This window comes from Dryobates pubescens, chromosome 12, assembly GCF_014839835.1.
Source record: "Dryobates pubescens isolate bDryPub1 chromosome 12, bDryPub1.pri, whole genome shotgun sequence".
NCBI classification, from domain to species: domain Eukaryota; kingdom Metazoa; phylum Chordata; class Aves; order Piciformes; family Picidae; genus Dryobates; species Dryobates pubescens.
In genome coordinates this window covers 21,849,256-22,094,892 of record NC_071623.1, presented here as the reverse complement: position 1 = coordinate 22,094,892, position 245,637 = coordinate 21,849,256, and the positions used below count along the sequence as shown (strand labels likewise).

The 245,637-nt window shown below is 39.9% G+C and overlaps 5 protein-coding genes across 16 annotated transcripts; 2 read left to right on the top strand and 3 right to left on the bottom strand.

The window, feature by feature from the left end:
* The first annotated feature begins 6,819 nt into the window (after nt 1–6,819).
* Nucleotides 6,820–45,303, top strand: SON (SON DNA and RNA binding protein). Of its 3 annotated transcripts, none has more exons than XM_054165852.1 (12): nt 6,828–7,145; nt 8,854–9,014; nt 11,350–21,318; nt 22,999–23,159; nt 23,544–23,684; nt 25,047–25,235; nt 29,444–29,554; nt 29,917–30,033; nt 37,073–37,220; nt 41,587–41,655; nt 41,747–41,862; nt 42,385–45,303. In XM_054165852.1, the coding sequence occupies exons 1-12, from the start codon at nt 7,033–7,035 to the stop codon at nt 42,541–42,543; spliced, it is 11,454 nt and encodes a 3,817-aa protein (XP_054021827.1). In that variant the 5' UTR covers nt 6,828–7,032; the 3' UTR covers nt 42,544–45,303. The 3 variants fall into 3 exon arrangements, with proteins under 3 accessions (XP_054021829.1, XP_054021827.1, XP_054021828.1); XM_054165853.1 differs by lacking the exon at nt 6,828–7,145 and adding an exon at nt 7,826–8,076; XM_054165854.1 differs by lacking the exons at nt 41,587–41,655; nt 41,747–41,862; nt 42,385–45,303 and adding an exon at nt 36,183–36,262 and having other exon boundaries at nt 6,820–7,145; nt 37,073–37,193.
* Nucleotides 45,304–46,591: 1,288 nt separating this feature from the next.
* Nucleotides 46,592–53,173, bottom strand: DONSON (DNA replication fork stabilization factor DONSON). Its single transcript, XM_054165832.1, has 10 exons — nt 52,791–53,173; nt 52,330–52,410; nt 50,948–51,151; nt 50,032–50,210; nt 49,375–49,553; nt 49,154–49,277; nt 48,931–49,035; nt 48,095–48,293; nt 47,249–47,464; nt 46,592–46,956 (listed from the first exon to the last, which is right to left on the bottom strand). Exons 1-10 carry the CDS (start codon nt 53,064–53,066, stop codon nt 46,819–46,821), a joined length of 1,701 nt encoding a protein of 566 aa, XP_054021807.1. The 5' UTR covers nt 53,067–53,173; the 3' UTR covers nt 46,592–46,818.
* A 2,120-nt stretch (nt 53,174–55,293) lies between these two features.
* On the bottom strand, nt 55,294–77,776 carry CRYZL1 (crystallin zeta like 1). Of its 7 annotated transcripts, none has more exons than XM_054165824.1 (15): nt 77,629–77,775; nt 76,595–76,650; nt 76,427–76,498; nt 73,473–73,550; nt 72,830–72,902; nt 72,152–72,196; nt 67,587–67,655; nt 64,813–64,946; nt 63,920–64,031; nt 60,506–60,529; nt 59,498–59,596; nt 58,751–58,872; nt 58,158–58,263; nt 56,419–56,464; nt 55,294–55,697 (listed from the first exon to the last, which is right to left on the bottom strand). In XM_054165824.1, exons 3-15 carry the CDS (start codon nt 76,490–76,492, stop codon nt 55,598–55,600), a joined length of 1,074 nt encoding a protein of 357 aa, XP_054021799.1. In that variant the 5' UTR covers nt 76,493–76,498; nt 76,595–76,650; nt 77,629–77,775; the 3' UTR covers nt 55,294–55,597. The 7 variants fall into 7 exon arrangements, with proteins under 7 accessions (XP_054021799.1, XP_054021805.1, XP_054021802.1 ...); XM_054165830.1 differs by having other exon boundaries at nt 60,506–60,526; XM_054165827.1 differs by lacking the exon at nt 77,629–77,775 and adding an exon at nt 77,130–77,257.
* A 97-nt stretch (nt 77,777–77,873) lies between these two features.
* Nucleotides 77,874–207,193, top strand: ITSN1 (intersectin 1). Of its 4 annotated transcripts, XM_054165820.1 has the most exons (40): nt 77,874–78,067; nt 107,130–107,189; nt 111,834–111,926; nt 114,270–114,333; nt 122,155–122,315; nt 123,795–123,974; nt 124,593–124,686; nt 128,191–128,291; nt 128,909–128,972; nt 130,986–131,123; nt 131,989–132,104; nt 135,447–135,709; nt 136,402–136,551; nt 136,758–136,898; nt 141,119–141,206; nt 141,377–141,516; nt 151,084–151,208; nt 154,655–154,884; nt 156,249–156,370; nt 158,197–158,211; nt 163,544–163,788; nt 164,676–164,835; nt 165,572–165,777; nt 166,533–166,615; nt 168,835–169,001; nt 174,393–174,438; nt 178,758–178,879; nt 180,633–180,750; nt 183,945–184,136; nt 194,091–194,212; nt 195,330–195,436; nt 196,777–196,960; nt 197,388–197,486; nt 198,309–198,476; nt 200,088–200,300; nt 201,007–201,128; nt 203,198–203,280; nt 203,385–203,468; nt 203,905–204,078; nt 205,426–207,193. In XM_054165820.1, the coding sequence occupies exons 2-40, from the start codon at nt 107,162–107,164 to the stop codon at nt 205,572–205,574; spliced, it is 5,157 nt and encodes a 1,718-aa protein (XP_054021795.1). In that variant the 5' UTR covers nt 77,874–78,067; nt 107,130–107,161; the 3' UTR covers nt 205,575–207,193. The 4 variants fall into 4 exon arrangements, with proteins under 4 accessions (XP_054021795.1, XP_054021797.1, XP_054021796.1 ...); XM_054165822.1 differs by lacking the exon at nt 123,795–123,974; XM_054165821.1 differs by lacking the exon at nt 158,197–158,211.
* An 8,736-nt stretch (nt 207,194–215,929) lies between these two features.
* On the bottom strand, nt 215,930–219,308 carry ATP5PO (ATP synthase peripheral stalk subunit OSCP). Its single transcript, XM_054165893.1, has 7 exons — nt 219,188–219,308; nt 218,940–218,990; nt 218,722–218,832; nt 218,219–218,348; nt 217,995–218,107; nt 216,424–216,510; nt 215,930–216,052 (listed from the first exon to the last, which is right to left on the bottom strand). The coding sequence occupies exons 1-7, from the start codon at nt 219,215–219,217 to the stop codon at nt 215,939–215,941; spliced, it is 636 nt and encodes a 211-aa protein (XP_054021868.1). The 5' UTR covers nt 219,218–219,308; the 3' UTR covers nt 215,930–215,938.
* Nucleotides 219,309–245,637: the final 26,329 nt, after the last annotated feature.

Here is a 245,637-nt window from a genome sequence, read left to right as displayed (position 1 = left end):
CATTTTTGCCATGCAGAAAAATGAGGCTATGCCTAGTCCTATGCGTATCAACAGTATGAAAGAATAAGGCGTATGATGCCTGTTTACGTTCCATTAAGCATGCTGCTTAAAAATAGTCATACAGGCTTGAAGATCCAGTGACACTGCTGCCATGCTGGCAACTCAGTCAAAGAATCACTTTCTTTTTTCCCCTGAAGTAATGTATTCTAATACTACTGTCAGCTGGGAAAAAAAAAAGGTAAAGCATGAAGTTTTATATGGGAACAAGTAAATAGAACGAGCCATGTGTCATATCTTCAAACAAAATGCAACCATGTTATAACAAAATGTGAGTAAAAAAAACACAGTGTAAGTTTCAGCCATTTCTTTAGAAACTCAATGTTATTTGTGCATCCCACAAATAGTATTCTTTATTTAGGGATGAAGCTTGCACAGAACTTCTGTTGGCAATCCCTATTTGGGAGGCTCCAATTTAGCAATGGCAGCCTTTCTTTTTCACGCTGACAAAGAAGGATGTTGTGTAGGCCCTCTGCTGCCCAGCAAGACCTTGCATTACAAATGAAAGTTCCAAGTGACATTTCTTTTTATTTTGTCAGTAATCCAGGAGTCAAAAATGTGTTTTCAAAAGACTAAAAGCCATTCACAAGGGAGGTACTTCTTATGTCAGGATTATCACACAGGTTTTTTTGAAGCAGTATGTGAAATCCTTAAAGATTCCAAAAGACAGTACATAATTACCTTCAGTAACCATTGTCTGTTATTGTAAAGAAGGAAGACATGTTTGTTTAAAAGATATTTTAAAATAAGCAAAAATGGCATTTCAGGCAAGGGTCTATTACTAGGTCCTTATATGAAGTAGGAACAGGAAAGCAGAAATAATCTAATCACTCCATACATCCAGGAGGAAGGAACACGAAGATCGAGTGAAGACAAGCTGATTTCCAGAACCTGTCCCTGAGGATGCCAGCAATAAGTCAGCAGAGACAAAGATCAGCCTAGGGACCTTTATCCTCCACAAAAGGTAAGGCTCACCAAGAAGCTGGTCAACTCTTCCACTAGGTCAGGGCCTGTGAAACAGATTAAATAAAGTGAGGAAGACAAAACCAACAGCATCTGAGAACTTTCCCCATCCTGACTCCCCAAAAAGGCACAGTGAGATTTCAAATACAGGTAGAAGTTGAGCTTACTAATTTAGAGAAGGGATGGGAGCCACTGACTCTTTCTCAAATTGATCTTGTGCCCAGAATCAGGGATTAAACTCAGCTCATTGGCTGCATTAATGAAGACAACTCCATGAGAAATTGCAAACTTAAGCAATTTCTTCCCAAGTTTCAATTTCATATCATAAGTGAGTGGTGCCAGTTACCTAAATATTTTATCTCAACTAGATAGAGTCTGGAATAAGAAGCCATTGCCTTATTACTTCACCCCTAACTAAACAGTAAAAAGGTGCAATTAAAATACAATCTACACAATATAGCACAAATAATAAAGGGTATGACTGGTTGCAGCTCACTGCTTCAGGTAGTGCTTTGGGTTTTTTTAATTAGGCTCCTGGCTAGTTTCCTCTAAGCTCCTGGGTGGAGTGCATTTCACTTTAGTAAGCCTAACACATCACATCTTGAAAACCTGTGTGCAAAAGGTGCCACAAAACAAAGTTGTTTAGATACTTTTCAGTGTCTGTATCAAAAAAATCTGAGCTGAGAGAGGAGGGACAATGACAGCAGATAGGTGTATTTAAAATGTGGCACTGTGAAGCATCCAACGTGCTTCAGCCCTTCAGTAAAAGGTGCCTAAGCACACTTACACTCTGCTGTGAAAATTTACATGTGCATCAATGATGGACCCATTCATATACCTCATTACTGAAAGGGGATTTCATGAACCCAGACACACTTTATCTTTCCTCTTACTGCATCTGGTGCTGACTTGAACATAGCCAATTTATTAAGATTTCATAAAACTAACCTGAGCAAAAACCCTTCAAACAATCCAAAACAGTTTTCTGTAAGCTGAACTGGCTTGAAGTGCCATCAGCCAAGAGCAAGAGACACTAACAGTAAATAGATGAGACAACAGAGCTGAGCAGAAGAATCTGAGGGCAAGACCTGCCTTGCAGGCAGCAAAAGTCTACTGTATCATTGTACATGTAACATCTAACCCTAGCTACAGCCTATTTAAAAGCTGCAATACCTCAGCTTCCCAACAATCAGGATTCGGGAAACCTGATGCAGACATTCAAGTTTCTTTATACAAAAGATATGGTCTTTGCCCAGAGCATCTTAACTCCTACACTGCCTAAGGCTTAAGCTACAAAGTGGCCCAGCAGTGACAGTAGGCCAAGCAATTTATCTTAGAGTTCACCACACATTATGAGAGCACACAGGTCTCACTACAGCAGGTGAGTTTCGAGCTGTCCCTCTCAGTGAACATCTGCCAACTGCTGGACCCTGTTCAAGCGCAGAAACAAACTGGAGGCTGAAATGTGCAGATGTAGGTTCACCAACTGGTGTTTCACAATTGGCTTACACTGCCCTTAGCCAGGGCAGCTTCCCATTGGTCCCACCAACTTCTCCACCTCCAGTCCCTCCTTCCCCTCCTTCCCTCTGCCTCCCATGTGTGCCAAAGATGTGCAGTCACTTGGATCAGGCAGCCAGTAATGCAGGGAAGCTAACACTATAACAGTACCCAACATGGTAAACAAACAAACAAACAAAACCCCATAGACAGATACACACATATAGGGGAAATAATTTTCTGCCAGTTCAGTGACCTAAGCTAAGTCACTAGAGAGATGCAAGTGACCATCAGAGTACAAAGGAAGGAGCAGAGAGGGTGAAAAGAGCTTGGTTTTGCTACTGCAAACTGTACATCAGTCCAGATGTCCTGTGCACTGCATCCTCAGATCACCTGGACTGATCGAATATTGTAACACAATTAGTGGCAATGTGGCTTCACAACTTCTCACCCAGCTCCTTCCTCTTACCTCTTGGCCAGCCTGTTTATGGTCTCAGGGTGAGTTGGATCAGAGAATGAAATGAGGGCTGTGGAGAAGAAATCCATCAGTCTCCACATTTTTTCCTACGTGAATCAGTTTCGAGGGAACTCACCTGCCAACTGTGCACGCAGCTCTGCTGGTGCAATGGTAAGTACAAAAAAAAAAAGCCAACCATCCAGCTGAGCACTTAAATTGGCAAAATGGCCAAAATATGGTGACGGAACTTAGAGTTTAGGATAGGGCAGCATTAGGCTTGTCTGGAAGGAAAACAACACAGCTTTGGAGAACTTTTAATTTCCTCAGGTTTCAATACCAAGACATTGCTTATGGAGTTCAGAAGACGTCAGAATCAGGTGGCAATTACGGATTTTCATTATAGCTTTGGGTTTAAATAAGATTCTTTTGCTTGTGTGTTTTCTTTAGGACTGATTCCTGGCTCTCACCTGGCTATATGATGTGGTGTATAAGACAGCTCTGTAAAACAAGCAAACCAAGAAAAGTAATTATTACCTATGTTTCACTCCTGCAGAAACCAGAGCATCGCACTGAAGGCCTGAATCAGAGGTGAGAATAAAACATATGCCTTTCATACACTGAACTGAGGATCTGCAAGACAGTCTTACCTCCTGGTGTGATCCTCTGAATGGCTGTGTGTTTCCTAGGCAAAATGTTACCGCAAATTTCACTGCTAAAAATAAATGGAGCTCAAAAATTTTATCACCCTTCCCCAAAGTACTAAATTTTGACACATGTAAGAATCTGGAAGCGCTCTGTGTGTTTCATCATCAGAGCCTCAGCAGAAGCTACTAGGTGAGAACCAGAACGAACAAGGAGGGGAGAAGTGCCCTTTCTGTGTCACTATTTCAGTTATACACACCACATAGTGAAGTAAGTATATATAAAATAAATAGGGACAATGCTGAAGTTGGTAAGCCCCCAGTTTCGCAAACTGCAGGGAAAGAATCAAAGTGAGTCAAAGTCCAAAACAAGAGAGGTTAGAAGTTTAATATTTACTTCAAAGCAAATATTTCACCACTTTCTCAAAACCAAACAGAGCAGGGAAGGAGAAAGAAAAAAAAAAGGGGGGGGGGGGAGGGAGGGACACGAAAAAAGAGCCTGCGTGCATTTAAAAGCGCAGTGTATTTCACATCGCAGAAATAAATCTGAGCAGAAGACGGGCAGTTTAAATATACATATACATACATATTATACACGAATAAGTCCCTTTACCACCGTAGACGCGGGTCAGAGGAAGGGCCCAGGCTAACCCCAAACCGCTCAACTTCTCAGGCGAGGCCCGCGCTCCGCGGCGCCCTGGGTGCATAGAGGCCGGCAGGAAGGTGCCGCGCTGTGCCCCCGTGGGCCGCCCCGCCATTTTACCATGCGGGCAGCGGGGAGCACTCCGTCCCGCCACCGCTGCGCCCCTCCCGCGCCGCTGCCTCACGACCCGCTTGCGGGAGGCTGGCAACGGGCGGCCACACCGACATCGAGCGGCCCGTAGGGCAAGCCCGTCTCCAGAGCGAAATAAAAACTTACTTTGCTTCAGGGAGAATTTAAGGAGAGGAAAGGCATCCTCCGCCGCGCCTCAGCCAAAAACTACAGTACCCAGGGAGCCCCGCGACATGGCGGCGGGTCGCCCCGGGGGCGGGAACTGGGAAGCAGGGCTGGAGGGAAGGAAGAAAGGGTCGTCGGTGTGTCAGCTTGGAGATACACGAATAAGCGTTTCCACCTAATTTTTTTTTTCAGGTCTAGAAATATCTACCGCTGGGGGTGGCTGCTACTTGCAAGCCTGCTGCGCCGGGCAGGGAAGGTGCTAGAGCTGGCCGAAAAACATTATGTAGGTTATTGTTTTTACTTTAGGAAGTAGAGTACCGCTCAGGAGGCTTAACGTGATGGTTCATGAAGTCAGCTGGATAGGACTGTGCAAAGATTTAATTTTGTTTCTATATCCACTCAGGGAGAATGCTCCTGTGTGCCCTTAACTACTGGATAGGAGCAACTCTTGCGTTTGTACAACACTGGAAATTTCTTTATGAAACCAAAGAGTATTGGGTAACTTTAAGTCAAATTTACCATTCAAAATGTGTAATAATACTGTTAAACCAAGATTTGATCCACAGTTTTGCTTCCCCCTCACTATGTGCTGTAATGTTAAAACCTGACTTTCCTGTAAATTAGCTCATGAAATAGAGGTTTAGTAAATACTGTTTGCATATTTAAGCACATTCTTGACTCCTGCTATAAAAAGGACCAGTTACATGAGTCGATGCTCCACTTGTGGTATTGATAACTGCAGCAGCACTGCTATCAGTAAAGCCCCATAATACTATGTTCATAAATTGAACGCTAAATATATCGGCAACAGTCACTGTTTTTGACATGATGAGAACAAAACATTGAATTCAACTGAAAACTACCTAACACCTAGCAGAATTTTTAGAAACTGCTTAACTAAAGGGGGTTTTATAGAGCAGAGATGGGAAGGGAAAGCACGTGAAGCTGTGGATCCTCACTTACATGAGTAGTGACTTTGGCAGTTATCAGTTTGTGTTAATTTTTAAGGAGACAAAGGGAAATACACAGCACGTGCTAAAATTTTTCTCTGTCTTACTTTGTCTATGTCTTCATGATTTTCCTTACATAGATGGAGGCCTGCACTGTTAGGGATAGCAGTGTAGTTAAGCTACTTTGAATTAATTAAATTTAAAAGGGTCCATTTCTACAGACAGGCATGTTTGTGGTCTAAGTCCCTCTTGGTGCACATGAGATGTGAGTTCCATAACTGGAACTGCTTTTCTGTCTGAAGCCCCTAACACAGGCTAAGTTACAGCAGTCAAACATGGTGTTCTCTTGAGTCCATCTGTGGGGCTTTATTAAAGGACTGAGTTACCATCACATTGTCTTGAAAGCTGTTTTGGGGGCAAGGTCCCTGCTAGCAACCTTATATGAATATCACTACTTGTTTCTGGGTAAAAATATGCCACATCTAAGCAAGGCCATTTGCATCAGAGGAACCTAAATATGTCTGAAACTCTTCAGGTGAAATACTTTCAAACTTTAGCTCATTGAATTAAAAAAAAAAATCAGTATTTGATTAGTAAGATCTAAAATATACAAATGTTGGCATAGCATGAAAGGTACTAGTTATTTGTGAAGGGGCTTCTTAAATACAAGTGCTTTCTATTTTAAATGTGATCAATCGACTGTGACATAAAAGTAAGCAAAGTGATCCAAGTATCAGGTCCATTATTTTTCCAGAGTTGATAGTAAAGCAGGCTGCCTCCCAGGAATACATAGTAACGAACAATGCCACCTTTAAGGGGTCTTGCAAGTTAGCATTAAACCACATTGGTGGCTGAATCTGCAAAGGCCCTAGGAGCAATTAAATGTTTGTACTTCAGTTTTGACGTATTTTACATTTATTTCAAGTCATCTAATCTCCCTGAATTACTGCTTAATGACACCAGAAGAAAATTGTATGGGGGATGTCTTCCAACCGTAGGGTTCTGGGGTTTTACATCACTGAGGATGCCAAAGTCGAATTTGTACGTATACATACTTGAAAACTGTTTTTTAGGGCAGCATGAAGGGGATCCCCAGAGTGGCTGTACTCGGAACAAATTTATTTTCGTGCGTTCCAGCAAAACACCTCAGAGAAGACATGGCTTTGCAAGTGGGCTGAGGCCGGGGCTGGCTTTCACTCAGTTGCCATTTATTTATTCACGGCGGCGGCGGCGGCATTTTCTTTCTTTCTTTGTTCCTTTAATTTTTCTCCCATCTCTCGGGGCGCCCGCCCGCGCTGCCTGGCCCCGCAGCCAGCCCCCGGAGCACATGTGCGTGTCACAGCCGGGCCGCCTGCTCTCACGGCGGAGGGGGAGGGCGCCTTTCGCATGGAGCCGCTCGGTGAGGGCAGCGTATCGCCGGGCCCTGTGATGCAGCACTCGTGTGCGGACAGGCCCCCCTGCTAGGCGCTGCCTGCACTCGGCATACGGGGCGGCGGAGGCGCGGGGCTTGGCCCCACTCCATGGAGACCAATGGCATCACTCCCACCCACCCCCACCGGACCCGAGCCCGCCGGAACACACAGCCACACACTTCAGCCCACCATGGCCCCGTCACCGCCGCCGCCGCTCCAGCCCTCGGCGAGGTGAGTACCAGCCGCCCAGCTTCTTCGCGGAGGCCCAGACGGCTTCGGGCCCTGGAAGCTGCTGGAGACGGCCGCGATCGTGACGGGGAAGCGGGTGGAGAAGGGTGGTTGTGCGTATGGGAGAGACGGGACGGGGACAGAGCCACAGGGACTGTCGGTCACCGGACACCATGGTGCCCTCCACCGACTCCCCCTTCTTTTCCTCCCCTCCCCGGTCACCTAGGGGCTCAGGCGCAGTTTTTCGGTGTACGGGACGCGAGAGGGGCCGAGAACGGCGAGGGGGTGGGGGGGAGCTCGTCGGTGTGGGGGCAGAATGGCAGTTAACGGTTTCATTTTGGGGGGCTGGGGGCAGGGCGGCCCGCCGGGGCATAGCCAGGCTGAAGGAGGGGGAGGGTGTGCGGCGCTTGCGGCGGGGCGCCGGAATACGCGCTGCTGCCTGCTCGTGGTGGCGCGGACGGTGGCGGAGGGGGCCGGGGAGGTGGGGGTGAGTGCAACAACATGGCGCCGCGGCGCGCGCCTGTGGGGGGTGGGGGGAGCGGCGAACTTCTCGGAGACACGAGACATATTTCCCCTCCCCCCCGCCGCGGACGCCAAACTGAGCTGGCGCTCTATGGCGTTTGCTCTGCGCTAGAGCGGCCTTCCGGAGGCCCGGGTAGTCGTCCCCCCCCACTTCCTTTACATCATCCGTTAGAGCAGCCATTCACGAGAGGGCTTGTAGTGAGGACGTCAGAAGGGCTTTCGGCCCCTAGTTACGGCGGTGCCTTGTGGGATGTTGGAGGCCTTGCATCTCGGCAGGAAGGAAAGCGGAGCGCCGGGAGCGACACCGGTGTGGTAGGGCTGTCATGGCGACTAATATCGAGCAGATCTTTCGGTCCTTTGTGGTTAGCAAATTCCGGGAGATCCAGGAAGAGCAGCAGCAGCAGCACGGCGGGTAACGAGATTGTCTGGGTCGGCGGGGGAGGCGGCGCAGCTGCGTCGGCGCTGGCGCCGGGGCCTTGCGCGCGGGGAGAGGAGGGCTGTGCTGGAAGAGGGGAAGTGCGCGGGCCGCACTTCGGGACGGAAGGAAGCGAGCCGGGCCTTACGCTTCTTAGGAGTTGTTTCGGCGTCAACATGGCGGGTCCCGGGGGCTCACGCCCTTGCGAGCGTCTTGAGCAAAAACACCCGCGCGCGGGAGGGGCTGGTGGGGGGGTGGAGTGCGTTCGTGTAGAGGGGAGCGGGGCGAGCGGGCGGGCGCGCACGTTGTCTCAGGGTGAACGCGTCCGCGTTTTAACGAGTATTCGGTGTTGGTCTTTTGTTTCGGAGCAAGAGGGGAAGGGGATAGCGTCCGTGAGATTTATCTTACGGATCTTACGGCATTTAAGATGGCCTAGTTTTTCTTAGCCTTATCTTGTAAATTAAGCAAAATCTGCTGGGGAAGAGTGACGGGTGCTTATTTTGTGAGGGGAATCTGTACAGATTTTACAGAAAGGGGCCTGTAGTATTTCTGAGAACATGTTTTCTTCCCTTATGCATAATACCCAGTTGGCAGAATGTGTTCTGGTGTGAACAAGCAACATTTAGTCAAAAGGTAGATGTTGCAATAAAAGTGTAGCTTCTTCAGGAGGCAAAAGTACTGTTTTGAAGGGTTGAGTATAATAAATGCTTATGAATTAAAAAAAAAAAAAAGGCCTAAAATTGCTTGTATTATGTTGATATTTTTCTCGGTTAGTGGAAAGGTAGAAGGCCAACCCAATGGTGACACAATCCCAGGTGAGCAAGCCAACCCTTCAGATGACACTGGTGCTGGGAGTCGTCAGAATGATCAGATAGTGCAGAAAATAGAGGAAGTGCTCTCTGGAGCCCTTGATACAGAGCTGCAGTGCAAATCAGGTAAATGAAAACACATCTGGGAAATACATTCTTGCTTAAGAAAGTTGTCATAGTGCTTAAAATTGAATCAGTTTTACAGAGCTGGAAAAGCATTTTTCAGTGCTCCTCTCACCAAGCTTTGTCTAACAAATTGTATGTTTAATGTTTTAAGTTTCCTTTTTTTGTTTTCTGTGATTTACAACCATAGATGGACAGAGAAATGAAGAATTGAAAAATTGAAGCTGATTACTGTGTGGAAGTATTAGTTAGTGTCCAAAAAAGTTGGTTTTATTTTCTCTTCAATAATGCTAAAAAATTAAAGTAATAGCCAATATATATAGAACTGTGCTTTATTTTGAATATGTACCTACTTGAGAGTCTCAGTGAGCAGTTCTCACTAACAGAGCTGGTACTGATGGGTAGAAGCTGTTGTTTTGGATTAGTCTGTAAGATTACTTTGAAAAATAATTTGTTAGAATTCAGGACCATATGATTAACTGTTTTGTCAGAGTAAGATGCTTTGTTGTTTTATAACAAATAATGTGCTTATCTATAAAGTATAGATACTCAGATTGCAGTCTTGCAAAGGTTAAGAGATTTTTATGTTACCGTCTCGTAAGTGCTTTGAATTACTGCCAAAAATAAATGTCCCTTTTCATGGGACTAGTCCTTCCTGTAAAACTTCTGAATTGAAAGAGTTAGATGAAGGCTCTAATTATTTGATTTCTAATTTTTTTGGAGTTGGAATATAGATGGCTTGGTAAATGTAGTTCTAGATTTTTTTGTATTGCTACTATTTTTAAGATGCAACATAGAAAGTTATTTTGAAAATTCTGTTTGCAAGATTTTGAAATTACTTTCTCCTGTGTACAGTGGCTTGTTTACCTTGAGCATTTTTAACAGTCTTCCATTTATGCTGCATAAGTAGCACTTTAGGCTGACATTGGAGTTCTTTTGTTTTGAATGTTTTTTTCTTCTGTTGTGGAAGAATGGGGCAAGCTAACATGGTAATAAATGAGACCTATTAATCTGAAAATTAACTGATGGTAAACTTTCCCACTGTTCATATCTGAAAGTAGTTTATGTTGCTGTTAGACAGCATAGGTTATTTTAAAATGTGTAGAGAAAGATCAGTTTGGCTCTGCTTCATTTTCCACTTTCATTGCATTCACAACATTGTTGGTGAAAACTCTATTTTTTGTTAAGCTGTTTATGCTGCAAAAATGCGTGTGCTTAAAATAGTTCTTTATGAAAACTTAAGTAATTTTCATTGCTATTACCAAGAGGGTTTTTTTTTGAATGATTTTGCATTGTTAACTTAAAAGGCTGTGCTTTGTAGTCAGAGCCAGGTTTTAATTGGAAAATCCAGATTGCTGCGCTGGCAATATAAATATAATGATTGAAGATAACATGCAACCGGACTTGAATACGTAGCTCATTTAACAGAAATTATAATAAATTGCTTTTAATGGAAGTGTCTTTCTTATGAAAACATAGCACTAGATCCAAAGGGTAAGAACCTAACACATGTTAAATTCATGTGAAATGAGGTATAGAATTTAAAGAAGGGTGTTCCTTTTGTCTTTTCTCCTCAATGATTGGTTGTCCTTGCAAGTCACCTGAATGTACTAGTTAATTCCCTGTTTGAAGCACAAGTTCTATTAGGTACTCATAGGCTAGCAGTTACCTGTCAAAACTGCAGTCTGATCTGAGCAGTTGGTTGCCCACAGTACCTTAATGCTTGTTTAGGATGTGGGAAGCAGATGCTGTTTGCTAAAGTTTCTTGGAAGAACCTACTTAATGAGGAACCTAATCAGTAAATATGCTTAAGAGAATTTTTAACACAGTAGTAATATTGGACTCGTTCACAAGTTAAAGCATCATAGGCAATGGTGGGCTAGTCACAATTTATACACTAAACATTCCACCACTTAGATAATTTTTCTGGAAAATGGTGAGGTCATGTTTGACTTCTGTATACATCTAGGTGTAGTTAAAAAGTACATCTCCAGTCTGCAGAAAGAATGCACTGTCCAGCTGAATATGGATGGAAGTATATCCCAGCTGCTTCTTGGACAGAGACGTGTTCCCACTGGAACTGTTGCTGACCAAGAATATTTTGTTAAGTCTTTGAAAGAAGAAGTAGTTATTTTTACTTGAAGTGACTTCTGAGAGGAAGGTTAAGACGGCTGAAAAGGGAATGTGTTCTATTTGTATATGGTAGTTTAGTGAAGAAGAAATGGGTTTATATTTTTTTATACTTCTGTCTCTGTACTTGGTCGCTGGTCTAAAATATTTTTTTAAATGTAGCTTTAATAATATTTACAAGCAAAACATATATTTACTCTTTTTTCAGATGTAGACAAAAATACTGTGAAAAATAGTGCTCAGTCTACAAAAAGAAGCTCTACTGCTGAAGATGAAATTCCTAAGAAAAAATCAAAGAAGAACAAGAAACATAAAAGCAAGAAGAAGAAGAAAAAGAAGAAGAAAAGGAAGAAAGAGAAAAAGCATAAAAAGCAGCCAAAGGAGTCAAAGTTGAGTACACATCATGGAGACCAGGCAGACTTGCAGCCTGCTTCTCAATTGATGCCAGAGAAATCAAGCTCCCAGCTGACTTTACAGCATGGAGGATTGGGAGATGCAAATCTATCTGTCCACTTGCATCCAGCAGAACTGTGCTTAAAAGCAAGTGAAGAGCTTGATAGACAAGCTTTAGGACTTGTTTCTCATTCAAGAACTGATTCTCAGCAATCTATGGAAAACCTTGGAAATGAGAAGGGGCCTTTGTGTGCAACAAATCCTCCATTTAGATTAGAAAGCAGTCAATCTGATATGCAAGAAAATGCTAGTATAACTCTTTGCACTAGAGAGGAACAAATTAAACAGACTCATGAAAATGTTTATCCTGTAGCTATTAATGCAAGTGAAAAGGGTGTTCTTGTTACTGGAAATGATACTTCATCTAGCATCCTGTCTGGTGTTGCCAATAAATCTGAAATGCAGAAAGGTTCAGCAGGAATTCTATCTTCAGAGGTAACAGAAGCACTAAAAGGTTCAGAAGTTATTCTAAAATGTGAAGACACTGGGGAAGTAAAAGCTTTGCATACAACTCTTGAGTCTGAGACCATGGAGGTATTTCACTCTGAACCATCTCTACAATCTGTGGCACAATGGGGAGCAAAAGAGTTAGAAGCAACTTCAGACTCTGCATCTCTGGCAAGTGATGTGACAACAATTACTAAATCTGCAAATCGGGCAGATCTGAATACTGTGATGGTAGCTCACGTGGCTATGGCCATGGAAGAAGTGAAAATTCCAGAAGCAACTGAAAAATCTCTGTCTGTGGGGACTGTTAGAGTTTTGGAAGAAGCTCTGCAGCCAACTGCTACAGTGAAACCCCAAACTTTGGAAAAAATCATTGAACCTCTGGCTGTTGCAGCAGAAGATGTCAGAGAAGCTCGAGAATGTCTGCAAGTTGAAGCAGTCAAAGATGTGGAATATACCACTGATGCTGCACCAGTGCTGAATGCATCAGGAGTGTTGATACAACCTAAAGTCTTGACAGATACAGGAAGTGTGGGTAGAACTCAGGAATCTGCACTTCCAGCAGGCGTGACAGATGTGAATGTGGTTACAGGGGCAGAATGTTTAAGAGCAACTTCAGAGCCTGTAGACATTCCCCAAACAACTCCAGAAATCCAGATGGCAGAAAATTTTAAAGGTCCACAAGCAACCATGGAAGTTGCACCACTAGCAGGAGTAAGAGGTCAAGAAATAAGTCAAACTGCTCTGCAACTGGAAAATACCAACACTTCACAAATTTCAAATGTGAGAAGTTTGAAAGCAACTGCCCTGTCTCTGCAGAAAGAAGACGTGAGAGAAGATATGGCAGGAGTAGAAACAGACTCAGATGCCAGTCTCTTAGCTATGAAAGTAGGGCCTATGAGAGCAGTGAAAGGTTTGGAAACAACTATGGGACCTGTAGCTGACACAGAAAAGAAGGATTCAGAAGCAGGCTGGGACAGAGCTGGGATAGAGACAAAGGCATCTTCATCATACCTACACATGAAAAATGTGAGAGATTCAGATGATACAGTATCTGTAGGTATGGCAAAGATACAAGCTCTGGAAGCAATGTTGCAGCCTGGGACCCTGGCCATGGCAAGTGGCTTAGAAAATGTGTGTTCTGAGGCCAAAATTGGTAGCAAAGCCTTGGAAGCAAGTCCAGGACGTTCTGCCTTAGAAGAAAAGTCAGAGAGGACACCTGAATCTGTGGGTCTAGGTGTAAGCATGGAACCAGTAGAAGGAATGATGCATTTTAAAACCACAGCAGAGAGAGAACCAATCCATTCAGAAACAGGTGCAGAATCTCTTGATGCAAGTAAAACAGAGAGTGTCACCATTTCTCAGTCTCAGGTTATGCCACAGACAATAACCTTGCAAACTGAGTTGTTACGGGAGATAAGAGGCTCTCAGCTAGCTGCCAGTTATGCCACTGCAGAAGTGAGAAGTTTAGACAACTTGTCAGAAGTCCAGGCCATTGCAGAGGTAAAAGATGTGGAAGCAAGATCGAAAACTTCACACTTAACACAGGTAGTTGTGGAGTCTGAAACAAGAACTCTAACGCAAGGCTCAGGAAGGAGATTAGCATCTGAAGCAATACTAGAACCTCTGCAAACTTCAGAAGCAAGTTCAGGATCTGTACAGGTACAAGTAGGAGGCTGTTCAGAAACAGAGTCTTTCCCCAGAGTGGAAGGAATAACTACAGCATCAGAAACAGTGGCAGACGTGACAAACTTGAAAGCTGATGAGGGAACTCAGGGACCTACTGTAGAATATATAATTGCATCAAAGAGGACAATTTCACAGAAAAATGAGCCTTTTCTTATCAATGCAAAAGATTTGGAAGACGCTTCAGAACCTGAGAAAATAAAAGCAGAATATTTGGACCCAATATCAAAAGCTAGAGAAATTAGGTTGATGGAAAGTATGAAAGAAACTGCAACAGTAGAGGTGAAAGATTTGGAAACTGCTCAAGACCCTGAGATACACATGGATATCCAAAGTCTGGAAACTTTGCAACAATCTGGAAATACAGAGGTGATAAATGTTGTAGGGGATGATTCAGAAGCTGTTCCAGAATCTTTGCACACTGAAAAGCAAGAATATCTGCAAGCTTTTCTAGAAACAAAACCTGCTGCAGAGTGGAAGAGTACAGAAGAGGCTCCAGAAATTTTGATTGCTGCTGAGGTGACATCTTCTGAAACAGTTTCAAAACCAGATTTGGAAGCAACACTAGAGCGTGAAGTGGCAGCAGAAGCACAATATGCAGAAGAGATGCTGGATCAACAAATGGAAGATGTGAGAGTTCGAAGTCAGTCTCAGGAATGCAAGATACTTGTTGAGAAGCAAGATGCAGAGCAAACTCAGGCATCTGAGCCTTTAATAGCAGAAGCAGACTTTAGTTGTTCACATGCAGTAGATGAAAAAGATTCAGCAGGGACTTCTGAATCTGAAATAATCAGAGACACAAACCATCTGGAAGCAACTCCAGCTCACATGGTAGAAACAAAAGATTTAGAAAAAGCTCCTCTTCCTGAGACTGCTGTAGAGCTCAAAGATGCAGAAGCAGCTGTGGGACTGGGGACAGAGAAAACGGATTTGGAAGCAGCTCCAGTACCTGAGATTGTTACAGAAGCAATTACTGTACCTGAGGCAGAAGCAAGCCAGTTGGAACCACAGGCTGAGGCTGTCAAAGAGGCAACTCCGGAACAGGAGTCAGAGAAAAGAGATTCAGAAACATCTGATGTGCAACCTGATGTGGCAGCACGAATGAAAGAAACTCTCATGAGACTTGAGAAAGTTATTGAAAAAAGTAGCCATAGAAGCAGTGATAAAAAACATGATGCAAAGAAACAAAAAAGGAGTCGCTCCAAGTCTCAGTCCAGGTCTAGGAAGCGGAAGAAAAAATCAAGGTCACGTTCTACTTCCAGGCGTTTGGCCTCTAAAAGAGCACGTTCCAGGAGTAGAAACTACTCTGTTTCCAGGAAAAAGCGTTCCAAATCTAGATCCCCATCTGTTGAGAAGAGTGAGAGAAGAGTGTCTTCACGGAGGTCCAGGCGCAGACGTTCTGTGTCATCTGACCGTTACAGGTCTAAATCCAGATCGGCAGAAAAAGGAGGAAGCAGATTGTCCTCTGGGAGGTCCAGACACAGACGTTCCAGGTCATCTGACCGCTACAGATCTAAATCCAGGTCAGTGGAAAAGAGACTGTCCTCCCGAAGGTCCGGGCGTAGACGTTCCAGGTCTTCTGACCGCTACAGATCTAAATCCAGGTCAGTGGAAAAGAGACTGTCCTCTCGAAGGTCTGGGCGCAGACGTTCCAGATCTTCTGACCGTTACAGATCTAAGTCCAGGTCCGTGGAAAAGAGACTGTCCTCTCGAAGGTCTGGGCGCAGACGTTCCAGATCTTCTGACCGCTATAGATCTAAATCTCGGTCAGCAGAAAAGCGACTATCCTCGCGAAGGTCTGGACGCAGACGTTCCAGGTCTTCTGACCGCTACAGGTCTAAATCTCGGTCAGCGGAAAAGCGACTGTCCTCACGAAGGTCTGGGCGCAGACGTTCCAGGTCTTCTGATCGCTACAGGTCTAAATCTCGGTCAGTGGAAAAGAGGGGAAGCAGATTGTCATCTTGGAGATCCCGCCGCAGACGCTCCAGGTCCTCTGACCGTTCTAAATCTAGATCTAGGTCTTGGAGGTTCAGGCACAGAGGATCTGGTTCTTCTGATCGTTCAAAATCTAGGTCAAGATCTGTTGAGAAGAGGGGTCGGAAGGCATCTCTACGGAGGTCTAAACGTCAGCGCTCAAAGTCCTCTGACCGTTACAAGTCCAGGTCCCGATCAGTAGAAAAAAGAGATCGAAAGCAGTCATCGCGGAAGTCTAAACGTCAGCGCTCGAAGTCCTCTGATAAGTCTAGATCCAAATCAGTGGAAAAGAAGAAGGAGTCCTCACGAAAATCTAAGCGTCGCCGCTCAAAATCTTCTGAACGCTACAAGTCAAGGTCCAGGTCTGTTGAGAAAAAGCGTAAAGAATCTTCAAAAAAATCCAAAAGGAAACGTTCCAAGTCCTCTGATAGTGTTAAGTCAAGGTCCAAATCTACAGAAAAAAAAGAGAGTAAGTTAACCTCAGAAAAGGGCAGTGGCAAGCATGTGAAGTCTTCTGAACAGGAGTCAAGCAAATGTCTTGAAAAAGTAGAAGCTTCTGGAACTATTGAAGGCAGCTCTTCCAAATCCTCTAATGGTCCCATGTCAGTGTCTCTATCTGATGACAGAATAAATGGCCCAGAGCTGCCACCAGTATCTGAAAGTGAGTTTTCTAAAACTTGTGAGAACCTGGAAGAAACACCAAGTCAGCAGCCTTCTGTGATACCTGAATTGGATAGCTCCAAACCTCCAGATGACCAGGAATCCACACCTGCAGAAAAAACGCAGGTTTCAGAGCTTTCTATGACATCTGAAAATGGATCAGCTGAAAAAGCAGGGCCGCCAGAGTCTCTATCACTACCTGAGCTTACATACTCCACATCCAAATCAAGGTCCTCATCTGTTGAAAAAGAAGATCCAGAGATAACAGAACTTCAGTTAACCACATCCAATGAAGATGAGTCAAGATCTACCTCTGTCAAAGAAGTAGAGGGTCCAGAGCCTCTTCCCATGCTTGAAAGTGGATGCTCTGTATCTTCTGATGATTACAAGACAATGTCCTCTGGAAAAATGGGGTCTTCTCTCATACCTGAAAGTGTACCGTCTGACTTGTCTGATGGTCATGAATTGAGACATACCCCTACTGAAACAGCAGAGCTTCAGAAGTTTTTGCAAGTACCTGAAAGTGAATCTTCGAAGTTGGCTGGCAGCCCTGAGTCTTTTGGAACAGCAGAGGTTCAAAAACGTTTTCTGGCACCTGAAGTTACATGCTCTGTGTTCCCTGATGTCTGTCAGTCAGCTTCCTTGCCTATTGAAACAGGCCAGATGCAGGAGCCTTCTTTGTCTTCTGACAGGGTATGCTTCAGGTCTCCTGATGGACATGTATTAGGATCCAGCTTTGCTGCACAAACAGAGAAGCTTCCATTGCTCTCTGAAGATGGGTCATTCAAATCACCTGATGGAAATGAACAAAGATCTGTATCTGTTGAAAAAGTCAAGGCCTCAGATGCTTCTGTGATACATGGGTGTGGTCCTGTTGAGACTTCAGATGACTTCATTTCACCGTCGTCATCTGGAAAAATGCAGGAAGTTGTACTGACAACTGCAGAGCAAAGCTGCAAGTCTCATGAAGTTCATGAATCCAGCTCATGTGTTGACAAAGATACAGATAGTCCAGAACTTTCACAAGTACGTGAAATTGACTGCTCTGAATCATCTGAAATGCATGAATTGAGATACCTGCCTGCTGGAAAAATGGAAGGTACAGGATCTGTCTTGATGTCTGTGAGTGGAATTCCTGTGTGCCATGATGGCCGTAATTCACATAATTACTTTGAGAAAACAGAGCGTGCAGAACTGTCGCTGGCATCTGCTCATGGATGTTCTGCCTTTCCTGAAGGCTATAAACTGGCATACACCACAGCCGAAAAACTAGAGATGCAGAAGCCTTCTCTCACAGTGGAACGTGAGTTCCCTAACTCTGCTGATACTTGTGATTCAGTAAGTACACCTACTGAAAAACTTCAGGCCCCAGTGACTTCTCTGACATCTGATGGTGGGCTTTTCCTGTTGCCTCACAGTGAAGAAGGTAGACATATCCCTGATGCAGAAGTAGAGGTTCAAGAGACATCTGAACTGAAATGTATTGCATCCCAAGATGGCCACAAGTTGAGATCTGCCTATGATGAAGAAACACAGGTGCAGGAGCCACCTGTAGTAGTGGAAAGCAGATGTTCTGTTTCTGCTGATGGTTGTGAGTTGACAGCCACTGCTTTTGAGAAAGTTGATGTAGGGGAGCCTTCTCAAACATCTGAAAATGAATACAGAATAGTGCTTGATGGCCCAGAGTTGACATCAATCCCTGCTCAAAAAACAGAGATGCAGGAACTTTATCAGATGTCTGAAGAAAGATGTTCAATGCCTGTTGAAAGCCATGAGTTGCAGTCACCTGCTGTTGAAAAGACAGAAATACAAGAGCCTGCTCTGACATCTGAAAATGAGTATGCTGTATCTTGGGAAGCCCATGAGTTGAGATGTAGCTCTCCTGAAAAGCCAGTGATGCAGGAGGCTTCTGTAGTATCCGACAATGATTATGCTGTGTCTTCTGAAGAGCGTGAATTGCTGTCTTCCATTGCTGAAAAAGCAGAGGTACAAGAGTGTTCTCTGCAGTCTGAACATGAATATACTGTATCTCCTGAATGCCAGGAAATGACAGCTGGACCTGCTGAAAAAGAGGTGCAGCAGCCTTCTCTGATACCTGACAGTGCATATCCCATCTTTCCTGAAGACCAAAGATTACAGTCTGTTGAAAACACAGTGGTGCAGGAGCCTTCACTAGTATCAGAGAGTCAATATGCTGCATCCCCTGAGGAGCGGGAATTGCACTCTGCTGTTACAGAAAAAACAGAGGAGCAGGAGTGTTCTTTATTGTCTGAAAATGAGTATGATGTGTCTCCCGAAGGCCATGATTTGAGATCCAGTCCTGTTGAAAAAGAAATGGAAGAACCTTCAGAAACATCTGAAAGCGAAAGTTCAATGTCCACTGATAGTCAGGAGTTGCAGTCTACTGTTGTTGGAAGAACAGAGGTGCAGGAGTTGTCTTTAATGTCTGAAGGTGAGTGTGCCATGTCACCTGAAAGTCAGGAGCTGCAGTCTAGCCTTGCTGAAAATGTAGAGGCTAAGGAACCTTGTCTGACATCTGAAAATGAACATGCTCTGTCCCATGAAGAATATGAATCAAAATTGAGTCATGCTGAGAAAACTCAGGATATGGATTCTTTGACATCTGAAAATGATCTTTTGTCTTTTAAGAGCCAGGAAGTAAGATTCACTGCTGTTCAAAATGTAGATGTACAGGAGCTTTCCTCAATACCTGAAAATGAGCATACAGCATCCCCTGATGGCCAGGAGTTGAGATTCCCTGCTGCTGAAAAAGTAGGTGGTCTAGAATCTTTGACTCTAAATGAAGGAGCTTCCATGTACCATGATGACTTGCAATCCATCCCTGTCGAAAAAACAGATGATGCAATACCTTCTGTAATGCCTGAAAGTGGCTGCTCCATGTCCCCTGATGGTTACAGTGTGAAATCTGGCCCTGGTGAAGAAACAGGGGATCTAGAGCCCTCTTTGGTATCTGAACGTAGGCATTCCACATCCTCGTATCAGGAAGGTCATGAGCTGAAATCTCCTCTGGAGGAAGAGGGTCTGGAGTCCTTGAATTCTGATCATAGACGATCTGTGTCCCCTGAAGGCCATGACCAGAAATCTGCTGTAGATGAAGAAATAGATGATCTGGAGCCTGCTTTGATGTCTGAACGTAGGCGCTCCACATCTCCTGATGAGCATGAGTCGAGATCTAGCATTGAAGAAGCAGAGTATCTGGAGCAGCCTTTGACAACAGAACGTAGATGCTCCGTGTCTTCTGATGAGCATGAGTCAAGGTCTACCACTGGGGAAGAGTTAGAGGATGCAGAGCCCTCCTTGAGAGCTGAACGAAGAGACTCCATATCGTCTGATGAGCATGAATCAAGGTCTACTGCTGGTGAAGATGTAGAAGATGGGGAACCCTCTTTGGTATCCAAACGTAGGCACTCCACATCCTCTGATGACCGTGAGTCAAGGTCAACCGGTGAAGAAGTAGAGGATTTGGAACCTGTGACAGCTGATCATAGACGCTCTGTGTCTCCTGATGGACACGAGTCAAGGTCAACCACTGGTGAAGAAGCAGAGGACCAGGAGCTCTCTTTGACAGCTGAACGTAGACACTCCACATCATCAGATGAACACGAGTCAAGGTCTACCATTGGTGAAGATGTGGAGGATATGGAACCCTCCTTGACAGCTGAACGAAGAGATTCCACATCATCAGATGAGCATGAGTCACAATCTACCACCGGTGAAGAAGCAGAAGATATGGAACCCACTCTTGCAACTGAACATAGACATTCCACATCCCCTGATGGTCGTGAATCAAGGTCTACCACTGAAGATGATGTGGAGCCCTCCTTAGCAGCTGAACGAAGAGACTCTACATCATCAGATGACCATGAGTCAAGGTCTACCACTGGTGAAGAGGGTGAGGATGTGGAGCCCTCTTTGGCAGATGAAGATAAACAGGATTCCATGCCTCTTGAGAGGCTGGAGGAACAGGACTCTTCCTTTATACCTGAAAGCAGGCATTCTGAGTCTTCTGAACGTGAAAAGTCTAGATCCAAATCTGTTGATCAAACATCTGACAAAGAGTCTTCACAAAGATCTGTAAGCAGACACTCAAAATCTCCTACTGGCCAAAAAAGTCGATCCACATCTGTAGAAAAAGCAGCAGACAGAGAGTCTTCACGGAGATCTAGACGTAGACGTTCCAGGTCTGCTGCTCGCCAGAAGAGTAGATCCACATCTGTTGAAAAAGCAGATGAATCCTCCCGGAGGTCAAGGCATAGACGTTCCCGGTCCATTGCTCACCAAAGGAGTCGATCGACATCTGTTGAAAAAGCAACAGACAAAGAGACTTCACGAAGATCTAGACGTAGACGCTCTAGGTCCACTGCTCGCCAAAGGAGTCAATCCAAGTCTGCTGAAAAAACAGCAGACAAAGAATCTTCACGTAGGTCTAGAAGCAGACGCTCCCGGTCCTCTCAGCGCAGATCCCAGAGATACGATACAGAATCTCACTCTAGACGGAATCGTTCTAGATCAGCAACACGGAGAAGAGCGTCAAGATCAAGATCTAATCGTCGCTCTCGGTCTAGCTCGCTATCACGTTCAAGGCACAGAAGGAGGAGTAGGTCAAGGTCAGCATCAAGAAGGCGACGTTCTTTATCAAGAGACAGGCGCAAGAGATCCCAGAGAAATAGATCAAGATCTACTGACAGAAGAAGAAGAAGATCAGATTCCAGAGATCGAAGAATATCACTCAGATTACGGAGCAGGAGTCGAACACCTATTCGTCAAAGACGATCAAGGTCAAGAGGAAGAAGACGGAGCTCTAGTAGGTCGCCAATTCGACTACGGCGATCAAGATCTTCAGGGAGAAGAAGATACAGCAGATCACCTGATCGTCGCAGGTCAAGGTCATCAGAACGATTTTCAAGCAGGTCACCTAAACGTCTTACAGACTTGGGTAAGTGATAATTCTATTTTCTACAGTTCCATCGTTATGTGACGTCTCATTTACACGGTCTTAATTTTATTATTTCTGCATAGCATTCATAAGGATTTTCATAGACTCCTAGAATGCATTGGCTTGGAAGGGACCTCTCGAAATCCTCTAGTCCAGTCCCCCTGCAGTAACCAGGGACATTCCCAAATAGATCAGGTTGCTCAGAGTCTCAACAAGCCTGACCTTGGAAGAAGTTTTCTGTGTTACTTTTAGATGGTGACTTCCAGTAGAAACTGATGTTGAGCTGAGTCAGTGCTTACCATTTGGATGAAAGTGTATTTAGAGCAGGCTGTATCTTGCTTATAGCACTTCTGTACACAAGTGGGATGTCGGAGTGTTGAAGACCACTCTTTGTAATACCTTTTAAAGGTCAAGTGCTCTGCAAGAACCATAAGAGTTCCTTGTTTTCCTAAAGGAAAAAGATAGGGCATAGAAGACCATCTGAAAGTTAGCACCAGCTGATTAGTTCTTTGCTCTCTTGTCAGCTGTAATCCTTGTTTATTTTTTTCCATTGCTGTGTCTTGTGTCTTTACCTTGGTAAGAACTTAGGGGGAAGGTAGACCCATTTCCAAAAATATTTTTAGACCTAGCTGACTGGAAAATAAAACATCCTAAGGAGCTGTATCTTTTCTCTGTGACTGGAAAAAGAAAGCCCTTGTTAGTTTTCTGAGGTATTAAGTTATGTAAAGAGAGAGAAGGTTTTAGTTTGGTGAGATGAGTCTGTGAGGAAGCCTTCCTCTTTGGACCTCAGGCTCTTATCTTGTCTTAAAAAGTTACTGTGGAAGTCCCTCTGCAAGAGAATTATTTTTGTGCAGAACATGCGAGTTAATGTGCATCCTTGAGTCATGGAGTCACAGAATGTTAAGGGCTAGAAGGGACCTTGAAAGATCATCTAGTCCAACCCCCCCCGCCAGAGCAGGATCACCTATACCAAATCACACAGGAATGCATCCAGGGGGGTTTTGGATATCTCCAGAGAGGAAGTGGTGTAGTCTTGGGATTTTTGTAAAGCTGAGATAGTGGTATTGCATTTATTTGCAAACAGGCGGATCAGATAAGACTTTATTTCATCCCCTGTTCCTGTCATAAGGCCACATGATTTTTTTCATTAATAAAGCAAAATACTGCTTTGTTAACAGCTTTGCATATAACTGTTTTTTATGCAAGTGCATATTTTATTCAGTGCTGATGTTTTTCTGTTGATTGCTTGCAAGTAGCTTTCAGGCTACATACTAGGGGACTCGAGAGGACTTCCTAAGGATCTTTGAATGCTTTTCAGAGATAGCTAGGATGGAGACTTTGTAATTTCTGCTGTGAAGAAAAGACTTGGTATTTCCAAAACTGGAATAAAGCCCTGAAGTAAAACATGCATCAAAAATTCTGGGGTTTGGAGGATTGTGAGTGCTGTAATTTGGACTTTGCTTTGTCTTAAATTTGCAATTTTATTTAGCTATTGAGCAGACCAAATTAAAAAAAATAAATCTGGAGCAACTAAGTACAATTTTAGTTCTCTTCCCAGAAAATAAAAGTGCGCAATGTGGGTAAAATCTTGTGTCTTGGTTTTTTAGGGTACATGGTTTAGTCTTCTGTAAAAACAGTAACTTTCCTTTAATAAAAACCATATTATTTTGGTTTTTTTAGACAAGGCCCAGCTACTTGAAATAGCCAAAGCTAATGCAGCCGCTATGTGTGCTAAGTCTGGTGTTCCCTTACCGCCAAGCCTGATGCCTTTGTTATCTCAAAAGAAGGACGAGAAAGCCAATCAGAAGTCATCAAGAGATACACTGAAGGAGCTCACTGAGGTAAGCAAGAGCAGTGTCAAGCCTGAAAATAAGCAGATGTGTTGGGTTTTTTTTTTTGTGACTCCTAGGCAAGCTGTCATTTTGTGTGCAGGTAAGGGCATGGTTTGCATTTAAGCTGGCTTGGGGTTTGAGCCCTTACTCCATGTGCAGCTCTTTTTGAAGTCATGAAAACAGACATTTCAGTTCCATGGAAATCCACTTCTTTTACTGGTTTTAGCTCTGATTCATTGATGACATTGCTAAAAGATTTTCTCAGTTTATATTTCCTGCTTTAGAAAAGAGCACCACTTTTTAGAGAAAATGTTCTTTTTGTATGTTTTGGTTGAAAGTCAAGGTTTATTCAGAGTTTTTAAAATTTTTTGTTAACATTTCTATATCTTTTAGAAATGCAAGAAGATTGCTCAAAGCACAGATGATGTGATAGTGAACAAACCTCATGTTTCTGATGAAGAGGAGGAAGAACGTCCTTTCTATAACCATCCTTTTAAGCTCAGTGAACCCAAACCTATCTTTTTTAATTTGACTGTGAGTATTTCTTTCATTTTCTGTATCATCAATTGTGGTTATTTTTAAATAATGAAAGTAATTTTGCAGAAATTAAACAGGGCTTGATAATCTTGTGGGGGTGTTAAAAGTACTCTTGCCTAGGATAAGAAACTTGCCCACTGTCTGTGAAATTGTGGAGTTCCCATAATTGGATTGAAGCATTTTTAATTTTTGTTAAAGTCTTTGCAGCTCAGATAACATGAAGAGGGTTGGTTTTACTTCATGTTTTCATTACCAAAAAACCAGTGTGAATTTACAGACAGTGTTGGAATTCGGAAGTGCTTTTGGAACAGCATTGCTTTTCTTTAACAGACAAACCAAAAAACCCCTAGCAGAATGCTAAACTTATTTTGAAGTATTTTAAATAGAATGATGCCATCAGCTTTGTGTGAAAGTCTGCTCTGACTTTGCAGGGTATAAAGTACTACAGAAGTATTAATACACTAATTGGAAATCTAAGTAGAATTTACATACTGAGTTACAAATATATATAGCTTGTGGAGTGCATGAGATAAGCAATGTAAGATGGAAAGTAGAAAGAGATTTATCCTTGACATTGTGCTGTTAGAAATGTGGTACGATGAAACTCAAGAAACCTTGAGATCTGTACAGGCTCCAAAGAGGAATGTTCTTTATAGCCTGTGCTGCCTGTTTACCACACTTTTGACTTTCTAAGTATCAGCCTTTTGAGATTCTAGTCTTGCAACCATTCCCATGCATGTTCCTCTGATAGTTGGAGTTTACCCAATACTGTGAGCTGTCTGGGCTGTTTGCTTCTTAGACAAGGAATTGGTTGGATATTTCTGCAGGCTCTTGATGTATTAGCAAGACTTTCTAAGGAAAACAAGCTCATGGATTTAATGTGCTTCTGAGGTTCATGCTGCTGTTAAGAAATAATCAAAAAGCAGAATGTTGAAAATGGCTTTGTCTGTACAATTTAGAGCTTTTTATCATCATGTGGATATCACAGCCAGTTTTTTACTGCCCAGAAGTGTTATTTTGGATCTTTCCATTATGAAATGTATGTGTGGCAGATTAAGATTACTTTCTCTGTGATGGGGTGGAGGGACATTATTGTGAGTGAGATTTTTGCAAATTTTTGTCTGCTGAAGCTAATTAAAGCAATTTTAGCTTCTAGTGGTTTCATCTTTTCTTATACTACCTTTTGATCCTTATTTGTTTGGTAAAACGATTGGTTATAAAGGCTTTTGGTTTGATGTTAGTAAGGATGGCTGTGCTATGAAAATTTAATTCCAGGTGTGTGCAGCAAGTAGTTTCTCAGAGGTAAATGTGAGTGTTGTGTGTTTTCAAGTTTTTAACTTCTAATTTTGTTTCTTTAAGACTCCTAGCATAAAACCAGCACCACCACCACAACCAAAGAACCAGGTCAGCCTGTCAAAGGAATTCCCTGTTTCATCTGGTTCTCAACATAGGAAAAAAGAAGCGGATAGTGTGTATGGAGAATGGGTTCCAGTTGAAAAAGGCAAAGAAGATAGCAAGGATGATGTTTTCCCCAAACCATCCATTGAGGTAAGGAAGGAAAGGAAAGCGTATCATATAAGGAAACCAAAACCGGTACCCAATCAGTCTGGCACCAAATTGCAGTCTGTGAAAAAAAAAAAGCTTACATAGGTAGTCTCTAACAATTCAATGAGCTAATTGCCTGAACTGCTGCAGTCTTCAAATTTGGTCACCATGTTCATGTGGGCAGTGATGAAAGCAACCTGTACCCATACTGTGTGCTTTTGTCAGCTAATGACTTCTTTGTCTCAATAGAATTTAAACTTTTGCTAGAAAGTGAAAAGCAAGTTTCTTGTCCAGGTTCCTGCAGAGGTTAATAGTCTTTGAGACCTTAATACTTACAAATTTATTTTAATTTGTCCTACCACTTAGAGCAATAACATTGCATTGAAATGTAACCCGTTAAAAATAGACTGGAAAGTCCTTTCTGAACCTTCCATTTCATCTGGATGTATCTACTATATTTTTTTAGCTTTACAGTCATGTTTTCTCATGTGTTGTCTTCCATATGGCTGTTCAAAAGAAAATATTAATTGTATGTATGATAACCTTAAAAACCCCAATGTTTTTCCCCTTGAAATGCCTTCAAAAGGATATTTTGGGGGGGGGTTGTAATTAAGTAAATAGTTAAGGCAGATGTACATTTTTGCAAGTTGATGTTTCCTGCACTCAGTCTGAAGACTCATTCTCATGCCTTTCAAAACAGACCCCAAAAAAAAAAGCCTTGGTATAAATTTCTGATGGAACAATCTTTCCACTTGTTATGTTCTGTTTTGAAGAACTTTATAAGATTGTACCATTCATTTCTTGAAGCACAGAAGGTGTTATTGCTCTTCTGTGTCTTTTTACAGCACCAAAAGCACAGTGAGCGTAACCTAGTCAACAGACATTTTCACAGTATGCCTCAGTTTGATGATCAGGCACCCAATTCATTGTTCCCTCAGTGTAGATGATAACTGCAGTTTGGTATTTGTCATGAATGACTAATAAGCATTCTGAAATGTTTGTGCAGAGTGTTATTCCCAGTTTACTAGTGCATATGTAAAAAGTCCAGAGCACAGAAACATTGTATGCAAATATTTGGCCGTGTTGATACCAGGTGATAAAATGTCTTGTCCTTCAAATGGCTAGTGATACAGGTTCGGGCAAGCTCTGTAGATGTCTGCATCCAGGTTGCCAATGGGGCTAGGTTTGTGTCTTTCACAAATGAAGCTAGCAAAGCACCAGTGGTTTGTGTATTGATTGTGTAGAGGAAGCCTTAAAAACTGACGTTGGCGTAAATACCTTTGGCATAACTTTCTTTCCTGTCACGTGTATCTTTATAAATGCTTGTAACAATGTTGTCTGTTTTTATATTGTGTAAATAAATATTTTAATTTGCATTTACCTTAACTTGGTTTGTGTTAAGGGTGATTTCAAGGGTCATTAGCTGACAGCAGAGTGTACTATTCTCTTGGGCTTGGCAATCCTTAATTTTTGATACACAGGAATATTCTTGTAGTAGCAGAATCTCTGTATGTTTCTCCAGGGTGTCTGAAGGGTAACAGAATGCTTCTCTGCTTATCTTTTTTAAATGCCTCTGAGGACTCCTTCTGTGAAATGGCTTTATTTGAACTAAGTAAGCCAGATGAGCTCCCTTGCTGCTGGGAGTAGAGTAGTGGGGTGTATGTTCAGATTCAAAGGAACTTTGGTATACTATTTGCCCCTATTCATTTTTGCTAATTTTGAAATCTCATCATCCCAATTTTGATGCAAGTCTATATTGACATGGAAAAAAACACCCAGTAATTGATTTTACTGTTAAATTTTTACTCAAGTCATAGAATTAGTTATGGGAATATGCAATCTGAAATAGCCCCGCTAATACATTATGAATAATTTAATGTGACTGGGGTCGTAGGAGATGGTGGAAAAAGTCTCGAGTAATCTGAAGCATCAGCATGTCTCTAGAAGCTAGAGAAAGGTATGCTGTATTCAGAAGTCTGGAAGTACAGGGCTGAAGTGTTGTATTTAAGGTTGGAGTCTACACAGGTGACTTATGCAGAGAAGCTGTCCTGATCTGAGAATGTAGAAAATGCATTTTAGTGTATCAGTGGACCTGTGAAGTATGTCAGAAATGGTTGCTTTCAATTGTCAGCCTTTTCCTTCTTGCTTCAGTACTTGTAGTTTGTGTCTGTGGGTTAAATGTTACCAAGAGTCAGGATGGAAAAGGCAGAACTTTCATAGAGAATAATATGCTGAACTTGAAACTGTTTTACCTGACTAAATAATAACAACTTTTCATACTTCAAGCAGAGATTTTTTTTTTCAAGATCCAAAGCTGCCATCGAGTGTCTTGACATAATACAAAGCCATGATGGTCTCCAAAATGGTGACTGACCATGTGGGAAAGTGTATGGGAATTCTAACTAACCAGGGTATCTACTAATAGGCCCCAGTCCGGTAAAGCACTAAAGTACACATGTATGTTTAAGTATGTGAGTGGTCCTAATGTGATTTCAGTGGACTACTTGCATGCCTATGTGTATTGCTGGATTGAAGCTTTTGGTGAGTAGAATAACTTTTATTTATCTCCTGAACCAGTTTCACAACCCAAAAGATTAAAAAATTATAACTACATAAGGGAAGCTTATTAACTCAAAGTGTGTATTTTAAACAGGCATTCTTTCACACACATGACTGTCCTGTTAGGTGATAGTTAGAAAATCTTCTAATTCTTCTTGTGCCTTGTTTGTGATCTGTGTTTTCTGTTAACTGGGACAAAAAATAAGCACTGAAGTCAGTTTCATAGACACTTAAGACTTCTGAAATTATAAGTCAGTCTTGGTCAGTAACAGATGTTTCACCAATAGTCTTCCCAACTAAATACTTTTGTCCTGAAATAGTAAAAACAATCCTCCATCATAAAATAATTATTTTTGACTTTTGACTATTAAATATTAGCTTTTTTCTTTTGCAATTGTGGACATTCATGTTTATCTTTTACTGTTCATCAGTATCTACTAAATTGTTGACCTGGTTCCTGTGAGAGGAATTTTGTGGATTAACTCATTTTCTGTTCAGCAGAGTCAATTTTAAATTAGTTTAATTTTTTTCTATTGGCCTTTTAGTCTAGTATAGTGTGTCTGAGGCTAAGGTTATGAGACAGCAACTAACAAAAGATAGAAGCCTTTAGTAAAAGAAAACAAATTCATCTGTCAGTTTACTCTCTCTGTATGCCACCTGCTGTTTTGATGACTGAGTTTCTTTTGTGCTTCAAGCACTTCCAGCTCTTCAGTCTCCTTCAGGTGCTCATTTCCAGAGAAATTTCTCTGAGTACTGTTCTTTTTCTCCTTTGGGAAGAGAATGATCCACAAAAGGCACATCAAGTGAAGAACAAGGCACAAGTAGTTTTATACAAGAGCTGTGTATTAACCATAATTGTTACATCTTTTTATCCCCAAATGTTACATTTTTTTCTTCTTGATTGCTTTGCACAGAGAAAAGGTTTTAATTGAGCTTCTTCACTTAGTCCATAATTTTACCCAAAGGATTCTAGTTGGTATGCACCAGATAGGTTGATTTCCACCCCCTCTCCACCCCTCCCCTTAAATTTTTTTGCAGTCCAGCAGCACAGACCTAAATAATCCTTTCCAAGTCAATTTTATGAGCTACCAGTCTGATGTCACTTTTACTCAAGTCTGGTTTAGGCTGAAGATTAAAGCCAAGTTAATGAAATAAATGTATTTTTTTTTATACATATAACTTGAAGTTTTAGTGAGCCTTAATAGTAGGGTGGTCATGTGAACAGCTCTGTATGAGGGCTTTTGGTTTTTTTAAATTCTTAGCTAAATTGCATCTAATTCTATTGGTTAATATAATCTCATTGAACGATGATAGGTTCATATAATCTCATTGAACGATGAACTAGTTAAGTATTACACGCCACAACTTTTCCTGACCAAAATAGTTACCTGAAAAGAATTCTTTTGATGCTTTTGTCTGTGCAGATGTTACTTAATTATCTCAGGGTATTGTACTTTGGATTTTGTATCTGTTTAGGAAAGCCATATTGTATATACTTAACAGGCAGTCCCAGGATTTTTTTTCATGCTGTCAAACCAACTATTCAATGCATAAAACAACTGTGTAGCATTTATCCTACAACAGCTTTTTCCAGATCAAATAGATACTGTGATGACCCAAAGCATTTTTAAAAGAAGTCTTTTTCTTCCTAGGGCGTGGACATAACTACAGCTATGAATGACCGAGCGCTGGCTCAGAAAAGGCTCAATGAAAACACATTTGATCTAGAGGCCATGTGCATGTTAAACCGTGCACAGGAACAGGTATGGTGCACTTTTTCATCAGCAGCGTGACCAGCTTAAAGTAAATGTTTACCTTTCATGCCAGCTGATTCTTTTTCTTAAATATGTTAAGTGTGGGGCTTTGGAAACCCATTAAAATTTCTGCTTCTAGTTTGCACTTTAGAACAGTGATTTTGAGGATAAGCAAACCATGAGTAATGGACTTTTGTTAGACTTTGAGCTCATGCTTCAGGCTTAATGTAGAAAGATGCTCAGTTTTTTTGACTGGTTGTTTCTGGATGTTAATGAACACAGCACTAAACTTCTGAGAATCAACAGATAATTACAAAGGTGAAATGTGTCATTTTTGTGGTTTGGCCTCACATTTTGCTTTTATTTTGTAGATTGATGCCTGGGCTCAATCAAACTCCATACCCGGCCAGTTCACAGGAAGTACTGGAGCACAGATACTGTCCTCAGACGAGCTGACCAACAGTGGTCCCCAAGCATGGATTAGAAAGGTAGAAGTTCTGCAGACATACTGTTCTAACTATCATGTTTTAAATAGCAGTGGAAGTATTGGAAAATGCAAAAAATGTGCCTTAAAAACCTATGGTAATGCATGTTTCAAATACAACAGGTTGAGTTAAATCATTGTCCTTGATCAATTCAGACACTTGCTGCTGCTGTGTCCATTTTGTTGTGCATTAAGGTGTCGCTCATGACATTAGAGTACTTCAATGATGTGTGCGTCTGGTACTTGAGTCAGATTGGTTCTTATGCTGTGACTGTACACTGAAATGACATTTGTGATGCTGGTATGGTTGCAGTGGTAGGTCCATCACTACGGTTATGGAATTGGAACAGATCAGGCAAGGTTCGATCCTGATACTATTGAAGTCAGTGGATGTTTCGTGATCAGATTCAGCGAACCAAGCCCCAAACTGCTGTTTTGTTTGACTTGGTTCTGTCTGATTGCTACTTTGCTTCTATTTGTATCACCAGGATCTTCTGGGAACCATGAGGTCTGGAATACTAAATAAGGAGTTGCAGTTGGGTTAATAGATGTAATGTCATCCTACAGTGAAATAGTTACCTCTTACGGCAGAGTAACGCTGCCTTACTTTTGGGGCGTGCTGCGTCATACATACATGCGTTTTATAAGTTTAATAATTCATGCTTCATCTGTGAAAATGAATACCAAACTGATTCTCTTTCAAGAAGTAGAACTGAGGAATTCAAGCAATATCCACCTTTCAGGAAAAAAAAAAAGAGTTACGGTGGTCAGTCTTGCAAGTAATATAGTGTATCTGCTTAGCCTTACAGAATGTGGTGTTAAGACAACCCTCAAACCAGGGTGGTAGGTTAGATTTGAGGCTTAGGTAGAATTTTCCATAGAACTGGGTGTAAACTGAGGACTAAAAGCCTGGAATTCTAACATCCTAAACACAGAAATATTTTTTGTCAAGATTCACTAACTTATTTTTCCACTTTTTGTAGCCAGGCAATACAGAGAGCCAGGCAGCACAGAGGTCCAAATTACTTGCTGGATGGGCTTTTGGGCTCTTCTCAGTATTGATACAGGGTGTAGATCATAGAAGTAAGCTTTAACAATTACTAACTTGTGAGATTGTAACAAAATGTTAACTGTTATGATTACAATAATTGTCCCTGACAGAGGAACTTAAAAAGCACTCAGCAGAGATGTATTGGTTAGAAAAGGAGAGCTTTTCTACCAGAGGCTTGTGAAAGAGATCAGCAAGCCTAAAAGGGTTCTCCCGTTCTGCAGGACTTTGAATGGGTTCTCAAGGCAATGGAAAGGAAGTATCTCAGATCATCCCTTTCACAAGCCTCCTCGTTTCATCCTATTTCTATTCCTTTAGGTTTTATGGTCTGAGTTTTTCTCTACCTTACAGTGACAGAAGTATCTGCTAACAAAAAATAAGTGGAGAAAGCAAATGTGTTTTTCCCCAGCCTTTTAACTTCACTCTGTTATCTGCTTTAAGAAAACTCAAAACAACATAAAGCTTTATAGGGCAAAAATGAGAGAAGAGTCTGATCTCTGGATTATGAACATGACTGCTGTGAGGAGCAGAAGCATACTGGAACTTTTTGTTGAATCTAGAAGTGAGAGTGAGCTGGCAGAAGCACTGAAGTACTCCTTAAATGTAAACATGTAGTGGTTTGCAGTAGGCATCCTCCTTAGCAAGCATCATGTGGTTTGTCAGAAAGGAGGCTGCTACTGGAAACAAGAAGAGTTGTTGGGTGAAGAAGGTGAGGACACAGTCCTCTTTCCTGCTCTGGCATTCCTCAGCTTGACTTCTTTTCCTCTTTCCAGGTTCCATATTCGCACACACATTGCCATCAAACTCATGACAAGTAGTTACAGTTATGCACCCTCTGCAGAATGCATTAGGGGCTGTGCAAGGCTTGCTCTGGTTTGCTGGGGTTTTTTTGGTTTGAGGAATGGTGGGGCTTGTTAAAGCCTTCAAAACACTTAGGTTTGAACTTAATGTGAAGTCACATCCTGTGGTTAGTGAGTGATTCCACAGAAGAAAATGTGTAGGGATGATGGGTTCTGAATGCATGTTATCTTTCTCAGTGACAACACAAACCAACCATGAAATGCAAAGTACAGGTTGTATTTTACCTAGGTACTTTGGAGTTGTGTAACTTAGTTCCAGTTAATTATGCAGTGTAGCACTGAGAAGTCAGACTTCTATTCCCTTTTTTTTCCTGAGAAAATGCATTTTAACATGACATGTTGCGTGAGTAAATTAATGCACATTTCTGACTGAGGATGTTGTTTACTGAAAGCATTTTGCTCAGGAGATTGCCATAAGCAGTTGCCATAAGAAACAGAGCCTGTGTCAGCTAGTTATTTGTGTATCAGCACCAAAAAGAACTGGAACATGTGCAGACATTGTGCTTGACAGAGATAATCACAAAGCTGTATAGATGGTAGCAGACAGGAAGAGCGGTGTCAGGAGGGAAGAATTACTTGGGAAACTTGCTTGATAAGTGCTGTCTTCACTTTGCATTTCTTGGATTTCAGATTGGTTTTTCTACTTTAAAATTTACTCTGGAGAGGTAATATGTACTCAAACCAAAATAGGCCTGCAGCTTCCATTTTACCTCAATAAAGTTTTGAGGGAATTAGTTACTGAAGTGGTTAACGTGGCATACTTGAATGATTGACAAAGCAGTTAGGTGTATGGTTTCTTTTTCCCAGGAATATGCTAGTTCATGGTGTTCATGCATAGGGTTCTGGGCAGTATTCATAAAGGAATGTAACACATTGTTAGGTTTCATGTATCATTAAAACAGATTTCTGAACAATACCATCTTTTTCTTCTGAAAAGTGGTTTCTGTTTCGGTTTATCGTGGTTCGTGTAATCAGTTCACAAACATGACTTGTTCTGGAGGTTACTGGGTTTTTTCCCTTCCCATTTTTTCTTATGCACACACTATACTACTGACTAAAGGTAAAATCAGAGGAAGTGGTCAAATATTTTTTTCCCAGCAAATTCTATTGAGGTCTACTTACTCAGACTTTCCCAGAGTCACCACTTATTCTTGGATTTATCAGCTTAACTTTGTAGACTAAACCTGCACTCCCAGACAAGGTTTCTGCAATGTTTTATGCACACAGGGCTTGGGACCCCTTTCATTCGATTGTGCTACATAAAGCATGGCAAGCAGCTTCACTGTGGCTGCTAGAACGCTCTGCTCTGTGTAAGAAGTTCTGAAAAGATAAAGTGTTCCTTCCATTCTTCCACAGTCATAGCAGATGAGTAAAACTTAGCAACAAAGGTAAAACTTGTGATTGTGACTTGCACAGGGACCTCTGACCTTCTAACAAGGCTGCTCTTCAAAATACCTGTATTCTTACTGCCTCATGACACAAGGAGCTTTACTTGGAAATGAAGTGGCAAGGCAGATGATCTATATGTTAGTCATATTGGACATACTCCCTGTTGAGGCTCTTTTTTCCAGCTCTCCTCAGCTTGCTTTCTACTAGTTGTATGCAAAAGCTGTGAGCAGAACAGAAATCCTGAGGCTTATTGTGAGCTTAGATTTGTAAGACATTTGATGAGGTTCTTCAGAAAGGTATTCTTCCTCCTGTATTGGGGCAGGAATGCAGCTGCTGCTACAAGTGCCAGATTATTTAATGGAGATGCAGTTACTCTGCAAAAATGTTGCCAATCATATATGCTTGTTTCTGTTACTTGACTCAGACAAATTGTTCAGAGTTAGTCTTAATCTGAAAGACAGCCCCTTATGCTATAGCTGAAACTGTCCCCCTAGTGCCTTTAAGGCCTTTTTATCTTTTGATTAAGAAATTACCGCTCCAAAGAAATAAACCTTCCTTCTGACAGAAATTGTTTTGGTGCCATGTCAGCATTGTGAGGATATTTTCAGAGAGCAGAAATTGCTGATAGATTGTGGTGGTGTGGTTTGTAGATTTGCCTGGTTCAGTGCCATGTGCTGTCCTTTTCCCCAAAGACAGCTGTTGCAGTTAAGACAGTGACTGTCCCAACTTGAGCTGTTTCAGAAAAAAAGCCTGTAAAAGGATCTCTCAGGTCTGCTTTCTCTTGTGTGTGTGTTTGCTTAAGTCCTTAAATGCTAATTCAGGCATTCATGTCTCCCCAAAATTGTTGCCCTGATGTAGTGCTAAAAGGGGAATAACTTCAATCAAAATCACTAAATAACCCTCTTAAGTGATCAGATTTTACTATGTAGCCTTCTGTTCAAAGAGAAAGTGTTGACACAAGAATGTAACTGATTATTTGTCTCCATCTGCTGGGAGAACAGAAGTGTGCTTTATTTTGCTGACCTACCATGGAATGTGGGGATCAAAAGATGAGAAAAATGGTAATAAATTAGTGGTGTCCTCTTCAGTCTGATAGCCAGATAGGGCCAGATCTGCAAAGGGACATAGCTGGTCAACAGTTTTGTGAGACTCAGCCTTTTATGACTTTTGAAACTGGAACTAAGGGTGTATCTTGCTTCCCTGCTCTTGCTAACGCTTGGAATAGTTCTGTATTTTCCAATGTCATTCATAGCACTAATTGTTACCCGTGCTTATGGGCTTAGTGAAGTCATCTGTCATAAAATGATTTTATAAAAGAAAGATAATTGTTCAGATGACATTAGAGACTTGGATCCAATTTATTCTCAAAAACACACCAAAGCTACCTTTTCCCCTTTGCTGCAGGCTGCCTTTGCTTCTTCAGGAAACTGAATCAGTATAGGCTGCTTCTGTTCGCTTTCATAGTTAGCAGAATTACTTCATTGAGCCTTTTAGTCTGAGGCACAAGTACAGCTGTTCTGTAATGAAGCAAAACTTTCATTGCTAATTTCTTGCTGTCCTCATTCTCCTGTATGTGTTTAAGGGCCAACATAATGTAAGAAATTCCTTCTGAAGTTACCAGATAGGATTCCGAATTCACCTGTTAGAAAACACATGATTTTAGTGAGCCACACTTTAAAATTTAGAACTCTTTTTTGTTTGTTTATTTGTTTCCAGTATTTGGAATTTGTTCAGGCTCTCATAATTCCTATGTAGGAACTCAGAGCATTGATTTTTTTAACTACCAATAGGGCTACTTTGATTTTTTTACATCCCTCCTAACCCCTGAATTAGTACCAAATCACGTGTGATGAGAAAGCTGTGTAATACTGAAATGACCTCATCAAGAAATTGCACTCTGTCATTTGTGAACTGAATACACACTGGTGATAACGAAACAGATGTTGATACTGAAAATTCTATCATTGCAAAGCAGGTGCAAAAGAGGAATCGGAACCCAGGGTGACATTGACTGGGGTTTGTATCATTCTCGGCATGGTTGCCCTTTTCTTATGAGAGGTTCGTGGAAAAGAGAGGGGAGGATGAAAATGGAAGTAAGTAAAAGTCACTCTAGGTGTATAGATTGAGGCAGTTTGTATCAAAGAAACTGATTGTCTCTGTGTACACACACACTGCATGGTCTGCACCAGCCAGAAAAAAGTTGAACTGAAGAGGTGCACTTAGCCTCTCTGCTCTTCCATCAAACCTCTTTCATAGTAAATGCAGCATCCAATTGCATGATCAATTTGGAGAAGTCTTGCCACAATCTTCAGCAATTTTTTTTATTTGATGTTTTTTAACTTTTTAACACCACGTTTAGTGGGGCTCACACATATACACAGCCAGTGTATGTCAGTTGCCAGTTTGAAATCCCCTTAAAAATTTATTATCCTTAGTATCTGCAAAAGTAAGGCTTCCAGTTTTGTTCATGTATAAAATCAAACCCAAGGACCTGTCAGATCAGTCCTTTGCCCAAATCTGGGAAATGCTTACTTGTGCAAGCACAACTGAAAGGAGGAAAAAAAAATAAACACCAAAACAAACAAAACCCCCCTCAGTTGTTCTCCTAATTTGCTTTGATAGTAAGCAAAATCTTCACAAAAGGCCAGGCATTGTATCATCTAACCGACTATGCGAAATAACGGATGGACTTATCAGTGCCAGTGTGTAACCTTGTATATTTTAAGGCAAGCAGTTCTTTGCTGTGATGGAAATGATTGACTTACTTACTTGGGTCAGCGGGGGGTGCAGAAGAGAGATGATAGTTCACAGAATAACCTGTGAACTTTCACCCCTCTATATGGAAACTTGTTTCAGGGTCAAATCCTTGTAGCTGCCTTCTTGCCACGGTCAATGCCAGCCCTACTATTCACAACACTGCGGCCATCGAGGCCTAGGTACGTAAACATTTAAGGAGTTTTTAAAGTTCTTTACATCAAACCAGATTTTTAAACTTTCTGTTGATAAGCTTTCACCATTTAACAACTATTGTGTTAATGATGATTTGAAAGAATGTGAAGACTACTGCTGCTAAAAACTGTGTGGCTCAGCGCCTTTGTTTTTTGTTTTTTTTTTTTCCTTTAAAGAAAACCAAAAACCTTGTGTGTTTCATGTGGATTTTCAGGCTAGGACTTGAATGTGCAACTGCTGTATAATAAAATGGGAAACCCTTTTCATTTTCTTTTCTTTTTCTTTTCTTTTTTTTCTTTTTTTTTTTTTTTTTTAATTCTTCATTTTTTATTTTTACTATTTAAAAGTACACCTAAAACACTACGTGAATGTCATTACTCAATGTGCTTGTATTTTGTTCAACAACTAGGTACACTTGGCACGCATGTTGCCAGTTAAACAGTTAGCACTGCCTCCTTTCACGAGATGAGAAGAGATGCATTGGAACCAAAGTAGCTGTGTTAAAAACCGGACGGTTATCGTTTTGTTAAATGCCTATGTCTGAAATGGGTCACTTGCCACTTTTGGGATTGCATTAGAATTTTCAGTTGTTCCTTTTTGAAGCTATTGATTTGTGTCTCGTGTGTCTGCGTGACTTCTGGTTTACACAGAGTGTTAATGTACAGAAAGCTGAGGTGTGCTTTTTTTGAATTGAGTCTGTGAAAGGCTGTTAGAAACATGTATTGGAAGCTCCCACTTCCTTTAAAAAGTCACAGTGCTAACTTCAGCGCTTGTTTTACTTTTCTTTTTCTGGATAGGATCAGTTCTTAAGAGCAGCCCCTGTAACTGGAGGAATGGGAGCTCAGCTGATGAGAAAAATGGGCTGGAGAGAAGGAGAAGGACTTGGGAAAAACAAGGAAGGCAGCGTTGAGCCTATTATGGTTGATTTTAAGACCGATCGAAAAGGTAAGCCCTTCCTCGAGTGTTTCCTGACAGCACAAACTTTTCATACCTGTTTTTAACACAGGCAAAATAACTTGCAGGTAGTAAGGTTTTTCTGGGTACAGCTTCACTGTAAAAAGCAACAGAATGACGTGGATGATTTTGATAGGAGTTTTTCAAGTCCTGGATTATGTGTATAGGCTTTACACTTTACCCTTAGACCTTCAATTGCCATTTTAAAAAGGGCTTCTCAGTGGTTAGGGATGTGCTTCAGTTGGATGTATGGAGAGAGCGCAGACAGGGAAGTGAACTGTGAAAAAGCTGTTGTAGCTGGTTTGGAGAAAGTGGCTGAAGCAGGAATAGGGCAGGATAGAAAATGGAATAGTTTGTTTTTAAACTGGGGTGGAGGACAGATGTGATAGCTATGGACTTGAGTTACCTTTCAGCAGAAGTCCTGACATGAACAGATTGTCCTAGTGATGGTTTTAGTCCTCCAAAGGGCTTTCGTTTCCCTTTTCTCCATGTGATCTCCCCCTTTGAGCCTGCTGCTGCTGGCACCTGTGCTCACCTACAGTGATGATTCTCTGATGGTCTCTGATAGCAGTCTTTCCTCCTGTTCTTTATATAAGCCATGGTGGAGAACTGTTGCACTTGTGTCATTTGACTCGAAGAACCACCCTTTTATTTACAGGCAGCGGGCTGCTGCTTATGTTGGCAGCATGGTTCATTTGATTGGCCATCTTGCCAGCATTTTCAGGGAGTTCTGTTTTCAGAGTGAATCTGTATGCAAACCTTCCGCTTCAAATGCCTGTACAAGTTCTAACCAATTTAACTACAAGGTGCAGAATGCCAGCAGTTGAGATTTATGATTTAACTGTTCTGTTACCCATGTTACCAAAAGGCACAATTCACCATTGACTGTGGGAAAACTAATTCTTCCTGTCTCCCTAAATTTTACTTTTTATAGACTGTGAATCTTTAATCCATTGAATAGATCACATCTAAGAACAAAGCATGAAAATACTTTGAATTATGGGTTTGTCATAATTGAGCTTGTTGGAGTTACAGTAATCTCTGGGTGTCAAGATGCCTATTTCTCAATACAGAGGTAGTTCAGTACTACTCAAGTGACCAAGCTAGCAGTGAAGATAAAATGTAAGCATTTAAATACTATATGCCAAAAGGCAGAAAATAAGGCAAGCCTATGTTATGAAAAATATTGGCTGCTTTCTAAATTCCAAACACCTTGCAGCAGCATGAGTTTATAAAGAAGGCCAAGAGTATCAAATACAGAACACAGTAACACAGCTATCTTCAATTTGTACAAACAATGACCTAAGTGGATTTTTAAGCTGTTTCCTACTATACAACCTTTCCGTTTAAAGAAGGAAAGAAAGAAAAGAAAAGAAGTACATGGGGACAGAGCAATTGTGGAGAATATCTTTGAAAAGTATTTTGTTACTGTTACTTAAGACATAGACCAGCAGGTCCAGAGGAGGGCCACAAAGGTGATCAGAGGGCTGGAGTACCTGTCCCATGAAGACGGGCTGAAAGAATTGGTGCTGTTCAGCCTGGAGGAGGGAAGGCTCTGGGGAGACCTCATAGCTGCATTTCACTATCTGAAGGGAACCTAAAGGAAAGCTGGGAAAGGACTGTTTAGAAGGGCTTGTAGTGATAGGGTGAGGGACAGTGGTTTTAAACTGAAGGAGGGTAGATTTAGGCTGGACATAAGGAGGACAGTGAGAGTGGTAAAATACTGGGACAGGTTGCCCAGGGATGTGGTTGAGGCCCTGCTCCTGGAGACATTCCAGATCACACCTGATATGACCCTGGGCAGCCTGATCTAGTTGGTGTCCCTGCTCACTTCAGGGGGGTTGGGCAAGATGACCTCTGAGGATCCCCTCTAACCTCATGCAGTCTGTGATCTTTGGAGATGTTGTCTTGTACAGTTCTCACTTCTGGTAAGAGTTCCTTCAGTTTAGCTTTATTGTTACAACTCAGAGGGAAGAGAACAGTTGGTTTCAGTATTATTTTCTCAAGCAGGCTGTCTAACAGTGATGGATTTTGTGGTGAGGCTGGGAAGAGTTAGTTCTGTTTATTATGTTGCTTCTTGTCACATCATAGGAAAGATGCAGTATTGCTGCACAGCCTGTGAATATTTTGAACATGAAAAACATTTTGGGTGATACACAGCTGTGTTACAGCTCAAGCTTCCACTTCTAGAAGTGTGCCCCAGGATCCTTGTGTGGTTTCTAATAGAAGTTTCCTTAAAACCTACAGAATTTAATACTGAAGTTTCAAGCATCAAGCCCTAAGGCCTGAGACAGGATCAGGTCCTCATTGTGCTGGGCATTCTGCAGCAGATGGTTTGCTCTTTCTGCTTCAGAATGCTTGGTCTTCAGTAAGAACTGAAAGTGTTCAATGGAGTTAAAGGATGCCTTTTTGTGGCATTTGATAGATGAATCTGAAAACATGGTGGCCAGGTTTTGCTTCAATGTCAGAGTTTTGAAATATTTGATTATTATCTATACAATCTAAACATTTCCACAGAAGATCTAAAGGTGTTCTGTGTTGGCTGAGAGCACGTTTTAACATCGCACCAGCCAAGGCTGTAGTACAGGGAGACAACTTGCATCGTGGAGTAGCAGCATGTTTCATGCCTTTCAGAGAAGCAACTGAACAGTGATTGTGTGTTTATGATGAGCACCTGAAAAGCTTCTTCAAACATTAGCATTCTTTGATGCTTCAGTGTGTTAAAATAATTTTTTTAAACCGTGTAGAAGTTTAAGGAAGAGTTACAAGTGTTTAAAAGGAATCTGTCTGCTACTGAATAACCACTGTGGTTTTGTTTCTCAGGGGCTTTTAAACACGTTTTGAGAGCTTATCCCCCAAATAAAAACAACATTTCCATATAAAGGAACAAGCAGTTTGCTGAGGAATTGCTCAGGAGGCTGCACTAAGACAGGAACCAAAGGGTTGCCAGAGCTTTTGCTCAGACCCTGTTCTCTTCAGACACTTGAGTGAGATCTGTAGTCTTCTCACTAACAGCATTGAAACCAAACCCTTCTTGAGCTTTTTGCTGGTTGCTCTAAGAGGATTGTTTCATCAGCAGAGCTTCTCAGAGTCCATTGCTTATATTCTGAAAATCACTCTTGAGGTACTGAGGACAAGATGTCGAAGTCAGGTGTTGGTAACTTAGAGCGAGGCAGTATTATTGTGGAGAAGAAAATAATTTTGGTGCTGGGTATTTTTTGGTTGGGTTTGTTTGGGTCTTTTTGGATGGAAATCTTTGGTTATTTTTGTTGCTAAATTCTGTAAGATTCTGTAAAAAGCCCACAACTTTATTTCACTGATTGTGGTTTCTGAGGGTTTCATGCCACTTGAAAAGTCTCTACTTAGGAGTTACCTGAATATTAGGATGAAAATCTGGTAAGGAGGGAAGAATGTTCTGTTAAAGGAGAATAAAATGTCAACCACAAAAAGCTAAAGGAACAGGAGGAAAATGGAAGCAATTGCAGTATCTCACTGTCTTTATTCACCAAAGCCAGGAATAGAAACAAATGGAGGTAAGAAACAACACTACTGTAAGATTGAAGTCTGAGAAATCCTGAAGGGGTCAGGTATTTAGTTTACATCTATTTAAGATAATGGCAAAATGAATGGAAAGAAACTTGAGCCACTTCATAGGCATGGTGTGGTTGGTTACTGGCATTTGATACATTTTTGGTGAGTGTTATGTTTTGTCTCTTGTAAGAATGATGTTAGGCTTCAGTGTTTCACAGTGGCTTCCATTGGAACTTGGGCTCTCTGCATTGACTTGTGACCCAGCTGCATGCTTTTCTGCTGCTTTATATTCAGATGTGATTGAAATCACTGTCGTTGGGCTGTTAACTTGCACATAAAGGACAAATACTTGAATTCTGTTAATAAAGAGAGCTCATACTATAAGAGCACCACACTGTTACTTGTATCATAAAAGAACATGCTCAGTACACTCCTTATTTGCTGTTTAATGGAAGTACTTCAAATGCTTAGTATGTGAGGAGGCAAGCTGTTAAGGTAGTGGATGACTTTGGGGTTGCACAGAACAAATAATGCTTTAAGTTGTCTCTTGTTCAGTGTTTCTCCAGAGCAGGCATGGAAACTCAGGCATTTCCTGAGTTACAACTACCCAAAGTTTTCTACTACCTGGCTTGTCGAGAGTGGTTGAGAGGACTGTTACTTGTAGTGTGAAGGGGAAAAAATAATGCTGGATGAACGGGAGGTTTGAGAGACTTCTGAAAAGGTGTCTGCAAGTTTCATCTCCACTGATACACATTGTTGCTTTGCTGAGGAGAATACAGAAATCGGGTGGGAATCATAAATGTAAACTTCATTGTGTTTCGTTTAGGGCTTGTTGCTGTGGGAGAGAAGGCACAAAAGAGATCTGGACATTATGTTGTGATGAAGGATCTTTCAGGTGAGGTTCTGACTTGTCTCCAAAAACATCCCATTTAAAATGATTGCTTTGCTAGTGGCATTGGCATCTCAAACATGTTTTATCTTTGAAGGTAAACACCCGGTTTCTGCATTGATGGAGATCTGTAACAAAAGAAGATGGTCACCACCTGAATTTGTGTTAGTGGATGATAGTGGGCCTGATCATCGCAAACATTTTATCTTTAAGGTGTGTTTGAGTCTCCTTGTTTGCTGTTGGTTCCTCTATGAAGGGTGTAAAAACATAAAAGCCCACCTCAAGGGTGGCTGAGGTCTGCTAAGCAGTGTCAAAATCCTATTTTTTATAAGGCCAAACGAAATCTATCAAGCACGTTAATCTGTAAATCCATTGAGAAACACATTCCGCCTCTCACTACAATAACTAACCTCTGTGGTGATACCTTGCTGTGATATTAAATCTTACTGTTATAAAGGTAGTAGGCAAGGTCCCTTCCAACCCAAACCATTCTATGATCCTATGAGTTTTGTCAGTTACCTTAGGTTGTGGTTTTTTTCCACAGAGTATCTTCCATTAGCAGCATTAGCAGTTACTGTTTGGAAATGTGCTTGCAGACCAGGTGTGGATTTTATCTACCCCTAAAGAGGAATTAGATAGAGAACGTGTTTAAAGCAGCTGTGGGACGCCTTGAACCAGAAGTAAGGAGGCACTTTCTAACGCTGCCTTTTCCCCTCCTTTTCTTCTCCTAAACAGGTGAGAGTCAATGGAAATGAATATAGGCCTACTTTTGCCAGCCTTAATAAGAAGCATGCTAAAGCCACAGCAGCAACTGCGGCTCTCCAAGCGATGGGACTTGTACCAAAGGAAAGCATGGTTAATACCACCATGTTTAGGAGTGCCTCACACCGCTAGATATTGTTTTTTATATTGACATTATTTCAGAAAATTATACTCTGCACAAAAAATGGTATTTGCCCTTTCGTGTTTGTAAATACATTGGCAATTCCCACCTTGTAAAAACTGTACAGACACCTTCAGGTTTTTCTTTTGTACCATCAAAATGTATTTAAATCATACTTAGTTTTTGGTATGTTTATATTGTTTACATTAGTGATGTAATTATTTCTTAAATGACTAAATCAGACAACAGACTCTGGAGGCATCAGTAATCCAAACAAACCCTTGTTTAAAAGCCCATGCGACTCCTCTTCAGTACGGAATGTTAACTCTTTCATACTGTTTTGTACTATGCTGCAGTTTTCCCTGGTCTCGGTAAAGCTGCTTGTGGGCTTTTGCCAGCAGCTGGTAAAAGGTCACGGGGCTTACTGTAGTCTAGTTGAGGCTGGCGTGTACTGCTGGACAGATACTGGGCCAGTACTGTGACCCCCGTCAGAAGGTGCGCGGTGGTGGCCCTGTTGTACAGTGTTAACTCTGCGGCTGCTCTTGGAGTTCTGTCCGGGGGGTTAACTCGGTGGTGCACTGTGACTGGCCACACAGCCCATGCTCTAGGACACACCTGATTAGGCAAAAGACTTGCTTTCAAAGGGGTGGCAGAAAGTCCAGCGATGGAACCGATGCGACTTGCGATGTAAAGGTGACTCTCCCTGCATGTTCTGAGAAGGGAGATGATGGAGTTGTCTATTCCAAACCAATTAACACACTGCCTGATGTTGATTGTATGAATTTGTGGTTAATGTGAATTTTGAACTCTAACAAATCTACAACTGGATTTTGGGGGGGAGGGAAGGGATAGAATGATGCTTAAATTCTTGTACCCAACTTGGTCAATAAAGCAGCACAAGTTCATAATCTTAATTACTGGTCAGTAAGCAGTAATTGCAACATATGCCAGGACAGCTCTGTGAAGAAATGCACAGTATCAAAGTACGCTTTATCAAGGTTATCAACAGTTGTTCCAGTTGCAGAATCAGTTCCTGCTGTTTTTGGTTGCTTTGGACTATTACCAGATTAACTCCTTGGGCTTGAATTTTCTCTAATGGTACTCTTCCCTCAAGGAGACAGCCCGATCCAGAGTTTTGGCAGTTTGACAAGGAAGAGGATGTAGAAAGATTTTCCTACTTCTTTCCCCCCCCTTTCTTTTTAATTTAAGAAGTATTAGTTCTTTAGCTATGTGCACTTTCACTTGGAAAAGGCATTGTACACCTCTTGCCAGTGTTGTATTGACTTACAAGCAGATTGCCAGGGTTGTATGGACTGAAGTAATTGAGGTGCTTACTTCAGAAAAGTCTTTTGAGGTCTGTCTGCATTCTTATCTGTGAAGGAACAAAATACAGTTTGTATGCAGTAAAGCTTGCTCAGGCCTACAGCAAATGACCTTTGCAACTGTAGTAGGAACACAAGAGATGAAGAATGGCTAGAACCTCTTCTTCCACAAAGTCAAGGCGACTTGTGTGTGTTCTGCCAACTGTTAATGGAACATGGTGTCTTTCTTTGCCCTAAAGGGACAGGGATCAATGTCTCATGTTGTGTACAGCAGAGAAATGGTATTTGATTCTCCACCACACGCTTCCAAGAAATAAATCCCCTTATTAGTCTGTCAAAGTGCTCTAGAAATGCTTAAGTTAATTTTCATGACGTAGTTTTCTTTGATTAAACTTTTTCCCCTTTGGCTTCTTGCCTTCAGTCTCTGACTAAATATTTGAAGTTCTCTTTGCTTCATTTGCTGAACATTTGGAACGTGTATGGAAACCAAAAGTAAATATGATGGTACAGCAATGGAAAGATGTCTGGGAGAAATGGGTATTGTATCTGTCTTAGCTGAATCTGTGTTTTGGATGTATGACTTACAAGTAATTAACATGGGATGTGGGAGCAACCCTTAATCAGACTTCTGTTTAAATGTCTGGTTTGGTAGAGCTAAAGCATCAGAGATGTTGATCGTTCTGTTTAATCAATGGTGTCCACTGGTTTCACAGCTGTACAGTATTAGATCCGGGAACATTCACTCTCTTGTACTTGTTACTTTGTTCTCTTTTTGGTTTATATTCCCCATGTATAATGTAAAGATCCATGTTACCTTTTCTTGCAGCAAAGGGCAGATGAATGCAGTTCCGTTAAGATTCCATTTTAAAAATAACTGTTTAGGCAAATTGTGGCTTTCATGCCTTAAAGATGTGGTACTGTGTGTGGATTTAACTTCTGGTCTTAAGGAAGACCTGGAAAAGAAAACAGTTAAGGTCTGTAATGCCCTAAGTACAACAGTTCTTGATTTGGGGGGGTTCCTGTTTTAGTTTCATTCCTTGTTCTTTAGAATGATATTTGACTCTCAAGCTAGTACAGCGATGTGCTTCTGTTCAAACTTGTAAATTTGAATTGGTTTGAGTGTCCTTTGCATGCAGGAGTAGATAAGTAGTGATTTATTAAAAAGAACAACTAGGAAACACTTTCTTGGAACCTGGTTATTTACGCAGCACTTCAGCTGTCTAAGAGGTGAACAGTCTGTGAGTCCTGCTGATGGAAAACACGATCCCATTTGGCTCTTGGATTTCCTCTTCTTGCAGAATTGTTTCCCTAGAAGAAATCTTGCTCAAAGTGCTTCTGATTCCTCCCTTGAGGGATGAGCATTTTGAAACAGGTGCCTGAGAACTTGTAGCCAACTTCCACCGGAATAATTTCTTGGCGGTCTCCTTTGATTGGCAGGTTTAAAATAGTGAGGGACCAGAGGAGCAGGAAGGTAAAGTTCCTGTGCCTTGGAAAATTTGAAATTGCTTCTTGAAGTGCAAAAAGTGTATGAAGTACAACTGCTGAAGTCTCTGGTCCTCCCAAACAAATGAGTTGTGATGAAAATTCACCCATTTGGACAGTTAAAGTAAATTGACCCTACTGCTCTAAAAGCAGCTGGAGTGATGGCAGCAGTTACTGAAAAGACCATCAGGTGGAAGAGCAGCAGTCTAGGAGTGTAATGCTGTAGGACATTTGGGACAGTTCATTGGAGCCAAATATGCTTGAAGAACATACAGCACTGAATCCCAGAGCTGTAAGCAGCTGGAATTGCTTCTGAAGTTACAGGCAAAGCTATGACTTAAAACCGATCTAGCTTACAGTACAAGGATGGAGCCACAGCTCAGGGAATGGTGCAGAGCACATGGCAAAGGATTTGGTTGTAAATTTTTGTGATTACACATTTCCAGACTACAAGAAAGTAATGCAGTTCAGATCCTTTAAATGACTGTAAGCTATTAATTGGCATTAGTGCCTCTTGGTAACTCATCCTAAATTTGAAAACAGAAAGGAGTTGGAATTCATAGTAATGACTGTATTTCCTACAAACAGGCTCACCTCCACACACCTGAATGGTTATTGGCTTCATTAAAACTGCTTACCCCAAGTAGCAGCTATGGAATTGCTTTTCCCTGTTGCTTTCAGTAACTCCTTGAGACGTGCTGGCCCTGGAAGTAGGCCTGGCCCGTTCCTCAAGTGCACGCTGGGAAGGTGCTGCCTCTTTCAGCATGGAAGTAGTTGGCTCTGGGGTCATGAGCAGCTGTCAGGTGTGACAGCTTGGGGGGATAATGACCAGAACATGGCAGCTGTTAATGATCTTACAGCACTGGGCTAACAGTTGGTTCACAACAGACTGCAGAGACTGATGGGTGGAGGCAGACAAGCCAGCTATGAAAGGCACTGAGTTAACTTCCTCTTAAAAAGCGATTGGAAATGAACAGTGGCTTCAGCAACCCCCCCTTCTGCTATTCCCCACGCTCCCATTAGCACTGGAGTTTCATTCCTGATGTCTGATATTAATCAAGGGGGAAGAGTCCAGTAATTTGCATTTAGATGTAAAGTTTTACTTAAGTAAAAATCAGCTTGTACTACCCTGAACTCCACCAGGCATGGAGTGTTTGACACTGGGAGTTACTGCACAGAACAGCTGTGCACGAGGAATACAAACCACCTGGACATGAGTCAGACCAAGAAAACAAATAATCATGTTTTATTTAAAAAAGGCTTCCTGGAACACAAAAGGAGATGTTGAGAGCCTTTCCTTGAATTCCCTTTAAAAGGCTTTCAAAGTGTTTCATGATGGATGATGGACAACAATTGTCCACAACATTCAGTTCACTTGTATCCCTCCCAGGACTTGCATAGGTGCTGCCCATGTAGACCAGGATGAAGTACAGCAGCTGCACACTGGAGAGCATCCTCTTCCAGTAAATGGAACTAGCATGCCTAGGACTTCCAGGTATAAGCACAATCCTTCATCTCCAGAAATCGGATGGAATATTTGCCCAATGTTGGACACTGACTCAGTTGATCCAAAGTCTTAGGATGCAGTCCACATGCAGGAAGATCTCTGTGTATGCTTTCCTGTGGAAAATTCCCATGAAGAGAGACATGGAATAGATGTTTCTGTTTGAAATACCTGTAGTTCTTAAATGTTTATTCATGCACCTCTGGGGATCCCCTGAAAAGCTACTTTTCCCATGATTCCATTCCTGAAGGAATGACAAGCCACAGGGGCTGCCAAGACAGTGGCAGATTGCTTGATCACAAGTAACTGGGTGTTAGCCCATGTATTAGAGGAAAGTTTTGTGTCACTCAGTGTCCTACTGAAGATACCACCCCTAACAGGAACAACTCTCTCTCCTAGTTTCCTTACCTTATTTAAGGCAGGGCTTGCATTGTCAGGGTTAGTGTTGAACACAGCAGTTGGCTCATGTGTGTACAAGACAGCAGAGAACGCTCCCCTCTGTGCAGACTTGAGCAGCATGGTCAGTGAATGCAGGGTGTGAGGCATGACAGGGCCTACAATCTCCAAACTGGATATATCCTTGTATGCCAGCTGGACCCTGGCTTTGGCATTTATGCTTCGAGCCTGAAAACAAAAGCACATAGGATTAGTTTTTGAGACATCATTTACTTTAATACTGCAGTGCCACAGTCCCATCACAAGTCCAAAATACTGCTGTCAACATGCTGCTCAAGACATGAGCATTGTGATGGTTTTAGTGTCTCTCTAACAGCTCCTAAATGTACCAGCTGAGCTGTGCAGAAATTCTATGCAGTATTGAGAAAGTTAACTGCGGAATGGTGGAAACTACTCTTTTGGTGGAAGATGACTGCACTACCTGTATTAATAGCAGCTCCTTACAGTAACAGATGGTGAGCTATGATTCAGAGGCTCCCTTGTTGCAAGCAGATGTAATAATTTGAGACCCCACAAGATTTCAGGAGAGTTCCTTTAAGAACCATTTTAGTGTCTGGGAAGACCGCTTAGCTTCTTATTTCTCAGGATGGGAAGAATGGAAATACTGGGATTTCAGTTTAGCTGCAGATATCTAGGTGAGAGAGATGATTTAGAAGGCAGTAAACATGCTAATGTGGGCTGGTAATAGTAATAGTTACTCTCTGGTACCTGAGGGCAACTATTCAAAGGTGGTGTCTGATCTCCTGGGTGACCAAATGGCTGTCTTTATAAGAAAACAGAGATGGTTGTGTCACTTACTTTGAGTGTTTGCATTGTTCCACCTCGGAAAGCAACGGGGGACAACAAAGTTGGTGGAAGGCCTGCTTGTGGACCTGCAACAGCCACGAGGCTCTTGCAGTTTATCAAGAAGTTCAGCAAGGTGAATGTGTTTGTTCCTTTCACTAATGCAAGGGACTCTGGTTTGTGATCCACATTAACCTCATGCTTCTCCTTGCGACTACATTGGCTAGAGTCAAAGGAAACCCACGAGGAAGTGAACAGTATCAGTACACCAAGAACTGGAGCTGTGCTACTCCAGAAGCAAGCCCCTCATGCCCCTTCTAACCAGTCCAGTCATTTAAACAAAACCAAATAACCCACCAAGCTACACTGACTCAGATTTGTTTTTCAAATATTAAGCAGCATCTTGAACCCAACTTCTGATTTCATTACTAAAATCCTCAAGTGCTCCAAGTGCAAATGGAGATAGAGGAAGACAGTTAATCAGTCCCTCTGATACAGACTGTCAGCAACAGCTGTGTCCCTACTATGCCCCACTACTTCCAAGTGTAAACCTAGCCTCCAGGAACACACATCCTTCTCTTTACAAAGCATACCAAAATCTAATGAGTCCAGGGAAGCTGCATGGGGGGGTGACATGATCAGTTTGTGCCCTGTGCCCCCAATGGCTTTTCCTTCAAGAAGAAAAGCATCTAGAAATGCTTGTCATAAACTCAGAGAGAGTCTCTTAATATGCACCAATGGGAAGATTATATCTGGAAATAACTTCTCAAAAGCTTTTATAAATCTATAGCACTAAAAGGCAGCACCTGCATGGTTTTCCAGTGTCATGCACCTTGACATGCAAAGGATACAGTTTAATAGAAATAGCATCTGGTTTCTTAACCTTGTCTTGGACTCCCATCTCCTCAAGCCAAGAGAAGCTTGCCTCATCATCATCGTCACTTGGAGCTGGCTCCCTGCAAAACAGAGTCAGTCTTAGGAGGACAATATTTCCTACAAATATCTTCCAAACAGAATGTGCAGAAGACTGCAGCTGCCCTTGAATTCTAGCAGCATAGAAGACTTTCTACGTACTCTCCATCTTCCGTGCTGTTGTTCGTGTTGAGGCTGTTAGCATCTTCTGTTTCCAAGCTGACATCAGAGTTTTTCTGTTTCCTGGTTCTACTTTCCTCTACCAAAGGTAATGAAAACTCTATGCCTTGAGCAGAGAAGGAAAGCAAGGAATGAATGGTTTGCTAACACAGCTAATGCACGCTATCGGCTGTTCAAGTCCTCGTTCGACTGGTTCACCTTACCTTCGCTTCTCATGGCTTCCCTTAACCCTCTAGTTGTGGGAGAAATGACAGCTGTGATAACGTCACTTCCCGCAAGGCCAGCCGCACGGAACAGAACAGTGAACTGGTAGCTGCACACATAGAAGTATGGACACAGTTTGGCTCTGAGCAGATTGTACAGAGAAGTGAAGCTGACAGACCTGCAAATTAGAGCAAAAGGATTCTGTAACTGAAGTTAATTCTTTGCTATTGATGTAACAAACTGGATTTGGCTGGGTGTTTGTGGTGTGTACTCTGCACAAGTTTGAGACCATAGTGAGTGAGCAGCCCAATTTTCAGGCATACTCAAGATCTAGGAAGCTGTGCTCCTCTGCAGCACAGCCTGCTGCTGAGTGCTGTGCTTTTGCAGCATATTTGCTTTCTAGCACGTGGGTTTACATGAACCAAAGGCAACCTGCTAACAGGATTTATGGAATCCTACCCAAATGAACAACTAGGATTGGAGAGGGATGTTTAACAGTGGAAGGTGGCTTTAGTCTTGTAATTCCCTAACCTAATCCTCGAAATAATGAACATTCTATCTGTAAAATAGAAAATTAAAAGCTTTCTCATAAAAATGGGAAGAAAAAAGAAAAGTCTTAATCTTACTAAATACATTAGTAGTTTGGTTCCACTTACCACTCACTCATTAGGACCTGCTGCAGGCCTTCATCCTGTGACCAAGGACTAGCCTTTCCAACTAGCTTCCTATCTGCTCCGATCCGGGGGAACATCTGCAGCCATGGCAGTGAAGGGTGAAGCCAGTAAACGAGGCTTTGCTGGAAGGCACAACGCAGTTCTGTCGACAGTTTTGGTTCCTAGACGTTAAAAGATGGTTTTTTGAGGACAATGTTGCTTTACCTAAGGCAGCATTGCAAGGGATCAATTGAAAAACATTCTTACGGATTTAAAAACGATTACAAATTATGGATTACAAATCATGGATTGAAAATTATTACAGGTTGTGGATTTAAAAAAACCCCAACTGTGTTAGATAGTTGTTCAGTAGTTCAGGTAGTGATAGGACTAGGAGGAATGGAATGAAGATGGAGGTGGGGAAATTCAGGCTGGACTGTGAGGAAGAAGTTCTTCACCATGAGAGTGAAGCCCTGGAATGGGTTGTGCAGGGAGGTGTTTGAGGCCCTGTCACTGGAGGTGTTTGAGACCAGGGTGGATGAGACTCTGGCCAGCCTGATCTAGTGTGGGGTGTCCCTGCCCGTGGCAGGGGGGTTGGAACTAGATGATCCTTGTGGTCCCTTGCAACCCTGACTGATATTATGATACTAAAAGATAAAACTCCCTGTCTTGTAAATAAGCCAGACTGAAGAAAGGTGGTCAGCAACTGGCAGCTGTTCCACCGCTGAAGTTAAATGACCATCCACTTACAGATAAAAACCATGGATGGGATTAGGTTAGTAGTCTGAATAAACCTTGTTCTTAATGCAAGCCCAAAACAGCAGAATCCAGTTTTCACTATCAGCATGTTTAAGGAAAGGTACAAAGGTACATTCTCCTTTCCAAAGCTAGAGCTTTGAGCTATCCTCTGAAGTATTACCTGTATGCTCTGTGGCAAGTTTGTTTCTGTAGCTCTACAATGCTGAGCAAATCCTTGAGCTTCCTCTTGTGCTTTTAAATGTTCTGTCCAGGTAAAAGGTTGAGAAGACATAAATAGAACTCTTGTTTTAATACTCCAGTCTGCAGGAAATTCATGTCTTGGGGAGGAGGGAACTTCAAGTGCAGCAGCAGGTAAATGAAGGTCCTTACACAAAACAGAAACAGCAGCAGTTAACCTAATAGAAGCTTTAGAAAACCTGTGTAGCTACCTATTTATATTTTAGCATGGTTAGGCCTCCTCTCATGTTGTTTTAATACACCTTTCCTGGCAGGCAGACCAGAATCTGGACCATGGGTATGCAGGTAACATTTGGAGTTTAGTTGCCTATAAAAAGACAAGTTAAGGATGCCTGCTGCATGTGTTTGTCCAGTTCAGTGCAACAACAAAACCAGGGCCTACCTCACTTTGATCCCAAGGAAGCACTCTCATTACATTAGGGGACATACTTAAGGAAAAAAAAACAAACAACTTTTGCAGGCAGATTTTCTGGATCCCAAGTTATACAGAGGCTGCCTTTTCATAAGCTAACCACAGTCACAGTTTGTACTCAACTGATTATTTCAGTCAGTAACTGATTCTAATAGAAACACAGCCTTATACTGCTTATAAAAATGCAGAAGAGAGTTTTCATTCACAGGAGTCACAAAGTAGATGAAAGGATGAATGATTCAAATAAAAAGAAAACTTAGCCTGAAGTTTACTAAGACAAGAATTTCCATGTCAAAACAGTCCTTTCATTTCATCCTCTCTGGGAAATTGCTCCCTCCAGGATGCAAAAAAAACAAACCCCACCAACAAACCAAACCCAAACCATACTAGGGAGATCTAGGACAGTTTGTTCTCTCTGAGGTCATTTTTCTATTCTGCCAAGTTAGTTTGAACTTCAGTTTCTGAACCTGTAACAGTGTTAAGACACTGCCTGCTTAAAATTCCCTTCCAAGCACTGGTTTTCAGGCATTCTCTCTTATGAGTCTGGTGAAGTTGTTTGGAGCTTCTGTAGCTAAATAAAAGACTGCAGGAGATAATTCACTTTGAAGGACATCCTTATCTCAACAAAACACAAAACCAAGAAACAGGAGAATTATAGTAAACATAGTCATAAAGCTGGACGAAGACAACATCGATCAATGAGAACTACAACAGCAGTGATGTCAGGCAGCAAGCTGGCTTTTAAGAGATTGTCACCATAACAGTAAACATCAAGGCAACTTAGGATTTGATAGTGAGATGGACTATTAAATACCAAGCCAACCAGTTTCAGCGTTTTTCGTGACCGAAGAACAGCTAAAAACATTAAAGAAGCAGCATGCAGTGTTTCATACATAGGTCAGGGCGAGGACATCAGTTCTGTCAGAGGGCTCTGGTCTCGGGACAGGTTTATCGTCACAAGCAGGCTCTAAAAGCTGAATAAATAAAAGGAGTGTAAGACGTAGGACAAAATAATAATCACGTTGATAATTTTTTAAAAGGCCCTGCAGTGAAATTTCAAGAGTGATATTAAACACATACATGCAGCAAACGTCCACCCTTCGGTGCGATCAAAAGGCACCTACACGGCGAAAGTGCCATAGCTTGGTTTCCATCCATGTACAAAGCCGGGGCAAGCCCCTGGCTCGGGGACTGGCTTTTTCAGGGGGAAGGGGCTCCGGGCCGCCGATGCCGAGTCCCGGCTGAAGGCTGCTGGCACGGAGGCCTCTTCTTTGGCCACGGGGCCCTTCCCGTTTCTCCCCTCGCCGTTCCCGACCCACTTTGTCACGGGCGAAGAGAAATAGCCCGGCCCTACCTGCCAGAAAGGCACAGCCGAAGAGGGCTCTCCTGCCAGCGGCGGCGGCCGGGCCCGCTCCAGCGGCTTGGGGGTGCCGGCCGCCCGCGGCGCGTTTTCCAGGCTAGAGAAGGGGTTCCGGCGGGCCGGTGCGGAGGGTGCCCGCGGAGGAGCGCCGCAGGGCGGGGAAGCGGAGGCAGCAGGCTCGCTCCTCCGCAACCGCTTGCGCTTCAGCCGAAGCACCGCCGGCGGCTTCTTGAAGCCGGGCGAGTAGCAGGGCACAGCTGGGGCAGCCATGGCGGGGCCGCGCGGAGAGCAGCTGCCAGGCGGGAGCCGCTGTCCCGGCTTGGCGCGCAAAGGGCTGGACTCCGCCCCTGGGCGGTGCTGAGGGACGCGGCAGCGGCCGCCATTTCGTCTGGCCGCAAGGGGCTCGGAGGCGCCGTGGCTGAGGCGACTGCTCCGTGCGGCTGAGCGAGCTCCTCCTGCCAGCCCCGAACACCGCCGCCACCGCCCCGCCACCCGATGCGGATGGTAAATGTAAAAAGTAGTACTACTGAAAAACACAAATGGATTTCTGGTAGCAGCCTGAATTTCCCCGGCCAGGTATCAAGGAAATCGCCACTTAACTGCACCAGGACATGGTTCCAGCTGTGTAAAGCATGAGACTAACGACACTCTGTATTTGGGGTGGAAAACTAGCTTTGCCGGCGATTCACGGCACTGGCTAGGGCCCAGGCTTGAGTATTGTACTTCAGACTGTTGCAGAAAAGCACTCACCCCCTTCACCACCAAAGCAGTATTCAGCCCCTGCCAGGCAGCTCTGACCTTTAAACAACGTCATGGATTACAAAACTAATCCAGATGCAAAACTGGTTTTGAAGACATGTGGCAGTCCTCACTGTCCCTCTGCACCTCATCCACGTGTCACCAGAGCAAAGGCTCCCTCAGCAAAACCTGGGCAAAAGCCTGAGCTGGCACAGCTCCTGGCATGCCTCTCACCCTTATCAGTGCTCCAGGCGACCACTGCCAGCCTTCACGGGGCTGTCAGACCAGCATACAGGTAACAGTGAAGCACACACGACTTTCCTGTCAAAGCTGGGAAGGAATAGGTAAGCATCTTTTCTCCCCCAGGGCTGGGGAGCCTTGCTCTCACATTCACAACTACTTTCTGCTTGCTTCTGTCAACAGGCGTGCAAGAGAGGAAGCAATAGCTTAGGGAGCCTCATGACGCCTCTTGTTCAAGTTAAAGCTAGCATTTAAGAGCATTAGAAAATGCTGAGTCACCTCAGCCAGCAAAATGTACCAAAAAGCAACTTAACACCCAACTAGAAACATTTACTTCAAAATCTGACCCAGCTGAAAGGCTAAGACCACTTCAGCGCTAGCTGTACATGGGGTTCAAAAGGTGTATATATATATATATGTAGTTAGGAGCAAGATATCTACTGACCAAAGATCTCATAAATACACTACAAAAATCTTTCTTCTGCAGTTCTGTCACTGGTTGGTTGTGTTTTATTAGACCTTATTAACTCTTATTTTGTTTCCTCTGATCTACTTGGCAAACATTTAAGCTAAAATTAGTATCAGGAAAAAACAAGCAGTTAGGTACAAAGTTTCAGAGTAAGTGTCAACCCAACAAAGGATTCACAGAGTTCTGGTGTGTGTGTACACATGCAGAAGAGCATCACTTGTATTCAAGACTGCATTACATCACACGAGTAGTAAAATTAGTTATGCTTTTATACACTTCCCTTACATCACTTAATAAGAACCAGTACAAGTCAAGTGAGTGATAGAAGATAAATTAATCATGGTTCTAGATAATCTATTTTCACTTGATGTTTCAGTATCTCATATTGGTTTAAAGTGCTAGTGTCCACTGTTTGAGCCATTTTCACAGAGTGAAAATAAATAGCACAACTGAACGGAAAAATACATTTTTGCTTTCAGACAAGGGCAGTAGGAAGCTGCATGCTTTGAAGGAAGAAAAACAGCAGTTCCTTCCGTACTGCTGACTTGCAGAAGACTCAGGGTAATGGAGAACGTTGGCTGAACAGATTTGAGCTGTGCTAGGATGGGACTGAGGTTAAGAGGGGAAGTGAAAGTACACAGCACAGGAAGGTTACTGGAAAGATACTGAAGATAATATTACAGTAGCAAGAGACATAAAGCGCCTCAATCATTTGAATGGCACAATAGTATGAGCATATGGGCTTTAGATTTACTAGGGTTTACTGCCTGGCTGCTAAAATGAAGTAGAAAATCAAACTAAGAATTCTTACTGTCAGTACCATATCCTTCCCCTCTAGCAACCTTGCCAATTCTGATGATTTTGCCTGTCTTTCAATTAAAAAATGTTAAATGGGGATTTAAGACTTGTAAGTGTACCACAGATAGTGCTCAGTCTCAATGCAGTCAAAACCAGAAAGTAAATATAAAGGTGACTATTGGTAAGGGCTGTAGAAGAGAGGACTAATAAAGAACACCAGATTTCCACCCCCCCACCCCCCCAAATTTCTTGTGGTTAAAAAATATATAGCAAATAGGTTTGCCTGTAAACATGCCTGACATTTGTAACTGAGGCAGGGCAGATAAGATTTGTATGTCAAAACTGTCTCTTTAAAAGCTACTGATGGGAATTATCTGCTCAAGTGGATCCACAAAAACACTCTGAAGTCACAGAAGCTTCTCAGACCATTTGTGCTGAGGTTCAAAAGATCTTTAAGTTCTAGTTACAGGATTATTTGAAAGCATACACTAGTTTACTTCCCAAATACATTACATTTCTTTATCTTCCACAGGCTTAGAAATCAGTAAATTGTGTGTCAGAACTGGATGACTTGTCTCTTCCGTGCTTGGTTCTTCTGAACCATTTCCATAGAAACTTTGGCTTCATACAAAGGGATTGGCTCATCCAGCTGAGGCCTAAAATGGAACAGTACGTTAGAGGTGCCTGGTGAGCGTGCTCAGATAAACAGAAATATTGTGGGACAACTGCTATAGACTTTACTTTCGCTATGTAAACTTTACTCCTTAAATAGAAGCTTTATAGCTTTTCTGGGTTCACAGAGTAAGAGAAGAGCCCTAAAGCAAACAGGAAACAGAAGTTAATTAAAAGACATCCTTCTTATAGGGAAGGGGAAAAAAATAATTGCAGATTAATTGAATGCTTGGTGGTGAGGCTTTTGCTCAATAGCAATACAGTATCCTGCATTGAGAGAGAATCTTCCATTCCCAACTTCTTATGGGAGTCTTTTTATCTAGTAGAGCATTCTTCTCAGAGGAGCATTAAACAGACTTATCATTTTTTCCAGCTAACACCATTTCTCAATCAGACACTGCTGAGCAGTCAGATATATGTATGCTCTTTCTCCATGATGAAAAGAACGTGCTGCCTCTGTTAAATTTTGAAAGACCAGCTAGCTCAATTGTGGGGGTTGACCAAATTTCCTTGTGCTTAGCCTGCTATATTACAAACAGAAATAGACCATAAACTGCTCCATAAAAATTATGTGAGACATCTTTTCCTAAGCATCCTACTATAAATTTGCAGCACAGTGTTGGCAAGAGTTTTCTACTTCTAATTCTGAATTTAAAAAGGGGAAAAAAGGAAAAAAAAAAAAAAAGAAATAGAAAAATCTCTCACCTGAAAATGCTACTTGATAATTTCTCCATGATATCTTCTAAGATGGGTATCTAAGAGGACTGTCAAGGTAAGAATGTATCTACAGTTAAATATTTTGATTTTCATGTTTGCTGGCAAGAGCTCAGTATTCATACAAAACCAGCCAAAATCAAAGCAACCTGAAAATTAACCTTAATTCCAATCTTTAGGTCAGATTTATGCACTTCTTTATGTATCAGAAACCTCCTTTCCTGAAACAGTATGCAGAAATAAACTAAGGAGAAAAAAGGCATTTTGAAAAATAAAGGGTTAAGATGGACAAATGTAGCCCACACTAACACATTACCCAACCAGAATGGCAGCTTCCCCTTTTGTGCAGAATGAAGGTGACAGACTTCTGTCACCAGTTACCAGCCCTATTATTCAAATAGGCATCTGAGGTAAAAATCAAAATAAAGTTGGGAACACAGCAGAGTCTGTAAATTCCTGGAGCACCACTGCACATCTGTGAGGGATCTTTGAGTTAATGACTATCATTCATGACAATGCAACAGATGAGGCTGTATTTAGTCTTCATAGGAAATTCAAAAAATAGCATTCCTTCCTTCACTTTAAGAGCAATCTGGTTCATGTTTGAAGCTCAGGCTGTATCTTCATATGATATTAATTCCATATGCTCAAGAATGTCACAAAATACACAGATCCAAAAGGCAGGCCAGTGCAAAACAAAGCAGATTTTTCCTTTCAACTCTAAAGCCCGTTGTGACAAAACATACTGTTACTATTAAAGATACCCCAGGGGACCACAGAAGAACTCTTACTGTTTAGTCAGATTGCTTTTCATGTGGGTAACTACTCAGTAAGTCTTCAACAAAAATACCAAACCATAAATCCCATTCATGATAACCTGCATCCCATAAATATTTCCTTAGTGTGCCTGACTTTGCCTAATCTGCTTTACAGTTTGGGGGGAGGAGGGCAGAACTTCCTTGTAGTGCAGTTAGCTGTTTCACAAATACAATGACTTAATCCTCACCTGCCTCTGCTCTGCTGCTAAGCTGCAAAAGTGATTCAGCAGATCTCATAATCTGCAGTGCAGTACAGAACAGGACAGGGAGGGTCCTTAAAGACATAAACAGGCAAACCTTTGATTACCTGAGGTGATCCACTGAAAACTGCTATGCTAGTAGAAAGACAGGAGTCCAGCTGCCTAAGATCAAATGTAGGTAATGCAAATTAAGGGAGGCATTCCTCCTCCTACACCCACATCTTTGCTCAATAAATTTCATGTACACAATGTTGCAAATAAGGAAAAAGCTATGAAACCAAAATATGTTAACTTTTAGAGTTAAGCTGATTGCATTAGGATTGACAGATAATTCATCTACTGGCCAAAAGAACAAACAAAACAAAAATTCCAAAATGTCATGTGCATAACATAAAATCCTTGTTGAACATTTTCTAATCTTCAATTAATGGGTTCAGCCTTGAGCCAAATTGCTGCATTGCATCCAGAACGTGTATTTTCTATTTCAGCACTGCTTTTAAAGAGGCATGTAAAGATAGGTATTTAGAAGGAATGCAGAGAATAGCTTAAAACATGAGTAGATGTTATAGTTTAGCTACACTGTGTGCTTAACTGTGCTGACCTTTAAGCCTGTGATTACATGACTGAAGAGACTCTATAACTTGGTTTCTTGGTTCTATTTCCATCCATTCACATTAGCAGTCAGTATTCAAAATTGCCATCAAAAGGATATAGAGATACTTCCCTTGCTGTATATTGGACAAGTTCCATATCTCATCATTAAGAAAGGAGACTGTGGCTCCTTTAAGAAACAAGGAATGACTGTCTGGAGGATCCAGCTTGAACAAATTGAAGAAAAATGTTATTCAGTTACACTTTCCTATACAGAAATAAAGGCTAAATAGTTATTTTATGTGGATGGCTATAAAACATCAAACAACAAAACCCTACCTCTTGCCCATTCTTAAAAGCTTAGCAAACTTGTAAAATTTATAGTTTTAAAGGACACTTTTCTGCCTTGTTAAATATCCAGAGACAAACAAAACAGGTCCTTCAAAATTTGTCCCTACAGCCAAGCCATTAATATAGCTGACTACCATTCTCAGAGAAAACAGCCTGAAAATTGTCTCAACACCCCTCCCCTCTCCACCCCCCCGCCCCAAACCATTAATTACTCTTCCCATTATGTACTTCCCGCTTTCTGGATGTGAAATTTTAAGCAAAACCGGATATTACTTAACAGTGGGGAACCATTAGACCATGACAGAAGCTCACACACACACACACAGAGTGTCAGTAAATTTGTTTGTACCACGGTATCTTTACCTGAAGATTTTTTTCTGCTGTTATCCAGTGTCCCCCAACACCAAGAAGAGTAATTATATCATGCTTATGAGGCAGCAACTGTGGTTTTGAAGTTGATTCATCCTCAGCACTGTACAATTTCACTGGAGAGTAAGCAGGAGGGAGAACAATTTCATCCAAATTCAAAAGCAAATTCTGTGCAGAAGGAAATGTTCATCTCTTGCTGTACTGAAAACCACATATCTTGGAATTCTTTACAGTCCTGTGTTTTCAGGTACAAGTGAGTTGCAATATATGTATATGGACACACACAATGGAAGACAGCTGTCTGGAACTCAATTATGCTGTTAATCACACGAGAATATCTGAAGTAGAAGATTTAGGAAATGCAAATATGTATTTAGCACATTTGAATGGAAAGAAGCTCTTCCATTATTTCAGCTAAAAATAGTAACTTCAGAGTTTCCACCTGTTACAAGTGTTTTAGGATACAGGTTGACAGCAATGGAGATTACAGCATAATTTTTGTATTAAAAGAAGGTGGCAGCAAAAACAATGACGTCCCAGCTCTACCCCTTAAACACATTTTTTTTGACTTTCAAAGAGAAGACAATCTCAGACAAATTTAGCAGATGACTAACAGTATCAGATTGCATGGAACAAGCAACTAATTGCAATCATTTGAGGTCATGCAGCTTCCATCTATATTACTTGTAAATAATGCTAATAAAACCCTCTCTGAAGACCAGATTTCCATCCGTTACACACCTCCAGCATCTAGAACAATATCCACTCCCAGGCCACCTGTTTCTTCCAAGCAGCTTTCTGCTACATCTGTCTTCCCATTTGACACATCTATCACTCGAGCTAGAAAGAGCAGTACATTTGGTTAACTACAATTAAAAACATCAGGTTTAGGTTCAGAGCAGAAGAGAAAGTTTTTAACTTTTGACAGTACTACAAGCAGGTTTGCAAAGTCAAAATACTAGCCAATTGTTAATTATTATTTTTTTAAACATTTTACAATAGAGTGCAAGATCAACACCAAAAAAAATACATGCTAGCTTAATGCAGAAGTAAAACTCACAAGCCTTTTTAGGCCAGAAAGGATAAAGTAAGCCACTATAATGATCATAAATCCTTCTGAAAGCTCGTTCTTTGCTATTCTTTTCCAGATGTGCCTTTGAAAATAACAAGTTCTGGAGTTCTTGTAGTTCCAGAAGCAAAAGAATGTGGACAAAAGATAAGGAGGTATCTTATTTCATGCCTCCCAACTTTCAAATTATTTATCAAATGGCCATAGCAGTAATGCTTCAGGAGAACTTTCCAAGTCTCTCCTTATTCTACATAACACCCACCACTTCCTCTTGCTTTCACATCAGAGGGCAGAGTAAAAATCTATTCTCTCTGGCATGGAACCCTGTCTCCCAGTGCAACTCAGAAGTAAACATGTAAAAAACATAATAAACTGGAAATATTTGTATCTCCTCTTGAAGTATTTCTGAAATTCCCTACTACATATTCTTCTCATATGTATGTGATACCCTGTTTATGAATGGTTATAAAGATAAACCACAGAATCAGGAATAACTAGGGCAGAAAAGCAGCAGCTAAGGTTTTTAGTTTTGTTTCATATTTGTGAGGTAGAACAAACATTTAGAGACTAAACAGGCCAAAGACTTCTCAGAAATCTGTAATGGAAATAACACCAGATATATTTGGAGGCACAATTCCAATGTGCAACAGATTAAACTCAAATTTGCAACGTGTACTTACCCACTAAAGGCTGACGTATACCTTCTTGAATTTAATCACAGGGGATGGAAAGGAAGGAGAAATATTGCAAGAAACTGGTCATTAAGAAGAGCATTAACAAGTATTCAGGTAATGCTTTGCAGTTTTAGTTAGTTAGGTTTTTATGTTTTTGCTTGGCTTAGTTTTGTTTGGGTTGGGGTTTTCTATATGTTTATTTGCTCTTCCTTCCAATCACATCATAAGATGCATTCAATTTCTTAGGTCAGCCATTCAAATTTTTCACTGAAGACAAACTAGCTGGCTAAAGAGAACACACATGGTCATATTTCAAGAAAGATGCTACATTAATTTAATAATGATAGTTACATTCCTTGCATGCAAGTAAAACCCCATAATATGCTTTTCTTATTAGTTTCTTCAGTCAAGAAGTTAAAAGGGGTTTTTCCCTTAACATAGCAATTTGACACGGTGTGAAGTTTCTGCAAAAAGTTTCACTTTGAGGATAACTCTGATTTACTAGACTCAAATCCTGACTACCAAGGAGAAATGCAATAGCTTGGTTTAAATCAGTGTGATTATTTTCTGATTTCTGTTTAGCAAAATTATGTAAATAAATCCCAAACATTTGTAAATGAGTTCAGTTTCTCCTTCTGTGACGTGCACAGCTTCTAAAATAACATTATTCTGACTGCCAAAAAGGCTTCAGTTTCTCTTTTTCACTGTTGGTGAGAAGTAGAAATATCAGTATTCTAACTTGCTACCAGAGTTTACTTTCACAGGCTGTTTCACTGAAGACATGCAAAGACCCCATCCTGTTGGTCTAAATGTGACTCCTTAAACATGAACAGGAGTTTCTACTTTCAGCATTGGAATCATATTTATTTATGAAAAAAACCCAAAACACAACCTCCCCAAAAAACTCAAAATGCAAAACCAGTGGCTTTTTTGCTTTCACATTCTAAAGTTTCTCTTTTTAATGCTGCATTGTATAACTTTATTTGAAGTAAAGTTGTAATTAAAACCTTTTTCTTTAATGCTTATGTTCACAAACATTTGCAAAACTGGTGAGTCCTGCTGTTGCAAAACAAGCACATAGAGATGCAACAGAAGTGATGCCCTTTTCACTGCAGAGATGATTCCTTCAGCCATTTTACTGAAGCAGCTACTTGTGCTACACATTGATAACACAAACTGCTGCTCATTGACACAACTGATAGACCTTGACACAGAACAAATGAAAAAAAAACACCACTGAGCAAACACAAAACTGAAAAAGCCTCCACCCAGAGTCATTAGAAGCCAGCTTAGATATAGCTAGCTAGCCTTTGGTTACTTAGAGCATTTATTTTCTATTAAGATTCCTGTAACTTAAAAATGACAGCAAGAAGTAAATATGCCAAGCAACACAAAGTTCTATGTAGATGCATGGACAGGACTATGATGATAAAAATCAATTGCAAAGTCATTTCTTAGCTAATAAAGTTTTCATATCATTAGTGAAATTTACCCATAAAACATTACAAAACAAAGTTTTTGGGGTTTTTTTGGTATTTACTCTTTCACCCTGCAACAGCTGGCATAACAAACCTCTACATATCAACAGCATAAACAAAAATGCTTTGAGTTCTGATCTCTGTAATCTCAACCCTCAGAGTAAAAAAAACTTCAGAAATACAAAAAGGCAAAAAATAGTTTTTGGGGTTTTTTTTTTGCGAAGTAGAAAAAAAAGATAGGAAAAAAAGAAGAAAGAAGAAAAGAGGTAATATAAAATCTGGGGAAAGAAGTCTGCCAGACCTTAAAAGAAGCTATTACATTCCCAACACAAAATTTTGCAGTTCCCTGTTGAAGATCATTAAGGCCAGACAGCAAAGGTGTCTCTCTCCCTGCTCTTATGTAACAACCTCTGCACAGTACTCCACTTCCTGCTGCATTATCAGCTCTCCAAATACTTCTAAATACTCAGTAGGCTGGAAGTGAATCATTCTCCCATGCTGCAGATGTGTGTGAACATGCAGTCCAAGAATGCACATGCACACTGTGTTGTCTCTATGCTTCCACTGCCAGTTCTGTTCTCCAGAGTCAGAAAGGAATTGACAAGAACTCTGTTCTCTCCATGCCTCAGGAGCAGCTCTCTGGCTTGTTTCATCCCTCTGCTAGCTTACTATCCTTGAGCCAGCAAGAACAGAAGGATAACAACATATGCACCTGCAGAGCAGCAACGCCTGGTTTTAGTGCATCACTAAGAACAAGAAGGATTTGGAAACTGCTCTAGTTCTCCATTTGGAAAGCCAAGATTGCTAACAATATTACCATGGTAAACAACAAAGGAGTTAGTCACGGACAGTTAACCTTGATGTTATCTTTCTAATCACATTTCATCCAAGCTCATATATATATATGGATTTATTTTAGCTGTGATAACTGACTACACAATGCTTTTCCCACAAAGGCATTCTTGCAAGAGACACAGCTACTCTTACATATACTTCCTTAAATGACAACAAAAATCACACTAAAAACAAACTTGGTGATTATTCTGTGTCAGTCTGCATTTTGAGGCACTGGTTTTACCTTTTATTCACTGCACAGCAAAGGTCATGGACTACAATAAGCATGGACTTCACAGTGCCATCCTTCATTTTAAAACTAATGAATATTCTACTTTCCTCCACGGTGTGGCATGGAAATAAGAAAAAGCTTGCTCAGGAGACATGCTAATAGCTTCTACATGGACTGTGGTCCAAACAGCCCTGTTACTTTGAGGGAACAGCACCCTCCAAACTTAAGTGTCATGGAGAAGAAATGGAAAAAGTCATAGATGAATGCATACATTATTTCTAATGCAAAACTTCTTTATAAAATAGGAGAATCCAGAGCCTTTGAATGTCCAGCTAGTTATAGAATCATAGAATTGCTTGCGTTGGAAAAGACCTCTTAAGAGCGAGTCCAACGGTACTTGAAACGGAGCTGCCACATAGCTTGATAAAATACTATTAGTAGTAATTTGAGTCTGCTGAATGCTTTATCTCAAGTATATGATTACATCTGAACTCTGTCTCAGGTACCTAGATTACACATTGTGATAGTGGCAACTCAGTAATGCTTTCTTCATGTTCACAAGCAACAATTCTGTAAAATGAAAAGACTTCTTGAGTACTTAGGATAAAAGGCAGCACTCAAGCACTATTGTGTGAGATGGAAAGTACTGACAATCATTACAATGTAAATGAAGAATTAAGATGCCATTACATACGCCTAAACCAGAAATTAAATACCTATGGAGTACAGATTAAAATGTAAAACTGTTTAATTAGACAGTTTATTAACTTGCATTTCAGTTCTCAGCTACTGAAACAAGCCTCCAGACTCAACAGAAAAAAAAATATTTTGAGACATTCTTTAGTATAAACTTTAGCACCAAATAATGTAACTTACCCACAGGAGGTCTAAGCCTCTCCAGGTACTGCTTATCTTCAAGACTGTATGCAGTAGAGATTACTTTAGCTCCTCTGTGCTGTGCTAACTGAATGGCTATTGTACCAAATGGCTGCAGAAGAAAAAAGGCAGATGAATTTACTTACAGCAACAACTTGATGCTGCTTAAGAAAAACTGTATTGCAGAGGACATTCAGGTGAAGTGAGGAGAGCATCCAAAAATGAACTTGTCCCTCCAATAAAACATGTCTGAACCAAGAATTTGAATTTTCACAGATCTGCTTTAGTTCCAAGTGATGCCAAAAAAAGTCTTTTCATTGACTGGGAAGCCCTGAACAAACTTTTAGTAATTAAATAGTTCTTATCTTCAATGAAATAGCTCAGATTCTGCTTTAAGGAATGCAAGTACTATAACTGCAACTGTAACTTGTAGCTTTGGGCTTGCTTGCTTGTTGGAGGAAGGAAGGGCTACCAAGGAAAAATCCCAGCCACGTTTACTTTAATGAATCTTTGCTGAGGCAAGCTCCACATCACTAGCAATAAAGATGGCAGTAATGCAAATGATATTATTTGTATCTAGAAGTTAAAGAGCAGTGGTGGGGAAGGAATTAAAAAAAAAGTTAAGACACTCTCCTCCAGTTATACCTGAGGGCTTAAGAACTACCTCTCTTCACTTCCCACACAACATGTAAGGACTGTATTCTTGGCTCAGTCCCTTATGTGGGAGGGCCTTACCTATTAATACATCAAGGGTGCTGCCAGGAGTGAAAGACAAGGCTCAATAAGTTGAGTATGTTGTAAGGAATCCAATTATTCTGGTGATAAAACAACTATTTATGGCAGAGGTAATCTTTGTGTTCTGAAATTGTAGTTGTTGCACAGTTGTTACCTACACTTGCTCCATCCATTACAAGGACAGTTTTTCCAGGAGAGACTTGGGAAAGGTAGTGTAAAGCTGTGTAGGCTCGGACACCATCGCGAACAGTCCCAGCTGCTTCAACCCAGCAAACCTTTTCTGGTTTACGAACTAAGTTTGGGGGGAAAAAAAAAAAAAACAATCAGGAAAAACACCTAGCAAGTCCCTGACATTCCACTCAGAATTTTATTTATTTTTAGACTTCATCAATTTCTAAAACATCAAAGAAAATCACACAGGTCAAATCAACTACATATCTAATTATGATTTACTTCACAAAGACAATATTCTGATGTTGAGGCTTGTGGCAGGACTGCACGGACTCAGAGTGAAAAACTCAATTGTTATTTCAAGAATAATCAGTTTGCTTCTGTAGCACTCTTGTGAGCAAGTTCAAATACAGTATTTGAACAGGGAAAAAGAAAGAAATGCACTTCCTACCATAGCTCCTGACAGAAATGATCTGAGAAGGACTCTTCTTTTCACAAAGATATTTTGGATGCAGAGAACATACAATCCAAGTTACAACCCATGAGTTCCTAATTTTGCCTCTCTATAGGTTAGAATCTCTGCCCTGGTAAGGCCCCACCTGAAGTACTGTGTCCAGTTCTGGTCTCCCTTGTTCAAGGACAGGGAACTGCTTGAGAGGCCACAGCAAAGGACTATGAAGATAATTAGAGAACTAGATCATCTTATGAAGAAAGGCTGACAGATGGGGCTTTTTAGCCTGGAGAAGACTGAGAGGGGGATCTTATCAATGCTTATAAGTAGTTAAAGGGTAGGTGTCAGAAAGATGGGAACAGTGTTTCAGTGGTACCCAGTGACAGGACTAGAGGTAATCACAAAGTGTTAGAGGTTGGAAGAAACCTCCAGAGATCATAAAGTCCAACCCCCCTGCCAAAAGCAATGGGCATGAACTTGAGCATGCAAAGTTCCATCCAAACACTAGGATGAATTTCTTTACTTTGGGGATAGTAGAGCACTGGATCAGGCTGACCAGAGAGGTGGTGGTGTTTCCATCTCCAGATTCATTCAAAACCTGCCTGGATGCAGACCTGTGCAATCTGCTCTATATGAACCTGCTCTGGCAGCAGAGTTGGACTCGATGGTCTCCTTAGGTGCCTTCCAAACCCTATAGCTCTACAATGCTGTGTGATTTCATACTCCATTGGGTACAAGCAGCTTCTGGAGGTTATAAAACATTTTAAGAGAGATAAAGGCCACAATATCACTTGTCACCTCTGTTTTCTGTTGTCTCTACCTACCAGATACTTTAGAATTTTCCCATTCTATCCATGTGCTTTAAGGCTGGTGGGGTTAATGTTAATTAAGTACCTTATTAACTGGGAATCACAAATTCAAACACCATTTTACATGATTTAGCAGACCCTGAAAATCATCATAGCCCAGCTGAGCGTCTAGCATAGAACTGAACACAGTAAGTGCAGTCCTTTTGAGGCAGGCTGGAAAGCAGAAAAACTGGAAAAGTTTGGTCCCTCCCTTTAAGCCTAAGAATTGGCAATGTAACCTGAATCAGAGAAGCTATAAAACCACCTAAGCAATGAGACCACCTGGGATCATCTATGATTGTGCTGGAAAAACCTTCTAGGCATCATCACCAGGATCACCACTCTGTCCAGTCCTGAGTTCATGCTACTTAGCACAGAGTACTCAAAGTAATACAAGAGCTACTCAAAGTAATACAAAGTTGGAAATATTTTCTGCCTATAGTTACTGTAAATAGCGATAAGTCAGCACAGGCTTCTAGATTTCATTTTACCTGACTTGTACTTTTAAGTGTTAGAAAGAAGAAACCTTATTTTTTTCATCTCCAGAAGCCCATGGCTTATTTTGGAAAAGACTGTCATAGCTAGTCAGGAAGATATCCTCTTCAAATGACTCAACATAATTAGTTGTTTACCTCTCATGTAAAAAACAAATAACCCCCAAGCAACCAAACCAAACCAAACCAAACCAAACCAAACACAACCCCTCCAAAATCATGGAGAGAATAATCTGTGCAATAAAAGTAGGGATTTGGGTTTGGTATAGACAAATTTAAAGGACTTCATAACTACTCAAGTTGAATTCATGGACAGTCAAAGAAACAATACAAACTATTTTGGGCGTAAATATAGCTTGCTCAAAGTGATAAAACAAGCTCAGAAGAAGCATAGATATCCCTGAATTTACTATTCTAAACATTAAAGCACTCTATGCCCAGAAAGGGGAAACTGGAAATTCACAATAATTGAAAATGATGTTTCAATACTAGGCTTTCTCTGATCCTCATGCCCTGAACATCCTTTTTTTTCCTGCTAATTTTATCCCATCTGTTAGTCTGGTCACAAATGATGTTCCTGTATTGAATCGACGTGAGGGAAAAAGCAGATGTCTCCTTATTTAATTTTGTGACAAATGAGGTGAAGAAAAAGTAAAAAGACAATGAACCAACAGAAAGGGAAGTTAGAAGGAGGGAAAAAAAAATTTTAAAAGGATGGGAAAAAAAAAAGAAGTAATCTTCTGTGGCTTGAGCAAAATATTAACCCTTTAAACAGTGACATCCAAGAAAAAGCCCCTAAAAGTACATAGTATACAAAGCTTCTATGAACAGGTGGAGTTGACTGAATGTTGATATACAGAACAAGTTTGCCCAGAAGTCCAAGCTGATTAGCTTCCTATTAGAAAAGCTAATCTGAAGTCTAAAGATACAGTAAATGTAAATATTACCAAAATATATGAACTACATACCCAAGTAATGCTCATGAACTAGAATAACTTCACAAACACCAGATTCTTCAGAATCCAAGGGTAAGATTCCTGAAAATACAATTGAACACAGACATTTAATTTCAAACAAGTATACCTAATAACCTAAACGTGCCCCTACTGAAATTGCAAGTCCCACTTTGTCTGTGGTTCAGCCAGCCTTGTCAGCTTTATGACAGGTTCAGAAAATCTGGCAGTGTAACAGCCTGTAATCAATATGGGCACAGTGCACAAGATGGTAGAGGTGCTCCAAACAGCATTTTGGGGACACTACTGATTGATTTTTGCTACTGGCATGGTTATTTTTTCTCAGGTTATGTCTGAACTCATTGCACACTGTCCTCACTGTGATGAGTGATCCTGTTTCTACTCTGGACCATAGCTAACACAGAAGAAAATGGAGCTCTCTTATTGCAGATGGGCACAGACCGAAAAACACTACAGGTACCTCAAATTAGAATAGAATAGAATAGAATAGAATAGAATAGAATAGAATAGAATAGACCATTCCTTCTAAATATCTATGTCTACATGCTTCTTTAAAAGCAGTCCTGAAATAGAAAATACACATTCTGGATGAGATGCAGTAATTTGGCTCAAGGTTGAACCAATTAATTGAAGATTTGAAAACAGAATAGAATTAACCAGGCTGGAAAAGACCTTTGAGATAATCGAGTTCAACCTGTCATCCAACACTATCTAATCAACTAAACCATGGCATCAAGTGCCTCATCCAGTCTCCTCTTTAAACACCTCCAGTGATGGGGACTCCACCACCTCTCTGGGCAGCACATTCCAATGGCCAGTCACTCTTTCTGTGAAGAACTTCTTCCTAACATCCAGCCTAAATTCTTCCATTCTGATGCCTGCACATGTGTTGTTAGCAAAGGCAGCAAAAAGGGACAGAGAAAAGCACAGGAAGATAAAGCAAGAATGCATAAATTTTAAAAAGCTGGAGTGGAAATGAGGAGCTGAAGGGGAAAAAAAATGGACCCCCCGTGCAAGACTGAGAAAGCAAGACAGAATAGGCAGAAATAAAGCAAACAACAACAACCACCAAACAAAAAAAGCATCCTGGTTGTAACAGAGTATTTAAACTCTACTGGTCAAAGGACACCAATCTGGAATCTGATTAGTCTTCTGGACACGTGTACTCTCTGTCTTTGGTAGAACAGTATTATCTTCTCTCTCCCAGCCAAATCTTACATTCCACTTTGACCAAAGCAAGGGCTTTGGCTTAAAATCCACAGCAAATTTGGCTGCTATTTCCAGTCTTTCACAATGCTCATCTGCAGATGTCTCAAGGGTTTATCTACAGAATAACAATACAAAGCCTAAAGTAGCTCTCTGCAGAAATATGATGAAATAAGGAAATAACGCAACAAGGGCAAGAATCTCACAACAGAACAGTTTCTTACAACATCACTATCAATTCTGTCTTACTTTCCTAACTCAAGTCATTCTCTAATCCTTTATTTAGCATACAAAATATAAAGAAGTATGAAAGAATGTCCCCATCCTAAAACATCATTCAGATTTTGATAATACAATATTACATTTCAAATGTTAAGAAAAATTCCCTTACAGTAAATTAAACTAAGCCTTGGCACCCAAACCAATTTGCATCCTAACACCTTGCTATAGAAAAAGCAACACACAGGATGAAGACCTACTTTTTCTTGACAAATGCAAAAGTTCAGGAACAATCACGTTATCTCCTAACACTCAAGACAGCCTCCAAGGAATCACATAACATTGCTATCAATTCATATTGATTTCTGGGTCTCTAAAACCACTCACAAAACCATGACCCTTATACTGAGGGAAAGGCAGAAAGCATCTTAAAGAACCGCACCTTGTAGTATACCTCCTAACTGACAAAGTTCCAACATGGAGGCATATACCTTTATTTTATGTGTGTTATACACATCAAGCATTTGATACAAGTAAAAAATCAGGGTTTTCACCTTACTTGTCAGAACTACTCCACGTAGCATAGGGCTTTCATGCATTAATTACTTAGGTAGTGAGTGACAAAGCACATGGAAGAATCAACAGGCAATCTAGTTAACCATTAGTACATCTAAGCAGGTACGTTTGTATTTAGGTTTATGTTTCCAAGTATTTGTGGCCAATTTAACTCTCAGAATATTTTTTTCCTGTCCTTATTTTAATGAGGAACATAGCATAATTGATTGCTAAAAGATTCTGAGAGCAACAAATAAAACAGATTAGTTTTGAAAGGAACTCAAGAATGTGTCTCAGAAGACTTTGGGCTGGTCTGAGGTTTTACTACTCTATTTCTCTTAACCGAACAAATTATTATGTATAAGAGAATACACTGTGTAAAGGGGGAAAAAAATAAATCTCCTATGGAAGATTAAAGAAGCATCAGAAAAACTTTAAAAGTGAGAACTAGTTCTTGGCATAATTTCAGGTATAGACAAATGATTTAACACAACAAATACTTCCAGAGAGCACAGTACTACTCTTACATTAAAAAGAGTACATTCATAAATAAGGACCATATTATTACTGTTAAACTCAGCAAGAGTATATACCAGGACTATACTCATTGATGGAAGGACTGGCATTTTGTAAAATTAAAGCAGAAATGTTTTTCTGGCAATTGTATATTTTGGGACAGTTTGATGTTAATAAACACAGAGGTAACCTAACAATTTGACAAGAGCTCATTTTCTTTTAAATCTCCTCATTCATTACCTATGCATAAGCTCATAGGAATAGTAACTTTGAAGTGTGTTTATTAGGGAAGATTTACCACTGCAGATGTATTTCACTCCTATATTTTGTCTTTATGGCCTCTGTGTTGTATGCACAATGTTGAACAGCTGTTTGAAAATGAATGCTATGAGCTTTCAGTACAGAACTGGGTTTTCTTTCAAAAGAAGCTAAAAATATTTAACACTGTTTTCTTCACTTCCCTATTTCTGTACGTGTAATTCTGGCTTTCCTGTACCTGCATTCACAAACATGCAGTAGTCAAGAATAAAAACCACAGAAAATGGAAGTCTGAGAGAAAATTAATCTGCCTCTTTCATGACCCAAGTAGGATTGCATTCCCTTAACATCAAACTTACTCTGAAGTAGCTCAGCTGATTCAAACTACTTATTCTATATTTGAATGAATCCTAATTCCTGCAGCCTCTTAGAATGTTAGTTAGACCTCTCAGATCCACTGATTTATATTCAGAGGTGTTTTGTTTGCTTGTGGGGGTTTTTGGTTGTTTTTTTGTGCTTTTTGTTTTCAACTACATACTGAAACTGTATTCCTTCAGCTACAACAAAAGGTGATCAAAACACAAAGACTATATTCAGACATTCAACAGATGCAGCATAGGTCGGTAAGATATTTAAACAAATGAGTAATAGTGTTCACAGTAATGATACTACTCATAGTTCAATGTGAATCCATATGCAAGATCAGAAAATGCCTGGTCATAACTGTTGAACTTACTTAATCAAAGCCACTTCTGTACCCCATAAAATGATATATTAATGTCATTTACTGTAAGGATCACACCTTCTGTGGCCAATAAACAGCAATAATCATGCGTCTTACTCCATTAGATTTAAGCTAATGATATAAAAGGTCTGCCAAAGTTTTACTAGGAAAAGAAAAGCCCCCAGCACCTTCTGTGTGATTTTTGACCCCAAGTCTGTTTTAAGCAACAAACAAAAGAAGTGTAGTGATTACTGCTTGTCTTTCTGATTGGCTTATCTGACAATAATGTCACAGCAGGATCATAAAACATGGACTCCCTGCGGATAAGTTAGAGGGGAAACAAGTCTGCTTTGAAGAACTCTAATGTGTAGTAAAAATGAAGATTCTGGAAAACTAGCAGCTTGATCAGCGTTTCTTTTAAATGTGGACTTGCATTCTGCAAAGCACTTCATAATATGTATTGCTTTTAGCAACTCAGAAAACAGTGGAAAGAAGTGGTGATCCTACTTGGATGCTTAAATAAGGACCACAATTCATTTTTTTGTTCAGTTTTTTCTAAATTACATCATCTTCTGCTTGAGTAGTCTTTAGTATGCTTGAAGAAGATTTTAATAACCAGCAGTTAAAAGTGTATTTTCATATCACCCTCAAGAAGGGAGGAAACATAAACATAGATATTGTAACTCACAGAAATCAAGAGGTATGTATTAACTACATCAAGATAGTGTTATAAATACAAGTAATTGTCTATGTATTCAGATGGATTGCCTTTAGAGCACTTATTTTACACAGCTAATTGAATCCAGGCATATACTGTTAAAGATTTGGTGAATGCAGCAGGACTATGACAGATTACACTAGCTGGGGACCTCAATTTCCATTCTTGTAACCAAAACACTTCCATAAGAGAGAACTTTCAGTATAGAATCCTAAATGGTAGGCATTTATTCATGTGACAACAGTTTATTCTTTGAAAAATATATCTCTAATTGTATCTTTAGCAACGATTACAACTTCAGCCATTTGTTACAAAAAGATTACTACTTATGCTAGTTGATAAGGCAAACAAGCGTTAACTTACCTACCACTTCATCATCTGGCTGAAAAAAGGTCACCTTGCTTCCAACTCAAAAAGGAAATATGAAAGAGAGGAAAGAAGACATGAAGATAAATGTTTCTAACAGAAACTGAGCATGCATTTGAAAGCACTAGCTCACAAAATAACAATACACCCCAATAGTGATTCTTTTTTTTTTTTCCTGTTTAATGTGCACATACCAAACCCAGATGTTTAATTCACTTAACTTTGGCACCCCGTCCACAAACGTTACACGCAAGTACACACACGTATCTGTTTTCGAAAGATCCAGGCTTTAAACTATGCATCAAAGGTGGAGGTGTCACTGAAACACTGCTGAAATTGCTGAGTGTTATTCTGTTTTCACTATGAACAAATGAATTTTTTACAAATTGAAGATTGTTACAGCATGTGCAGGTACTATCTTAAGATCTCATCAAATTTTATTTAGAATGTTTCCATGCAAAATTTTCTTTTGAACTCTGAACAGATATGCAGGAATAACAGTTCAGTTCCTTTTCTTACTTTCATTTCAGTATTAATTATTGACTCAGGGAAAACCTCATTAAGCAAGCAAATAGTTCCTACTATTAAAGGTGTACCACACAAATAGTATTTATTTGTTCTGGATAACGAGACCTTAAGTCTTACTCCAGACTCTCCCAAGGTAATTATACTCACCTTCTAATACAACTCCAGAAATTTCTCGACCAACAGGCAGAATCTCCTTCTCCAGTTTAATTTCTGAGAGAAGCTAAATGAAAATAATGATTACAACATTCTTACTAAGGCTCAAGATATGCATATATATTATCATCATACAGTGTTTGGCATTCACAGTAAGAAAGGTGGGCCATTAGAAAAATGTTATTTGGGGAAGAAGAAAAAAAAAAAGTACACACATTACTCATTTAATATTAAAACCTTTGCACTGATTTTCTGTATTTAAATTTAGAAGCATAAAAAAACAAAAGCCCCAACAACAAACAAATAAAAGAAAGACAAAAACAGAGTTGTTATCAGGCAAGCCAAACTGTGATTTCCAGTCAGTATGCAGAGGATGATAAAAGGGATTTACTATAACAGAATTAACAAATGACAGCTGATCTTTCTCCATAAATTAGGAACCAAATTACAGGTGCCTTTTATTTAAAGAGATATGTGAGAATACCACATCAATCCTGTGGCCTCTTTCTCAGCATTGAAGCTGTATCCTCAGATGGCATAAATGGAATTGTGCTTTTACCAGCTAGGGCCCTAGCTTAGATCTTCAACGGAAACCATAAACACCTCTAGCTTTGATTAAAAAAATATAAGCAAATACCTTTGTATCTATCCAGCTCAGTGCACAGGCTCTAACTTGTACTTTCACATCATAGTCTCCTGGAGGAGGAAGGTTTTCCTAGGACAAATGTACAGATGTTACATTATACAATGCAACATGAATGTGCTAGCAGATCCTCTGAAGCTCTTGAAACCACTTTTCTACACTGCCTTTGTTTTAAATAGTTTCGTAGTTTTGTTTCTCCAATGAAAAGAAAACCGATACCACAACATACTTATAATGTCATTTAGACTATGTATGTATACATTAGACCTTACTAAACCTTAGGAGATACTGGCATTATTTTTCTGGGATTTTAGTGAGGGGTTTTTGTTTGTTTGTTCGTTTGTTTTCTGCACATTAAGTATCATACCCTTACCTGAAAATTTTAGTATGTACTAGTGTCTAACAAATAGAAGGAAGGAAGTCTTTAATATTAACTCTGTATTGCATGAGTGATGAAGAATCTTAAGAGAACTTTCACATAAATGTCTGACAAACTTACTAAGTATTCAAATAGTCCACATGACATCAAAGAAACAGACCTGATAAGAATTGGTGTTAAACCCCAGAAACGATGGATACCTTACATTCAAAAGTGGTCTGCTAATGAAGCCTTCCCTTACTTTTTCAACATTTATTTTTTAAATCGATAGCTGAAATGATTTTAAGTAGTTTGGTACTGCTGCTTTGAAGTATTTAATATGCCAAGTTGAATTCTGACTCCCCATAGCTGTAGTCAGCCCGGGTACCGGCAGCAAAATTATACATTTCCATGTTACATTGTAGTCTGCAGTTGGATTGAAACACTTACCAGGAAGTTATTGGAGAGCTTTGTTTCTATTGCTGAAGTTAAGAAACATTTTAAGCATTTAAGTGATTTAAAAAAGAAACCTTTTCCAAGACATAGCTGTTGCTTTTCTGCTAGGGTTAGCAACATGAACAGTAACTTCTGTAAAGGGAATGCTGAGCTGATCTTTTCCTTACCCCAGCTCAATTAAACACATGCTGTTCCTTCAAAATTGCAAGGCGTTTTGCCAGTCAGGCTGACCCCAGCTCCTCAAACAAACCAGAGTGGGCTCTCACCCTTTGTTTCACAAAACAGAAAAGTTGTTAACTGCTGAACTACATGAACACTGCATCTCTGGTTTAAAAAAACCCAACAAAAATACAAAGTGAAAAGACCAAAAAACCCCCCACCAAAAACCTAAACCAACAACGACAGAAGAGTTAGAATCTACAGGATTTATGTAATATATGTGCATATAAGACTACATTGTCTTTTGGAACTATTGTTTTGGTATGCATAGTTCAGTAAGCCTAAGCATTGTTGCAATGCACACAGTAAAATTGCTTTTCTTTATAAAAGGATACAAGTTTTAAGAACAAAAAGAAACAATGAAATGTTTGTGCTGTTAACTGGTTCCTTCCCTCATAATTTATGTGTGTCATTATTAGGAACTGCCCAGGCACAACATAAGGAAATTTTGCTATGGAAGTTCTTCATTCAATCTATTGACTTTTTGTGATCTACCTTCTGTTTTATTAGGGTCTCCTCAGCCAACTAGCTTTCCTTTTCCTCACTTTTTTCAACATTTGTTTTTATTTAAGATGAGGGTTCCATGCTGCTGGTCATTACACATGCACAAGCAGTTCCTGTCTGAATAGATTTAAATAGGTAAGTAGGCAGACAGTCTGTGCACTGGAGTACAGTTTCAAGATCTGCTTTAGCTTACCTAAGACTGTACCAGAGCTGTCTGGCTCACCTGTTGCCAGTATCTACATATTCCCATACTCCTCTTTTGTGCTGGAGCTAGCAAGCATAGACCCATCACAATCATATGAACGAGTTTGTAGCAGATGACTAGTTTCCACCTGGATAAGTAAGCTGATCTCATCTCATCTCACCTTATAGCTGTATGACTCATAAAGAGAACAAAAATGTTCCACTGGAAGGTGAACAAACCCTTTCAGCATAAGTACAACTTCACTATTAATAGTTTAAGCAGATCTAAGACTCTTCCAGGATTACAACCTTGGTTGTATCAAATTCATCTATCTCATTGCATCCTTCATTTCTGGGACTTAGCAGCAGTTCAAGCAAGATTCTCACCAGTACTATATTGTTGCACTTTGATATTATGTGGCTCATAGGCATATTTAGGTATCTATTAATTACATGCATATACATGGGTATCTATAGTAATTTATTTTGTACCTAGAAGAGATTTAGGAACACTGGTTCACAGCATCAAAATGATGTAAGCATTTTTCTACTGCTCAGACACCCTTAAGGCATCAACATACTCACTGACATCCAATATTATCCATATGCCACAAGCTCACATGTACACTTATCCAATGTATGATAGACTCTTATCCAATGTATGATAGACTCTTTAGCACAATAGTTTCATCTAAATTTGACAGAAAAATAGTTGTCTTCTTGTTGTTCCTTTAAGTGGTAAGAAAACAGGTGGCTAGACAAAGAAACTTACCAGTGCTTTGGAGAAAAAGGCTGAACTGTGATCTCAGTCCTCACTAACAACAAAGAACTCAAAAGATGAAAGAAAATAACTGTAGGAATGCTCTAAACATGACAAATTACTAAAGCTGTATTTCTAGGGTTTTTTTTTGGTAACAAGAACATACAACAAGGAGATTGAATCCATATGAAGCCAGGTCGCACTTGTTATGCCTGCAATTCCCCCCCCAAAAAGTATAGACACCAAAACTGCACAGAGAAATCTGGCACTGGTCTTTGCCAGGTGCTGTATGATCATGGCCAAATATACCTCCCCTACTTTTATTTACTTGTCTGTATGTGCAACAATTAAACCAGTTCTTTATTTTTTAATCTACAAAAGAGTTAGGTGTTCAATTCTCTTGTGGCATTCAGCCACACTCTTTTCTTCCATTGAATGATTAATAGTGCTATTATGATCAGAACTCACTCTTTCCTGGAAGACAAATGTCATTTCCTCTCCATGCGAATTTTGCTGACAATACAAGGCCTTCATAGCGATCTGAAAAAAAGACACAATAACCAAACTATAATACATGTTCAGACAACGTCAGGGCAAAGGGCAATATAACTAGTGCAGGAATAAAAGGAACCTTACATAGGACTTCGCTAAAAATCTCAGCTTGACTTAAGCTGTCCGCAACAATCAGGAGCCTTTGAAAAACAAAACAAAACAAAAGCCCCTCAAATTACAGGAAAAAAAAGAAGCAAACCGTGCTGCCATTATATTGCTCCTGACAGCCAGCACGAACACCTTAGGGGACACACGATGTTGAAGAGACCGCCCTCAGCCGGGGCTCGGCACAAACCCCATCAGCCCCAAGCTCGGCGGTGCCGGGCCACTTGGCCGGGCTCTCATCGCGCTCCGGACCCAGTACCCACAAGTTCCCTTGACAGCAGCTGCCATGCTGCGGTCGCTTCCGTTGGTGCCACCGGCCACGCCAGTGCTATTATTCTGGCGCTTTAACACACCGGAGGAGGCAGCGAGGAGACAGTGGCCAATGCCTCACCAGTGCCCGCCTCTGGCTCCGCACCGCGACAGCCGCGGCGCCGCAGCAGCCCTTCAGCGCCTGCTGAGGACCACGCGCGGAGGAAACCTGAGACGACACCAAACCGAGGGACTCCAATCCCACCCAAGGTCACCAGAGGGAAGAGGCCCCGGCAGCCGGGACGACACACGGACGGCCCACAGGAAGCACCGCCGCCACCGGTGGTTGCTATGACAAACCACTACTTCCGCCGCGCTTCCACCTCGGCCCTCCGGCAAGTACGGACACCACCCTCACGCCCCGTCCCCAACTCCAACATCCTGAGGGGCCCCACTTGAGCTCATGGTTGGTCGCAGAGGCCGCCAGTCGGAAAAAAAGAGGAGGCAGGAGTGGCTAGAGAAGCTGTCGCTCACCATAAGAGAGGCGGGAGCAAGCAACCCCTAACACCACACCCCCACTCCCCCCCAAGCCCCCAACAGGAGAGAGACTACGCGGCCCAGGAGGCTGTGCGGTGCCGCCCAGTGGGCTACATCGTCCGGGGCGCAGCGCCCAGAAGCTGCCCTGTGTGACCTCCCACAAGCGGGACCGGCAACTAGGGCGCTACCAGAGTGGGGGAGGAGAGCGTCCTTTCGCTTTGAATTACCCTTATGCAAAATAAAGGGGCCGCCTAGCCCCCACAGGCACATCCCGCTGAAGGTGAGAAGGGAGCTCAGAAGCCTCCTGCCCCCCGGCTCTGCTGCTTGCCCGCTGACCCCATCGGCGTAAGAACGGGCCTGACAGCGCCCGGATTGGCTGGAGAAGGCTGGGTCCCCGTGGTGCTCCCGGTTTCTCATTGGTGGCACACACTTGCCCGTCGCGCGAGGGGCGGGAGAGAGGCCTGAGCCGCGCGTCAGTACGGCGGCTGTGAGGGCGAGCGCGAGCCAGGGCTCCTCCCCTCGCCGCTCGCCAGACGGTGGCTGAGGAGGCAGCGGGAGGGGATGGTGCGTTTGGCGGAGGCGGTGGCGGACGCCGGTCCGGCTCCTCCATCCCCCCCGCCGTCGCCATGGGTGTGAGTAGGGCCCCCCGGCCAGCGCAGATATGAGGTACTGCCCGGCGGCGGCGGGAGGGGACGGGGTAAAGGACGGGGACGGGATCCTCACTGGGAGGGGCGACGGTTCACCCCAGGCCAACGACACCCGCGGGCACCCGCGGGGGCGGTCATCGATGTCTTTGCCCTGTGCTGCTGCTGTCGCCCCACGTCTCCGCGTCTATCGGCGCCCGGGCGTGTCCTGGTGCCTGGGCCCGCTGACAGGCGCTGAGTGCTGGGCACGGAGCAGGTCGCCCAGCTCCTCATCCTCACTAGCCGTGGTCGTCGCCAGCGTGGGCGGCCCAGGGATGGGCCCGGAGCCCTGAGGCGGGCGCCCGCGGGATGCGCCCCCCATGCGGGTCCGGGTCCGGCCGGTGGTGTGTGCGCGCCGGCCGCTGCGCGCTGTGGCGGGCACCGTTGCTTGTCGTCCTCAGGCTGGCCTTTTTTTTTGGTTATTCTTTTAATTTTGACGGGTGCTTCACTGTGATGGATTTCGCAGCTACGGTTTTGTGGGTAGAGGAAAGCGGGGCAATGCGGCGCGGGGAGCGTCCCGGTTCGTGTGTTCTGGCTCGGTAATAGCACAGCCCTCGCCGTCACAAGACAGCCATCGCACCCGGTGGGAGCCGTGTGTGGGCCACCCGGGTCCTCCAGGGGATCTCGGACGTGGATTGTGAGGTAGCGGGTTTCCCTTTACCGCGTTAAATCATGATTTTTCTTGGTGCCTCCGTCCTCTTTGCTCCCTGCTCCTTCGACGCGTACGGTCGAAGGGAAAGAGGAATGCCATCCCTTACGGCTTGAAAAGGGCACACGACCAATGGAACGAGGGAGTGTCGCCAGGGCGTCAGGAAAAGGAAACCGGTCCATGGTCGGTGTTTTGTCCCTTCAGGTTGCCTCGGATTATTAGACAACTTTGTGGATAATATTTCCTGTGTATGTCTTTTGTTCTGATTCATCTGCTTCTTCGTTTTCAAAGAAATGTGGGGTTTGCTTTTCGAAAACAGTACTTTCTGAGTGGCATGGATGTCATGACAGGGAAAATAATTCCATAAATAATTAGATAATACTGTTTAGTAAATAATTCGTGTTGGTAAAAAAGCTAGCGTAGTGTGGTATGTGTTAAAGCAAGAGACACTCAGTTTTGTGCTACCTCTTCCCACCCTTCAATTCTAAAGTATGATTTTTGTTTAGAGCTTGTATGCACTATATATTTAAGGTAATAACCATGTATTTTAACAGTGTTTGAAGTCAACCTCCAAATACGTACCTTTTTTTCCTAAATCAGAAACCCAAACTGTGTATTTTAGGTACTGGTGATCCTGGACAGTATTAGACTGTGCACTGTTATTCCATGCGGCCTTACACAACCTTTTTTTGTTTGTTCTTTTGGCTTTTTCTTCTAGTCACTAGTAAATCCTCTCAATGAACATCACCTGGAGATGTTTTTATATAGTATACTTTTTTTGATGTATCGATTACTGAGCTCTTTTTTTTCTGCTTTAAAATGCTCACACTGCATCTCCCCACTTGAGGGGATGAAGTAGGAAAGGAGGAGTCTTGCATGTCAGTTGTATTCAGATTTCTGGAGCGAGGAGTGTACTTGCTTGTGAACAACAAGGAGGTGTACTGATTGCATATAGAAGTACAGGTAAATAAAACAGTTGCACTATATTTTCAAGTATGTGGTCATCTATGCTTGGGCATGCATGTGAGTCAAAGCAGCTTGAGCCATTTTAGCTTGCGTGATTAGCACTTGTATGCTCTCACTGATTTTGGCAGCTTTACAGGGGTCATGTTTCGTACAGATGAACTGTTTCTGAACAGTTTCTCCAGTGTATTAGGCTCCAACTTCATTTGAGCTGAGCGGGGTGCTCTCTGCACTTGCTGCTTGACAGAACACAATTCTTTCAGTTCTAGTGTTCCCTCTATAATATCCTACTGTCTTTCCTTCCAGATAAGATCCTTTTCAGAGTAGCTGTGTTTTCTTGATATTTTCCCTTTATATCCCGATTCAGTGAAATACCTACTTGGATACAAGTAATCTAAGGATTGGAATCTCAAAATGAGCTAGTGACTTGCAGTGCCTGTTTTGTCTCTTGCTGCTGTAGATATTTGGTAGGAAATTTTCATGTCCTTCCTCAATACCTCTAATCATTCAATTAAGATAGATTTGGATTCAGGCAAGAATGCAAGTTTAGTGATTAAATAATTTCAAGTGATGATGTTGAATAGCCTTTTCTGGTCTATCTTTGTACTGTAATCATGGATTATAATTGTTGTTTTCTGTAGGATAACATCAGGGAAAATAGGAAGGTAAGAATTCCATTTGTAGAACAAAAAGGCAAACAAAAAAGCTACAGAAAATGTAAACAATAGTCTGAGGAATGGGGAGAAGATCACCACACTGAGAGTTAATTTCCTGACCAGAATAGAGAAGGGACATTAAGTAGTTTTATGTGGGGTGGAGTAAAGAGACGTATCCTCTGTCTTCCCCAGGAAGAAAGTATTTATTTTATTTTTGATGCAAAAGGTGCATTTTTACAACATTCTCTTCATTGCAATCAAACAAAATGGTTGTCTTTTGCTAAATGTGTTAAATTTAGACACGTTGGTTATTATATTTTCCTTTTTCATATGTTGTTTCTAAAGTAATGAAATTAATGCTATTGTCATTTCAGTGGTCATCTTTCCTTTTCTCTGCTTCGTCAACTTTTCAAGCATTGTGTAAAATGTATGTCTGGAGTGTTGAAACAATCATTATTATTACTTGCCTGAAACCTAAATTTCTGCTGTGTATTTCTCTTTCACAGTAGTTCTCAATCTTCGTTCCCTTCCTCTGTCTTTTGTGGTTGTGTGTTCCCACAGGATATTTGTGGTGAACACAGTTTTGACAGTTGAAGTCTAAGTACTATGGATTTATGAGAGTAAGCTGTTGTGTGATGGCAATCCTTGAAAATCATGGCTTTGATGGTATGGTCTAGTATTACAGATAAATATAGTAGTACTAATATTCTGACTTAGCAAGCCCTGGTAACACTATTAGAATAATTTTGTTGAAGACCTCTTGTCTAAAGATATTTTCCCTTGTATGTTGATGGGTAGCTTCTTCCAATTTCCATTGGGATTCTCTATCTAAATATCTTTTAAGAGTCTAGACCTGAGGACAATAAATCCACTGTAAATAACTGGAGAGTGGTTTATCTTTGTGTCATTTAAAGTTAGTTTTACTTGCTCCATATGAATGCACAATTTGAAGATAACAGCAGTTAGTATGCTTCCAAAATCCATAGCAAAGGTTCAGATCTTTGGTTTCTGAAAGGAGATTCATAGAGAGATACCTGAAATGGTTGGGAGTTCTCTGGAGGATTTATGATGATACTCCTTTGTACCACGTTACTTTCTATACTTTCATACATAATTGTAATTAATATTGATGCTAATTAAAGTTACCTGTGAGTTAAGTAACAAGCCCTATTTGAGGACTTACAGGATTTAGAAAATTTCTAACTCAAACTACTCTTAAGAAATCTAAAGCAGTATCTCTGGACCTATTTAGTAGTTAGCTACTTTGCATATCTTTTAGCCATACTTTCTAAAGGTATTTTCCAAAACTCTCAGCCTTTACAACTTGGAATAAAGCAATGGAAAGTGAAGTTTTTAATGGAATATATACTTCATAGTAGAAACTTTCATTTAGAACCACACATGCTGTGAGTAGGTAGTCTGCATTTCCCAATGTCCCTGACAGTTAAGCACAGACTTTATCTTGTTCTGGCTCCCTGCTTTTTAAAGAAAGCAGTCAATTTCTGTCACTGTTTGCTGTTATGATTTTTGTGTTTTTACTGAATGGTATGTTAGGCATAACTGAATCACGTTTGTGGTATTAACTGTCCACAGATGCCTTCAACAGAATTTTCAAGACTTAAAGGACTAAAATAAATAATTCAGCATTAAAATTAAAGCTGCATGCTTGAGCAGATTTCTGGTTTCTGAGATCTGACAGACAGTTTCTGTACTGATAACTTTATTAGGGTTTGAAGACCATCCCTATAATAGCTTGCCAGCAGGCAACATTTTTTGGCTTTGTCCATGCTTTGTGATTGGAGACATCTGTGGAACTGTATTAAGATTTTGAGGTAAGGATAATATATGAACCCTTAAATGAGATAGTAATTGTTTTGAGTAATCATTAGAGTTTTGCAACATGTAGCAAAGCAATTAGTTTGTCAATAAATGTAACATATGCAAATCAAATTGTTGCATTCCTTCTGTGATTTTGCAGGCCTGTTAAGATCCAAAAGTACCTGTGCCAGAGTTGCACTGAAGAACTGAGAACTTTTGTTCATTTCTGGTATTTTAAATTCTCACTATGAGTACCTAGAAGCAGTGTAAGAGAAAAATATTAAAATTATGTCTAGTTGCATGTATTGGAAAGAAAGAGCAACCATCTATCATGGGGGAAAGCAAAAAAAAAAAAGATAATCTGTTGTTTTCTAAATAATGCTTGTCTTGCAAAATACACATTAACTATTTGTTAGCAGCCCTTATAGTTGAACTGTGAAGGAGAAATCCAGTACTGACTACTAGAAAGCTAATTCAGATTATAAGTCTTGGGTGTCCATTTAGCTGAAGAAGCTGTTTTAAGATAGTTGCCTATCTACTTTCAGAGGTCAAGATGAATTTATGCAGGCACACTCAGATGCTTATCAATGATGCCTGTCTTCATATTATGTTACCATTTAAAACCTGTAGTTGTCTTTTGGAAACTTAGTGCTTAGTCATATGACTGATCTGAAAACTGAAGATGCAACTGAGATGTTGTGTTGTTATTAAAAAAAGCCTTTTGTAAGTAAATGTAAAAATACATTTTTCATGTAGTATAGCTTATAATTACAATTTCACATTCATCAGCACAAGAATATGGACTGCCCTGTAAACTGTGAGGTGTAATAGTTGATGTATTTTCAAGTAAGCTTTTTTAATAGGTTGTGGCAGGATTGGTCTGTTCTGTCAGTCTTGCAACCAAGTAAGATAAAGGGTGAACAGATCCTAGTTCCAGCTATGTTACACTATGTTTAGATATTAGCTTCGCATTGTTACGCCCTCATCCTGCAAACAGTTCTGTATGAACATGTGCTTGTGCCCATGAAATGCTGGCTATTAAAGAGAATCTTTTGCAATACGTAGATGGAATGTGAAGAGTTCCCTGCAGGTACGAGGCCTTCAGCTGTGAACAGATTCTGTATGGATTCCTGTGTTTGTTGAGGACATTTATATGGACGCTCAGTTATCCAGTGTAACATGCTGTGGCTTCCATAAATCTTCAGGGTATTTTGGGGAAGTAAGAGTCTCTTTCTTACAGAGAATCATAAACAAAAGCTGACAACTTCAGAGTTCTGTTTTCTGTTTGCTTGTGATCTGATCGTGTGCCAAAAGTGATGGTGTAATAGTTTAATTTCTTGAACAAAAATTCTGACCTTTTTTCTTTGAATCACATGTGAGTCCCAATTGGATAAACTTAGTTCTTTGTTTTTCTTGGGTGGATAGGGAGACTTACACCATGGTCAGATTTTTTTTTTTTTTTTTTCAATTTCCATGGGCTTCCAATGCACTTGCCTTTTTTTACATAGCAATTCTCTGACCTGGTCCTTTGATGTATCTACTGTCTGTGCTACTGCAATGTTTACGTTCCTAGGTCTTTGCCACCTCCAGTCAGCATTCTTCTCATCTGTTTTTTGTTATTTGTGGTGGTTGTTTTTTCTTTCCTCTCTTGTATCTGTATTTCTTCTCTTTAATGGCCCTGTATATTTCAGTATTACCTGAGGGCTGGCAGGTGTTTTTTCCCCTTTAAGCTTTATATTTTGATGTTTGTTGGTTTTGTTCTGTTGATGTTTGTAAAGAGACAATCCCAACAAGGATAGACTGGAAATAGTTGATAGAGCTACACCCCAAGTACTTCTGAAAATTTTCTCACAAAGAAGCATTCAGTTTCACTACTTCCATTCTTCAGTATGTAGTCAAGTTGCAAAACAGCAGGATAAATGACAAAGAGAAGGAAGATTATTTTTTGTTGTTGTTGTTAGAATAGTATAGTGTGGAGTAAAGTTGCTGTAGGTATTCAATCAAGTACTGTATTTAAAAACCATGTAGCAAGATTTTCCACTATTATTTTCCAACTGTTCTTTATCATTGTCTCTCTTTAATTGTAGTTTGTAAAACTTAAATTCAGAGTAAAAGTTCAAAACATGAAATCAGTGTCAGAATATGTTTTCATGTAAGGTCATCTATACTTAAATTCATGGCAGGACGTAATGGATTTTGGAGATGTTTAGTGACAAACCTTGAAAACATCCATTATCCAGCTTAAAAGTTTCTGCATGTTCTGCTGTTCTGTGCTTACTCTATTTAAAACCACAGTAAGCAATATAGTATGTTCATAAAAGAACAAATAGTAACCTACTGCTGAACAGAATATGCTAATTTTAAGAAATGCAATAGAAATTAATTTTGTCTGGTAGAAAACGGTGCTGCTTCAAGCACTCGTCTAGATGTAATGTTGGCATTACTGATAGATTAACTAAGGCACTGACTCCTTACCACAGCTAGTTGGTATCATTAACTCTGTCTTAATGTTTGAAAATTCCTGTTTGCTAAGGGCTCTTCAGGTGGTGTTAATGGTACAAAGGGTGATACTGAGCCTCTGAAGAAGAAATCTTAGTTGAACTAAAATAGTTGCATCTTCCCATGCTAGTAGTAGATTCCTTCCACTATAATTCTCTTACGGTCTCTCAACCAGCTTCCCTGATAGGAAGCTGCTAAGGGTGTCATCCATGCTCAGAACATGCTTCGTTACCACACTTCTTGTCAGAATAATCTGAATGGAATTGAGGCTTGTGCAGCATTTTTGCTTTAACAGTTTCTTGCTTTTTTAACTAGTCACTCTTTGTGCACAATCAGAAGTTACGGATGAACCACAAGTCATGTAAGTGCACAGTAACTGAAATCTGCTCGTGTGAACCAGATATGTGAAACACTCCAAATGCAGTGCTGACTTTAATGTGTCAGATGCATCAATATGTTGCAAATGTACTACCATTGAAACTCATTGCCCACATCTGCAAGGACTGCTTAAAACTTAACACTGTCTGTAGATAATGCAAGCAAAACAATTTTGCTTTGTGGCTTTTTTTGGGGAGGGGGAAACTTGCATACTTTTGAGTGAACTACTTCTAAAGTTTTTTTGAACTGCTGACAAATGCTATTGTATGACTTAAAGTAGCTTATTTGTATTAACTAGTTGGGTGAATTTAACCCAACAAGTTTAATCTGTGATTGTTTTAGAACTTGCAAACAAACCCATGAGTATTTATGTAACCCTGAAGCATCTCTAAGTGAAGCTGTCTTCTAAATAAAATAAATTCCACAACCAAACCTTGCATGAACTTACTTGTTATGTTCTATAAACTTATGTAAGACCTTGGTACTTCTGTGTGTGTTCCTGTTCTTCCTCTAACTTAGGAAGTCTTGTCAAAGTTTTATTTTCATCTCTTTATGTTACCTAATAGTTTTCAGGTGGCGTTATGCGAAAGATCCTGGTGAAGATTGTGGACTAGTTGTTGATAGCATTCGTACGGGTGGTTAAATGGAATTTCAAAGCTAAATTTGGATTGGAAGCCTACTGTCTAAAACCAAATCATAGTGGTTGACACACCATGTGAAATGAAGAAATAAAGGAATATTGTATTAACAAAAGCAGATTAATTTGTGTGTGTGTGTGTGTTTGTCTGAGACTAGCCATTTTAACATCAGATCATCGTAATGCCCTCAGATTAGAGCTGCTGGTGTTGTGGGTGAAAAATGGGAAAGTTTGAAAACATTTGATAAATCCTTTCTTTAAAAGAAACAAGACTGAAACAAAAAAGGTGAAAGCAAGCTGTTTTGATTTGAGCATCATCTGATCCTGCAGGATCTCTTAGTTTGAATACTGTCTTTGTACAACAGAGACTCATAGTATTTATTTTTTTTTTTTAATGCTGTTGCTTGATTTTATATCAAACTACAGCAGAAAACTTCAGGTTTCAGTATTAGAATTCAGAATTTCATGGGGAGGTGACAAACTGGTAGGATCTGATCTGGTTCACTGTGCTTTTGCTTCTGTCTTGATACAGGCTTTGGAGTTCATACCATGAAAGGAAGAGAAGTAGGAATAAAAAGGGTAGGAGTAGGTAGAATTGTTTTTCTCTTTTTGTTTTTTTTCTTCCTGGTCTCTCCATTTGCTTTTGTAGGCTGGGATAAGAGAAATGAAGCTTTGACCTTTTGGTGTCTTGGCTCTTACTAGTTGTTGGCTTGAGGAATTGAACATTTTCCAGGGATGACATGTTAGCTGAAATTTCAGCAGGCTGAAAGACTGTAGTCTTTTCAGCTAGTAGTTATTTCTATGTACTTGGTAGGCTCCATTGAGAGCTGAATAATAAACCTTCTACCTATTGTATTTAGTGGGATATTTTTTTGTGGGGTCTTTTGAAGTAAGAGGGAGTATTCTTCCTTTGGCACTTCTGATGGTAAAGCTTCTGTAATCAGAAACAGCATGAACCTTCAGAAATAACTTGCATTTTTGTCCTGCTCTACATGCTTTAAGCATGAAATGTACACTGTAGCCGCAAGGAAAATGGGATTCCCCGATGGAGTTGCTTAATTCCTAGAGTTTCTGGAATTTAAGGCAATGCCAAGTTCCTGCTTTTCCTGGATTACTTTGATGCAATCCTGAATTAAACCACCTGGGGTTTGTTAGGAAAAGCATAGTACACACTAACTGGGGCAGGGTACCAACTACATTAAAATAGCTTTCCTGAGTGTATATAGGGAATGTAATTGTGCTGAACTTAAATGTTTGTCTTCAAAATCTAAATTAGGCATTCTGCTTGGGAAGTTCAAAACAGTGACAGAAATTTAGTCCTTGTACTTAAAACAACACAAACCCTCAAAAACCTGCAAGTATTGTGCATCAAGAATACTGACTCAGCTAAGCTCTGTGCACTGAAATGAAACCTAGGAAGCCTGCATGCTGCAATTCTTGTTAAATGTCGTTTCCATGTGTATGGAGGTTTATTTTGCTTCACTAGCCTTTCTTAACTTCAAAAAGCCAAGAAAAAGGGAGAAATTATTATTAAGGGGAAAAAAAAAAAGTTAATTGAATCCTCCAGGGAGAACAATGCATGCAATTATTCTCCACTTGAGATACTTTGTAGCTAGAGAGGTTTCAAAAGACAGTAAATATAAAGTGCAAGAAAAGGACAGAAGGCTACAAATAATGGGGGTAGACCACTATGCGGGTTTACAAACTTAGTTTGCTCTGATTATCCTTTTTAAGAAGGCAGCAGCAGTTTCAAGTTCCATACCAGGCCATGTACAAGAGGAAGCCCTTAGCTTTTCTGGCAATCCTGAGTACTTTTCTGAAGCAGTTTAGGTACATATGATGAGCCATGCACTACAGCTAGGGCAAAGAGGTGGAAAAACACTAGGTTAACAAAATTAACCAAAGAGGAAAACTGGAAGCCTGTCTCAGCTAAGTTAGTTTAAATGTCTACCTGTTGACTTCAGTAGTTATCCCTGTACTGTATTGTGAAACCAGGTGAATATAGTCTACCAATAATTCCCTCTTGTATTAGCTTGGCTTTGTCTCATTAAAGACTTTATTCTATGAAGACTTAAATAGAAACAAAGCCTTATTGCGATAAAAGGAAACACAGATTACTGATTTAGGTGGCTTCCACCTTTCTTTTGATGTATAGATTTCTAAAATACATCTTCTGAGGATTCAGCTTAGGACAATGTATATAAACCTAGTATGAAGCTTGATTTTTCTTAATTTTGCAAATTACCTAGAGGTTTCCTTTGTGTTGGATATGAGCCAAAGGAAACCATGCTCTTGAATCCTCACGGTGTCTCACTCTTGTTTTGCTGAGAGAAATGCTTTAGCTAATAGTCTTGCAGAACTGTTCTATAGATACGTACATCAGCAGATTTAAAGCAGGAGTTGTTTCATCTAAACACAGAGGCAATAAAATTACTGCTTTATTTTGAGAGCTTACAAAACCCAATTACATATGTGTGCAGCTGCTACTGTGGAGCTCACACCTTCATGTAACTATTAAATCTCCAGAAGATTCCCTGATAGACTCTTACAGGCAACACAGAAGTATTAGTAAAGTTGGCCTGTTGCTGATGTGTTGAGAGTAAAGAGTGTGAGGAAAATACTCTTGTGGAAGTGCCACGCCAGAGGAGAGGCTTCTTGAGTGATGTGTTTGTCCTTGCAGAATACTTCCAACTTGCATGCCTACATCTTATGTGTCTTTCTATTTACCTGTTCCTGATTATCTGATTTAAAATTAAAAAAAAAAAAAAAAAAAAAAAAAAAAAAGGCTAGTTCTTTAACAACCACAGATTTAAACTGTGTCCTGAATCATAGCTGTGAACATGCTTTTCTCTTCCCACTAGGCATAGACTGACTTTGTTGGGAAATATTTGGCAGTTGTATTCAGTTAATTCTGTTTGAAAACTCTCAACAGCTGGTTGCTACAGAGTCATTATCTCTTTCAGATTTTAATGTTTAGTGGGCTGGATACAGTGGGGAGGTTATTGGCAAGGTAACTGAAAAGATGTTAAGCTCTTTCTCTCTTGGGATGATGCTGGTTTAATCCCTCTTTGTAGGACTTCTTTATTACTGTTTTCAGTGGCTTGTATGAGCAGTGCTGTTGGTGGTGGGTGCTTTGACCTCTGGCACTGCGAGTGGGTACTCATATTTTTGGCGAGGCTGCAGCATTTTGATACTATGGCTCACTTTTCTTGCATCTTTGTGGTTTCTGCTCAGTTGGTATGCCTATCTAGAGACAGGCATTTAAAAAATGAAGTTTAACTGAATTTCTCATATAGGTCTGCCACACTTAAAGCTGCATGGACCCCCATTACAAAATTAGATCTCTCTTGCAACAATTAGATACTACTTGGAATAACTATGATGCCCACAAGCTTTTTGGATTTTGTTGTTGGGTAGGTGGTTGGTTGTTTCTTTTTCTGTTTGTTTGGTTTTGGTGGTGTGTTTTGGTGGTGTTTTTTTTGGGGGGGGGGGAGGGTAGGGGTGTCTGTGTGTGTTTTATTTGGGTTTTGTTTTGTTTTGTCTGTGCTTCATTTTTTTCTTTATAGTGTTTAATTCACAGATGATTTAGGCATGTTGCTGGGGCTTGATACTCTGAAATTGCTGTTTTCCAAAGCAGATCAATTGTCCTGTCACAGAGAGAATCTTTCCCAGGCAGTTCATGTGCAGTCCTAGATGATAAAATCTTACAGATTTGTCTATGTAATCATGACATTTATTTATTTTCTTTTTATTAAGAAATAAATATTTTTATGATTCAAAAATAAATCTGTCCAAAAGGTAGGCTATGTTCAGGGTGGTTCACACACTCCAGAATTTTTTTTTTTGAGATGGCCTTCCTCAAAGTTTTGGTGTAAGCTATGTGGATTGTTCTAAAGCCTGTATGTTGTTTGCATGTTCAGGCAGGTATGTTTCGATCTCTCTTAATATTACCAATGTTTTAGTTTAGAAGCAGTATGATAGCTTTCTTAATTGTTAGCAATGAAATTCATGTCCCAGAAAGACCCATGGAAGTCTACTCAGATTCTGAAGCAGGTTAATATAAGGGGACAGGTGAATAAAACAGAAAACTTACTACTCTGTGTAGAGTGATGTGGGCCACCAGCTGTCATTTCTAGCTTTAGCTCTGACATCCCAATCTGTGTTCCAGGAAAGTTCACCTCTCTCTTGCGTTGTTGTTAGACAGTAGGTTTCTTCCTAGTATTTCCTGACAAGTAAATAGTACACGTTGTCCTGAGGTATTAAATTCTTTTGCTGGTCTTCAGTGTTTGCACTGTAACCCAGTTTCTTTGCCTCTACTTCAACTTGATTCTTCCAAATGGTACCTTCAGTTCTCTGAGAATTTTAATGCTGCATGCTTTGACAGTGTAGCGGCTGCTGGCAATTAGATTTCTGGAGGTCTCTGTAAGACCTCATTTTTAGGCTGTTAAACCAACAGGAACTTTTTAAAAGGCTGAAGTAATGCTTACAGAGTTGGAAGATGCTGATTTTTCTGCTGGGCCTAATTCAAAATTCTTTCTCCAAGGAACTGGAGGTGCAGGATTTTTTTTCTTTCTCCCTACTCAAGCATTCAAATTCTCATCTGTATATGCAGTGATTATATGTGCCATAGACAAATGTATATTCCAGCTACTTATGTTATTCTCTCAATTGTCATAATGTATTTAGCATTATGAGAACTGTTAGTCAAAATAATTAGTGAAATCTTTCAGCATGTCTGAAAGTAAGAACATGAAATGTTGCCATGTAGTAGAACTGTAGCTGGAGTCGGTTGTCATGGACACTGTTTATTGGAGAATTAAAAATAAAAGGGAAAAAATAAAAGAAGTGTGTGAGTAAATGGCCTATTCAGTCAAGAATGTCAGTGCATCTTTTGGCAATGCTTGCTGGCAGGCTGTGTTGAGGATTACTTTCTGCTGCTTTTTTACGCTAAGCATGTGAACTGGCATTTTTTCTTACATAATTTGAAGTTTCCTGATTAAAAGTCATGCTGAAACACCTGTGCATTTAAAGGAGTACTTGCATTCTGGAACTGTGAGCAGCAGTGTTTAAGCAGCTGAGAAGTGAGGCATGTTCATATAATTGCATGTCTTTGAGTACTTTATTGCTCATTTATATGAGAAAGGAAAGTTGATTTGGCTTATGTATGAGATTTATGTTAGTGCTGCTCGGGAAGCTTTAAAAGCAATAGAAGCTAGTACTTTATGAAAATTAGTTATTGTCACTTGGTTTCCAGACAAAAATAATGATCTTACGCTTGCTGTGTTCCACACATCTTATAATTTACTGTGCCAGAGAACTTGTTCGCAGTTTTGGAACCAAACATACCTGGTAGAGAATGTTATGTATCGTACTTGTATTTAGAGCCTCTGCTGGTTCTTAGATATATATTCATTGTTTGGATGTCCTTTTTGTTTCCCTGAAGGGAGACAAGTTAATTTTGATGCAAAAGTTTAGGGTTTTTGCCCCTACAAGTAGCCTGCTCTACTCTCCAGCAAGCTTTAGTGGGGTGTTGAGGTTTGTGGGGGTTTTTTTGGTTGGTTGTTTTTTTTTTCGTTTCAACTGTTAGTAAATGCCATGTGTATTTTTCAGGAGAGTTTGGAATTAGACTGAGCTTTTGAGACTTTTTGTGTGTGATGTAGGTTTGATTGTAAGCACTGGAGTATATGGGTTTGTGAGTGGTTGAAATAATGACAGCTTTATTTTTAGTGTAAAGTATCTTTAGCTTACGTTTCTCCTACAGACAGGTGACTACAACAAAATCTTGCTTGCCATTTTAGAAGGTATCATTAGCTGTAATGATTGGTAAAGGAGTGAATGCTACACTATAATGCCAATTTTCTTTTTTGGGTCTTAATTCCAAAGGTAAATAATCAGAAATGTATTTTTAGAATCCACAGTTTATTTTTAAAATCTTGTGAGTTGCCATCTCTTAGAGTATGCTGTGTTGTACTGAAGCCAGCTAGTGTGAGCTGAAAAATTATTGCTGAATGTACTGCCAATTATGCTAGCCTCTGCTATTTCAAGCTTCCTTCACAGCTGTCCCCAGCCCTCTTCTGATGATCTCTCCTGCAGAAAATCTTCATTTGGAGTCACAAGACTCAATTTTTGAGGTAAACTTGCCCCTATTTTTAACAAGCCTGGGTGAGAAATAAGGTAAGCCTGATTCAAGGGTGAAAGTACATTAATAGTTGCAGTAGCTTCAGCAATAGATTGAATAAATAGGGACTGTAATTATTTTGACTGTTAGTTTTCGATAGGACAATGATAGGACAAGGGGCAATGGGTGCAAGATAGAGCATAGGAGGTTTCATGTGAACATAAGGGAAAACTTTTTCACTGTGAGTGTGACAAAACGCAGGAATGGGCTGCCCAGAGAGGTTGTGGAGTCTCCTGTGGAGACATTAAAAACTGGTCTGGACACATTGCTGTGTGACCTGGTCTAGGGGATCCTGCCCTGGCAGGGAGGTTGGGCTAGATGATCTTTCAAAGTACTTTCCAACTCCTAGTACTCTGTGAGTCTGTTTTAATACACTACGGCACATGTGAGCTACAAGTTGTGCAAACTTTTATTCCTCCTATGATGCAAGTTGCACAAAATTTTCTTATCTATCATTCTTGCATGAAGAAATTTGTAATGGAAAATAAATGTAATTTATAATCTTAAACTGCAGATCTCTGCTATTTGCTTGTGTATGTGGGGGGAAAAAGTGTGTGCATGCCTGTATATCTATATGTACACACGCACATCAACCTGACTCATGACCTGCAGATATGATCCTGTTATTGAAATGGGGTGGTTTCCTTCCAATAAAAAGGAGTTCCATTTTCTCCAAGCCATTTTTTGGTACCTAGAAATAGTATTTTATGGCTGTATTAGTATGCTTACTATTCTAAGTTTTATTAGGGCACTGTTTTGAATTTGTAAGTAGTTACAGCTGAGTTCGTTATCTCCCATGGATACTGTCTTCTCCATGCTGAAAACCTGAGTGGTTTAGGAGAATGAATTAGATTAGTAGATTACAGTCACTTAAACTAGGGGGGAAAAACAGTGTCAAGTCCCATTTTAAGATAAGACCAAAACTGGTAAAAAAATACCCAAACCAAACAAAACCCAAACATAAACCTGCCACTTTTTTAAAACTGAGAAAGATTACCACTGCTACAAGTAAGAAACAAAGAAAGATCTTTTGCATCAGGAGAACTAAATTAACTGAAATATTATGGTAGCATACATGTAACAATGTAATATTCCTTCTGTTATATGCAATAAAAAGTTTTGGTTTTCCCCAGTTTTACTACATTTTTATGTGAGCTGTTTATTTCAGAATCTTCCTGAGCTTTGGCTGCATGCTTGATCCTGGACTTGAATTCAGCATATAAAGGAAGAAGGGGCTGTATTGAGGTTAAGCGTAAGGACTGGACATATCAGTGTATCATTTGCTATCAGTGTTATGTCTTTCATCCTGTCAATCTTAAAACCATAAGAAAAATATGCTGAAAATACACAAACTGAGCTGTAATTCTTAACAAAGCATGGGAAATAATATTCTGCAATTGCTTTTATGTTGTTATTAATAGCAAGGTTAGAAATGGAGAGGAGGTAAACCGCTCCATAGGCTTTAAAATGATGTAACTTAAACACTACAGATTCCATTTTTTGTTTGTGTGTTTTGTTTTAGAGTGATTCTCCTCCCCCCCCCCCCCCCCTTTTATAGAATTAGATTTTGAGGAACAAATTCTTATTTAAGTGAAGATATGTAAATTTCTTGTTGTGGTCCCAGAATTTCACTTGGTAACTCTTGAAACTGATACTGGAGGTGGCATCTCTGCATGTCATGGCTTTGTCTCGATAGACACTGACTTTCAGTGAACCAAAGTAAGCCCATGACAACAAACATATCAAGAGAAAACTGTCTGGGTGAGCTGTAGCACTAATGACTTCTGTAGGAATTAAAAGTTTACGCATTTAATAAGATGTCTGATGTCTTTCTCTTCTTCAACATCTGTGTCCTACAAGAACCTCATTCCAGGCTTGTGTTGTGAGGGAAGACTAAAAAGGAGGGGTCTTAGAATCCTGTTGACTGCTGTTAAAAAGAAATATATTAATCTCTAGGCAAGTAAGATCCTAAAACAAAATTCTGTATTCAGAACTTCAGTTGTGTCATTATGGATGTAACATCTGAGTGTATTTGGTCTCTTCACAGAAGTGTGAAACACTAATCTTTGTGGTTTTGCATGAGTGCTGTAAGAGCTGTGGGAGTTTGATGGAAGAAAACACTGCGTTGTATTTGACCTATGAGGTGGATGGACTATAAAGTCTGCTGTAGCATCATCCCCTTCCTGTGCCTTTATTAGACTTCTCATGCTTCATTCTTTGTTAGCCATCTTCTCTGTGACCTTTCTTTACTGCTCCCCATGTAATTTTCATCTCTTCACTTTTTTTTTCTGTGACTGTCTTTGCTGAGGAAACAAGTCTTCTGAGGAAACAGAGTTCAGTGTTTATTCATAGTAACCAACCTGCTGCCACCACATAACTTAAGTGAATAAGGATCATACTGTAACATACCAGCAGAACTGTAGTTGGGCACTGATTAGTATTTGACATGTGAAAAACTTGAAAATGTGTGAGGTGTTAGAGAGTTCAGAAAGCTTGTTTTCATAGCTGTCTTCATTTTCTGCACAAATCAAACTTGGGGTTTAGATCTATTATGTTGGGAAATCAGAGCATTGTGTTACAGTTTTGCAATTTGATTTTTTTTCCTAGTCAAAGACAACACCAAAACTGTAATGTGACTTGTAACAAATTTTCCTAATTATTAGGTACTGAAAAACAGATGACTTCTGAAGTACCCACAGGGGAGAAACTTGTAAGCTATGGTAAATAAACCTTCCCATGCTGCAGTTTTGTGACTTACAGTAAATAAACCATTAGCACTAACAGTAATGTTAATGTTCTTATCTTCTTTGTGGAAAGGAATTTTTATCCTGGAGTGAGGTATTAAAGCATTTCAGTACAGAGAATGACTGTCTTTAGTATTATTAACCATATAGATGTCATTTACAGAAGACCCATAACAAAGTAGCTTGCTTTGCAGATGAAGCAAGTAAAATACTTGTGCATGTGGTACACTCTCCCTGTATCTTGCATTCTTCAGAGAAGCTGTCTTACGAGCTATAATTATTTATATAGTGAGAATGAACATCTCTTATAACTGCTTGATATATGTATCTTATTAAAAAAAAAGATCCTGTCTTCTGTATCTAATTTTTTTCCTCATAGTTACTTTGTGTGCATTTTCTGGTTCTGTCTTGCATAGGTTTGAAATGAATCCCAATTCTTGTCAGAAATGCAGTGCGTTTCTAGCCTGGAACTTGATGACATTGTGTTTGAGTGATCCTGTTGCTCCCTCAACTGCTCAGCAGTTAGAAAGTGCTGCTGCAGAATAGTGTTTGCAACATCCATCTTGTTATAACTAAAAGCTGAAATCTGTCCTTCCAATAAACTCATACTTCTACCTAGCTCTTTTTTTAGTGAGAATTTTGACCTCAGTGCATGTGTTCTTTGAAGGAGTCTGTTGTGTAAATACATGCACCTCAGCTCCAGTGAAATACATTGAAAGCCTTACTTTTTTATGTGTCTGGTTTTATAATTTCTTTGCTTTTTCCGAACTTACTACCACTGGTGGTATATTCAGCAGGATTATTTCTGTCCATCTATCTTAACATTTGAAGAGTCTTTAATCAAGGATTGAAACTTCAGGTGCTTATTTGGAGCTAACAGAAAGCACAAATGTTATCTGGAAAGGAAACTTGTGACATGCCCTTACACAATTTTGTGCCATTCACTTGCACTTGCAGTAATTTAATAATTTGGTTTAATATAGAAATAAAATGTATCATTTGAAATACACTTCCATTTTTATATATGTCTACCATTTCATCTTGCAAAACATTTTTGCATACCTCAGTTGCCTAGTGTTGTGGACACCTGCAATGGTTTTGCTCCTCTGTGAGAATTTCTTTTAGGTATTTTGGAGGGGAAGCAGCAGCCTGATGGAAAAAAGAAATGGGGAAGAAAAACTTCATTTGCAATATACTCAGCCTTATGTAGTTAAGCCCTTTTTACTTCAGTTCATTAGTGTATTCTTAAGCATATTTTAAATAGAAGGCATTGCCTCCAGTAATTGAGCTTTGAGGTACTTAATTCCTTCTTTAAGCTTCATGTAACTTTTGCGTTCATGAACATTTAAGAGAATCCTTTGTCCTCCATAGGTAGCTGTCAGATAAGCAAACTTCCTTGTACTAAGGAAATACCTTAATTTTACAAATGCCTTAAGGGGCTGACCTTATCACTATGTGAAAAATAGTAAAGGAAGTTTCACTGTCTGCTCATACAACATTTGCATCATTTTTTCCTAATAAATCTGCTTTTTAAAGGGTTATTTTGCCTTTCTGTTGTCTGTTGGAAGCATATTTGTGTTAAATAGTATGCTACTGTGCTTAGGTAAGATCAGATATGTCTTTGGAAATTATTCCCCCCCCCCCAATGTATTTTTGTTTGTCAAACTAAATAACCATTGCTTTAACTGGGTTGGTTTTAAAAGAAGTATTTAATTTTCTGTAAGGCTGAGAACCAGTGATCCTACTCATGGTGAAGAGGTCTGTATCCATCCACACAAAGCTCTAAATAAAATGGTCTGCTTTATAGAAGACATGAAACTTTAGTAACTAACTCCTTGCAGTATGCCAGCTGCTTTACACTTAAGATAGTTCTTTAGTATTCACCTGGGAACTATTTTATGTATTGTTTTAGTAATAAACTTCTCAAACTACTCTGCTGAAGGTGCCTGCCTTTAGGTGATCTTCAGTTTCAGAGAGGCTGAAGAGGATTACTGAGTTGTATCGATTAGAGCAGGTACTGCTTATTGTACACGCTTCCTACTTGAAGTAGAACAGGCACTGTGGGTTTTTGTTGTTGTTTGTTTGTTTTTTTAACAATTTGTCAAAGTCTCCTTGACTGCAATGTGACATTAGTTATTTATTCACTGTATTGGATCATAGAGAAATTTGGCCAAGTCCTCTTAAGTGTGTCATGTTCTTCTTGTGTGCCAGAAGAGCAGAAGCCAAAATCTGGTAACCTGTCTGTGAGTCAGTCCACTCATAATTGAATTATTTATGTAATAAAAAAATGATTTGTAAGTCAGAACAGTTTTGTCTGTTCATGGGTTTTCTAATTCTACAACATTTCCTATGCAGTCTCTAGTATTTCCTGAAGGGTCAGAATCATCTACTATGGAATACTGGTTTCTTCAAATAAGTTAGTATGTTGTCATGGGTTGACCTTGGTTGGCTGCCAGATGCCCACAGAGCTGCTCACTGACGTCCCTTCTCAACAAGATAGAGGAGAAGATGGGGTGGGGAATAGTCGGGGTGGGGAGGCTTATGGATTGAGATAAGGGAGAATTCAGAACAATTAATGTCATGGACAAAACAGACTTGAGGAAAATGGATTTATCACCAGTTAAAATATGTCTGGATAGTAAGAAACAAAACCAAATTAAAATATCTTTAACCCTCCTTTATCCCAGACTCAACACTGCTCCCTTCTGACTCCTCTATCTCCTTGATACTCCAAGCAGCACAGGGGAGTGGGAAATGGGGATGTGATCAGTCCATTACAGGTCCTCTCTCTTGCTTCTTCCCTGCATGCTTTCCTCCTCCACTGCTTTGGTGCTGGCTCCCTCCCCAGAATACAGTCCTTCAGGATAAACCTGCTTTGGCCTGGGGTCCTCCACAGGCCTCAGTGTAGGTATCTTTTCTGTTGTAGTGTCTCCATGAGCTGCAGGGGATCCCTGATGGAGTGTCTGGAGGATCTCTTCTCCTGTGGGTGCTTGCAGGGCTGTTTCTCAACACTTTTTTTCCTCACTGCCAGGCAGTGTTTTGCCCTTTCTTACCCATGTTTTCCCTGAGGGGCTACCATCTTGGCTGAGGTGCTCAGTTGTGCCCTGTGGGGGTTGGTGATAGCTTCAGAGGGGCTGCTCTTCCAAATCCACACTGCCTGCACCTGCACTCCATGTAACTGTTTAAACTGTTTTAAGTAGCAATTATAGATTAAAATGCTACATTGAGAAGGTGGGAACCTTGGTGTAGTGCTACACCAGTGTAGTGAAACACGGGAGAGTCCATGCAGAGATGTGTAGTGGGACTCTGGGAAAATGGAAGAAGAAATTTGTCAGCTACCCTTCGGTATATTTACATGACATTCTTGGCTTAAAAGTAATATAGAAAGTCCACCTCACTGCAGGAGGTGGCCCGAGTGGGAGTGGAAATAGTTGTGCTGTTTTAGTTAATGTAGGAGTAAGGAAAGAGTTAATCTTAAAAAAAGGAAAAAAAAAAAAAAGGTAGTAATGGGATTCTCTAGTTGCACTCTTTGTTGCTGAGGCAGTAAAAGAAGAAACAAGGCTATTTGTTACATGGACTGGAGAGGTTAGAAGTTTGGTAAGGTAAAAAATACTTGGTGAAACAGTAATGATTCGGTGCTGCACTGGGCTTTTGCAACAACTGTGCTCCACTCTGAAAAGCTAGAGTTAAAAAAGTGATGGGTGGCTGAATTAAAGGTGTGGCAGGTCTATCATGCTGTTAGAATTAATGTACTAATATACAAATAACATAAAACTAGCCCTTAGGTACTACAGAGCACTCAGGCTTGGCTTTTCTTTGGCTAAGGCTGAACTCCAGCCTTTGGCCACATTTCTCTTTTGTTCCAAGTGTATCTTCTAAGTGCCATTGTTTAGTAATCCTTGAACCATGGAAACAGGCAAATTAACAGTTCTGAAATAAAGTACAACTGTCTTTATTTTATGTAATGTAAACTGGTTCTGCTATCTACTTTGATTCTATTAGCTTTCATTATAACTACAAAACATTACTTACTGGCAGTTGAGATCACTGCTTAAGTTCATGTTTGCAAAACAAAATAGATTTTGAAGGTCTAAGAGAACACAGTACTTTCATATTTAACAGTAATATGATTTTCCCTGTCCTCCTTGCTGAATGATTCTTGAAGTTAATGTGAAGCTACTGTTAAAGCTATCTTGTAGGTGTAGCATGTTTTCCTAATGCTGTAATGTTTATGTTTCAGTTCGTTGTTTTTGGGGTTTTTTTGAGAACTTGTTTTAAAAGGGAAGTCAGCCAACTGCAATTGGCTGATTAAACTTTTTAACAAACAAACCAAACCAATAACCAGCCCCCAAAACAAAAACAAACAAACAAAAAAGCAGCTTATTACACCTCTAAGTAAAAAAGAAGAAAAATCATAGAATCATTGAACGGCCCAGGCTGGAGGAGCCGTCAGAGATGATCCACTCCAGCCTCCCTGCCATGTGCAGGGACACCTCTGAACCAGTCTGTATTGGCCAAGGCCTCATTCAATCTGGCTTTAAACATCTTTAAGGAGGGAGCTTCCACAGCTACTCCAGGCAGCCTGTTCCAGAGTCTCACCACCGTCGTTCTGAAGAACTTCTTTCTAAGATCAAGTCTACACCTACTCTCCTTCAGCTTAAAACCATTCCCCCTTGTGAGTTCTATGAAAGTACTAGAAGTTCATTCTGAAAAATAAGAATTCATACTTCAAAAGGTCTGGTGGTTCAGAAGGCAATAAATATTTAAATGAAAATAAGATACTTATTTTAGTATGGGTTTTAGAAACAGTTAAGTGATGCAGTGGATTTTTCATCTGCGGTGAGTTGAAGTTTCTCCCCCACAGCATTAACTTTGCCAGACCAACTCAGTTAGAAGCAAATGAAGCTGTATTTACAAGCAAAATCTACACTCTATGATGGAATGCAATGAATACATACAAAATACACAGTATTTACAATATTATACAGTTATTTACAATTCATAAACAGCAAAAGGACCCCCCTGGCCAAGGACCAGGGGAAGCTACAAGCTTCTCCCTGCCTGCCTTCCCCTCACCCCCCTGTATGAAAGGGACAGGAGAAAGGAGTGGAGAAGTTAGACTTAGCCAAAGCCAGCCAATAAGCAGGATATCTCCCCTGAGCAAAACAAAACAGCCAGAGATCAGAAGAAAAAAGAAAAACAATTATTATGGTAGAGCTCATCTTATCCCAGATATTTATTCAATGAATTTGTTTGGAATAATCTTTTGTTTTCCTTTTTACACCCAATAGTGATTTGTTTATATTTTTGTACTTTTCTGTTACTAAATTTTAAAGGCATAGCCTAAAACCACCACATCATCACATTAAATCTTTTTAAATGAAAGCCAGCCATCTTTTTAAAAATATACTGTAACTCAGTCACAGTTCTCTCAGTACTGGAATTCCTTGGTGAAATGCTGTCACGATTAAAAGCAGCCCAAGTATGTACAAGATTAAAAACAGATATTCAAATTCTGCTAGCTAGACTATACAACAGAATGATCTCCTCACTGCACCCTTTGCTTGCTTTTCTCCTAATGTCAATTCCATTTGATTAAATTGGCAACTCCTTAAGGGAAAGCGTTTCATTTTGGTTATGTAGGCTGTACAGTCCTGAAATATTTTAACTGTAGTGCTTGGGAGCTCTTTGAGTACTGCTGGTAATTCACAGTCATCAGCCACCTTTCTTAGCATGGATGAAGACGCAGAATGTAATCACACTGGAAGATCTCTAGTTCTTCTACTTATAATTTCCAGCCTCAGCGTTTAGTTTCTGCTTTTGGTGACCCATGTGCAAAACATGTGCTCGTGGTTCATGATCAGGCTGAATTAGGTTTCTGTTCCAAGTTATGCTATTAACTTCTACAGTGAATTAGAATGCTTTCTTGCCAGAATTTCCCCAGCATTGAAAGGGAGATTGTAATTCTCTTTTGCTTCAGAAGGGAGGATATTAATGCCAATAACTAGTTATCTAGTTGCTTCTCATGTATTAGAAGAAGAGGAGGAACATGTTTTCAAGGAATTAATCTCAAAACTCACTGAATTAATAATCTTGTCTGTTTGATAAAGATAAATTTTGAGCACCTTGATCAGGTTAAATTAATTATTATTATTAATATTTAACTGTCAGCTAAAGAAAGTAGCAATACCTTCACCCAGAAATGTATGAGTTAATGTAGCCTGGAAAACATAGTACTGTTTTAATGAAAGGCAAATTGTGGGAAACTGCAAACCAGCTGTTAATCTAGATGGCAGAAAAGTCTGTTTGGATCTTAAGCTAGTCCAAGAATTTTGAGCAGTATAGGTCTGTTGTCAACCTGAATGTTCTTCACAACTGTCCTCTGGAACTTTCACCCTAAGGTCTTGAAGTAATAGAATGTGTTTTGGAACTGTTCCTTACACAGTATTTCATCAAGAACGGACAAAAACCTGATAAGTTCCTGTGGAAAGAGTTGTGGAGGGTTTTTCTGCAGCTTTCCTTTAAAGCTTACAGGACTGAACAAGGTAAAGTGACTGTGCCATGGAAAAAAAACCAACAAAACAGTGTCCTTAACTGCTTGCAAATTTGTTGTACAGAGAAAAACCATTTTTGTTATTAGTTGGGCCTTCCACCATAGTGGCTGATAAATGCCTTCATTTTTCCTATTTTCAGAAAGTAAAGAGTTCTTGTTTTTTTTTCTTTAGACTCTTGAGGCATTTTCTGACTTGTAGTGGATAAAAGAGTGCCTTGCTACTATGCCTGTTGTTTTCTTGATGCATTTATAGTGATTTTTCTTCCTTTCCCCTTAGCAGAAGATTGTTACCATGAATAGTGATGTGACCTTTTAGCAGTTTGGTCATTGCCACAGTATTCGCAATGGTGACTAACTTTTTGTTAATGGCATTTGGGTGCTTGGCAAAAAGTACAAGACACAGTAGAACTTAACATTTGTGAAGGTTTTTACAGTTAGAGGTCATTCCTGTAAAGAGCAGAAACTCTGAAAATTTTGACTAAAACTGGTAAACTGCATTAATGGTCTGATTTCCAAAGAGCAACAATCAAACTTAGGTGAATGTCCCAAACTAGTTTTGTTTTCAAGCATCTGTCTAAAATTACCAGGTTTTGATTAAACTCTCTTATTGATATGTTTAAAGGCTTTCCCATGTAACACAGGAAAAAAAACCCAAATTGTTGTTAATCTGTGATACTCTCACATGACATCCTGCTTGGGGATATTTAATCATAATTTGGAATTCTTGAGAAGGATGAGGGTATTATCTGGTTGCATTTGCTTCTTTTTTTTCCTGTAGGAGGAGGAAGGTGACTGATAAGTTGCCTCAGGAATTACTCCTTGAACTGTATGCCCAAATTACTTAGTGGATGTTTGTTTAGTAATAGAAATAGAAATGCTGATCTGCATTTTAAGGAAAACAAAAATACACCTTTTTTTGTTTCAATTTTATATTCATATGAACAACCTTTGTCTAGAAAACCCTCCTTTATGAAGGAGCAGAATGTTAAAAGAGTACTTTTTGTACTTATAAAAGAATACTACTGCTGTATGGAATATTTGTTTATGAGAAGAAATTATTTGGTGTGAGGGATAGCAAATAAAATGTTTCTGGATTTATCTGTAGTAGTATGAGGAGGGAGCATGAACAGCTGAGATGTCTGGCATTTCCTTGTCTCCCTTGCTCAGAGCTGAGTGTAAGCAAATGTTTCTTTAAAACTATCTTATGTGTCTTAAGTATGGGTTTTGACACTATGTATATAAAAATTGTGTAGATTGTGGAAGTTCTAATTGTACAGTATATAGAAACTATGCCTGTCTGAATGCCTTGATCCTGATGTTTGTTTCCCATTTTACATCTGTGAGTCAGTATGAGATCTCATCATTCACCGTATTCGGGCATGGGGAAAGCCTCTTCGTGCTCTAAAGTCCATGACAAATCACTGTATTTGGAGAGTCACATATTGCATTGGGTTGAAAAAGACCTCCAAAGGTCATCTTGTCCACCCCCACAGTAGTGAGTAGGGACACCTCCAACTAGATCATGCTGCCCAGGGCCACATCAAGTCTGATCTTGAATGTCTCCAGAGATGGGCCTCAACCACATCCCTGGGCAAGCTGTTCCGGTATTTTGCCACTTCATTGTAAAGAACTGCCTCCTTATGTGCAACCTAAATCTATCCTGCTTCAGTTTAAAACCATTGCCCCTCATCCTATTGCTGCAAGCCCTTCTAAAAAAACAGTCCTTCCCCAGCCTTCCTGTAGGTCCCTTTCAGACATTGAAATGTAGCTGTAAGGTCTCTCAGCCTGTCTTCATAGTAGAGGTGCTCCAGCCCGCTGATCATCTTTGTGGCCCTCTTCTGGACCTGCTCCTGCTTTCTTCTGTGGGGTGCCCCAGTCCTGGACACAGTACTCCAGGTAGGATTACTCCAGTAGGATTGCCACAGTGGAAGATAATCAGTACTGAGAACCTACCTCTAGTTATTGCCCATCTCCTTACCTCTGGGAAATGCCATTGCTTCTCAGGCTGAAAAATGTGTGCTGATCTAGTCTTATCAACTTTGTGATTTTTGAGGAATAGCACTCTCCTCTTTCCCTGTCTTCCTTGCTGGAAATGTTCACTCCCAGACTTTATTGTGCTTTCTATTTCCCATGAGACAGAGAGGTAAAATCCCTGAACATGGTAGATGTTGAGTGGAACTGTAACAACGCTCACAACCAGTATCCTTTCTGCCTGCTCATAATAACGTAGTGTAATAATCCTGAGCAGAAAAGAATGAGAGCAGATGTGTATAATGGATCTTGTGTGCATTTGCAAGTTATTGATCTACTGGAACATCATTTGTTTGATACTCTGGTTTCTCTGACCTGAGAACAAAAACACATTCTGGTGCTGCACAGAACTCTGTGGGGAGAGAGTGTGCAACATACTGGATGTGAGTACCAGACAATGAATTTGAAAGCCGGTGTGTGAGTCGTTTCTGGTGAGGTGGGAAGTACAGAAGTCGTGAATCATCGTAGTGTTTAGTGGTTTGTAATGCATGTACATTAGACATATATCTCTCTGTTGTTTATAGACTGATGTCTGCTAGAAGGAAGTATTTAATATTGGATCTGTTTGTTAAATCTTAGTGTGGTGGTGGCTTAATCTTTTCTGTAGACAAGCAAAAATGACTAGCTCAATGTTCTCTATTTTTCTTTTTAAAAGCAGTATCAAATATCTATTGCATTGTCTTATTCCTGTGCAAAATAAATGATTTGATGGACTGTTATTTAACAGTTCATTGCTGTTCATTACTAGAATAATTTTGCTTATGATAAGAGTTTTGGGCTGGCTTTCTAGGCAAACAATGCAAATGATTGACTGACAGTGCTGTTGTGGTTACCCGTATTGTCTCTTCTTTTTCCTGCTTGAATAATTTCCAAATTCATTGGTCAAGGTCATTTGAATTTGTTGGAGTTCAAAAAACTGCTGACATACTTTAGTTTCTACAAATATGAATATCAGTAGTTAGAAATAACAGAGATTGATTGAGTTACCCAATCTTTTTTTTCTTTGTCAGCTTTCTGGTCAGTTGGTTCCTGCATAATTTTCCTTTTGTCCCACCATGCATTCTTTCCTGTTGGGGTCGTTGGGAGGAACAAGGAAGGTAGGAGAGTTAGTGCTGTTGTGGAACCAAGAGAGTAGAGTACAGAATGCAGATCTGTAACTTGTCACTCTTTTAAATTGAAATGTGTTTGTATTTATATTTAGAATAATTTACAAATGTAAGATAAATTTATAATAGATGCCTGTACCATATAGTTTTTTAGATAAATAATACCCGGATGCCATCAAGGAGATCTCTAACCCAAAAAGTAGAATCATAGAACAGTACACAGGTCAGAATGGACTTCAAAAGACATTCTGGTCCAAGAGGTGGGAGAGGGAGACTAGATGAGATTATCTAGCACCCTGACCAATCACATTGGCCACACATCCTCAAACCTTCGGTGATGAGGACTCTGCCATATCCCTGGGGAGACTGTTCTTGTGATGGGTTGTTCTCTGTGAAATTTTTTTTCTTATACTTGTCCCCATTGTCTTCTCCATTCGGCTCCTTATGAAGAGAAAAACTCTGTCCTCTTCGTAGCCACCCTTTGAGTACTGGATTAATGTGATGAGTCTCCTTCCCTTCTCTAAGGAAAAAACACCTAACTCCTTCAGTTTTTCCTCACAGGGTAGGTTCTCCAGCTCTTTGATATTTAAACAAAAAACCCTACAAAGTCAGTATAGGAATGCTGGGAAATTCCCAATCTCTCTTAACCCTCATTTTTGTATCTAGCAATCTCTGAGCTGTTAGAATACTGCCCAAAGTTGCAAAGCTTAATTCCTGAAGAGTTAGGGCTGTTGATGTCAACTCAGGCATGGAAAATGAAACCTCTGGTTATGAAGTTGTGTTGCATTGGCAATAAATGGCAACCATAAATTATGCCCTTACTGAAGTGTGTTGATCTTTCTCTCCCTCTGTTTGCTTCCTATTGTATATCTTGTCTGCAGTATGTTTTATTTTGGTTTTTAGTGTATCAAGCTTAAACATAGCTTTCTGCTCCTTTTCTCCATTTTATTCATCACTATTTAATCTGTTTACCCTCCCCCAGTTCTTCCTCTCCAGAAGCTCTTGCTATTGGTTTTATGTTTTCTTTGGCACTCTCTCCCCTCTATTTGATGTGTTCAAGGTAAAGGAGAAATAAACTATCAGTTCCTTTGGAATACTAGTAATCTGTGGTGGAGTATTTTCCCTTAAGTGGCTAAACACTTCAGTCTTTTTATGCACTCTTTTGTCCCAGTATTTACAATATCTAATTTTTCTCAGCTTGCAAAATTACCCTCAAAGCAACAAACAAAGCAAACACCACAACCAGCTCTCTCCAACCCATCTTCTAGTACTCCTTTTTAAATCTCTGTTGTCCTCTCATTACTTCCCCGAGCACTTTTCCCATTCCATATACTCTAGGAAACTGAGGTAGAAAGAGAAACTGGCCTCTGCTGGCTTCTCTCATGTTACTTTTTTTACACACTGCCTGTGCTCTAAGACTCAATTTTTTTTTTCCTGCCCCACCCTCTAGGTTTGCTTGCAGTTTAATAGTATTGCCTGCAACAGACTACAATAAGAAAACAGAAGCAAAGATTTTAGTACTGATCTTCTAGCACTTTAGAATGCTTTTGAAAGAACCATGCTATGAAGATAGCTTATTCTATAAACACCGTGTCAGTATGCATGTGATTTTAAACTTTGGATATAATGCTTGCTCTGCATGAAATTAGCATCAACTCTGATACCTGGCATTTGGAAAAAGCTTTCTGAGTCATGTACCACGCATGGTTGCTCTGCCAAATTATGAGACAAAAAAAAATCTGGGTGTTTTTCTCATGGTTCTCTAAATTACAGCTGATGGGGAGTCTGGCTTACAAAAGTGCAGTGGGTTTCTCTGCAGTGACATCTGTGGAGTGTATATATAGTGGGTTCCCAAGATGGATGCCAAAAGAGTATGTGAGAAGTGCAAAAGGGGGGATGGGGAGGGGAGCAAGCAAGAAATTCAGACAAAAGGAAATTGTTGATGCAAGTTAATGCCTTTTCTTACTGATATTGATAAATTTCTGCTGCTGTTCAAGCAGTCTAAATTATTCTCCTTCTGATTCTCTTTCCTTTTGCTTTTCTCCTGTTGCCTGGAAAACATGAGTGGAATCTAGTAGGACAAGAGGCTGCTTTCTCATTGTTTTGTGGCTCTGTTGCTAGCTATTGTCCTCTTGGCTCAGTCAGTTAACGTCAGTCTTTGTGTGGAGTAAGAAAAATGTTTTTCCTTTTTTCTTTAAAGATTAAATTTCTAGACTGTAGATTGCTTTTATTTGAAAAGCAAGTGGAACTTAGGAGTATCTCCCACCAAATAACATGTTTTAGCTTGTGGTGTCGCCTTTAGCACTTTGTTCATTTGTGGGCTAGTTGGAGGGTAAAGTAGTCTTGAAATCTAGTTGAATTTTTTAATATACTTGGTTTAAAACAAAAGAACTCTAAGCAGGAGTATGCATTTCATGACTTTTGCTGTCAGCAATAACAGATCGCTGATGATGTTGTGTATTTTCAACAGTTGGAAATAGAGCCAATTTCTGAAGTAGGAGCTGAGCTCTACAAGTAGTGCGGCCTTGAGCAGTGACACTGAGCTCTTGTCTGTTGTGGCCGACTCTGTGCTTTACTACATCACTGATTATTTTTAAACCAAGATTGTTTTTGGAGGACATTCTTGAAACAAAACTGAAATGTAGCTGCTTGTTAATACGAAAATGCGCTCATGGATGCACAGGCTGGTGCAAAAAATGAAACATTTAGTCCTCTTGTAAGTAACAGTTCTTCTATTTATAAGAGCCTACTTCTTCACTGCCATTGTTTTTGCTGTACTAGTATATTGAAAACAGAAGATACCGTAACTGGGTTGTTTTTCATTCTTTTTCAGGAATCTATTAACAAGCTAAAAGTGACAGAACCATGGCTCAGTTTCCAACACCTTTTGGGGGTAAGTTGTTTATAGCGGATTCTGAACTATTCTTATATGCAAAAGCTTTCAAAAAATGTTCTGTATGGATGTGTATAGGATTGGGTATCTGTCTGAGATGATAGTTTATCTGATTTGTGATGTTTTTGCAGACCCGTTAGAGAACACACATGAAATTTTGCCAAGACATCCCAGAATAGACAAACAGAGAAGCTGTGCTGTATCCCATTTTTTTGTGTGCATTGATTCATTACAGTAGGGCAGATCCAGGCCACTCAGCCACTGGCAATAGGGCATAGCCTTATTCTGCACTAGGCTAGGTTTTGTGGCTAGGCTTTTTTGTTTGTTTGTTTGTTTGTTTTTTAAAGGACTCTTGGATTTTTGTTTAATTGCTAAAAAGTAGAGCAGATGCCTTTGGATGCATCACTTAAAATTTATTTGCCTTATTATCTTATAACCTGTGCTTAGATTACAAAAAGGGTGCTGCATTTTTTAGCTCTCCATTTGTAACAGGGGGAGGTATAGGTAGCATGCGGAGCTTCAATCTTTTTGAAAGATCCAGGAAGTGCCCTGGTAGTGCAGTTAGAGACATTGCTTTTCATTATACACATCAAATACATTTTTGACCCCAGCAGTGCAACTGATCTGAAGAAATATTACAAAGGTAAATTTCAATGCTGAGACATAGTAACTAGTTTTGTTCCACTTAAATGTTGCTACAGTTTAGATTTTTTTTCCTCTGTCAATACAGGTATGATTCTTGTCTGTATATGTAAGTTTCTGTATACATATATACACATAAGTATACATGCACACACGCACAAAAAAGTGTGTGTATACATATGTATATAAAAATATATATATAAGTCTAGTTTTTTAGGAACAGAGATATCTAGGAACTACATTTGTACCTAGTGTTAGTGTTTCAGAGGGAGACTTAAGGGAACATGCACATTAGAGAATCCCAGTTCTTGTTAAACAAATTTGGTTGGATGCAGTCTCTGTGAGTCTGAAATAGTCCATGAAGCACAATAGAAGCAGCATCTCTTTGCACATGGTAGCTGGAGCATATGTAGTTAGAAACTACTGTTCATTGCCTCAGTCATCTTTAAGTCCAGCCACCTGGAAATAACTCTTATTTGATGCCAGGCGTTCTGAGTTTGGGAGTGAAACTAGCTACCAAAAGCTTTGATCAAATAAGCTCAGTAGACAATTTCATGTAGGATACTGTGATACCCTTTTGGGTTGTGTAAAAAGTTGTGAATAGCTTCCTTTCACTGTGATTTTCACAGTCTAAGAGAAGTCATGATGTGAATGAAATCTGCGTGTTCAGTATTGCTTTTTGTTCAGAGTTAGAGCTGTGCTTTGCATGCTCCCATATTTAAACATGTACATAAATTCTTAATGGAAATCTTGTCTTCAAAGCATTCTCCTCTGCCATCTTGAGAGTGTTCTCATTGCAATACACATGGGTAGCAGCTTTCTTTATTCAGTTTATATATAACCATTTGATCTTGCATCTGTTCTCCAGGATCCTGCTAACTAGTACATAGCTTTAGGAAGGAAGGAATTCGCTATTTCTTCTCAAACAACTTTTCTTATCTGACTCCTCTACAAAGAACAAGTTGAAATGACCATGTGGCTAATGAGTATCTTTAATTTGTAATGCAGTGTGAGAGTTATGATATTCATACTTGAACCAAGTCTATCTAGTAGCATCATACTTCCTCTTAGAAGAATGACAGCAAAAGTCTAAGACTATTGCAAGAGAAAAATAGTGTAAGGAAAATCTTTTAATGCCAATGTTTATCATCCTTTCAAGAATGCAACAATTTTTGTTACTTGTAGTCACCAAACAGGATTCAGAGGAGAAGGTTTATGCAACCTCCATTTTGGGTGACCCCTCGGTCCAAATGTACAGTATCTCTATCTCTCTGCTTGTAAACACCAATAATGATATTTTTGGATTTATATCACTTATTTTCTTTTCAAAGACTTTCAAATCAGCTCGGGAAGTGGGTATGGAAAGAGCATGGTAAATAACATTTGAATGGGAGTGACTTGTTGGTATTCCAGAGTGCTACTTATTTTGAGGATAACTAATTAAAGAAAAATAAATAGAGTAGGACTTCTGTAGTTACTGGAAGAATGTGGTATTCTCAACCTTCTGTTTTGTCAGGGAGAAAGAAATACCTATTTCATATATGAAAGCCCACTGCTTCACTTTTGCAGATGAAGTGATTGCTAAGCCATATTAAAGAAATAATGGTTAGAGGGCTTGCAGCTGCATTCAAGAATAGTTTGCTTATGAGTCAGTTTCGTGGTTTGGTGTCTGCTTCCTTTCTATCCAAATCTGAAGCCATGAAAGGTGACTTGGTGTTGGGTAAGATTATGCTTCATGCCCTCCCATAGGTCTTATTCTATCCTCAAATAACAAAAGATGGAAATGAGGCAATGCCAGAGATGCCGTTCATATTTGACTGACCAAAGAGGCTACCAGGCTTGCTTGGTTTGACAGTGGCTTTTTTGATGTTCGTATCACATGAAGGTGATGTACTGTTTCAGAAGCAACCTAATCTCTGTAAGAGTAAATATTGATAGTCATTTATTCTAGTTACAGGGTCTCCAGAGAATAAATCAACAAATTTTGGCTTAAAACAGTTAATAGAATACATTTTTAGTTACCTCATGGCATATGAGTTCTGGGTTTTATCGTTGCCTTTGCAGAAGGATAGTAAGAGCCAAGGGTTTTTTGCTGCTCTGTCTTTAGAGATTTGGGGCTTTCTGTTGGGTGTTTATCTGGAATGGATTGAGAGATAGCAAGCTAGTGAATAATTGCAAATTCATACTTGTTTGTTGTATTTTGAAAAGTTATTATTAACTTTTTTAGTTCCCTTGACACTGTAGTCAAGAAATTCTCCCATGTTGTGTAAGCTATCACATCCAGCCTTAGGATCATAGGTCCTGTTTCCAATATAGGGAGGTGTTCATCTGCTTCTACCTGGCTTAGTCAGCATATTGATAATCAAGTCTTAATCAACATCATTCATTTCCTCTTGACAAGGTAAGGGAGATACTTGCTTACCTGAAGTATTGTGTTTTGGAATATTAATATCCAAAATAGAGTCCTATTTTACCCCCCAGGGAGCACAGCTGTGAACTCTGTTTGTTGCGCTTCTATGAGCAAAATCTCCAAAATTCGAGGATTTTTGGACTAATCTTAAAATGTCCTTTCTTTGAATGATATATTATTAGTCTTTCTACTTCTAGAAATGCATTGCTTACCTGAAACTGAGAGGATAATTGTTTACCAAGAATCTAGCATTTCTTCCATTAATGAAATCTACCACCTAAAGGAATGTTTTTGTTCCCCTTGTCTATTTTGTTTCCTCTCCAAAGTATTTTGCCACATGACAGTAAATTACAAACAGCAAAAATTCAGGAGGCAGGAAATTCCCATGTTCTTTGTAACTGCTGACTTTTTGATTCTTCCTCAGCCTGCAAACAGCCTGAAATACTTGCTGTAAATATTTGTGGACTTTATTACATGAAATTTGATCTCTGAGAACTTAGTGCCGAGACAGAGCGAATGCTAGATCTCCTCTTTCTCTTTCTGCAAGTCTGTATTTTATCTCTTAATATGACTTCAGTAAGACAGTGATTCAATTAACTTGGATGCCTTCATATCATTACAGTCTTACACAGCAGGAGTTACAGGAAGGTGCATCAGCACAATGAACCTCTACAGATACTGAAATAATTCTTTTTGTTTGTTAGAAAATTTGAGACAAACCTAAAACAGTGTTAGAGAGTTCACCGGATATCTCAGGTGGAAGCTGAACTGTGTTTGCTCTGAGAACAATCTCAAGGAGGAAAGTGAAATGTCTGCATGAGGAGAAAGAGGAAAGGAAATGCTGCAGAAATGGAGGTAGAACTGGAGAAAGCATAGTGGAGGCATGGCACTATAGAAGGGTATTAAATCTCAGTGTAAACTAACTATTAACCTCCAATTTATGAATATGGTGTGAAGAATCTGGGTCTGTAAAACATTCTTACTCAGCTTTCTCTTTCTCAGAGGAATAAGGAACATGCTGTCCTGTGCTATTGCTGCCTAGGAAAGATCTTTATTATCTGGTTAAATCATAGTTTTCCTAGACACATTAGGAGAGTTCTACCCTTACTATAGTGCAAACCCTCATAGTGCACCACTGATTATTTGAGGAACCTTTTCTGCTTAAAGAACTTACATTTCAACTGTATGTACCCTGGAAGTCAAATAGTCTTCCATTCTCTAAATATCTAGTGTTACAAACTTTCTGCATTATATCCTCTGGATATGCTGATGTTGTCTTTTAATAGCCTATGTATAAGTTTGATTACACTTAGAGTAGCCTGGATGTAACCTAAATTTTTGTATGAGCCAGGTAAGTGAATCAGTGCTCAGCAGTCATCTTAATTTGGTAACATTTACTTGTGGTAAGTTCTTAAGTACTAATTAGCTATTTAAGGATTCTTGGAGCTTTCAGCTATAGACTTTGGATGAAGAGCTTCTGTGTGCATGTAGTTTTCAGAAGTCCAGTACAATATAATTGCACCCAGAAATAAAAATAATGTGGATTTTGTATAATGGTTCTTAACTTTATTCCTCCATTTCTTTTGAGCTAGGCAACCTGGATATCTGGGCTATTACTGTGGAGGAGAGAGCTAAACACGATCAGCAGTTCCATAGTCTGAAACCAACATCTGGATTTATTACTGGTAATTAAATAGTTTTAATTTCTAATTTCATTTAATTAAATATTAACAAATGAGCCTAAATGTGTACAGAGTTGCATTGGAGATCTTTGGGCATAAGAAAACAATTTAACAGATCTTTCTTACTTTATATCCCATTTTTAATATGCTTTGGTCCATCAGCTCCATGTGTTCTGTCGTTTTCTGATATTTTTCTGATACTCACCAGCTATATACCTGGTTTATGCCACTCGACTTTTCAGGAGGTAGAATTAAAATTATTTGTAACTGTGGCTCTATAAAACAATTTTGTAGCATGGAGCCAGATGATACTAACAAACTGTAGAGTTAAAATTCAGGGCATGGAATCACCCTGATGCCTGGTAATTTTTATGGTGCTTTTAATTTGCTTAGTAAAGTAATTCACTGTACTGAGTCTGTCTGAGATGAAGTTAACTTTCTTCATAGCATGCTGGATGGTGCTGTGTTTTGGCTATGGCTGAACAGTGCTTGCAAAGCCTCAAGGCTTTCACTGTTTCTCACTTTGAACCCTGCAATGAGTAAGCCTGCTGTGGGCAAAAAGTTAGGGAACACAGCAGGGTCAACTAACCTAAACTGCCTGAAAGGTTATCCTATACCACCGTGCTCAAGAAAAATGAGGGGAGACTGTTGTCTTTCAAGGTAGCCATTGCTTAGAGACTGAGCTTGAAGGAGATGGTGAGTGATTATTACCTTTGCATTGCCTGGGCCTTTATTCCATCTTTAACTTACTAAGATGTCTTTAACACAACCAGCAAGTTTTCTGAGTTTTCTTGCTTTTGCTGTTCCTGTTCTCTTCCCCATCCTAGTGGGAGGAGGGAATTGAGTATGAATTGACTGGGTTCTTAGTTTCTGCCTGGGTTCAACACACCATGTTTACATACTGGTACATTAGGAAGTCTGTTTCTATAAAGATGTATATAAATTGAAATTTGTTTCAGAAACTGATTGTTTAAACTAGTGAAATCAGCATGAATGACCTCTTTGAAGAAATCCAAATAGCAAAAATTGTGGGAAACAAGGCTGCAAGTAAAGGAATTGCACCAATTCTACTAAATTTTCATTGAACAATACTGATTTGCTTCGATTTTAGAAGCAATTTGATGCCTGCTTTTGGTTTTAGTTTGTTTTGTTGCATTTCTTTTTCTTTAGTGCTATCTAAATTCTGATTCTCAGTTGAAAAGAAAGGTATACAAGTGTTTTACCTTTCTTGCTGTCTGTTCCATCAAAAGGATTTTGTGTGTGAAATCAAAATCATATTCTTAGCAGTCTCATCACAGCCATACATGCCTCCAAGTATGAAATATGATTGTTTCTGCTCCTGTTACATTACAGATGCAGGACAAAATACTACTGTTTTCATTGATCTCTTTTGATACTTATTGCTATTTTTAGTCTGTCTACAACTTTTCTGTACAAGTCACAACATTTCCAAGTTGTGATTGTTCTGTCCTTACTTTTACATTGAAATAGACTTTAATGGTGGCTTATCAGTGTGAAGACAACTTTAGTTTATGCTAGCTGACTGGCATTGTGCTTCCAAAAAATCTTGTTAGAGTTTATACTGATACATACTTTCTTGGAATTAAAAAAAATTCTTCTCACAAGGCATACAGTTTTTGCAAAGAGAGCCATTCCTGTGTGTCCAAAGAAGGGCAGTGAAGCTGGGGAAGGCTCTAGAGCACGAGTCTTATGAGGAGCAGCTGAAGGAACTGGGGTGGTTTATCATGGAGAAAAGGAGGCTCAGGGGAGACCTTATAAGGTCTCTTCTCACAAGTAGCAAGCAAGAGCACAAGAGGAAATGGCCTCAAACTGCACCAAGGGAGGTTTAGATTGGACTTTAGGAAATTTTTTTTCACCAAAAGGGTTGTCAAACCTTGGAATAGTCTGCCCAGAAAAGTGATTGAATTGCCATCCATGGAGGTATTTAAAAGATGTGTAGATCTGGTGCTTAGTACCATGGTTTGGTGGTGGACCTGGTTCTGTTAATGGTGGGACCTGATGACCTTAAAGGTTTTTTACAACCAAATGATTCTGTGATTAACATAGATGAGAAACTGCAAACCATAGGTTTCTTATTGCCCTAAATGTTTATGCCTAGCTGACTTCATGTGGTCCCAACAGTTGTAAATTTAATCAGTATGTGTTTGTTGGGACTATCTAGTAGGCTTGCAAGGGACTAAATAAGCTTCTCATACTCTTATCTGTGTGGCATTAAGTATTTATGATTTTACTGTTTTGTCAGTGTTAGACATTTTTGACTTGTTTCCTCTTTATTCTTACAGGTATTTTTAGCATTTTCTGAAATGATGTCCTATTTGTTTATAGGTGATCAAGCTAGAAACTTTTTCTTTCAATCTGGGTTACCTCAACCGGTATTAGCACAGATATGGTGAGTATGTGGGAGAGAATTGCAGTTATGTCATATAGTGAAATTTACTGTTTTGGGGCCTAAAGTCACTGATTTAGTTCAGTGTGCTTGTAGTGTGTTTTAGCTCAGTGTTTAAGTTACTAGTTTGGTTACTGCAAGCAGGCATCCTTCTGCAAATAGCATTTTTCAAGTTGGTAATTTGCAGCCCTCATTTCAAATTACTAAATGCTTTCAGCTTTATTTAAACTCTGCTAATACACCACTAAGCACAATAATTAGTCTCAGAAATCTTCTAATGGGAGATGGCCTATGTGAGACCTGCAAAATTTTCACAAAAAATTAAGACTGGTGTAGACTATTCCCATTGTAATTGGAGATACAGCTTGAAATGTTCACTGTTTCTTGGTGAGTTTAGCAAGATCAAAACCTCCCTTACTGTATGTTACACATCACAAAGATTTCTACAATCTGCCAGTTTATTCATGCAGAATTGCAATTGTTTCTCCTCCAAATTATATGACCCTGCCAGACTTGGACATATTAACTTGCTTAAGTTATTCATAATTCACATTAATTATATTACTGCTAAAACTTTGATTTTGGTACGTGCTACTTTTCATTCTAGATTGGAAAACAGCAGCAGAGGGATGGATAATTTGACAAATCTGTTCACTTTGCCTCCGTTTGAAAGACAGTTTAGTTTATTGCAGTTCTAAAAACTTTCTGTTGTAGGAAGGACTTTTAAAGGCAGGATCTTCCTCTGATTGGAGAAAGAAGAGAATTGTTTTCTTACAGGGGAAAAAATTGCTTTGGAAATATGCATGCCTAAAAAAGGAGCTGGGTTTACAAGACTTTTAAATAACTAATTTTCTTATCAAATTATCTTCATCTTACAAGTATCAAATCTGGTTTAGTCATTTGGTAAAGACTCGGTGAAAATTCACATGTCCCATTGGAATGTCTCTTGCCACTGAATGAAATAAAAAAGCATTTTTGCCTTAAACAAGGCATCCCTTCTCAGAAACTGTACTGTGAGCGTCAGCTTTAAATAGATGTTGACAAAATTGAGCAGTTGTAAATAGTCTCGACTAAAAATTACTTCTCTGAATTCAACTTTGCAGCCTCTTGAGAGGGAATCATTCCACTAGTTCTGTAGTTGTCACAGAGACAAATCTTGAACTTGCACTTTGTTTTTTTAAATTAAGCTGAACTAAAGCTTATTCATGCTGCCTTTATAAATCATAACAGAATCATGCAGACATCCCTTTCTCACTGTCTCTCTTCTTTCTTTGATCATCTATGAATTCAATGAAGTAAATATTTAAGTGAAACTCTAGATCACTTGTTTATATTCCCAGTTGGAGTTAGACTGACAAAGCAGAAAAGTAGTTGTGTAGTGAAGACTCCTTAAAAAGAAAAAAAGTAACTCCCCTTTAATTTCCCACAACCTGAATGATTGAACTCTTTTGATTTATCATTGAACATTTGTTTGTAACCTACCAGAAATTACTGCTGTCTCACAGAAACAATAGAAGTTAGACTGTTTGGTGGCAAGAAGTTCTTTGCAGCCTGCAAAGGAAGTCACAATATGTTCAAGACTGCATTGAAAAATGGGAATTGTTGTTTGCCTTAGGTCCCAGGAGTAAGATCTCAAAGTGACACACTTGCTTTGTGGACTAATAGCAATATTCTAATGTTGTCTGTCTAAATCTCTGTTAATGTTGAAAGAGTTCTTAGTAATAAGCTCAGAATCTCTGAGAGAGATTACAAGCGTAAAACTTATCTTCCATCAGTGTTCTTTTTTTTTTTTTTCTTGAATAGATGGATTTTTTAATTTTTTTTTTTTTAAGATAGAATCTGTTTAATATAGGAGGAGTAGAGGAGGTACAACAGTCTTTAAGGAAGGAAAGTTGTTATTCTGAGTTAGAGCAACCTGTAAAACTCTCAGTTTTCTGGTCCTAGAAATACGGATGGGCATGTTGTGTTTTGGAAGTGTTTTCCACTTAATGAGCCTACTGATTTTGAATACAGTTGATGGTATTAATCTGAGTGCAAGATAGGAGCCTAGCATTTGTTTCATAAAGGATTACTTACACCATGTACGTAGACAATCTTGTGCTAATAGAAAGGTTCATCAGTTTTGTTGGATATGGAAGTTCTTGTATAAAAAATACAAGTGGGAAAGGAGCTGCAGTGGGGATTGGCCTAATGGGTGATTTGCCATAGTGCTTTCAGAGCTCTCTGTGGGAAAAGGAAGCCCTCTATGAGTTTCTAAGCACATTATCACATGAGTGAGAGAATTTTTATTGTATAAGAGAGCAGTATAAGTATTTTTCACTGTCTAATATTTTAATTAAAATTGAATTGCTGGAGCTTCAAGAAAAGCTAGCTGGTTAGCTGAAGTACTCGTTAAATGTCTTCTGCCTCAGGAACTGCTTGAGAATATTCTGCAGTTGGTGTAATTGTTTTCTAAGATGAGACACTAAGGAGTGTAACTTAATTTCTGCTATTTATCAAAGCTTCTCCAGAATTCATCTTCCCTAAAAATAGTAGTTTCATGGCTTTTAGTACTGAGAATTCCTATGGCCTTTCTACTCATCATTCATGTAAGAAAAGTCTCTGGGACCTCAGTGAACAAATTAGTGGAATTATTATGGTCTGTCATTACTTCTTTACTGTTCTACCATTTACAAGTTTAGGAGTCTGACAAGCTGGTAGTCTATTCAGAAGCCTATAAGTAGGCTGTGAATTGAGACTGCAGTGGCTTGGAAGGTAACTGGTTTTAAGTAGGTAGTAATCTGGCTTTCTTCTAATGCCCTTATAAATGGTGGCCTCAAAAAGCATCTTCTGTGTAGCCTGTCTCTCTGGAATTAAATGAGTACTAAATGAGTACCATCTGTTTTTCTTGCATTTAGAGTAACTTTGTTTCAGGACAGATTAAAGCCATTGATTGATTTACCTGTTTCTGATATATGCTTTCCTCATAACCTCCTTAAATTCATGTCCAAGTGTAGGAGTGAAAGATTATAGGTGGCAATCCTCTGAGTTGTAAGCCTTACTATACATACATTTATTAAGTGACTGATACTCAAGACCTAATTTCTCCTCTAATTATGACCAAGTTTTATAATGCAATATGGGATTGTTTGACATAGGAAAGTAAAGCTAAATAAATCCAGAGTTTTGGAACTGCGAGGAGCTTGCTTTATTTTAACACTGTGCTGGTTTCATGGAGATAGATGTTTTGTAGGTTAATCATAAGCATATCTGACTGAAAAAAACTGTACATGCTCAGTTTCTGAGCCTCATAAATGCAAAAACAATCAAGTTGTCATTGTATTCTGCAGAAAAGAGAAGAGAAAGGAGGATGAAAAGATCTATAGGGGAAGGATTTTGTCAGCACCTGACAAAATCTGCCCACTGCAGATGTACTCATTAGAAAAACCCTGTTATAAACACAGGCCTGCTCTATAGAATATGATAAATATGTAGTCAGTGCTGAATCCATTTGCTGTTCTGTGCTGGTTCTGGCCAGACCTTCAATGCAACAAATTTAAGGACTCCCCATTCTTCCAAATTGCATTAGAAGCAGAACAGCATCAGGTAGTATTAGGTAATATTTACTGTCAGCCACCCCTTGCGTTTAAGTTGCTGTTTATTTAAAAGCGTCACTGTAAGCTGACAACGTGACACTAAATTCAATAATTAGAAATGAAAATGTGTCCCATTCTTGCTGTAAAAATGTGTATAAATTTGGTAGTGTGCACATAATTTTTTTTTTTTCTCACTGAAATTTGTGATGTTAGTTTAAATAAAGCTGTTGTAGAATAAATGGGTTGAACAGAAGGTCAGATGTTAAATTAAAATCTACTAATGATTATGTGACTAGAGTTTCAGTTGAAGCAATGAGACTGGTTCATATCAAAGTTTCTTATTACTGGGTAATTAATATTTTCTCATTTAGAATGCAAAAACTTACTGCATTCTAGCAGTATATTCTGTAAATAGATCCTGGAGATTCAAGGTCATTGACAATGTGATTTTTATTCTTCCTGCATTTTCATGGCCATGCATATAACAGATTGAGGGACCCCATCTGTGCTCTGGTAATGGAAAGGCTTAAATTTTATAGATCAAAGTGTTTGCAGGTGTAAAAGCCATTTAGTTTAAACCAATAAGACTATTATGAAGACAACTCATCTAATTACTTAAATGCAAAGATATAAGGAACATTGTGAATATGTATTTGAGCTGTTGGTTATAGTTAGTCACTATGGAGCTGAATGGGCTTCTTGCTATGTTGAGGAGTGAGTCTTCTTTAGGACTACTGGCTTCTTGGGAGTGCAGTCAAAAATCTGCTAGAATAGGTTTATCCTGATCAGTTTCTCTAGCTTTGTTCCTGTTCGTATCCTCAGCTTGCTAGCTACTTAAGCCTGTTATTACTACTCATTTCCACTGGGCATCCAACAGAAGAATGGCTAAGCAAGTGTTGAATTAAATTTTCATTAAAAACACCACACATTTTCCTTGCTGAATATTTTTTAACGTTTTCCTTAGTTGCCTTTAAAAAGATGTCATGCCTGCTTGTAAGCATCAATTAAATGAAGCTAATTATCTGCTCCTGGTTTCCATTGTTCTTAATACCCTGTAATTGTCTAATGAGGCTTTCCCACCCTCTGTATTCAATCACTGTGCATCAACTTACTTTGTTGTGTAAAACCCACAAAAGGAAGCACTTCAGAAAATACATGTAGCCATTAAGTTTCTGCAATTCTGGCATTCCAAATACCTTTTGCTTCTTGAATGTTTCACTCTTTATAGGTGGTGGCTAGTGGATGTTGTATGAACTGTTTTGACTGTAAAATGTAAAAGGTGTTCCTGCAGCATGTTGTGAGACTGTTTCATGCTACTGTTGAAAAATAGAGTGCCTATTTTTAATTATCATCATTAAACTATTAATTCCTTCTGAATGAATTTGGGCTTTTTAACAGGAATTTTAACTTGATACAAACATTTGTGATTTAAAGACGGTTCTAGTGAGATGCAAACATGGTTTTTTGGAAGTTTATACCCATTTATTGCCCTGGAGGAAAAACGTGTATAGTGCATACATACAGTCTGTCTGTGGGTTTGCACCTAGTGGTTTGTGGTATGTACACCCCACTGGACAGAAAGATATGATGGAAGCTAATAAACTTTTAGCATTTTTATGTGTAGACAAAGCCACTGTTTAATTTGTTAAACTTTAACAGAATATGGGTAACCTCGATACCAAAATATGTGAAGTCTACTTTGTGTTTTAAACTATTTTCTAGAAGTAACTATACCTCTGATTATGTAATATACATTTTTCATTAACAGATACTGTAATCTACCCTTGCTGTTGCTTAACACATAGATATGAGAGAGACTCCTTTTCCTACGCTAGGGTTCTCCCACTCATCTCTTCACTGGTGTGAAGACAAAAACATCGCATCTTCCACTTTAACTTAGCCTTCCACAACAGCAGGAGGTACCAATATGTCCCTTGCTCTTCATGGAAGAGTGATCAGAAGCTGAGAATATAGAGCACTGGAGTTCTGTAAGGAAGAGGAGATATGCTTTCCAAATTTGCACTTCTCTTTGTCCAGATTTGCCATGACAGCCTTGCCTCTTCCTTCTGCTGGCTGGATTGTCATATATTAAGTCTCACTGCTAGAGCAGGATCTATTTGATTGATTATTTGTCAAATGAACCACATACTGAGCTGTAAGGACTGAAGCTTGAATCCAAATCAATTATATTAATTTCAGTGTCTGAAGGGAACCTAAAGGAATGCTGGGGAGGGACTGTTTAGAGGGGCCTATAGTGATAGGATGAGGGGCAGTGGTTTTAAACTGAAGCAGGATAGGTTTAGGTTAGACATAGGGAAGAAGTTCTTAATAGTGAGGGTGGTGAAATACTGCAACCTGTTGACCAGAGATGTGGTTGAGGCCTCATTTGAGCCACAAGCTGCCCAGGGTGAAAGGACAGAAAGTATTTTACCCCAAAGGAGAAAAAAACAAAACCACTTGCATAGAGTCAGAGGTTAAATGGAAACACTATTTACAAATATATACAGAAATACAAAAAGTATTCAGGGAAAAAGGGAACGTGTACACAAACAGAATCAGTTTCAGCCTAGCTCCCCAGCTATGCACAACCGGGCCTCACTGCTAGGCCAAAACCTTCCAAAACCTCCCCCCAACACTAGACCTCAGTAGGCCCAGGAGCAGGACAAACTGCACCCCGCCACACACACACCCACCTCACCCCCAGCCGAATTGCACAGGAAGAGATTAGGTTGCCCAGCGGCTGCAAACTCCCTCACAAACCAGAGAGGTAAAAATCGTTCCTGCCAGGAGAGGAGGGAGAAGGCTGTGATGTCTGGTTGTATAGAGATTGCAGGATTATGGGATGCATTATGGGATGCAGTAACAAAAATTGCAATATCCTGTGCCTCCCCCTGGCCTATCTAGCCGTTGGAGGACTCTTTATCTCTATGGTAGGACACTTATTCCTCGGCCCTGGAGGGTCAAAACTGATAGAGCCTTGAGCAGCCTGATCTAGTGGGAGATGTTCATGCTTGCTGCAGGGATTTGGACAAGATGACTCTTTGAGGATCTCTTCCAGCCCAATGCATTCTATGATTCTGTGACAGTGTACCACTGTGAAAGTCTTTATGTACTGGGAAACGTGGGGGTGTATCATTTTTGAGGAAATGCTTCTGGTGATCTAAACCAGGGGAGGCTCTTAAGATGTGTGGCTGACCTGTGCCAGCCCCTGATGCCTGTTCCTTGAGTTTTGCTACTTTTTTTGTGGTTGGAGTTGCGAGAGTTTTAATTTAATGAATGCTTTGCCGCTGCATTTGCCTGGCTGTCTACTTACTTAAGTATCAGTTATGAACAACTGCCCATTTATTGCAGTACTTTTTTTTGGTAACTTTTTGCATACTTGCATGAAAGCTTTCCTTGACAGGAATTTGATCAGAAATGAAGCTTTAGTTTAACTAGATCGCCCAGGGCCGTTTTGTTGTCATGTCCATGACACGTAAATGCACACATGAACTTAGAAATGTATATTATTTCAATACTGAAGTGTGTACTTAATACTTCAAATAAATACAATGAAATGACCATCTTGTTTAAAACAAAATTTGCAACTAATGGCAGTAACAATGTGCATTTAGTGTGTTTTTCAGTTTGCAATTGCAGGAATTAACATTCTTCTTCCCGATTCTCTCCCCGCAACCTCCCAACCCTATTCCCTACTGAGCGTGGTTTTCCCTAACCACCAAATGCAGAAACAAAAAGCACACTGTTTGAGTCAGGCTGCTTTACGTGAAAACCTATTCAAGGCCTAGGCTCAATGTTTTGAGTACTATTGTTTAACTGAAAACACATTTGCACACCTGCAGATGTAATGGTTTTAGTGAAGTGCACAGATTTAAAGAATGTTTTAAGTGTAGCTAACCTACAGATTTGCAGACTAATTAATTTGATTCCCTGCAGTGCTGTTGGAGGCACTGTAGTTTTATTTGTGTGATGTTGCAAAGTTTTGGTAGAACTACACTAATCCTTCTTCTCTAAGAGCTGAAAAGAGATTAAAAAAATATTTATTAATCACTCCAAGAATGAAATCAAGAAACTCTCAGTTTAAAAGCTCCCTCATGTCTTGTTTCATGACTATTTTTTAGCCTGGTATAATAGTTTTGAGTGGAAATTAATTAGTCTTGAACATGCATGCCTGTGTGTACATGCTTCTTAGTCAGTTCTTGAAGTTCATAATTTAAGAACCTGACTATGAAAATCCTGTATTTTGTAGGGCTCTAGCTGACATGAACAATGATGGGAGGATGGATCAGCTGGAGTTTTCAATAGCTATGAAACTTATCAAATTAAAACTACAAGGTTATCAGCTCCCATCTGCACTGCCTCCTGTCATGAAGCAGCCACCTATTGCTCTGCCTAGTGCACCAGGATTTGGTAAGCTTTTTGTTTTCCTACTTCTTAGTTTGTATTGTAGCAATCTTAAGTTGGATGTGATTGTTGTTTTGCAGTTTCTTGAAGAAACTACTAGGAAAAAGTACATGTATACACAGATTTAAAACCAATACTTGCATATGGGTGCACATGCCCTAAAAAAAAAATCTCAACAAGCTTTTAGCATCCAATCATACTGAATAACACAAGTTGCGATTCTGTTAACTTCAGATCTTATGCTGCACCCTATATATTCCAGACAAAACTGTTTGCAGGAAAAAACATGGATCAGGTAGCAGCAGGGCTAGTGCATTCTGAAGTGACAGACTTTTTATTTAAACTGTTATCAAAAAGAGATCTCCATCTTTGTCAAGATTAGCTGTGTTTTTCTTGGCATTTTTCAGGTCATGGTAGTAATGCACCCCCTCTGATTTTAATTTATGAACAGTTCAGTGCTGGAATTATCTAGAACAGCTGCTGATTCAGTTCTTGTGGTTAAGTGCTGCCAAGGTTGCTGCAGTTTTAAAGAAAAGAGTAGGGAGAATGAGATGATGAGAGGAAAATAACTAAACTAACCTCATGTTTGACACACATTCTGCTGTATTCTGTACTGAGACATTCTTTGCCTTTCTATTTGTTATTGCTGTGAGTCAAGTTGATTGGTGCCTGAGAATTCCTGCTGTCCTTAAGTGAATAGTGTACTTGATAAATGGTGTGCAGCCTTGTTGTTTGATCAGTTGTTGCTTCCACAAGGTTTACAGTTTTATTTCTGACTAACAAATCAGTAAAATTGAAGAGAGCAAATACTGGTTTAAGTGAGAAAAGGCATAATAAAATCAGACCTCCAAGAAAACCATCAATGTCTTTTTTTCTTTCTTTCTTTTTTTCTCATTCACTGTAGACTTGATCTCAGTCATTTGCACACACCCTCCTTTTTCCCACTGGCATGACTAGACCTCCTTAACCTCCCTGTTATCCATGCAACTGTGCTTACACCTAAAATACCTCATTACTGTGCTTTACCCTATTATCTTTGCACTGTTTCATCTTGACAATAGGCTGCAAGCAGTTATCCTGAAGCTTGTTCTTTTCAGCTGTGGCTAACTGTAGGCTTTGGGTTCATTACTCACTGGAAGTTGACAGTGCTGCTCTTCATTTAGTTCAAGGCAAACAATTCTTTTTTTCAGCAAATGCTAATGGACTTTTTGGTCAGTGTTGCATCCAGTATGATCTTATAAACACGCATTATAAAGTGATATGTTGTTCCCTCTGCATTGTTTTATGTTCCCCTGCTATGCTAATGGTGCAGTGGACTGTAAGAGTTCTTTCAAGGGGTATGTGGAAGTTTCCATTTCAATTTGCTCTTTGATTTACTGATTTGATTTGCTCTGCATTTACTGCTGGGTTGCAGGCTGCAGTTAAATAGATTTATATAATAGGAGTCTCTAAATTAGAAAAATTATCTCCTTTTCTTGCCCATAGGTATTGGGGGCATTGCCAGCATGCCATCTCTTACAACTGTTGCCCCAGTGCCAATGGCATCTATTCCAGTAGTAGGAATGTCTCCACCATTAGTATCTTCTGTTCCTGCAGCAGCAGTACCTCCGCTGGCTAATGGAGCTCCTGCTGTTATACAGCCTCTGCCTGCTTTTGCTCATTCTGGTATGCTACATACTGAGACTGTTTACTCTCTTGCTATTAACAAATTATATTGCCATTTTCTTTGGATCCAAAGAACAGTAGACAGGGAATTAGCCATTCTAACTTAAAGAATGACCTTGTGTAAGGACTGTACTTTGGTTTAGCCCAATGTTAGCAAACTTGTATAAAAGTTAAAAGAAGAAACATGGATATAACATTCTGTAAGAGTCAGTCATGTTCAGCAAAATATTAACCCTAACAGCAGTGCAATAAATCTAGCTTGCTGCTAAGCTGTTGCCTAGAAATCAGTCCACTCCTATCTATTTATTACTAGTGAAGTACTGCTCTTTGCTGGAACCGCTTTAAAATACTGGACTACTTGCAGTTTCTAACATTAATCACAACATAATTTGCTCTCATCAGGGTGTTTTGTATAACACTGCAAAAGCACAAAAACATGAGAGAAGTACCTGTATGTTTTCACCTATTTTGTTAGATACTGTTATCTTAATGTTTTTAAAAGTGATACCATCTAGAGAACCATAATGCTTGTACTTGTTAGGAACTAAATGTATGTCATTGAAATTCTACAGTTAAAAATGGTAATACTAATAATTAGTGTTATAATCTTAATTACAGCCACATTGCCAAAGAGTTCTTCCATTATTATGTCTGGTCCAGGATCACAGCTGAATGCAAAGCTGCAAAAGGCACAATCATTTGATGTGGCAAGGTAAGTTGGTATGGAAGAGTTTGTGTGTGTACCTGGTCCCCCAGAACTGGAAAAACTCCTCTTTCTCAAAGTTGTTTTCTGAATTAATATTTAATTACAGAAATCCATTCCTTCTGAGATAGAATTTCATAGGATGCTGTGGTTTTACAAGGAGTGCTCCATGAGTAGCAAATCCTTGAAATGTAATAATTCACTATTACAGTATGTGTTTGCACTATTTTCAAACTCTAGGATGATTTTAAAAAGCAAATTAGTTAGTAGTTCTCCTATTTCAAATGTACTCCAACAACTATTTCTTATATATTCTTCAAGCTCTGCCTGAAAAATCATCTCAAAAGTTTTTGGAAAGAGTCTATTGCAGTATTTGTTTTGATATGGAATAAATTACCAAGGTGGGAATTATTAAAATATAGTTATCTTTATCTTCCTGAAAACCTCACCCCAAAATTATGGACAAAACTGATTAAATTTTATTTACAGGTTCTATTTGGTTGTGAATTCTTCAAGGATGCTTATGGACAACTTTAGTAGAATTTAAACAATTCAGAAAATGGAAAAGGCTAAGCCACAAAATAGCTTTATCCCACTTACAAAACCAGAGGCAAGCCAGGACCCTAGGGAAAAGCTGAGAGTGCCAGTTGTTACTCATGAGGGTGAAGTTGGAATTTGGAGATGGCCCCTGGATTTCTCCTTGGCAGCAGCCTCCAGGACTGCAAGCTTTATAATCCGATTTGTGGATCATGTGGCATAAATCCAAAGGAAAAGGGCCCCGCCAAAGTTAAAGTGTCCTTAGACACAGCTCCTACGAGGCAAATCTCGTGGAGCAGCGCTGACCCAGCAGCGTGAGAGAAGCCACACTGCTGGCATGTTTCCAGCCAACAGCCACACTTTATGGCTGGCAGGGTTGCTCAAGCACAGGGCAGGGAGCAGGACCCCCCGGGTAGACAGGTCTGGGAAGAAGCCAGGTCTGGGTGCTGCAGGCTAATCTCTCCAATTTCACCACGGATGCGATGAGTCCCAGCCCAAAATGAGTCTAAAACGAGTGCCAAAACAAATCTAAAAACAAGCCCTGAAATGAGTCCAACAGGAGTTCCAGAATCAGTCCGAAAATGGGCCCCTGATCACTTTCTGGTCACTCTATTTAAGATTTCACTAGACAATGTGTCCAGTGCCAAGATATACTGGGCGCAAAGAACCCAGCCAATCACAATTCCAGATCCCAGCACAGGCTTTCCCCAGGAGTGAATTCCATGTGAGGGACTTCAGCCACTGGCAGAAAGACAGACACCTTTTTTACTTTTCCCCCGCTCAAGCCCCAGGGGGAGGGGAAAGGAATTTCGCGGCTTTGTCTTCCCCCATTCAAACCTCCGCAGATGGAGTTGGGGGGAGGGAGGTTTGGAGCACCCTACAACAGTACTGTATTTTAATATGGTCTGAAGAAATGTTTCTAATGAACAAAAAAACCCACAAACCCTTCCTTAGAGGAAGGGGGATAGTAATTTCCCGAAGTCTTTATAAATCAAGCTTTCACACAGGTCTGTATTAGGTATTTTTTTTTGCAAGGGAAAAAAATATTTGGGACTTCAATTATGTACTTTATTTTATTTTTCTTCTGCAAGGTTTTCTTGTGCCCTTGTATTAGACAACTAACACTACTGATTTTTTGCAAGTAAGATTAAAAATCTTTCAAAACAAACAATTCTTTTTCAAATCTACTGCTGCCAGGAACATAGTAATGATGCTCAGGTATCCAGAGGTACAGGAAGTTGTCTGCTTTGTCTGTAACAACACAGAGTATTTACAATGAATGAAGTTCAGGAAACTTCAGCTGAAATGGCTTCTAGATCTTTCACAAGAGGGCTGTCATAGGTTTGGAGTTAACTATATCTGAATCTCGCTGGTCACTTTTGTTACCAACAAAAGCCTGAACCTCAGGTAAGATGATTTCTTTTCTGAGGTGACATTGCATGTTCTGTGAGTCTTTTTGGGCTTGGATTAGAGCTTCCTTAGCTCAATTACTGTTACTTCAGTAACTCTGAAACATCTGCCAGCAATGAAAGGGGTATTCCTCTACAGACTGCTTCTGTTGCTGAGTGATGGACTTCCCTGTGTCTTTCAGATTTTATTTTGGAGAAAACAGATAGCAAGGTTATTGAGTTGCAGAGTTCATGGAAAGAGAGGAAGAAGAGCCAAGTCTATTAAGCTGAAATGTAAAGCTGAAGTTTTGGTTTAGTTTATTTTTCTACCTGAAAATTATTTTTTACTTTGAGAAGGGTGAAATTCAAAATTCTGTTTGCAGTGCTTTTATCAGTGTCTGCCAAGTCCCCGGTAGTGAACTCTTGGCATGCATGGTGTTTGGCATACACATTAACTAATTTGTACTCCAGCGTTTTTTGCTCCCAAGCTACCGTTCGAGTGTCCATGAAGGAGAGCTTCATTGCTTACTATATGGTAACCTTACTTCACAGATCAAGGCACGTATATATGTAAGACAAAAGTAAGTTTAGTGTGTGGAAATTCAGATCTAGCAAAGCTATCACATGGATAAAAGAAGATTTAATTCCCATTTGTATTATTTTATTAAGAACCAGCTACAGGGTATTAGTGAAACACAATAGTTAACAAATACAAAATAGAAGTATTAGCTGATTTTGCACCTTTTGATGTGAGACTAGGATGTGGGGTCAGTTAGTGTATTTGTATAATCCTTCTCATCTCAGCTTTGAAAGATCTTACTATGCTATCTGCCCAGTGGACCTGGCAAAAGGGATTTTAAAGTTTTGCTTTATGGCGTTACAAACGCTTGTTTAATCTGGCTTCATTTCCATCTCCCCCAACTTTAACCAAAAAGGACAAACCTTGAATGTGCCTGAAGACAGAGAAACTGTGCTCATGGTTTTTCAGTAGGAAGACTTGTCAGCATTCCAGCATGGGAAATTATAGCTACAAATAACAGCACTCAGCCTATTTTGTGAATAAATTTGAACTGCAAATATTACATTTGTCAGTTGAGTCCCATTATGAGAAATGTTGACTGCTTTCAAGTGTAGCTTCTTCACTCTTTTTTCAGCATATTTTACATTTGTTTTCCTTAATCAGCTTATGATTATTTGGCTAAGATGACCAGTTAAAGACAGGGTAATATGGGATACTACTTCCACTGACTGGTAAGGCATTTCCTGTTATATTTAGGTAAAAGCTTTTAGCTTCTCTAAACCATTTAGGTTACTTAATGCCCTGCTAGTAAAGGGAAAAAAGCAAACCTCAAGCCTGTCATTCAGCTTTACCAAAAAGACATCTGCGAAGATACTGAATTACGATAAAATGTTTTCAAACAAGAAGTCAAACCTGTCGTGGTTTCAGTAATAGAAGGGCGTATTTGTGAAAACAACCATTTCAGGCGTATAAAACTGATCTCTGTACAGCACTTCACCCTATCATATTTGTTAGCTTCATGTGAATAAAATTAATTTCCCTCTCTCCTTATCCTTTTTCTAATTCTAGTGTGCCTCCTGTGGCAGAGTGGGCTGTACCTCAGTCATCACGACTAAAGTACAGACAGCTGTTCAATAGCCATGATAAAACAATGAGTGGACACTTAACAGGTATTGAAACAGTTTTTCTTGTCTCCTTTTTAGAGCTGTAAAAGACCAATTATAATTTAATTTAGAATTCTATTGAGATAGTAAGATACTCTCATCTCTGTTGCCACTGACAATATTTTTCTGTTTGAATCTCCCAACTGCTTAATGATTTTGTTTAGAAACGAGTATTCGTGATAGCTGGGATCATTTTATCACCTTCTCTTTATTTTCTGCAAAGCAGATTGGCCCTGGGAAATGAGTCTTGGCAAGAGTACAGTGGGTTATGTGAAAACTTGTGCAGCCATTTCCAGTGTTTAGTTCTTCCACTAATGAAGGTGCCTATTGTTTCAGAAAGAAACTAGAATGGTGCACTGGCTTAGTTTTACTGTTTCTGGGAGCATCTCCTTGTCTTTCATAGCTTTTTTTTTTCTCCCCCACCCCCCCAAGTGATTGTTGTACAAAAGGGAAGGGTTAAGTATTTTGAGTATTTTCCTTTGTGGGGGAACCTAGTTCATGCTGATACTATCTCTTCAGTGTTACCTATTCAGAACTAAGATCTGCTTGTGTAGTAGCTACCAGGTAATGCAAGCAAAGGAAAGCTGCTTATTTGTTTGTTAATCTTTGTTTCACTTTGTTAGGCCCACAAGCAAGAACTATTCTTATGCAGTCAAGTTTGCCCCAGGCTCAGCTGGCTTCAATATGGTAAAAATAAATCTATCAATTTTCATCATACTGGAAACTGTACTTAAAACTCTATACTGCATACTGTGCATTTGTTCTGCTTTTCCAATCTCCTTCCATATTGCTCTTTTAAATGTATAAATTTATAAAAGAAAACCTGCAGTGCTGTGCTTATATGAATATGAACTTCACAAAAGTAGAAATGAGCATCTTTTACACAATTCACACAAAAGTGTTTTAAGTTGGGTTTCAATTACAGGGTTCTTGGGCAGACCAGGTTTGTAGCCATATGTGATTCAGCACCAGTGAAAGTTATATGTTTGCACAGTTAGTACAAAAGCAAGTTCAATCCAAACCCATACATTCTTTGGGGCTTACCTGCCTTTTATGTCAGTTTCTAAGGGTTTATTTCCAGGAGGCTAGAGTTAACATGAATTTAAAATAATTGATTTAAAAAGCATTCATCTCAGCTTCTTTTTTCCTTCAACTTCTTGTTAGCCAAAGTTTATTATACTCTTATTGTCACATGGACATTTATTTCTAATTAAATTGTATACTTTACAAGTCTTTGTTTGAAGACCATTTTCCACTCAATAACTCATCTTTCTGCATGCACTTCTGTGTTGTTGTGAGTGTTCTATTGTGAGTTCTGACTTCTGTCTTGTTGCTCTAAGGTGGTGCTTCAGTTCATTGCAAAGCACTGATTTTTCATTATACATGAAAAAGCACTCATGCCTTCTCCATTCCCTAAGAAAGCTACAATATGGGGGGAAAAAATCAACCCAGTCATCCAGCAGATGACGAACCAAAAAATATTCTGCTTGTTGCTAGTATTTTAAGTAGGTTGTGTGGGCAGGGAAATGACATCAGCATACTCCAGGAGTTCTAAGCATAACTCTTAATCTCTGACATTCAAAAATGCTGAGTCTATTACTATCAAGAATTGATTTTACAGCTTTTATTGTCCTAAGTATTGCTCCCTTCCTTGATACTTACTCTTTGGCAGTGGAACCACTGTTGCTGTTCTTTGGGACAAGATTTTTCAGTCCATTGAGATTGGATTCTCTGACTCATAGACACACAAAGTGAAGAATTAGTACGCAGCTTGTTGAGCTATTCTGTAGCAGCTATTTTGGTATTTCCTTAATGAAGTTACCAACCCAAACCGATAGGATAGCTGATCGTGTTTGCATGATCATGTTTGCATGCTCGATTTTGATTTTACTGGCTTGTTCTTGTGCCCCAGCCTGAGAAGTTCAGTAATACTTGCATACCTCATATGAGGCTGTAATTGTCTTCCAAATTTAAATCACACAAGCAAGGTTCTGTGCCTTGAGACATCCAAAGAATGTATCAGTCGCTTACCTTTGATTTTCATAGTAGTGTGGGAGATTTTCCTGCATGATGAGAATGCAGCATGCTAGAGAAGAAAAGGTGATGTGTAGGCTGTGAAATTTTGTCCAATACTGCCTTACCACGAGTAAAAACATCTTGTTCATCTGTTGGAGTACTGGGTTTAGGCTATTCAGATGTGTTAGACATATTGAAAATCATGGAATATAATGCTAAAATGTTTTTGTACCTGTCAGTACTAGAACAATAGTGGAATTTGTTTTAATGCAAATGTATGCTCTGGTATGTGTGATAAGAGCCTTCAGGAAAGGAGGAAGAAGGAGACCAAACCAAAACAACAGACCAAACACCTGAGCTGATTCTTTTCTAAATGGTTCTGTGTAGTGGGTATGCACAAGGTGTTGAAGAAAACTCTGCTGGTTAAAGTTGCTGATATAGCCTATGGTAGAGGCAGCACTCAAAGAGTACATTACAGTAAGCTGAAGCCATGCCTATCAGGATGTGAGAATGTGGGAAATAGTGAAACATTTGGGGTTGGGGTTTTTTTTTGTTTTGGGGAAACAAAGTAGTGTGAAAAAAAGTGACAATTTAATTTAGAACTGAATGCATGAAAACTGTGCTTTTCAACAGTGCTTTGTAATATTTAAGAATTTACTTATTTTTTGCCTTCCCTTTAAAAAGGAATCTTTCTGATATCGATCAAGATGGAAAACTTACAGCTGAAGAGTTTATTCTGGCTATGCACTTAATTGACGTAGCCATGTCTGGTCAGCCCCTGCCACCTGTACTGCCTCCAGAGTATATTCCACCTTCATTTAGGTAACTGGTTATAAGTCTGGAATCTCAATCCTAAAGTTTTCTTTTATTTGGGAAAGCCATCCTGTGAGTGTAAAGTACTTCATCTATGACCCAGAGTGCTTTCTTGTTAGGAAATGCTTGTCTAGCTTTTTGGTTTTCTTACAAGTACTGGTTGCTGGAATTAACAAGAATTTCCTGTAAGAATACAGTTTTGGCCAACATTTTATGCTGGCATGCCTTCTAAAACTTACTTGGTCTGGCCATATATATTTAAAGTGTAACAGTTTGAGCTTATACTTCTGTAGAGCAAATGGGATGCGTTGGGATTCAAAATATGCTATGAATTTGCACTGTAGCAAATTCAGATGTCTTTTGGCATTACTTCTGTTTCTTCATTTCACTTTTTCATGAAGGATGGGTGGGAAGGCAATAACAACAATGAAAAGAAATACTTGCATAGAATCATAACTTGATATTCTTTAAGTATCCTCCTGGAGATTAGGATTTTTTGTTTATTCCATGTGAATTCTTGTTCTTAGCTTTACAAAAGAGAGGTCTTCCTTTGTCTTTCCAACTTTTGCTATAGCTTAAGTTGGCATTTTCTGACCTTCAGGCTGGTCGCAAGTAAGAGATCCTTGGGGTAGCATTGTACATGTCTGAAGGTTGCATGGTGCTAGGTTTCTGAGGTCACCAGTGTGTGGGACTCTGGACAAAGCAGTTATCTTAATGGCAAAGACTGAGTGAAATCCTCTGGGTAACACTAAAGGAACATTAAATATCATTAAACATTACATCATTACATTTAATTTATGATTTAATTATTAAATTATATATTTAGCAAGCATAGGTTCTCTAAAGCAACTTGGAATTACCCTTTTATTGACAGAAGAGTACGCTCTGGTAGTGGCATATCTGCTACAAGTTCAGGATCTGTAGACCAAAGGTTACCAGAAGAACCATCATTAGAAGAAGAACAGCAGCAACTGGAAAAGAAATTACCAGGTGAGCAACCAAAAATAGAGATGTGTTGTTTAGTGTTATCAGCAGGTTATGTGATGTGGAGTTATAAAGGTTTTATTAAGAAAAGTTTTATTTCCAAATCAGTTTGTAACATTGCAGAATCATAACTAAGACATTGCTTGGTGCATCTGATTCCTGACTCTTGAATGATCTGTTCTGTTATTGACCATGGAGAGGTTTGGGCTGCTCAACAGATGCAATGCTTTGCAGTCCTGTCATAGGACTGCAATGAAAACTTTTTACTACCTCTATCTTCTGGCTTAAGTGGAGCGTAGTTTGGCTTATATACTCTTTGTAAGATCACAGTGTACATACAGGGACCTGTTCTGTTGCAGTCTGTGCAACAGTATGTTTCTTTATACAAGCATTAGCAGCTCTGCCTTTGGGCAAATGTATTTAAAAAAAAAAAGGAGAAGATAAGGGTATTAAAAAAGGGTGGAAAGCCTTTGGTTAGGGAAGACGAGTGTCTTAGCACTTTTGATCGTCCCCTCACTCTTCCTTTACTTTGTTTACTTTTGCTCTATTTTATTCTAAGATGACCAGAATGTCACACAACAGAAAATAACAGATGTCATAATAATGCTTTTCTGGTTTGTTCTAAATGATTTTTCATTTTTGAAACTTGATTTCTACACTGTATTGCCTCTTTGATCACAGTTTACATCTAAGTTCATGCCTTAGAAGACTTTCCAGAGTTACACCAATGTCTTTCCACAAGTCTGCTAACTAACACACAGAGCTCATGACTCTGTGTGTTTAGTTAGGATGAATTTTATTCTACACGTACAGTACTCTCTATACATTAACATTTGAAATTCCTCTGGTTCTTCACTGCCAGATTGCAAACTTTGGTGAGATTCTTCTAAAGGTCTTCATAGTTGGGTTTATATTTTAATAGTGTGACTCTCTGTCATCATCTCCACAAGCTGTCTCATTGCTTTCCAGTCTTTTCCAGACCACTGTAACACATTGAACAGCACAATTGCTAGTAGAGATCTTTGAAGGAGGCTACTGAAAAAATTCTCTCATTGTGAAAGTCAGTAATTTATTTCATCCCTCAATTCCAATCTTTCCGTTGTTTTTCAGTTCCTTTTATCTCATTTCATACCAGGTTAGGTCAGAGGAGCTGCATGTGGGCAATTCAGTTACAGTCCTGTCTTTGGTTTATATTTTATAATGAATTGCTGAAGGCTGAGTAATTGCTGCCTTGTAGGACTGTGAAGGGATACGTCAGGAACTGTTGAAGCAGCCTTTGCTGAGGTCTCACAACGAAATGTTTGGTCACAGGTGATGTGACTCTTCTATACTGGCTCTTTGAGGCCCAAGTCTTGTGCCTCTGAAATCAGGGAATTTGGGCTATGCTGTTTATAGTGTCAGGAAGATCAGCTACTGCCTTGTCTTAGTTTCTTAAGCTTTGAAATCATGCAAGTGTTCTTCTATAGACCTAATCTTTTCCAGCTTGCTTATTGGTTCAATTTGGCCTGTTAGATTTGAGAGACAGATCTTTACTGCATTGGTTCTTAGCATGGTATTCTGTTTAGTCATCTATACTAACTCTCTGTCTATTGTAGCATTTGCTAATTTGCCCAGAGTGGGAGTAGGTTGACTTGTCTGTAGTTTTCAGGATCATTATACCGTCTTTTCTTAAGGATTGCTATTGCACTTGTCATCTTCTAGTCTTAGAGCGTTGACGTTGATTAAAGTGTGGATTGCACAGCACAGCTAGTAGGTAGTGAATTTTGTATTTGAACTGTGGATTAGCATTGTCTGGGTTTGGCAACCTGTTACTCTCTTTTTTAATTATTTGTTTTATTTCTATTTTAAAACCATTTGTGGGCTCAGTGAAAGGGGAATTAGTGTTCTTGATGTACAGACTTTTTTTTTCATTGTAGAGATCACTTCTAATAGTGAAGGTCATCTAGCCTGTTCATTGGATTTGCTAAAAATCTAGCTAGCCACTGGGATTTTATTACGTTGAAACATTTGAAAGAGCTCTTATTGTTGGTATTTGTAACCTTTTAGAAGCCTTCCCTTGAGGACAGCAACACAATCTAATAGATACTTACTTGGATTGTCCACACTAGCATCTCAGGCAGCCATCTTAGAACCTGGTGTTTCTTCTTAGTGGAGTGTGTTTTCTGAGCCTTTAACATGGTATCTTAATGTTCATGTTGCTTTCAAGTGTTTTACCCTTCTACCTATTTCTTTTAACTGACTTTCTTGGCATAGTTGGTTGGTTGGTTTGTTTGTTTCTTTTTGCTTGTTTTTCTAAATCCGTGGGAGTTGTAACCACATTCTTAGTCTATCAGTCTGTGTCTTAATAGTCTTTGAACCTAATGGTTAATTTTAAACAAACTTGACAAACACCCAAGTGTTTAAATTTTTCCAAGTTTTATGGAAATTGATGATTGCAAAAGGAAAGGGAGCCCAATTTAGGAAAAAAACCCCCAACAATTCAACTGATTCAGCAGATATCAGGCCAATGTATCAAAGAGTTAGTGCATGCACACTTTGAAGTAAATCTGTGCTATCTCTTCTCTTCATTTTCCTGACAAAAAAATTACATATTAGGCATATGAGGAGAGAAATATAGAGTGTGAGGTATGGGAATGGGACATACAGGGTATGAAAAGACACAGAATGTGAAGTGGAAAGAATAGTTTGGAGCAACTGCGAGGGAGGGGCCTTCAGTTGCTGGCATTGCAGAATAACGTCAGGGAAGCTGTGCTGGAACTGAGATCATTCTTTTAGGACAGTAAGTGGTGGTAAGGATTCAAATCTGCAGCACTCCAGTCTTCCTGAGTTCAGCTGCTCAAGAGCTCAAGCAAGCCATTTCTTTCCCTGACAGTAGTGAGTATTCTTATAAGAACATCAGCTTTAAGCACATTCTGGTCATCTGCATAATGGCTTTTTGATAACTTAATCATCTGAATTCTTTACATTGTAGTCACTGAAGTGTTAGTTCTGCTACTATTATAAAATGCATAGAGGAGCTCCAGATCCCCTGTCCTCACAGAGGATTAGCTGGTTTGTCTAATTATATACCCACTTTTTGGGCTTTGTGAAGAAACCCAGAAGCCTGAGGACCAGGAACTGAAATCAACACCTTGGTTTCCTTAGGATGTGGGTTTAGGGGATCTATGGTATAAATGCTAATGATAAAACCTAGAATTACCTGATATATTACAACTAGTTGAGAGCTCCATCTAGTACTATTGGAAGGTGATTTCACTTTGATTCACCATCTATGGATTTTTTAAAACTATTTTTAAAAATCAGTAGCAGTGTTAATTCTCTTTTCCCCCATGTTTCCACATATTAAAGTTACATTTGAAGACAAAAAACGGGAGAACTTTGAACGTGGCAATCTAGAACTTGAAAAACGGAGACAGGCTCTCCTGGAACAGCAGCGCAAAGAACAAGAGCGTCTAGCACAGCTGGAACGGGCAGAGCAGGAAAGGAAAGAACGTGAGCGGCAGGAGCAGGAGCGTAAAAGACAACTGGAGCTAGAGAAACAGTTGGAAAAGCAACGGGAATTGGAACGGCAGAGAGAAGAGGAAAGGAGGAAAGAAATAGAAAGAAGAGAGGTAACCAACTGGATAAAAGGAAGGTGGTTATGTCACTGGCAGCTGTGTTGTAGTCAAACAAAATGTAATGTGTACACTAACTATTTGGCTGTCATCTAAAGAATGAACTTAATGAAATTTCTGGGGTTTTTGAAACAGTAAAATAAAATTTAAAAGTAAATAAATAATTTTTATACGTGAAGAGGTGCTTGAATGAACAAAGGAAAGCTTACAGACGTTGTTGATATTCATAATCTTCCTGTGGTGAGTTAACTTACTAAATAAACCACGTACTAGCTAACTTTAAAAACTGTTCTTTTCTCACATGATGCATTCAGTGCAGTAGCCTTTGGCTATTCTTTGCAAAGCTGCAAAATATCTAATGTTGGAGGCTGGAGAGAGATTTGATTTTATCCTGGAGAGCTCTTGAAATCTTAATATGAAACAACTTGTTAAATCAGAAAGCTTGGATCTTGGAAAGTTGATTTAAATAGAGTGTTTGGTCACCTATCTGCTGTACAGTGAAGCCTCACTTCAGTGCTTTCAAGTGAGCATTGAAACAATTGAGCAATTTCACAGGCACACATTTAGTGGAGTGTTTAGAATTGCGCTTATATTAATGTTTTAATTTCACATTAGAATATGAACATCAGTTAGAATTGTTACTCAAAATAGATCTTTCGTATTTTATTTGCATTTGTTAAATGCTGCAGGCTGCAAAACGGGAACTTGAGAGACAGCGGCAACTTGAGTGGGAGCGTAATCGGCGGCAAGAACTGCTAAATCAAAGAAACAAAGAGCAAGAGGACATAGTTGTTCTGAAGGCGAAGAAGAAGACCTTAGAATTTGAGCTGGAAGCTCTAGTAAGTGATCTCATTGCAGATAAAACACACAAGCACAGTAGTGGCTGTCATATAGCTGTGTCTATTTTCTATAATTTCAACTTTTATATACAGCATAAAAGTACTTTTTAGGTCCTGAGTTGCTTGACAAACCATTCTGGTGAAAAGGAAAAGGAGAGATATTTTCTTTTCTTTCTTCTTTTTTTTTTTTTTTTCCCCCCCTAAAGAATGATAAAAAAAATCAGTTGGAGGGAAAGCTTCAGGATATCAGATGTCGACTGTCTACCCAAAGACAAGAAATTGAAAGTACAAATAAATCTAGAGAACTGAGAATTGCAGAAATCACCCATTTGCAACAGCAACTACAGGTGAGAAAACATTCTCTAATTGTGTTCTTAGCCTTTCATTTTGACCTCTTCAATTGCATCAATCACCTAGGCAAACTTGCTGCAATACATGATGTGTTGTTTCTTGTGTGTAAGAAACTGTAGATAATTTGTCATTCTTTTAAATGAATCTTCTTTTGACGTGTCTAGGAATTGCTTTCCACTCTTCAAGGTGTGTCTGTGATTATCACTTCATCCTCACTGAATCCTGTTGTGTGGAGCGGTAAATAGTTTGGCTGAAGATGCTAAAGGGTTTGGGGAGATGAGAATGAAATTTTATAGCATATATATTTTTTGGTAGTGATTGCTGTTTGTGTGCTGAAAGAATGAAATTACTTCAGTGGAGTGGCATGTTGATGATAGTAATAATAATAATAAACTTTCAAAATTGAATTATGAGTTGAACAAATTCTTGGTCTAACCCTCACATTCCTTTTTCCTACTTCTCTAAGATTCTCTGTCAAATTAAAAATGCAATTGAGTAGATGTCTGCTTTAGTGAAAGGATATTCTCTGGAATATGTAAAGGCTTGTAGATGAGTTGTTGTATTTGATATAGGGATTTTTCTCTTTATTAAATATTTTGTATTGCTTGACATTCATTCTTGGCCAGAAAAGGAGTTCTTGGTGCTTTTTTACCACTACAGAGACTCTTATGAGGGCTTAGGTTTGAAGCCTGTATTTAAACCTAATCCTACTGTTCCATTTCAACTTTCTAAGCGTAATTAATCCAGTACATTCATCTGAACAAAACCAGAAGTTGAAACTTCAGGTTTTTGTTTTATGTATGAGTATTTTTTTTACTCCCCCCCTCCCCCCCATCTATTGAAAGATCTTAGATTTCTATTGCCAATCTCCACGTAAAAGCAACAACCACCTGAATCTGCTTCTAACTTTTATTTCAAAAGCTTTCCAAAGAAATGGTCTAAAGTAGAAGAAGTTGAGCAGCTACATAGCCCTTGATGGATAAATACTATTTCAACAAATTAAATAGAATCCATATCCTACTTTCATTTCACAGAAACACAGAATTATTTTGTTTGGAAAAGGCCTTTAAGGTTGAGTCCAACCATTATCATAACTACCAAGTCTGGTGCTAACCCATGTCTCTTAGCACCACATCTCTGTTAACTTGGTACTTTCTGTTCAGGCAGCCTTGGTAGACAGAATGATAAAGTTGAGTTGTGGTCCCATTATAACACACACTGTAAAAATTTGTGAGAAAGTATAATTATTATCCAGAGCTTGGAATGAGCCTCCAAAGCTGCATATGAGAAATGGAAGGTACAGAGGGAAGCAAAAAACCATGAAAACAGCACTATTAGGAAACAAGTAATGAGAAAGGTAATTTATCTACAAGTAGATGTGATTGGGTAGTTTATTGTTACTGAGTAGTGCTCAATAAACTGGGGACAGCATTCTCTGTAGGCGTGTTAACAATTGTTTGCATTTTAAATCATATTCTTGGCTGATTGTAGATCTGCTTTTTCCATAGCTACAGTTTTTATGCATTGGTTTTAACTACATCACCATGAAGGGAAAAGTTAAGGAGAGCATAGTGATTCTTCACCTTCCTAACATTTAGTTTATGCTGCTTACAACCCAATCATGATGGCTGAAAAGCAGATTGCAGATTGCACCACTCTGGAATTTTATTGAAACATCTGGCAAAAAGAGACTTTTGCACAATTGTTGACATTATGCTCTTTTTCTGTAATCACTGCTGTGCTTGTAGTGATTTTTAACTGTCTCTGGTCACTGTAATAGGTACTAGATGGTATGTATCCAGTAGCATAGTAGCCTTTTCACTTTCTGAGATGCTTGGTTCATGATGACTGTAACAGCAATTCTGCAATGAAAGTCATAGAATCGTAGAATGGTTTGGGTTGGAAGTGACCTCAAAGGTCATCTAGTCCAACTCCCCTCCAATGAGCAATATCTCAGTTTCTTATGTGCTCTCTTGCTCAGGATGTAGGCTCAGAAGAGAAATTTCCCTCATTAGATTGACAGGAACTGTCAGGTTTTTATTGCTTCATTTGACATCTACTGCTATATGGGACATTATTCAGTTCTTGGAAATATCATGTTGCGTGGAAATTCATCTCTTCAGTACAACTGAAAGATGTGGAAAAGCATGTTGTGAATGCTTTTGGAGTAGATGCTTATTACATCATCGTCTGTGATTTCAGGAAACAGAACTTCACATTCCTGATCCCGTGGCACACTGTTTGTAAATGCCCTCCAAGCTAATATGTGTATTAAGATTGAGTAGTTTGGACTTTAGCAGTATCCTGACCTTTAAAACTGAACAACTGAAGATAGGATTAGTTTCCACCCTGAAATACTGTCCTGTTTTAGTTTTTGTGCTTAAAGAATGATTATTTTTCTGTAAATCTTGTTTCATTTTGACATCCGTTCTGCTATTTGGCTTATCTAAATGGTTCTTCAATTGGAATGTTACAGTTTTGATATCCTTGTGTCTTGAAAGATGATTTCCTTTCCTCTTTATCTCTCAAGGTTTATCCATCAATAAATTTAGTCTACTAGATGCCAACTTTCTTGGATTGTGCTATTTGGAAACTTAATTCCCATGATGCCTGTGTAGTAAGCTAATTTAATAATAATGTTTAAATTTTTCACCCCAAACTGTGGCATGGGACATGCACATATTCAGGTGGGAAACTCTGGTAGAAGGGAAGGTGTGGATTTTGCATGTAGTTTAAGAACATGGCAACAGTGGTTGTTGAGAAGGATTAAGCCTCTTCAGGCAGATGATGTGGAAAATACTGCATTACATGTTGCTGTTTCTCATTTGGTTATAGGTAGAGAATAGTAATCCCATGATAGGAATATCTGGCCTTCTTGATATCCTTGAAGGGCTGAAAAAGATCTGCTGATGCTATAGGCAGTGCAGCTGAACAGTGAGGGACATTTAACTCCTGATAGTCAAATACATAGTTTTTCTCTGATACTTTGTGAATTTATGAAGTCCTTTACTCTGCTATGTTCTGTTTTCTGGAACATAAAGAGATTACAGTACTGTGCAGTCATTGTGTAATTATAAGATGGGAGCTGAATGCCATGAGTGAAGTGGGATAACTATGAATTCATGTCAGTACAGTCAACCTTGTGTTCTTGTGAGAGAAAACCTTCCCTTTTCTTGGACTCCCCCTGGTATTAAGTGATTAGGTGACATTTATTTTTAGGATCGTTATTTGCAATCCTTCATGACAAATTGAAATTGTCGGATGGTTGATTCCTCAAAATCCTGCAGTTCAAGACAACTGCTGAAATAGATTACATGCCTTGTCTGAAAGATCAGATGCTGACCCTCAGGCAGCTCTTCTAAAATAAGCTGTTTCACCTCATGCTTCTAGAATATGTTTTTTTACAACTTGAAGTTGAAGGTTAAGGCTTCTCGAAGGTGGTAGCAGAAAGAATTATATAAAATCTCTCTATATAGATGTGTGATCCACCACAGGAGGAATTTCTCATCTGCAGGGTCTCCTGTAATAAAGTATTGCAAGACTCTTGAAATTGAGAGAGATCATAATCCTCTTTCCAGAGTACTGAATTGAGAGCTCTAGGACTCGGGTATTCTCTTCTGGTAGAGCTTGTTTTGCGTAGCTTTTGGGCATAATTTACTCCTTCAAAGTGAAAGCCTTTATTTTCTCTTCTTTAAATAAACTCTAGATCTTTGTTGTTCTATTTCTGATCAAAGTTTATATTGCCTTATTGACCATTTAATTCTCATTGTAATCAGTTTTAACATTTCCTGATACCTGTCCTTGTCTTTGTCCTGAATTTCAAGTAATTCCAAGTCAAATTATGTATTAAATGAGAATCAATTCTCAATTAATATGCTTAAACAGGCTGCCCAGAGAGGCTTCTCTGGAAGCATTCAAAACCCATCTGGATGCATTCCTGTGTGGACTACCCTAGGTGATCCTGCTTTGGCAGGGGGGTTGGACTCAATGATCTCCGGAGGTCCCTCCCAACCTCTAATGTACTCTGATATTGTGGTATGTCTAAGTGGTAGTACCACACAGGTAGTGCTTAGCTAATACCAATAATACATATTTTAGTGAGAGAAAGAGTCATTTCAGAAGAAATAAAAATGAGAGGTCATACTTCTAAGGTCATCCCTCACCTTTTGGTCTGTTTCTTTTCTTATTTTCTCTCTCCTTGTTGTCCTGTCTTCAGGAATCACAGCAGATGCTTGGAAGGTTGATTCCAGAAAAGCAATTACTTAATGATCAGCTAAAGCAAGTTCAACAGAACAGTTTGCACAGTAAGTATATGTTTGTACATGTCTAACTTTGTATAGGGCGTGATGCTACACTGTGTGGTACACTTTAATTTCTTTTATGGTGTTGCAAGATGAATGTTAATAAATGTTGCTTTTTGTGACCTAAAATCCTTTGTATAAGAATACTTATTTGACAATATGTTTTAAACCAGGAGATTCTCTTCTTACTATCAAAAGAGCCCTAGAAGCCAAGGAGCTAGCACGTCAACAGCTTCGAGACCAGCTAGATGAAGTAGAAAAAGAAACCAGGTCTAAGCTTCAGGAAATTGATATTTTCAATAATCAGCTGAAGGTAATCCTAGACTTTTTAACCTTTTCTTCTAGGTGTTCAGTTAGTTATTTTCTAACTTGATTATTGAAAGAATCTTGAAGCAGAATGATTGGTTTAGAATGCCAATTTTGGGAATATTCTCAAATCTGTTTTTTGATTTTTGTTGTTGTTTTGGGTTGGATGGCAGTTTTTTGTTTGGTTTGGATTTGGTTTTTTTTTTTTTGATTGAATTTTTTTATATTATGTTTTTGGGATTAGTTGGGTTTTGTTGTTGTTGTTGTTACTTTTAAGAAGATACTATTTAGCATTCAAACTCAGAGTTTAAGTCACTTTAACCTGCAGAATCTATTTAAGAATAAATTTGATCTCTGATTCCAGATCCCTGATTGCATATATGAGCTTGACATTAAGAGAAGTGCAGGATTGTAGCAGGTCAGCAAATCTGCTGGAATCAGTACTTCAAATTGAAATCTTTATCATTAAAGACTTGTTTTTTTACTGACACAGAATTTTTATTTGTCATTTGTAAGCTCATACTTGTTCCTGAATGTAGTTACCTGTTCTATGTGGTTTCATGCTTTATTGATCAGTCTTTGGTTAAAACTATGTGATTTTTGTTTATTTCTTCACAAGGAAATGACAGAAAATGCAGAAATCAGTAGACAAGTCGTTCCTCAAAGAGAAATTATACGTCAGTGTTCAGTTACAAACTTATAGCAGCATTCAGTTTTTCATTTTTGAAGAAAATATTCCCATTCTAAAGCACCTTATCTGATAATTCAAATATTTCATCTAATGTCTCTGACTAGAAAAATACTCAATTTCCTGTAAGGTATAAGAAATTGTGGTGCAAGTGTTTTAGAAGGAAAAGCACTATGTTTGATACATTAATGTTTCTGTAGTTGTTTTGAAATTAGGTGGATGATGATTGCAGTGCTTGTGTTGGGATAGAAGGCTTGATTAAAGTTAAGCATCAAATACCTTCTTTTAATATTAAAGTTATTAGAATAGAATAGAATAAACCAGGTTGGAAAAGACCTTTGAGATCATCGAGTCCAACCTACCACCCAACACTATCTAATCAACTAAACCATGGCACCAAGTGCCTCATCCCATATCCTCTTAAACACCTCCAGTGATGGTGACTCTACCACCTCCCTGGGCAGCCCATTCCAATGGCCAATCATTCTTTCTATGAAGAACTTCTTCCTAACATCCAGCCTGAATTTATTATAGGAAAAATTAATTATAGGAAAATTTAAAAAGTGCAGACCATACCACTATGTTGAAATGCCAATTCAAAGATGACTTTCATGATCTGAGGCAGAGAACTAGAATAGGGAGAATCACTGAAGTCATAAGAGACACAAGACAAACAAAACATGCAGTTTATTGTAAAAGAACACATAGTGGCTTATATTACTTAATTCTTTTTTTATATAAGCTTTTTGGACACAGTTAAACATGTTGTTCTTTTTTGGGTGATTTTTGAAACAAAAGGTGTTTCAAAATTGAGGCATTTTGCAGTGTTCTGCAGATAAATGTGACCAAAGACACTAATTCTAAAAGTAGCGTTAGCAATCGGTTTGATCATAAATGACTTAAACAGTTTGTTCAGTGCTCTGCCTATTTACAGTCTTAGTACTGTGACAGTAAACCCCCCCAAATCAAACAAACAAAATTCAACATTTTAAATGCTGAAGAGCTCAATGTAACAAGTAAGATAATGATAGTTGACGATTTAAGACACACTTTAAACAGAGATAGCAGTTTATCAGCATGTCTGCCTTCTATCCACAAATATCTTGACTGGTTGTAAACTATGTTGCAGTTTAATGGGAAAATTGGTTTCTGTGTTCAGATTTTGAATGCTGAAAATTAGTTACATGGACAGTTATTTGGGAAGGTACTTTAGCAAGCTTCCTCTGGTTTGAGGCTATTTTGTCCTTCATTTCATGTGTAGAAGCAGTGCTTATTAGGAAGATCACTTTTTGATCCTGCATGTTGGCATTGTTGGCTTGCTGCAGCTCTGCCTTTTTTGGAAGGGATGCATTTAAGAGGGGCATTTGCGCTATTGAAACTGAGAGGTGGGGACTTAATTCAGAGAGTTTTATCTTCTCTCTTTTGTAGTTTCACTAGAAATGTAAGTTGTATTTTGAATGGCCTGGATGATTTTATTACTAGTTTTAAATATCTTCAAAGGCCTCTTTGGTGGACTTAGTATGAAATGGTTGTAGCACTCCCAGTGCCAGAGAGCTGCTGTGTGTGCAACAGTGATTTAATGGCACGGCTGTTGTTCTTGTGGAGTGAGCTCTCAGAACTTCATGCACAAAGCAAGTGAAGTCTTTCCTGAGACATGGTTTTATTAGGATCTGTGTGATGTGGAATTTCTGCTCTTAAACCAAGGCAGAACACTTCTATTGCTTGGGTAATTATGTTGCTCAAAACAAAGTAGTCTAGGAACTTGCATTCTCAGATATTTTCTGCTAAGCAACCAAAAAAATTCTTATAGGAACTGCCTCTGAAAATATGACCATTACATTTGAAATAGATTAAAAATGTCTTGTAAATAATTGCCAAATTAGTGGCTTCCCCAACAAAAGAACTTTTTGTTTCCTTATTAGTAAAGTGGGTACAGCTGGATCATTTGGTGCTACAGTACCTTGCAATCTGTATAATTGTCAGGTGTCTGCATAATGCTCCAATTTAAATGTAAAACCTTTTCAAATAATGTATAAAAAATCCCACCACATCAGAGCTCTAAATATAATAAAGGCTTCTTGAGTTGTAAACTGAGGGAAAATATGTAAAGGTGAAAAACCTGTACTTTAAAATTTTCTTTTTACTAAATAAATAAATGTTAAAACTCCCATTTGAAATCAGGACTACTTCTAAATTATCTTTTAAAACTGATAAACCTTTTATGGTGATGATGATCTCTTTGTGGTTTAGTATACTGACTGAAAAATGAAGGTTTGATGGGATGGCTCTTAGGATGGCAGCACCATAGCTGACACTGTCTTGTGCAGCTTTTGTTCCCTGACAAGTGATGAAGAGGCACTGGTATTTGCCTTGTCTTCTATAATACAGCTAACTTCTGGATGAGAAGCGGAATGATGGGTTTTCCTTACAAACTCCCAGGAAAAAGAAAAGCCTATTTAAATACTATTTATATACCACCTCAGTGAATTTTGCACTCCCCGACAGGGAGAGATATTAATAAATGACTTTTATTAGTCAAAATGCTTAATTTAATTGAAAAGAGAATGAAAATCATAAATATGTAATCTGCTGCTCTATGAGTACAAGGTGTATGCCAAATATATTTTTTTTCAAATGTTTAAGAGAAGTTGACACATTAAATTTACCACCCTTTGTTATTGTTGTTGAGATGCATTCTTTATTGGCTATGAATATTAGGTGCATTATCTGCTATGTGAATAAGTCTTTAGATTTTGCAAAACTCCATTTCTGATTAATTTTCTTGAAATAGGTTACACTTGATTTACTGATAGTGAATACAGAAATATGCCACACCAGTATAAGATAAAATAAACAATTTGACTAGTATCTAGTGTGCCTTTTCATTGGTGAAAGCATAAGGTTTACCCAATATTCCAATCTGTTTTAGGCTACCTGTGAATTTGGCAACATCATAGTAGTGTACACTGTATTGCACTGCATTTGCCTCCATATTATAGTTTTGTCCTGCAATTAGTGAATACATGAACCAACTCTTAAATTACCTCATCTCTATGTCTTAACAGATTAACATGTTAATATCCTATATGACTGACTAGGGAAATAAATTGAACTTCACCCCCTTCCCCCTCACTAGATCTTTTGTTATCCTCCAAAACAGCTGACACAAATTTCTTCTGATCAGTCCTTTGGAACTCAAGTACTTTAGTTACTTTTGTTTCAGGTTAACATCTCAAGAGCTGGAAATGCTGACAGATTAGTATTATTTTTTTTTTCAAAAACATTCTGAGTGTAAAATCTTACTAATATTTCAGTACAGGCAGTTTTAAGTATCTTTATTGAGTATCTTTAGGTAGAACCATATGGTTTCAGGGAACTGTCAGTACTTGGTTATCAGAGAAGTGGGTACCTTAGCCTACTAGCTCATCAGATATTCTTTAAACTCAGATCTGAGGTGCTTTATCAGAGAAGTCTTGTGAATTGTGCTGTATTTAACAACAGAGTGAGTTTGAAAGAAGCTTGAAAGTTGAGCCACTTTTTTGTGTCCTGAATTATAGTTCAAGGAGTCTTCCATTACACTTAAGAAAATCTTTACCTGGAAACTTAATTATTAAAATTGATACAACTGTTAGTAAAACGTCACTAGGCACTTGTATATTTTCTCTGCTTTATAAAATGAATCTGTAGAATGGAAGGCTCTATATTAGGTTTCCTATTGGCATATTTATAGTCATGGTATAATTTATGAATTCTTTCTACATTCAGTGTGAAACTACATTTAGGTGGTACAAAAGTCAGTCATTACATACTGTCAAATAAAGCAGTAATAATTCTTGTCTAATGGTTCTTGTCTACAAAGACCCAAAACCATTTTGTATTACATAAAAGCATCAAGTGTTTAGAGATTTTCTATATTACTGCACAGGAGAAGACAACTAATAAATTAATGTTTCTGTAATATGTTAGTCCTGCTGAGAAGCTGTTTTGAGTGTGGGACAAAGTGGTGAGCAAGCAGAATAGGGTTTTTAAGAATGTTTTACATTTTGTGTCATGTTCCAGTTGTTGTCAGTCCCTGTCTAGTCAGTGTGCACTGGACAAGTCTTGCATATGAATGCCTGTTTACATTTGAGCATTTCTTTCTTCCAGTCAGTGGCAATAGAAGATGCAATGCTGCAGTGCCTGGCAGTTCTCCTGGGCTGCGTCAACTACTTAGACTCCTTTCTAAAGGTCTCCATGCCATACTCAGGCAGTACACAACAATCTCAATCTGAGTGATGAACCTCCTCCAGTTATGTGCTTCACTTTACCATAAACAGATGAGTTTCAGTGTTTAACGAAGTTAGCATTTAATAAGAGGTGCTAGCAGTAAAGTGGAACCAAAGAGAAGAGTTTATAGTTTGATTCTTTATCTAATTTGTACTGCCTAGGTGAGGATTGTGCTTTGAATTGCAACTTGGGAAAGGTACTAGTTAGTTATTTTTGTCTTTTGCTTATCTGAAACTTCAAGACTTTAAGTTAATTGCCTATTTTTGTCACGATGTTCAGAATTTTTTAAAAGAAAACACTTTTAAGTATTCCTGCACAGCACTGTAATTTGTGATCCCAGGTATGAGAGAGATGGCAATGCAATGCCTTTATCAAATCCCCCATAGGTCTAATACAGGGTGAAAGGAGAAGCTCTCTGTCAAGCACAAAGCAGAAACGGGTTAGAAGAGTATTACTGTGGCAAAGCTTCAGTGAGCACAGAGCTGTAGGGTTCTTTCCTCTTCAATCAGATGTTCTAGTTCATCTCAAGGGGAGATTTGATGGAAACCTTGTATTGTAACCCCTGAAGTATCCTAAATTCTGTTGTCTATCTGTCAAAAGGCAAAACTTGGGCTTAAACAACTATGTTTCTAATGTTAAGGTTTTCATAGCAATATGACTTGTCTGTATATAGTAACTATTACTCTGCTGTATGAAATGCTTATTTTAGTTCATATTCAATATTATGTGGGTACCTAAATATGGCTATTGCAACATCTCAAAATTATAGTTGTTAATCTGTTTGTGAATTAAGTGGAAAGGTAACAATTTCTCTCTGCTACTAAGGTAAGACATGCTTTGTCCTGCACACCACAAACGAACAAAGCATTGTTGTGTCTTTGGAGTTACACTATATGATTTGTACATGTACAGCTTTTAAGTTGCTTGTGTCTGTAAAAGATGAGTGTAGGACTGTGCTGGGTATTCAGTTGGCAAATGTTTCATTCCACTGAATGGTGAAGTGTTGCTATAATTTTGTTCAGCTAGTGTCCTATAGCAATGTGGGAGATGCTGATTCTTTCTGCCCCACGCTCCCACTGGTACTTGGCAAAGCAGCAGAGCATCTGCTTGTTGCATAAGATACCAATCAAATCTTTATTTCCTCTTAGCTAATGCAAAGATGGATGTATATTAATTTTATTTTCTTTTTTTTTGTTTCTTTTCTATCTCCAAAAATTTTCTGTCCAGTGCTAGGTTACATTTTCCTAACTGTTACAAATACATAACAGCTAAGAAAAATCTCTGAACGAACACATTGGCTTGGCAGGGAAGGAATAATGTGTTAAAATTGCTATGGAAAACAAAAAAATATATTAAAATGTTCCTGAGATTCTAACTGAGCTGAGCATGTAGATAAAATGCCCAAAAAAAGCAACCAAAATTATTTCTGTGGACCGCAGTTGGCAGCAGCACTTAACTGCTGTGATGCAGCAGTTAATGACTCTGTTACATGTACTCAGTGTGAGAAACTGCTTGCTTCAGACAGACATGGAAGCATGACTCACAGCTACAATTTTCCCAGTTTTCTGTTTGGCAGTAAAAGTGGCCTATATCATATGTTTAGTTGTGAGATAAACTTACATGTCTAAATGGTAATTAAAAAACAAAGTTTGGGCTGGCCTTGTAGTGGAACATCTCGTGGAAGTAGGTAATATTTGGTACACAGATGTCTTGCAAGTTGCAACTCATTTTTAGGTATTTGCAAATTCAGGAAGTTTTTCTGAAGGGATGAAAATACCAACACTCTGAATTAGCTGTGGATTCCTCCTTACTCTGTGTCTGTAGATGAATTGAATCATTCTTGATGCTTTACAAACTTCTCGTTAACAAGTAAGCTAAGCTTAGATACTTCCACCTGGGTTGTTGCACTTAAGGCTTTTGAGATTTTTTGGGGGTTTTTGGTTTAACTTTGATAACCTGTGTACTGCTCAAACATCAGACTTTGGGATAAAGATGCAAAGGGGAATAAAAAGGCAAAGCGCTATTCTCCAAATAGCTTAATATTTTACAAGTAACAACAGCTTATCTTCAGCTTTGGCTTATTAGAAATGTTTGGTTGTCACAGATCTGTCTATTCAGTAGCAAGAGAAGGTCTCGTAGGCCAGGACTCAGAATCTTGAGCTTCTTACCATACAAAGTTAAGTGACTGGAGAACACATGAATACTTGCTAGAGCAAGTGGAATACCAAAAAATGTCTAAAACCAAGTCTGTGCTAAGGCTGAACTAAGTGTAGGAGTCAGAAATCTGTGGTTTGGATAGTAGTCTCTTTACCTAGAAAAGAGAAACGTCTTGTTACAGACTCATGAATATTAGTCAAATTATTTGATACTTCATAGAAATAATGGTTTTATCTTCTGGACTAAGTATCAGACTACAAACATTCATAATACTGTGTTCAGGTGGAAAACTGCTTTCAACTGTGCCATCTTCTAACCCATGTCCTTTCAGACAAATGCTTTTAAGTCACTCTGCTGCTGAAGTTCTTATGGTTGTATGTTTCTCCTTTGCACTTCTGCATGTTTTTTTGATATATATAAGGGTTCAGGTGATCAGGTAGGGATGAGGTCTGTAATTCCTCCAGATAAGTGAATTTGAAACAAGGGTCAAATCCTTTGTACCTCAGTATGTTCTGATTAAAGAGTTAATAACATACAGTGACTGGAAATGACTGCTCTAGTTAGCACTTCAGAAATTTATACTCTGATCAGAGGCCACCTCAAGCTCCAGGTGCAGTTGACCAGCTGTGTGTTCACTGCAATCTCCCAATCTCTTTGTTTTCTCATTGTTCTTTGTAGGCTAGCTACTAGACCCCCTTTATGTTCAATATTGCTTATGTATTTCCTTTTTAGTTGGCCTTTTCCTTAGTCCAAAATACGTCTGTGCATGAATGCTTGTAACTATGGACATTCAGGGTTTAAAACGTTTCCCAAAGGCAACATCTTGCCTGAATAGTTGTGATTTTACAGTAGTTTCTTTTACATTCTGTAATATCCATTCTAGAGCCTATCAAGTAAGCTTTATTGTGACTACAGAAAGTAATGATGATCATAAAATATGGTATTGCCCAAATTATCTCTGTGTTTTCAGTGAGTTTCATGGCCTTAGCAGAGTTCTAATTAAAAGTTGTGTAAGAACTGGATTATCACTTTAATGAGGTTGAATTTAAAATTGAGGATCATTAAATGCAATGAGACTGAGAGCTAGGACATGAAGTTCAACTTTCTGTAACTTTCATCCATGTATCAGAAATGTTTTGAATACCTTGCAAAGGTCATGAGCTACTCCCCTTTGTAATGTAGTTATTTTGACATCTTAAAATGTGATGTTGCACAGTGTGCAGTCACTCAGCACTAATGCATGTATTATTTGCACTACCTACAATTTTTAGACATAGTGCAAGTTCAGGCTATAAATATACTTTCAACTTTTCAAACTTTTCAACTATTAACTTTCAGCTCTTTAAGGAAAATATAGCTAAGAAGTTACTAGTAAGGTTGCTTATTAACATACTGAAACACTTCATTTTGGTCTTCTGAATCACTTTATATTTAGCTATGGTTTTGTTTTCTTGATTTTGTAATTTTCAGTGCATGAGGATAGTTACATGAAGTCTTTACCTGACTAATCTTTCATTGTGAATTTCTGGAAAACTATCCAAATGTGTTTAAGAGTATCTGTTTCAGTCCCTGGCTGAATTAAGATTAAGGATACAAGAACTAAACAAAACTCCACTTCAGTAGAAGTAGGCATTAAGATACAGATTTAGAAACAATTTCCTGCCACAAACTTTCTCTGCATATTTTTGTCTGTACTGTATTTTCATCAAAACATAAATTTTTGGAAGTATTTTCAATAAAAATTTGCTATTGTCGTAGGTAAAGTTGTCTTTTTTTCCCCCCCCTTGAAATGCTGAGTTGTTCAGATGCAAAATTGTAGGTTATACAAAGAGACTCCAGATAAAACTTGTATTTGTGTAATGCAGAAAATGAATCTTGAGGGAAAGATGATGGTTTCATTATTATCTATGTTCTAAATGTTTCAGGCAATTCATTAGAGGAAAAGTCTCTTGTATACAGATGAATACTCCCTGTGCCATGTTTTTTCCAAAGACATCACTTAAGGAGTTCAGTCCCCTGAGTACAAAACTGTTGTGAAGATTCTCTAATAAAACACCATTAAATTATAAGTAAAAAGCATTAACTGAAATAGTGACTATTATGAGCAGCTCAGAAGTCAGAATTCTGCATGGAAATTATGTGAATTCAACAAACCAGCAAACAAAACTTTCAGATTAAATTTTGTTAAACTTTCAACAGCTTTTTAGAATCCCATTTGAAAAATGCTTTCTCATTTCTTAACTCTTTTAACATCAGAATATATGAAGAAAAATAGAATACAGTAAATGGCTTATAGATCTTTAAAATCTGCCTTTAATTTCTTCAATTCATTTGGCAGTCCTGTAAGCTTGAGCAGAGATACCCAACCATTTGCAAGTTTTGTTTCTTCACAATGAAATATATGGGACCATTAGCTATGATCCACATAGTGTAAGTTTACACATATTTTACTTTTGTCTCTAGGAGCTTAGAGAAGTTCATAACAAACAGCAACTACAAAAGCAAAAGAACTTGGAAGCTGAGAAGCTGAAACAGAAGGAACAAGAGAGGAAGACAGTAGAACTGGAAAAGCAAAAAGAAGCTCAAAGGTAACAAACGGCTCTAATTTAAGCCCTTTCTGTGGAGGGGTGTTAGAGTGCAAAGCATTTTGCAAACAAGTAAAAGAAGCTTTGCAGTCCCAGGAGCATAATCTTATCTCAAATAACGTATCATTAAATGGCAAGAATACTCAAGACCTAGACCAAGTTTCATTTCAGTGCCGGTGATCTCTTTTAAAACTTCTTCTATCCTTGAACGAGCAGCATGATGTGGAGATGAGCTTCTTCATCTGGCTGGGACTCTTAACTGTCAGTGATACATACAGATTTCATCTGTGTTACTTAAATGTGTAGTATACTTCCACTAGAGAAGGGTTCTTGAACTGCGTAACTAACTAGCTCTGTCTTTGATACTGTCATAAAATACTGAGCTAATATTTTCTGCTACACACTTGGACACTTGTTTTCTACAGATTTACAATATATTAATGCAAAAAGAATGGCATATAGGCTAGCAACCAATTCTATTCTGACATGATTTATCAGTAGCTGTTTGATTTAATTTTTAGCTATTGTGGGGTTTTTATACTTTTTAATGTGGACAGATGTTGGTCAACAGATTAAAAAAGGCCTAGAAACAAGAGGTCTTAAATTATTTGTCACGGTGACTGTGACCTAAAGTGAGTTGATAGATTATGTTACTAGTTGGCAATTCAAGTCAATTTTTACATTCCAGGCAAAACCAAAACAAGGTCTCAGTGAAAACCTCGTCTTCAAACAGAAATATTATGCATAGCAATTATGTTTAGATGCTTCTTAAATAATTTACATTAAAACCCATGGCTTTAAAAATCTTAAAGATCAACTTCAGAAATAGCAACCTTTCTAAGAAAACAGCTTTCTCTCACTAAGAAATAATTACCCTAAGCATGGTGATCAGGGGATCTGATCAGTGTTTACAAATAAATAAATGGTGGGTCTCAAGAAGATGGGGCAAGTTTCTTGTCACTGATGCCCAGTTATAGGACAAGGGGCAGTGGATACTGCCCTAGGTGAACCTGCTTTAGCAGGGGTTTGGACTAAACGATCTCCAGCAGTCCCTCCCAACCCCTACCATCCTGTGATTCTGTAGCTCTATTGGTACATTACTTGAAAACTAGAAAGCTCCTGAGGTACTGGAAGCATAGTAACACTAAATGTTAGAGCAAACTTGGTTTCTAAGAATGGGAAGACTTAATTACTCTACTAGAAACATAATTAAAAACTCAATTTCCCGTTTAAAGCCCATCTGACTAAATTTGCTGGCTGAGACACTGCTCAAGAGAAAATTGATCTCTGTGTGCCTGTGTGGTGCAGCTTTAGTGTTGCTACAAAACTGCTGAGTAATTGGCTCTGAATACTTTGTAAATGAGCATGCAAAGAATAAGTTCAGCGATTAAAATAGGAGGCTGTCAGAATAGTGAATTTATTAACTTGCTTAGATGACTTTATAGTGAACGCAGAAAAGTGTGGCAGTACTTCATGGAGGAACTGATATCCTTCATACTGGTGTCTTAACCTCTGCTCATGGTTTAATGATGTGGGATATTGAACTGATGTCAGCAGTTTCATTGAGAAGCAAAGATTATTTTGAGCTTGTGAGTTAGCTGCCATCTTAAACAGATACTGGGGACCTTGACATGTCTCAGAAAATGTTCTTGTCAACTCAAAACTTATATTGATAGGGATGAGGTTTTTGACCTTTTATACCAACCTATAGTTTGGAGAATGGATTTTCTTTTTAAGGATTTTTTTGGGCTGTTTATATGTTTAATTTTTTTTGCACAGTTTTTGGCCAGGAATTCATATTGTCTTTGAATAAAATATTTTATATATAGTAGGCCAGCTTATGGTCATTTGTCCCTGAATAGGTTATGGAACAAAATAAAGCACACTGATCATCTGTTACAGCCCTTTAGAATTATCTTTACTGGTGCATATTGTTTTTTAGTAGTGAATATTCTTCTATTGCCTTGTCCTCTGTTGGAGGGAAAGGACTGGTTAGCTTTCACAGTTGGGAATGTGACATTTTCTAAACAGTTCTGTAGGGGTGCTATATGAAACCTTCAGATATTTTCACTCCTTGCTCCTCAGTAGGAGCCTCAGGACTGCTATATTTTCTGATTACTACTATTTTTTTTTTCCTTTGATTTGGCTATTTTGAGTCTTACCTAGGGATGCTTGTGGCTTTGAAAAAATAAGAAGAGTCAATTTGTTTGATCAGTATTCCTGACTTCTTTCTGCATTTTAGAACTGAAGTGAGTGCTGAGCAGATTGAAGTGTGTAATTTGCTGCTTATTGGGTTTTAGGGAAAACATTATGGTAAAAATTTATTATTGAAAATGTCTGGTAATAGCCATAGCTGATACCTACAGGCTTAGATTAATTGAAAGGACTTGTGGGGCATCTGAAGATGGTAATGGGCAATACTTATATAATGGGATAGTCAGATTGCTTAAATTAGACTGCCTGGGAAGAGATTTTCAAAAGCAGCCTTTACAGTTAGATGGAACTGAAGGGTTTATGTCTGTGCTCATAGATGCCAAGAAGTTTTGTCTCTTTATCTAAAGCATTTTTGTTTTCTCCTTTTATTCCTCCTTTTCCATAATGGCTCATCACTCAAAACAACTGCATAGTATTTAAGTATCCCATGGAAAGGTATGAAAAGAGAATACACAAATACTGCTGAATCACCAAGCTGAGACTCAAATGTTGTGGTGGTGTTTCGCTGTTACATTGAAAGAGTAAGATACTGAATGGTATCAAGCTTGTAACTTTCAGTGTTGTGAGCAGAGTAAGAGGCTGTTGTAAGATGACTATAAAGTTTCATACAATAATTGGAAATACCCAAGAAAATATATTTGTTTTCATATCATAGAGAAGAAGAGAACACAGCCTCTATGAAGAAGGTAAAGCTTATCATTTACAAACCTCTGAAGAACTCTGACAGGAAAAAATAGCGTTGAACATCTTTTCCCATCATACACTGAGCCCCATAACATAAGTTGTTTATATTTTCTGCATGCTCAGGTTACTCTATACCTGGTGTTGTAAATGTGGATGGGTTAAATGGATGAGTCAAAATAAATTACATTAACAACTCAAGGTAACGGAGGCCTGCGCCTAGTAGTAGGTTACATGAAATAGTGTTCTGTCACTTGTCTGAGCTCACACTTTGCAGTATCACTAAGGTTGGAAGAGACCTCGAGGATCATCAAGTCCAACCTGTAAACAAACCCATGGAGTTAGAGCAAGTCTTCCTGAGTATTTCTCCTTTGCCCTCTAGGAGTCATTGTGTAAGAAGATGCTGTGGAGTGGTTGATAACTCACCAAAATAATGTTAACAACTCTTACAGGGTAGGCAAAAGCCATAAAGAGTACAGTATCAAACACAAGGACAGTTGACTTCTGTGGTCTTTTGTTTGACTGGTTTAAAAATTACCTTAATTGTCCCACAGGCGAATCCAGGAGCGGGACAAACAGCGGCTAGATCGAGCGCAACCAGAAGAAGAACTTCAGTGGCAAAAAAAAATTCAGGAAGATGAAAAGCAAAAAAGGGAAGAAATACCCAAGAAGAAAGAAAGTGAGGATAAGGGGAAGCAAGAAATGCAAGAGAAACTGAGTAAGCTTTTCCAACCACCTCAAGAGCCAAGCAAGCCAGCAGTCCAGGCTCCTTGGTCAAATGCAGGTAGAGTAAAAAAAATATCAAGAAATGCTGTTACACATGCCTCTTGAACAATTCTTCTCTGTTTTGTCTTCCCACTTCATACAGAAGAATATGATGTTTCAAGATTGGATTGCTAGTCTTATTGAAGTAAATCATGTATGGATTGAGCTCTAGGCTTCAAAAAGTTGTTCTTACAGGTCTCACTATTCTTCCCAAAGGTATGATGTTTAGCAGAGTATAAAGTACAATGCCAACTGAAGAGAGAATCTTAGCTGTTGTGGAAAGATCTTGATGCACGATGTCAAAAAATACTTCTGTGCTTTTGTTTACATTTCTTACTTTGGTATGGAATATATGCCTTGAGATTTTTTTAGAGTAGTGTCAATATGCCATTTAGTTACACATTTTCCTCTTGCCCCTTCCCCATGCATGTTGCTTACTGAACAACATGACCTGAAGCCTAAGATTTAATTCCCCTTTTTTCCTGCTGTGCACATGATTTCTCTCAGCTGAGAGCTTTTTCTTCTCCATTATAACCTGATTTTTTGCTTGTATTGGGAATCATTGTTCCCCCCTTGAGTGACTTTGATACATACACAAGAGAACTGATTTGGAATATTATAATTGTTTAAATATTATATCAAAGGATTGCTTGCATAAAGGGGAAATTATCTTCTATCTTTTAGCTCAGACCTAGAATTGACTTGATCTACTATATGCTTTTGTCAGGTCTTATTTGTGCAGAGTAACAGAAAGCACTTTTGTGATCAAATAGGCAAAATAGGAAGTACTTTTATACAAGAGCAAGTTAGTTCATATATTTGCTTTTCCCCCCTCTATTCTTAGTTTTCTAATAATTCATTTGTAGGGTGTAATGCTTTTAAAACATCTCCTGTAAATCACCTCTTTTCAACCAATCTCTATGTACTACAGCATTTTGAAACAGCTTTCTTGTAAATGTAGTCAGGCTTCATATGAAGCTGCTACACAAGCAGGCTCTAGAGGTATTTGGGATACCGTTGATACATGCAAGAACATCACTGTTTGAATTAAACCTCTGGTTGATCAGATTTAACCTACATTTAAGAATCCTAACAGGTGCATCATAAGTACGTGATTGTTTTTACCAAAATAGTTGCTTGTATCATGAAAGTTGAAATATAGTTATATTTTACCTGATGCTTAGAAAAGAAAATAGTAAGAAAATTGTATTTTAAATAATTCTTTCTCATATTTCCCCTTGTGTAAAGGGGGATGAGATGCTCCTTACAGATAATGTAGTCTTTGTTAATTTTTGTCTCAAATTTCACCAATTTTTCCAAATATTTGAAAACAGTGTGGTTTGATTTTTCTCTTTTCTGTGTTTTCTTTTTCCCTTTGCTTAGAAAAAGCTCCTCTAACCATTTCTGCTCAGGAGGATGTAAAAATAGTGTATTATAGAGCACTGTATCCTTTTGAGTCAAGAAGCCACGATGAAATCACTATTCAGCCTGGCGATATAGTCATGGTAAGAAGGAAGTGTAATATGACTTGAAGGATTTACTTAAGCTTTTTAGCACTTGGCAGGATTTTTTACAGACTTGAGAAAACTGTGCTAGTGAATACTGGAATGATGTAATTTGGCATAGTAACCCTGTTATAATAATGGATAACTTCTTACAGTTCATTGTAAGTGTGAAGTTTTAACATAATCTGAGTAGATTGCATCAGTTCTTAATATGCTGAGCTGCGAGTCAATGTGTTTTAAAATGTTCCTATACAGAAGCTACATCTCAGTGAGAGGTTTTTTGACCTCCAAGGTACCTAGAGAGTGAAGTTACTGTTACTTTCTGTTCAGAGAGTCTGTTATGTGTGGAATCAAAACCTGGCTTTGATAAGTAATGTTTCTAATAGGAAATGTACCTTTTTAGAAGAATAATGCAAGAACAGTGTGAAATTTATTGCTTGTATTAAGAGAATGTGATGTCCAGTGTAACACTGTGTGAAATCAAAATTGCTGCTCTTCTATCCCAAACATTCTATGATTTTATGATCACATTAACGTAGTCTTTGTATGGTGGTGAAACTGCTTCAGTAATACTGGACATTTTTTATACAACTCTTTTGACATGATGAAGTCGTACAACTTGAAATTGTTTGTATGATAATTTACTCTTAAAAAAAAAAATAGATACCTATTTTGTGAGATAGTTTTGTATTTATTTTAAAGAGGATATACAGTAGATAAAATGTAATTTCTAAAAATGGAAACTGCAAAAGATAAAAATCTGGTTGCAGGTGTGTTGATACAGAGTGATTTCCTTTCTTTTTAAAGTAGATGATGAAATACAAGCACATGGTTGGTCTCTAAAGCAATATTCTGCTTTTGTCTTTAATTATCTCTAAAATGCTCTAAATCTGTATATTAATATTAATATATTTCTATATTCTATATTTCTGTATTCATAACAAAAATTCCTACTGTAACTACTAAGTGATAACTGGCTCAGTGTTGGAAAATATACCTATTATGGCATTCCTACTCAACAAAATAGGTTTTAAGAGCTATGGCACTTTGGCACAGTTTAGTAAGAATGGATTTTAAGAAAGCTCTTAGAAGCTTTAATTCTAACAATTAGTTGAAAAGCATATAATCTGGGGAGATGAGCCTTCATCTCTCAGCCTTTTTGGTTGCTGGTTGGTTGGGGTTTTTTCAGTTGATTCATCTGTGTCACGCTGATGTGTTTGTGACACTAAAGCTTGCTTTTGGGAAATAAAAGGGATTCCTGGATTAGTAGCACTACTGCATGAGTGGGAAGAGGCCCAGTGCCACTCTGAATAACAATGCAGTGTGTTGCTATTCTGCATCAACAAACAGTATTTGTCAGTCAGATGTTAAATAAGAAAGGGTAGAGGTTTATGGACCTCCTTAGGCTGTTGGAAAATGCTTTCTTTCTTGCTTTCTTTGGGAAACAGACAGTAGCCTAGGCCTGTAAGTAAACTGTTGGGTTTTGGTTTGGATTTATGTTTTGTTTGAACTTGAGGAATAGTGATCACTGTTTGGAAGAATTGCAGCAAAAGAACATTTTTGCAAATAGTGTATGACTTTAAGGAGCACTTCACGTGTTTTAAATAGACTTTGAGGTAGTCTGGGTCTTTCTGTTTATGGACTTGCCCTATATATTTAACTTAGTTTTGACAGTAATTAAACCTGATGGCTGAATCCTGTGGGATTTATTTCCTGCTCTGTAGTTATTGCTTAAATAGGCTACTCTTAGAAAAGTTAATATAAGACACTTCTGTGAAATGTGTTATAATTTTGCCTTGCTTTAAATCATTGCTTTCCTGATGGAGGTTAAAAGGGAATGGGTAAGTGTGCTGTATGACTGTTAGGAAGTCCATCCAATTTATTAATTTTCATAAATACAGATTTTGTTCCCATGTAGTTTACTTGTTTTTGAATTCACCTTGGGTGAAATTAAGACTTGCTCACACTGTCAAAAGTAATTTAAATGTAATGAACCAGAGCTTACTTTTGATAATGAGCATTTGGATTTTCAGACTCTTCTCTGTCCTTAAGTGTTTGTCGTGTCCTGTGGTTCCTAAAGGTTTGAGTCAGTTATGTCTTTTGGAAAGTCATAATTTACAAGCTTGCATGTTAAAGTGTGTCTAATTAATGACATAAATGCAACTCTGTAGTTAAGCTGACCTGTATAGTTAGGTTACTGTGTACAACAAAATAACTATTGCTTAGAATAACTGTGTTTGAGCATAGGCAAATTTAGCATCTCAGTATCTTAATGCTTATAAGTGACTTTATGCATTCAGGCTTGTTCAGTCACATCCTGTAATCGTAGAGCTGTATAGAAGATAACCACCCAAACTCTAACTGCTGTGTGTGAAGAATCCACCTGAAGCCCAGATCTGTTGACTGTGCACATGGCAGCCAGGCCTAAATCTGGATGTAAATAGGACTGCAGAATTCATTATGTCAGAATGATTCGTGGCTTTAATAGTTGTATAGCTTGTAAATAGGTTTTACAACAGTGTGATGCACTTTTACACTGTGCATGAATCTTGAGATGTGTCTTGGTGGAAATAAGGGAGAAGGATGAGGGTTTATTCTGAAAGTGAAAGTGTTCACAAATTGGAGGAGGGCTTTCTCCCGCCTGACTTTCCAGCGTGTGTTAGTTACCTGTAGCACTGGTGTGTAATTGTGTGTGATGATTTAGAGAATGTGTACACGTAGGCTGTGGGGTTTTAATTCTTCCACCTTTTAATTACAGGATTTTTATATTTTCTCTCAGCTTGGATTTCTGCTTTCTCTGCTGCTTACCTTACTATGTGCTTGAAGTTTTTGTCACTGTAAGCTAAATTGATTTATAATCCCAACCAAGCTTTTGTCTGAGAGCAAATATTTTGAGCCAAGAAGCCACGACTCTTTCACAGCTCCTTCTGTTTAAGAAGTTAAATTGCTATTGTGTGTATGAATTTAAGTAAACAATGTATGGAATTCTTTTCCTTTGGATAGCTCTCTTGCAAAGCAAGTCCAGCTGGCATTTGCTGCTGTTAGGCTTCAACTTGAAGTAAATAAATGGATTCTTTTATTGCTGATAATGTTTTATGTATTACAGCTTGTTTAAATAAACTTCAATAATTCACCTGCATTTCACTGAATTATGCTTAACTGGTAGTGTCTATGATAGCAAGAGAACATAAATTGAGTATGAAATTCTTAAAGAAGCTTCCATGGAAAGTTTAAAGCATAATGATATCTCCTTGCTTTGTGAGAGTTAGAATGGATGTTTTTGTATTAGACATAGACAGCCTCCTTGTGTAAAGTTTCTGTGTAGGTGTAATCAGCATATGGCCTCTCACATGCAGAGCTTATGTTCAACATTGTAACAGGAATTTCAGCAGTCTCAAAATATCTAAATCAAAAGCTCACAAAGGAGAAAGATTTTAAATGGTCATTTTAATGGATAGGTAACTGAACAAAAGAAACCATGGTACTCTGTTTAGCATTAATTAAATAGTATTTGTGAGAATTTTTGGAGTTTTATATTGTATATGGAGTAAATATCTGCCATAAAGCAGGGCATCTCTGTGTGCATGCCCTGGTAATGATATACAAGCCAGGTGAAAGTGGAGCAGGCCACTGCAAAGCCAGCCCTTCTAGTGACAGAGATATTATCTGGAACTACTGCTTTTGTTGCTAAGAGTTCTGTGGCTCTTACTCCTGTCACTTGTGCTCAGTTGCTGGAGCTAAGTAGTTGGAAGCTGTAACTCTAAAGTATCATTGAATGATAAATAAATAGATTAATATAAATCCCCATACACAATAATTCATTATTCAGGTGTGCATTCAAAGCTTAGTTGTACTTCAGAAAAAATAGTCCAGCGTAGTTTATTTGTTGTGGGGACTTGGGGTTCATGGATGTAAAAATACAAGAAATCAATCTTTAAAAGGTTGAGATTATTTTAAGTTCCAGTACTGCACTACAAAACCAGATGCAAATTATATTGTAGTTGAATAACTGGGAAACCAGATTTATTTATTTTTAATTATAGAGTAAAAAATTATTCATCAAAGTGCCTTTTCATGAGTATACATAGACAACTTAATTGGATTGAGTAAGCATAAATTTGGGTGTCCTAACTGGCTGATTTATGAATTAATTTAACTTAAAACTGTCTTCTAAAGAGACATTAAATCAGTCAGTTTAAAACCCCTTTGGTGGTTGTTGATTCATGGTTTGGTTGGTTGGTTGTATTTTTTTTTCTTCTCTGCTTGTATAAAACCTTTTTTTTTTTCTTTTTTTTTTCCTCTCCTGAAAAATCAGAGTGGTTTCTGTATGACTGTGATTCATTTCAAAAATGCCCTTTTTAGAACATCACCACAGCAGATTCCTGGCTTTTCAGTCCTGCTTCTTTTGTAGGGTAGCGATTCTAGTTACTGCACCTTACCAATTGAATGAGATTAGAAACTCTCTGACTCTTATCATTGTTTAGAATATTCAGCTTGGCATCAGGTGCTGATAGTCTGTTTCACCTCTCTCTCCCACGATTCACCCTCTGCTGTGACCTCCCATCACTCATACTGCTGCTTTAACAACGACGTTCAATGCTGCAGTGGAAATTTTGCCGTGCACTGCAGTGAAACCACATTGAACCGGTCAAGCATGTAGTCCATTTATTTCAGGGTTTGCTTTGACGTCTTAGGGACTGAAACAGAAGATGGACCCAACAAAAAGCAGAAATAATGGATTGTTTTGCACCAGAAGAGGGGTGTGGGGTACAAATTACAATAGGAGGCAAAGAGTCAACAACTAGCCTAAGGCAAAGCAATCTATCAGCAGCTCAAATTAGTAGTACAGGAACAATCAGAGGCAGAAGCTTTGCTGCTTTGGCTTCAGTCACTTCTAGGAAAAGAATGGTCCCACCTTTAATCTAGAGTGACTAGTTTGCACCATTCCAACAAATAATTTTTTAGCACTATTCTTTTCTTTTTCTCCAAAGAAGCAGCCAATTGGGGTATTTTTGTTTCAATTGGTAAGAATGAATTCATAAGTGTGCTTCCAACTGCAGAAGGAACTAGCTGGAGATGAGACTGTATGCTGGCTTTGTATAATGTCATATACTGAAAATTCCTTTGAAAAGGCTAGTGTTTCTTACACTTTAGTGCATGAAACATTGTTATCAACAAATCCCTCACACTGATAATGGATTTTTAGGAAATAGTATCAGGTGGTTTAGAAGTACAGATTTAAGCATCTCTGACTGCTGTACTACTTACCTGCCACAGCCAGCTCTTGAGCTACACTGTCACTGCTAACTTAGGCGTTTTGAAATACTGATTGCTACTGGCCTAAAGACATGAGAGAAACTGTTGCTGAACAGTAACCACAGTGTAGGGTTAGTCTTCTGACTTTTCATTACTGTCCTGGATTTACTGCTGGTTTGACCACTGCTGGGAAATCTGTGGCTGGCAGAGTGTTGAACAGAGTAGATGTTATTTACATGTCAAAGGTGCAAACCCTATTCATGTGTAAGGCTTTTCTTGAAAACTTGAGGTTCTTGTAACCTATCAAATAGATGAGATAGCTAGAGCACCAAATTTATAAAAAGTTTTACTGGGTGCAGTTACTGCCTTTTTTATTTGTCTGTTTGAAAGGTTTACTGCAATTAACATTGCCTTGGAGGTATTTAGCCACCATAGCGATTCACCGGGGCTAGCAAAGAGTGAATTGCTTTTCTTCTGTGATTCTTGCTGGATGTGGTTATCAGTGATTCACAGAATTTAAACTGGCTGGTGTGTTGAAATAGCAGACTGAGACAGTAGTCTTATTAGTAGAGCTGACAGAAAAGTTAACAGAATAGTGTGAAATTTCCACAATTGTAGCTTAATGTGCTTATAATAATAAGTAAGAATTAAAATACAACTGGAAAAATAGCTCGGTTTCATCCTGTTCCTTAAGGCTTGACACTGATATCAGAGTGAGGGGTGAGAGTTCTATATGAGAACTTACCATGGAATGTTTTGTATAAATACATTTGCAAATTTGTGGATTTGTTTTGAATTGTTTCGTAAGGAAAATTTGTCACTAGAGGTTCATGTTCACAATGGAGACAGAGGAGTCCTGTAAAACTTCATTTGAATAAAAGGGGAGTCCACAGGGCAGATCTCTGTGGGATCTCTCAAATTACTGTAAGGTGCAGCTTCCATTTTATCTTAAATTCCCAGATGCAAAATTCCCTCTCCCTCTTCCAATTGGCTGAGGTACTCAGAATTTACAGTCTTCCTGATCCACCTGCTGTATGTTCCCCTTTATGTGTTCTTCACTTCTCTGAGTGGAGAAGTTAATATTCAGTAGCCTATTAAGCCTGCACTCTGTCCTAAAAGTTCAGAAGTTCAGGCTGTGCTCAGTGTCTGCTATCTTTGGGGAGCACTCTGATGATTTACAGCTAGACCCCAGGTGAGGCACTTAGCAGAGGGCCTTCGTGATTTACATATAACAGATAATAAAGGTGGACTGTCTGGTTTGTTCTTTGTTATCTCAACTCCCTCTAGTCGACTCTTCATTTGTAAAGACACCACTCACCTTAAATCCATCAGTTTGATGGTTGTTGTTCCTAATATGCTGTGGGGTTTTGTTGTATTTTCTGCATGAGATGATCTAGGAAAACTTTATTTTAACTGCATTTTGTCTTAGTTAAACCAGAAATACCAATATTTGCTGGTTTTCTGTAGAACTCACTTTTTCCAAGTCTGTGACAGACTTTTAACTAACTCTTTAAATCCTATGCTTACATATACATTTTTAACCTTATCACCAAGAAATACTTTTGGTCTCACCATTTGGGGGGGGGGGGGGGGGGGGATGGAGAGAGTTGGGAGGTTGAGAGGGGGGAAAAAAACAAAGAAGAAAAAAAAATTGCCAAGCACTATTGTGTTGCAAAACGTTCTTTTATCTAGTAACACACCATAGAAGGAATAGCTGTCAACATAGTCCTCCCCTCCAAAAGTAAATCCAATTGCAACAACAGAATTCTGCCTGGGTGGAATTTATATTTGTAACGAAGATGTCATGTCTCTGTAACTAGGAAAAGTTAATCACTGTGGATGAGGTGGATTGTTTTAAGGGAAAATTCATTTCTATGCCATGTTTGCTAACTTTCTAACCTAATGTATTTTCTATAGGTGGATGAAAGCCAGACTGGAGAACCAGGGTGGCTTGGTGGAGAATTGAAGGGGAAGACTGGATGGTTCCCTGCAAACTATGCAGAGAAAATACCTGAAAATGAAGTTCCAGCTTCTGCAAAGCCAGCAGTTGAGGCGGCGGCTACACCTAAAGTTTCTGTGCATGAAACCGTTACATCTCTAGGAGCTCCTTCTTCTACAGAGAGTACTACAACTGCCAATAACTGGGCAGACTTCAGTTCAACGTATGTTTGGGTGGTGATTATCACCCTAAGTGGGATGGAATCTTTTTTAATAATTTTGACTGTGGTGGCAGTTAGCATGGAGCATTAAGACTGCAAAACAAAAATAGCTGGTTTGAAGAAAAATGTTTTTTTCTGTAGTAAATAGTTGAAATCTCAGCCTTGTGGTACTTTAGCCATCCTCCTATCGTGTCTGCTTGAGCAGTACTGATTATTTCAATTAATAGCACAATCAACAGGGGAAGGTTTAAGATAGGGGATGTGAGAAGTCAGTGATGTGCAGGTACAATGATTAGAATAGAATAGAATAGAATAGACCAGGTTGGAAGAGACCTTCAAGATCATCGCGTCCAACCTATTATCCAACACCCCCTAATCAACTAAACCATGCAACCAAGCACCCTATTAAGTCTCCTCCTAAACACCTCCAATGATGGTGACTCCACCACCTCCCCAGGCAGCCCATTCCAATGGGCAATCACTCTCTCTGTGTAGAATTTCTTCCTAACCTCCAGCCTAAACCTCCCCTGGCTGAGTTTTTAAGAGAGTTATGATTTATTTTATTTTATTATTAAGTTACCTCTTTCCACTCTGCATAATGAAGACTGCACTACTTGAACTTCTGTTGCAGTGGGGTGCTATTAAGAAACTAAATTTCAGGAACAGCTAGCCTTAGGTAGCAAAAGATTGCCTCTTTCAGATAAATTTATTTGGCCTATGTTTGACTGCAGTTCTTCTACCTGAGAGTTACAGTGCTTATAGACTATTTAATTCAAAGAAATTAACCTCGAATGTAGATTATTTTTTTTCCTGCACAATCTTCCTGCATTAATGTTTATATTCAGTTTAAAACAGTAGGAATGGCATCTTTTTTATTTTTGTTCCCCCAGGTGGCCAACAAACACTAGTGAGAAACTAGAGACTGATAACTGGGATGCCTGGGCAGCTCAGCCATCTCTGACTGTTCCCAGCGCAGGACAGCTGCGGCAGCGATCGGCCTTCACTCCTGCCACTGTTACAGGTTCATCTCCCTCTCCTGTCTTGGGTCAGGTGAGCACCTATATTCATTAAAAGTGTTCTGTTTCCAAACAAATGTTTGGAAAGCAAAGGGTGAACACTGATCATGTGTGAAAGCAGTTCCCTGAGATAGGTGAGCTGTTCCAGTTTTGAGTGATGAACAGCTAATGTACATCTGTTTGCGAAATCCCTAGCAGTGTTTAATATGAAGCACTTTTTGTTATGCTATTCTTGCTGGCTTTTTTAGACTTTAATGCTCTAGTCCAAATGATTTGGCAGGATGCCAGTTTTGGGTCACTTCCTTGGAGCTTTCCTGAATCACATGACCATAACCTTCACTCCAAAGTGGATTATGCAGTTAAGTGGAATAGCAGCAGCAGAGCTTTACATCAGATGAATTCTGTCCATCTGTTCTGGTATTTCCTTTTCCTTAGCTGAACAGCATACTGTTCTTTTGGGCTTACATGTTCTGAAAAATGTTATTATCTTAGTGTCCTGGAGAAAAAAGAAGTTGGAATGTTCAGTGCAGCAAAGCATCATTTTCCATAAAGTTTACATCTTGTCAAAATAGCTTCATGAAGAAGGTTAATTACATTGTTTCGGGTTCTACTTTGTAAGTTTAACTTTGCTCTATAGGGTTGAGAGAGAGTCTGTATATTGCTGTTATAGAATTAATGTAAGAATAAAACTCTTTAAGCAGCTTTCATGTTGGAAAGTGATGTATGATGGACCTCTCTCTCTCTTTTTTTTTATTTATTAATTATGTTAGGGTGAAAAAGTGGAGGGTCTTCAAGCACAGGCTTTGTATCCTTGGAGAGCAAAAAAAGACAACCACCTAAATTTCAACAAGAATGACATCATCACAGTTTTGGAGCAGCAAGATATGTGGTGGTTTGGAGAAGTTCAAGGACAAAAAGGGTGGTTTCCTAAATCATATGTGAAGCTTATTTCAGGCCCCATTAGAAAGTCAACAAGGTATTTTATTTACTTTTACCATACTTCACTACTGTCGTGTAATCGTTAAATATAAAGAGTTGCACACTTGAGTTGTAAAACGTAGAAACTGCTGTGGGGGTTGGGTGGGGTTTTTTGTGTGTTTGGGGGATTTATTTAAATTTTATTTTGACTCTTTTCTGGAGGGTTTTGACTTTCAGCCCTGGAAATTTTCTTGAGGAATAGGAAAAGTGCTCTCTGTTCTCCTTGAGTCAAGCGTCACCAAAAACAAGTAAATAAATCTACAACTAAATGAATGATCTTAGTTTGATTTGACTTGCAGCTAAAAAATTAGTGTATCATTTGTAAAATTATAGCTATTTAAGTCATAGCTTATCTTTTCCCAAAGCAAAAATGTGTACCTCTAATCATTATCATTTATTTTAAAGGGTGAAACAGATCAAAATTTGGTTCTTTGTGGTGTGAAGACAACATTAACATTAGTAATGCAAATAAGAATGATTTTAAATATCTTTTGGGGGTTTTCCTGAGGGAGAAAAGGAGATACAGAAACTTGTGTGTTTAAGGCAATTATCTTAATTTAACCATGACTAGCCATTGTACTTAAAAGCTTTAATTTCTACATTTACTGCCTCTTTCAAAATTCAGAAAATTGATTATGGATGCATTTGCAGGGTTGTTGGGGTTTTTTTGTTTGCTTCTTTGTCTATTTTTGGTTTTATATATAACTTTGCAAGAAATTTGATTTCTTAAATAACAATTACTTTCTTCTAAAGCATGGATTCTGGTTCCTCAGAAAGTCCTGCTAGTCTAAAAAGGGTAGCATCACCAGCAGCAAAAGCAACGATGTCAGGTGAAGGTAAGCATTTCAAATTGAACGGCATGAATAGTATTTTACTCTGTAATTAAATAGAGTAAGTCTACTTACGACCAGAAACTAGCTCAGAACAAGATTGTAGTGCTTTAAGATTGTGCCTGTTAAAATTGAAGGTGCAAATCAATTTGCCTCTGGAATGATTTAAAATTATTAGAGTAGGAATATAGAAGATGTATATATAAATATATATGTATATAGTAAGAATATAGGAGAAATAATTTCACATGCCATTAAAACATCTTCTGTAGTTTGTACTGTCTCCTCTATAAATATCTAGGTAACAGTTCCCCATCTGAAATCTGAAGTTTTTTGCAGAGGGCCAGATAAAGTCATCTGTACATGTACTGCATGATGTCAAAAATTATTAACAAATGTCTCAATTTCACCCAAGACTAATTGGCAATGTTTGATTGAAACTCTTAATTGAAGGAATTATAACTAATTATAGCATGTTGTGGTCCTTAAGGTCAAGACTACCCCTCTTTTTTAAAGTTGTAGCCTGGGGCACAACTTTGATGATTGTCAGGCCTCGGAAGGGGTTTAAGAGAGTTACATTCCAGTACCCTTCAGCTGGAGGTTAATGTCTCCACCACATGAGCTGTGTTAGAGATTGCGTGGGCATACTTAATCTGCTTCAGTGCAGAATCAGCTAGGTTAATGTAAATCACAGAGTAAATCAATGAATCCAGATGTAGGTTACAAATTAATATTTGTGTGTAATCTCTAGAGCACACCATAATTTCTTTAAGTACCATTCTACGTACAATTTTAAGTGAAAGACTCAGTTTGGTTACCAATCTATTTAATTTGCCCTTAGGGTGAGCACTACAGAAGTTAAAAGAAGGGAGTGGTAAAGATCCTTATAACAGGGAAGTGAGATAATCAGTTATTTCAAAATACACCTAATCTTGTTTATGATATATTTGAGGAAAAGCAATTGTAGAAATGCTACACCTTCATTTGTAAAGTCTGTGATATCTCAGGTTGTGTGTATTCAAAAGGAACACAAGTTTTTAATAAGACATTCCAGAAAATGCTTCATTTTTAAGAAATAAAAGAAGATCTTAAATCCATGTTTTATTGCATTTAAAGTATTTAAGAAAAATTCCACATGTGTATCATGCATTAAGATACGTGTGTGCTTATGGATATGTGCATACAAACAGATATATGTGTTCTTCAGCTGCACTTGTTGGACAAACCACATCTTAGCTTTCATCAAGGATAGTAATTGTAATTTGAATTCATGCTGAACTTCTCCAAGCAGAGCTCTTTCATCAGATTTAGTGTTCAAGCAAATAGAGCAATTGCCAGCTGCAGTAGATGCTTGGATGTTTTTGTTACATCTTCATGGAAGACTTCCTGAAATACTGTGCACTGCTCTTTAGCTCCAGAGCTGGTCCTGGAAGCAGAGGATACAATTTTCAGAAGTCTGTTTTGTGCCCATGTGCAGTGTGATAATGCTCAATTAAACAAGAATGTATCGAGTTGTATAGAAAATATTCCTGAATTGGCTGAAATTCTTCTCTGTAGTCATGTAGGTAAAAATATTGCATGTAGTTTTGTGAGTGAATTATGCATTGTGCTGCTCAACATCACCCTACTTAAGTGCTTTTGCACTTGAATACTAAGTAGTTGACTGTTTTCACAAAACACGACACAAAACAGAACACATTCAGGCTTTGTCTTAACATTTCCCAGCCATCTGTTGCATAAGATGCAGTGAAATGTGTGCCCTTCGTGCAAAGCTTCAAGTAATGAAAGATTTCATTGTGTACAAGAGCCAAAGAGCATATGTGAAATGAAGACTGTATCTACAGATATTCAGATACTGAGACTTTCCATCCCCAAGAATGAGAAGTCTGGTCATCAGCACAGACCAGAAACCATTGAGAAACGTGTGTTCAGAGTAGTTTCTGATATAAATTAATAAGTTATGTATGTTTTAATTGTACTAGGAAATTATTTTAACAAAAAAATAAAGCAAGCTCCCAAAGCAGCTTTTGATTGTATTTAGTTCTGATAGGTAGAATTTTACACATTTAATATAGAAGTTACTATGAATAATGAATCAATAAGTTTGTCTTCTATTTAGCCTGTGGATAGAGTGCATTATATTAGGTTTTGTTAGGTTCTGCAAATGATCACTGAGAAGTTTTATCAAGTGTTTTCCCATGTTCTGAATTTATTTTCCTCTACAGAGTATATTGCTATGTATACTTACGAGAGTTCTGAACAAGGAGACCTGACTTTTCAGCAAGGTGATATGATTCTTGTGACGAAGAAAGACGGTGACTGGTGGACAGGAACACTGGGTGATAAATCAGGAGTTTTCCCATCTAATTATGTGAGACTCAAAGATTCTGAGGTAGAGACATACTGAAATGTTATAAAATTGAGCTGGGGGAGGTGTGTTGTATTTGGTCTTACAGTGAAAGCTTTCTTAAAGGCACAGCCTAAAACGGTCACAATGCTGCCAGTCAATGGATCATAAGGGAAGAAATGTATTGCAGTTTTGCTGAATGTGAGATTGGAAATGGAAAACAATAATAGTTGCATTTTACAATGTAATGTCATAAATAACTGCGTGGGTCACATATTAAAATGAATCCTGGATGTCTTAATAGTTACCTTGGCAGTTTGGTAGAGATCAATCAGAATAGCTATAACTACTTTGTTCCCCAGGTATCTTTTGAATTACTTGAGTTTTATCTTACTGCCATTACTTTAAAAAAGGATACAGACACAGTCTGGGGTTTTTTGTTTGTTTGGGGTTTTGTTTTGTTTGGGTTTTGTTTGATTAATTGTCATTTTCCTGCAATCAAGGGGAATGAATTTTGCAACAAAACAGGTAGCTACTATACTTGAAAGTTCTTTACTGAGTAATAGAGGTTCTGTTTCATCTGATTTTTATCCTGGAAGGATTCAACAGATTTTTTTAAATTCCTTTTTTTTTTTTTCCCCCAGACATTCTGAAGAAAGATTTTTCATTTATATTCCTTATTTGTCTGAGAGGATAATTAATCTGCTAGTAGGAATTAGCTTAGAGTCATAGTTGAATACAATACTAATCTCTTTAGGAGAAGAAGTTCTTGTTTAGGTCTCTAAGGAGACTTAAAACTCTAATAGGAGTTTTTTTAAGTAAATAAATAATTAAAGATAGCTGTATTTTTAGAAATCTAGGTGGTAAGATTTTTTTCCACAAGTCTTGAATTCTGTGTGTATGTGACAAAACTCAGGGAGAGACTTGTCTGCAATATAGAGCTTGAACAAAAGCTCGAATTTCGAGATAGTAGAGAAATGTCAGCAGTAGCATTGTGATACTGCTTTCAGAAACTTGTTAGAAACTTCATGTATTTTGCATCATGTAACAATTTTCTTCTCTCTCTAGCACTACTAGTTCAAGAACTAGGCAGTCGTGCTGCAGAAGTTTTGAAAGTTTTGTGCTCATTAAAACTGTAGTTTCGTAGAATAGAATCATTTAGGTCAGCAAAGACATCTGAGATTGAGTCCAACCACAAACCTAACACTGACAAGTAAACCACTAAACTATGTTGCTCAGCACCACATCTATATGTCTTTTAAATACCTCCAGGGATGGTGACTCCATCACTTCCTGATGTTTGACATTCCTTTTGGTGAAGTATTTCCTAATATCCAATCTAAACATCCCTTGGCACAACTTGAGGTCATTTTGTTTTTCCCTATCGCTAATTATGTGGGAGAAGGGACCAACCCCCGCCCTGCTGCAGTCTCCTTTCAGGTAGTTGTAGAGAGCAATGAAAGCCTCCTCTGAGGCCTCCTTTTCTCCAAGCTAAACAACCTCAATCCTCTCAGCTGCTAGTTGTGTGCTAGACCTTTCACCAGCTTTGTCGCCGTTCTGTGGATTGCTCCAGCACCTCATTGCCTCTGTTTTAGGGAGGGGCCCTAAACTGAACGTAGTATTTGAGATGCAGTACAGAGGGAAGATCATTTCTCTACTTCTGCTGGCCCTACTATTTCTGGTATAAACCAGTCTAAGAGGTGTGGCCCTGTGCTGGCACGCTTTCATCTGACCTGTTAATAAGCTGCTTCAGGGCACTCACTAAGCAGAGGAGGAAACTAGTCTAGCAGAAGTAATACCTCCTTCTAAGATGGTACTATGAAACAGCTCAACAGTGTTAGAAAAATGTCAGCACCAGAATTAGTACAGGAGAGTAGTGAAGGAGGCAAGGTTGCCTCAGCATCAGCTTACATTAGCATGGACTGTTTTTGAACTGCATTCTTAGATGGCTTTTGTGTTAAAGTTCACTTTTGAAGCAAAACATCTTACCTGATGTTTAGTTTATGGTGTTGGATATGCCTGTGCTTATTCCTACCTTTCTTTTAGTTGCATCAAATCTAGTGACTATGGAGTAGCAAATTAAGTTAGATCAGGTCCTAGATTAGAAAAGGAATGGTTCAGTTAGCATTGTAGCTGTAGCACTCTGGAGCCCCATCACAGCAGGCTAGCTTGTCTTTTTGACAGTTAGAGAAATTTTGTACAGTTGTGGTCTTAGGCAGAATATAGGTTTATCCTGACAACAGAGCTCAGTGACAGTCTGGACAAGAAAATCCAAACTCTCTTGTCACCAAGTCTAGCAGCTTAACTCTGAGTGATGCAACATCCCTTCAGTTGTGGCAGTAGAGGTTTTCGTGGGTCTGTATTGGGGAATTTATTTGGTTAAGTAAAGCCTTTCTTTTGCAGTCCAGCCTTGCCAGTAAATGTTCATATACATCAAAAAGATGGTGGTTTGCCCCACAGAGGTGCAGACACAAGTATACAGATAATTGCCTAACCTGTGGAGTATTTTGTGGTCATGAAACTATACTCCAAGTCTCTTTATATTATCTGTAGGTTGATGAGTGGGAACTTAAACTGTTAGCTTCCTAAAACCCTGTAAGGCCTGATTTATAGGTCAATACTAATAGTTACTAATTAGTTACTTAACCTCAGCTGCATTCTTGTTGTTTAATGTTAAGTTTCCTTTGAACTTTTGTGAAGGGACTGATTTGGTTTTCTCTTAAGATACTCTCCACAGAGTATCAAAAACCTGTGAATTTATATTCAGATGTGCAGAACTGCCTTTTCTGTGCTTTTGAGGACTGGCTGCTTGTCCTGTCTGATGACAGATAGGCACACATATTGGCAAATCTTCTTTGTAGAGAACTCAGGAATAAATATTTAATACTGAAAACTATTTTTATTAGAGAGGTCAATTTGATGTTTGTCTGATCTCCATTTATCTGGGGCTGAAACAGCTAAATGTAGTTCACCCTTTTTCCTGGTAAAAATCACAACTTCAGATAAAATCTTGGTGGGAGAGGGAGGAAAAAGCACAGAGCTCACGGAGATCTTGATATCCAGAATGCTTATTTTCTTCAAGTGATTCATATGCCCTGCAGGACATATTTCTTGTTCCAAGTGGATAATTGCCATTTTACGTACAGCGTTTTGCTATTCAACTTGTGCACAGAGCCAGTTTTTACAAAGGATTTCACAATAGTGGCTGTCTGTTAACTTTTAGATGTGCTGCTGTGCTTGGACAGCTGGCTGATTGTGGAAAATGTTACTAAAAGAGCAGATTAATTTAATGTGTTCTGCACTATTGACTTAGGCCCCGAGAAGAAGTTAAGCAGTGCTGATCTTTCAACAAGAAGCACAGAGTTTGTAGAAGCGACTGCAAGCCTCAAAATATCAATGGCTTCTACATCACAAGAATTTATTTGTTTTAATCTCTTCTTTTGTACCCTTTCACCTCAGGCTGCTAAGCTATTTCCTGTTGCTTAAAGTTTCAACTTATTAACAATATAACTTTGTTATTCAAATAAACAATGACACTGGTTCACGGTCCATTCTCAAGAGTTTTCATTAAATTGAGGTAGATAGATACAGATCTGTAACACATTTTTACTCTGCCTTTCTTTAGATGGTGATAATCACCTCTGCACAGGGTGTGGAGCTCCTACAGTGGACTTGGAAACAAAAATACAGATGCCTCTAGTTCTGAAACTTTGCATAAATGTTCTGAAAGTTACAAGAGAATGTATTTATCTGAATTCTATCAGACTTAACTGTACAACACAACTGGCAAGTCTACTGCAGTGTCTTACTAAATTAACAAAGCAAGCTCTGCTTTACTCTTTCAAGAGGCTTCATCACTTAGCACAAAATATCCTCAATTGCATTTAGTGTCTCAGGTGTGGAAAAGGGAGATAGAATGGAGTACACCCTCTCCACTGTTTCTCTCAATAGAAAGGATAGAAAATACTTAACTATCTATCAAGTGGGTAAGAAGTTGAGTCCATCTTAAATGAATTCTTTATTTGAAATACTTCAGGACTTCTTTATGTATTTATTCTTTTCTTACCAAGGATTCAGAGAATCCGAAAATAGAACTCGGGCTCAGTCTGGTCAAGGATGATTTTGAAGCTTCTCTCCTAAAACAATCTCTCTATATGTTTTTTCCAGTTAACTGTGAAGACACTGTCACAGAGTGTTTTATCTGTCTCTGTGCTACTAATGTGGCAACATGGGTGTTGATTGAAGTGATATTTTGAAGCAGTGTGCTCTCTGAAGGCCCAAACACTTGTTCTTTTTTGAGGAGAGGCTGTTTCTCTGCCAAAACCGCTTTCCAAAGCAGAATTAATTCTTGGTATTACCATACCAGTGCCAGTCGTCATCTTTGGTTCCACACTTGCCTGCTTGGGACTGCCACTGGATTTGTAGCCAGTTTTGACCATCTTTGTCTTATCCCCAGATCAGATCTCTGGGGATATCTGATCTCTGCATGGTGCCTTCCTGTTTCACTCTGTTTTTCTGGTATACATGCAATTAACTCTTCCCAAATAACCAGTGGTTTCAAGGGAAAAGATTCTTTTGTTTCTTTCTTCGCCCCCCTCCCCCCCCCCCCCCACTTCCCAGGGTGAGAACTTTCAGTTTGTAAACAATAAAATATTTTCATGTTAGATTTCATCTTTCAGTATCACTGTTTTCCTATACACAGCTGAACTAATTTCACTGTTTGCTGGACTTCTTGTGGCTATCCAAAGGCTTTTCTTGGAGATCTCTTTACCTGCATAATGATATTCATCCCTCATCTCACCCCATTTAGGTTAAGAGTAAATAGCTACAGACTGACTAGCAAGGTGTTATCTGTGTTCTATGTTCTCACTTGGGCTGAGGTGGGGATTTTACTACTGCAGTGCATCACCTACAAAGTTCAGATGACTCCTCTTAAAGTTGCAGTGACTACACTGTGCTGATATATGAGAAATTTTAGAACTATAATGTGGGCAGTATTGAAATTACTATTGCTCATTTAGTTCTTTTAGGCATATTTGCAATCCATCTATTTGTAGAGTTGAAAACTATTATTGTTGCTTTAACTCAACTTCATAGAACTCACATTCTATAGATATGCAAATTTACAGCTCAAATGCCCTGTCATTTGGAATTGCATTGGGTTTTGCAGTCTGTGCAAGGAAGCAAAGTACAGGAAAGAAGTCTGAAATTTTATTTATATATATATATATATATAGTTATCCACTTCCACATGCTGTTTGGTATTTATTCCTGTATATTAATCACTATCTAAAATACTAAAAGTTTCTGTAAGAATAGAATCTTCCTGGAAGAGTTTTTTCACTTACATGCTTGTTTAGTGTGTTAAAGTGAAGCATAGTGTCATATATGGGAAAAATAAATATGAGTGCTAAACTTGCATCTTTCTATTTCAAGGCTTCTGGAGCAGCTGGAAAAACAGGAAGCTTAGGGAAGAAACCTGGTGAGTCTCATGTTGTGACAGCACCTTATATCTCTTCTTAAGTTCCATGGCACGGAAATGTTTTCCATGAAAATAAATAGTTGGTCATTTTGTAGTAATTTGCACTTTTGAAAACTGTTGTCTGTAATAAAACAACACATGGCTTCTCCATCATTCTGTCTGGCATGTATCAATAAATAGCTAGAGAATAAAAGTCTGCTTACTCAGAAATGAAACTTTGTGATAGATTGATGAACAGAACAGTGGAAGCCCACAAAAAGCTCAGGTTTGCCAGTGCCTCTGAAAAAGGAAGTACAGGTTCTTACCCTGGGGTTTTAGAGAATTTTGACTAAAATGCTACACAATATGGTGTGCACAGGCTCTGTGAGCTCTTGTGCTTCCTTCTCGTTTTCAAGAGCACATACCTTGCATCCATGCTGTGTAGCCTGTTGCCTGTCAAGTCTGCTCATATTGTAGATGATCACATTGCAGGTGATCCCTTTTTGCTTAGGAAGAAGTCGCCTGGTTCTTGGGGTAGTAGAAGTTGTCTTTGCAAACAATCATTGGATTTCCAAAGATACTAGGAAATCATTCTCTGCCACTGGCTGGCATTTGTAAACTTTCCAGAAGGTACCTCTTCTCTCAGTGTATTTATTTGCTTTTGAACCTAAGAGATGACTTTGTGTCAATTAGAAACAAACTAAATAAAAGGTGCCTCATGCTTCTATGCTGTCCATTTGTCTGAGGCTTGTTCAATTGTGAAAGAAGATGGTTTAAGGATGTGATCTACCAAATCATGCCTTATTTCCATACACATACACACAGAGTATAAGCATATTTTGTTTTGTGGGAAAGGAGGTTTTGCTTTGTCTTCCTGAACTGGTTCACTGTGTAAAAGGAGCAGGGGAGAGTAGATTGCAGCAGCCTCAACTTCATTTGTCTTATTTTACCTTGACATATGAGGAATGGGCTGCTCTTGTCAAATCTTAATGGAAAAAAAAGTTTGGAAGGAAACTATTCCTGCCCCTTCTAATTTTCATTTGCATGATTAAAAATAGTTATATTAGTAGATATTAAGCTTGAGAGATGCAGACAAGAATAGAGATCTGGAAAACCTCTAGAAGTCATACTTGATAGGAACAGTGAGAAGATGCTGATAGTGCTGGCTGCTCTCTCGGGACTGTGTTCAGAATTCTTTGAGTTTGGGGAACAATTCTGCCTGTTTTTCAGCAAGGATGTTCATGAATGCTTTTGCCATAAATGAGCTACAAATTTTCAGCCAATGTAAGTGAAATGGTAATGAACAAGGAGAAATATTTCTCTTTATTCTGGAAGCTGTAGCACTAGTGGGTGGGAGTTGGTGACTATGTATTGAAGGGCAAGGGAAAAGAAGGTGCTCCCTGTGAATTCAAGGAGCAATGCAGGGACAATTATATCTCTGAGAAGGCATTTTCTGTTGTTCAAAATCTACCTCTTTTAGTAGAGGCCACTAGTTTTTTTTTCTTTTTTTTCCTGGACTGTAATATAATTGGATCTCTTCTCATTAATTCAATACTTAAATATTTGAGAAATCCTTCCTGGAAGGAAAGCTATTTCTGGGGGTGGGGTTTGAACTTCTTGCTGAGTTTTCTTTAACCTTTTGCTTCTCTGTGACATGTAAGAGCTGAATATTAAGCTTGTAATTCATATATTAATTTATTGAATACAGACCCCACAGTAAAAATTCTTTATGCTGCTGGTTGGTGAAAGAGGACATCTGATACTTGGAGCCTTGTAAATCACCTTGTTGTAGATAAAAATGAGGAATTTCTTGTTCTGAGAGAAGCAAGGTGAATATTGTAATTAATGTGGCAGTGAGAGAAGTTTTTGCCTGATTTAAAAATAAATTGATTTTGACAACTCCCCCAGTTAATTTGTTTCCTTGTGTTCATTTTGCCTCCTGAATGGCTCTAGAATGGAGGATTAAAGTGACTCCATGGAACAACCTGCAAATGTGGAGAGCTTGTGGGTTTTTTTAGCAGCATAGCCATGCTTCCTGCCAAACAGCTTGCTTGCTTTGCCTTTGTATGGGACAGACTGTGCTGCTGCTGGGTTTTCTCCATGTAAACTTTTCTACTTTCCTATCATTACCTACCTATAATATTTAGAATAATATTCTATAATATTTAGAAATTCTTTCTTCTGCTTTCACATTGTGTGTTGTTGCCTACTTCCAGATCCAATTTTAAAACATCTTTGTAGTGCTCAGCTCTTGGCGTTTTCATCACCTGTTTGGTTCCATCTCTTTGTGCTTGCCTCTCCTCTCCGTGAGTTATGAGGAAGCTCTTCCATAGTTAATTCTGTCCCCATTTGCAGTGGCCTCAGATTGTTTGTCCTCTCTGCTTCTTTGTCCACTTGTTGTTTCTTTATATCTTGAATGCTTCTCTGATCATTTTTAATTTTCCTAATCATCCTTTCTTTCTAAAATTTGAGTAAACCTGGTAGTCTCCAAATCACTTTGTTGTTTCTTCCCTGCCACAAAACCTCCCTCTGTTTTAAGGGAGTTGGCTTTGTGGCTTCCTCTGCCTACAGCTGCCTTTTCAGTGATTGCTCCCTTTCTCTGCCTTGCCAGCAGACTTCCTCCTCCTCTCCCAGCCTGTGGGTGATGTGTTGTTACTGAGCGCCTTTGCTGTTTCTCTTGGCCGCAGGAGTTTGGCACTTGTTGACGAAGAGGGCCAAGTAGGATGGTGTGCAACACTGTGTTACTTTCTTAGTGTGACAGCCCACAAGAAAGCTGGAGACCACTTCTGTAGACTTGCTGCCTTCAGCCTCAGTCTCTTTTGCTGTTGTTGCCGTGTTGACTCCTAGTCCACCTCACACTTGCTGCCAAATTGCTTTCTGCTGCTTTTATAAAGGGACAAACTGACAGCAGGTGTGAACTTTTTCTGCTTAGTGACAGTTATTTTTGGGCAGATTAGACTGGAAATATATACAATCAGTAACCATAAGTTAAAATAACTGATAGAGATATTTTTAAATCAAGATTTTGAAATGAAAGCTAAAATCTGAAGCAGTGTATTGATCTGTGATCAGATAGTTGCTGAGGTTTCAAATTAAGCTGGCTATCTTTGCACTGAAGCAGTTGAGATACGGTTCTGCTTTGTCTAAACACTGGGGCAGAATTCACTATTCCTTGAAGGATTTTTCATAAAAATAAAAAATTAATTCCCTTTCCCCTTCAGAAGAAACAAACAAACAAAACCCCCCAGCCCCTCTTTCTGTTAAGGAGAATACTCAAGTGATGAATGACTCAGTACTGGAATCCTAGAGTTTTCAACAGTAACAACACTACTTTTGTCCTGGTTTGAATGTCTGAGACCCTTCACAACTAAATGAAGACTAAAAAAAGTTCTCCACAGATTCCCTTTAATTCATGACTATAACTGGACTACATAAATATAGCAGCCCAAAAGCTAAAAAGTTCCCAAATCTACCATCTTTTGTTTATGATAGACTCCCGGTTATCATAGTGTTACACATGTTCTCCATCACCCTGTACATGGTTTGATGACACGCTAAACCAGATTCAAAAGTTATCAGTAGGACAGCAGAATACCTACAGCTGCTTGAAAGCTCCTGACTGACACTTGAAATTCATTCAAAAAATTAGTTAACCCTGCCAGACATTGTGGTGACTAAGTTGTCATCTGTCTTTCCACAACCGCTCTAAACTGGAGGAAACTGCCTTGTCTATACTGGCTAATGTAATGGAGAGATAATTGTCATCTTAAAGTTACTCTGCCTCAGATTCCTGCTGGTAGGTGATCAAATAAGGCACCAGTGTTGTATTAATGTTAATGGAACAAAACTTTGTTATGTTTTGAAAACATTCCTTTTTTTGACAAGTCTGGTTGTGAAAAATTTGTCAGGCCTTCATTAGTTGACTATATCTACTGCAACTTCTTCATTCATCATCAACATGGTTCCTCTTTTCAGCCAGCTTAGTCCAAATTGATGCTACTGAAATGTATTTATTAGAAAACAGTATTATGACACTTGATTTTAAGAGCCATGTGTCTCTAATGATGGTCATTATTCCTCTACTCTATTTCAAGTGTTTTTTTATAACCTACACGTAGAGCTGCTGCACCTCTGTTTTATTCCTGTAGTGCTAAGAACTAATGATCTGTTTTATAACAACCATATGATTTCATGGAGCTACATAAATGCATAACAATTTCATGGAAAGAAATGCAAAGTGAATATATTGTGCCAGTGGTAACAGAAGAGTTAATGTTGTATAGAATGTGTCAGGTTTTTCCAAATTAACTTTTTCTTCTTTTTCCCCTCCACTTCAACAGAAATTGCCCAAGTTATTGCCTCTTACACAGCAACGGGTCCAGAACAGCTTACTCTTGCTCCTGGTCAGTTGATACTTATCAGAAAGAAGAATCCAGGTGGCTGGTGGGAAGGAGAGCTCCAAGTTAGTTACTTTTTCTTTTGCTTTTTCTTTTTTTTTAAATAAAATTCCATGTTTTAAAAAAATACAATATTTTCATAATTCAAAATGATGAATGAATCAATGATAAATCATTTTGAAAGTGCTCTGCAATTAAGGCGTTACAAGTAAAATATACATGCAAAAATATGCATACATTCTGATTCCTGGAACTTGAAATAACTTTGGAAGACATCAGGAGAAAGTCATTTTGTCTCATTGTAACTCAGGCATAAACATTTTGCCTCATTGCAACTTGGGCATACCCATGTCTCAGACCAGGTCCAGCTTGCAGTCCAGCCCCTTGTAAATTTTACTGGAGACCCTTTAGATATAAGAAAGGAGTGGATGTTAGGGTGTACTGTTTTGGCTGCTTTGGAATCTTCTCACTCTTACGTCCAGAAGTGTTCTTTGTGTGAGCAAAAAAGCAGTTGTCATGGGAGGTGATGAGGAAAGCTACTCCATTCTACAAGAGTGGATGGGACTGTTTGGTTAAGTGATGGAGTCTACTTGTATGTCCTATTCCAACAATGACTAACCATGCATGTCATGCATTTGGATCAGCTGATACCTGTGTGCACTGTGAAGGTGGAAGAAACACTGATGTGTGCAGTCCTGGTTGTCTTTCTAAGAAGCTTTCTAAATTGCTTCAGCTGAAAGTTTGGCTGTCCCTTTTGTTGTTCTTCTGGTTTTCTGTGCAACGAGCAATGCAGTTGGCAAAATAACAAGATACAGTTTCTATCAGATTCCTGTCCTGCTCTGGTGACACAAGCTTTGTCACCTGCAGCTCATCACTCCCAATATCCTGTCTCTGACAGTGACTCATCGTAGCTGTGTTAAAAACTGTAGAACACTACTGTAGGCCAAGTGGGTGGTAACCTACTGCTCTCCGAGCACACACACATGGACCACACACACACTAAGGCATGTGTGCACCACCTTTTCCTACTGATCTTCTCTTGATTAGATAGGCATGAGAACATGTAGTACTTTCCAAAACCATAACATCTGTTAATTAGGATCGTTGGGACAATGTCTGTCCATATGCATTTATAATTGCCAAAGCCTGAATTTTTGTTTAATTGGAATTTGGCTTTGGGACTTGGTATATGAGTCCAAACTTGACCCATTTTTATCGTGCCTTAATGTTTTACTGTTCTTCTAGCACTTGGTTAATGCAGCATACATTTATACTCTGGGGCAGGAGAGACTGTTCAAAAAGTGTAGATACTGTTTCTTCAAAAGTAAAGAAGTAATTTGAGTTCCTAATCCCTACTTAAACTATCACAATCTAGGTATCTATTTAAATGCGGTTCTTTACATAATGGAAACCCATTTAAATGCTGCCACTCATTAATGCAATTGTTATCCTCATATTCTAGAATTATGGAGGAGAAATCTTTCAGAAGAATCAGGGTTGTGGTAGTAATTATAATGCACATAAAGTAGGAACACTCTTAAGTGAAAGATCACACAAATTAGTAGTAAATAATTACTGTTTAGATGTAAACCACAGTTTGTAGTACATTATGGAAGCTTATCCTAATAGAAGTAATAGAAGTATCACAACATCAAAATTATGCCACAAAAGTAGCTGGTTTTTGCCTTATAAAATGCATTTTTCTTATCTTAAAGTCATCACTGTGACTGCAAGTAGTTGAAATATTGGCTACATTACAGTGGCAAATTGGGACTGTTGATGTGCTTAATCCTCTTAAAAGAAATGTTTTGTTACTAGGCACGAGGGAAGAAACGGCAGATAGGATGGTTCCCTGCTAATTATGTAAAACTTCTGAGCCCTGGTACCAGTAAAACTACACCAACCGAGCTACCTAAATCAACAGCATTACCTTCAGGTAAGCAATGTGGTTTCATTAACAAAATTGATTTGTAATGGGAGTCATTTAAAATAGAACGTACAGAAATAATTATGGCCAATCAAGAGGCTGTTTAGTATCTGTTCTACTAGTCACTTTGCTTGAACTCTTCATTGTATTTTAAAATGAGAAAGTCATACAACTGGTCTATATGTTTATGGTGGTGGTCTGTCAGGTATGACCTCTTGAGTGCTAAAAAGCCATCTGTGACATTACATGTTGTAGTAGAGCATTCAGATTATCATTCCTATTTGCTTGCGCTAATTGTAAAGGTCTTAGCAGTTGAGGCACATCTCGTTCAGAACCTTTTGTCTTTCCTAAGATGATTTGTGGGAAGTCCACTCAACTTAAGCTGTGTAGGGGTTTTGTCCTGTATAGCTAGCCATTTTAAGGTTTATGCAAGGACACCAGCAACAGGCCGTTATATTCTTAAAGCTGTTACTGCTCCATCAGAGGCAATGTCAAACAATTGTATCAGTCTACTGCAAGGTAAAAAAGGCAGGCAGAAGACTGAACAAAAAGTTCATTCCTCATGAGTGTTTCACTTCTGAACCATTTTGGGCTGAGCTTGTGAGTTGGTGTAGTATGAAGTAAAGAAGATTTTTTTCAATCAAAGCCATGCAGAATGGATGTATGTTCTTCTGTAAACCCCCCAAAAAGACTTGATGCAATTGTCTGTCTTCTGTTTGGATTTAGTTGAGGGTGGCTAATAGCTTGCTGCTTCCCCAGACCAATTTTTTGCTGTCTTATTAAATTGAAATAAATGTTTCTGAATGAAAAACAGTAGTGAGCATAATTTTCTCCTTTAAATATGTACAAAGGATTATCATGCATTCTACATCCATTGTTACGGCTCTAGAATAAAATACTGAGGTATTAATTTAATCTGTTGTTTATATAAATCAAAGTACCATCTCAGAGAATGCAAATGTTACAAATGGTACTAACTGGCTGCTTTGATGGTAGTTATAAAGATGCAGAAAATCAGGCTTCTATAAAGACTCACAGTTTCAGTCCTGTAGTTACACGGGTAACTCAGCACTGAGACATACTTTTACAATGCAATATGATGGGACTTCCATTACTTTTTACATAATAAACTTTTGAGCTCACTTAAGTGTCCTCAGAATATCAAAATCAACTTTGTTATAGGTCTTTCATTTTGGAAGACAGGAGGAAGAATCTTATATTTCCATTATGATAGCTGGCCTCTCCAGCTGTGTGGTAAATGTAAGAGGTTAAGGAGTTAATGCTTGAGAAGCATCTTCATAGCAGAAGTTAGTGGGGAGACTCACTGTAGCAGAATACAAGGAAAGCCTGAAGAAAATCATCTACAAGGGCTGGATAGAGCCCAGGGTGGTACATTATGGAGGGTCTAAGAGTCTGCCATTATTCTCTGGCTTTTGAAGGTAGGGGATCCAGCAGAAAGTGGTATGATTACAACCTCTGTTCCTTTTGTCATTTTGTTTTGATGTATATGCTTTCCATCTGCCATGTTGTAATGCTACCTGCATGACTTTAGCAGCTTTTTTTGTTACTTTGAATTTTGTTGCATGGCACTTTTTGTCTTATACTTTGAGATTTTCTTAATTTCTGACTGCTTTGTATCTGTACCCTTCCAAACTCCTGTCATGACCCTGGTGTTGAGAAATGAGAACTGTTCCTGTTACTTGAAACTAATCAGGCATAGGGAAGTTCACAAAATACAGAAATAGTGGGAAACATGTTTCAGCCATTCTGCTGTCTGAGGAAAGAAAATATTACTGATTTTGAGTGTTGTATGAGAATCTGGATTCCGTTTGCTGTTGCAGCAGACTAGTATTAGGCAATAGACAATATTGCTGTAAAGAAAACATGGCTGAAAAGCATTAGAGCTCAGAGAAGGTAGGCTGGAGCTTGCTTCTTATATAGGTCTAATGTGTATTCTAAACTTTGTGACCAAGTGTAAATAAGATGGAGATTAAATCACTTCTTCAGGTTCAGTTGAGGAGTGCTGTCTCTTCAAGAAATCTCTCAAATTTGCTGCCCGAGTTCAAGGTGATTCTTAGGATCCCATTGAGCTATTATTAAGATATTCTGACACCAAATTTCATACAGTTCTTTGAAGTAGAAGAGAATGATCTGAATGAAAAAAATCTTGAAAGAAATTAACTCTAGAACGGGTTACAAATCATCTAATGTATGTACTGTATGGTCTAGCTTTAATTTTTATCCTTCTGAATCAACTGTAAAGCTGTAAGAAGAATGCTGTAAAACAGATTTGCAGGTCTGTAAAGTGAAACTTGAACACCAGTGATGTTCACACATAGGAGCTCGTACTAGCACAGAAAGAGGAATATGCCATAATACACCTTCCTTTGGAAACACTGGTTTGTCTCCAGTGTGCCAACAAGATGTTCACTTTGGTTAGCTTATGTACACAAGGTGTTACAGATGACACTGTGAGTGCCCCTTTTAAAATTCATTTTCCTCATCCTTTCCAAGATCTTTGTGTTCCTAACACCTCAGTGTTAGTGTATCGTGGATGTCTCCTGAATTATAGAGCTGTGTTGAGCACGTCAGGTGCTAAATTAGAAAGGAGTGCCTTTTTCAGGCTGCAGGTAGTGGAACTTAATTTTTCCCAGTCTTGCCTGTCTATTTATCAATTCTAGAGGGAAGGATACTTTTCAGAACAGGTTGGTGAGGATCAAAAATGCAGTTGTTACAAAGGTACAGCTTATTTTGTGCTTTTAGGAGGGGGGGAAGAGAGAGCAAAAGAGATGTGTTAATAGAAAGCTCACGTACTTGGACTTCTGCTGAAATGTGAAATTTTTCCAATCTTCTCCTACCATTGAGCACTGTATGTTTGCTACAGTTCCAGGCCAGTGACACTGTCATCAGTTTGCACTGCTGTGCTCTGATCTGCCTAGTGTGATCCTGACCCCTCAGAAATCTGGCTGGGAGCAATGCTGCTAGGAAAGGCTTCTGTTTTTCAAGTCACCTTGAGCCAATTGGTTGAGGGCTGAGCTTAGCACCAGTACAGGGGCATAGGAGAGAGGGGCAGGACCAGTTCAGATCAGTGCAGTGTCTTGGGACTATGCTGTTCATGGTTCATAGTTCACAGTTGGTTTTTGCATAGCTTGCATTTTGCTGAAACATTATCAGTGCGATAGACCTCTTCCTTTATCTTACAGTGTGCCAAGTCATTGGCATGTATGACTACACTGCACAGAATGACGATGAACTAGCATTCAATAAAGGCCAGATTATAAACGTCCTTAACAAGGAAGATCCAGACTGGTGGAAAGGGGAGGTGAATGGACAAGTGGGTCTCTTTCCATCCAACTATGTGAAGTTGACAACAGACATGGACCCAAGCCAGCAATGTAAGTGACCCTCTCTGCTGCCATGCCGTAATTATTTGTGTAGTACTTTAAGATGAAACATGCAGCATTGCTGTGAATCTGTGGTGGTTTGCAGAAAATCAAAGTTTCACCACTGCTGCACTTGTCAAAGTCTCTTTGAAGACCTTCTGTAATGCAAACCTTATTTTATGTTTGTTTTATTTTTGGTTCCCATCCCCTTTGTAGCATGTTACCCTTTATCATTTTTGCACCATGCTGTTTACATGCCTGACTCATTTTCCTAGCTTGAATTTGCTCATTGTTTTGTTTTGCTTATGTGTTGTTTTCCTCCTTTTTCTAGGAATCATATGTTGTCCATCCCCCACTCAGGCTTGAAAGTCCTCAAAGAGACCCACTATCCCATATCACTGCCCAGAGGGATGATGGGAGATGCAGCCTTGATCATGTGGCTTCCAGCATGATCATCTACTGCCTTCTGAGTAGAAGAACACACTGCAGAGCAGTTTACCTCATTTTACATTAGTTGCATGTAATCACAATGTTTGAGTTAATTATCTACAGATATAGATGCAAAATTGAAATGAAACAAACAAACAAAAAAAAACACACAAAAAAAATAATAATAAAAATCAAAGGATAGTGGGTCCTTTTGTGGCTTTCAGAGTTACCAAACTAATTTTTCCACCTTTGCACAGGTGCTTTCAGTAGTTTTAAAATTATTTTTAATTCTATATTTTAGCCTTTTAAAGGAAAAGTCTAAATTAAATTCCTCCATTGCGATTTTGTTTGTGCAAAAAGACCCACTATCAAGGAATGCTGCATGTGCTGTTAAAATTGTTCCAAATGTCCATGAATTTTGAGACTTTATGTATCTTTCTTTTTTATTGTTTACTTGTCCAGTGTTGTCAATATGTCTTTTTTTTTTTTATTATTTCTTTACTTTTTTTCTTTCTTTTTGGTTTTAATTACAAAAGAGCAGAAGGATTTAAATCAGTTTAAGGAACTTTTAAATGTGCCCAATTACAGATAAGGTATTTTGTTGTAGTTATTGTACTGTATGTATCAGGTGTTCCTTGTTGAGTGTGTAATACATTGCGGAGGGAAGACATTAACTTCCTTCCAATGCAAGAGGTATTAACCTTGCATAACGTTGTTATCCTTAGTTATGTCAATTTTATTTTGCACATTACTTGTAGCTGCATACAGTTAGAAAGCACCCTGGTTTGTGTTTGTCACAGATGTGTTGGTATTTTGCATTCTCATACCAGAAATCGATAGAACGCTACGTTCGTGTGGGATCTGGGAATTAACTTCTTGATTTTCATCATGATTACATGGTTTGGTTTCTCATTTCTACTCTCTTATGACTATGGAACGACGCATTTTGAACAAGTAGTTTTCCTGACAAGAAAGAATGTATAGAAATATCTCCCTGCAATTAATTTCCAATGTTTACATTTTTTAAGACTAGACTGTGGAATTTATACGAATTAATATTAAATGGAGCTTACAGTCAAGTTTATGTAGTAGATGTGCTGTAGCTGAGCAATGTTTGTCTTTCCAGCATTCGTTACAAGCTCTTGATGAAATGCCTGGTGCTGTCATTGCAGAAACCCTCTCTTCCTAATGCCTCAAGCACAATATAGCCCTCTACTATTTACTTTACCATTTAGTTATGTTCTGGTTTATGGATTTCGTTGATTTCTACATTTCTGGCAGTGTTGTAGCGTTTCTAATCCTACTCCATCTCCGTCCTTCTGACCCATCGTGCGGTGCAAAGAACAAGTGAAGCTCCTTACTCAATTGCACTTCAGTATTTCATCAATACGAATGTAAATTATATAAATATATAAAACCCTGCAGCTTTAACAACTGTAGCACAGCCTTTAAAATTAGTTACATGTATAGATAATTAAATTCTTCCTATAAAAGATAGACTAAAACGTGTTTGTTTTGTTGTTGCTACGTACACACAGAATTCACCACGTGGCATTAGTGCATGTAATGAAATGGCCACCAGAACAGCCTGAAGCCCGCCTCTTTTGATTTCAGAATGACACTTGCCTCATTTCTTTGGATCGTATTTCAGCATAATTACTCAAATTGCTCATGATTATCTGCAGCCTTTTTGCACCTTTCTCTCTTCAGTGGTTTCTACACGTTATAAATCAGTTGGTATTTCTTGATACTCGACTGGTTAGATGAATTAAGTTGTTGTTTTACCCTGGGTTTACATTGACTTAGACTCTGTGTTTTATGCCAGAAGCTCTAGTCTTAAAACATGCACAATTGCACAGATTTTCTGCCTTTTTAGAGTAGTATTTAACATGCACAGATTTTTCCCTTACTGCTCTGCCATAAAAAAACATTTCTTCTCCATCACAGACACTTGCTGAAAAATAATGACACCTGGTATGACCAAAATTGAGCAGAACATAACACTTGTAAGTTTCAGTGCCCATCTTTTTGCTTACTGAGGATGATGTACCTGGATTTTCCTTCACTATTTCAGTATTTTGTGCATTAAATGTTTTTAATGAAAGAATATCTCTGTTTTCCCTTAGTGAGTTGTTGTGTTGAAAGATTTATAACTTGACTAAAAGCCTTTATCCTGAGAGATATTTTGTTTTTCCTGACTTCAGGCCAGAAGCACACTTTCTCTGTATATTGAAATAATGACAGTACTTTGGATATAGGAGATTCAGATATTGCTGGTTTGGGGGTTTTTGTGGTTGTGTTTGGGTTTTTTCCCCATTACTTCAGGCAAAAAGAAGAATAAAGGTATTATTATACTCTGCAGGCAACTATGTTTTCTAGCACGCTTCTTTAAAATGCTGAGAGTGGTGTCTCTTAAAAGATTTTGGAAATCACAGTGCCCTAGATGTTCCCTGGGTTGTTTTACCACTGAATTGAAAAAAGCAGCCTGAAGTTGTCCCTCTGTAGACACTCATGATGCACACTGGTTTGTGTATGTCATGCCTGGAGTCCTCAGACAGAGCATTGTTGTGTACTGCTCGAGAGACCAACAGTCTATCAGCCAGCCTGTTTTTGAGAATATTTGACTCACAAAACCTTCAAAGCACATTTAGAATGTCCTAGACAAAGATATTCAAACCATTGTGGCTTATATTGACATACATTGTTGAAATGTCTATAATGTTTATTTACTCAAGTATTAACATTCTTCTGAAGTGTACTGCTATTGCTTGCCATAGTAATGTTTCATCTTCCTCATAATCAGTGATTTCCTTTGAGTAGCAGGGAACAAAATGTTGCACAAGCTCTTTCTTACTTGTCTGGACTTTTGTTTTTTTATATATATCTATCTATTTTTTTTTTTTTAATGAGAAAAGGAGTATGAAAGCAATTCTTTAATAAAGACAATGAATTATTTCCATCAAAAAGAATAATTTCCAAGGTTGTGTGTCAATCCAGTTTTGATCCTCCCACCTCCTTCCTGGTTCCTCTGAAAAGATCTTTAACCTCTTGTAAACATGTAAACATGAGGAAAAATATATTCACTCTGAGGGCGACAGAACACTGGAACAGGCAGCCCAGAAGGGTTGTGGAGTCTCCCTCTCTGGAGATACTCAAGACCCACCTGGATGCGTTTCAGTGTGATCTGGTATAGGTGATCCTGCTCTGGCAGGGGGATTGGACTAGATGATCTTTTGAGGTCCCTTCTGACCTCTAATGTTCTGTGATTCTTAAGGCATATGATCCCTTCCCAAAGCCTCGGATCTGGACTGCAACAAGTGACCCTATTTCCAAAAGAACAATTGCCTGATGTGATGGGAGTGTGCCCACACTCTTGTTTCTTCGGTCCCTGCATTTGTGGCAGCAGAACCAACACTAATTCCAGTCAAGGCTGAAACAAGGCTTAATATAGACAAAATTAGGAAACCATTTAGATTTTTGTTTTATTATTTGTATATTAGCATTTTTAAAAAAGAGAGCAGTCTCCCTGCTGCCTAGTCTGTTTACCTTGACAATAATTTATTCCATCTTCAGCTGCTGAGGAAGACTTCCCATGAATGATCTTTCAGAGAATTTGGTAATACAAATTCCAATGCTTTAAATCTGTTCAAGGCAACTCAGAGTCTGAAATGTGGGTTTGTTGAGAACACTTTGCTTTATATTCAGAATCAGTTTTACTTAAATCACAGTTCTCTTGGAGCTTCAGTGACATCGCTCAGTTGCCCTGAGCTCACTGAATACATTTTAAAATAGCTTAATACCATAACCTTCCCACAAGGCAGTAAAGTACCTGCATGTTCTGGTTTTGTTCTGTGGTTTTAAAGCACTTCTTTACCATGAATAAGGATTAATTTTGAGTTATTGTCCATATGCTGAGAAATCACAAGTCCTGACTATGTGGTGTAGCATACATAAACATAATTCTTATGTATGCAACAGATTTCTGTAGCTTGTTATAGCAAGTTTCATAGCTATTTCATAACCCTTCCCTTACCATGCATCTTAATTTAGAAGCTTATTCAAAAGACTGGCAAAACCCAAGAGGTGCCCCTGTACTGCTCCTCTTCAATGTGAATCAAACTTGGAACTCTTCTCTGGAACTGCTATTAATCCTATGGAGCAGATTTTTAACAAGTTTAATCTTGTGGAATAGTTTGAATTAAGTATTTAATGGAAAAGGTAGCTGTTTGTGTCTAGAGGTAGAAAGCTATTTATACCCCAGGTAGCTGCCCAACAAACAGCAAGTAGGCATAGAGCTTTTAGCAGGTGTCAGATTCCCAGTGGTCTTGTGGTGTTCCTTGATTAAAGAATTTGGCTCCATTTTCTAGTATAAGTTTCTCCTTTGTTTCTTCATGCCCTACCTACCTTTTTGAGCCTGAGCCATCAGCAGCAGCTGGCCCTCGCATCGAGAAGGAAGCCCAGAGCCTATGTGCTCTTCAGTTCCTGACTTCTACGTTTGGTCTGTCTGGATACCAGTGTTCACACACTGAGCCCTGACCTGATGCTGCCGGCTCAGCTGAATACCCATCAGGGCACACTGGTGAACTGGTGCCAACGCTTAGCAGAGTGCTACTCTGAGCTGGCCTCAAATCTATGTCACAGATACAGATTTTCTGTGCCTTGGCCTGGATGGCTAAAACTGGATTCATGTCTTTTTCATCAGACTCATCTCTGCCAAGTGTATTTTTTTTATGCTGATATGTTTCATATGTTGGTGTAATTCTGGGTCCAGACAAATGTTACAATCAATCAGTTGGTTCCCTCAATTTATTTCTTGGAGAGTGTGTGTGTGTAAAGACCTGAAACCAGGAAAGGTGATGGCTTGGAGGTATGCCTGAGAAGACAGTGTATAATTGGGCTGTGCAGTTCCTTCTGTTTGGATCAGTGGCTGATGCTCTTGACTGATTTGCTGTTACTGTACAGTAAGCAGTCAGGAGCTTAAGACAGGTCTTGGGTCATAATTCAGAAGTGACATTTCAAGTTACCTGATGTGATACAAGCCAGTCCAGGAGTTGGTTGTCACTGTCAGTTTATATGTTTGGATGTATCCATGCCCTTACATGTAGGATTTTATTCTCCCTAACCTGTTGTCTTCCCCTGAAAGGGACTTTTTACAAGGGCTTGTAGTGATAGGACAAGAGGGAAAGGCTTTAAGTTTGAGGAGGACAGATTTAGACTGGATATTAGGAAGATATTCTTTACAGTGGGGGTGGTGAGACACTGGAACAGGTTGCCTGGGGAGGTTGTGAATGCTCCCTCCTTGGAGGTGTTCCAAGGCCAGGCTGGAGGAAGCCTTGAGTGACCTAGCTTGAGAAGCAGAAGCTTGAGATCATAGAATCATAGAGTGGTCCAGGCCGGAAGGCACCTCCAAAGGTCCCCTGGTCTGACCTCCCTGCAGTCATCAGGGACATCCTCAACTGGATCAGGCTGCCCAGGGCCTCGTCAAGCCTTACCTTGAACATCTCCAGGGAAGGGGCTTCAACCACCTCCCTGGGCCACCTGTTCCCATGTTCACCACCCTCACAGCAAAGAACTTGTTCCTAAAATCCAATCTAAATCTGCCCTTCTCTAGTTTGAACCCATTGCCCATTTGTCCTGTCACTGCCAGCCTTTGTAAACAGTCTCTCTTCATCCTTCCTGTAGGCCCCCTTAAGGTACTAGAAGGCTGCTATTAGGTCTCCCCAGAGCCTCTTTTTCTCCAGGTTGAACAAACCCAGCTCCTTCAGCCTGTCCTCATAGCAGAGGTGCTCCAACCCCTGATTGCTTTTGTTGCCCTCCTCTGCACCCTCTCCATCAGGTCCATGTCTTTCCTATATTGAGGGTTCCAGATCTGTGCACAGTACTCCAGGTGACGTCGCACTAGAGCAGGGTAAAGATGGAGAGATCCATTCAATCAACAGACTCTCTGCTATCCTCAGCAAAAGCCTGAGAGAGTCTCTCAGTTGGAGGGTCCACCCTGCAAGATATTTACTGTAATTGGTGGTTGCATCTGAAGCTACTTGATAGAAGATTGATTGGTGAAACACTGAAGGAATATCACGGTGTGCTCTTCTCCCCTGCTTAAGGTTCTGGTGGGAAACTGACATAATTTTTTACTGCTTCAGGTTCCCTATAATGGAACCAGTTCCTCTCTACTGTGATTTTGTCATTATGGACTGGGCCAGCACGAGCTTTACAGTGAATCTGGCAGTTATTTTGTTTTGCAGATCTCCCTGAATTAGAAGAAATCAGAAGCTGTGCCCGTGTATGTAGGTCAACGAGTCCCACAGCAAACCTTCCTTCTGAAAAAAGCAGCATCTCTTGTGCATTGCTTCCAAGCTTTGTAGTTAGCTTGTAAGGCCCACATTTTTCAAGGCTGACTTCCTAAGGAGAAGGAACAACATGTTTATGCCTTGGAATGACATTTGAAACATTTTTTACTTTACATTTCTGGAATCCCTTAATCCTACAGGTGCTGTGGTGATAGGCAGTCAGACCATGCATTTCTAGTTACAGCGTGTTGGCTCTGGAAGGTGAGAGCAACCAGTCTGGTGATTGTGTGCAAGTGCTTCTGCTGGAGTCATACTGGTTATTCAATCAAAGAGCAGGAATGGGTGTATGCACAGTACTGTGAGCATAACAAGTTAGCTATTGTAATTTCCACATTCTTTTCTGAATGTACTGGACCATAGCTAAGGATTCAAATTTGGCACCTTTAAGATCCAATAATCTACTTTCTCAGGGCAGAAGAGAAAATGTGAAAGAATGGGGTATTCAGAAACTGAAAAGACAAATGCCAGTGCCTGATTTTTACTACCTTAATGGCTGTACGAATGAGGGACCATGTGCTTTAAGTTCAGAACATTAACCAAATCTAAGCCGAGCTAAGGTCCCTTACTTCACCCACAGGAGAGCTTTCCCATCTACCTGTGGAAATGTCTGATAGCAGCAGTGCTTTCCAGCCCCTAGCAGGAGTCTCATTTAGTGAACTGAATTCATGAATGTTATTATCACAGCTGCAAGTGGAATTTAGATGTTCATAAAAACACTTTGCGCAGTACTTTGGTGTTCATGAAAAAGTAGCTAGAGCCCAATGGCCTGACATTTCCACTGGGAAAGAAACCCAGTTCTTTGGTGTTTTTAATACAAAGACAAGAAAGTCCCTCATCATAAAACTGCTCTGCTCAGATTGAAGCAGGATATTTTCCCAAATATTTATTGTTCAAAAGCAGACCATTTGGTGAAGTTCAGAGTAGCTCATTTGCATCCCAGTTTGCCGGCTGTCGAGCTAACCACTAAAATATATTGCGATTTAAAATGTTAAAAGCCTCCCCTGAAAGGTTAGTGGTTGGAAACCAGACTTCAAACTAAGGTCATCAGCATCTTTGAAGAGTGTGCTTCCCCAGTGCCTAGAGAAAAACAGTTCACTTTTAATGAGGCTGACAGTGCATGAGGAGAAATGGTTCTGTTTGTTAGACCTCTGATTTACATGGTAACTAAGAAAATACCCTGAAAGCATGCATTTATTAAAGACAAATTAAACACCTGGCTTTTGAAATGTGCCTATTTTGGCATGAAATGGATAATGCTCAAAATTTTATTTCAAGAAAATTTTCACTTGCATCTTTTAAAGAGCTGCAATGTACTGGTATCACAAAAGAGTGTTATCAATATTTTTATGCTTCCAATCTGATCTGTTCTCAGCTTAACTATAGAGAAAACAATCTGTCAGCATATACTGGGTTCTTTCCTTTCCTTTTCTGTTTACTTTTCCTTTCTTCCATTTTTCCATTCCCTCCTCCCCTCCCTCCTCCCCTCCCTCCTCCCCTCCCTCCTCCTCTCCCTCCTCCTCTCCCTCCTTCCCTCCCTCCTCCCCTCCCCTCCCTCCTCGTCTCCCTCCTCCCCTCCCTCTTCCCCTCTTCCGTCTTTTTTTCAAGTCAAATCTATCATTGCCATTTCATGATCACAGATTAGCTGAAATAGCAGTTGAAGGCATTGAACTCTTAATGGTGCTACCTGTGGACCTTGCTAGCGGCATAGCATAGAATCAGCTCCTGAGTGACATTTGGGAAGCTAAAGGTGCAGTATTGAATTTACAAGCAAAGAACCAAAAGAGTTGTGTGAGATGTGAGGTGATTAGGAGCAGTAATGATTCACTTTGTGAAGGCTTATGTGAATATCTGATCTAAAACCATCTCTGTCAGACCTCAGTAGATCATTGCTGATAGTGCTGATACATAGCTATGCCGATACATAGCCTTTTAAAACCCCGTACATTGAAGGTCCTCTTGGAACATTTGTTCAGTCAGAAATTTGTCTATAAGGAAAATTTGTTTCAGTGAGGAATATACTGAATTTGCCCATACTGAGGGATGGAGGAAAGAATTAAACTGAAGCATTTTGATCATGTATAAAGAGTTGCACATAGTGGGTTTTTAAAGCAAGCTGTTTCAGCCTGTTTGAAATCACCTTTGCTTTGTGAAATTAATTGCATTTTATGCAGAAAACTCATAGAAATAATGTAAAATGTAATTAGATTTAATAACATTTGAGAGTCTGGAATTTATAGAAAAATTCTGACATCTACACAGAATAAACACAAGGGAGACGGTTTGCCAAAATTAAAGGACAAAACTAATGGAAGACGAGGTTTTAGTTACAATTTTTTTGCCATGCTTCTAAAGATAAAGGAGAACAATAATTAACTGCTTTGGCTATGCCTATAAATTAGTGAGATCTGTGGAGCAGTCTCTGGTCACCTTCATGTGTTCTGGCTCAATACTCCAAATACTTAGAAGCAATTTTTAATTGAAGTGTGAAGAAGAAAATGAGCTCTCCAGTACCTTCTTGATTAGGATGCCAAATTTGACTAGAAGGATAAAGGTGAACTTTGAATTAAGAGTATCAACAAGATGAGGGCTTATATATAATTCCAAAGTGCCTATCAGAGCATTAAGGTTACTCTAGCACTCTCCTCATTCTTTTCCCTTTAAGGATATCTTTATGTTTTCTATGGTAGTAATGTCAGATGAAGCCTTGGCCTCCCTTTCTACTAACGGCCATCCATTTGGGGATCTGTTCTACAGTGTGGCTCCAGCTGAATAACATAACTATAGAGAAAAGTGAACTTCAGGGTGAGGTTGGAAATGGGCATCTAGTGGTGAGGGGTATTTTCAAACTTTGCCTCAAGAGCAGAGTTAGCACTTGGAAATGGCCTTGTTAAAATAAAAAAAAAGCAGGTTAAATGCAGTAGTAATGGATGAAGCAATCTTAGCTTTGTGCCATTACAAATGACAACATGAACAGAACAGACAGTAGTTAGAGTTCCAATTCATTAATCTGTTCATTACTTGAACTGTTCATTACCTGAGTTGTTACAGATCATAGACTTACAGAACTGTTAAAGTTGGAAGAGACCTTTGAGATCAAGAGACCTTTGAGATCATCAAGTCCAGCCGCTACTGATCTGAATCAATAAATGACTGTAAGTAAAATCTAGGATCCTTTTGTGTTTTCCAGGGTGTGCAGACTTGCATCTTCTGGATATGTTGACACCTACTGAAAGAAAAAGGCAAGGATACATCCACGAGCTCATTGTCACAGAAGAGAACTATGTAAATGATCTGCAGTTGGTAACAGAGGTAAGATGGCACAGGAGCTTTAGGAGCAGGTTTAAATCCCTTTTCAAAGTAAATCAGCAATGTCACTGTGCAAACTCATTTTATATCACTGCCATGTTTGACTTCCTAGGGATGATCTGTATTCAGGCTAGATGTTAGGAAAAAGTTCTATACAGAAAGAGTGATTGCCCATTGGAATGGGCTGCCTGGGGAGGTGGTGGGGTCGCCATCACTGGAGGTTTTCAGGAGAAGACTTGATGGGGTGCTTGGTGCCGTGGGTTAGTTGTTTGGGTGGTGTTGGATTGGTTGATGGGTTGGACGCGATGATCTTGAAGGTCTCTTCCAACCTGGTTTATTCTGTGTATTCTATGTATTCTAATTTTTCTATATCTAAATAGCTATAGATATACAGATATATATGCATGTGTGTAAGGGTGTGGGTGCAACTAATGCTGAGCCCCTTGTGTTACCATCACCAGAACACTGATGTTTAAAGTATCACTCTGGTAAACCCTTTCTGCTCCTTATTTTGAATGTTTATTTCCCATGTTGGAGTTCTTAACATTGAGGCTCATTTTCCACATTTATGGTGGCCCTTATTTACCATTTACTGTGTTTGTCTTTAAATGTTACCAAGTGGATCTCTTACATGGAAAAGAAGGGAATTAGCACAGGCAGCTGACCCAGACACAGCTTTTGTCAGAGAAATTTGTTTTTTGAAGCAGAGGTCAACATATGCAAACCTGAGACAGTATGAGATAAATCAGAACTTCCATAAAAGAGTCCAAACTAAAATGTGTTTTCAGTTCTGTTATTGAAGTGACTCTGGGATGTTTTGCAGGAGACTTCTGATTAAAATACCACAGATTCAATCAGATTATGCAGGTCATAATTATATCCCCAACACAAATTTAGAATATTCTCTTCTAAAGCCATATGCCACTCACAAACATCAGGGAACAGTATGGATCTCTAGGGCACAGCATAAGTTTGAAGTGTGTTCCAGTGAGTACCAAGTGCTACTCTGATGTAAAGTGTTCTCATCTCCAGACTAAAGAAATGACCATCATCAGTCTTAGTCACTTTGGTTATACTTACCCATATCCTTTCTAAATTGCTTCATTTTCTGCGTCTATAGATCTTCCAGAAACCACTAATGGAATCAGAGCTGCTAACAGAAAAAGAAGTTGCTATGATTTTTGTTAACTGGAAGGAGCTCATTATGTGCAATATAAAGCTACTGAAGTAAGTTTGGTTTTCTTCCTCCCATACCTATACTTAGCAATAACAAAATCTGGGCCTCTCTCCTGCTTCTCCTTTTAGCTGTGTAAAAATATTTGCCACTTATGCAGGTGGTAGCCCAAAGTGCTATGTGTTTTTCCTTGTTGGAAAAAGCAAAATATTAACATTATTTGTGGTTGCTGTTGAGAAGAATCCAGCAATTTTTTGCTGAGTAAGTGTTTGTGCTTTGCTCTTGGTATACGTGTGCTTCAGGAGGCACTCCTGAACAGTAGTGCCTGCAAATGCTAGTCACAGTCCTGATGTAGACTTCTACTTCCTCTGCCAGAGCCCATACCCAGTTCTAGCCCTGTTATCCTTGAATGCAAAACAAGGCACAAAAACCTCTGCCTCTCTTATTTTCGTTTAGCTGATGTATCCTTGTAGTTATTGTAGGCTTATAGCACCTGAAAGAGTATTTTTGTGAGGAGCAGCCCCAACAAGGCCTGGTTTCCTATGGGTTTGTGCCCAGAGTACCCTGCACCTTCCTTGCAACCCCAACTCACTACCACAAAACTGCACACAGTGCAAGTACTCTTATTTCTCCCTTCATTCACTGTGGCCTCTGATGGATGCAGTTCCATCCTACCGAGATCCTTCTCACCCACCCTACTGCTTCAGCAAGACACAGTAAATGATGTGGCTGGTTTAGAAAGACATGCTTGCAGGTTGCTTAACTGCTCATTGCCAGAGAAACTGAGTAAGGACTGAGTTAAGCCTGCACCTTCATAAGCAAGAGGATTAATGAAGTTCTTGTTTTTTCCAAACTGAGCCGCTAATTTTTGTTGACCTTCAAGGGATTTTATAACTTTGAGATTTCTCCTCTTTTGTAAAATGTATTTGAATACAGCCTACACAATGAAAAGTTTTGGCAGTGATAGGACAGATGCACACAGCTCAATGACTGTAAGCTTCCTTTCCTTAGGAAACCAGGCTAAAAGATAGAAGCAGTTTTGAGCTTAAAATAGTGGTAAGGTTTTTGTCCCTCATTCACAAGCGTATCTGTTACTATCTAAACTAATAGAAAAGGAAATTACATTCCTTTTTATATTGTATCTGATCTGGCATTGCCTTAAGTTAATGTGAGATAACAGTTTGGTTAGCACAAGAGGGGAAAATGTTGGCTGAGGGTGCGATCTTGATTGTTGTGCTTCTGCAATATGCAATAAGCCTTGTGGCTGATCTGTTTATTATTCAGCTGACTCTTTGTTTCAGTAACGAATCAGAACCAAGCAATTGATTTCTGAAATGAGGAATCCTTGTTTAGTAGTCTCCTTATAAAACACACGTGACCTTTCCATGTTTAGGGCTTTGCGTGTGCGTAAGAAGATGTCTGGAGAGAAGATGCCAGTGAAAATGATTGGTGACATCCTGACAGCTCAGCTGCCGCACATGCAGCCTTACATTCGGTTCTGTAGCTGCCAGCTCAATGGGGCAGCACTCATCCAGCAGAAGACAGATGAAGTGTCTGAGTTCAAGGAGTTTGTTAAAGTAAGAGAAGAAGCAATCACCATGAGTTCTGTACGCTGTAAACTGAGCTCATCACTTTTTCTGATTTGCAGAGCAGTCTCAACAGTGCTCTGTTGGACTAGAATGAAGTCTTCTGACTTAAGTACTTGTTGAAAGAATACATTTTATCCAGCTCCTGTAGAGCCATAGAATACTTTGCTGTATTGGTTTTGCTGTAAAATGCTGGGACAGTGTTAAGATGCCCTTCTCTTGCACAGGCAAGGCAGGTGGAGAATATGTTGTAAAAAATAGCAAACAATTCTAGTGCATTGATGTTGCAATCTCAGAACAGTTTTAATGGAGGCATGGTGTTTATGTGTTGCCTTACCTTTTCATTTCTTGAAGGAGCTCATTTTGCAGGGTTTTAAATGAACTGACTTAACACCATTTTACCTCTCTAATGTTTCAGAGGTTAGCAATGGATCCTCGCTGTAAAGGAATGCCACTATCAAGTTTTCTACTAAAGCCTATGCAACGGGTAACAAGATACCCACTAATCATTAAAAATGTATGTTCTTTTGCAAAAATTATGGTTTATTTGATGCTGCTTTGCTTATAGCTTAATTACAGGGTAGTTTTCCCTATTTGTGTCATCAGTGTGCTAGGGAACGTGGGGTTCCTTTTATATTGGATCAGGCTAGAGAAAATGTGGTAACTCATTTGGCTTCAGCAGAATGACTTGGTGTTCCCATTAGAAACAGTTGTGAAACTAGCACACAAAGAACCACAAGGCAGTAAATGCTGAAGGAAAACTTTCAAGATAACAGGAGTAATGGGTTAATCTTATGATCATTTTTGCCCTTTTCCATGGTGTTAAGATCTCCCCATAGTCTGGTAAATGACATTCAGCGTGCAAGCCTGAATTCCAAGTTGTTGCAAACTACATTACCTCACAGTTTGTGTTGCTGGGTAACTTACAACCCTTTCCTAATATTCATGTGTTGTCTAACACTTACCATCCTGAGTAATGACATTGAACTTGGCCCAAGATTTTTGCAGGAAAGAAATAATTACCTTTATCTATTGCAAAACCTGGATGTTAGCATTTAAAAGATTCCCTAAAACAGACATGAATGTATTTGTATATGGAGTTTACACACTTGCATGAGAACAGTGAGCAGATGCAACGGTTCTGCAGGCAGGCACTCATTTCAGCTGTCCACAAACAGTTTGTCTCCTGTTTTTCATGCTTGTCAACAAGGAGAAATTTGCAGCCTACTGGTTGGCTCAGATGAAAATCACGAAGTAAAACGGATGTAAGGGGCTGACAATATGAATACATTTTAACTACAGACGCCAGCAAAGGCTAACGTATTTTATTTATCTGTAGATAATAGAAAACACCCCTGAAAACCACCCTGACCACAGCCACTTGAAGCATGCTCTTGAGAAAGCAGAAGAGTTATGTTCTCAAGTAAACGAAGGCGTGCGGGAGAAGGAAAATTCAGATAGGCTGGAGTGGATCCAGGCTCACGTGCAGTGTGAAGGCCTGTCAGAGGTAAACAAAGTGCTATCTAGAGTAACACAGAGGTGGGCACACCTCTCCACCAGTCGGGAAGAAACCATGGCTCACTTATGGCACTGCATCAGAAGACAAACACTGTAATTAATCAAGTCATATAATCTTTAATCCTTTGTTTTCATCTCTCTGTGGCTCCCTTTCACTCCTGCCCATGATCCTTTTCACTACTTGTGTTATTGCCTTCTATATGATTAATGCTGCTTTTGTTGCCTGGCTCTGGATTAGTACCAGGTTCAATGCTGCAATTTCAACTGTAACTTTCTGGTTTCATAGCTCTTTATAATGCAGTGGTAATTGTGCTACTGTATTTCATCCTGAAGCTATACCTGGCCATCCTGGAGTGTTTTTAAATGTCATCACAGGAAATATTTGTGGTCAAGTCTCTCTCAAGACTTTACAAAAGAGAAATGCTGCCTCTCATTACATATTGTTTCTTAAGGTAACATGCTAAGTTTCTCTACTGAAACTATATTGAAAATATCATGTTGCTGTGGCCTCTCCTCTCTAGTATTGGCAAAGGCCAATTGGTTCTAGAAGATAAAAAGTAATAAGCATTAGCTGGTTTATAACAGGAAAAAATGCATTTTGTCCTCTGAAATTGTTTCAGGGGAAAGACTTCACAGAATCACACAATTGTCAGGGTTGGAAGGGACCCCACAGATCATCTGGTTCCAAGCCCCTGCTGTGGGCAGGGATGCCTTCCTCTAGATCAGGTTGCATGACAATGTCAGAAGGGTCGAAGACACATTCAGCTGTCTTAACAACGATTGGAAGGAAGATGGCTGCTTTTGTGTTCCATACATGATGTCTGACCATAGAACACCAAAAGTATTACCTGAAACACCAGTTGGCTGCTTGCTGATACAGTAATGCCAGTAAAAGTAGTCTTAAGTCTGAGGTAAAGAACAATCCAGCCTTCCCCTGGTTCTCACTCTGAGATGTTTCTAATCTGTAGAAGCAGCCACTCCATTTCTAGCTGCCTGGCCATCTAGGACAAGAAGAACTGTATCATCACCTAGTGAGAATAAGCCTGAAAACAACACTTGAGGAATGGGCAGGCCTCTATTAATCTGGTAACTACTTCCAGATCAGTCTTAAATTCTGCCTGTTCCAGCCAGTGGCCAGCAGCTGTCTTCTAACTTTATGTACCATGGGTACACAAAACCAGCCAGTGAAATTCAAACACAATTCAGAAATTGAGGCCTTGTTAAGAAAGCTCAGCATTTGGAAGAGCCTTTTGCATAGCTACTGCTAATCCAGGACAAGTCATCATCAGCTCAGCTCCATACACAGAAATGCATGTATGTGGCAGAGAAAGTCAAAAGGTGGCATAAATGCTTTTGGCTTCTCTGTGATTGCTCAGACCATGCCCTGTGCAGCTGATGGGCTGCCTTGAAGTTAATTTTCATGTAGCCTTCCTGTGACTTGCACTGCTTATCATGCGCAGGGCAGAGACATTGCTCCTCATCCCTGTGACACGAGTTGAAACCAATGCCAGGACTCAAAACTGTATTTGATCTCTTTCAGGGGAACCTCGATTGTTTTACTTTATACAGTGCGTTGTTCTTCTTCTTCTACTTTTCGCAGCAACTCGTATTTAATTCTGTTACAAACTGCTTGGGACCGCGCAAGTTTCTGCACAGTGGGAAACTCTATAAAGCCAAGAGTAACAAGGAACTGTATGGCTTTCTGTTCAATGATTTCCTCCTCCTGACTCAGATCATAAAACCTCTTGGCTCTTCTGGCACAGACAAGGTCTTCAGCCCCAAGTCTAATCTGCAATACAAAATGTACAAAACTGTGAGTACCACCCTTAAACGGTGGCTGAGATGCTTTGTATACAGAAAGAGTCATTAGCCATTGGAATGGGCTGCCCAGGAAGGTGGTGGAGTGACCATCTCTGGAAGTGTTTAAAATAAGACGTAGTGCCATGGTTCAGTTGGTTAGATGGTTGGATTTGATGATCTCGAAGGTCTTTTCCAACCTGGTTAATTCTGTATTCTGTGTACGTTAACAGCACGTATAGCAGGCAGGAGCTGCCATAATGGGTGTGTGGGCAATAGCCTTTATGTAGAAGATGTTTGAAAGCTTTGGTATGTGCTGGGGATTCCAGGGACTGGTGATGGAAAAGCTGGATGTTTGCTTCAGTGAGATATGGGAAGATGCTTCTGAAGTTTTGCTAAAGCAACCTCTTCAACAAGAGGTCACATGTATCAGGGAATGATGGGGGAGAGTAGTTTTGACTCCTCTTTGTGGGAAAGGAGGGATTGCTATGCTTTATAAGGCTGCTTGCTTACTTTAGAAGTGTTCCCAGACTCTGGAGGCACCTTTATATTTGATCTGAAGAACATCTTTTAAAATCACATACTTGAAGAAAGATGGGAGGCAGACAGAAGGGGAAAGATAACTGCAGGCACAAGATAAATCTGTTGTAAATTATTCTGTGTTGAATGCATCTGTTCAAATATTCTGCAGTAGAACTCTAGCTTTGCCTAATGTTTTACAGCCCATTTTTCTAAATGAGGTACTAGTAAAATTACCCACAGACCCTTCTGGAGATGAGCCCATCTTCCATATCTCCCACATTGACAGAGTCTATACACTCCGAGCTGAAAGCATTAATGAGAGGTAAGTACCTGCATGAGCCATGTTAGTACTGAATTGGAATGTGATGCACACATGCAGAGCAGTTCTCCAAGCAGTCTGACTGGAGAATTCCTTCTGGTTGAGAATATGGTGATAATATATGAAAAGGAGGGAGCAATAATGATGTTTCTGAATTCTGCTAAGACCAGTGGTGAAATGGCTAGAAGGGCTGATGCATAAGCTGTATCTCACAACATTTTATATTAGCATAAGGAAGCTAAAAGATGCAGTTCTGCCTCCTTCTGTTAACATCTGCTTCTTTGTGCTAGTGCAAGCATTTGTATGACTGTACATTGAATGATCTTGGGGAGAGCTTGAAGCAAAAACCTACTAGACTAAGCCCAGTTAGTTTAAATCCAGTTCAGTTCAGACTAAACAATCAAAAACTGGCAACCTCGAAACCTCAGCTGGTGATTTTTATTTCTGGTGAGCTTATGAAGACAGGAGTACACTGATTTATACTAAAAAGGTTCCTCTACACAAATGTTAAAAAAAAAGCAAGCTGAAAGTGCAGCAAACACCTTCCCCATACCATAGACATTGTGTTTTGTCAGCTTGCAAATGTATGGCCCCTAAAAATTCTGATGCATAAAAATGTATAAAACATCTTTGCTGCAACATTTTGCCTGCCAGACAGCATTATTCCTCATTATTTATACACATCATTTTTCTTACAAAAGATCATACTTTTTATGGATCCCATTTGGGCTGCTGTCTGTCCCTCTGTGCCACAGGATGAACAAGTATCATGGTCAGATGATGGAAATTGACACAGCCTTTTCAACTTAGGACACAAACCAGCAATGATAGCAATAATCATCTTTTCTGCATCAGAGCATTCACAGCTGTAGTCGTAAATGTCTAATCTCTGTACCACATTTATCCCACCTAGCTGGAGGAACTTCTGTGGTGTGCTTAGGCATGCTGTGCTGAACCATCAGTGGAACGAGCTAGATGTTCACATACTGAATGCCTTCTGAAGTTGCCTGCCTCCCTTCATTCACTGCAGGGAGAGCCCGCAGGAACTGCTATCCAAATTTGGGCACTTTAGTCAAATGCCTTTACTTATGTGGGAGACAGCCTTTGACTTTCTCTTAGGCCAGAACTGATTACTAAATAAATGCAGCATTTTAAGCGAGATCTCTCCAGGTTTTCATCATCCACTTGCTTATAACTAAGAGCAACAGAAACAAGACATTAGCATCAATGAGTGATTGCTTTGCCCATTTAATCGCAAATGAGCTTTGTGATCAAAGGCTTGGTATACTTCTGAAGCTGCTATTTACCATTTAGGGCTCAGCTGAAAGACAGAATTGTCCTTAAGTTTTTTGTTTTCTTGAACAGCTCTCTGTGCAGAGTACAGACCCAAACCCAGGCCAATGTAAGTAGCTACAATTCCCTGGAGAGCAGCAGCTCTTCATTTGAGGTCAGAAATTAGTCCACAGTTTATTGATTCTTTCAGTTTGCCTTGACTCAGGTCTCAAGCTCCCTTGTATGTCACAGCAATGCTTTTGAAATCCTTGAGACCACTTGCTACCCCTTCTTCCACACTCTGTTAATCTTTCTGCTCAGTCTCTTAAGTGTGAAATGATTTCTCAGAAGGGCCCATGGGGAGCTTTGATCGTTCATCATCTGTGTAGTCCCTGAGCTATGCTTCATGAATCTCAGGGCTCAGAAGGACTTTGTTATGAAACCTTGGGGTCACAAAAAGTGGCCACCTATATATCTACCAGCTACAAGAAATTAATTTGTTACAATAAAGCAAAGGGTTGGGAGAAAGCAAACATGCTCTCTATACCTTTTGGTTTCTCACCAAGTCCCTTCTGCTTGTGATTCTCTTGAGCTTTCTTTGTGTGGTGGGATCAGCCAGCTTGGTATGGTCAAATTTTTGCAGGTGCTATAAATCCCAGTCAGATTTCTTCTAGTGAAGCAGAGCCTTTGATGGACTCAGATCCTCGACTGGGAAGGAGCTGTACTTCCATCTGCTGTACTTTAGGAAGGCGAAATGGAAATGGTGTTTTGCAACTTTTTTTTCTCCTTTCCTTCTGAAGGACTGCCTGGGTTCAGAAGATCAAAGCTGCTTCAGAACTTTACATAGAGACTGAAAAGAAGAAGAGGGAAAAGGCCTACTTAGGTACAGCATGGGATGCAAGGTTCTCATCTTTTGTGTAAAGTGTGTAGAAGTCCAAGGGTAGTAAAGTTGCTAATGACTCTTCTCTCTCCTCTGTTTCACCACAGTTCGCTCACAAAGAGCAACAGGCATTGGGAGGTTGATGGTGAATATTGTTGAAGGCATTGAACTAAAACCTTGCAGGTCCCATGGTAAGTGCCTTGGGGTTTTCATAGTATGCTGTATGAAGAAGAAGAAGATGTTCCTGTTTGTCAGACCAGCCTTGAAGGAGGTTTTGTCTAAATCAGGTTTTTGTTAATGAAGCAGTTTTAGTGAACTTAAACTAGACAGAAGTGGTTGTGTGCAGTTGAGTAATAGTCATGCAGCTGTCCTGCATTAAGCGTTTGTTCTGGACAAACTTAGTTTCCACCATCTAAGCCCTGTGATAAGAGATCAAAAGCCACAAAGTCCTGAAACGGAGACTGAAAGGTGCACTTTGCACCTTTTGCACCTTTTGCACCTTGCAGAACTGTGTCCCTGTTCATTATAATGGCAGTGAGGCCACAGTTTTCCCCCGGTGTGTTGGCTGTAGGAGTAGAAGGTTATTTAGGATGAAGATCACACTCTTTTCTGTTTCCATCTTGGCAGGAAAGAGTAACCCATACTGTGAGGTGACAATGGGCTCTCAGTGCCACATTACCAAGACAATACAGGACACTCTCAACCCGAAGTGGAACTCCAACTGCCAGTTTTTTATCAAAGACCTCGAGCAGGACGTGCTTTGCATTACAGTGTTCGAGAGGGACCAATTCTCCCCAGATGGTAAGTAGCAAGCTGCCGCCCTTCCAAGGGTATTTTCAAATCTCCCTCTTTGAAGAGGTGCATGCCTTCTGAGGGCAATCATAGAATTAAGAGAATCAAGTTCTCTGTTTTTTTGAGGGGTTCCTTTCTTCTGCAACTTGACAACAACTGAAGTGTGGGTTTCAGTTCTGCTAAGTCTTTAAAAAAGTGATTGCTGTTTACAGAAGGATAGATTAATGCAGGAGGAAGAGAAGCGTCTCCCAGTTCCTGGAACATAAAATAACAGTTGCAGGAATGACCCCAGGATGCCTAACTCACTCTAATTTCACAGCCTGAGGTAAAAATATGGAGCATTTAAGAGTGCATTTTGGAGTCAATCACTCAGGAAGCCTTTGAATAGGGCTGCCATTCATGTGGCCAGTGCCAGCTGGCTTATGTCTTGGTTTGAGCAGACAGAAATATTTTGCTTTCTCAAAGGAGTAAAATGAAAATGCTCCCACAGAACTGGAAATTTAAATGGAAATACTATTCACAAGTATATGCAGAAATACAAAATACACAAATTTATATGCAGCCTCGACCCAGTTCTCCACTTGGGCTTTTCCAACACCTCACTAGGCCCAAACCTTCCAAAACCTTCCCCACAACCAAGTCAAAAATGAGATCTCAATGTCCCGCCCCATGCCTCCCTTTCCCCCAACCTAGGCCAAAATTGCATAGCACAAAATTTGCTGCATGGCCAGGCCTGCTGAAGGCTAAAAATCTCCCCTGGAATACCAAACAAGAGAGTGGGAGAAAAGGAGAAGAACAGACAGTAATATCCATTTATATAGCAGGGTACAGGATGATGGAAATCAGATAACAAAGATTACACTTTCCTGTGTGCACCTCCTTGGACTTCTCTGGTACTTCTGGAGGACCTTTTCTCTATGGTTAAGACACCCAGTCTTAAACACACAACAGCTCATTGACCTTACTGTTAGTGTGATACACTGCCTGGCTCTGTCATCTCCAGAGGGCTTCACACTCTGTTTGGACTGTGCAGCAACCTTTGGCCTTTTTTCTAATGTATCATAAGAGAAACAAGCTACTGAAGCAAGGCAGCTGTGAATTACTCAGTGGATTTTTCTGCTTATGTGACCATTTACTTCTAAAGCTGCTGCTGTCTAGTGTGGTCCAGCTAAAATTCTCTTCCGTGCAGCCTGGCAGCCTTTGTCCTTCCACTGCAAAAATGCAGTTGGACTGAGGGCTTGTTTTCTCCTTTGTGTGGTGTGTAGATGGAAGCTTAGCTCCTTCTGCAGATTAGAATTGTATTGCAATGCCAAACAGTTGTGTCATTTCTGAGCATGCTATCTTTTTGTATTTCAGACTTTTTGGGCAGAACAGAGATCCGTGTGGCAGACATTAAGAAGGATCAGGGTTCAAAGGGACCAGTTACAAAGTGTCTCCTTCTGCATGAAGTTCCGACAGGAGAGATAGTCGTCCGACTAGACCTGCAGTTGTTCGATGAGCCTTAGAAGGAAAGGGACCAACGTTTCATCTCAGTCTGAGTTCACTGCAATAGGTGTCTGCAGAAGCTGTCACAAAGATCCTTGCTGGTGTGGTATGAAACTACTGCTTGCCCTTCACACGTAAGAGGGTTATCAAAGCAAACAGGAGCATCTTTGTGCCTTGATAATTCTCACTGAAAAATGAATCCCAATTTAGTGAGGAGATTTCCCTCAATTTCTCTGTGTGGAACTTGATTTTAGTTTCCTGGGTTTATGATATAACCAGGTTGGTTGTTGTGCTCCAGTCTGCAAGGCTGGCAAACCACATAGGTTGCTGTGGTTGCTCCAGTTACCCTACTCTTTAATTGACATGAAGTAGGCAAAGTTGGTGCATTTTGGAGGCTTTCTGCAGGGTTTTCCCCCTTGAGGAATTCTGTGCCTATTGCTCAGCACAGTGGTGTGTAAATGTCATGTGAATGAAAGGAGCAGTTATGCAGTAAGAAGATCCTTGAAGATCTTCATGATGGTACTGAAAAGACTTAAAAATTAAATAGTCTATTATCTATAAACAGAGAAGATTCTATTGGCATACCACTTCATGTCTCACATTGCCCCTGAAAATAAACTTATGTACAAGCCTTCTGCACAGAGATGAATTGCTCTCCAGAAGAGTCCACCCACTTGGTACATTTGGAAGCTGCTATTTTCTATAGGACTGTAGATGTTTGAACAGTAAGTGAAAGATGAAACATAGATCCCTGCTCTGTGTTGTGTTATACCACTTTGATACCCCATTACCACTGCCGATTGGCTGTGTGACCACAGATGGATGACCTGTCATCTGCAGCGAGGAAGGAAGAAAATCCCAGCCCTAGCTCAGAAAGCTAAATTCTGCAATCAGTGGTGATCAGTTATTTAATTGTTCTGTGCCTAACTCTGCTTGACAGCATGTTACTGAATCCAGGGCAGCAGCACACTGTAGCTCACAAAGGTACTTGTGGCAAGCCGGGGTGATCGCAGGTTCGACGGACGCGACCAGAAACAGAGTGCTTGTGATGGTGCAGAGTGAGTAACCCCGAAGGAAAAGCCTTGTCATCTGGGGTCATGCCAGGGCTTGTATATCCATTGAACTCTACAAATACACACCTATAGGCCCATATCCAGCAAGCTTTTCTTGTCTGGCAAAGCACCCAGCTTTAAGCGTGCACTTACGTCTTGTTTCCCTTAAGCACATGCGTAAGTGCTTTGCCGAGTCTGTGCTCGAGAGAGATTAGGCCCCCTAGGAGTAAAATTCCTTGTTGTTCTGCTTGGATTAATTTTGTTCATGACCTGTCATGCACACACTGGTATTTTTGTAAGGACTCTGTTTCCGAATGGGAGGTGTCAACCTGTTCCATTAGCATGTGAACGTTCTCGTGGAGCCTGTTGTTAGGTTTTGGTGTTCCTTGCATGTCTTTTCAGTACTGGTTTTCACCTTTCCTGTGTAGGTGGTGTTCTCTAGCACTACAAAGTCTTACTGATTTCCATTAGGAAATTAGGATATATTCATAACGGATAGGTAGATGCAGTATGGTAATAAGTGTAAACTGTGCTGGGAAGTGTCTGTGTATTATAATTTCCTAAAAGACCACTGTAATGTTTCAAGCAACAGGGGTGGGGGGGGGTGGGGGGAGGGGAATGTGTGTTGGAGGGACAACAAAGTTTACATTTCATACTTTTCAGAATCGCTTTATTATTTATTTATTGAAGATAGTGTAGAATTTTGTATCAGAAATGACAGACATACTTATGTATTTTTTGAAACAAAACAGAGAATACACACTTTAGTTAGAAACTTTCAACTGACCACATTTTAGAGGGAGTGTAACTTCCTAGGCATGCATTTGTTTACCACTAACTGGCTGAAAAACACGATTAAGAGAACTTTAAGTTTCTATTTTTCAATGTTGTTGAGAAAAATTGTTTCAATTAAAAATATGTAAATAGTACTAAACCCATGCTTTCCTAATTCCATATCAATACATTTTATTAAATATAATGTATATGAAAATACACATTGTTGTGGCAGGATTAAAGAAAAAGAAGTGAAAAAAAAATCTATTAATGGAGTAACATTAAATGTCATTGTCTAACCTTTTACCGCTGTCCTAATTTTCCTCAGTAGCTGTAAATACGGTGAACATTCACATCAGCAGTTAAAAAAGTAGCAATCACTTTTTTTTATGGTATCATTTCACCAGCATGAATTACAATAACAACTAAATAGACAAACAGGACAAAAAAATAATATATATATATTAAAAGAAAATAAAGACCGTGGGTGTAATGCAGAAATCCTGGATGGGTTTTCGAAGGGAGCCTCAAGGGGCTGTTCCTTCCTCTGAGACTCAACTGGTGTTGGAAGTGGGGAACCCTTAGCTGTAGGGGCTTCTCTCATTTTGTGACCCTTGTCAGGGCATGTACAACTGCACCATTTTGGAGAACAGCACCATCACTCGTGTTTTCCCACTTACCCTCTACGCACAGCAGTGTTTAACTCCCACTAACGTCACTGGGAGTTACTCAAATGTGACAATGATGAAAGGCTCACAGATACCTAATGAATCCCTATGTCATAATTGGTTTAATCCTGAAGTGGAAGCTTGTCCTAATCCTTGTGCAGCAAGGACAGAATGTAGATGTACTCTTAGAGCCAGCTGACTTTATATCAGGATGTCTCTTGCTCACCCTCAGTGCTCTGTAGCATATTGGCACTGTTCCCCGTGCTTCCCAGATGGAACTGCTTTTCACCAGGGTTAGCCAGAGGTTCTTAGAAACCCTGTGACTCCTGCCTGGTTTTCTCTGTTCAGGAATGTGAAAGTCATGCACATTGCTTTGCATTAACTCCACAGCTGCACGGTTCTGCTTTTCTACTCATTGCAGCTGCGTAGGCCTCCAGCTCATCCAGGCCATCATGGTGTAAAAGCTCAGGCCTTCTACTGAACAAAGAGGCTCACTGGCTGTATTCCTAGTAGTGCTTTCATAGACAAAACTACAAGCTCTCATAGGCTTGTTTAATTACTCTCTGTGTTCTGAAGAGTCTGGGGGAGAGGCACACAGTAGCACCTAGGAAGTTAGGTCTCTCTTCATGTATATATAGTCAGCTGGCATTACCACAATCTGGGGAGGTCAAGCCATCATCTTAACGAGTGCCGCATGCTGGCTGTCAGGCCAAACTCTGCTAGTCTGTGCTGCCAGTATTGAGTACCCATATTTATGCAGACCCTACTTTTCAGGTGCTGGCTCTTGATTTCTGATTATCTCCATGAAATAGCACACCTTGGCTGACAGGTCTCTTTCCAGCCCCATCAAGACGTGTGTGAGCTTTTCTTAATGTTGTGCAAAACAACCACTGCAACAAAATTGAAGCCCAGAGAATACTTGATTATATTTTGGACTGAAAGAGCAGATTTGTGCAACTAAGCATCCCCCCTAAAATGCAGATGTTGCAAATCTGTAGATTGTGGAGTTCTGGGAGTGGATCTCTGCATTTGCTTCGGTAAGCTTCATCCTTGTAGAAAGGCTGAGTACCAGGTCTTTCAGTTACTATGGCGAGACTACCTCTGAAGCATTGGTGAGATTGAACTGGTACAAGGGCCACTGGGACAGGCCCTCAAGATGGGGTTTAATTTCTACCTTTTAGCACACTTTACTATTTTGGAGAAGATGTTTTGCTTTGAAGTAGTTCTTCAGCATCAAACTCATTGGCTGGCAATCAAGCCTCTCTAAAAATGATACTGTGACTAATGCATTCACTGCCTTTAGTTGAAACAGTGATCTGGCTTTGGATGAACTGGGAGAAAAAAAGCCGTGGAAGACGAGAGAGCAAAACCTGCAGCTGTGAGAAAATATGCAATGGGAAAAGGTGCACTGGGAGTTTGGTTTCCAAGTTGTAATTCTGAGGATTGCATTTTCCCCCTAGGTATGTTACCTTTTTGTAAGAAGAATAGTGTTTCTCTCTAGTGCTTCTTTGGTTGTAAGTCTTAAGGTAGAACTCAGTTAGTGGGTCAGAAACTGGAAGGAAGCAGCACCACTTTTAGAAGTTATTAAAATGACTTTTGAAAGAGGCTGGTAGCTGAGAACTGGCAGAATGTCAATGTTGTTGTGGCTGCAGACAGGACAGGATACCAAAGAAGAAGGGAAGGAATTTTTTTCCCCGCCTTTCTTCTTCTGTTTATTTTTAGCGGTTGTGTGTGTGGTTAGTTTAAAATGAGATCCACAGTCTCAAAGCTGAACTTCAGTTATCCAAGACCCCAGGCATTCATAATATAACAACAGTGATTAATAACAAACCATGTGTCTGCCCTCAGCCAGGGAGAGCCACCCTGAATTTAGTGCAGCCTTGTATTTATGCAGGAGTTTGCATGCACTTTTCTATAGAAGTGGAGTGCTTTGGTAATGCTTTTGGTATATGAGCTGTTGTAACAGCTCTTACACTTCTCTTTCCAGAAATTACCTTCTGAGATATACCTCTGAGGTGCCTAGGCACTGTGTTTTTTCAAGATGCTTTCACAAGGACTTCATAGGCTCATAAACGTTGCTGTCAGGCTCTTTGCTTTCCTGGTGCCATCCCAGCAGCATTCATGACCATCGAGGAAGAACAGGAGTACATGCACCAGCATCAATGTGCCAGTTTTCTGTCTCTCAAAGGACTCGTTCCCCTAGCCTATAGTTGTATGAGGTATTTGCCAGCAATGCCATTATGTACCAACAGGATGGATGTCTGTCCTTTAACCTGAATCCTTCCCCTTTAAAGACCACTCCATCATTGCTTTAATTGCAGTAAGACTCAGCCTCACCTTGTCAAGCTGCCTCAAGGGTGCTTTCTCCCTGTGGACAGGAGTCAGCCCTTCAGACAAGCCTGACTACCTGAGGTCATTTGCTTTGTCAGAAATAACTGGAAGTCATTGTGTCCAGGGCAGGTTTAGCTTCCCTTTCAGGGGTCCAGCCTGCCATTTGAGCACTCACCTGTGCTGTCCTTCCCAGCAGTGCCAGGTTATGAGCTCCTGCTGCCCTTGCTGCAAGCCCATAGCCTCTGGTTCACACGATATTAGGGTTGAGGCTTATGTTTGGATCACCTAGGCACCCTCCTGGCCATGATTTTCCCCGCCTGTTGAGCCTGTTGGTTCCTTCCAAACCAACCCCTGGCTGTGTTGCACAAATGAATGGAAACATGCTTTGCACTTCATCTCACTGCCTTGCCCTGTTGCAGTCTCACTAGGTGTTTCTTCTGTGTATGTCTTGAAAATAAACTGCTGCTTCTGTCCTGTAATTAAGTCCTTTAGAAAGCATCACTCCTTCCCTTTAAGCCCAGCTCCCAAAGCTCAGCTGTGTGAAACAGTGCTGTTTTAGAGACTCCTTTCTAGGCTTCTCCCTCACAGCTCATCGTGCAGCTGCCATCTCTGCCCTAAGCCCACAGCCCCTGGCTCAGTGAAGCACTTCAGCAGATGCTTAACTTCAATTTGTGCTCCAATTCATCACAAAGGTACCTGAGCATAAAGCCACCTGAGTCACTGCCTGCTTTCTGGGGATGCATGGAGGAGTTCAAAAGGCTTTGATAAGGTAGAATCTACATTATGAAGTTGGTTTGAGCTTTGTCAGGATTGCCAGAGTCAATAGAGCATCAAATAAAAAGTCAAGATTAAAACAAAATACAGAAGTAATTTATAAAATACAGAAGTAGTTCATAGTCTTTGCAGCTGGATCTGTTTTCTTCCTTATCATCCCCAACCTGGTTTTAGCCACTGAAGTCACCAGAGTTGTATTTACTGGACAAATCATAATTCCTGTGCTTACAGATTGCATTTGGAAGCACTGTAAAACAAAAATCCATGAGACTGACCTTGGCCTCAGCAATACCAAGTACCTTGCCAAGTGCAGCACTGGTGGAAAACCAGTCTGTAAAGCCCTGAGGTTGCACACAGCTGGTGAGTTGACTTGGGCACCTTGAAAGGCAGCATGTCACTGAGCTGACACTAAGCCAAATAACTGATCAGTTACAGAACTTTTTTCTAGATGCACTTAATTATTATATATTTTCTCAAGATGAGTTTTTATGAGGGAACTTTTTAAATCTTCATTTTACAGTTTTTTTACCCTTTAAAACTAAATAGCCTTTTTTTTTTTTGGTTACATGTGAGTAGGGTTGGGGGGGAGGGGAAACATTGTGGATAATGCAATTTTGGGGGGGGTAATATTATTGAATACATTTTCAAAACTAACATGTGATGACTCCAGACTTTTACTGCAACAGTGTCTGGTTTCACTGCACCCTGCTTGCCATGGTGATCTTTCAGTTTATTCCAACCCAGCAGTCAAACCCCCTTGAAACACAGAAAAGCTGGGTATCAGGTTAAATCACCTGAGCTTTGAGGGGTTTGCTCTGTACCAACATTCCACATGTATCCTGACATTTGTGTAGCCCAAAAACTCTTGTCCAACGTGCATGTCAATGTATCTATAGTTAAACACATGGTTCTCTCTATGTGTGTGTGATTATTTGTGTATATAATATAAACCCACAGCTATGATGTTGCTGTCAAATACTGAGTAAATCTAAACAGAGAAGTGTTTATAGGCACCTAGTTTTGTCATTTAAATATTTTAAAATAAGGATTGTCCTTGGGAAATTATTTTTCTGTACATAGGAGGATATATTTAGGACCTAATTTAAAAGAATAAAGAACTGCAGTAAAAAATATATTAAACTAGCCTAGTTGCTTGGTATAGTTGTCAAAGGCTCTGCTGTGACCATAGCTGAATTCCTTGTGCTGCTTGTAAAGCTGCAGAAGTGTCACTAACCCTGGATTTTGCGGTAGGTTCTGGAATCTTAATGTGTCATGCAAGCAAAGGGAGCTGGTGCTTTCCTTGAGGCCCCCAGACGACAGCTTGTGCCCACTGCAGTGAGCATGAGAGAGCTGGCACAGAGGGGCATGGGCAAAAAGGGAAGAAATAGGGGCAGAGCTGAGAAGTAAGAGCTTGGTGAGCAGCAGGATCTCTGCCCCACCCCTCAGAACAGGTGAGGGACTGGAAAGGAAATCCTTCCCAACTGTGGTGGCTGCTCCACAGGGAGGGCCTAGTGGTGTAACCTGTTCTTGCCAGAAGAAGGGAGGTTGGGTCTGGGACTGAAACATTGGTCCAGGTGCTTGGTCCAGTTACTGCCCCTGCTCTTTCTTCCTTTTGCCCCATCTCACAGCATCTTTAATGCTCTCCTAGGTTTGCACAGCCATGCTCACTCCAGGATGGCCTGGGCAGCACCATCTGAAAGGTCATGCTGGTGTGGAGGGCCCTGCAGTGCCCCTCCTGCACCCACTCCACCTAGACAAGGTCCATAGCAAGCCAATGCTGCATATATGGGCTCCTGCCATGGTGAGACAACCCCTGCCTGGTGGGGGAGAGACAAAGCTACCTCCCACGGGGTAGGTTCTTCTCAAAGGCTTGGGTTTTGTTAACAGCTTGTGCAGAACTGCCCTGCTCCATTCCTCATCAAGTTGCTGAAAAGGAATTTAGATTCCAGCAGCCTTTATAGACTCTGTAATGGATACTTTCTACTTTGTGTTGGTAGATTGTTGCAAATAAATGATAGCTGTAGTATTTTTTCCCCCAACGTTAATACTTCGAACTGCAGAATTCCCCTCCCTGCCGGTGGGGGTGTTACTTTCTAGTACAGTTTTTGCTGCCAAACAAATAGTACCAATTAGTCTCCTTTCCTTTCTTTCCCCTCCCCCCCTTCAAAAAGGAGATACTGTATTGTCTGTAGTATTTTTATGATCCAAAACATTACAAAGGCACTGCAAAAGAAGATCTGGCCAAACAGTAGAAAAAGTTGTGGGGTTTTCTTCTTATTTTCTTTTTGGGGTGGGTGGGTGGGGGTTGTTTTGTTTGTTTTCAGAGAAGATGGAATTAATTTGTATTGTTCATTTACATCACCTCTAATTCCTCTACAGTAAAACATTTGTACTGTGAAGTTGGGCTCTTTTGGTTTTTGAAAGCATTCGTAATAAGGTATAACGAATGATTGCCAGTCAGATGCCACTGTTTCTCTCAAGACAGTTTCAGCTGCTGTGAATGTGTTGTGTCCTCCACCACATTTGGTTAAATAATTCTATTTACAGACGGGGTCCAGTTAAGCAAAAGCCCTTAAAATGTATTCACCTAGTTGAGGGATTGTGCCACTTCCCAGACTGCGGCCACCGAGGTGGAAACTCCCAGTGCGGTTTTAGGCTGTGTGATGTGTTTGACACAGATGAGAACTGTGGTTGTGCAAATGGAATTTTGCAAGAATAAATCCAGATTTTTTTTTAACTGTGTACTGTTGCATTCTTGAGAGTGCTGAAGAAGCCTGATAACAGTGTCAGGCTCATTAAGTGCATCTTCTACCTTGTAGGTAGAAGCGAAGTGATAGGCCCAGCAGTAGGGAAATCCCTTACTAGATTGTCTGACCCACCAGTTTTCTTAACTCACTGTTTGCATTACTTTCAGCTTTAAAAAGTAAGATTTGACCAAATCTGTAGTATGACAGCAAAAACATATTACTAAAAGTAACTTAAAAATCCACCCCAGAAAGAACTCCAATCAAAGGCACTTCCTTAACAGGGCAGGTGCCATCACTTCATGCAGATGATGACTTTACACAGGCCCTGCTTTGTGGCCAGGTATGCCCATGGCAAGGTTTGTGCAGCTTGTGACCACCTATGGCTCTCAGCCTGGGGATATAGGAAGGCCTCTGCTGAGTCCTCCCTTAGGTTTTGTTGTTACTTACTGAACTGGCCAGCTGCCTCGAGGCCAGTACCCTTAGTATCATATTAAGCAGTCAGTTCCTTTGTGTAGCTCAGCACCCACTAATGCCAGTACTGTGAGCATCTATTTATTCCACAGATATTTTGAGGGCAGGTTGGCACAAGGGGGCAGCACTGCAGCCAAAACATTGTCTGCGAATGAGCTGCCCTAATGGTAGGTGAGATGGGACACAGCAGGAAGCTTGCCAGCTCTTTCAAACTGCGTTGTCCAGGGCATGCACCAGCACCTCCACTGCACAGCTCTGGAAAAGCTGTGTTGCCTCAGGTACAGCCTGATGCAGCTCACCATTCCTATGGAGCAGCACTAGAAGTGGACAGCTGGGTCCAGGAGGCCCTTTTGGGCCACCTGCTGTCCCATGGTCTACTCAGCCTGCCCCTCTCCCTCAGACCTCCAGAAGTCCCCTCTTCCTTGACTCTGACTGCCCTGTCCTGCTCACCCTTGTTACAGACTCCTCAAAACTTCAGCACTGCATCCCCTTCTCCAACACAAACCCACTCTACCACTCCCTAAACCTAGCACAGTGTTTACCTCTCACATTCCCTCAAGGCATGATATACAGCCAGCAGCTCTGTTCTGTTGGAGAACATACTTCCAGGGTGAAGTGCCAGAGAAAGCACAGGGCTAAAGAGTCTCCTCTCTGCAGGGACCAGCTCTTTTGATTAAAAGCCTTCTTAGAAAAATGTGGCTGGTTAAGACATTTCAGTAAGGCAGCTGAACTAGTGCTATGTGTTTTAACACCTGCAAGAACAGTATCCATCCAAAATGAAGTCAAGCATCAGTTCTTGAACAGGGACTAAGAGGGAGAAACAGGCTGTTTATGTTCCTTCACAAGCCTGTCAAAGACTATCTGAACAGAAAACAGCATTTCAAGACAAACTGGACATTAGTAAATCCATGTCCAAGTATCAACTGGTAAGCACATACAGCACATCATAACAACACAGCCTTAGAACTCACTGGTGCTCAACCCACATCCTGTTGGAAACATTTGGGTAGTTTTAGTCTACATCCACCTTAGCCTCTCACTTCTAGGTCTTTAGAGGGTAATTTTATCTTACAGCACATAGAAAACTCTCTGAAATGATACAGATGAAGCAAACTGGCCTGCTAGAGTGTTTGCTGCTGAGAGTGAACTCATGGCAGGTCTGTTTCCACAGCCAGTGCTGTATTTTTGAAAGCATTCACCAGCCACAGTTCCAGCATGCACACAGGAATGGTGTGTGTGGCACCAAGACTGCTGCTCTGCTAACCTGACAATATCCTGAACTAAAGTTTTCCCTGGAGACCAACAGAACCTCAGGAGTCACCCCATGCATCAGCTCCTAAGGCATGGTTCGCCCTTTCCTCCATAGCAACATAAACTCACGTTCAGGGTGAGAGAGATTTTCAAGCTGGGTCATGGAAGATTTAGTGAGAGTGAAGTGAAATTCACTGAAGGTCCATCGCTGCTGTGGTTTTCAAATCAAAATATTTCACACCACCTACTCGAGAAGAAGTAATTTTATTTAAGTTTCCATCTAGCAGGTTTCACTGTCAACGTCTTGGGCAGCTTTCTAGACAGTCTCTCTCATGATTTTGGTGAGCTTCTGGATCTTTGACCTTGTTGACATGTCCACATACTTCTCCCCAATATTGACAATCATGCCACCGAGGATGGACGGATCAGTCTGAAGAATAAACGTTGAACAGAAATTGTATTAGCAAAGATCTATTAGCCTAGAGTGGAATTTTCACACAAGTTAAAAAAAGAAGACAAAACCTTTTAAAAGGATAATTTTAATGATAATTTCTGAATACAGTGACTGCAAAGTTAAGATCTGAGTAATTAAAGCATTATCAGGTCTGTAAGAAAGCACAGAATTATGTAACAGAGCAAATGGATCCAGTGAATTCGGTTTTGTTTCTTTTGGTCTGGTTTTTGTTTCTTTAGGATTTGGGGGTTTGTTTGTTGTATTTTTTATTTAAAAGACTGAGGAGACAGAAATCCAGCTTAGCATCACCTTGATGAAAAATGTAGTTACAAATCAACAATACAGACCTTGGTCTCCAGCTTCAGGACCTCTCCCTTAGCCAAGAATCCACCCAGAACACTTTTTAGCTCAGTAAGGCTGGCATCATCCATGGGCTAAAAAAATATGAACAGAAGACAAGGAAAATAAAGGACTTGAAACTGTTAAAGTGACTTAAGATTTTCTGTTCAGCTTCTTCTGAACACAGATACTTCCACCAGGAAGGCAAATTAAGTAGCCTTCTTGAGTAAGAGTTACCAAAGGACAGCACAGAAACAGCAGTCACTTTGTGGCCTACTAATACTGTGCTGTTTGTGCAGATATTCCCAGCAGAAGTTCTATGCTGACACAGTCAGATGGCAAGCATCAAGAATCCATACTTGCCAGAGCAAGCACTTGATGGAAAACCTTGAGATCTGCCTTCCATCAATGTCAAGGCTGTACATGGAAAGATTAATCTGCTGCTTCTAACAATTAAGATGATCAGCTTGAGAAGAACCAGCTTCATGTAGAAGCACTGGGCAGTGCCTGAACACACCAGCAGCAAGCTTGCAGCCCTGTAGAATGGCTAAGTACACCTCCTTCCATAACCAGAGAACTCTGCATCCTTGTGGGAGAGACACTGTGAATTTGTCCTATAAGTCACTTGGATACCACTGAGACAGAAAAAAAGGTACTTCACAAAAAAGCAGTGGCTTTGTGTTAGTGCCAATTTAAATGATTTGTATTGAAAATTCATGCTTTGAGAGCGGAAAGAACCTGAACAACAAAGTAGCAGTAAAGAAACTTTACGTACAAAGTACGTAGGAAAACCTGTGGAAAGGGTTGCACAGGCTTGTAAAGCTACACATCCCTGAAGGCTACAAACTAGACTGACAATCTGTGCTCACAGCCTACAGGAAGCCAGCTAACCCCAAGTGGATCAGCCTGTTTAGTCCAGGCAGGCAGTTCACTGTAGCCCTAGAGATTTACATTGCATATCTAGCTGACCAGCTTCCCACTCTAATAGACATGAATGCAGATCCATTAACAAAGAAGTTGATGAAGTACAAGAAACACCACACCTGACATTTACAGCTCAAGGAGACACCATCTTTCCTCTCACCTTCCTGAGTACCAGCCAGACTTGCCTGTCTGCTACTTGTGAAAATCTTCCTATAGATCTGAAGTCAGACACTTGCCCGAATGACTGCAGGCAGTGGACCCCAGCCATTCTCAGTCCTATCAGGTATCTACCTTGCTCTAGCTCATAACTCATTCATTATTTCTGCCCTGATCTGTATGATCCCAATGACACAAATAGGAACAGAGGCAGCTGCATCTGTAGACCAGGGTGACTTTTTCTCAGCCACTCATTTCAAATACAGGAAGGAAAGATGTTACTTGTCATACTGAAATGGGAGGCACAGGTTCAACTTCTGGCCAGTAACAGTTGGATATCAAAACAACTACTTGCAGAAAGACCTTTACCTTGGGAGAAAGGAATTATTTCCTCATTAGTCATATAGGAAGTACTTAAAATACAGAGAGCAAAATTAAGCTAAAGAAGTTTGGCCCCTATATACTGCTGTTAAGCTCAGTCTAGAGGTTCCTAACCCACCTGTGCAGTGGTGACTGTGCACAGCACTTCTCCTCGGTAGGCACTCATGATCTTCCCAAACGCAGAAACAATGTCTGGAGTGTGGCGCAAGCGACCATTTTCAGCAAGCAGATCTGGTAGAGGCAGAGGCATTGAAAGGGTTTACAGCACCCACTAGAAGCAGACTTGGGCAGCTAACAGTAATAACAAGTAACCTATTTTTCTCATGTCAAATGGTTACTCACTCATCAGATTGACAATAAGAGGAGACATCTTCTCCCTTGCCAAGGCATCGTTCACAGCTTTTTGTTTAATTGTGCTCTTGGTGTGAGGGTTCATAACAACACTGGCCAGCTTAGGGTCCTTCAAGAGAGTCTAGGAGGATACACAAACAACATGATTACAAGCCAGGAGTTTCCCAGGAATTGCAAGGCCTAACCAGTCTACCCAAAGCTGGCAGCAGAGTCACTCCCTCAGTGAAAACAGAGGCCTGAAGCTCATGTGATATGAAACAGCAGCACCTGGGGTACCTCGTTTACAGCATGTTTCTTGCAGAGCTAATATTCCCCCGGTACCACTTCCAAGCAGCTTAACCCTAGGGGCACAGTGCCAGGCCGGTGTAAGTGACACTCTCACCGTCTGCAATAGCAGAGCCCACCTCCCCCGTAATAAGAAACACCAGGTAAAGCCCTATCGCTCCCAACCCTCCGTATGAGCTTAGGCGAAGGCAGGCCGCATGATACCTTACCCATACTCGGCTCAGCTCCTTTTCTACCTGGTCCAGCTTCTTCTGCTTAGTAGCAGCAGAGTACAGCGCAGTGGCGTAGCGCCCTTCCAGCCCATATACCTGGATGGGGGGCTGCGAGCGAGAGAACAGGAGGGCGCTGAGAGCGGCCCGGGGCCGGGGAACCGGAAGCTGCCCGCCAGGCCGGCGACCCCGCCGGTCCCCCGCCCTGCCCCGCTCACCTTGACCAGCTTGGAGAGCGGCCTCGCCGCCGACGTGCTCAGCTGCCGCACCTGCGGGCGCAGAAGGGCCGGCGTCGGTGCGCGGCACAGGGCCACGGGCGCGCGCCGGCACAGGGGCAGAAAAGAAGGTTCGAGAGCCCGCGCGGGCGAGGGAGGGGTGGGTGAGGGCGCCCACGCGACACGCCGTACCCCCCCCGCCCCCCAAATATCCGGCGAGGGCCACCGCTGCCTCCCCACCCCAGCTTCACCTTCAGGGATAACCCCGCCGCCGCCGCCATCTTCCCCGACCGCCGCTCGAGGTCACAGCTAGGGCCGGTCCCCGAGCTGAGGAGGTGCGCAGGCGCGGCAGCCGCCCCCCAGCGCCGCCCTACTCGCCGCCTTTTTTGTCTGCTGCGGGGCACACGGGGAAAAGTAGTTTTCCAGGGTGAGTCCTGCCTGCCGCGCTGCTCGCTGGGGGTTGTAGTGCCTGGCGGCGGGTCGGGAGCGCGGGTCGGGCAGCTGCGGCAGCCCCTAGCCTCCCGCACACCCGCCCCTCTGCCCACTGTCGCTCTTTCTAGTGCCCTCTGAGTGGCCTCGGTGGCCTCTGCTGCCAGTGGTGGGGGACGCGAAGCGCTAAAGCGTGCGGGCCGCCTGGCAAGCCCAGAGGGCGAGGCTGGGCTCTGCCGGCGGGCTGTGGTACACCGCTCCTCCTCCTGTGGGAAAATCCTGCTCGGCGCGGGCGGGGCTGCCTGCGTTCGGCCTTCTGGGGAAAGAAACGAGAGTGCGACCCTTGGGCGGCCTTGCCCGTCTGGGGCTGGAACTAGAGTCGAAATGCCCCCCAGCCGCCCTTTCTCACACCCTGGTGCTGGAGGTGGCTTTCTTCAGAGGCATGGTCAGGCAGTGCAAGAGCTAGCGAAGCAACTGATTAACTAAGACAGTGGCTCCCCAAGAGTGCTTCAGCCTGGTCTCTTGTGGCTCTCGTGCACATAGTGTTACATCCAAGCCTTCGGCCAGCCATGCCTGTGTTTGTGGCTTTGCAGTTGGAGGGGCCACAGGATGGGAAGAGTGGTCCAGGTTACAGGCTGTTCGGTGGGGGCTTGCAATTGCTGTTAACAGGCTGCAGTGACTTGTTGCCCTTTCTCACATTCTGTAAGGGTCCTGTAACTTGCACACGCTCATTCTTCCATTCAGATGCACTAGGAGAGCCAGCGTTGCACAAGTTCTTCTGTATCCCTGTGAAACTGCCTCTGAAACACATGCAGCTATTTCCTCCCCTTGGCTAAGCTAGATCCAAAAGCCTCTTAAGGCAAAGACACAACGTTCCAGATAAAGCATAGGGTAGGCAGCCCTGGCTTTGTGAGTCCCTCTGCTTCACCTTGAGCAACTCGCTCAGGTCTTGCCTGCTACTGAAGGATCTCAAATGGTTACATTCATTCTCTCTAATTCTCATTCTCACTCTAACTCATCTTTCCCATAAGAGAAAGTAATTCACCCGCCTGCTTCGCAGAGCTGTTACCAAGTTTCAGTGATTATTTTCCGTGATGCGAGTAGTGCAGACGAGCGCTGCTGTTGAAACGCCATGCATGCCGTCAATGAGGAGCATGCTGCGCGACGTCTGCAGGGCAAACTCTAAACACTAGATGGTGCTGTTGCTACAAATTGGAAGCGATCGCTTCAGTTACGTCAACAAGAGAGCCTCAGAATAACGTTCTTTAGGAAACACAGTTTATCATCCCACCCATCCCATAAGACAGGATCACCCAACAGGCTGCTTCTTCGGTTTTGGGTTTTGTTTGTTTTTTTTTTTTTGATGACGGAATTTAGTTCCCTCCTCTATCCCTGGCTGCATTTGCTGTGGTGTTATTCAAAGTACAGAGTATCATAGTATCAGTCAGGGTTGGAAGGGACCACAAGGATCATCTAGTTCCAACCCCCCTGCCATGAGCAGGGACACCCCACACTAGATCAGACTGGCCAGAGCCTCATCCAGCCTGGTCTTAAACACCTCCAGGGACGGGGCCTCAACCACCTCCCTGGACAACCCATTCCAGGGCTTCACCACTCTCATGGTGAAGAACTTCCTCCTCACCTCCAGCCTGAATCTCCCCACCCCCAGCTTCCTTCCATTCCCCCTAGTCCTATCACTACCTGATATCCTGAGAAGTCCCTCCCCAGCCCTCCTGTAGGCCCCCTTCAGATACTGGAAGGCCACAATGAGGTCACCTCAGAGCCTTCTCCTCTCCAGACTGAACAGCCCCAACTCCCTTGGTCTGTCCTCATAGGAGAGGTGCTCCAGCCCTCTGACATGAAAGTCTGGCATAACGCCATGCTTCTCAATAATTTTAATAACAACAGTGCTAAGAAAGGCATCTCCAAAATGTAAAAAAGACTGGTTTTCTTTAGCATTTTTTTTAATACTGTGCATATACTGATATTTTTTTAATAGCTCAAAGAATGGATTTATTTGAAGTGGGGCTCCATCTCCCAAATGTTGTTTGTATAATTGAGAAACACTCTATGATCTTGCAGCATTTAAATACCCAGAAAGTCTGGCTTATTGAGGCCAATGAAATCACTGAGACCTAAGGGTACTTTAATGAACTAGAGATTGGGTCAAATCCGATTTTCCTTTCAGGAATTTAAATCAGAGCACCTCTCACATGTTAATTTTAGACAAGTAAAATCCCTTAAGTAATAAACAGTTTGCAGCTTTATGCCTTATACTGGAAGGAAAATTTAAATCCTGATAAAGTCTGTTCTTGTATTGTAATGATGGATTCCTCCATCATCATCATATGGGAGTTTTAGGTGGCATTTTTCTCCTGTAAAACAATTAAACTCTCCATACTGCCAGTCACTCATCCTTTGACATTTACCTCTGTCTCTGGTTTATATCTGCTCACTTGGTGAGCTCCTGAACATTTACATTATCTTCCATGAGAAACACTTGGAAGAACATTCACTTGTGTGTCTACCACTTTAGCACCTGTAGGACTGTAACTTAATCATTCTTAGTAAATGTGCTGTTGTTATAAACATCTCACTTGTCTCCTGTTGAGTCAAACTAGAACTAAAATCAGGCAAGATATATTTTATTTTCCCTTTGTTGAGAAATCTTGAAAATAACTGGTCTGAGTTTAGATACATTTAGACACACCCTTGTGCTGTTATTGAAGACACATGGCCCTTCACACAGGCATAACAGAGTTCACTGTAATCAGCACTAGAAAGGATGTGATGATTCTTCAGCCATAGCAGTAGTGGGGACGTGTTTCGAGAAGGGCCCAGATCTATAAGGTGTCATAAAACCTGCAGCAAGACTTAAACCATTCCACAAAGAACTTGCAGCATGCAGAGAGGGAAAGGGAGATGAGGTTTGTAACAGTGCATCTGGGGTTCTTTCAGTAATGAGAGCATATCAGGTCAGTGCCACAAAGCATGGCACATGTCTGCTTTGCCACACTATGGCCAGCTCCTTAAAATAAATAGACAAAACAAGGGCAAACACTACCACTCATAAAAAGCATTAGTAATATGACTCATAAAAAGCATTGGTAATAATACAAGTGACTCAAAATTTTTAAGCAATGCTGAAAACACTGAGTACTTTTCTATCTCACTTTGCAACTCACCTGAAAAGTGAGCTTTTGGCCTGTTTTGAATGTTGTTCTGCACCGGCTAGTCAGTAATTGCACCCGGCTGTTTCCCTTTGACTGAGCCTGGGATTCCCAGAGGAGCCAGGGGTGTAGCTACAAACAAGTCCCTGACCTTGGTGAAAGATTTTATGTTATTTACAAGAAGTGGAGGACTTTTCTTCTCGGTGCTTCTCATTAAGCTCAGAGAATATGACACAGAAAAGCTATGACCCAAATCACCTCCTTGTTGCTACTGTGTTTTTGTTCCTGCAGGTGCTGAAGGAAGGGTTTTGTTTGTTGTTTTTAGTGTTTTTTCTCTCTCTCCCTGGAGCTGCCCTTTTCTGCAGTAAAAGTTGCTACTCTTGCTGAATCTAATTCACCCGCTTGTTTTCCATACCTGTGCTCCATAAGCAGTTCCTCCTGGGCAGGGAAGTTCAGGAGTTCTGTCATGCTGACTCCCCAGGCACTAAGCCTTTGCTGGCATATTAACCTACACACTAAAATCTTGCTGCTTAAGGAAGACCTAACTTGCTTCCCATTAAGAAAAGAGTTTTTCATTCAGTGACAAGGGAAAGAAAACATGGACCTACTGTGGGTGATCCTGCTGTGGCACGGGGGGTTGCACTAGATGATCTTTCAAGGTCCTTTCCAACCCCTAACATTCTGTGATTCTGTGTTGCTTTTGTTTTGTTTTGTTTTGTTTTTCCTAAACTGGAAAGAATCATTGTAAACCCACAAAAATAGTTAGGGGAATCCAGAACAGGAGCAGGAGCCATACTAAGTTAGATGAGTAAACTTGCTGACCTTAGCACCAGAACACTCTACTGTCATCCTAGGTTATCTCAGGGATATCTGCAAAACAAAGCATCTAAGTTTACATTTTCCTGCCCTCCAAAGGAGGTTTCAGTCTCATATTGTTATATTCTAAAAAGACAAATTGTTACAGTTTTACTGTGCCTGTGATACTTGGGGTGCTCATGGCAGTTCTCATTTGTTTTCTGTACTACCATAGTACTCTGTTGTAAGAAGGGAAGAAAACTACAGCTAGGTGCTTGTAGCATCCTTGGCAAAATATCTACACTCTTTAAGTGTGGACAGAAAAATCAACACTTTCAAGATACTCTAGAAAGCCTGAAAATTTAATTTAAGGGTGTGCTATGATGTGATTTGTGTAGGTTGATGAAATAAGCATTAATCTGCAAAGCTTTGTAGTAGAGAAAGTCATGCAGGCTCACTTAGACATTTGACTGTTTTAGAGGTTGTTGATGACCTTGAAGGTCTTTTCTGACCATAGTGATTCTGTGATTCTGTGAAATGTCAATGGTAAAAAGAACTGGTTTGGGAAAATTTGTGAATAACAGACCTGCTTTAGTGGAGGTAGTATTAATAGCTGAGTTTTACCATTTCACATTGGCAGAGGAGCAGATAGAACATTGCACTGAGACATGGGAGATTTGGGTTCTATTTTCAGCTCTGCATTGGGCCTGCTGATTGGCTTCTAATTGTGCTGAACCTCAGTTCCCCCATCTGTAACAAAGCAAGAATTAGACCAACATCCTTTACAAACAGCTTTGAATTCTGTTGATGAAACACTTTATTAATAGCAATCATGCTTTCTCAAATATGCTGCTGTTAAAAACCCAACACATTGTAAATGGTAATGTGCAACTGGCTATGGAGAAAATAAAGGAAGACCATCATGTCTGTTCTGTCACTGCAGTGGAAAATGAAATGTTAACTTAGCCCCACCTCTGGAGTCGGAATGCCAACATACACAATGAATTGGGGGTGTTGGTCTGTTTTCTTGAGGGCTATCACAGAAATACCTACTAACGTGACAGAATCAGCAGAGATTATTGACTGAAGGGATCTAGAGCATGAGCCAACCTCTCAACCAGGACTGAAAGTGCATCTTCAAATAGAAGACCTCTATTTTTTCAGTTTAAACTTGGGCCAGACACTGGGCTGAGTTATAGCGGAGTAGATCACTGCAGTATTCAAGTCAGAGGTATCTCTGCAGATGCAAGGATCTTGTCCAATAAGCATATTGCAGCGTTTTGTGTTAGATGCCTCAGCAGATTCTGGTTACATATTAGGGCTACAGCTTATAACCACAAGAGGGAAGCCAATACTAATAATATGTGTGTATTAACTATGGTTATTGTGGCAAGGTTTCAAGGCCGTTGCACGCGTCCTTCTCTTTCCGTGTAGCAAACTTGCATTTGATCGTATGTCAGAAACTAAAGCACATTATTCAACATTCCATTTGCTCAATGTCCTGTGAAATGAATTTCATGGATTTGCCTATCTTGTTTGAATGGCAAATACATAAACCTCAAATAGAGACTTGGGATGAAACTAAACTGGTTGCTTTTTTAGCAAACTTAAACAGTTCACATGCAAGTAAGGGGAAGTTTGGCGGGCAGGGCCCTTAAAAGAATAAAGATGGTGTTTTCCCTCATTTGGATGTGCCTGAGAAATCAGAAACTCGTCTAGGAGTCAGCAATACAACTGTGTCTAGTAGCTCTTACCTCATAGTGCTGATAAAATAAATCATCAAATGTTCTGACTCTTGTTACTCTGTTTTGCAGTGTCCATGAGCACCTTCTCTATGGATTCATATTCTACAGCAAACCTGATCCCATTTACTCTTGCTGCAAACCAGATTTCCTGCTGATTTCAGGAACTTCATCGGGTCCATTATCTTGTGGTATGGTATCTGTGAAACTCACTCTTCTTCTGATCACACTTTGGAGGCTTAAACCTGATAGATGAAGATTTGTTGTTGCACTTAATTTTGCAGGTAGACCTTACAGTATGCTCACAGCCTTTTGGAAAAAGGTCTTTGTAAAAGTGGTGAAAGCCATACTTTTGCAGAAGGGGAGTTTTTAAATAGTCTGTGTGTAATGCAGAAACTGAACAACGATTAATCAGCCAAATGCATTTAGTTGGTGTTTTCCTGATCTGTCTTCTAGATTGCTGCAAGATATAGGAGAGTGTTTGCTCAAAAGATTTCTGTAGAGCACTGCTGACACTGGTTAGAGATCATAATTCTTGATGTTTTTAGAGATCATAATTCTTGGTGTTTGAATGTTATGATTTCTGAGGAACAGAGAAATCAGAAGCAATGCATAAAAAACATCTATGTTGAAGCTTCTTATTAAGACGTCTAGGATGTTCCCTGCAAGTGCAGGAGAGGGAATCAGGGCAAGGTTGTGTCACAGACATAGATTGCAGTCCCCAAAGGACATTTGCATAACTAGCTGCTTTGTTGAAATTTTTATGAAATACTTTAGGACCATTTGGGGTATTTTGTTTTCCACGTGACTGCCCCCACCCCTTTTCCATCAGTCATACCTTGAAATGCTTTCCTAATAGGCTGCTGGTATCAAAGAAGTTGTCAAACTTAAAAGACGAAAGACAGCAGGAAATATTGCTGTTGACCAAGTGGGCAGACATCTTTCACAGAGCCTCATGGTACATTGGTGCCCAGGTTTTCCCACACTACTTTTCTTTCCTCTTTCTCTCCAATGCTGTTTTAGGCTTCAGTCCCTCATGTATCTATGCATGCATTTAAGCACAAGAGCAGTCACATTGCCCCCAGTGAGAATATTCACATGACTAAAATCATGCACTTGCATAGGGATTTCCTGAATGAAGGGCATAGAAGGAAATGGCCAGGTTAAAAATAGTGGGTTGGTTTTGTCACTGATGTAATGCCTTTGCTACTAGTGGAATTATACAGGACTGAAATGGATCCAACACATCCAAAGAAAGAACTATCTCTAGATCCCTCACCTGCCAATTTATGTTTATGACATAAAGTCAACCCTCCTTTCCCTGTGCTTGAGTGGCTGAGGCTGGGGTAATTCAAACCTCTTTGCTCCAGGAGCTGCTGTCCTTCACGACAGTATCTCCCCGGGTTCCAGGTGTGTTTGCCCTGCAGAGCCTTTATGTCCATGGAGCTTCACCAGAGTGTGTATTGTTCATTAAACTGTTGCCTGGTCACTGCCATAGCAGGTGGCCATAGTGGCTAACAACAGAGCAGGTTTTGCCTGTCTGGCCACTTGCCTGCTCCTGTCTGACACTGAGCCATTGTGTGGCCTTAGCAGGAGCTGTTTGGGGAGAGAGCCCCTCTTGTCTCAGTCAGTGTCTAGGTTGCTTTTCTTTGTCTCCTGTAGCAGTGCAGCTTTGTGCTACGTGGGCATTAAATACTATACATGAATGCTCACACTTGAAAGCAGCTGGTATGTAAACATTTAAATTAAAAAAACAAAGAGAGAGAGAGAGAGAGAGAGAGAAGGTTGTTAGGCTTAGGAAAAAACCTTAAAAGGGTTTCCCATTCCTTTCTCTGGCCATCCTGCCCCATACCCACATGGTGTGTGAGAGTTCCCAGTCCATTCCACTGTGAAGGTCTGACCTGCCACCTATATGTTGCTGAACTCCCACCCACAACAGGACTTCTGTGCAGGCCATCTATGATTTCCTCCAGATCACTGAAAGCATGAGCCATACCTACATGCTCACACAAATACTAACACAGGATAGACCTCTGAATGCCAGAAGTTAGGGAGTCAGGAGAGAGAATCAAAAAACCCACCCCAAAACACAACACTGAATAAACAACCTCTAGCATCCAGGGTTCATGACTGCTTTTGACAAGATCTATCTTTAGTTGTAATAGTGAGTCACATCATTGTGATCTGACTTTACGGTTAGTTTGAGCTATGAGCCAGGCCATGGGATTGAGAGCGAGAGTGAGAGAGCATCATGGGATGTAGCTGTAAAATTCCACTACTTGCTACTCTCGAAGTCAGGTTTGAAGAGCATTAAGAAACAGGAAGTGTGGGGGGTGGGGTGGGGGGAGGCATTTTTTCAGCGGAAAATTATTGCAGCGCGCAGTGCATCGCGCCGTGTTTCATCAGTGCAGGGAAAATAATAGGGGAGACCTACTCGCAAGTGGAGATGACTGTAATAGTCTTGAGCAGAGCACACCTCTCTCTGCATCGCTCTGTGTGCCAAGTGTCACGTCTAACCCACCCCACCAGCCACTACAAGCTATTGCAGGATTTTCTTGGATGGTGCTGCGTTGCTTAGCAACATTGCTAGGCAGCATGCTATACATCACGCACAGTGCTGGCTACTACGGTGTAGCAGGGCTGCTTCAGTTATTTTTCTCTGCTATAAAATATTAATTTTCTGCTCACCAGCCGACACAGCTCCAAGAGGTTGAGGGATGCTGCTTCTCAGGTGGACATGTGCAGCTCCTGTTGACTGTCATGGGAATCACAAGCAGCCCCAGGCTGAGCTGAGCTCCTGGTATGTAAAATGTGGGCGTGATTCCTGAGATATAAACACTTGCCACGCTTGAGACGGAGCACAGGTTCACTTTAACATCAATAAATAAATAAATAATGAGGCAGTGAAGGTGATGCGACAGACAGAATAATAGATGTAATATATACCTCCCACAGGGTTTTTTTTCTTTGACTGGCATCAACAAATCCTGTTGTGAGGACTGCATGTTTGTGTACACAAAAAGATGGGCATTTACTTGACTTTCTGAGATATTGTTGAGGGTCCCCCACACCACAGCGTTGTTGGATGAGAGCTCGTGTCACAAACACCAGTAGTTTTTTAAACTGATAGTATGATTTCAGCGGAGTCTGCCTGCCAAGCCCCCTCCCTGAAATCATTGCATAACCAGCTGTTGCATGCACAAAAAAAAAGAGAGAAAACCAATCCTATTCTGTGAGAAGCTGAGGTGTTATTACAGAAGGCAAGTAACAGAACCTGGTCCCCAGAGCTACAGAAGATGGCATCTGCAGTTTGCTTCAGGTGTGCAGATCCAGAACTAGGAACTGTCTTGTCCAAGTGCAAAAGGCCTTTGCAAAGGGTCTTCACAGGACAGGGGTTGAATAGTTCTGAAATAATCCACACCTAAAATGTTCATTTTTTGAACATATCGCTACCAATACTGTTAGCAGGTGGCAAGATGAAAGGGATGCAAAAGAGCTGATAAAAGGGAGCAGATAGTTTTTGGCATCTGAACACTGTGTTTTTCTTCTGCACATCAGCGGACAGACTCTTTGTTCAAGCCAAGAAAAGAGGGAAGCAAGAGGGGAAAACCACACTGTCAAAATACACAACGGTTTGTGAGATGAACAGCTGCACTGCCCTTCGTTTACACTTGCAGATATGGCAGCACTGACGGAGTCAGCGAGACTGCTTTGTCCAACTGTTACTGTTGAAGAGCGCAGGGTTTAGTGTTAGCTTAACCTATCCTATTGTAGGCACACTTTACTGCACCTTGGGCTGTACTGTAGAACCAGATAAATCAGACTTGTCTGCCATAAAGTAATATATCATCACACTACAGATCCTGGAGGAGAGCAGTGACTGCAGTTTGATACAGAAACCGTTCTTGTGGCATCCAATGGCACTTGTCCAACAGCAGAACAAAGACAGCGACAGAACTTCCATTTCACGTTTTTCACCAAGTTGTGTCAGACTGAAGCAAATCCAGTGATCAAGGCTCAGCTCCTCGTCAGGCCCCTCAATCTTTGTTCATACATAAGGCCAAATTAATCCTAGGTGATGTTCACAATTTGCACTGAAACTAGTATATGTACCTAATATTTTGGAGTGAAAGCTACTGTTACAGACAAATAAAATATCATCTCTCTTGTACCACTGCTTCAGGCACAAGTGGCATCTACAAGCCTGTTCTGCTTTTGTGGCCATTTTTGTTGAGTAAGGTGAAAAAGAATATTTGTAATCTGTCTTTTTTTAATTAAAGTGAAGGACCTTAACTGGAATGCTTGCCCAATTTTACAGAGAGATTTTTGAGCAAGATATTTGTTCATTAAATACTTCAACAAACATGGACAGCAGTCTGTAAAATTTAAAGTGCATGAGAAAATTGCAGAATTTCATCATAAGTTTACATGTCTTGCTGTCACTTCACAAAACCTCTCAGCACTCTTCACTTGGGAATGGATGGAGCTGCTGCACTTTTGGTGAATGAAGACCAAGCAAAAAAATACAAGGCCCATAAGTGTGAGCATCCACTGATGTCTCAAGGAATAGCTTTCCCTTATTATTCAAGCAGAGGTGTGAATTGCTCCAGGACACCTTTGAACGGTAGGGGAATGCCAGACCCAGCACAGGCCCAGGACAGCCAGGGCACTGTGCCTGGTTCCTGCCAACATGAGGACTTCAGCAGCAGAGAGGTACTTTGCTGTGAGTGTAAATGTCGTTTATACCTGCTGCGAGACTTCTGTGGAGTCTCAGTACAAATGAAGATCTATCTCAGCCCCTCTTGAGGGCTGAGAGTCATCACAGCAAAATTTGAAAGATAAATTCCACCTTACCACAAAACAGTGCCAAATACAGCACGTGCAAGCGTCTTACTCTGTGCAGAAAGTAGAGGAGTGTTATGTTGGGCAGGAGTCAGAAAGAGAACCCAGCTAATCTCTAATGAAATTGGAAAAGAAAATAGCCGAAGGACTTTTTCTCTCTGTGAGTTTCATGGTAAACACCACTCAGTTTTCGGTATCAGTAATATCTTATTATTATGAGTGCTATTGAGCAGTAGCCCCACATACTTTTGTCTGTGTTTTATGGCCACACCTCAGCATTTTACAAGTTAATAGCTGGAAATTTCGTATCATCCTTTCATTACTACCTGGCTTGAAATGAGGATCCATTTTGCAGGCATCTGCTGTGACAAAGTAAGGGAGGAGGCTGTTTGTAGGCCAGTACTTAGTTACTGGGAAACTGCAATTATTTTTTAAAGAAGAAGCAACATTTCACTTCTGCTTTCTTATACTGATCATGACACCCTCTTTCCCCCCCCCATCTATTTATGTTCAAAAACCAAGGTTTATTTTTTTCCTGCTACGAGAGATTTCACAGTTGTCTGTCTTTCCAAATGACTTGGGGTCAAGGTAATCTGAAAGCCAGCTCAAACAGAGCAAACTTTTCACAGATAAACCCACGGAAACCGAATGCAGTGCTGGGCTCCTCCGAAAACTATTTACATGTTTCTCTTTCCTTTATAATATCTGTCTAGTATGCATGGAAGTAGAAGAGGCTCAGAAGTTCGGAAGTAGAAGAGGCTCAGAAGTTCAGAAGTAGAAGAGCTCTTCTGTAAAGATGTGGATGAATATACACTGTGTCAGAGAGGTTGCATGTCACCTAATTTACCTGGAAGAACATTTGAAATGAATATAATTGGGAAAAAAATGCAAATGAGCACCTGTGAAAAATTAAGTGAAATTGTATAGGATGTGTATGTGTGTGTGGGGTTTTCAGTCTCCCTGTGTTTAAGAATAAGCTTTTAATTAAACAGTCACCTGCTATCTACCTCATTCACTTGAAGCTGGTGGTGACCACTGAACAGTATTTTCAGACCTTTGTCTATCAGAGTAAAAATGTGATAGAAATTACTTCAAGAAACCTCCCAGTGAAGGACTGGAAGCAGAAGTATAATGCAGATGTGACAAGCTACCTACTAAAAGGAAAAAGTCAACTTGTTCTTTAGCCCAGTGCTGTCAGTCCTGGGCACGGAATGTATTAGATGTTCTCAGATAAAAGAATATGTGATCTTACAATAAAAGGATCTGATCATGCAAATGCACTAAAAGGCTAGTAAAGTCTGCTTGCACCATCACAACCATCTCATCATGCTTCCTGTAAAATTCAGGCCATTGATCCTCAAACTGCAGTTTCTCACTTCACTCTCTGGCTATTGTTTGAGCTATACCATACCTGACTTTGCTATGATCATATACTTTTGATGCTTATTTTAAATATGTTACTTGCATTTTGCCTTGTACTTTTGATTAGGTGTTGCGGAGGAGCCAGCTCGGTTTTGTTTGCAAATATATGCACAAAGGCTTCGTGTGCAAAGTTACACTTTAAATATTGCTAGAAACAGCCTCACATTTGTGATGTTTTTGGTTTAGTCAACATTTGTATTGAAACATTGATTTATCTTTATATTTCAAATTACAGTAGATTGAAAAATCAATGAAAAATGATGGGTTCTTTTGTTTTGTTGCTGCTGTTTAAAGGAACACTCCTAAGCAGGGAAGAAAAAGAAATATGCATTTTTGCAGATGTAGATATTTTAAGATGTTTTTCCTTTTTTTAATGAGGGGAAAATTGAAATAAAAATAGTATAACTCCTTCCTTTACTCAGTCATTTTTAATACCAGAGTCCTAAAAGCTGGTTTGGAAGATGAACATGAATTACAGAAATACCTAAGCATGCATTTTATTTGCCCTGGTCCTGGATCAGTGACAGTAACACCCTCCTGGTTATTTTTCCATTACACAGGAGGCTGCTGATTGCTGGTTTGTAGATGCTGGGACCATTTTGTTTGTCCCTTAAAATCATGTTAATGCTGCTGCCATCTCACATTATAAAACCATGCTGTTGCTGTGAACAAAGAATTCACTGAAAAATGCAGTTATTGAAAAACAGTTACAGAAATCTTTCTGATTCATGAGTGTAGCTGTACTGATTAGGGGTAATAGCAGCACTACCACAGACAGCTTACTCTCTGTCAAAAAATCTGTTTTATCAGTTTGGGTGAGTAATGTGATCTAGCTTTTGATATTATGCCGTGGTTCTTTGTAGTAACATTTCTGCTCAGGTGTAATGTGAACCCATTGTTGACAGCATGTCAATGAAAGGGATGCCAACTTATGCTTTAATTAGCATGTCATTGTGTTCCTTACTCCATCAGTTTGGAAAAAGAAGAGAATTTGATTCCAGTCTCATGGGGCATATGGGACAGAGATGCCCCATGAAGATCACAGGTAATTTAGTTAGAGCCTTTGGACCTGCATTACTCTAAAACTGGAGAAGGACTTAAAGACTTAACCAATGGTTTAATTTACACAGCAGTCGTTCTCTTGCAACTCTATTCATTTTGTTGGTGCTAGGAGAACAGAAGGAGGGCGGACAGAAAGACAAAGCTTTTCATTTTGCCTATTCTTGCCTGGGCTCTGTGTTGCATAGGCAGCCTAAAATTTGTTGCTGGTTTCTTGTCACACTCACTTCCCCTTGATGACCTTTGTGGCCCTGTTTCCAGTCTTGACAGTCCATTAAAATTGATGTTAAATTCATGCAGGTTGGAGGGACTACTGTTCATCTTCAAGCTGCAAGAAATACTCGCTGCATCTGGCTGTCAGATAGCCCTTCAGTCCCAGGTGTTTTCATCTTTCCCCATAGCTTCAGTTTGTGTGTGATGAACAGTGACCTCTTCTGAGGAATCACAATTTATCTTTAAAATGTCTTTTGAACCACTGTGATGTATAAATAAAGATTAAAAATTAATATTTATGAGTTGCATAGTGTAATCCACTAAACAGTTCTGAAGAGCAAGTCATAGGAAACAGGGCTGGGAAAAACCTATTTGCTCATCAGCCCTGTCAGTGTTTAGCTACTTCTCCACAAGATATTGTCAAGTGCTTTTTCCAGCTGATGTTTAGCTGGCCTGTTCTGACTGGCCAGATTAAACATTCCCGTGTGGGTTCCCGTTGAGGGGGGTGTCTATTGCAATAAGTGCTGTGAATACCCTTGAGCTCAGCTAGATGTCTCTGGGCTTTGCTGCCTTGTTGAAAGGTGCCAGCAAAGGAAAAGCAATACAGAACATGCAGAATTGTTGGCCAGAGGTTTGGAATAATTTCCAATGCAAAGAAGGAAGATAAAGGCCCCGTTTCTGGGAGAATTTTTTCCCAGTATTTAAATTTAAACAGTGTTAATTTGGGAACAGAAAGTTCTGGAATGGACATATCTGTTTCCAGGGGAAGGGGAAAAAAAAAAAAGAAAAAGGAAGAAAGAAAAGAAGGCATGTATTTCTCAATCAGCTAAAATGTCCCTGGCCATATGTATTGGCATTCTGACACCTCTTTCCACACAAAACTAACCCTGGGTTTAAGATGGCAAGTAATTATTTGCTGAAAGTTAAGTCTCGAAATAAATCTTTTCAGGATCCCAATATTGTTAAATATTTTGTGATGGTGTTTAACAGAGTAGGCAGAAGAAATCTTGCAAATTTCAGATCTGCAGTTGTAATTAATTATTAGGAGGGAGAAAATATTCCCTGAGTTTCCTTTGTATGGACAAATTCTACATCCGCAGACATGTGAAAAGTATTGGAATAGTGATGATGTTTAATAATGGGAATGGTTCCAGTGTTAATCAGATGCAAAGTGATATAGAGAAAAAAGGACTAAACAAGGACTGTTAACAAACATGGTCAAACCAAGGAAATACAGGTCAGATTTTTAAAGATTTAAATAGGTTTTTAAGATAAGTGATTTATTTTTCACAGAAACATAGCAGTTACAATCTGTGACTGTTTCTGTGTGTGCAACATCCCATCAGCAAATGGAAGGATCACACATCCAGATGTACCTTCCACCCAAAAAACTTTGTGCTATCCCTAAAGGAAGAAGGCAAGCATCTGCTTTGAGCTTCCAGATGCTGGGCAGATGTTCCAAGTCTCATAGAGATGGCCACTGTGCCTGGATAGAATAACTGTGCAAAGGATGTGCAATGAGTCTAGAATGTTGGGGATGTGCTAAGCACCCTGCTCTTAGTCTGCAGCATGGATTTGTGTGCCAATACCAAGTTAAGAACTGTTCCAGCACTGAAAGATCTCATTGTGGTGAGATTTCCCAGATGGAAGAATGGGAGCTGCAGGGGGATGAGCATGTAGAAAAAAGGCTGCATGAGCCTGAGTGACAAACAGGTGAAAAAACCCCCACCATGGAATAGCCACATATGCACACAGCAACTGTCAGTCTGTAGTTTGTGTCTTACTGGTCTGTGACGGTACCTGTGCAGTTGTTGAAAGGTGTTTAAAGAAAGAGAGCCCACTGGCATGGGAATCAAATCACTGCAGAGCGATCTGCAGCTGCACTGGAAATTTCCAGGGATGCCAACTGGAAAACCTTGAAAACAGAGGTTAGGTAGAATTGGGTTTAAGTACAAAATGCTGGAGTGAACCAAGGTGGCAGGCTTTGCAGTGTCTGTTTGTAGAATTTGGATTTTGGCATGATTTGATTGTTTGTTGTGGCTTTCTGTTTACTCTGAAGAGAGGTATATATATATGTATGCATGCCATTGGTACTTCATATACCTAATATACATATATATACTTTAAAGTATGTATATGAACAATTATATATGTATCTACATACATACACATAGCTATACTTACATATGTTTACTTATTTATTTGTATACACATACCTCAAAATGCACCTCTGTAATTTTTCTGCCCATATACTCCTTGTGAGAAACATGAGGAGAGCAGTTAGAGCAGTTGGAAATTAGGTTCAAGCAATTCAAATGATTGCAGGTCACTGCTTGTCAAGAGATGGCTCAGTAAACATCAGTTGAAGTGGCATCACCTCAAAACCTACTCCCCATCTTTCTTACTTATTTATTTCTTTGATCTCCTCACTTTCAGACTGCAATGGCAGCCTTTCTGCAGGGAATTTGCTGTAAGTAATGACTAATTCAAATTAATGGGTTTCCACTGTTTCTCAAGTCATTGGCTCCTGCCAGCTGGTCCCTAATTCCTGAAAACTCCTTGCACCTTAACTGTTCCCGTGTTTCCTGGAAGATGATGCAACAGACTTTGGTGTTTCAAAATGGATGAGCCACCTTGAGTCACACCGAAATCAACTTATCAGTTTTAGCCTAGTCAACCTTTAATCATGACATGAGCACTTCACTTTCTTTCATTCCCTGCCCCTCTTATATATGGTAACAAGTCTTTCATGAATGCCAAGAGAAACAGCATAGTAACTTTTAGTTTCTCCTCCAAGATCAGCAAATCATGGCTGACTCAAGTGTATCTAGTTCTTGTCCTCTCTGAAAGCGGCTATGACTGTGTGAGAATGCAGCTGTTTAAATTATTCAGATTACTACTTGCCTGAGACAGATCTAACATCAAGGCTTTCTTTTGAAGTTCTCAAAGTAAATGTAAGGGGATGCTTTACAGATGATAATGAAGATCAAGATCTTGGCCAAAGCCCACAGTAGACCTGGGAGCTTAACCTCAGCAAGGAGTTGTGATGTCCCATTCATTGCTCCACTGTGCCTCACATCAGGTGGGATGGCAGAGAAGGAGAAAAAGGTTTCCAAGGAGGCTGTCAGTACAGCTTCTAACACTGGTGTATGCTCCAGAGGAGTTGCAACTAGCTTTTACACATCCACTATCGAATATCAGTGTGTATCTTTACAGGTAGGGATTTGCTACTCTGACATTTCTGCCAGTGTAAATACAGGATGATTCCACAGCAACCACCATAGAATTGGTGAGAGGCAGCACAATGCAGCCCACACGGCTTTCAAGTGAAAATAAGGGAATGTTTTTCTGAGAAGCCCCAGAGATAAAAGTGCCCATTTTTGTCATCAAACTACAAAAAATCAGAGAGGAAACAATTGGTTGGTTTAATTAGCATTCATATTCCTATTATTCATGCTGGCAGTTCCAAGCAAATGGCAGCTCTTTAGCTTCACTGGCAGCAGGAAAGAGACCAGTTTCACTCTCTGCTTTTTTGTTATTATTTTTATTATCCTAGTGGTACATTGATCAGAGTTTGTTGGCATGTAGGTAGCACAGACCATGGGCATTCCTAGTGTAGTTCTATTGAAAGGGTAAAATGACATCAGGAGGAAAGATGACCCAACATGTTTGTTTTGGTTTTAATCACAAAATCTTGCAGGGTGCTGATCGATTCTTTTCAAACAAGATTGCTTCAGATTAAATAAGAATACTACAAACCAAACCAAATCATGCATGGTTTGCTTGGTTTGGATGCTCTTGAAGAGGTGCAGCTTATAAACAACCAGCCAGTTTGATCAATTAACAGAGCATGGGAGAAAGCAGGTAGTGAGTTTACTATTTATTATGCCAGCTGCCTTTACAATTATTTGAAGATCCTTAGTTCATCTGACCTTTAAAACACAAGCACTTTTGATAAAGTGAAGCATTAAGGTCAGTTCTTCCTCTCAAAGCAAAATAAAGCCAGCCACAGTTGTGCAAGCAGAACTGGACCATTTGAAGGATATAGTACTTTTACAACTTCATAAGAAGATTACTTTAAAAATTACAGACTAAATGTGATGTGCATAAAGTGCCAAAATAGGTCAAATGCTGTCATTTGGCCAGATCATTGCATGTCTCTTAAATTCTATCCTGGTTGTTTTGGGATACTCCTGAGCAGAATTAAATATGTTTGAAAACTTGTATTGAAAACAGCATTTGGCGGAATCTTCTATATTCACAAAACCAGACTGCTGTTAAGAAGATCACATTTCAGCATTGCAGACCATCTGAAGTTCTTGCAGCCATACAATAAGACTAAAATAATATCTCCATGGCCAGGGGATAAATGTAGATCTTTTTCCACACCCCACCTGCCCTTTCAGATTACACTCCCACTGACTTCATTGACAGTTTGTCTTAATGGAGTAATAATTGAACAAATCTCCAGATCTGACTCATACAATAGCTGTGTGATCCACCCAGATACAGTGGCTCATTAGTCTATTTAAAAATAAAAAATGGGCTTGTTTTGGATGATATTAAAGATTAAGAAGGACAACTTTGCCCTTTGGCAGCTGTTGCTGTAAGAACGTTCACCTCCCGTCAGGTATTGTGATATCAGATCAAGGCCTCATGATGCCCTTTGTTTGAAGACATGGAAGCTCAAAGTTAAGCAGAGTGGCATGACAGGTGCCTTTATTTTGTCTTTCAGCTATTCCATAATGGGAGAGGTGGGCCTTAGTCCTGTTGGTTTAGACCAGAGAGGAAGCCTAACAATCTGTGCTATGTTTCTTGCTAGGTACTTGGTGGACTTTGAAGGTTGGACCAATTTAAAATCTCACAAATCATGCTTACTTAATTGACTGAGTCGAGAACAAATTGTCAAGGAAGTAAAATACTTTCCACTCCATGCCCCATGATATCAATAACAACCTGGCTTATGTCCTTTAGCCCATTTTCATCACAAAAGCTTCCTCTTTTCCACCCCTTTGTTGAGTTAGTGTTAATGCCTCCTACACCTTGGTACCACACACAGGTTACTCCAGAGCAGCGATATAACAATGTTAATTTTACAATGCAGATTTTCAGGGTCCGGTGTTAGGTACCAAACTTTAGGCAGACTTTAAAAGGGCCTAACTTTTACTTTGATAGTACAGTAAATGCATTGACCTACTAACTATCCCCTTAAGTCCCTCCTCCCCACCCCACCCCCCAAAAAAAAAAGAAAAAGGATTAACATGCTATGTATTTTTCCTGCCTCCATTTTCTGAAGGGGTTTTTATATGTGGTTGCCTGTGATTTTCCTGCTGCAGCTTTCTGCTGCTTCTCAGTTCATTATGGTCAGCTGTTTTGTAACTTTGGGCAGTCTGAACTAGCCTGGACCCCATGCAGCTGTGACAGCATTGACTACTTCTAGTGGACCTGGGAGTCTTCCTGTTTGTCATGCCATGAAGGTCTGAAGCCTAGTGTCAGTATCTTGCTTCCTTTGCTGCATCTTAGAGCATTTGACAATCTAAAATATGAGAAAATTTGCTTCATGTAGGTCTTAGTAGCCAGTAGGCAAAGACTGAGGTGGATTGAAAACTGTTTGAATGGCTGGGCCCAGGTGGTGATGATCAATTGTATAAAGTCCAGTTGTAAGCCAGTAATTAGTGGTGTACACCAGCGCCCAACATTGGATCCAATTCTATACAGTGTCTTCATTAGTGAGGAGGAGTGGCTGATATGCCAGAGTTCCTCTACCATCCAAAGGGATCTCTGGATGGTAGCAGTCTGTAGAAATGGGCTGACAAGAACCCCTTGCAATTTAAAAAGGGGAAGTGCAAAGCCCTGCACCTGGAAAGGAATAACCTCATGTACCGGTATGTGCTGGGGAATGACTGGCAGCAAAGCAGCTTGTCAGAAAATGACCTGGGGGTCTTGTTGGACACCAAGTTGAACCATAGGTCAGCAATGCGCCCTTGCTGCAAAGAGGGAAAATGGAATCCTGAGCTGCATTAGGAGAAGTATTGCAAACATGTTGATGGAGGTGATCTTCCCCTCTGCTCAGCATTGGTGAGGCCACACCTAGAGTGCTGTGTGCAGTTTTGGGCTCCTCAGTACAAGAAAAACATTGACATATCAGAAACAGCCCAGGAAGGGCCATGAAGACAATGAAGAAACTATGAGAAGGACTGAGAGGGCTGGGATTGTTCAGCCTGGAGAATAGAAGGCTCAGAGGGATCTCATCAATGTATATGAATACCTGGAGGGAGGGTGCAAAGAGGACAGAGCCAGGCTCTTTACAGTGGTGCCCAGTGGCAGGACCAGAGGCAACGGCGTGGACTGAAACAGAGGAGGTTCTCTCTGAACATCAAGAAACACTTTTTCACTGAGAATGACTGACAACTGGCACAGGTTGTCCAGAGAAGTTGTGGAGTGCCCCACCTTGGAGATTTTAAAAGAACATCTGGACATGGTGCTGGGCAACTGGCCCTGGGTGGCCCTCCTTCAGCAGGGAGTTGGACCAGATGCCCTTCAGAAGTGCCTTCTAACTTCAGCCAGTCTGTGATACTGTGACAAACCATTAAGACATATTTACCAGCCTTGTTCCTGTGTCTTGCAATAAGTGATATAGTCCTTGTCAGCAAGCTACAAGCTTGTCATTCTGACCTTGTTGCTGAGGAAGGTTGTTGAGCAGATCATCTTGAATACCATCATGTGGCACATACAGGATAACCAACTGATCAGGCACAGTCAGCATGGGTTTATGAAGGGCTGGTTGTGCTTAACTAATTTTATCTCCTGAGAAATGGTGACTTGGTGACCCACTTGGTGGGTAAAGGAAAGACTGGGTGTTGTCTACTGAGACTTTAGTTACCCTTTGACACTGTTTCCCTCAGTATCTTCCTGGAGAAACTGGCTGCTCATGGCTTGTACAGGCATACTTTTTGCTGAGAGTTGTGGTGACTGGAATTAAATGTAGTTGGTGGCTAGTCACAAGTGATGTTCCCCACGGCTTAGCACTGGAGCCAGTTCTGTTTCATATATTTATCAGTGATCTGGATGAGGGTATTGAGTGCACCCTTACTAAGTTTACAGATGACACCAAGTTGGGCAAGAGTGTTGGCCAGCCTGAGGGTAGGAAGGCTCTGCAGAAGGATCTGGACAGGCTAGATTTATAGGTGGAGGCCAGTGGTATGAGCTGTAACAAGGACAAATGCCAGGTCTTACACTTTGGGTCACAACAACCCCATGCAACACTGTGGGCTTGGGGAAGAGTGGCTGGAAAGCTGCCCTGCAGCAAAGGACCTGGGGGTGTTGGTTGACAGCTGGATGAACATGAGCTATCAGTGTGCCTAGGTGGCCAAGGTCAACAGCATCCTGGCCTGTATCAGAAATAGTAGAAATAGCAGGACTAGGGAAATAACAATCCCTCTGTACTTGGCACTCATGAGGCCACAACTCCAATCCTGTGTTCAGTTTTGGCCCCCTCACTTAAAGAGTGACTTTGAGATGCTAGAGCAGGTCCTGAGAAGGTCAACAAAGCTGGTAAAGGCTCTAGAGTGCAAGTCTTATGAGGAGTGGATGAGGGAACTGGGGTTGTTCGGTCTCTCTCTACAGCTACCTGAAAGGAGGTCGCAACAAGGTGGGGGTCCTTCTCTTCTCCCAAGTAACATGTGATAGGATAAGAAGAAGTTGCACCAGGGGAGGCTTAGGTTGGACATAAATAAAAAAATTCTTTACTGAAAATGTTGTAAAGCACTGGAACTGGCTGCCCAGAGAAGTGGTTGAGTCACCATTCCTGAAGGTACTGAAAAGATGTGTAGATGTACTGCTTAGGGATGTGGTTTAGTGATGGACTTGGAGGTCTTGGATTACTGGTTGGACTCGATGATCTTAAAAGTCTTTTCTAACATAAACAGTCCTATAATTCTATGATTCTACAAATGGTGAACTCCACACAGTATTTCACATCAACTTGATATTTCACAAGTTGGATATAGATAAATGCCACAAGTTATGTCACGCACATAAATATTAATGCATGTGTTTGGTAGTAGATGGGTATAGAGAGAATGAAAAGCTGAACGTGAGTGGCAAATGAGGAAAGGTTACTCACTTAATGAACCAATCTGTTATGAATCATAAGGTAAAATTCAGTTAATTGCTCACTGTTTTGTGTAATAAAAGTGGTAATCAAAGATTTATGGATAACTGAAGGTCTACTGTGTGACAGCAGAAAGCAATCTAATGGTACACTTCGTATACTCTGGTGAAGATAAGCTTTTATCTAACCAGGCAGCCAGTGCATATACATGGCAATGTCACATGCCAAGGGAGACAAAAGGCTGTGTGAGGGTGAGAAAGGTGAGAGTAAGCCAATGCCTGTGTGAGTCAGAAGTGACACTGCTCCCCAATAGCTGTAACATGGTTTCCTAAGGAATTGTGTTTCTGTAGAGTCATGTCCTCTCTCCTTCCTAACACTTTGGGTGCTTTTGGCTAATTTCAGCTACACGAGAGAGAGAGGACAGGTTTTCAAAGATATTAAATTCCCACCAGCTTAAAAAAAATCATAACCCAGAGAGAGGGAAGGTCAGCTCAACATCACTGCTGAGGAGCAGGAAGACAGATTTCAGACATGAGTTCATCTGATTGATAGCAAGCATTTTCTGGGCTGATCCACCCATACCTAGCCATGAACTAGCTGCATGGCATGCTTGATGGGAATCTCATAGGGAAATGTGCAGGGATTTGGTTTGGGTAGGGGATAAAGGGTAACTGTGGTGGTTTGAAATTATCCCCAGAATAAAATTGCCAGACTAGCTCAGTGGAAAGCAAATGAAGCTATATTTACAAGCAAACCTACAATTTAGAAATATGAAATGCAATGAATATGTACAAAAGATACAAGAGTTACATATATTTACAATTTATAAGCAACACAAGACCCCCCCTGGACAACAGCAGGGGGTTACCAACAGCTTCTTCCTCTTCCCCTCCTTCCCCTCTGTACATGGGACAAGAGAAAAAAAAAAAGATGGTAGCTTGTTAGTACTTAACCACAACAAAGAAACACAGCCAAGGTCAGCAGCAGCTAGCTGAAGCACCAGTTAGTATCGGCTAGAGCGGAGAAGTTGAAAAGAGAATTGGTTTACACAACTCAGTTTATGTTAGGTATCAGACCAATCAGATTAGTTAGACCTTACAGTTATTTCCCCTTTCACATCCAGTGGTAATGTATTGCATTCTATCACTTTCTTACTCAATCTGTGGAAAATTTTCCTAGGCACAGCCTAAAACTACCACAGTAACAAATGGCAGAAGCCCTGTCTTTATTCATACCACTGGCTGTACAATGTGTTGAATTTTCCCATCGGATATTGTCTTTCTCTGTGCTTAATTTTTCTAATCCAGTGATTTAGTTAAGGGCTTCAAGAAGCTGAACTTAAGGTAGTTCCCTGAATCTGTGTTCAATCTTTCTTGATATTTAAGGAAGCACAGTAGAGGGACTTGTAACCAGAATTTGGAGCCAAATAAGTGCTTTGGGTATGGGTCTTATTTTTATCAAAATCTGAGTGTTTCCAGGTCCAGAATTCTGGTTCTCACCTCTCTTGGACGGTGTTTTTTCCCCTACTCAACCAATAGAAAAGGTTTTCCTTACAGGCTGGGGTGTTGGGGCTTGATGGACAAGCTGCCTCATCTGTTCTGGCAGAGCCTGTTTCTCTTTGCATCTTCTCACGTAAATATTCCATGCATCGACTATGTACAAGACGCAAGAGAAGTGCGTAAAAAGGATGACGTATGAAGAAAGATACACAGTGCCTGTGGCTAAGAATGTCTTAATAAGATGTCCAAAATCCCCATCTACACACCAAGGAAATATTTTGAGGTATATTATCTGAGTCTTCTAATAATAAAGGTGGTTTGTTGGTATTTTTTCCTGTTAAACATAATAGCTATCATTGGAGGACGAGTCATTGGGATGTATTTTCAGTCTCCTTTTTCTGGGGCAGTGGAAATTTGCTTTCTTGTTTTTCTTTGCACTAATTCAAATAAATCTGCTCTTTGGTCTTTCCAGCCAGATTACTTCAGTAGTCGCCCTCAGGACAGCTTGTTTAAGCATAAACTTATGCAGAGCTCATGCTTTTTGTTAACCCAAATGGTTTTTATACTGGTTTCCCCATTGAAATTGAAGAAGGAGAGAATGACTTTGTCATTGTGACTATTCCCAGTGAAGAGGAGACGTTTGATCCCAGACTGTGGACTTCCCTCACTTGAAGATCTATTATTTGTTAGGACTGGTAATTTGTAGCACTGGAATTTAAGAAGTGTGGGATACTCTAAGAACCAGATGGAGACAGCAAGCTCTAGGTGCTTCAGTGCAACATAAACTTGCAGGTCTGAGGATCAAAAATCCAAGTAAAGGAGCTGGGAAAGAAAGAGGAGACAATGGTGGTGTATTGTTGCCATGTATCCTTAGTGAAGTGTGGCAGTGAATTTATGACTCTCACTGAGGACAAGTTGTTTTTGCCATAGCCTGTTAATTTCTAACAGGAACCAATGAATAGCTGAGTGGGTGAAAGTAGCAAAGAACAACAAACACATGATACAAACTTAAAGCAATATTAAATAAATGAAATGTTGCAGTATATGACTATGCAAGAGAACCTGGGGAACTGCAAAAAAAAATAAATAATATGAAAATAAAAAGGATTGAACAGGAACAGAAGTTTGTAATAGAGTAAATATAAATTAAGGCTAAGCTGCAGTGAAAGTCCCAAGGAATTTTATTTTGCATTCACATGAATACTAGGGTAATTCATCATGATTAATGATGTTACAACGAATCCTGGTATGTGTTGAAATACTTTCCTGTTCTGAAAGTAGGAGAAAAATGTTTACTGTGAGCAGCTAAATATGGACATTAATCATTATGTCTTTAATGCCAGATCAAAACTATTTTCCTGCTGTGAATATTCTGTTCATTATTATAACATTTAGAATTAATAGAATGACTGAGGCAAGTGTAAAATTCCTAAAGAAGTTGTGCAACTGAAGCTGGAGTTGCATAGAAAGTCTCAGACCTCTAAAAATATTTGGGCAGTCTCCATTGCTACTTAGTTTTCATGAGGCATGAATAAAAATGGCCAGAGGAAGCAACAAACACCAGGTGTGCTAGCTCTGGTTTCACAGTATCCTTTGTAGTTGGAGTGGTATGAAACTCTCAAAGTTGTACTTGCTCTGTGAAAGACAATGTGGTCTCTGGGTGAACGGATGCAATCATGGTGACTACGGTGCCATGCCCTTCTGCAAGTGTTTAGCTGGTATACTGACCAGGAACTCGGGTTGTCTGGCTTCTCTCTCTGGAGCTCCTCTGTCCTGCATGCGCGTTGGACAATCCCTTCTGCCCTTGCAGTCAGCGCCACAATTAGCTGGTCTCAGCAGAAGCAGGATCAAACTCTTAATTTTTCTTTGTCTCTTTTTGCTATGTGGAGGACCTGTTTTGAGACCAGGTGTATGAACTTTTTTCCATCCTTAGCCTCCCAACTTCTGCTTGCCTTGCATCTGAAAGGACAATGCCACCAACCCCGAACATACCTGCTGCTCCAGGTCCTGATCTTGGCCAGTTTGTGTTCCCCTTCACCATGCTGGCGCCAGTATTTGTGTAGTCAAGGGTTGTCTCAGCTGATTTATAGGGCTGATTTTCAGCCATTTCAGTTCTCTGATTTGTCTTTTACTTGGCCTTGTGAAAGCTAGACCGAGCTCAAAGGAAACAGCAGGGTATATTACAGTGCTCTGCAGCAGCAGCTTGCACTTCAGGGCTGCATTATTGCCAGTTAGCACTATTGGCTATTAGCAATTAATATTGTTCTTAGAGCTTGAAAGGAATTGCAAACTGCAGCCTGGCCCTGGTATTCCCCTTACATTCTCCTTTTCCTGCATGTGGCCCATCTGCAGTGGCCTTTTCTGATGAAATAGCTCATGTTATAAGTCCTCCCGCTTTCTGGGTACCATATGATAACTTAGAGCCAAGCCAGCCTGTCTACTGAGCTTCCTCTCTGTTTGACTCAAAGCTGTGGAGATGTTCAGTGGAGGAACCGCCCAGTGGCAGCAGCCAGGAGGAAGGCTACATGACAGCTAAGGCTGTTGGTTGCATCCAGCTGGTCTCGTGGAAAGCCAGAACCTCTGATTAGTGTATGACTGCTCCAGCAGCATAGGAAAGCACAGGTCATATCATCCTAGAGTGACAATGTTCCTGTTCAGAACTGTGGGACCCAGGCTCTTTGGCAATCCTTTGTTACTGAAACGTGGTAGCAAGCTAGTGTGCTCTTTTCCCCAAAGCATGCCTCCTACAAATGTGTTTGAGGGGCTCTTCACATGTTGGAGTGGTTTTACTTAGGGGAAATTACACTGGCAGGTGCATACCCATATCTGTCTGTTTACACTTTGAAGCTACTGGGTCTGTGTCCAAAGTCCACTGAAATCAGTAGCAGCTTCTGATTGGGCTGTGTACCAGCACAGAAAGGAGACACATGTATTTTGCCACCTCCCCACACCCTTATTTCCTGCTTCTTCTGCCCCAGCTTCTCATCTCTCTCTCCTCTTCTCCCCACTGACACCATCACCACATAAACCAGAAAGGCTTAACAAAGATTAGTGTTATCAGTGACATTTAAAGCTTCCAGAAATCAGGGGTCTTTGTAATCATGGTTGCAGACTTTGTAATCTTCCTGTGCCAGTACTGATTATACAGGTAATGGGGTGCTGTAAAAAATGTTATCACTGCCTATTCAGAGTGCTAATCCAGTGACTAGAAAATTAATGACCGCATTACATTTACACGTGTTTGTATCTGTCTAAGGTACTGGAATATCCTGCTTGCTTTATTGGATTGACTTTTTTTATGAAGGGAGGTTGTAGCCAGGTGAGGGCTGGTCTCTTCTCCCAGACAACCAGCACCAGAACAAGAGGACACAGTCTCAAGCTGTGCCAGGGGAGACTTAAGCTGGATGTTAGGAAGAA

What these genes read in the sequence shown, in the direction of transcription:
- ATP5PO (XM_054165893.1), bottom strand. Translation starts at nt 219,217, where the DNA reads ATGGCGGCGGCGGCGGGGTTATCCCTGAAG. An exon ending in AGGAGCTGAGCCGAGTATGG is followed by an intron (nt 218,349 to 218,721) that starts GTAAGGTATCAT and finishes GTATCCTCCTAG; the next exon opens with ACTCTCTTGAAGGACCCTAA. An exon ending in TCCTGAAGCTGGAGACCAAG is followed by an intron (nt 216,053 to 216,423) that starts GTCTGTATTGTT and finishes TTTATTCTTCAG; the next exon opens with ACTGATCCGTCCATCCTCGG.
- CRYZL1 (XM_054165824.1), bottom strand. Translation starts at nt 76,492, where the DNA reads ATGAAGGCCTTGTATTGTCAGCAAAATTCGCATGGAGAGGAAATGACA. An exon ending in GCCAGATGATGAAGTGGTAG is followed by an intron (nt 67,656 to 72,151) that starts GTAAGTTAACGC and finishes TTGTATTTTCAG; the next exon opens with GAATCTTACCCTTGGATTCT. An exon ending in AGTTCATGAGCATTACTTGG is followed by an intron (nt 64,947 to 67,586) that starts GTATGTAGTTCA and finishes CCCCAAACTTAG; the next exon opens with TTCGTAAACCAGAAAAGGTT.
- DONSON (XM_054165832.1), bottom strand. Translation starts at nt 53,066, where the DNA reads ATGGCTGCCCCAGCTGTGCCCTGCTACTCGCCCGGCTTCAAGAAGCCG. An exon ending in ATGTCCTCGCCCTGACCTAT is followed by an intron (nt 51,152 to 52,329) that starts GTATGAAACACT and finishes GTTTTGTGTAAG; the next exon opens with GACCTTCATTTACCTGCTGC. An exon ending in CAAGCCCTGCCTTAAATAAG is followed by an intron (nt 46,957 to 47,248) that starts GTAAGGAAACTA and finishes AATTTTCCACAG; the next exon opens with GAAAGCATACACAGAGATCT.
- ITSN1 (XM_054165820.1), top strand. Translation starts at nt 107,162, where the DNA reads ATGGCTCAGTTTCCAACACCTTTTGGGG. An exon ending in CCGGTATTAGCACAGATATG is followed by an intron (nt 114,334 to 122,154) that starts GTGAGTATGTGG and finishes TGTATTTTGTAG; the next exon opens with GGCTCTAGCTGACATGAACA. An exon ending in AATGAGTGGACACTTAACAG is followed by an intron (nt 128,292 to 128,908) that starts GTATTGAAACAG and finishes TCACTTTGTTAG; the next exon opens with GCCCACAAGCAAGAACTATT.
- SON (XM_054165852.1), top strand. Translation starts at nt 7,033, where the DNA reads ATGGCATCACTCCCACCCACCCCCACCGGACCCGAGCCCGCCGGAACA. An exon ending in TAAACGTCTTACAGACTTGG is followed by an intron (nt 21,319 to 22,998) that starts GTAAGTGATAAT and finishes TGGTTTTTTTAG; the next exon opens with ACAAGGCCCAGCTACTTGAA. An exon ending in TCCCCAAACCATCCATTGAG is followed by an intron (nt 25,236 to 29,443) that starts GTAAGGAAGGAA and finishes TTTTCTTCCTAG; the next exon opens with GGCGTGGACATAACTACAGC.